At 38.4% G+C, this 288,358-nt stretch overlaps 2 protein-coding genes, 2 non-coding genes and 2 pseudogenes across 9 annotated transcripts; 2 read left to right on the forward strand and 4 right to left on the reverse strand.

The window, feature by feature from the left end:
- The window catches only part of LOC132434259 (histone-lysine N-methyltransferase SETD2 pseudogene), a 22,712-nt pseudogene extending 14,887 nt beyond the window's left edge, over window positions 1-7,825 (reverse strand).
- An 81,182-nt stretch (window positions 7,826-89,007) lies between these two features.
- On the reverse strand, window positions 89,008-105,743 carry LOC132434260 (homeobox protein NANOG pseudogene; annotated as a pseudogene).
- Window positions 105,744-118,104: 12,361 nt separating this feature from the next.
- IPO8 (importin 8) lies at window positions 118,105-188,729 on the reverse strand. The gene is made up of 25 exons (XM_060024532.1): window positions 188,485-188,729; window positions 182,862-182,943; window positions 177,662-177,818; window positions 174,501-174,659; window positions 173,369-173,525; window positions 168,311-168,400; window positions 166,724-166,818; window positions 166,197-166,281; window positions 163,755-163,889; window positions 161,795-161,894; window positions 159,428-159,504; window positions 159,020-159,136; window positions 157,767-157,856; window positions 156,293-156,458; window positions 155,082-155,242; window positions 154,135-154,260; window positions 152,127-152,193; window positions 148,792-148,917; window positions 148,091-148,188; window positions 143,157-143,252; window positions 132,919-133,139; window positions 130,399-130,604; window positions 123,756-123,959; window positions 121,188-121,304; window positions 118,105-120,102 (listed from the first exon to the last, which is right to left on the reverse strand). The coding sequence occupies exons 1-25, from the start codon at window positions 188,566-188,568 to the stop codon at window positions 120,005-120,007; spliced, it is 3,114 nt and encodes a 1,037-aa protein (XP_059880515.1). The 5' UTR covers window positions 188,569-188,729; the 3' UTR covers window positions 118,105-120,004.
- A 9,303-nt stretch (window positions 188,730-198,032) lies between these two features.
- CAPRIN2 (caprin family member 2) lies at window positions 198,033-239,959 on the reverse strand. 6 transcript variants are annotated; one of them, XM_060024539.1, is made up of 19 exons: window positions 239,787-239,942; window positions 238,407-238,672; window positions 236,360-236,422; window positions 229,026-229,112; window positions 223,945-224,183; window positions 222,634-222,716; window positions 220,429-220,596; window positions 219,369-219,412; window positions 217,789-218,466; window positions 215,176-215,298; window positions 213,671-213,752; window positions 212,573-212,628; window positions 209,472-209,576; window positions 208,030-208,176; window positions 204,428-204,596; window positions 202,883-203,065; window positions 202,075-202,175; window positions 200,195-200,258; window positions 198,033-198,951 (listed from the first exon to the last, which is right to left on the reverse strand). In XM_060024539.1, exons 2-19 carry the CDS (start codon window positions 238,656-238,658, stop codon window positions 198,383-198,385), a joined length of 3,213 nt encoding a protein of 1,070 aa, XP_059880522.1. In that variant the 5' UTR covers window positions 238,659-238,672; window positions 239,787-239,942; the 3' UTR covers window positions 198,033-198,382. The 6 variants fall into 6 exon arrangements, with proteins under 6 accessions (XP_059880522.1, XP_059880521.1, XP_059880523.1 ...); XM_060024538.1 differs by having other exon boundaries at window positions 202,883-203,062; window positions 239,787-239,883; XM_060024544.1 differs by having other exon boundaries at window positions 198,781-198,995; window positions 239,787-239,959.
- Window positions 211,256-211,362, forward strand: LOC132434672 (U6 spliceosomal RNA). Its single transcript, XR_009521388.1, has one exon. It is a non-coding gene; the product is annotated as a U6 spliceosomal RNA (small nuclear RNA).
- A 20,037-nt stretch (window positions 239,960-259,996) lies between the features above and the next one.
- Window positions 259,997-260,103, forward strand: LOC132434664 (U6 spliceosomal RNA). The gene has a single exon (XR_009521380.1). It is a non-coding gene; the product is annotated as a U6 spliceosomal RNA (small nuclear RNA).
- The last annotated feature ends 28,255 nt before the right edge of the window (window positions 260,104-288,358 follow it).

Below are 288,358 nucleotides of genomic sequence, written 5' to 3' on the forward strand. Positions count from 1 at the left end.
GATATTATATGAAATCTAATGTGGGATGGTTCTAAAATGAATTTATGAAGAGAGGGCTCATAGGAAAGTTTCTCGTCTACGAATTCAGATGGAAACTGTATAAATGATGAGCTGGGCTGTAAAATCAACTGTAAACAAAATAAAACTGGTAAGCCTAATGTCATCGTTCAGTCAAGCAATTTTAGAATATTCGAGGATATTAAATTGTGATCTGTAGTCTTATTGTTTCATAAGGAAGTGAAAAACTCTTTCATATCCTGATAGGCTTTTACGTGGTAGAATATAACAGTGTTAATTCATAGCCCAATACTTGTAGTAAAGTATAAACACTCTTTGGGGCCATTGCTCACCATGCTGTGTGAACAGGGGTTTCTGCTCCAGCAACAAGGACCCTCACCTGGCTTCTGTTTATATCTCAACACCATTTTTAAATGCCCCAACTCCAACAGACTGCCAGTCTATACTCTATTTCAATTATTTATTCCTGCTAAATTAGCTGTCTGTCCTCAATTCTGTCAGCCTGTTTCTTCTTGCTCCCCTTCTTCAGCCAGCGGTTAGACATGCACCCATCATTCCATCTGTTACCCCTTACCTCCCTCCCTTGATTTCCCTTGTGCTTAATTTACTAATCCTCCACCTTGAAAAGAATCCTCTCCCCCTTCCTTAGGTACAGGCTGTGCCTAGTGACATCCTTCTAAAGAGAACTGTACAAGGGAAAAAAAGAGTAACTTTGCAATGGAGAAACCTGACAACGACTACCTCAGCCAGGTGAGCAAGGTCAGCATTGGTATTCATAAACCGTCTGCTGATAGTGTGTACTCTCTATGACACTTTACCTTTGTGGTCTTCCTCCCAAAAACCCTTAACTCAAGTCCTATCAGGAGAAAAACATAATAATGGGGCATCCTACCAAAAAAAATCCTCTAATCTATGTTCCTTCTCCTGTTAAAAAACCACAAGTTTTGCTGGTAAATGTCTTTAAAATGGGCTGCTCCCCCACATGTGTTTTCTTTGTCCTCAGCTGTGCTGCAATGGAGATTTGCTCATCTCTAGTTGATGGCTCCAGATATGTCCTTATTTCCCAGCTCTTGTTGCAAAGTTGTTCCTCATTTCCCTTCACCGCACCTGTGGGTGACCTTCATTCCTCCCACAGTTTGGTTGTGAGCTTTAAATGAAATTAAAGTACGTGAGGTGTCTGAAGTCTGTGAGGAGAGTTCACAGGTGCACCTTCGCTCTGCTGAGAGGATGGGGTCCTGTGGAGTGACTGATCTCAGACGCTCTCTAGTTCACAAACTTTCTTTTCATCTTCCTCCTTCTTATTGTCTCAGAGGAAGAGTTGTGTCTATTATGAATGGTGTAAAATGTCAGTGGATGTTTCTGAAAAGGTAACTTTTATCATTCACACACATAAATGACAAAATTAATTCATAAGTGCAAATGCTGGAGAATAAAATTTTATCAGTAATTCCCATCACAGCATCTCATTAGCTCATCCTAATCATTCCAACCTCATCAGCGTCTCTCTCACCAGCTGCTTCTGAGAGAAGATTTTGATTCAACAGCTTTGTGTGTGTGAATTATGTTAGTTTTTTTTTCTTCTAGTTTTACTAAGAAATAATTGACATACAACACAGTAGAAGTTTAATGATAATTAAGCACAATGATTTGACTTACATACATCATAAAGTGATTATCACAATGTTTAGTGAACATCCATCATCTCATGTAAGTAAAAAAATTAAAGAAATATTTTTTAAAAGCCTTTTTCCTTGTGATGAGAACTCTTAGGACTTACCCTCTTCACACTGTCACATGTAACATACAGCAGTGTTAATGTTGCACATTACATCCCCAGTGCTTATTTATCTTATAACTCGAAGTTTGTACCTTTTGACTGCAAGATTCAACAAATTTTAGACCAAAAAAAACAAAAAAGAAGTTCCTACAGAATGACCCTTTCTATGTCAAACTGCTCCACCATGTCAGTGTTTACATAATCCCATGGGAACGTCTTTCAGTCTGCTCGACACTGGGTGTGCATTAGCGAAAGAACAAAAAGTGACTTTAGGTAACTTAAATAAGAAGACTATACAGTGAGGGTAGGGGGAGCTCACAGAATTGAAAGGAATGTGGAGGAAGCTGGCTTTTAGTAAACAAGAAATGGGAGATGTTATGGGCTGAATTTGAAATTCAAATGTTGAAGCCCTAATCCCCAGTACCTCAGAATGTGACTGTATTTTGGCCTTTAAAGAGGTGATTAAGTTAAATAAGGCCATTGGCTGGGGGTGGGGGGCAGGTTGTCTAATCCAATTTGACCAGTGTCCTTATAAGAAGAAGAGATTAGGACACAGAGACACCAGGGATGCATTCACAGAGGAAAGAGCACATGAGAACCCAAGGAGAAGGCAGCCGTCTGCAAGCCTGGGAGAGAGACCTCAGAGAAAACCAGACCTGCCAACACCTTGATCGTGGACTTCTAGCTTCCAGAACTGTGAGAAAATACATTTCTATTGTGTAAATCACCTAGTCTGTGGTATTTTTGTTATAGCAGCCTGAGCAAATTAATATGGGGTTTTGACAGTAAGATCTGAGAATCGTCACTGGAATAAATGATAAACTTCCACTGTTTTTGTCTCACTTAACATCAAAGTCCTCAGTAGAGAGAATCCTATTAGCGGAGTTTAGATTCAGGTCATGTACCTTCATCCCCCCTAGGTTAGTGAGATGACTGGCTTGTCCAAAGTCATCAGAGGACTGATGCAGAGAGCAGAAAACTTTGAATCTCAACAAAATTGTACATGGCAGGTAGAGAGGGACTTTCCAGTAGGAAATCCAGGTGTGGCTAAGGGTAGATACTGGGATGCCCAAAAAGTGACAAACATTCTGCTTCCATTTTTAAATAAATTCATCTGATTTTGAAATGACCATTTTACTTTTTTGATAGAAAATAAAAATTCAGTTTTGCATGCACGTTTTCTATTTTTTAAATGTGAAAATTTTAAATATGAAATGAAATCAACCTTTGCTTTTGAGTTTCATTCCATCTCCATCAAACCAGTCTGCCTTCAGCATCATGACTGTTGCTGGAAACTCAGCCTCTGTGCACTGGTGCTGAATCGAGTCTCAGAGACAGAGTTTTGGGTGAAGTAGGAAAGAATCACTTTATTGCTTTGCCAGGCAAAGGGAGACAGAGTGGGCTTGTGCCCTCAAAAACTGTGTGTCCCAACCTGGGCGGGGTGGGGTGGTTGTGAGGAGTTTTGTAGTCAAGGGGCATGATTGCTGATAAGGATCAGTGTGCGTGCAGGGCCTGTATTTCTTCAATCTAGAGATCTTCTGGAGTCAGGTGGTCTTGTGATCTGTGGTTCTTGAGGTTATTGAACTGTGACTTTCTCTCTGGAACATCTTCCATTTGGTGGGAGGTTTAGTTCTGTAGAAGAGCGTAAAGATATCGTTATGTGTATCCCTTGAGGCAGAACCAGGACCCTGCCCCAAGGCTGCACTATTGTTTCTTGACTGCTCCTCCCTTGTCTCTGCATCCCCTCCCTTCCCTGATTAACAATTGTTTGAACCTGCCCTCCAGAATGCAGGGAAGGAGGACATGGTCAGCTTCATTGTCACAGATTATGCTAGACCTGTTCTCTCTAACCACCCAGGGCCAAGTCTTTCTGTAAAAACAGACTTTAACATCCAGTAATGTAATGTCCTTTTTTAAGTCTTTTTTTTCTTCAAAATATTCTTTTCACATTTCAGTTGTCAGAACTTTTATAAAGAACTTCGAGTTCTGCCCTTTATTAAACCTTTGTCTGAACAGCAGCTGTGTCTTCATCTAAGTGGCCTTGGGTAGTGGATCTTTGGAAAGACAGCAGTTTATTTCAAGGATAACAAGCTGGGGTTCAAACCCTCACATGGAAACCAAGTGCCCCTGAAACTGAGTTCCTCTGCTGAGTGTATGATTAACCTCTCTATACAAAACTTTATTACTTTTCTTGTCCCACACCTGTTCCCCCGAATATTAAGGAGTATGAAAGAAAAGGGGGGATTAAAACCAAGCAGTACCCTATGGGGCCCTCCTGTTGCAGGAAGGGGGACCCCTTCCAGGTCCCAAAAGTGGGCTCCTGTCTAACACTCAGAAATGAATTTTCTGAGGAGACACACATGCTGACAAAGCAAGAGACTTTACTGGGAAGGGACACCTGGGTGGAGAGCAGGAAGGTAATGGAACCCAGGAGGACTGCTCTGCCACATGGCTCACAGTCTCAGGTTTTATAGTGATGCGATTAGTTTCCAGGTTGTCTCTGGACAATCATTCTGACTCAGGGTCCTTCCTGGTGGCACACACATCACTCAGCCAAGATGGATTCCAGTGAGGAGGATTCTGGGTTGTTGGTAGGACATATGGACTGGCATCTCCTTTTGATCTTTCCTGAATTCTTCTGGTTGGTATGGCTTGTTTTTCGTGTTCCTTACCAGGACCTCCTGTCACAAAATAACTCATGCAAATGGTTACCTTGGTGCCTGGCCATGGTGAGCAGTTTCAGTCAGTGTTTCCCCTAACACTCTCAGGTACCAAAGTCCTTCCATGTCCCCTGTTTCTTGTTTGTATAAAAAGGCTTTAGTCTCCTAGGCCTTCCCTGAGTTCCAAAGATCAGGCACAGGCAGTTACTAATTAGAGAAGTGAGGGAATGAAGAAACAAAGGAAAAACAATTAAATAAAAAAGTAATGACAAAATCTCTGGATAAAACAGAGTCCTAATTCCTTCTCGATGGATATATATAAAAATCTTATATATTTGAGTTATTCTTAAGGAACTAAGACACTCACTGCCACCCGCCCCCCAGGTGGAGGATAGTGACTACATGGTGACCACAAACACATAGACCACAGACTAGTTGGAACCAGAAGGTTGATGATTGAGATTCCCAAAGCACCACCCTGTTACCTCACCACCAACCAATCAGAAGAAAATCATGAATCCTGCAGCCCTCACTCCAAATATTGCCTTTAAAAATGCTCCCCTAAAAACCATCAAGGAGTTCAAGTCTTTTGAGCATGAGCTGCCCATACTCCTTGCTGGGCCCTGCAATAAATGATGTACTTTCCTTCACCACAATCCAGTGTCAGTAAGTTGGCTTTGCTTTGTGGTGGGTGAGCAGACCCTAGTTCGATACGATAACAACAGCAGATGGCAGTAATTCAAAGAAAGCTCCTTCACCTTGCATCTAGAAAGATGCTCTTCTTCTGAGAGAGTGTGTAGTAAGTCAAGATTCGATTATTGAAACACAACCATCACATCTGTGTGAAGGAAGACACTATGTAATCTGAGAGGCCAAGGGAGAGCATCTGAAAGAATTTTGTTCTATGCCAAGAAAAACTATCACTACTTTTAGAAACCATGAGATCATCTTTTTTATTCTTTATACTGAAATAACATTTAAGAATCTAAGACTTTAAGTTTATACTTATTTCCTCAAGTCCAGATGTGTTTATAAATTTGTCGATGCTGAATAATGTTTGGATGAGTTTAACAGTCACTGCTATGAGTCAGCACAGTGCTTTGGCTTATGTAGGATCTGCATAAAACCACACTTCTCCAGTCCTTCTCCTGCATTTACCATTTACTAAGCAGGTGACTTTGGACAAGTTACCTGTGATATTGTGATTTATGATAAGAAATATATATATTTGGTCTTCATCCCTGGTCCAGGCACAAAGCTCCTAAAACACTTGAAATTTCCTAAGTGTTGAGAGGGATAAAGCTGTCTTTTGTTGTCAATGAAGTGACTTTCAAAAAGCCCCTAGGTAACTTAAGAATGGGAGCTAGTTGCCAGGGGAACAAACCATGTGATAGAATAGTTGCAACTTTCACTTCTACCCACTCCCCACAACCTCCCAGGTAGGAAAAGGGGCTAGAGATTGAGTTCAGTCACCAATGGCCAATGATTTAATCAATCGTGCCTGTGTAATGAAGCCTACATTAAAAAAAAAAAAGTTGGTGTTCAGAGAGCCTCCAGGTTGGTGAACACATGGAGATTCAGGGAGAATGCACCACTGCAGAAGGCATGGAAACTCTACACCATTTCCCCATACCCTGCACTATGCAACTTTCCATCTGGCTATTCCTAAGTTATACCCTTTTATATTAAACTGGTAATCTCATAAATAAAATGTTTCCCAAGTTCTGTGAGCCATCCTAGCAAATAAATAAAACCCAAGGAGGGGGTAGTGGGAACCTCCGATTTATAGTAGGTCAGAAGCACAGATAATAACCTGGACTTGCAATTGGCATCTGAAATGGGTGAGGGAGCAATATGGTAGAACTGAGCCCTTAACCTGTGGGATCTGATAGGACATTCAGCTGGTGTCAGAGAATTGCTTGGTGGTATCAGACACATGTTGAAGTTGTGTCAGAATTATATACCTAACCATTCTGGCTTCCATTTCCTCATCTGTAAATTGGGTACGAGGATGAAATAAGACAAAACATGCAAGCTGTTAGTATCGTTATTATGACCTAAGGACTGAGGTACAGAGACAGCGAGACTGGTCCTGCCCTAGAGGGGCTGCAGAAGGTGGTACAGACCCCTGAACCCAGTGATGTCAGCATAGGGACTGTACAGTCAGAGGACAAAGCTAGGCCTCCAAAGATGCTTTTCTTTTGGACCCACATCATGCTTCAAAAAAATAAGTAAGTCCCTAATTGGCCATAATGGGCAAAATCCAGCCACATGATCACAAGGGTACACAACTGATACACCTACAACTGAACTGTACCCAGACAACCATTCTGCTTTTCACTTCCAGTACAGTATTCCATAAATTACATGAGAGATTCAACACTTTGTTATAAAATAGGCTTTGTGTCAGATGATTTTGCCAATTGTAACCTAATGCAAGTGTTCTGGGCACATGTAATTGTAGGCTACGATGTTCGGTGGGTTAGGTGTCTTAAATGCATTTTCAAAGTATGATATTTTCAACTAATAATGGCTCTATTGGGATGTAACCCCATGGTAAATCAAGGAAGAACTGCGCTAAGTCAGTGATTTCATTTACTTGCATGTCAAAGGCCTAACTGCCAATTTTATCATAATCTGCTTCAGCAAATTAGAAGAAATGTCAACAGTTTGGGTGACGATAATGTTTTGACAGAGACCCTGTCCTCAGTTTGAAACTATAAACCTACTCGACCATTCCTAGGACATCTGGCTTCACTGAGGCCTAATTATATGGGGTGGTTTTGCTTGGCGGTACAAAAGCAGCCTTACAGAATACCTTATATAGGCCTTTGTCTTGGAGAAAATTCAAATTCTGATCAAGTTCCAGTCTTTCTCAAAAGAGCTTCTTGCTCTAAAGAGATCCCAGTGTCCAGTGCATTTCAGGATGACAGGTTCCCCCACAGTTTCCATTGGCAAAAACCTTACACACAAGAAGTACAAATACCCAGCACCATGTTTCACAACGCAGCTGATGAGGGCTTCCATTTATTGGGATGCTGTGCTCAATGGTTTAACTCAGTCTTTATAATTCCGTTTTACACTGAGAAATTCGAGGCTCAGTGAGAGTGAGTAACCTGCACAAAATGACCCAGCTAGCAAGAAGGGAGCCAGGATTTGAGCACACATCTGATTTTAAAGCCAAAGAATACATAAACACTTGTTTTTGTGTTCCCAACACCTAAACTAGACCCAGTGTAAGCAAAGAGAAATATTCATAATCCTGCTACAGGGAATTTTCTTTAATTCCTATTAACAAGAAATCATCTGATGTCTAAACCTGGGGAGGGTAATGACTACACATCTTCACCTGGTTGTAGTTACAGCCCATGCTACCGTACTCTTGTTTGGATTAAAACGAGAGTTTTAATTACAGTAAGTCCCCTACATACGAACCTTCAAGTTGAGAACTTTCAAAGATGTGAACGTGCCTTAGCATGACCAATCAAGCGTTAGTTCACGTGTCTGGTATACATTGTCACATGCGTGCATCCTCTAAAGTGGTTGTGCTTTTGTGTACTTTACTGTGCAGTACTGTATAGAGTAAAGCAGTACAGTGTCTTTATTTCAAGCCCAGGATGTCCAGAAGCAAGCATAAAAGCAGTGATGATGTAGCTGTACTGCTAAAGAAGCACCAAGCGATAACGATGGAAACAAAAATGAAAATAATTAAGAGAGTGGAGTCAGGCGAAAAGATGGTAGACGTCACTCATTCTTATAACATGAGCCATTCAACCACCGGCACAATTCTAAAGAATGAGGACAAGATCATGGAACATGTGACGTCTGCTGTGCCGATAATGTCAACAATAATATTGAAGAAGCATGGAAAAGTGATGGAGGAAATGGAGAAACTTCTCAGTGTGTGGGTGCAGGATCAGCATCAGCATCGAGTCTCACTCAGCTTAATGCTGATTCAAGAGAGAGCTAAAAGGCTTTATGAACACTTGAAGAAGGAACATGGCTAAGAATCAGAGGGTGCATCTTTTAATGCCAGCCATGGCTGGTTTCATCGGTTCAAGGCTAGAGCCAGCCTCCACAATGTAAAAGTAAGTGGTGAGGGAGCGAGTACAGATGCGGTAGCTGCCTGGGAATTTCCTGAAACACTTAGAGAAATTATTGATGAAGGCACGTATTTACCTGAGCAGGTTTTTAATGTGCATGAGACAGGACTCTACTGGAAGAGGATGCCAGACCAAAGTTACATCAGTAAGGAGGCAAAGTTGGTGACAGGCTATAAAGCAGCAAAAGATAAGGTAACTCTGTTGTTTCATGGCAATGCTTCTGGTGATATGAAGCTGAAGCCTTTCTTAGTTTATCATTCAGAGAACCCAAGATGCCTCAAAAACCTAGCCAAGGGCTCTCTTCCTGTTTGAAAGAATCTTTGCCCACAGTTTGTTCAAAATTTTCATGGATTTGAGAAAGTAAATGAGGAGTCCAAAGAGGTCTTCAGCAACTTAGAGACCCTCAGTGAGAAGCTGGAGCTAGATCTGCAAGAGGACGACGTCATTGAACTCCTTGCTGTGCAACATGAGGAGCTTACTAATGAAGACCTGATGGAATTGGAGGCCCGGAGAAAGGATGAAGAGAGACAAGAGGAAGAAGAAGTAACTGAAGAACCGAAGAGATTCATGACACAGAAAATGGCAAGGGGATTTTCTTTATTTGAGGAGGCACTGTTAGTTTTTGAGGCGCAGGACCTGAACGTAGGATGGTACGCGAAGGCTACAGCAGCTGTTCAGAATGCAATCCAGTGCTACCGTGTCATCTATGATGAGAAAAAAAGAGCTACTACCCAGACATCACTGGATCATTTTTTTCAAGATGGTAAATGGAGTTGAATCCAGCAAGGAACCAGGCCCTGTGCCATTAACGTGAGTGAACTTGCAGCTTACCCTCCATCTCCTATTGCTGACGATCCTTCAGCTCTACCATCTCCCATCTCCCATCCCTCCTCCAGTCAGTAACTATTCTTGCCTGTTGACTCGCTACCTGCCCCTGTATGCCAGCTGTTGTACTGTACTACTGTACTTTTCAAGGTACTGTATTATAAGATTAAAAATGTTTTCTTTATATTTTTGGGGGGGGTTGTTTGTTTGTTGTTTTGTTTTTATTTTTTGGGGTTTTTTTTTTTTTTTTTTTTGCGGTACGCGGGCCTCTCACTGTTTTGACCTCTCCCGTTGCGGAGCACAGGCTCCAGACGCGCAGGCTCAGTGGCCATGGCTCACGGGCCCAGCCGCTCCATGGCATGTGGTATCTTCCCGGACCGGGGCACGAACCCGTGTCCCCTGCATCGGCAGGCGGGCTCTCAACCACTGTGCCAGCAGGGAAGCCCTTGTTTGTTTTTTATGTAGTAGTTGTGTAAAAAGAATTATAAACCTATTACAGTACAGTACTATATAGCCGATTGTGTAAGTTGGGTACCTAGGCTAACTTTGTTGGACTTACCAACAAATAAGACTTATGAACGCACTCTCAGAATGGAACTCGTTCATATGTAGGGGACTTACTATACTGAAATAACTCAAACTGATCAAATTTTCCTCCACAGTCTTCAAAATACTAAGAAAGACATAAAATAAAATATCTTTTCTCTTATATCCAGTTTGTGGACTCTCTGAAACTTGCTTATGAGTGTCCACGGACCACAGGTTAAGAACCCATCAGGAGGAGAGACTAGGACTGGGGCCATGTCTCTGCCACATTGGAGGCCTGGTTATTTTTCGTTAGGAGAAAGTTGATGGGCTTCTGAGGTAGTTGATCTCACTATAGCTTAAGGGCAACAAATAGCACTTCAAACCAGGAGTTGGCAAACTACCATCTTTGGGTCAAATCCAGTCTTCCACCTACTTTTGTAAGTGAAGTTTTATGGGAACACACCCATGCCCCTTTGTTGATATTTTCTCTATGGCGGCTTTCATGCTATAATGGCTGAGTTGAGTGACAGAGATCATATGACCTGCAGAGCCAAAAGCTTTTACTCTCTGGCCCTTTATATAAAGTTTTCCAATCCCTTGCTAAATTATCCTCTCCCTCTACAGGCAGCACACTCCTCTTTGCTGTTCTCTGAATTCCTGAGCCAGGGAGAGCAGCAGACCTACCACAGTGAATATAAGCCCTGCAAGAGCGAAGTCCTAATCAGCTGGTTTCCCCGGGGTGCTTCCTTCACATCACGCATTGGCTCAGAAACTCAAGACTGATTTTGCTCAAGTATAGGAGATAGTTAAATGTAATGTCTTAAAACCTTGAAGCTTTGTTCAAATTCCTACTCAACTAGCTACTTCCTAGCTTTGTGACCTTGGGAATAAAGCTTTACTTCTCTGTGCTTCAGATTCTTTATCTTTAAAATGAAGATGACAATGATAGCGCCCACTTGACAGGGTCATTGATAGAATTGAACAAGTGAATCCATGGAAAAGTTATGTTTAGCCCAGAGCTTGATTTATAATTAAGTACTGTCTAAGAACTAGCTCTTTTAAGTGTAGTCATTGTCAAAACTAGAAGTCAGGTCAAAGAGGGCCCAGATTTTAGAGAGAAACAAATTAATGCATTTCAGCCTCTAGCTGAACACTACTTTGTTTTAATTTAATTTTTTTAAATTTATGTTTACTTTCTCAGGGATGTCCTCCTGCTCCACTGTCCAGTAATGTTGAAAAAATAGCTTAATATTTTTAAAACTTGAAGATACAGTTGACAGAACTTGTCTTTCTGTCATCTTTACGGTTCTACAACAAAGTGTTGTAAGAAATATGGGAATGAAGATTCTAAGTTAAAAGGAAGGCTTTAACTGTAATCTTGACTTGCTGTAATTATAATAACAATTTTGGATCTACCAAAATAATTTATGATCTTTACATTTCCTTGTGGAAAAAATATGCCGATAACTGCATATTTCAATTAAAATACTTACAAGTACTAACTTAGGGCATCAAGAAAGCAAACACAGAAGCCTGACTCTGGAGAGAGAAGCAATCTTGGAAGCTGCAGGTATATGGAATGTTTTGCATTTATCTCATTTTTATATTCTTTTTGTTCATTGTAAAACTGAAGATGGGAAAAGAGTAGCAGAAAATGTTACAGAAGGAGCTTACAGTAGAATACGATGGAAAAGCAGTGTTCTTGGGGTTAACTCCACCCACCTTTACTTGGCTATTATAAATATCACTGCCTCTTGCCATCACAGACCAATGATCTGATCTTGTCACACTTCCACAGAATCATTTGTGTATTCCTCATTTGAAACATAAAGCAGAGTAACTATGCTAACTGAATGAGAAGTAAAGGATCAATTCCAATAAGAAGGTATCCATATCAGTGCAGTAATCGAAATGCTTAACACATTAAGAAGAAGATGGTCTTCTAGCCTATGCTGTCTTTTCAACCTACATCTTACCAAGCACTCTTTACATTTAGATAGATAGAATTTTTCTGGATAGAAAACAACAGAATTTTTTTCTTTCACAGTTCTGGAGGCCAGGAGTCTGAAATCAAGCAGGAGCAGGTTTGATTCCTTCTGGAGGCTCTGAGGGACCATTCATTTCATACATTTCTACTACCTTCTGGTGGCTGCTGACAGTCCTTGGGTTTTTTTTGTTTGCAGCTGTGTAACTGCAAATCGGCCTTCATCTCCACGTGGCCTTCTCCTCTGTGTCTCCTCTTCTTGTAAGGACACTTCTAATTGAATTAGGACTCACTTGGATAATCCTGGGTGATCTCATTTCAAGATGACTTAATTACATCTACAAAGACTCTTTTTTCCAAATAAGGTCATATTCACAGTTTCTGGGTAGACTTATCTTTTGGGAGGCCACCATTCAATCCACTACAAATATTAAGTGAAAACATGTTATCCTGGAGAAATTACAGCTGCCCAGAAACTAGACCATCATCAGTAATTTCTTCTTCTAGCCCTTTCCAGCTTCCTATTTGATCACTCATCTCCTATCTAATCAACAGGGGGTGCAGGCAATCTTATCCCAAACAGATCTCAGGCAATCTTTTTAAATATTTTCCCCATGGTCATTCCCATAGTTAAGTGGGGAAGCAGGGACTGAACCAAAGTACTTGGGTTGAAATCCCAGCTTTGCCACTTATCAGCTGTGTGACCTTGGGCAAGTTACTCAACCTCTCTGTTCATCAGTTTCCCGTGTGTAATTTGGGGGTAATAAGGTTATAAGGATTAAAAGAATTAATATATGTAAAGTGCTTAGAACAGCCTCTGACACATAGTAGCTATTCATGAGTGCTAGCTGCTATTCTTATTTTATTGTAAAGTCAAAAAATTTAATCTCTCTAAATGAAAAACCTAGTCCTAGTCATTTTTATTTTAAAGTCACTTTATATCAACTTTAAAGCCCAAACCTAAGTTTAATAAGAAAGGAAGGAAGGAAACAAGGAAGGAGGGAAGGAGGGAGGGAGGAAAGGGAGGGAGGGAAAGAGGGAGGAAGGGGAGGGAGGAAGGAAGGAAGGAAGAAAGAAAGAAAGAAAAAGGGGGAAGGGGTAGGAAAGAGCTGAGTGAACATACAGGGTTTTTCTCTAAGGAATCATCTATCAGCAAATCTTGTCACTTCTGATTCCTGAATATTTCCTGAATCCTTCCACTTCTCTCTCTAGCCGCTGCTGTAGTTCTGGCCCCTAGCCTTCTCTCTCTACTCCTCTACTGAAACAACTCCCAGAGAAATCACTCTAAAATATTAAACTGTTGGTCTCACTTCTCTGTTTAAAACATTCTGTTACCGAGCCAAACTTTGGTCCACCCATCTGCGTTCAGTAAAGGCAATCTATTGACACTGGGTTGTGGTGAAGGAAAGTGTAGCATTTACTGCAGGTGCCAAACAAGGAATTCGGCCCTTTTGAGCATTAGCCACCAGAATTCCTTGTTTGGCACCTGCAGTAAACACTACACTTGCCTTCACCACAACCTGGTGTCAGTAGATTGGTTTTACTGCACATGGGTGAGCAGACACAAATTCCATTCAGCAACAATTCCACTGACCCCCACTGCTTCAAATAAAGCCTAAATGGGACCCCCAAAGCCCCTCAGGGTCTATGCACTCCCAGACTCAGCCCTCTAAGATCCAGCCACCCTGAATTCTTGTAGTCTGTCAGAAGCCCCACATTCTCTTTTCTCTAGATCCTCTGCTTAGGACATTCTGCCCCTTCCCAGATCTCCCTTCTGCTCTGGAAACTAATTGTTATACACTCTTAAATTCTCCGCTTAGTTATCACTGCCTCTGGGAACTTTTCCCTTGTCCCCACATCTGAGATAAGCCTCCTCTTCTGTGCTCCCATGCACCTTGATCACCACTGTAACAAGCTGTTTTGTAATTACCCAGATTTCCTGACCTCCTGTAAGCTCATTGAGGATGGGAGCTCTGTTCCCAGCACCTAACACAGTTCTTGGCACATAGCAGGCCCCGCATATATAGTGAACTACTCAGATTTTCAAATGCTTGAAAATTAATTTGTCCAGGACCTTCTCACTTCTGAGATATCCCCCTGTTAATGATTCTGCTCTGGTCTGCACAGACCTCGACCTTTTCCTCTCCTTCCATTCACTCGGAACTGATTGCCTTGTTGGCCAGACCAGTCATATGATAATTCTCTCAAGCAAGTGGACTTTACTACCCACCATTGTGGAGTAATTCAGGAGCTTTCCAAGTCCCCATGCACACCCCTGGGTCTGGATGGTGTCTTTCTTCCAACAGGCACCTAGGAGAACTGTGCAGAGGAAGAAGGAAGCAGTGATTTTGCAGGCTGGAAGGGGATGGGAGAGAGTCTTAGACACAAGTCGGCTGCATGGTTTCCCACGTTGAAGGAAATGAGACTGGTGGGAAAGACTAAAAGGAAGAGGCAGAGAATAAAGGGGCACCACACAGTGTACTTCGTCTCACACTTTGTAGAGGAGGTTGTGGTTATGGGTTATTCTCCTTTTATGAAAATCACTAATCTCTTTCTTTGGTTCTTTATCATGCTCACAAAGATCAACTTAGGCTATTTCATCAAATCTCTGTGATCAAAAAGCCTTCCCCTTGTAGATGGATAGACATGAAAGGAAGAAAGGGTTTACTTAATGCTGGCTCCCCTAGCAGGATGAGTGCCTGTCATTGTCCTCTGCAGCATGTAGCTTTGCAGGAGCCCCAGTGTCACCTCACCTCACCTTCTGCCCACCGCACCCTAAATTAGGAAAGCCAGACTGGCCTGATAATTCAGAGCTGTATGATTCCCTGGTTGTGTGATGTGCCCTCAGGATGCATGATGGGCCCTGCTGTGCTCCCAGAGATGCCTCAGGTGAGATGACAGAGCTGTGCTCGGGCTCCAGGTGTGTCTCTGGCACATACAAACCCTTAAGTACGTGCTAAGGGCATTTTGTTCATATGCAGGTAACATGTTTGTTCAAATACACACACCTGGGGCTTCCCTGGTGGCACAGTGGTTGAGAGTCTGTCTGCTAATTCAGGGGAAAGGGGTTCAAGTCCTGGTCTGGGAGGATCCCACATGCCGCGGAGCAACTAGGCCCGTGAACCACAACTACTGAGCCTGCACGTCTGGAGTCTATGCTCCGCAACAAGAGAGGCCACGATAGTGAGAGACCCCTGCACCACAATGAAGAGTGGTCCCCGCTTGCCACAACTAGAGATAGCCCTCACACAGAAACAAAGACCCAACACAGCAAAAATAAATAAATAAATAAATAAAATACGCACACCTGCCTTCTTCATCATTTTCCATATGTTTAGTATCTCATATAATTCACAAATCCTAACCATTAGATAGAGAAAAACCATAAACTGATAGAAGTCTAAGTTCAAGTACATTCCAAAAGATCTACATTTTCTACTCCCTTCTTCCACATTTTGTGATTTTGATGTCATATTTTACATCTTCATGTTTATCCCTTAACTGTTTATTGTAGTTACAGTTGATTTTACAATTTTTGTTTTTTAATCTTCATACTAGCTTATTTAAGTGGTTGATCCACAGCATTTACTATATATTTGTCTTTACTAGTGGGATTTTTCATTTCCTATAAATTCTTACTTCTCATTGCAGCCTTTTCTTTTCCACTTAGAGAAGACCCTTTAAACACTGCTTATAGGGTCGGTTCAGTTTGATTAACTCTTGTAGTTTTTGCTTGTCTGAGAAGTTCTTTACCTCTCCTTCCATTCTGAATGATAACCTTGCTGAGTAGAGTATCCTAGGTTGTGGGGGTCTCCTTTTCAGCACTTTAAATATATCATTACACTCCCTTCTGGCCTGCAAAGTTTCTGCAGAAAAATCAGCTGATAGCCTTATTTTGTTTCCCTTGTATGTGACTCTGTTTTTCTCTTGCTGCTTTTAGAATTCTTTCTTTATCTTTAACTTTTGCCATTTTAATTATGATATGTCTTGGTGTGGGTCTCTTTGTGTTCATTTTCTTTGGGACTTTTTTTGTACTTCCTGTAGCTGGAAATTTGTTTCCTTCTACAGGAACAGTAAGTTTTCAGTCATAATTTCATGAATACATTTCTGACCCCTTTCTCTCTTTCTTTTCCTTCTGAGACCTCTATAATGCAAATGTTAGTACTTTTGATGTTGTCCCAGAGGTCCCTTAAACTGTCATTTTTTTATTTGTTTTTATTTTCACTGTTCTGATTGGGTGATTTCCATTATTCCACCTTCCAGATCACATATGCGTTTTTCTGTATCACCTGGTCTACGATTAATTTCTTCTAGTGTGTTTTTCACTTCAGTTATTGTATTCTTCAGCCCTCATTAGTACTTTTTGTTGTTGTTTTTTTTGTTTTTGTTTTAGTTTTGCGGTACGCAGGCCTCTCACTGTTGAGCCTCTCCCGTTGCGAAGCACAGGCTCCGTACGCGCAAGCTCAGCGTCCATGGCTCACGGGCCCAGCCACTCCGCGGCATGTGGAATCTTCCCAGACCGGGGCACGAACCCGTGTCCCCTGCATCGGCAGGTGGACTCTCAACCACTGTGCCACCAGGGAGGCCCAGTACTTTTTATATTTTCTAGTTCCTTGTTAAAATTCTCAGTGTATTCCTCTATTATTTTCCCAAGTTCAATTAGCATTCTTTTTTTTAAATAGATCTTTATTGGAGTATAATTGCTTCACATACTGTGTTAGTTTCTGTTGCACAACAAAGAATATCAGTCATATGCATACACATGTCCCCATATCCCCTCCCTCTTGAGCCTCCCTCCCATCCTCCCTACCCCACCCCTCTAGGTCATTGCAAAGCCCCAAGCCGATCTCCCTGTGCTATGCTGCTGCTTCCCACCAGCCAACTATTTTATATTCCATAGTGTATATATGTCAAGGCTACTCTCTCATTGCCCCAGCTTCACCCTTCCACCCCATGTCCTAAAGTCCATTTTCTATGTCTACCTCTTTATTCCTGCCCTGCAGCTAGGATCATCAGTACCATTTTTTTGTTTTAGATTCCATATATATGAGTTAGCATACAGTATTTGTTTTTCTCTTTCTGACTTACTTTATTCTGTATGACAGATTCTAGTCCATCCACCTCACTGCAAATAACTCAATTTTGTTTCTTTTTATGGCTGAGTAATATTCTATTGTATATATGCGCCACATCTTCTTTATCCATTCATCTGTCAATGGACATTTACATTCCTTCCATGTCCTGGCTATTGTAAATAGTGCTGCAATGAACACTGTGGTACATGACTCTTTTTGAATTATGGTTTTCTCAGGGTATATGCCCAGTAGTGGGATTACTGGGTCATATGGTAGTTCTATTTTTAGATTTTTAAGGAAACTTCATACTGATTTCCATAGTGGTTGTATCAATTTACATTCCCACCAACACTGCAAGAGGGTTCCCTTTTCACTACACCCTTTCCAGCATTTGTTTCTAGATTTTTTGATAATAGCCATTCTGACCGGCAAGAGGTGATACCTCATTGTAGTTTTGATTTACATTTCTCTAATAATTCGTAATGTGATGTTGAGCATCTTTTCATGTGCCTCTTGGCCATCTGTATGTACTCCTTGGTGAAATGTCTGTTTAGGTCTTCCATCCATTTTTTAACTGGATTGTTTGCTTTTTTGATATTGAACTCCATGAGCTATTTGTATATATATTTTGGAGATTAATCCTTTGTCTGTTGTTTCATTTGCAAATATATTCTCCCATTCTGAGGATTGTCTTTTTGTCTTGTTTATGGTTTCCTTTGCTGTGCAAAAGCTTTTAAGTTTCATTAAGTCCCATTTGTTTATTTTTGTTTTTATTTCTGTTACTATAGAATGTGGGTCAAAAAAGATCTTGTTGTGGTTTATGTCAAAGAGTGTTTTTCCTATGTTTTCCTCTAAGAGTTTTATAGTGTCTAGTCTTAAACTAAATTCTTTAATCCATTTGGAGTTTTTTCTATATGGTGTTAGGTAGTGTTCTAATTTCACTCTTTTACATGTAGCTCTCCAGTTTTCCCAGCACCACTTGTTGAAGAGGCTCTCTTTTCTCCATTGTATGTTCTTGCCTCCTTTGTCATAAATTAGGTCCCCATATGAGTGTGGGTTTATCTCTGGGTATTCTATCTTGTACCATTGACCTATATTTCTGTTTTTGTGCCAGTACCATAATGTATTGATTACTTTAGCTTTGTGATATAGTTTGGAAGTCAGGGAGCCTGATTCCTCCTACTCCGTTTTTCTTTCTCCAGATTGCTTTGGCTATTCGGAGTCTTTTGTGTTCCCATATGAATTATAAGATTTTTTGTTTTAATTCTGTGAAAAATGCCATTGGTAGTTTGATAGGGATTGTACTGAATCTGTAGATTGCTTTGGGTAGTTTAGTCATTTTCACAATATTGGTTCTTCCAGTCCAAGAAAATGGTATATTTCTCCATCTGTTTATGCCATCTTTCATCAGTGTTTTATAGTTTTCTGAGTACAGGTCTTTTGCCTCCTTAGGTAGGTTTATTCCTAGGTATTTTATTCTTTTTGTTGCAGTGGTAAGTGGGAGTATTTCCTTAATTTCCCTTTCTGATCTTTCATTGTTGGTGTATAGGAATGCAAGAGATTTCTGTGCATTAATTTTGTAACCTGCAACCTTACCAAATTCATTGATTAGTTTTAATAGTTTTCTGGTGGCATCTTTAGGATTTTCTATGTATAGTGTCATGTCTTTGGCAAACAGTGACAATTTTACTTCTTCTTTTCCAATTTGTATTCCTTTTATTTCTTTTTCTTCTCTGGTTGCTGTGGCTTGGACTTCCAGTACTATGTTGATTAAGAGTGGTGAGAGTGGACGTCCTTGTCTTGTTCTGATCCTAGTGGAAATGCTTTCAGTTTTTCACCACTGAGTCTGAGGCTTGCTGTGGATTTGTCATATATGGCCTTTATTATGTTGAGGTAGGTTCCCTCTACGCCCATTTTCTGGAGAGTTTTTATCATAAATTTGTGTTTAATTTTGTCAAAAGCTTTTTCTGCATCTATTGAGATGATCATATGGTTTTTATTACTTAATTTGTTAATGTGGTGTATCACATTGATTGTATTGTGTATATTGAAGAATCCTTGCATCCCTGGGATACTCCCACTTGATCATGGTTTATGATCCTTTTAATGTGCTACTGGATTCTGTTTGCTAGTATTTTGTTCAGGATTTTTGCATCTATGTTCATCAGTGATATTAGTCTTTAATTTTATTTTCTTGTGATATATTTTTCTGGTTTTAGTATCAGGGTGATAGTGGCTTCGTAGAATAAATTTGGGAGTGTTTCTCCCTCTGCAATTTTTTGGAAGAGTTTGAGAAGGATCAGTGTTAGCTCTTCTCTAAATGTTTGATAGAATTCACCTGTGAAGCCATCTGGTCCCGGACTTTTGTTTGCTGGAAGATTTTTAATTATGGTTTCAATTTCAATATTTGTTATAGGTCTGTTTATATTTTCTAATTCTTCCTGGTTCAGTCTTGAAAAGTTGTACCTTTCCAAGAATTTGTCCATTTCTTCCAGGTTGTCCATTTTATTGGCATATGATTGTTGGTAGTAGTCTCTTATAATCCTTTGTATTTCTGCAGTGTCAGTTGTGATTTCTCCTTTTTCATTTCTAATTTATTGATTTGCATCCTCAACCTTTTTTTCTTAATGAACCTGGCTAAGGGTTTATCAATTTAGTTTATCTTGTCAAATAATCACCTTTTAGATTTATTGATCTTCGCTATCATTTTCTTCATTTCTATTTTATTTATTTCTGCTCTGATCTTTATTATTTCTTTCCTTCTACTGATTTTGGGTTTCCTTTGTTCTTCTTTCTCTAGTTGTTTTAAGTGTAGGGTTAGATTGTTTATTTGAGATTTTTCTTGTTTTTTGAGATGAGATTGTATTGCTATAAACTTCCCTCTTAGAACTGCTTTTGCTGTGTCCCATAGGTTTTGGGTAGTTGTGTTTTCGTTGTGATTTGTTTCTATGTATTTTTTTATTTCTTCTTTGATTTCTTCAGTGATATCTTGGTTATTTAATAGCATACTGTTTAGCCTCCATTCATTTCTGTTTTTTACAGGGTTTTTTTTCCTGTAACTGATTTCCAATCTCATAGCATTGTGGTCAGAAAAGATGCTTGGTACGATTTCAATTTTCTTAAATTTACCAAGCCTTGATTTGTGACCCAAGATGTGATCTATCCTGGAGAATGTTCCGTGTGCACTTGAGAAGAAAGTGTATTCTGCCAATTTTGGGTGGAATGTTCTATAAATATACGTTAGATCTATCTGGTATCTTGTGTCATTTAAAGCTTGTGTTTCCTTATTTATTTTCTGTTTGGATGATCTGTCCATTGGTGTAAGTGGGGTGTTAAAGTCTCCTACTATTATTGTGTCACTGTCAATTTCTCCTTTTCTGGTTGTTAGCATTTACCTTATGTATTGAGGTGCTCCTATGTTGTGTGCATAAACATTTATAATTGTTATATCTTCTTCTTGGATTCATCCTTTGATCATTATGTAATTTCCCTCCTTATCTCTTGTAACAGTCTTTATTTTAAAGTCTATTTTATCTGATAGAAGTATTGCTACTCCAGCTTTCTTTTGATTTCCATTTGCATGGAATATCTTTTTCTATCCTTTCATTTTCAGTCTGTATGTGGCCCTAGGTCTGAAGTGGGTCTCTTGTAGACAGCATATATATATGTCTTGTTTTTATATCCATTCAGACAGTCTATGTCTTTTGGCTGGGACATTTAATCCATTTACATTCAAGATTATAATCAATATGTATGTTCCTATTATCATTTTCTTAATTGTTTTGTTTGGGTTTCTTTTGTGGGTCTTTTTCTTCTCTTGTGTTTCCCGCCTAGAGAAATTTCTTTAGCATTTCTTGTAAAGCTGGTTTGGTGGTGGTGAATTCTCTTAGTTTTTGCTTGTCTGAAAAGCTTTTGACTTCTCCATCAAATCTGAAGGAGATCCTTGCTGGGTAGGGTAATCTTGGTTGTAGGTTTTACTCTTTCATTACTTTATTCTGCCACTCCCTTCTGGCCTGCAGAATTTCTGCTGAAAAATCGGTTGATAACCTTATGGGGATTCCTTTTTATGTTACTTTTTGTTTTTCACTTGCTGCTTTTAATACTTTTTCTTTGAATTTAATTTTTGTGAGTTTGATTAATTTGTGTCTCAGTGTGTTTTTCCTAGGGTTTATCCTGTATGGGACTCTCTGTGCTTCCTTGACTTGTGTGAATATTTCCTTTCCCATGTTAAGGAAGTTTTCAATTATAATCTCCTCAAATATTTTCTCAGACTCTTTCTTTTTCTCTTCTTCTTCTGAGACCCTTATAATTTGAATGTTTGTGCATTTAGTGTTGTCCCAGAGGTCTCTGAGATTGTCTTCAATTCTTTTCATTCTTTTTTCTTTATTCCACTCCTTGGCAGTTATTTCCACCATTTTGTCTTCCAGATCACTTATTTGTTCTTCTGCCTCAGTTATTCTGTTATTGATTCCTTCTAGTGTATTTTTCATTTCAGTTATTGTGTTGTTCATCTCTGCTTGTTTGTTCTTTAGTTCTTCTAGATCTTAGTTAAACATTTCTTGTATTTTCTCAATCTGTGCTTCCATTCTATTTCCGAGATTCTGGATCATCTTTACTATCATTACTCTGAATTCTTTTTCAGGTAGATTGCCTATTTCCCCTTCATTTATTTGGTCTTGGAGGTTTTTTCCATGCTCCTTCATCTGTGAAAAAGGTTTTTGCTGTCTCTTTTTTTTTTTTTTTTTTAATGAGTGGGATTGTGTTCCTGTTTTACTAGTTGTTTGGCCTGAGTCTTCCAAAAGTGGAGTTTGTAGGCTATTGGGTAGAGCTGGGTCTTGGTACTGAGATGAGGAACTCTGTAAGACCTCACTCTGCTGAATATTCCCTGGGGTCTGAGGTTCTCTGTTAGTCCAGTGGTTCAGACTTGGAGCTCCCACCACAGGAGCTTCAGCCTGACCCTGGGCTTGTGAACCAAGATCCCACAAGCCACCTGAGGTGGCGAAAAATAAAATAATAAAGTAAAAATAAAATTAGACTAGGAAACTAACAGATATGTTAGGAAGAATATAAAAACAAAAATATAGATGAATCAACAACTGGAAGGTACATCAGTACCACAATAGCAAAAAGAGGAGGAGGGAAAAGAAAAGAAAAAAGGGGGGATAAGGCCTTGGCTGTGGAGAGAGGGTCCTAAGCAGGGGCAAAGTTTGGGCGGTGGACCAATGTCCAGGATCCACAGAGCTGGAAAAGGCTCTGGAGGCTGGGGAGGTGGGGCTTAGGCTCAAGGAACAGAAAGGGCCCAGGCGTGCCCCCCACCCCTGGTCTCAGAGGGCAGGGGACCTCACCTGGGGGCCCAGCAGGCTTCCTGGGCCCGAGTGGGCAGAGCAAACTCCCTCTTCTCCTCTTCTGCTCCTCCAGTCTGGGAGGGCCCCTACCACCCACCTCTCCTGATCTCCCTGGTTTCCCTCCTATGCCTCCAAAGACCTACGTGGCCTGGAGGGGTCTTTGGAGGGCAGAGGACCAGCCTTGAGCTCAGCAAGCTCCCCATGCCTGAGTGGGTAGGGTAATAGCCCTCTGCTCCTCTCCCGCTCCTCCTGGATGGCCCCTCCTGCCTGCCTCTCCTGATCTCCCCAGCCTCCCTCCTATGCCCTCATGGACCCACACAGCCTGGAGGGGGCCTTGGAGGGCAGGGAATCAGCCTGGGATCTCAGCAGTCTCCCCAGGCCCGAGTGGGTGGGTCAATCACCCTCCATTCCTCTCCCGCTCTTCCTGGATGGCTCCTCCTGCATGCTTCTCCTGATCTCCCCAGCGTATCTCTTATGCCCTCAAGGACCCATGCAGCCTGGAGGGGGCCTTGGAAGGCAGGGGACTGGCCTGGGAGCTCAGCAGGCTCCCCGGCCCATTGGGCCAGGCGATCGCCCTCTGCCCCTCTCCCGCTCTTCCCAGAGAGTCCCTCCCTCCTGCCTCTCCTGATCTCCCGGCCTCAGGGCTGCAGATCCTGTCTGGTGTCTGCTTCTCCTCCCTCCTCAATCCCCCTACATCCTACCAGTTCACTTTGAGGTTCCTCCTGTCTCCTTGGGTGTCAGAGTCCCCCACCAGCGGCTGGCAGGCACCCTAGTTGTGGGGAGACAATAACTCTGCATCTTCCCACACCACCATCTTAACTCTGCTCCAATTAGCATTCTTATTACTAATGCTTTGAATTCTTTATCTGGTAAATTATTTACATCTCTTTCATTAAGCATTCTTCCAGGGAGGGGGGTGTGGTTCTTGTTCTTTCATTTGAAACATATTCCTCTGTCTTCTCTGTTTATCTTTCTCTCTATATATGAAATTAGGTGAAACACTTACCTATCCCAGTCTTGAAGGGGTGTCCTGTGTGGGAGCATCCCTATGAAGTCTTCATGTCCCCAGTGGCTTTGTTGGGATAGCTGGATCTGAAATGACTATGGGTCACATCTTCCCCTGGGGTGTGCTGGCATCTATCACGTTGGTGGGAGAGGTGGAGCTGGAGAGTCAGGAGCTAGAGCCAGAGCCAAGTGTGAGCCAGAGCTTCTCCTATGGTCAGTGGCCATCACCGCCCTGTCAGGGGTGTGGGTTGGTCCCAAGGTTCTGGAGCAGAAGCCCTGAGGGTTGAGTCCAAGTTGGTTTTATTTCCCCTAAGTGTGTGCTCTCCCCGCACCCACCAGAGTGGGTGCTGGTGCAGTCCTGGCACACCAGTCAGAGCTCAAGATAGCTCCCAACCCACCACCTCCACGAGTGCCAGCAGTGGCTGCCCTCGCCTTGTTCAAATGCAGTGCCAGGTCCAAGCAAGTTCCATCCCCCATAGTAGTATTCTCCTCAGCAACAGCCTTCCCCTTAGTGGGGAGTTGGAGCAGGAGGGGCCAGAGCAGGCACCCAGTGAGGGCCAGGGTGTGCACAGGGACTGTCAGGGGTAACCACCAGAGCCCCAGGCAGTTTCAGTCTGCTTCCTCCATGCAATTCCCAGAAGTGTGTGCACACTTCACAAGTGGAGTCTTGGTTTCTTCAGCCCTCTTGTTACTCCCACTGATTTTCAAACACCTAAGGGGACTCGTCTTCCCAGTATCAGACCCCAGGGCTGGGGTGCCCAACATGTGGTTCGAATCCCTCACTCCACAGGAGGATCTCCAAGCCCATGTAATCACCCTCCTCTTCTGTGTCCCCTCCTAGGGGTGCAGGTCCCAACCTGATCACTTCTCGTCCCTTCTTATCAACTCCTTGTGGATCTTTCTTTACAGCCTTGGTTATGGAAGAGAGTCTTTCTGCCAGTCTGCAGCTTGTTTTCAGTGAGAACTGCTCTACATGTAGATGTAGTTTTGATGTGTCCATAGGGGGAGGGAGCTCAGCCTCCTCCTACTCCGCCATCTTCATCTCCTCCCCTGGGAAAACCATTTCAAATACAGTTCATGAAACTGTGAGTAAAACATGAAGGAAATTGACAACATTCCTGAACACTACTCTTTACTGCTTCTTAAAAAAATGTATCAGGGCTTCCCTGATGGTGCAGTGGTTGAGAGTCCGCCTGCCGATGCAGGGGACATGGGTTCGTGCCCTGGTCCGGGAAGATCCCACATGCCATGGAGCGGCTGGGCCCGTGAGCCATGGCCGCTGAGCCTGCGCATCCGGAGTCTGTGCTCCGCAACGGGAGAGGCCACAACAGTGAGAGGCCCGCGTACCACAAAACAAAACAAAACAAAAAGTATCAGTTTTAGGTCTGGAGTTCAAACTCTGCCCCACAATGACTTAGGTTCACTACAATTGTCTTTGGTTGGATTATGTTGACATTTATACCCTTAAAATGTTGTACTTTAACAATCAGAAAGTATTATTTAAACTTTATGGGTATATTTTTCCTTGAACAATGAATTAACATTTAACAATTTTACATAGCATACTTGTGGGGAGAAAATGAGTGCTAAGTTTACCTGAAAAAATATAGGATAAAAGGAAATGTTTTAGTAAATACTTTTTATAATTAAAATCTATTTTCTGTCAGGCTCAAAAAGAAAACCAAAGCAGACATTAAGTCACTTGGGATAAGGATATAAAATGAGTGTGATTCACTGGTGGTTGATTTTAAAGGATTATAGTAAGTAGTCAGTTGGACACTTTGAGTTTATCTCCAGTGAAACAATAAAAATAAATGCTGTTTTATTAACTTTTTTGTGAGAAACATTTCTCTTGAGAGATGAAAAACCAAATAATTAAAGCTACAAATATACCCCATAGTGATTGATGAAATATTTTATCATCTCAGACAAGGCTAACATATCTGGCTGGTTGGAAAGTACCCTCCTCACTGTCTAGAGGGCCCTGTTGTAAATATTCAAGCAGTGTTGGTGTCTTTTCAAATAAATCATCACTCTTTATCAGCATTAGAGAAAAAGGAAAAACTACCAGCTTATTCATTATTTTGGTGATTATTTACCATAGGCGATTGGAAAATTGCCTTTATTTCAATATTACTACTTCTACACAAAAGTTGCTAAGGGAGGGATTCCTCCCCCTTCCAAGTGCCTATCCCATCTCCCATTTCAGTGTATCTAATTTTGTCCCATATCTGCACACAACAAGAGAGAGAATGAAGGGAAACCCAGGGTTAAAGTATCTGAAGTCAGTTCTAACAATCTTGATTCCAGCTGTAACAACGGTGTAGATTCCAAAAGCAAGAGTGAAGTTAGTCATTTGAATTGTATTTATTACCAGCCAATCACTTTTTGGCTGGCTTATATTTCTCAAACTACCCTAATAAACTAGGAATGATATACAACATGACTATTCCACTTCTTTTAAATTTTTATTTTATTTTTACAATATTGCATAATTACCTCTGCTGCTTCCCTCTGGGCATGGCCCATTTAAATATATTTGTATAGTGTGGGAAAACTTGCCCTGGAAAAATATTGCCTTTAAAGTTACAGTTTCTATTTAAAACCTGAATCATCAGGGAAAAAAGTCAAAACTCTTCCCTTAAATCTTCAGCAAACACGAACATTAGATTTTCTTTGCTGAAGGGCAACTCTCATGTTTATTCTGCATTCTAAAAAGTTTGGGATTATGTGTAATGGAGAATCAGAAGACCCTTGAGTTGCCCTGGGGAAGGTTTCTACAATTCCAGCTCTTGTGTTGGGAGTAGAAAATCCAGACCATCCAATATCTCAGCTCTTCTTGCACAAGCACTCCAATGAAATGCATCATCTGTTAAATCCAAAAGGAGCACAGTGACACTGTCTGGATAAAATGCAGAGGATGCCCATTAGTGAACTTTTAATGGCCAATAGTTGATTGATTAATTTAAAAATTTAGTTTAAAGCCAAGAATCATAAAGAAAATAATATTTAACCTCAAACATTTTATTTTAACCTAAAACATACAAATATACAGTCACCCATATTTTAAAGACAGGTCTAGGTCTTTTAATGAGAGCCTATCGATTAGAAAACTAAATCATCACTAGCACATCCAAAATGCATCACCTATGATTAGCATCAATTTTCATATATTTAAAGTGGAACAAAAATCTAAAGGTACTTGCAAGTACATTGAGTAAAGAATCCACTATTTTCAGGGGTTTTCCCCTCTAGTCTTTTACAATTGTCTCATTCATGCTTAGTTGAACAGAAGTTTTCTATTTGTTAGCAATTTCACTTTTTTAGACTTCCAAAGCACACACTTGGTTTTCATAAAAATGACGACTCTTTCACACTCAAGTCAAATGATTTTATCCACTTACAGGATGTTTTACTAAATTATGCAATTACAATAGAAAGTGCAACTGAATAAACTTGGGAATAAACATTAAGTGACTCTTAGCAAACAAAAAACTCAACCAAGTGGGAGCAGAGGTGCACAGGTGTATTAAAGAGCAGAGCACTTCCTCAAGTGTCTGTCAGGTCATAACTCAGTGTATTTCACAAAGGGAACAGAGAATGTCTGCTAACCTGGTGATTTTTTAAAGTAGAGACTATTTAAAAGAGTTTCTATTCAATATTATAGGAGAAATATATCTACTATAGATAAAATAGTAAAAAAAAAAGCACATAGTTTCTACTATTGTTCAGACCCACTGGATGAAATTATCTGTCATTTTCAGCTGGTCATCAAGAACCTCACATCTGGGAATGCCAGTGAGTTACACTGGTCTCTCCAATGTCACCAGAATATTACCCCATGTTCCACGGAACATTTGTTCACCTAGATGTCCTTCCTACCACTCCATTCCTGTAATGCCCCTATGGTACCCAGTGCTCTAAGATTTGCTGCTGTGCCCCAGGTGTTTGGATATCAACGATGTGCAGGATTTAATCTTGATAAGAGGGTTGAGATCATCACTCACTCAGACATCCATTTTCTTCTTCACATGTATGACTTCAGCACAAAATAAAAAGTAAATTAACTAAGATTGATTTTCTCCTCTAATATTTTGGTCAAACAGGAGATATATTATCCTGCCCTATGGAGGACTCAAGTGTGTCTGGACAACCGTGGGACCCTTACAATGGCCATATATGCTCCTGATATGTCTTTTATCGATGTTTTAAGCAGAACCTCTGAAAGGAAAGAAAACTGCACAAATAGGATTGAAGTTCCTTGATCATGTTGTTTTCTATCTGAGTATAACTAAAAAGGAAGGACTATGCTTTTAATGATTCTGTACAAAAGAAACCCTATCTCACTTTGGTTAAAACATGGCAAAGGAAAGGTCTGACCTTATTTTTATTAAAATTCACTTAATGCATAGAGACTTGTTATGGTAATATTGTCATTAATATAATACCTAATCACCCTTCCTGTATGGGCAACTGGAACTCCTCAAGGTAATTTCATAAGACTTAGATGTATAGTTTTCAATAAGAAAAAAATTATTTTAAAAAAATGGTGACTAGTAAAGAAATGTTATTAGAGCTGTAAGGAAATATAACAAAAGCTAACTGAAGGTGCAAATTAGCCTACTTTTTTTGGTGCTATCCTAAGAGCATTCAATAAGATTATTATATTGTATTTCTTATGTAAAGTATGTTCAATGAAACATGCAGTTTGAACATAGTAAAAACTAAGACCCACTGAATAGGAAAAACACCACATTTTTACACAGCTTATTTTTAATGAACTTTTAAAATAGCTCTCATAATTATGGATGGCCTCATACACCAACTGGCAGGTGCTTCTGGAAGGAATTAAAATTCCAACAACACTTGTTATCCAAGTTTAACACATGGAGAAATGTCCTCTGCTGGAATGAGTTTACTACTATATTGGTGTTCACATTTAGAGTCCTGCATACTGTGTTAATTTTACTTAAAATAATAAACTAGAATTGTTTTAACATCACCTAGTAGTCACATGTGTAGATACATTTTAAAATCAAAGCACTATTATTTTCATTCAAAACGATTTTTTTTCCAAGAAAATATTGCTATCATTTATGTCAAAGAGAGTTCCACCTATGTTCTCTTCTGGGAGTTTTACTTTTTCGTATCTTCATTTAGGTCTTTAAAACACTTTGAATATACTTTTCTGTACGGTGTGAGGGAATGTTCTAATGTCATTGTTTTACATGTGGCTGTCTATTTTCCCAGCACAACTTGTTGAGGAGATTGTCTTTTCTCCATTTTACATTCTTGCCTCATTTATCATAGATTAATTTACCAAAAGTACATTGGTTTATTTCTGGGATATTTTGTTCCATTGATCTATGCGTCTGTTTTTGTGCCAATACCATCCTAGTTTGATTATTGTAGCTTTGTAGTGTAGTCTGAAGTCTGGAGGGGTTATGCTTCCAGCTTTGTTCTTTTTCTCAGGATTGCTTTGCCTATTCTGAGTCTTTTGTGATTCCTTATAAATTTTAGGATTATTTGTTCTAGTTCTGCAAAAAATGTTATGAGTATTTTGATAGGGATTGCATTAAATCTGTAGATTGCTTTGAGTAGCATGGCCATTTTAATAATATTAATGCTTCCAATCCCAGAGTACAGGATATCTTTCCATTTTTTTGAATCTTCTTCAATTTCCTTCATCAGTGTTTCATCATTTTCAAAATATGGGTCTTTCACTTCCTTGGTTAAGTTTATTCCTAGGTCCTTTTTTATGTGACTTTAAACAGGATATTTTAAAAATTTCTCTTTCTATAGTTCATTGTTAGTGTATAGAAATGCAACAGATTTCTGTATATTAATATTGTATCCTGCAAATTGCTGAATTCATGTATTAGTTCTAATAGTTTTGGGGTGGAGACTTTAGGGTTTTGTATATAGAGTATCATGTCATCTGCAAACAGTGACATTTTTACCTCTTCTTTTCTAATTTGGTTACTTTGATTTCTTTTTCTTGTCTGATTGCTGTGGCCAGGACTTCCAATACTACGTTAAACAGAAGTGGTGAGAGTGGGCATCCTTGTCTTTTTCATGAATTTAGCAAGAAGGCTTTCAGCTTTTCACCATTGAGAACAAACAACTATGTATAAAATAAATAAGCTACAATGATATATTGTACAGCATAGGGAATAAAGCCAATATTTTATAATGACTTTAAATGGAGTATAATTTCTAAAAATATTGAATCACTACATTGTACAACTGTAACTACTATAGTATTGTAAATCAACTATACCTTAGTTTTGGTTTTTTTTTAACCTCAGTTTTTTAAAAGGAATATAATGTAAGCAAAAAAAAGATTCTTTTCTGTGTAGCTCATGAAAATATTTGTCTCTGGGGCTTCCCTGGTGGTGCAGTGGCTGAGAGCCCGCCTGCCGATGCAGGGGACACGGGTTCATGCCCCGGTCCGGGAAGATCCCACATGCTGTGGAGCGGCTGGGCCCGTGAGCCATGGCCGCTGAGCCTGCGCATCCGGAGCCTGTGCTCCACAATGGGAGAGGCCACAACAGTGAGAGGCCCATGTACTGCAAAAAAAAAAAAAAAAAAAAAAAAAAAAAAAAAAAATTGTCTCTGTACTTATATTTGTGTTTTAAAATGAAACAATAAGGTTTATTACTTGAGCACACTACCTATGCTTTTATTTTAAAAATTTGTGATTCATCTTATAGGATGAAATAATTTTTTTTTAATGGTGAGACCAACTAAATGCAGTGGCTGTTCACCCCAGCACTAAAAAGTAGCAGTCTTTTCCAGTTCAGTGAAGTATTTGTTTTTTATACCAATGTGAGTCTGAATTTCTTTCAATAGGGTAAGGAATAACTATGAACAAAAACTTCTGTATAACTGTACCTGTAGAAGCAAGAGTCAAGTTTATTCTGGCAATTGATGTGGAAACACAGACATCTCTTGAACTCTACATCTTTTCAGTAGAAATAAATCCCACTTGATTTTTTCAAAGATATCATGCTCCAGTATAACTCAAACACACATTTAATTAAAGAGAAAAACATAAAGTAGGTTTTATCTTTGCAAGAGTCTTTGGTAAATAGGAGAAAAGTATGTGTTTTATAAAACTGAATTTGTAAAATATCAACAGTATTTTTACTTGGTTGTTGAAGAGTGTTTTTAATAAAATTCAGCTTTGTTTCATAAACAGTCGTGCTCATGTGTGGTTAGGTGAAGCCCACAGAAATTTTCACCAGATACCTAGAGAGAAAGAGAAGATATTCCTGCAAACCTTTGTCATTACAGAAATAAAAAATGTCATTATCCAGATGGAGGACTGAGCTTGGTATTAGCAATAGAATCATTAAATTACAGTAAATGCCAACAAGCGAATGTTAGTTTGGGGCTATTTGTTAAAAGAAAGTCTCTTCTCTGCTCAAAGAGCTCATATTTTTTTCCTTTCTCCTTGTTAATGTTTGTTTCTGGTTTTGAGAGCTCAGGGGTGAATTTATTTCCTGTTTCAGATCAAAAAGAAAAAAGTTCTGCAGTCAGTGAACATGACTCTTTAAAGAACAGTGGGACCGTGAGTGAGTATGAAGTCCTAGAAGGTGGGCTGAGAGCAGCAAGAGAGGGCAGCTGCGTGACCCAGGGGACGGACATCTTACAGACACCTCAGTGCATCAAGGAAGCTCTTCTTGAATTTGGTCTGACCCTCCCTCTAGTCAGTGCTTTCACCTCAGATGCTTATTTCTAGGGCCCCCAAACCCAGAGAAATAAGAAAAAGATCAAGTTTTAAGAAATTATCTTTTCTGTGATAAAAGGAGGGAAAATATGCCAGATATGCTTTCCATTACTGTTTGTCATCTAGGAAACAATGAGCTTAAGAACTGCCCTCACCGTGCTCACTGCACTCACCCAGAATCTATCAGAGATCACAGCGCTTTACCTAAATCAGTAAATCCTGGCTGAGATACGCTCTTTGTAATCGCTTCCAGGGAGTAACAAAGTAGTTCTCATGTCTAAACCAAGGACTTTTCATGGGCTTGGAACAGGAGTATTTTTTCAGCACAACAGTGTTTTTTGCCTCCTGCTACAATAGACTCTATCTCCTTTCAGAAATATTAGCAGAGGGCCGTGCTGGCCCTGTTACTGTTCCCAGTGTGCTTTGCGGCAGGGGAGGCCCTAGAACTGTCTGCCTATTAAAGGTACACCAAGCAGCATCAGGAAAGGCCCAGCTCCACGTGTTTTCTCTGTCCAGCTGCCTCTAATAACATGTCTCTCCAAACAGCTTCCCAAGCTATTGTGTGGACCTTTTAAGCTATTGCGAAGTGTCTTCCTTGGCGTTTGCATAAGAACTCCTTCTCCAAAATTAAACTGATCTTCTTAGATAGGACAGAACAGGGAGCAAGTGGGGCATTTTGTTGTCAAAGGATTTGACAAGTGCAGATCCTGTTTTTATTCCTTGGACATTTTCTAGGCTTTTCTACATTAAAGACAGCTTCACAGTTTTGTTGTTTAGATGACAGAGATGGAGAGTACATATTAAATTGTCAAATATATCCACTCTAAATGTAGCAGAAACATCTGAATTATGTACCTGTGATCATTTGGCTTCTTTATCATTTAGGAAGAAAACAGATGCCCTTGCTTCCTACATCAGCATAAATTTCCTTTATTAATGTACATCCAGACCTCCTTTGCATTTGCACTTGAACCTTAGGATTGCTAGCCTTTTTTTTTTTTTTACATAATTGTGCATTATTTAAAATTTTATTTTTATGTATCTTGCCAGGATTTTCTACATCAGACGAGGTAAGATCTCGTGACAAAGAAGGGGGAAATGAGACAACTGATGAATCCAAAAGAAGAACCATTTTAGGGATATAATTTATTTTTATGTGCATACATTTTATGTAACTTTCCTTCTTTGGAAGGCTAGGTTTACTGATTCTCTGATCTAAAGACATTTATGTAAATCCCTCATATACAAACCAAAGAATTCCCACCACCTTGTGTAAAAGGAGGGCACTATGGAGCAGGTTGCAGCAATCCCTCCAGACCAAAAACTCAGCCAGCATCTCATGAGAATTTTTTTTTTTGGCTGCGTTGGGTCCTCATTGCTGCACGCGGGCTTTCTCTAGTTGTGGCAAGTGGGGCTACTCTTCGTTGTGGTGCACAGCCTTCTCATTGCGGTGCCTTCTCTTGTTGCGGAGCAGGGGCTCTAGGTGCTCAGGCTTCAGTAGTTGCAGCATGTGAGCTCAGTAGTTTTGGCTCGCAGGCTGTAGAGTGCAGGCTCAGTAGTTGTGGCACACAGGCTTAGTTGCCCTGCAGCATGTGGGATCTTCCCAGACCAGGGCTCTAACCCATGTGCCCTGCATTGTCAGGTGGATTCTTAACCACTGCACCACCAGGGAAGCCCTCATGAGAATTTTTTACCAAAAGAACTTGCAAGTAACTTTATAAGCCATGAAAGATTGGAGTTTATTTAACCATGCTAGCTGTGTATGCTATTTCTAAATTGCATTACTTAGGGGTTATATTCACTACTATGTGTCAAATCTATGCTCTCCTGCCAAATTTGTATACCTCAAGAAAAAATTTATAAACGACTTTATATTACTTTTTTCCTTTTACAAACTAGAAATTTATCAGAAAGTTTGGCACAGTTGTACCATTTTTGATGAGAAAGTAATGGAAGATTTCAGTGTTTTATTTTGGTCATGGAATACCTGGATTAGAAAATAATAATAATTAAATTTTTTTAATTAAAAAAAAAAAACAAGCAAACTTTGCCAAACTTAGAGGAGTTTGACAATCGTGGCCTAGCATTTACACTATTTCAGGCTGTATCCACTTACGAAAGTGCCATGAACAGCCCTGAAACACTGACCAGAGACACGGAAGAGCCAAAGGTATACTATCAGAGGGCTCTTCAGCTACATCCACAGCACATTCGGGCTGTTTTAAATCTCAGGAATCTCCTTAAGCGTTGTCTACCATTGATCAAGCAGCCTTGTGATTCCCAGAAATCTTTTCCTCCTCATTTAGTTGTGGTTAGTGGCCTCTTCTGAGACCTTATCAGGGCTTTCAAGCTTTGAAAGGACGTAACATTCATCTGAATTGATTCTATCCCTTGTCAGTCAAGATAAGTATTTACCAGAGTGTCTTCCTGGAAATACAAGTTCTGAGGGATGTTCATAGCTACTCACACATTATGGGCAGGGGAGAGTCTAATGGTCAAATAGGAAATGCTGAGCTAAGATAAGTAGGTTCCTTTGTTATGAGAGTCACTCACTCACATTAACTCATCTTGTGAATCTTTAAAAAAGGAATATGGTATTCAGAATTTCCCAAGAAACTCTTTTTTTTGCTAAAATTTTCCCAAGACAGACATTACATGGTTGTACATTTGGGGAAAGACTAGTCTAGAAAGAGAAAAATGTACTTTAAAGTGTAACCAAAGTAGCATGACTACAACTTGTGACAATTTTTACTAGATACAGGAAACAAAATGAGATTTGCCTGCAGTTGGTAGTGATAAGCATTGCCCTTATGAAAAACTCCCAGACCTAATCAATGGTGTTTGCTTTTCACTTACTGTTCTCTTAAGGGTTGATAATACAGTCAGAGTCATTGAAGACTGGGTGAAAAGTTCTGCAGCTTGTATTTCTACTACTGGTGGCAATGGCCATGGTGGAAGTGATTTGGGGGGAAGTAGTGGTGAGAATAGGAGTTGAACTTTTGAACTTAAAAGTCATATTGAATATAATATAAAGGGCAGAACCAACATAAAATAGTTGGAATAAGGGAAAGTAGGGATAGGTTCATCTCTACTTGTTAGTATGTTAGCAGTTAACACACATACTGAAATGGTTTTCATTTTATAAACCTCTGAAGGGGAAGGTATATACTTGTCCATTTTATATATCTATAAGTATCTTCCATGGTTCCTTGTTTAAATAAATCAAAATAACTCAGCAGAAGTTTGATCATCCCACATTATACTATGGTAACATTTCATTTTATCTACAAAGATGAAAAACCTGAAACTAACATTAAACTTTTCTTTAAAAATAATTTAAAGGGTTTTCTTTTAAAACAAAATTTAAAAAGCTATTTTGAATATGGCAATAAAGAAGCTAGGTCGGCCTTTTCATGTATAAATGTTTATGTTCAATCTCAGTTAATAACTATTCTAGAGTTCCTAATTGCCTAAGGATACATAATTTTCTTAAGTGTGTACTTAAGCTTCTTTAGGAAGCTGTTTTTCTGGTTCAGTCCATTCCTGGGAAGGTCATGGTTGCCCAGATGAGCAGACATGTATACATTGGTTGACACGGTTGCCTCTGTTTCTGTCTTTCGAAGCCTGTCTTTCAAGGGCTCTACGTATGCCTATTACCTGCCCCTTTACCATCTCCTTTAAAATTGTTTGTGTATAGGACTTCCCTGGTGGTCCAGTGGTAAAGAATCTACCTTACAATACAGAGGATGTGGGTTTGATCCCTGGTCAGGGAACTAAGATCTCACATGCTGCAGGACAACTAAGCCGGCATGCCACAACAATTGAGCTTGCACGCCTCAGCTAGAGAGCCTGCATGCTGCAAACTACAGAGCCCATGCACTCTAGAACCCACGCACCAAAACTAGAGAGAGAACCCACATGCCACAACTAGGGAGAAGCCCACGTGCCACAGCAAATAGCCACGCGCCGCATTCAAAAATCCCACATGCCTCAAGGAAGATCTCGCGTGCCGCAACTAAGACCCGATGCAGCCAAAAATAAATAAAATAAATAAATAATAAAGTTTTTAAATAAAATAAAATTGTTTGTGTAGCTTATGCTCTTTTTTCTTCACCATAATAGAATGACTTAATTACTTCAGTACTTCAGTGGAATGTATCTTTTTCTCTTGCCTTTTTATTCACTTTTAGGGGCATATTCACATAGAGATTTTTCCCTTCTACTAATTTGTGTCCGTGTTTGTGTGTGCATGTTTATCTTCAGCCCCACACTAAGAGAAATATTGATTTATCATGGAATAATCTTAACATAGTACAAGGTGTTAGGTTTTATCACTTATGTTTAAGAATGGCTTCATCTATCTTGTGGTAACAAAAAACCAAAGGGATATCTAACACAAAATAGATGTCAACAAAATACTGTTTTTTAAGTGAAAGAAAAAATATAATTCAGTTCAAGCTAAGTAAGTTTGAAAATTAGATGATCTATTGCTATAATTTGGTAAAACTAAGCATGATAAAATTGAACAAAGAGGTTCATGGTCTGAAAGCTGTACTGTTTTGCACTAAGAAAGTTCCTAAGAATATAAAAGGGAATCAAAGAAAGGGAGAAAAAGTGTACTCGGGTGTTTTTTTTTTTTAACTTTATTGAAGCACAATTGATCAAAAAAAGTATAACTTGTTATTGTTATATCATTTAGGTTTAGGACCATGTGCTTATTATTTTACTCTGCTACTTTTAAGTTATTATGGCCACTTATTTACTTTTTAAAAATCACTGCCATATCTCAATATGTTCTGCTTAGGGACCAAATAACAGAAAAACTGGGAAAATTCCTTTCAAATGCTTTTTTGGGCCACTGGACCATACAGTACCATTAAAATCTTGTTTCAAGACTCATGTGGATGTGTGTGGTTTTGTGTGTGTGTTATGGGGGGACAGGGGTGGGCATTTGGGCAATTCTTTCTAAAGGAACCAGCTTTAATGACCTAGCTAAAAGTGCCATTTCGTTGTAATGGAAGATTTCCTTCCATTAATGGTTATAACTGTGTCAGATGTGGCTCCAAATGAAAACAATAGCAGAGATCTCTTAAATTTCATTTTGCAAGGTCCTGGGCAAGAGAATGATATTGTGATCTTTCCTTTTAAAGTCATGTTATCAGGACGTATGAATAAAATTTAGGGAAGAATTGATTTTTTTGAGCATGGAAATGGTTACTTTTTACAATAAAGATTATTTATAAGTAAGCAATAAAGGGAAAATGTTTAATTTCCTCAGCTCCTGATGTTTAGCCAAACTAGTGACAGTGGCTTACTGTTGTGTTGTATTTTGTAGTTCTCTGAGTGATGGTCATTATTTCATTAGAACCTCACAACTAGTTTGTGAAATAAAAAGAGACAGAGAAGCAATGTAGCCCTGAAATTTCAATGACTTGTTCAGGATCACACAGAAAATTAGTGTCAAGTCTGGCATTGCCAACCTGCTTTACCATCTGCCCCTCTACATACAGATTTACATAATCTGTAGATAACTCAGTCCAGGAGAGTAAAAGGTCCTACTGTAGAGCATAGGGAACTATATTCAATATCCTGTGATAAACCATAATGGAAAAGAATATGAAAAAGAATGTATATATATATGTGTGTGTGTGTGGGTGGGTGGGTGTGTGTGTGTGAGTGTGTATATATGTATAAATGAATCACTTTGCTGTACAGCAGAAATTAACACAGCATTGTAGATCAACTATGCTTCAATAAAATAATTTTTTTAAAAAAAGAAAATACAATTTCCTCAAAATAAAAAACAATAACCCAAATGATTCTTAATAATAAAATACTGAAATACTATAGCACTGTTTCCAAAAAAGTAAATAAATAAGGATTTGTCCAGCCCAGAAGCTCTCAATAAGACATTGTTCTTTCAGAACACTCCATTCCCATGGAACCACATTGTAGCATTGGGAATAAATTTTACTTGGATCCTTGGAACCGTATGGCCAGCCATGATGTGTCTTTTCACAGCACTGGACCACACTGAGTATTATCCATACTTTAGGCTCCTCCCACAACCATTTCCCTGAACCTTGAAATTAATCTATTAAGATCCAGTACAGCACAATTCCAATGTGAGGGGTTAATATGGAACAGCTTTCCATGCTGGCATCCTTAATTTATATTAATATTAATTACTGCTGGTTATTCTTGGAAACTAAAATGTAAAACAGTATATGTGCTGAATGTGGACAAGGTTAGCATAAATGTTTTACAGATGAGCAAAAGTCCCTCAAGGATCAGAACATTGTAATAGAATGTTTAAATCTGGGGCATTATAACAGTATTCTGTAAGTGCTTAGGTAAAACATTTGTTGATATTTACTACTGAAACTGAAGATAAAAAGAGTTTCTTATGTATATCATATCTACCCCATCCCTAATACTACCGTCATTCACATTATAAATGGTGGTTAAACTCTATGAGCAATATTTATTGGACTATACACAAGATTACTTTGATAATAGCATATATTTCATGGGTTGTTTTACTATGATTCTTTAGAAAATTGAATTTCAATAAAATAAAGAGGCAAAAAGACATGTAACCACTTTTTTTAGTAACAATTATTTTTGAACTACATTCAAGTAATGAGAATAAATATTTTTCTTATGGCCTTTAATCAGATACAGTGCCTTTCATTTCATTCCTGTAGTATTAAGACTGCAAGCAAACTTTTCCTACTGTCTACCTGAAGCTCCATAGAACCCATAATGGCAGGCCAAAGGGGAAAGAAAAAGCCTTTCAGAGAGCCCATCATATCATGTTGTCATGCCAGCATTCCAATTAGAACTCAGGGCTTGACAGGATCTACATTCTCATCTTCGAGTACAATTCAACGGCGCCTTCACAGACACACGTTGACACCCAGCATACCTCCAACCTTCCTGTTCTCTCATCTCACTGCCCCCAAGATATCCTCCTCACCCTCAACTTTGTCCAGTGTATACTGCCCCCTTTCCCAGTTCCTCTGCCTCCTTCACTCCAGAGCCCTTAATTTCTACTCTTCCTCAGCACTCCCCAGCATGGGTACCACTGACCTCTTCATAACTGAGAACTTTACTTCTAATACAAGCATCCTGAAATGTTCCCCTTTGACCTTAACCTCTTGCCTCTGCCATTTCTCCCATTCTCCCACCATTTCATTCTTGCTTGCCTTGAGGTTATGATTGACAGCTGAAGACTCTCAACTTTTCTCTATACTCACTTTCCTCTTCTCAGACCAAAACACTGCATTCCCTTCCTTTGACTTAAAGAGAGTATTTCTCCCCCCTTACTCCATCATTCCTACTGGCCCTGTTCTTTACCAGTGTTAGGGCTTCTGGTGTCTCTACTGCTTGCCACCTTCACAATCCCTAAGTCCATCTCTAACTCACTCTGCCATCTCAATAATAAGAATAATCAATTTAAAATATGTGTTACATAAAATATACAAATAAACATAAATAAATAATAAAATAAACAAGTAACAGTGCTATCCTAGACTTTTTCATATCCTGATTGTCCTTGTAACTGCCCAGCCAGGCCTCAACCCTGAGTAACTCCACTGCCTGCTTCCAGATTTCTCTAGGCCTTCACCTAGATCCCAAAGGCTGAAGGAGAAAATGACAAATTTGAGTTGAATGGGGACATTTACAAAACTCTAAAGAAAACATAGGGCAAAAAATAGAATTCATCTTGTGTGGATTTTCTCCTAAATACGTTCTTCTTTCCTAATCATGCCTCTTCCATTCTCTTCCTCTATGTCCATACGCACCCAACAGCAGACGTCACTCAAAGCTTTTATTAGGAATATTGAGTTCATCTAAAGTGGACCCCTAAGGTTCTTCCCTCAGGCCTCAGCCATCTTGATTTCTCCAAAATGAAGAGTTTGACACTGTTGTCCTAAACCTCTTACTATTCCCATTCCTCCCATTCTCTCATCTTCTCACTCCTGCTGACCCTGACCCCCACATTTCTGAAAGCCTCTCATTCTTTGATCATGCGGTCCTTCATTATTTTGTTTCTTCTGCAGCTGATACCATGCTTTTCTCACTCTTCCTCTAAATTTACGAGGTCAGAGATATTCATTGCTTACCCACTGCCTGCACAGATATTGTCCAAACTTGTTAACACTCATGACTCTCCATAATCGAGTTACTTTTCACCCCTATCTTCTATCACTGTGCAGCTATGTTGTGCAGCCCTCCAGATAAAATGATCAGTTGTCAATGAATGGGAAATACCACAGGAATTTCCATCGAAGTATGTTTTATGGTGCTGACAAATAGCTAATATTTTCATGTTCTGCACAGTCAGAGTTTCTTGATCAAAAAATTAATGGCAAACTGAGTTAAAGGATGACTGGCCAGTAACCATGCCTTGGAAGTTAGAAATAATGAATTAATTATTCCTGAGAGATATACAGTTTTCTCTCCCCATAGAGCCATTTACTTGTATTTCAAAGGGTAATAAAATCCTGAGCCATACATTTATATTCCAGAGAGCTGTAACATCTAGGGACCTTCTGCTTTTTGCTTCCAATATAGGGTTTGTTTACATTAAAAGATAAAGTTTCTCTCCTTCTCTCTGGAGAGGAGGGGGCACTTGTGCAGCAGTTCCTATATAAGCTCCGAGTTTCATAATTTCAGTGGTCCTCTCCTATATTATGGACTCCTTTGTACATGCAGATTACATCTGCTCTCTTCACTTCCCTAAAGGGGAGACTGGGGCATAAGAAACCAACACTGAGATGTCCTGTAAGTAATCACCCTACCTCTGATCCAGAAACCTCATATTTGCTGTCAGGAGAAAATAGATAAATCTAGATATTAAAAACTTATTAAATAGATACAAAGAAATTCATTTAAGGGTTTTTGGGAAAGTGAGAGCTCTTTCAGTTCATTTAGAATGTGCTTTCATTTGCATTTTTATTTACGTATACTTTACTTAAACTAAGTTACTTGTAAAATGATGATTAAAATGCTTATCTATTCTCTCAAGATTTGGGAGTTATTTATGTAAACATTTCTAATTGTTAAAATGGTTTTTGTGAGTGTTCCTATAACTCCTCACCTCACCAAAATCTGTCCATTCAAATTGTGATTTCTATCGAACTTAGCATGAAAAAGGTGTTAAGAAATTCACCACATGAAATCTCCTGACTTACAAGGGAATATCTTTTTCACCGTTCTTTGTTTTGCTGTGATGGTTGTAATAGACACTGTTGAGGCCAGAAGACAATTTTGCACTGGAAGCACGGTGGATGAGAGCGAAGCTGTGAGGAACCTCCTGCTTCTGTTTTCATTCTCTAAGAGAAACTGGAATGTCATTACTTTTTTCCCTTACCTAAATATTTCTGACAGAGACCAGACTACTTTGTTAGTGGTAAGAACTGTCAGTAGTCTCCCCTATCAGGGAAACTATTTTCCCAGCTCTTTAGGCTCAGAAACTTTCCTGAAAGCATTTGAAATCCAGTCCTTTTAAGCCTCTATCCTGAGTGATGACTTGAAAGAACTCATGAATCAGGATGTGCATTGAGGAAAGAATGATTCAACTAAAAGAATCAGAGAAGTGAGGCATATTCATTGGAAATCTCCTTTTTCACACATTATCTTACTTTAGGTTACCACGGTGAAACACCGTGTCTACCTCAACTTCCTTTATTTCCTCAACTTCCTGTCTTAAACCAGTTAGGGATCAATTTTACCCTACCCTACAGACTGAGTTTTTGTAGCTAAGACTTTTGATGTGATCAAAAGACTTTCCAATCTAAAAGTGTTCTGTGTAGGCCAGGAAGAGACATATGAGTAATTTTAGATTAAAAGCCACGAGGAAAAACCACCAGGAAGTACAACACTCTGATGAGTTCCCTCTGGATCACACCTGCCCTTGGGGGAGCTGCTTGCCTATAAGCCTCCCTCCTTTTGTGATGGCTTCCCCACTTTTTCAGCAGCCATGGTGGGCGGGTCCTACCGACCACCTGTTTTCATCACCCTCAAACAGGGCCCAGCCTCCCCAGCCTGGGGCCTCTGCACGGTGCCAGCTACCTGCTGGGCAGTATCACAGAGCCCTCTGTCCCGCACCCTTCCTGCTACTCTCCTCCTCCAAGTGAAAAGAGCAACAGAAATTGACATTTGAAAGTCAATTTACAAGGCACTTCCTCTTCTCTCATGAGCCAAACCACTCAGAGTGTTTGGTAGGACAGGGATCATCACTCGCCCTTCTCAGAAGGGAAACAGGCTGGAGAAAGTCGTCCATGTCCTCCCACTTCAACCTTGGATGATCAACAACCTGTTGGACACCCTGTTTTCACATTTGTAAAAAAAAGTTGTTAACTGGGAGCTCTTACGGACTGCTCTAGTTCTAAGAATCTGTGTTTGGAAATATGAGTCTAAGATTCTCAACTCTTAAACCCGAGTGTCAACTAAAAAAGCCCAGAGAAGAAACTACAGGTCCCTTTCCTCTTCAGAGGCAATATTTCTATTTTAAGAGTTTCTTCTGAAGACAATTCCCCCAACTTTGTAGGAATCTGTGATCTTTTAGATGAAATTTCAGGTAGGAAGCTGGCTGGTTAGTGGGGAAAGAGCAATGGTTTATTGTGTCTTCTCATGTGTAGACCTCCTGCCAAGCACAGTACCTTGTTAGCTTCTTAAACCTTCAGGATACTCGAAAGGTAGAGATTAACACTCATTTCACAGATTAGGGCCCTGCGGTTCCCAGAGGTAAGGCAGCTAATCCAAGCTACATAGCTGGTGAGTGGAAGACCCAGTTGGTCTCATCCTCTAATCAGTGACACAATGAAACTGTATGCTCAAAATTGACTTTTATCAGTAGGACTCAAGGCTTCCTAATTTGCTTCAGGCACAGCAGCATGGTTTTTATTTGTCTAACTATTAGGCTCTTGTGTATGGTTCCTTTGAAGAATGGGTTCCACAGCTGAAATATTTTTGAAATCACTGGCCCACACCATTCAAGCTCACCTCTGCCCTTCCAAGCCCCCCGGCAGGTTCAGGTGCAGGCTCTTCCCTGAGGCCCAATGAACCTTCCCCACCCTCAACCCCCTGCCCAGGACTTGTCCTCGTATAAATGCCAAGGGATGAGAAAATTTGAAAAGGACTTCTTGTCCTCAAAACCTAGATTAATTTCTATTGTCTTCCCAAAGGGTTTCCACAGATTAAATCTAGAAAAAAAATAATAAAATTCACCATATCCTAGCATGTGAATATTACTTTTAAAAATAGTTTTCCAGTGTGCTAAAAATCAAGGTGTGCCATGCTTTAAAAGGTCCTAATATACAAAATTCCAAACTGAGAAAGTGATCAATTAAGGATTGACTCTTCCTTTTTTAAAGGAAATCTCCCCTGATGCACTTGAAATAGTTTCAACTTTCCCATTTACATGCAGCTCTTCAGAAGTATATCTAATAGTTTATAAAATGATTATTTGTACAATTTTCCTTTCTCAGAAAAACTCCTGGGAGAAGGGGCTATAGATTTGTGTGTGTGTGCAAAATCATTCTGGCAAGTAGTTAGTGCCATTCTGATACACTGACCTCAGTTTACCCAAGAGCATGATTTAAAACAGGCTTCTTACCTGACTACACGGGGGGAAGAACAGGCTGGCCACACTCCTGAGGCCTGGCTCCCAAATGTGGACCTGAGGGCTAAGTGGCTGGAGGGAAGGTGGGGGCACGTCTTCTCTGTGGTGTTGTGATATGAACTGGGCATTTATAGCCATGTTTGTAAATTAGAAAGCACATCATGAATGAAAAGGAAAATAACATGTTAGATTTTTTTTAAATAGAAACAAGAAAAGAAAAAAGACAGACTGTACTTTGTCAAAATTAAACACCTCTGTTCTGTGAAAGACAATATCAAGACAATGAGAAGACAAGCCACTGTTTGGGAGACAATACTTGCAAAAGATACACCTGATAAAGGACTGTTATCCAAAATATACAAAGAACTCTTAAAACTCAACAATAAGAAATAACTCATCAAAAGACCTTAACAGGTACCTCACCAAAGAAAATATACAGATGGCAAATAAGCCTATGGAAGTATGCTCCACATCACATCATCAGAGAAATGCCAATTAAAACAACAAGGAGATACCACCACACACCTATTTGAATGGCCAAAATCTGGAACACGGATCACACCAAATGCTGGTGAGAATGTGGAGGAACAGGAATGCTCAGACACTGCTGGTGGGAATGCAAAAGGACACAGCCACTTTGGAAGATAGTCTGGCGGTTTCTTACAAAAACTAAACATGCTCTTACCGTATCATCTGGCAATTGCGCTCTTTGGTATTTATCCAAAGGAGCTGAAAACTTCTGTCCACACAAAACCTGCACACGGATGTTTATAGGAGTTTTATTCATAATTGCCAAACTTGGAAAAAACTAAATTTCTTTCAGCAGGTGAATGGGTAAATAAACGGTGGCACATGCATACAACAGAATATTACTCAGCACTAAAAAGAAATGAGCTATCAAGCCATGAAAAGACATGGAGGAATCTTAAAGGCATATTACTGAGTGAAAGAAGTCAGTCTGAAAAGACTACATACTCTCAGATTCCAACTATAGGACATTCTGGAAAAAACCATACCATGGATCCAGTAAAAAGATCTGTGATGCCTGGGGGAGGGGGGAAGGTGATGAATAGGCAGAGCACAGGGGATTTTTAGGACAGTGAAATATCTGTATGATGCTGTAATGACAGATGCATATCATTATACATTTGTCCAAACCCAGAGACTGTACAACACCAAGAGTGAACCCTAAGGTAAACTGTGGACTTTGGGTGATAATGATGTGTCAATGTAGGTCATCCTCTGTTTTAAAAAAGATGTACCATTCTGGTGAATGATATTGATAATGGGGGAGGCTATTCATGTGGGGGCAAATGGTACATGGAAAATCTTTGTACATCTCAATTTTGTTTTAAACCTATAGTTGCTCTAAAAATATAGTCTTTTTAAAAATACAAAGGAAATTCATAAAAGGGTGTTCTAATTAATCTAAAGGAGTTAGTAACACCACCCACAATTCTTGTGGCGACTACCATAGAGCAGGTATTTTGAACGCAGGGTAGAAGTTCTTTTACACAATTAGGTTCTGGGTTTGAACACAAGCCTCAACTTTTTACTGGAAAATGATTATTTTCAACATTTTAAGGCCATTTCTAATGCAAAAGAATGACTTTAAATGTGAATAGGAAAATGAGATGTAAAGTTCATCCGTGTCTGCAATTCTGCCTACAAAAGCCTGAACAATTTTCATTCAGCTCACCTTATATGTACTAAACTGAGAAATACCCAACAGACTGATGAATGCATGACTTAGTAAAAACCAAATTAAGGGAGGTTGCTCACATAGAGAAGAGTAACACAGACACTTTATGAAAAAATGAAGGATGGTTAAAATAATAATAAATATATAATTAATAACATACAGTATTATATATAATAAATAATGAATACATGTAAAATAATAAATACAACACAGGTGTCTCAATACACCTTTTTAAAACTTTGCATTCAGTAAAAAAAAAAATAATAACATTTTCTGTTGGTGTGCAGTTCTGAGTTTTAGCACATGTGTAGATTTGTGAAACTACCACAATAATCAGGGTACAGAACAATTCTATCACTGGACAAAAGATTCCTTCATGCTGCCCTTTTGTAGTTAAATTCTGCCTCTACTCCTGACCCCTAGCAACCACTAATCTATTCTCTGTCTCTCTAGTTCTGGAGGTTTTTTTTTCTGGGGGGGTGGGGGGGAATGGGATTCTGTTCCTATTTTATTTATTATAGTTTATTTTGATTTTATTTTTCCTCTCCACCCCAAGGGCACTCCTAATATGTTTAAGTGTATTCTTAGATATGTACATATCCTTGAAAGTTACATAGTATAATTGTGCATATGTGACTTTTTTAGTTTATTTTTTAAGGGTACAATTCAGTGGGTTTTAATATATTCACAAAATTGTGTGGCTATCATCAACATATAATTCTTGAATATTTTCATCATCCCCCCAAAAGAAACTGTACCCCTTAAAAGTCACTCCCCATTCTTCCTTCTACCCAGCCCCTGACATCCAATAATCTACTTTCATCTCTATGCACTGGTCTATTTTGAACATTTCCTTTAAATGGAATCATATAATATGTGTCTGGCTTCTTTCACTCAGCAGGATGTTTTCTAAATTCATCCATGTTGTAGCATGTACTCATTAATACTTCATTCTTTGTATGGACGAATAGGATTCCACTATATGAATATATCACATTTTTTTATCCATTCATCTGTTAATGGGCATTGGGATGTTTCTACTTTTTGGTTATTATGAATAATGCTGCTATGAACATTCATGTGCAAGTTTTTGTGTGAACATGTTTTCATTTCTCTTGGGCAAATACCTAGGAATGGAATTTCTGGGTCATAAGGTAACTTTATATTTAACTTTTTGAGAAGTTACCAAACTGTCTTCCAAAGTGACTGCACCATTTTACATTTTCCCCAATACTATGTGAGAGTTGCAATCTGTCCTTATCCTCTTCAACACTTGTTTATTGTCCATCATTTTTATTAAAGCCATCTTAGTGGGATGAAATGTTTGTGGTTTCAGTTGGCATTTCCCTAGTAAGCAATGATGTTAGCCAACTTTTCATGTGCTTATTGGCCATCCATATTTCTTCTCTGGTGAAGTATCTATTCATATCCTTCACTCCCTTTTAATTGGTTTACCTGCCTTTTTATTGATGCATTGTAGGAGTTCTTTATGTGTTCTGGGTACAACACATAATCTGACATATGATTTGCAAATATTTTCTCCCACAGCAAATATTCTGTAGGTTTTCTTTTCACTTTCTTGATGGTGTCCTTTGAAGCATGAAAGTTTTAAATTTTGATGAAATTAAATTTTTCAAATTTTTCTTTTATGGATTGCACTGTTGGTATCATATCTAAGAATTATTCACGTAACCCCTAATCAGAAAGTTTTTCCATGTGTTTTCTTCTAAACTTTTTCTAGTTTATAGTATATTTTTATATCTCTGATCCATTTTTAGTTCATTTTTATCTAAGGGGTGAGGTTTAGGTTGACATTTTTAGTCTTTTGCAAATTGATGTCCAATTGTTTCAACACCATTTGTTGAAAAGATTATCCTTACTCCACTGAATTACTTTTTCGCTTTTGTCAAAAATCAGTTGGTCATATTTGTGTGAGTCTATCTGGACTCTGTTATGTTCATTGATTTAAATATTTATCTTCATATCAATACCATACTGTTGATTACTGTAACTTATATTAAGTCTCAAAATCAAGCAGTTAAGTCTTTCAGGATTGTTTTGGTCTTTCTGTGTACTTTTCATTTCCATATATATTCTAGAGTCAATTTGTCAATTTCTACAAAAAGTCTCCTGAGATTTTGATTGGGACTTCATTGAATCTGTAGATCAATTTGGGGATAATGACATCTTAACAGTATGAGTTTTCCAACTCATGATATTGGTCTGTCTCTCTATTTATTTAGCACTTCTTTAATTTCTTTCAGTAATGTTTTGTAGTTTCAACATAGAGATGATATATACTGTTGCTAAAGTTTCTCCTAAATAGTTTTATGCTTTTGTGATGCTACTGTAAATGCCATCTTTTAAATATCATTTTCTATTTCTGTACTGCTAGTATATAAGAAGACAATCTCTGTAATATTGACCTTTTATCTGTCAAGCTTACTAAATAAACTTACTAGTTTTAGTAAGTTTTATTATTTTTGGTAGAGTACTTGGGATTTTCTACCTATAGAATCATGTCATCTGTGAATAAAGACCATTCACTTTTTCTTGTCCAATCTGTGTAACTTTACTTTCTTTTCTTGCCTTATTCTATTGACTAGGACCTCTAGTACAGTGTTGAGTTGGAGTAATAAGAATAGACGTCCTTTCGTCATTCCCAATTTTAGCCTTTGACCATTAAGTATAATTTTAGTGGTATGTTTCCTGTTGATGTGTTTTCTGCTGATGAACATTGTTTTTAATTCTTTCTTTCCAATCATAAAATAGTTTAGCATAAATATTTGCATACATTTGAAATAATTTAGACTTGGAACTAACGTCCCACCATGACCATGTCAGGTCACTCTTAACAGAGAACTGGTGCCCCACATGTACTATCAAGCCCGTAAGGTGGCAAGCAATTGCCTGCTGAGGTTCAGAAACAGTTGCCTCAAAGAGCTAGTGAATACCAGGTATTTCAAAGGAACAAATAAGGAGAGGCTTGGAACTAATGTTACTGAATCCCTACTCTCTGTCAGACCCTGTGTGAGGCCTCTTTTGTGAGTCAGCTCCAGTTCTGCTCTTCTTATCTACAGAGTCAGAACTTTTAAATACAGAAGGTCCCTGACTTAACAATGGTTCAACTTACAATTTTTCAACTTTACGATGGTGCAAAAGCAAAACACACTCAGTAGAAACTGTACTTTGAATTTTGATCTTTTCCCAGGCTAGTGATGTGTAGTATGATACTCTGTCATGGTGCTGGGCAGTGGCAGCCACAGCTCCCAGCCAGCCACTCAATCACAAGGGTAAATTACTGGTACAACCTCCCTGCACCCACACAACCATTCTGTTTTTCACTTTCATACAGTATTCAATAAGTTACATGAGATGTTCAACACTTTATTATAAAATAGACTTTGTGTTAGATGATTTTGTCCAACCATAGGCTAATGTAAGTGTTCTGATGATGTTTAAGGTAGACTAGGCTAAGCTACGATATTTGGTAGGTTAGGGGTATTAAATACATTTCGATTTAGGATTTTTTCAACTTACAATGTGTTTATCAAGACGTAAGCCCCATTATAAGTGGAGGAAGATCTGTCATTCTATTCCTCCATCTTCAGCAGGGGAGAGTGAAGTGCCCTAAGGCAACCAAAGCTTTTCTAGTCACACTGTGCAGGATGGAATACCAGGCTACCTCTCACTGTTGCTGCAATGACACAAATACAATACTGAAGACTGATCATCCAAGCAAGGAAGAAACAAATGATTTCTTCTCTTTCTGTGATTTTTGACCTGAAAAAAGTTTCATTTGTTATAACTTATGTATAGCTTCCTTATATACAGTTTACTTATGTATTACTTACGCATAAATATTTATATAGCACTTATATGCTTAAGTACGTATATACTTAAATATAGTTATTACCTGTATATAGTTCTTATATATGGCTTACACATAAAGTCTATTCAGAAGAATCTCCCAAAACTAAATACTAGATGTTATATTTCCATTGTATTTCCCAAGGATGCACTTGGAAAACTTAGCTACATACATTTCCTTTTTAAGACAGGAAAAAAAAAGCTCCCACGATCTTTCTGCCCAACCTAATCACTTTCAGATGAGGAACTGGGAGTCAGGGAGTTTAATTGGCCTGCCCAGGCTGCTGCACAGCTAGTTGGTGACAAACTCCAGACTGAATCTGAGTATTCTAAAGACTTACATGACTATTATTTTCACCAGGACTAGCATAAGTACTAAATCCATTTGTAATAATTAACCAGTCTACTGTGGTTTTTCATTGACCCAACTCAAGTTTCTTGGTTCCAAATATGTTGACACCTAATCTGGTTACTCTAATTATTATTAAATTATTTTTTAGGCACACCCTTCTTCCCTTAAATGGATACAAGATGAAGAAGTTTCTGTGACAAATTCTCTGGAGAAAATGGAAAGGTATTCATGTAGAACAATAGATGTTTTGGGCAAGTTGTTGTGGCTTTTGAACATATAGGATACACAGAATAGGATCCAATTATCCTTTCTCTGTACATAACCATTTATTTAGACTTGATGATGGAGCCATAGAAAAATCGGTACTCTAACAAGATTTTCTCATTCAGAATTTTTACAGTTTAACTCTCAATATTCAATACTTTTAGAAGAGGTCACAACGTCCAATCTTTATGTATAATTCAGTCTGTTAGGGGAAAAATAGAAGAAATCATACTTTTTTCATTTAAGAGAGACATTTGGGGGATCAAAAATCATAATAAAGAAAAAAGGACTCCCACAAAGAAATAGAAATTAAGAAGCCCACCCAGCAGTTCCTGTTCATACTGTTGTTAACAGGGAGTTTACTGCCACCAAGTGGTTTGCTAAGTCCACTTCTGTAACTGGTGTTTCTTAAATTCTCCCCAAATATCAATACTTTTTAAAGTATTTACTTTAAAATACTTTCATTTTAAAGTATTTGCTTTAAATGAAAATATCATGAAACCTCAGACAGAGAAAGCTGAAAAATTTTCCTAAATTGACAAATGAGCAAGTCCTTAATTGCCAAAAGAAACTGTGATGAATCTATTTGCTTTTGCTAAACTTCTGTCATTGAAACAGCCAGGAAACTGAGGTGATGCCACAGCTTTTATTCAACACAGGCGAGGGCCGTGTCACTGCTGATAACCACAGGGGAAATTCCCTGCAAGATGACAGATGCGTAATGAGAAAATCTGCATCCTTTGAATAAGATCTAATTTCTAGTAAATGTTGCTCTTACAAAACATATGATGAAGTCAGTACTGGTCCGATGCCTGTGCCCTGAACCCTCCAATTTTTGGAGATTCCTGGGGAATATTTACAGAGTGGGGCTCACAAAATAGTAGGAGATTTTGTTCATGTCGTATTGCCTATTTGGATACCACAGGCACTAGCTCAAAAGTACACATTCAGAACAGAGCTCCTATGAAAGAAAACTGCCTCTTTCCATCGCCACACCCAGTGTCAACAAATAGCTGACTTTAAGGCCCAGTACCGAAGTGGGTGTGCATTTTGTAGAGAAAATGCTAAAGGAGAATATTTCAGTAAGACATAACTCCAGCCTCCTCATGTCACCTTGGCAACCCGAGGTATCTCGCTTGCGCAAGTCAGCCAACCACTGTGATCTTTGGCCTTGGCTCACATTGTCCTAGGGAGGCTTCTTTAATCTCTTCTTTAGCTGTTAGCATCTTGTTCAAGTTAGCCTGATATCAAGCTAATTGATGGGGCAAATCTCACGTGCTTACCAAGGCAGTTTTTCTCAATATGACATAAGACCACCCACCTCAAAATCACCAGGGGTGCTTGCTTATTAAGAATGCTGATGCTAAGGCCCCACCCCAGGCCTAGTGAAACTCTTTGGGATTCTGCATTTTCGAAAGTAATCCAAGGTCATAGAGCAGTGGTTCCCAAAGTTTACTACACAATAGGATAATCTAGGGATTGCTTTAAAAATATTGATGCCTGGCCTCTACCCCCAGATACTCTGATTAACTGGCATGAGGGTGACCTGGTCATGAGGATTTTTTTAAAGCTCTCCAGGTGATTCTAATATGTAAGAAAATTTGGGGACCTGTCATAGAGGATGCTAGATCATCATCTGATGACTATTTAACAGATAAGGAAATAGAGAAGATGCCAAAAGGTAGTAATATTGCCTAATCCTGGAGCTATTTTTACCCTAAACTGCTTTTGTCATTCAACCACGAACCCATAATATTTTCATCAGTGTCAGACAGAAGTTTTGAGACTTCTAGTGTGTTGCCCTCAGTCTCACATGACTTCCAAAAAAGACCCAGGACATTCTTCTCTGTGACTCGCATGGGCTAAAGCGGACCTGGGCCTCATTGAACAGGGTGTGAACTGAGGTGATATTTACTTGTACAGCTTTTCACCCATTTTGATTAGCTAAATCAATTCAGGGTTTGCTCATTAAATAGAAAAACTACCTGTGGACTTGTTAACCTATATCACATGATTGTCGGCTCAGAGAAGAATGTTATTTTACTAATATTTCCTCTTTCGAATTAGCCTGTCAACTCAGCCAAAGTGTTTACCAGAATTACCCTATATATATGGGATTTAGATCCATAACTGGCTTCTGGTTTCCCCAAATTACTTATTACACAGTCAAAATAAATACACTGTGGTGTTTTAACAGTGCCTCATGCCATCCCAGGGGTGATCTGTATTGTCAGAGTAGGCAGGCTGTTTGTATTGTTAAGAAATTGCATAATACTTATCTGAAATCTCCTTCACACCTTCCCCCTTTTAACATTCAACTCTGGAAAAACTACTTTTCCAGGAAGCTTACCTAGTCTCCCTAAAGTGGAGGTTTCAAATGGATCCTGTTATTTCTTCTCTAAATATTCACCTTTAGTATTCACTCTACAAAATGCACACCCACTCCTGTCCTGGGCGCTAATGTCAGCTGAGTGGACCCTCACCTTGGCACCTGTCTTTGATTGAGGCCTCAGGGGTAATGACTCTGTTACTGGTGTCATTTTACAATTAGTATAGTGTAGCACTATTATTATGAATGTTTAATGGTGATTATTATATTAAAAATCTACTGTGGTATCAGACATGAGGAAAACTCATTCTGTTGTCTAACCTAAATTTTTTGTAGAACAGTTTGAACTAAGGAAGAATATTACCTTTTCGGGTTCTCAAAACACATTATACTCTCCTTAAATTTGGAAAATAATTAAATAAAAGAAGAGACAAGTAATTTTAAATGGCGATTTTTTTTAATTAAATGAGGTAATAATAGTCAAACAAAAATAGTGCTTTCTATATGCCCAGCACTTATCTAATCACTAAAAATCATTTAATTCTCACAATAGCTATTATATTATTATAGTAGGGTCAGACTAATAAAATCCATACTCTGCCCTCAAGGCACTGATCACAGTCAAGTGCATAAAAAGGTAAGAGTGGCTGGAGGGAGGGAGAGCTGAGGGGAGCTTGGTGGTGGGACTGACTAGAGTCACAGCTGCAATTTCAAACCCTGCAAACAGTCCTGTACTTGCTAAGTCAGCGCATGCAGTGGATAAGAGCACGGAATTGCAACCAGACACACCAGGATCCAACCCCTACCTGATGACTGAGGAGCTGGGTGACCATGGGCAGATTCTATGGCACCCCCAAGCCCTGGTTTTTTTCTTTGTTTTTGCTTTTTATTGTTAAAAAGCAAAGCTAAAGACATTGTATTCATTTCCTAGGGCTGCCATAACAAAATACCATAAACTGGGTGGCTTACATAACCGAAATTTACGTTTTCACAGTTCAGGAGGCTAGAAGTCCAAGATCGCGGTATTTTCTGAGTTGGTTTCTTCTGAGGCCTCTCTCCTTGCAGAGGCCACCTTTTCATTGTGTCCTCATGTGGTCTTTCCTCTGTGGATGTGCATCCCTGTATCTCCCTATGTGTCCAATTTCCTTTTATTATAAAGACACCAGTCAAGTTGGATTAAGGGTCACCCACTTGGGTAGCTCTCACTTTAACTTAATTACCTCTGTAAAGGTCCTAGCTCCAAATATAGTAACATTCTGAGGTATTGGGAGGAAGGGCTACAACATACTGATATGGGGGAACACAATTCAGCCCATAAAAGCTTGTTTTATAATATTTAATGAGAATTAAAAGAAATAATGCAAGTAAGTCACTTAGCAAGGTACCTGGCAATAAATAAGGAAATTTCTTTGGATGATGGAAATGTTCTATATCTTCATTTTAGTGGTGTTACACTGGTCAAAACACATTGAATTGCACAGACATAGAAAACAAACTTATGGGTACCAAAGAGGAAACGGGGTGGGGGAAGGATAAATTAGGAGTTTGGGATTAGCAGGTAAAAACTACTATATATAAAATAGATAAACAAAAAGGTCCTACTGTATAGCACAGGGAATGATATTCAATATCCTGTAATAAACCATAATGGGAAAGAATATGAAAAAGAATATCTATGGATATATGTATAACTGAATCATTTTGCTCTACACCAGAAACTAACACAAAATTGTAAGTCAACTATACTTCAATTTAAAAAAAGAAAAAGAAAAACACATTGAAATGTGCACTTAAAATGTACATTTGATTGTGTTTATATAATACCTCAATAAAGCTGATTTTAAAATATTAAATTGGGTTTCTCAGGTGGTGCAGTGGTTGAGAATCCACCTGCCAGTGCAGGGTTCGAGCCCTGGTTCGGGAAGATCCCACATACCATGGAGCAACTAAGCCCATGTGGCACAACTACTGAAGCCCACAAGTCTAGAGCCCATGCTCCGCAAAAAGAAAAGCCACTGCAATGAGAAGCCGGCACACAGCAAGGAAGAGTAGCCCCCGCTCGACACAATAGAGAAAACCCGCGCACAGCAACGAAGACCCAATGCAGCCAAAAATAAATAAATAAATTTATTAAAAAATAATAATAAATAAAATATTAAATTACTGCTTATCAACTTCACCTCAATGACTTCATTAAAATTTTAAACATTGTTCAAGGTATAATAAGCCTTAATCCTTGATAACTAATTATCCCCAAAAAATTCCCAAGCAGAAGTAGAATTATCCTAGAGTGTGGAAATAAGTCTTATGCCTGAAGGCTGAATCTTTTAGTACTCCCATATAAAAGTAAATTACCCAGAGAGGTGTTTTTCCTGGGAGTGTGTCATCCCCTCAAGGGATTTTCAGAACGGTTTTTAGAACTAGTTTCCCATAAAGGAGCAGAATTCCCAGCATGTAAATCTGATGTAGATGGAAGGCCCCAAGTATTTAAATTCTTACTCTACAAGAGTTGCTATAGTCTTAAGAAGTTCCATTTGAAATGAAAATGAAAAATATTGAAAAAAAATTTCCTCTGAAGATTTTGAATAGCATCCAAGTTAAATTATAGAGACAACAACATGTCCTGAGAGACTTAATTTTCAGCATTGGTTTCCTAAGTCTACATCCGCCTTTGGGACATTGGGAGAATTTCCAAGTTCATGTTGATGAAGAGTTATGAAACCTCAGAGGGGGAGTTCTGCTAACCATAAAAGAGTAGTAAAATTAGCATGATTTTTTAAACTCTTCCTTTAAAAAATATGTTCCCACTAAGAATTGCTTCAGGATATAACTTTTTATGGAAACACAACTACTCTGTATAAATATAATGGACTTCATCATATGTATAAATACAATGGACTTCATCAGTGAAAGGTGTTTGTTGTCTGAATAAATATGTTATTTGACTAAATGAATGACTCAACAAGAAAGCATCATTAAGAGAAGTACAGATGCAATTTTATTATAAACATGCAACTTTAAACGAGGAATTGGCTGAATTGCCGTAAGCTGGAAGTAGCGTGGACTGCCGTGTCCCATGGGAAATCACTAAGACCTGTACCTCCCTCAGTACCTGGCAAATAACAGACAATAGCAAATACTTGCAAAACAGAATCATTAAATATAAGATCTGTGTGGGAAATTTTTTTTTTTCATGTCTGTGATAGGAAACTGCCTTCCAGGTTAAATCGCCTTGTAATAAGCTGCTCTAGCACTAAAGAACTAAAATTTATGGAGTCAAAATTAGTTTTCCCTCTGCAGAACTTCATCCTGCAGACTGGAGCCAGAGGGGTTCTGTAGCAGGAGCTTGTCTCCGCTGGGTTGATGATTCCTGGGGCAGCTCTGCTGAGGTCTCAGTGCACAGATAGAGTTTCTTGTTAAAATGCAGGATCTGACTCAGTAGGTCTGGGTGGGGCCCGGGACTCAGCACATCTAACAAGCTCCCAGGTGATGCTGTTATCAAACACAAGTTCGTATGCCTGACGCACAGTGAAGCCAAACAACATGAAACATCGGAGTTTGGAGCAGAGAAAGGTTTGTTGCAGGGCTAAGCAAGGAGGACAAGTGGCTCGTGCCCCAAAAAATCCGAACTCCTTGAAGGGTTTCACCAAAGCATTTTTAAAGGCAAGGTGAGGGAAGGGCATCCCAGGGTATGTGATCCGCTCGTGCATGATCTTCTGATTGGTTGACGGTGAGGTAACAGGGCTGTGTCACAGAGGTTCACATTATCAATCCCTAGGCTCCAGTCTGGAGGTTCTGTGCTCATGGTCATCAAATAGTTAAGTTCTCTCATTTGGTGGTGGTTTTAAGCATCTATAAAACAACTCAGGAAATGTGCATGAGATACTATTATCTAAGTACTTCCGAGAGGAGCTAAAGCATGGGATATTAAGGGGGGGGGGGTCTGTCCCGGGAAGGCCCCATAGGGTCCTGCTTTGTTACAGTGCTGAGATGGGGTCCATGGGCCACACTGAGGTAGCAAAGTCATAGAAGAAAACGGGATTCCTGAATAGCTGGGCAGAGTGAACAGCTATGGGATGAAGGGAGGCACTGAACCTGGAGTCTGAAGGCTGGTTACATGACCCCAGAAGAATCACAGCTTCTCCGTATCCCAACTGTCTCATGGGAAGAGGACATCATAATAGTAATAGGATGATAATACCCACCTCATGGGATTCTTGTGAGAACTGATGGGTAGCTTACTATAAACATGGGGGAGCACTCCGTACACAGCCAGTGCACAGTAAATGCTTACTGACTGGATGGTAAACACAGGTTGTTTGCCATCTGTGGTTCTGAAGGCTCCACTTCTCACCCACCCTGTGTGCCCAGGACAGTTCCCAGCACCAAGCAGGTGCGCAGGCAGCGCTTGATCAGCTCAGGTAGTAGCAGAGCGACCAACCCCTGAAAGGACATTACTACCTGGACGATGGCTCCCTGTGGCACCCACAGGAGAGCTTCTTCACTGAGAAAGCAGTAACTTTGAGGTCTTGGCTAACTTCCAGGCCCCTCTGAGCCAACAGTGGGAGACAGAACCAGATTGTTCCAGTAAAAAATATGGTGCTAGAAGAGCTGATCTTCCACATTCTTCAACATAATTCGTGTATAAAATTGCCTGCCTTTGATACATTCCTTTTTTAGATTCCATATATATGTGATGTCAGACAGTATTTATCTTTCTCTGTCTGGTTTATTTCACTTCACATAATGCCCTCAAGGTCCACCCCTGTTGTCACAAATGGCAGGATGACCTTCCTTTTCATGGCTGAATAATATCCCATTGTGTGTGGGTGTGTATTATATATATATATGTGTATATATATATATATATATATATATATATATACACATAGTGTACCTATTGTGCCACGTCTTCTTTAACCATTCATCTATTGATGGACACTAAGGTTGTTTCCATAGTTTGCCTATTGTGAATAATGCTGCAATAAACATGGGAATACAGATATCTCTTCAAGATCCTGATTTCATTTCTGGATGTATACCCAGAAGCAGGATTGCTAGATCATATGGTAGCTCTTGCAAACAGACATTTTAATGAGTTTTTCCACGGCTGTGATGAGTGAATTTAATGCAAGTTTAAATAAACAGTTAAACTAAAATAATTTTGGCCATGCTGAAGTAGGAGATAGATGGGCCCCTGGGCCAGACAGCTAGTGTTTGTCAAATGGAGCAAAGCTGAAGTTTTGTCCTCAGCCAGACAAAAACGATGCCTGTTTCCCTTCCTCCACTGATATGGAAGGAATAAACTAGCAGTGGGGAATTTGTTGCAGCAAAAATAGAAATGAGACTTTTCTGATAAACAAGGAAAAGAAGGAAACAATGAACAGGCTGGGGAAACAACATAAACAGGCCTAAAAGAGTTAAGCAATCTTGGTTATACTTTAGCTGTTACTACTAACAAACACTTGTAACTAGACTTGTCCTTCACAAAGCTGATTAGTCTCTAACTCCTTATAAATTACCCTTTGCACCTGGCATTTCTTCTCCCCCTACACTCCCTTGTAGCACTCTTCATTTCAGAAAGAATGTCACGGCGATATATTCAGGGACACCAGACCGGGTTGCTGCGCTGCCTGATGCCAGCTCTGGCCATGAATTTGCAAAAGAAAAGAAATGCAAGACTTTAATTACTTTGAGCCTTATCACCTACCCCAGACCACGAGCCCTGGGCTATATAACCTTTCCCTATTCGCCAGGGAAGTGGGGCACAGTTCTTGAGGTGCTAGCCTACTGTGTTCCCCTCTTGCCTGGCAAAAGGAGTAAAGCTACTCTTTTCTATTTCTTCCAAACTCCGTCTCCGTATTTCTCTTCATCATCATCGGTGGACAGGGAGCCAAGATTTGGCAACAATGCCTTATGATATATACTGTCAGCCCTCAACCATCCATTGTGTATTGAAGCAGAAACAGGTTTTCTAAGGAAAACATGGTCCCTAGTCATGCATATTCCTTAGCCCACCTGGCCCCAGCTCCCTAATTGTCACAAGAGGATCCTCACCTGCCTCACCAGGCTGGTTGTCACGCAGGTGGAACTCCCAATACCTTGCAATCAAGCACAGACCCCTACACGTACTCACCAGCTCTATGATCTGGAATGCTCTGCTGCTTCATTCTCACACAAGGTCAGTCTTAAGTAATAAAGGATATGAAGAATATGTCATCCAGCATTGCTGCCCATGTTCTCAGCCTGACTCTTTTCTCATGATAGATCACTAGCGAGCTGCATATAGGCACCTCTCTGCTTTGGTCCTACACAGAACTGCTTTACTGGACTCTACCTTGTTTGGATTGTTACGCTTTCCGGCTTGTCTCCCAGCTAAGACTCTGTCTCTTTAAGAAAAGGGCCAGGTTTTCTTTGGCTACCCGGTCCTGCCCTGGCATAGCGCAGCACATTGTACAAACCAGGTGCTCAATACAGCATCTCAATAACTCACTTTGCGTTTCAGTTCCCTGTGGTGTGATATAAAAGAGCACTTGACTGTGAACTGGGCAGACCCTGGTTCTAAACCTTGCCCTCTAACAACCAGCAGTACAGGCTTGGGCTCTGTCCTCTCCTGGGTCTGTCTCCAAATCTAAAAAATGAACATTATGCTAAATGATTTACAACGTCTCTTTTAGCTTAATATTTTTGAGTATCTCCAACATCAACTAACCAATCAATACTTTAATCATTTAAATCTCTGTTGTAATTAGTATTATAATTTCTCTACAAATAACAATGTTAATTTTTGAAAAAAAGTTTTTCTTAATAATTCCATGAAGTTCTAATTGTATTTGTTTTATAGAGGACAGGGGTGAATGTTAGCCTTGAAAATGATCAGTGATTTAAAAATAATAAGCTGCAACTTCATGAAAAGTTACTATTTGAAAATGACTGAGATGTGGAAATTGATCATCTTGAAATTGATTTTAGTCTAGTTCTGCTGTGTTTCTACATTCATTCTTCCTCTTGACAATTTTTTATTGCTAGAGGAACTTCAAAATGGATGAAAAAATGCGTTTTTACCTCATTTATTTTTAAGAAATGGCAACTAGCAATCAATATTCAGATAAGTTTCATCTAAATAAAACACAAGGGGCGGAGGGGAAGATGGCGGAAGAGTAAGACGCGGAGATCACCTTCCTCCCCACAGATACACCAGAAATACAGCTACACGTGGAGCAACTCCTACAGAACACCTACTGAATGCTGGCAGAAGACCTCAGACCTCCCAAAAGGCAAGAAACTCCCCACATACCTGGGTAGGGCAAAAGAAAAAACAGAGACAAAAGAATAGGGACGGGACCTGCACCAGTGGGAGGGAGCTGTGAAGGAGAAAAGGTTTCCACACACTAGGAAGCCCCTTCGCGGGCGGAGACTGCGGGAGGCGGAGTGGGGAGCTTCGGAGCCACGGAGGCGAGCACAGCAACAGGGGTGCGGGGGGCAAAGCGGGGAGATTCCCGCATAGAGGATCAGGGCCGACCGGCACTCACCAGCCCGAGAAGCTTGTCTGCTCACCTGCTGGGGCAGGTGGGGCTGGGAGCTGAGGCTCAGCCTTCGGTCAGAGCGCAGGGAGAGGACTGGGTGTTGGCTGCGTGAACACAGCCTGCAGGGGGTTAGTGCGCCACGGCTAGCCGGGAGGGAGTCCAGGAAGAGGTTTGGAGCTGCCGAAGAGGCAAGAGACTGTTTCTTCCCTCTTTGTTTCCTGGTGCGCGAGGAGAGGGGTTTAAGAGTGCTGCTTAAAGGACTCCAGAGACGGGCGCGAGCCGCGGCTAAAAGCGCGGACCCCAGAGACGGGCATGACACGCTAAAGCTGCTGCTGCCGCCACCAAGGGTCCTGTGTGTGAGCACAGGTCACCATCCACACCTCTCTTCCAGGAGCCTGTGCAGCCCACCACCGCCAGGGTCCCGGGATCCAGGGACAACTTCCCCGGGAGAACGCACAGCGGGCCTCAGGCTGGTGCAACGTCACGCCGGCCTCTGCCGCCACAGGCCCGCCCCGCACTCCACGCCCCTCCCTCCCCCCGGCCTGAGTGAGCCAGAGCCCCCGAATCAGCGGCTCCTTTAACCTCGTCCTGTCTGAGCGGAAAAACAGACACCCTCCGGGGACCTACATGTAGAGGCGGGGCCAAATCCAAAGCTGAGTACCTGGGAGCTGTGAGAACAAAGAAGAGAAAGAGAAATCTCTCCCAGCAGCCTCAGAAGCAGCGGATTAAAGCTCGACAATCAACTTGATGTACCTGCATCTGTGGAATACATGAATAGACAACGAATCATCCCAAATTGAGAAGGTGGACTTTGAGAGCAAGATTTATGATTTTTTCCCCTTTTCCTCTTTTTGTGAGTGTGTATGTATATGCTTCTGTGTGAGATTTTGTCTGTATAGCTTTGCTTCCACCATTTGTCCTAGGGTTCTAGCCATCCATTTGGTTTTTTTTTCTTAATAATTAATTTTAATTTTAATAACCTTATTTTACTTTTCCTTCTTTCTTTCTTTCTTTCCTTCCTTCCTTCCTTCCCTCCTTTAGAAAACGAATCATCCCAAATTGAGGAGGTGGACTTTGAGAGCAAGAGTTATGATTTTTTCCCCTTTTCCTCTTTTTGTGAGGGTGTATGTGTATGCTTCTGTGTGAGATTTTCTCTGTATAGCCTTGCTTCCACCATTTGTCCTAAGATTCTATCCGTCCTTTCTTTTTTTCTATATAATTACTTTTTTAATTTAATAACTTTATTATATTTTACTTTAATTTATTTTACTGTATCTTCTTTCTTTCTTTCTTTTTTCCTTCCTTCCCTCCTTCCTTCCTTCCTTCCCTCCCTCCTTTCTTTCTTTCCTTCTTTCCTTCTTTTCTTCTTTCTTTCTTTCTTTCTTTCTTCCTTCCTTCCTTCCTTCCCTCCTTTCTTTCTTTCCTTCTTTCTTTCTCCTACTTCTACTAATTCTTTCTCTCTACTTTTTCTCCTTTTTATTCTTAGCTGTGTGGATGAAAGGCTCTTGGTGCTGCAGCCAGGAGTCAGTGCTGTGCCTCTGAGGTGGGAGAGCCAACTTCAGGACACTGGTCCACAAGAGACCTCCCAGCTCCACATAATATCAAATGGCTAAAATCTCGCAGAGATCTCCATCTCAACACCAGCACCCAGCTTCACTAAACGACCAGCAAACTACAGTGCTGGACACCCTATGCCAAACAACTAGCAAAACAGGAACACAACCCCACCCATTAGCAGAGAGGCTGCCTAAAATCATAATAAGTCCACAGACACCCCAAAACACACCACCAGACGTGGACGTGCCCACCAGAGAGACAATATCCAGCCTCATCCACCAGAACACAGGCACTAGTCCCCTCCACCAGGAAGCCTACACAACCCACTGAACCAACCTTAGCCACTGGGGACAAACATCAAAAACAATGGGAACTACAAACCTGCAGCCTGCAAAAAGGAGACCCCAAACACAGTAAGGAAAGCAAAAAGAGAAGACAGAAAAATACACAGCAGATGAAGGAGCAAGATAAAATGCACCAGACCTAACAAATGAAGAGGAAATGGGCAGTCTACCTGAAAAAGAATTCAGAATAATGATAGTAAAGATGATCCAAAATCTTGGAAATAGAATAGACAAAATGCAAGAAACATTTAACAAGGACCTAGAAGAACTAAAGATGAAACAAACAATGATAAACAACACAATAAATGAAATGAAAAATACTCTAGATGGGATCAATAGCAGAAAAACTGAGGCAGAAGAATGGATAAGTGACCTGAAAGATAAAATAGTGGAAATAACTACTGCAGAGCAGAATAAAGAAAAAAGAATGAAAAGAATTGGGACAGTCTCAGAGACCTCTGGGACAATATTAAATGCACCAACATTCAAATTATAGGGGTTCCAGAAGAAGAAGAGAAAAAGAAAGGGACTGAGAATATATTTGAAGAGATTATAGTAGAAAACTTCCCTAATATGGGAAAGGAAATAGTTAATCAAGTCCAGGAAGCACAGAGAGTCCCATACAGGATAAATCCAAGGAGAAATACGCCAAGACACATATTAATCAAACTGTCAAAAATTAAATACAAAGAAAGCATATTAAAAGCAGCAAGGGAAAAACAACAAATAACACACAAGGGAATCCCCATAAGGTTAACAGCTAATCTTTCAGCAGAAACTATGCAAGCCAGAAGGGATTGGCAGGACATACTGAAAGTGATGAAGGAGAAAAACCTGCAACGAAGGTTACTCTACCCAGCAAGGATCTCATTCAGATTTGATGGAGAAATTAAAACCTTTACAGACAAGCAAAAGCTGAGAGAGTTCAGCACCACCAAACCAGCTTTACAACAAATGCTAAAGGAACTTCTCTAGGCAAGAAATACAAGAGAAGGAAAAGACCTGTAATAACGAACCCAAAACAATTTAGAAAATGGGAATAGGAACATACATATCGATAATTACCTTAAATGTAAATGGACTAAATGCTCCCACCAAAAGAAACAGATTGGCTGAATGGATACAAAAACAAGACCCATATATATGCTGTCTACAAGAGACCCACTTCAGACCTAGAGACACATACAGACTGAAAGTAAGGGGATGGAGAAAGATATTCCATGCAAATGGAAACCAAAAGAAAGCTAGAGTAGCAATTCTCATATCAGACAAAATAGACTTTAAAATAAAAACTATTAGAAGAGACAAAGAAGGACACTACATAATGATCAAGGGATCGATCCAAGAAGAAGATATAACAATTGTAAATATTTATGCACCCAACATAGGAGCACCTCAATACATAAGGCAAATACTAACAGCCGTAAAAGGGGAAATTGACAGTAACACATTCATAGTAGGAGACTTTAACACCCCACTTTCACCAATGGACAGATCATCCAAAATGAAAATAAGGAAACACAAGCTTTAAATGATACATTAAACAAGATGGACTTAATTGATATTTATAGGACACTCCATCCAAAAACAGCAGAATACACACTTTTCTCAAGTGCGCATGGAATATTCTCCAAGATAGATCATATCTTGGGTCACAAATCAAGCCTTGGTAAATTTAAGAAAACTGAAACTGTATCAAATATCTTTTCCGACCACAATGCCATGAGACTAGATATCAATTACAGGAAAAGATCTGTAAAAAAACAAACACATGGAGGCTAAACAATACACTACTTAATTACGAAGTGATCACTGAAGAAATCAAAGAGGAAATAAAAAAATACCTAGAAACAATTGACAATAGAAACACAACGACCCAAAACCTATGGGATGCAGCAAAAGCAGTTCTAAGAGGGAAGTTTATAGCAATACAAGCCCACCTTAAGAAACAGGAAACATCTCAAATAAACAACCTAACCTTGCACCTAAAGCAACTAGAGAAATAAGAACAAAAAAAACCCAAAATTAGCAGAAGGAAAGAAATCATAAAAATCAGATCAGAAATAAATGAAAAAGAAATGAAGGAAACAATAGCAAAGATCAATAAAACTAAAAGCTGGTTCTTTGAGAAGATAAACAAAATTGATAAACCATTAGCCAGACTCATCAAGAAAAAACGGGAGAAGACTCAAATCGATAGAATTAGAAATGAAAAAGGAGAAGTAACAACTGACACTGCAGAAATAAAAAAGATCATGAGAGATTACTACAAGCAACTCTATGCCAATAAAATGGACAATCTGTAAGAAATGGACAAATTCTTAGAAAGGTATAACCTGCCAAGACTGAATCAGTAAGAAATAGAAAATATGAACAGACCAATCACAAGCACTGAAATTGAAACTGTGATTAAAAATCTTCCAACAAACAAAAGCCCAGGACCTGATGGCTTCACAGGCGAATTCTATCACACATTTAGAGAAGAGCTAACACCTATCCTTCTCAAACTCCTGCAAAATAGGGCAGAGGGATGAACACTACCAAACTCCTTCTACGAGGCCACCATCACCTTGATACCAAAACCAGACAAGGATGTCACAAAGAAAGAAAACTACAGGCCAATATCACTGATGAACATACATGCAAAAATACTCAACAAAATCCTAGCAAACAGAATCCAACAGCACATTTAAAGGATCATACACCATGATCAAGTGGAGTTTATTCCAGGAATGCAAGGATTCTTCAATATACGCAAATCTATCGATGTGATAAACCATATTAACAAATTGAGGGAGAAAAACCATCTGATCATCTCAATAGATGCAGAGAAAGCTTTTGACAAAATTCAACACCTATTTATGATAAAAACCCTGCAGAAAATAGGCATAGAGGGAACTTTCCTCAACATAATAAAGGGCATATATGACAAACCCCCAGCCAACATCGTCCTCAATGGTGAAAAACTGAAACCATTTCCACTAAGATCAGGAACAAGACAAGGTTGCCCACTCTCACCACTCTTATTCAACATAGTTTTGAAAGTTTTAGCCACAACAATCAGAGAAGAAAAGGAAATAAAAGGAATCCAAATCGGAAAAGAAGAAGTAAAGCTGTCACTGTTTGCAGGTGACATGATGCTATAAATAGAGAATCCTAAAGATGCCACCAGAAAACTACTAAAGCTAATCAATGAATTTGGTAAAGTTGCAGCATACAAAATTAATGCACAGAAATCTCTTGCATTCCTATACACTAATGATGAAAAATCTGAAAGTGAAATCAAGAAAACACTCCCATTTACCATTGCAAGAAAAAGAATAAAATATCTAGGAATAAAACTACCTAAGGAGACAAAAGACCTGTATGCAGAAAATTATAAGACACTGATGAAAGAAATTAAAGATGATACAAATAGATGGAGAGATATACCATGTTCTTGGATTGGAAGAATCAACATTGTGAAAATGACTCTACTACCCAAAGCAATCTATAGGTTCAATGCAATCCCTATCAAACTACCACTGACATTTTTCACAGAACCAGGACAAAAAATTTCACAATTTGTATGGAAACACAAAAGACCCCGAATAGCCAAAGCAATCTGGAGAACGAAAAACGGAGCTGGAGGAATCAGGCTCCCTGACTTCAGACTTTACTACAAAGCTACAGTAATCAAGACAGTATGGTACTGGCACAAAAACAGAAATATAGATCCATGGAACAGGATAGAAAGCCCAGAGATAAACCCACGCACATATGGTCACCTTATCTTTGATAAAGGAGGCAGGAATGTACAGTGGAGAAAGGACAGCCTCTTCAATAAATGGTGCTGGGAAAACTGGACAGGTATATATAATAGTATGAGATTAGGTCACTCCCTAACAGGATACACAAAAATAAGCACACAATGGATTAAAGACCTAAATGTAAGGCCAGAAACTATCAAACTCTTAGAGGAAAACATAGACAGAACACTCTATGGCATAAATCACAGCAAGGTCCTTTTTGACCCACCTCCTAGAGAAATGGAAATAAAAACAAAAATAAACAAATGGGACTTAATGAAACTTCAAAGCTTTTGCACAGCAAAGGAAACCATAAACAAGACCAAAAGACAACCCTCAGAATGGGAGAAAATATTTGCAAATGAAGCAACTGACAAAGGATTAATTTCCAAAATTTACAAGCAGCTCATGCAGCTCAATAACAAAATAACAAGCAACCCAATCCAAAAATGGGCAGAAGACCTAAATAGACATTTCTCCAAAGAACTACCATATGACCCAGCAGTCCCACTACTGGGCATATACCCTGAGAAAACCAAAATTCAAAAAGAGTCATGTACCAAAATGATTGTTGCAGCTCTATTTACAATAGCCCGGATATGGAAACAACCTAAGTGCCCATCATTGGGTGAATGGATAAAGAAGATGTGGCACATATATACAATGGAATATTACTCAGCCATAAAAAGAAACAAAATTGAGCTGTTTGTAATGAGATGGATAGACCTAGAGTCTGTCATACAGAGTGAAGTAAGTCAGAAAGAGAAAGACAAATACCGTATGCTAACACATATATATGGAATTTAAGGGGAAAAAAATGTCATGAAGGACCTAGGGGTAAGACAGGAATTAAGACACAGACCTACTGGAGAACGGACTTGAGGATATGGGGAGGGGGAAGGGTGAGCTGTGACAAAGCGAGAGAGAGGCATGGACATATATACACTACCAAACGTAAGGTAGATAGCTAGTGGGAAGCAGCCACATAGCACAGGGATATCAGCTCAGTGCTTTGTGACCGCCTGGAGGGGTGGGATAGGGAGGGTGGGAGGGAGGGAGACGCAAGCGGGAAGAGATATGGGAACATATGTATATGTATAACTGATTCACTTTGTTATAAAGCAGAAACTAACACACAATTGTAAAGCAGTTATACCCTAATAAAGATGTTAATCAATCAATAAATAAATAAAACACAAGGGTAAATTGATGAGAAGTTTTGCATTTCACACAGTTATATTGTGAGCAATTTTAAAGAAAAACAGTGTATTAATAAAACTAAACCTTTAATTAACTCGAAAGGTCACACATCTTTGCCAGTCTTTCATACCTTAAATGTGACTCTAAAATGCTCTGAGATTTCTGAATACAGCCGAACGAAAAGTTCTGACTGTACCTCCACAGACAATTTATTTTAACATCAACGACACAGAACAGTCCCCCCACCTCCAACTTTCATTTTCTCATCCTCACGTGTTGACTTCCACAGAATGCTGCAGATGCACACGCCAGGCACAGAGAAGCCATTAAAGAAAAATTGATTTGACTCATTGTCTGGCAGCAAAGAAATTCATTTCATGGTGACACCACTCTATTCAGCATCCCAGCTTCTCAGGCCCCTCAGTACATTAAAGCCTTGTTTTCAAACCTTGGTCCCTCTGTGGGGCCTTACTTTCTATTTCACCTGAGAGTCAGTTATGTATCTGAGTAGAGTTGCCATGGCACTTCTTGTATGATCTCTTGTAAGCTCAACACCCCATTTCTTTTTACCCCTTCCTCATTTGCCCTAATTTCCTTACATTTCTCTTTCTGCTCGCAGTGTTTCTATTACCTCTGAACTGTCAGCCTTCTCCCTTAAAATAGGGCACCCTAAATTAAACTATTTTTTCAGGTTCAGTAAATTCAGGGTAAAGTTAAAATATTTTCTTCCCTTGCTCTGGACCCTATATTGTTTTTCTACCCCAAAATGGCTTTTTTGTTTGTTCGTTTTGCCTCCATACAACTTTGGCTTACGTTGGGGATGAAATCAACTGAAACCTCTGGGGATTTGTATTCACGGGAAGTTTCGTTAAATCAGGTCGCACCATCTGGCAGTTGTGTAGCCAATTTCTTAAGCCTGAATTGAAGGATTCATACTTATCTGCACTTTATTTCATCTTCCTGACATTAGTCTGAAATTTTAGACTTTTGGGGACTTGTTTTTCCTTTTTTTTTTTTTTTTTCTGACATTCATTGTATAAACAATACTCTCTAGCTATTTTAATTGAGCAAATTTGCTGTGAATATTTTCTGATTATTCATTAAGTCATTGATAAAAATCCTGAAGAGATCAGAACCAGACAGCTTAGTACCCTTTTTCCAAGTTGATCTCTATCTTGATCAAGATTCTTGGTATAGTTTTTCAACTTGCTATGACTTTACCCAAGTAATTATCCTCCAGCTCACATTTCTTAGGCTTGCCCACAAGGTTGTCAAAGATACTTTGTCAAATACTGTGATGAAAGCATTCCTCTGATCGAGGCTAATGAATTCTATCAAAATGAGTCTAGAATGCCCTGTTCTTATTGCTTCTACTGACTGCCATTTCTTGTCCTCAGTGACAACAAAACCATGGGTGTCATACACCTTCCTAGTATTTTTCTGTGACTGATATTATAGTCGCCTGTCTATTATTTCTAGATCCAATTTTTCAAACATTTTTTAAATTAGAAAAAAAATTAGCCATTAACTATAATACTCTAAAGATTAGGCTATACTCTAACAACATATTACCTAATATTTGTGTACTACATTTCAAATATTTTAACACAATTGGATCTCAATAGGATACTTAGAAAGTCCATGTTTGTAAGGATTGAGAATACATGGAGTAACATACCCCCAAATGTGGAGAGGGTAGATAATATGGACTTGAGAGTGAATTTTGAAGGAAAAAGCAAAAACATTGATGGGTACAAAATATGAAAGTGGAATTCAGAGAGCCTACTGGCCATAGTAGAGAATTTCAGATGGGGGTATATAAAAACAAAGTAAGAAGTTGAACAGAGACTGTATAGAAAAGGGTAGTAAGATCAACATTGGAGTCCAATTTTGGTATTGGTAGATAATAGGGAGCAAAAGTAGGTTTGCAAGGAGAGGAACTACGTAGGGTATTGGGGGCTGTTAAATACATTCTGGCTATAGTGGCTGAGAGCTTGGATTTGGGCAGAGGGTGGTAATGGACAAAATCTGTTGTTGAAGAAGATTCCACTGCACTTGGGGATAGTTTGAGTATGAGAGGTAAAAGGAGAAGAGAATTACAAAATTAAGAACTCCAGAGCAGAGCACCCAGAGGACTTGAGAAGATACTCATAGCTGTGGGGAAGCTGGGGAGAAGCAAATTTTAGGAAGAAAAGAAATAAGATCAACATTGATTTTTTTTCAATTACAAGAGTGGTAAAAAATATAATTGCAAGCTTGGAAAAAGAGAAAACAAAATAAAAATTCACATCTGATCTGCCATCTGAACACACAATTATTATCGTTTTGGTATATCTCCTGAAGGAACTTTGTAGATGGTTCAGTTCACATGTTGTTATATTAAATTACATTATATATAATATTACACACATTTTCAAAGTGGCTATAAGGAAGTAAACCATTTTAATAGTTTCTTTTAGTATTTATCAAGTTAATGTATCATAAGTTACTTAATTCCCTTTCTATTGGTTATTCAGATTCCTTTCAATTTGGAGAAGGGAGAGCAATGAACATACTTTCCAAAAATATATCTTGATTTCTTTTTTTTTTTTTTTTTTTTTTTGCAGTACGCGGGCCTCTCACTGTTGTGGTCTCTCCCGTTGTAGAGCATAGGCTCCGGACGCGCAGGCTCAGCGGCCATGGCTCGCGGGCCCAGCTGCTCCGCGGCATGTGGGGTCTTCCCGGACCGGGGCACGAACCCGTGTCCCCTGCATCGGTAAGCGGACTCTCAACCACTGCGCCACCAGGGAAGCCCTTGATTTATTTCTTATTATGGATTCCTAGAATTAGAATTCCTGGGTTAGCATATATGAATATATTTCATGACTCTTAAGACATGTTATTAATTTGCTTCCAAAAGAGGAAGTTTCACTTCCACCAGCAGAGTTCAACACTGAAGTCTTGAATGCTAATGGGACATATATATTGTAATGGCATATGAACAACCGAGAGTGAGAGAAATTGAGTTTGTGAATATAGATTTAGGACTTTTTCATATACAAATAACAAATAAAATTAAACAGAAATTCTCCAAGGAAGTGAATAAAAGTGAAGAATAATTTTGGAAGATGAACTTTAAAGGAACATTTTGTAACTTCTCATTTTATAGATGAGGTGCACAGAATTAAATGGTTTGCTCAAGGTCATATAATAACAAGTAATGAGGCTGGTGGGGTGCGGGGAAGGGAAGAGAAAGGGAGGTCATAAAAGAGACTAATGAAAGAACATTGCCTTAGAAATTAGAGACTAAAACTTTCCCAAACAGAAAGCACCACTGTGTCAAAAAGCAGCAAAGAAATCTAAAAAACTGAGAAAGGAAGATAAACTCTTGGATTTAGAAAAGGGGTGGCCCCCCGCCGACGGATTCTTCTCTGATCCTCCTTCAGCAATGAGAACCGGCTATTACCCAGCTTCACAGATAGACTTTTAAATATTTACAAGCCCACAAACATTATAAGCTGCCTAGCTCTGCCCCAGGTGATAGTCATCAGCAGTAAAAGAAAAAAAAATCAAAAATTTTTATGACTCTGACCACGTATAAATTACTAGCCTCAGGCATGTGAACTATTAAAAAAATAATAATAACCTAGGTTAATTAACTTAATAGTATATGCAATCAAATATTTTCCTTTCATGAATTTTGGTCTATGACCCAGCACAAAAATAAAATGAAAGCTGGACCGATAAAATCTAAGTCCACAGTATAGACCTAGACCGAAGTATCCAGGGTCAATTTCTCTTCTTCTGCAAGTACAACCCCTTGGGTATTTTCAGAGGATCGTGCTGCTCTCTGAGTGGGCAAGTCAAAATAAAGTGTGTTTGGCTTTATGAATTCCAGGAACAGAAAGAGGGTCAGTGTTCCTGGAAGTATAGAAGATGAAAGCAAACCTGTCTGAGTATGGGTCTGGAAAAATAGGAAGCTGCAATTACCTGTCACATGGTTTGTTTTTCTTTTTATTCTGCCCTTTCAACGGCTCCATTTCCATGGTTTCCTGAAAGGGCTATACCTCTGTGTCTGTGGCTCATGGCTCATGTCACACTTTTTTTTTAACTTTTACAATTCTTGGCATTTCCTCTTTAAAGTGATATTTCTCTTCTGCTTAAATTGTCACTGTGTTGTGTTGACCACACTCTGCTGGGTGCTGAGAAACACTCAGATTAGGAAAAAAACATTTGTTGGGTAGGTGGGTGAGGAGAATGCCAGATTAAATTATTCATTTCAACTGTACATGAAAGATGAACTAGTGAGCAAATACCAAAAAGTATTTCTCGTAAAATGTCCATATTGGTGACAGATGAGTGGGAGAACTGTTTTGTAGAGAGCATAAAAGAAGAGGTATCTCTGCTTTATTGTTTCAATTGGTAGGACTTGAATGGCATGTTTCTTAGAAAAAATAATTAGCATAAACCTAAATTTCCTGGTCCTCAACTTCCTAGCATTGTGGTACTTTGAAAATCAGTTGGTTGTTCGGGGGCCTGACTCAGGACTCTGGGCTCACATCAGGAACCAGAGTGGAAGGATTTCCAGAAGATGATTCAGACACATGACCATGATGTGGGGACACGAGGAAAGTTTCCAGGGGTGGTGGCCCACAAGCCCATCTCCCCTTCATTAGCTTGGAATCCCACACCCTATTGCTTCTGTACTGTAGGCATACCTTATTATACACAATCCATTAAGTAAATGCCCATTTCTCCTCCAAGCTCTTGCTACTCGAATCACAAGGAAAGTTTTCCAACTGTATCAGTTATGCCAAGAAAGAAAATAATTTTCAAGAGTCCTTTACCTTCTTCAGAAGATCTACTTTTCACTTTTTCTTCCTCAAGATAAAACCATGGTAGAGTGGGTGATTACAACATAGGTCATGTGTCCTATGTTCTGTTCCCTCCCCATGGCTCACTTTCATCTTCACGCCACTGTGAAGGTTTCTGATCCCTGGAGAGGAGCCCACGGCAGAATGCTACTCCTGGACTTTCTACCCACAAGGCTAACTCGTGTGAAGCAGTGACAGGTCGGAGACCCTGGTGAACAGCAGACAGCATGCTGTCAGGACTGTTCTGGAGATCACATGCGTTTTTTTTCTTAAGTTTTTTTTTCATCTTTTTTTAATTGAAGTATAGTCGATTTACAATGTTGTGCCGGTTTCTGCTGTTCAGCAAAGTGACTCAGTTATGCATATATATATACATTTTTAATTCAAGATGTCCCAGATGTACTTTCTTTTCCTCCTGAACTCAAAATGTCGATAGAGAACACAAATGGGCAGGCTTGGTACACAACCTTCTAACTTTATGAATTAAACGGAAGATGAACTGCTTGAAATTGACTACTTAAATATTTCTAGACTATTCAAAAAGGCTTAAAAACTAGACACTTAGACTATTAAAAATAATGCATTGCCTTCCCAGAGAATACAAAAATAAACTATAAGATGCATATCAGGTATTTTCCTTCTACAGTGGCTCCCATTCATATAGTTTATAAGTAGAGCTTTAATCACTCCTTGAAATTTAGGATCATGAAAGAAAAAGAAAGCAGGCTATGGAAAACACTTTCCGTTGAACCAGAATTTTGAGACTAAAGAGATTATTTGCTCTTGTTATGAATGATCATTTGGGATCCCTTGTTACCTTTCAGGACTTCAAAATTGGAATCCAGCTCAGAAATCCAGAAAAGAAGCAAAACATTTTAGGTGAAAAATGTGAGCTTTTTGCCTATTTAATCAGCAAAAAAAAGTGGGGGAAAGGAAAATTAAAGCCTGAAATTGTCCTTGGAAACTGTTGTTTACTGTTATATTTACTGTTACAGTGTGAGGGAATTGATTTTAATGTAGCTTTTCAGGAAACAGAATTTGGCCTAATGATGCTTTTGAAATCTAAGGTTTCCATGGAATTTTTTTAAGCACATCTTACATTACATGTGTTGCTAGGGTTAGTGATAACAGGTGTAGTAAGATGGGATGACATTTGGATCATCACAGAGCTTGATGCCAATTTCTAACACATTTTTATTCACAAGCTAAAGGTGTTATGTCTGTGAAATTGTTAATTTAATTATCACTCTGCTTTCCCTTTTCATTTTTCTTGTTGAATATTCAGTAGTAGCAAGTTGGCCTCAAGTTATAGACAATGTCCATACTCAGAGCATCTTAAAGAAAATATTGCCTTGGGCTTTATGTTGGGTCACCAGCTTCTACCTGCCCTTCAGAGTTGTGCTATGAAGTCATGAAATTGTTTCATCATGGTTGAACCTCAGTAGTTTTAGTTAATTCAATTAATTAAATTCAATTAATTCAGCTCTCATGTAGAGGTGAAAAAATCTGATGACATGACCTTAGTTGTGAAAAATGAGTAGTTTGAAATCTAAAAGCTTATACAGTAAGGGTTCTTATAATATATTTAACCAGTGGATATGGGTGAGGCATGGTCCATGTGAGAAGCTGCACCTCATCCACACAGGGCATAGTTTTCTTTGAAGAAAAACTAATGTAGACCTCTTCAGGACACCTGGTTCCACCCTGACCTGGGTTGCAGGTATGTGGTATAAGTGTAAGAGGTGGTGGTCTTGAGTGGCCCCAGGACATTCATGGAGCTGTGGCTTACTGGCCCTGGTCTGTCGCCTGCACCTGACACTGTCCTGCCACAGTGAGGCTACAAGAGCAGAGCTGTGTGCATGAGATTGCCAAGCACTTGGTTAAATCAGGATTATTTAAAATGCCTCACTTTAATGGACTCAAAACTTCCCTACAAAAGTGAATGAATGAACAGAGAGAAACCCAGAGGATGTGGTTAAAAATGACTGTGAAAGTTAATAGGCTGCTGTTCATCCCAGCAGGACTGTGACTGAAACGAATTAGCAGCAGGGGACACATCCTCTGATGTGTGAGGGTCTACACAAATTAATTGAATGAGGAGGGAAAGAGATTTAGCATTGACAAATGTTTATTCAGGCTGTTCAAAAGCCCTACACCAAGGGGTAGGTACTGGAAGCGAACATGGAGCCTTGGGAAAGGAGAAGATGAGCTTGCTTTGTTGTTTGCCTAGTCCATTCAACAATGAGGTTGGGGTACCTTGTGCAAAGCTGCCTGAACAAGGACTAATGCAATCTAACACCCGCAGGCAGGTGCTTTAAGTTAAATGAAGGGCATATGCCTCATTGCTAAGTGTGTCTATTAAAGGGATGGGAATTTTGAGATGTCAGATCTTCCAGTTTTTCAAGAATAATCAAAAGGCTAGAATTTTGTGTAAATTTTCTCAATTTTTGTGACTAATTTTAAAATGTCCATTCATTCTGTGGCCCAAACCAAACATGCTATATTTATAGTTGTGTGCACTCCCTGGTCTAGGAGGTGTGGGGCATGATTCTCTCCTGGTAGAGACAACATCAATACCTGTTATTCTACTCCTGGTAGAGACAACATCAATACCTGTTATTCCGGCTATCCCCAACATTTTTTGGCACCAGGGACCAGTTTCATGGAAGACAGTTTTTCCACGGACGGGGGGCAGGGATGGTTTTGGGATGATTCAAGTGTATTACATTTATTGTGCACTTTATTTCTATTATTATTACATTGTAATATATAATGAAATAATTATACACCTCACCATGATGCAGAATCAGTGGGAGCCCTGAGCCTGTCTTCCTGCAACTAGATGGTCCCATCTGGGGGGGATGGGAGACAGTGACACCCAAGTGTGTTGCTTATGTTCAATCTACTCTGTAATCTCGTTTTGGTCGCCATCACTGCAGAAAACCCTGCTTCAGAAAGACAGGATGTTGGAAATAGAAGCAGGCTTTGCAGTGCTTCTGTGGCAATCTCAAGATATTCCACTTTGACTTCAATCCAGAACGTATGGAGATTTGAAGTCTCACACATACTTTTAAGGCCACCATCATTTGCGATCTCAAGCAGTTGATCCTCTTCTAGCACGGACAAAGCCGATTATTCACAAATGGGTCGTGGATCCATTCCTTCTCAGTTCGAGGGTCTTTTGTGGTTGGGAAGTAACGCTCAAACTCTTCTGAAAGCTGAGATAGGTGATCATGCCCCAGCTGGGAGAAAGAAGGCACTGGCTCAGTCTCTTTCAAAATCTCTGCTAATGTTTGAAACATGTCAAAAATCCCAATGTTCACTTGTCGCCCCCATAATTCCAGTTTGGCTTTGAATGCAGCCACTTTATCTGCCGACTTGAACACAGTTGTCATTCTCCCCTGAAGTGACAGATTGAGTTCGTTGAGCAGGTTGAATATGTCACACAAGTAAGCAAGTTTTGCGACCCATTCTGTGTCACTGAAATGTGCTTCCAGCAGTGACTGTTTTTCTAAAAGAAATCTCTGGAGCAGCTCTCATAACTCAAAAACTCTGGCCAGTGATCTACCTTCAGAAAGCAATCTCACTTCTGTGTATCAGAGAAGACATGTGTGCTCTGCACCCACCTCCTCACAGAGCTGCGCAAACACGAGAGCTAAGGGTGTGTAGTTTAATATGGTTGATAATTTTAATCACATCCTGCAAAATGTTGTTAACTTCAGGTGACATTTTTCGGCTAGCCAGCATTTCCCTATGGATGACACAGTGTGTAGACTTACATCCAGAAGTGACCTCTTTGACCTGAGTAAGCCAGAAACCAGAAAGCCGTCCAGTCATGGCAGCCGCTCTGTCCGTGCATATACCGACACAAAATGACCAATTCAGTTTTCCTGATATGAATCATTCAAAGACTTGAATAGTTCTGCTGCTGTGGTGTTGGCTGGCAACAAAAGTGCACATAACATATCCTCATGCACGTCCTCCTGAAAAACACATCGCGCAAAAGTGAGTATTGTTGCCTTGTTGTCAACATCGGTAGACTCGTCAGCCTGGATTGCATACCATGGTGACTCATTAATCCTCTCCAACAACTGCGCCTCAGTATCCTCTGCTATTTCATCAATTTGTCTAGTTATGGTGCTAGCCGAAAGAGGAACACGTGCCACCTTTTGAACTGTAGCCTCTCCTAAATGTTCATGACAAATGTCCTTAGCAGCAGGCAGGATCAACTCTTCACCAATAGTAAAGGGCTTCTCAGCTTTAGCAATGCGGTTAGCCACTAAGAATGATGCTCTCAGTGCAGACACATTTGATTGGGTGGTGGCCTTCAATAATTGCTTGTTTTCTTCGTGTTCATGTTTTTTTCTTTTGAAAAACTCCAACGGCTTGTCTTTTAATGCAGGGTGCTTGGTCTCCATGTGGTGAAGCAGTTTTGAAGGTTTCATGGCTTCATTGGATAGCCGGTCACCACATGTTATACAAAGCGGGCTTGGAGAATGTGAATCACCTGTTACAATGAACCCGTAATTTAAGTAGGACTCTTGGTATTTTCTTTTAAATGCAGTTTTCTTTTTGTTGGCAGTCTTGGAGGCTTCTGCTGTCACATCATTGTGTCTTTCCCCCTTTTCAAAGAAGCTCTCCAGCGACGTCTGTTTTTTACTCATTTTGGCTAGGATTCGCTTGTGGGCTTACCAAAACTGTGACTGAGACAAGTGCACAGTGCAGGAAAGAGGCGCGGACAGAAGTGGTAAATAAAATAATGAGCGGGCCAAGCAAGGACTAAAATAAGTGTCGGATTCTGACTGAAAGCCTGCCACCAGATGCAGCTGTACAATTGCAGTACTTGCCACTATAAAGCCTGCCACCAGATGCAGCTTAATTGTCACTTGCCTCTCACTGATAGGGTTCTGATATGAGTCTGCAAGCAGTTGATTTATTATGGTCTCTGTGCAGGCAAACCTCTCTGCTAATGATAATCTGTATTTGCAGCCGCTCCCAGCGCTAGCATCACCGCCTCAGCTCCACCTCAAGTCATCAGGCATTAGATTCTCATAAGGAGCGTGCAACCTAGATCCCTCGCATGCGCAGTTCACAGTACGGTTCGCTTTCCTGTGAGAATCTAATGACGCTGCTCATCTGACAGGAGGCGGAGCTCGGGCGGTAATGTGAGCCGTGGGGAGCGACTGTAAATACTGATGAAGCTTCATTCACTCGCCCACCACTCACCTCCTGCTGTGCGGCCCGGTTCCTAACAGGCCACTGACCAGTACCCATCCATGGCCCAGGGGTTGGGGCCCCCTGTGTTGCACGAACTAGAAAGTGATCAAGTGATCACACCCAGAGTGCATAGAGGTTCCAGAGACCTTCAGTGGGGGCCACAACGACCAGTCCACCGAGGAGGAGGCATTGATCCAGGCCCTGAAGGTGGGATTGAGCAGTGGGTCAGGAGGGACATGGGTCCTGCCCAGATCGGGAAAGCACAGGCTGGTTTTTGTGAGTGCAGTTAGTTCATGTGCCACCAGCTTCAGGCTCCGGAAATGTCCCAGTAAGGAATGTGCAGGAGCCCCCATACATACACAACACCTCCCAGACGAATTGTGCCATGTAAGTTAAAAGAGAATTTGAAAATTTTAAACTCTGAAAAAGCAGCTTTAGGTACTGGTGGTCCTTAAAACTCCTAGTGGAGCTGCCACTGTTGCAAAGGCAGGCACCCATCTGCATCCAGGAGCTACAGGGCTGCAAAGAAAAGCCTCGCACATCTTAGAGGGTAGCCCTTTCAGCCAAATACATTAAGCCCCTTCCTATCTTTTTTTTAAAAATTTCATTGATGTATAGTTGATGTAGAATGTTGTGTGTTAGTTTCAGGTATACAGCAAAGTGATTCAGATGTGTGTGTGTGTGTATATATATATTCTTTTTCAGATTCTTTTCCATTATAGGTTACTACAAGATATTGAATATGCTTCCCTGTGCTATATAGTAGGTCCTTGTTGTTTACCTATTTTGTATATATTAGTGTGTATCTATTAATCCTAAACTCCTAATTTATCCCTCCTTCCCCTTTCCCCTTTGGTTACCATAAGTTTGTTGCCCCTTCCTTTTTTTTTTTTTTTTTTTTTTTGCAGTACGCGGGCCTCTCGCTGTTGTGGCCTCTCCCGTTGCGGAGCACAGGCTCCGGACGCGCACGCTCAGCGGCCATGGCTCACGGGCCCAGCCGCTCCGCGGCACGTGGGATCTTCCCGGACCGGGGCACAAACCTGTGTCCTCTAAATCGGCAGGCGGACTCTCAACCACTGCGCCACCAGGGAAGCCAGCCCCTTCCTTTCTTAGAGAGGTGTGCTCATTGAGGTCCAAATCTTCCAGAGAGCCAGGTGTCCTTGTGCACTAAACCGAAGCTTGTCGGCCTCACTCTCTGAGCACGACATTACTCTGGCTGCTGCTCTACAGCACGTGCACTAGGTCCTCTCCAGGACTTCAACTTTTTTTTGCAAGGCCAGGTAAATCTTCATGACACAAAGCGTGTAATGGACTTGCATTGTACAGAGCTTAAGAGAAAATATGGCAGCCCTTGGGGAGGAGGGAGCTTCAATAAGCTCACAGTAGGGGAGCAAAACTTGCCACCCCCAAAATATCTCTGGAAAGTGGATTATTAGGAGCTGAAAACAATCAAGGCCCAAAGGACTCAGGAAAAAACTTTGACCTCCCCACTAACTGCTTAAAAGAATGTAGATAGAGGACCCCACTAATTGCTAAAAAGAACATACAGGGGCTTCCCTGGTGGCGCAGTGGTTGAGAATCTGACTGCTAATGCAGGGGACATGGGTTCGAGCCCTGGTCCGGGAAGATCCCACATGCCGCAGAGCAACTAGGCCCGTGAGCCACAACTACTGAGCCTGCGCGTCTGGAGCCTGTGCTCCGCAACAAGAGAGGCCGTGATAGTGAGAGGCCCGCGCACCGCGATGAAGAGTGGCCCCCGCTTGCCGCAACTAGAGAAAGCCCTCGCACAGCAACGAAGACCCAACACAGCCAAAAATAAATAAATTAATTAATAAACACCTACCCCCAACATCTTTAAAAAAAAAAGAACATACAGGACCTGTTCCAAAAAGGAAGCCATCACCATAGGTAACTAGAGTATGATCTAGGTGTGTGGGCAGGGAGGAACATAGCAAGGTCTGTTTCTTAACATTTCTCTCTGTGACCCACTGCCTCTAGCACAGCCAAGCAAACGTTTATCAAACATTTGCTTTTCCATCTGCATGTAAATTGCCTTCCTCCCCTTTGAAGTCCCAAACCACTACCCTCCACAACCTCTTTTGTGGTATTAAAGGAGAGGGTTTTGGCCAATTTGGTGAGTTACTCAGTTTTCCTAGGTCTCTCTCATGTATACATATTATTAAACTTTTGTTTGATTTTCTTCTGCTAATCTGTCTCATGTCAATTTTTTTTTTACATCTTTATTGGAGTATAATTGCTCTACAATGGTGTGTTAGCTTTCACTCTATAACAAAGTGAATCGCTTACATATATACACATCTTCCCATATCTCTTCCCTCTTGTGTCTCCTTCCCTCCCACTATCCCTATCCCACCCCTCCAGGCAGTCACAAAGCACCAAGCTGATCTCCCTGTGCTATGCAGCTGCTTCCCACTAGCTATCTACCTTACGTTTGGTAGTGTATATATGTCCATGCCTCTCTCTCGCTTTGTCACAGCTTACCCTTCCCCCTCCCCATATCCTCAAGTCCATTCTCTAGTAGGTCTGTGTCTTTATTCCTGTCTTACCCCTGACTGGTGTGAGATGATATCTCATTGTAGTTTTGATTTGCATTTCTCTAATGATTAGTGATGTTGAGCAGTCTTTCATGTGTTTGTTGGCAGTCTGTATATCTTCCTTGGAGAAATGTCTATTTAGGTCTTCTGCCCATTTTTGGATTGGGTTGTTTGTTTTTTTGTTATTGAGCTGCATGAGCTGCTTGTAAATTTTGGAGATTAATCCTTTGTCAGTTGTTTCATTTGCAAATATTTTCTCCCATTCTGCGGGTTGTCTTTTGGTCTTCTTTATGGTTTCCTTTGCTGTGCAAAAGCTTTGAAGTTTCATTAGGTCCCATTTGTTTATTTTTGTTTTTATTTCCATTTCTCTAGGAGGTGGGTCAAAAAGGATCTTGCTGTGATTTATGTCATAGAGTGTTCTGCCTATATTTTCCTCTAAGAGTTTGATAGTTTCTGGCCTTACATTTAGGTCTTTAATCCGCTTTGAGCTTATTTTTGTGTATGGTGTTAGGGAGTGATCTAATTTCATACTTTTACATGTCTCATGTCAATTTAATTCTTAGACCAGCCAGAGGAACCTGGAAGGGTAGAGGAAAATCCTTCCTCCCAGACATTGTTGAAGTGCAGATGACAGCAACTACTTTACTGGATGCCTTAGGTTTGGCCCAAGCCTTACTACAGTCTCTTTCCTTTTCCCTTCCTGATACTTTATAAGGTTGTCTTACAGGGATGGTCACAGCTTCTAGGGAGATGATTTTGTGCCCAGGTCTTTGAGGAATTAGCTCTGTGCTGCTCTTTTTCCTCTAGTTGTGCAGTGAAATAGATGTGTGTGTGAAAAAAAGATAACTGGTAAGCAGTTCATTTTGCATGTGCAGTACATTATCCATTCTCAAGACATTTGTTGGAAAATGACTCTAAACATTTTAATAACTGAATTTAAAGCTAGTAAACATGGATATGAACTATAGATGTTTTTATGGTTAATGTCGACATAAATGCAACCAAAGCATGTAAAGTGATTATCACAGAACCTGGTATAGAGTAGGTGCTCAGTAAAGGTTAATTCTTCTCCCATTTCACCCTTCCTCCCCCAGTAGAATTGATTTTATTCTTGATTTTTTTAACCCTTCCTGCATTTTCTTCGTTATTCTATTGTAAAGAGCAAGTTTAGAAAGCTGAGGCAATTTATCAGGCTGGAGTAAAGAACTGTCTAGAAAGCTCAGATTTACACAACAAACACAGGGTTTTGTTAGCCAAGCCTCGTAAGTGAGAATAAGGAGTACCTGTTGCTGATTAGGTCTTTCTATCAAGAAAAGGGCAGTGACCCAAGTAATGTCCCAGAAATAAACCTCACTGGCTGGGCAGTCACAATGAGCACTCTTGACCATCACATTGTACCTCTGGACTGTGACTGCTCTAAATCCTCAAGTTCAGCCCAGTAAAATGTGCCCAGCTGTTCTAATCATATCTTTAAGCAAAACTCTGCAGAATCTGGGAAGTGGTCTTGATGATTTAAAGAGTGGTCTGCTCTTAGCATCGTTTATACAAATTTTTAAATCCACAGTCTTGCAATGCACCTCAACAATGCTGCCCAACCTGCATTTAAATCTAGTCCCAGGACATGGTAGACACTAGTTTTCCAAAGATGATACAAACCTTCAGTACTTTTTCTCTTTCCTTATTAATATACTTTATACAAGCAATATGATAGTTGATAGCATGCTTTTGTATGGCAGGTGCTATATAAAATACACTAACTGCATCTTATTTAATGTAAAATATAATTGGGCAAGAATTCTATCTTTTATGATCTGTGCAGAGCTCCATATATTGTCGGCGTGTAATGAATACTTATAAATCATGAAAAGAAAGGTGCTGAATTTAATGCAAGAACACTATTTCATTCTCATTAACTAATAGACTGGCTGCCTGCAGTAAAATTCAGCATTAATTATTTTTCTTCAACAGGACAAGTTCAAAGAAGTTTTTATTTTCTGGTACATCTGAAACTTCTCTGTTTTCTAGAACATAATTATATTATGAATTAATTTAAAACTGACCTGCCCAAGAAATCTATTTTTATTCTTGTGTATAAAATTGCTAGATATTCTTACTACTCATCTATAAGCAACATAATACAAATTAGGAGTTACACACATTAAGAAATTAAAAACCAGAATAGACCTCAAGAGAATAGTCTTTCTATTTCAACAACAGACAATCAAACTTTCAAGTCAACTCACTATCCACTCTATTTATCTTACCAAAAATATACTGACTCTTTGCTTTGTGTTTTCATGTTTATGAAATTCCTGCCCTGCTACATATGCCACCTGCTGCATATAGATTTGTCTGTGGGGTGTCTCTTGTCTCTTTCCAGTCAAATTTGCATTCTAAGGCAGCCCATCTGAAAAAATTGCTATGCAAAGAATCACCATTCCAATAGGGAAAATGTATACCAAGTTCAGTTGTCCAAGTTCAGAAATCACTCTAGGAAGCTACTTTGGAGAAAGCTGCCTAGAATAGAGAGACCTGATTCTACTTCCCGCTCTGACCTCCTCTTGCCCTGGGATCTTTTTCAAGATTCTAAACCTCGTTATGTTTTAGCTTCTGTATCTGTAAAAAGTAATTTCATCTATCTGGGTTTATCTCTTATAACTCAAAGGGGTTTTAGGTAGCCAAATGATTTTTTTTTAATTTGCTAGAATCATATGAGATCATATACACAAATGTTTTAATCTATATGCTGCTCTAGACATATGAAAAGTAACATTGTTATAATTATATGGTTAAAAGTCTTAAGTAAATACTTTTAAAATAAAATTGTAGCCTTAAAAGAAACGTTCAGGCTTTAATTGGCACATACTTACTTAAAGCAGTATCTTCAACTGCTGTGTTCCAATGTAGAAATTAAGAAAGCCCCTTAGAAATTGCTTCAGGATGGTTTTCTTCATATTAATAGGATACAGATACTGTATTTGAATAAATGAGTTACTGATAATCTCAAAAATGTCATATTAGCTAAGATGTTGGCCATTAAAAATTTTTTACTAAAACACCTCGAAAAGCAAAAGAGATTAGTTTTAATTTTTCTTGATTATTATATTATTGTATATGCAATTTTATTCTACACAAAAATTATTGTCTTCATTGTTGTTGCTTTCTTGTTAATTTCTTTGAGGATAGAAGTAAATAGAAAAATGGTCTAAAGGTAGGCAGTGGCAAGGAGAAAAATTTTTAAAGGAAGCTAATTTACAAATAATTGATGGTATGACTTTAATAATGAGGAGAATGATGTGTCAAAAAAGACAGTAAAGAACTCAAAAGTTTTATAAATAAGGGCTGTTTTGCTCTTACTAACCCATAAGAGGTTAGAGGGGATCCAGAGAAGGCAGTGGCCCATTATCAACAGGCCATCAAACAGCCCATGTCATCCCCAGGTGACCATGGCAAACCTGGAGAGACTCTACAGATCACTGAGGAAGAACATAATGGCCAAAACATGGTACAAATGATAAATTCACTTTGCAAATTGTTCAGAGACCTCAGCATTGCCCATCAACTTTTTAATTAAAAATTAATTGGATGAGATGTGTTCTTAGGGTATTAGCTAATTTCATCTATTTGGATAGTATCGATTTTCTTTATCAAGAAGAATAATATACATGCATCCCCTTGTTCACTGCAGCATTGTTTACAATAGCCAAGATATGGAAACAACCTAAGTGTCCATCAATGGATGAACGGATAAAGATGTGGTATATATACACAATGGAAGACTACTCAGCCATAAGAAAGAAAGAAATCTTGCCATTTTTCAACCATGTGGATAGACCCTGAGGGCTTTATGCTAAGAGAAATAAGTCAGACAGAGAGAGACAAACACCATATTATCTCAGTTACATGTGAAATCTTAAAAAAACAAAAACAAACAAACAAACGAAAAAACGAGCTCATAGATATAGAGAACAGAATGGTAGTTGCCAGGGAGGGAGGGCCGGGCTGGTAAAATGGGTGAAGGAAGTCAAACTTCCAGCTATAAAATACATAAGTCATGGAGCAGTAATGTACAGCATGGTGACTATTGTTAATAATATATAATATACATTATATACAAGGTATAGTTAATAATACTATATAATACTGTATTACATATTTGAAATTGCTGAGAGTAAATCTTAAAAGTTCTCATCAGGTCTTCCCTGGTGGTGCAGTGGTTGAGAGTCCGCCTGCCGATGCAGGGGACATGGGTCCGTGCCCCGGTCGGGGAAGATCCCACATGCCATGGAGAAGCTAGGCCTGTGAGCCATGGCCGCTGAGCCTGCACGTCCGGAGCCTGTGCTCCGCAACGGGAGAGGCCACAACAGTGAGAGGCCCGCGTACCGCAAAAAAAAAAAAAAGAAAGAAAAAGTTCTCATCACACACAAAATAATTTGTAACTGTGTGTGGTGACGGATGTTAACTAGACTTATTGTGGTGATCGTTTCACAATATATACAAATATTGAATCATGAAAGTAATCTAATGTTATATGTCAATTATACCAAAATCTAAAAATAAATAACATACAAAATATTATAAATGATATCCTAACTACTGACTGGTTAGAACATGGGGTTAATAAACCCAAAGCTGGAATTAGTTCCATGATGGGTATTAGCAACTTTAACAATGGCGGTAGGTGAGAGACTGTGCAGAGGGCAGAATCCATTCATCCTCTTTGTTGGGAACATCCCTATTTGTAGCTCAATAGAGGGAGGCGTCCTTCCCTATACACAGAGGGAGACATCATGACATTTTCCTTTACCTTTTTCTTCACATAATCTCAAAGCCTGTGTTGGCACAAGACTCAATCCGTGGACAGTCCTCCCTAATTCTAAATTTAGACCTTTTGGAAATGTACCTTTTAAAAAATGAAATGTGATGCAGGTGGCACACAAAGAGGCGATATTACCCATCTCGGGTGCACTATGTCACCACAGTGGTGGGTGAAGAGACCCTGCAGATTCACAGGAAGCTGCAGCTCTTCTGCTCCTCACGGGGAACCCCATTTGCCACTGGCGAGTAAAAGACCACCAAAAAAATGGAACAAAAGGAAAAAGGGACTGGGACTGGGGAAATAGGTATGACTTGTGACATCGAGAGGTTTTGGTAACCTTCAAAAAGGAACCAGAATATCTGTAGTATATCTATTTTATAAATATTAATATGCCACTCATGATAGATCCATTTGCCAAGTCACAAAAAAATGTTTTATCTCATGAAAAATCTCTTTAAATAAGCCTTCCTTCTCATTAGAAATGTAATCAATGAAACTTTTCTTACAAACACACTGTTGTGTGAAAAGTATAAAAATTTATTTGGTACTGTGGCTCTGGGTCATGATTTGACATATTTAGTCAACTTTTCATTTAAAAGCTCAAGCTATTTCTGTGGGTTCCTTTTGGCCATCATTGCTAGTCACGCACACACACGCACACAAGCACACAACTGTAAACTGTGGTACATACAGCCCTACGTGTCACTAAATAGATTCTGAAAGTTTTTGTCAGGATAAAACATTATATATATGTATGGCATGTATATAACATATACATTGTAGTGTAATGTATTGTTCCTAAGGAATTTTTCCAATGCCGCTATTCAAGGATGCCTTATTTGATAAACTAATAACTGAGTGCCTTCTAAGCCAAGGTCAGGGTGGTTTTGCAGGCTCAGGTTTTGACAGTGATGAATCAGATGAAAGAAGCTGAAAAGACAACAATCACATTGTGTCAGAGGAGACTGGGTGCCTTGAATGCTATCGTCTGCTGTCCGCCATCCACAGCAAGTGGGAGAAAGCACTTCAAGAAAGCCACTCTTTGAAGTTGTGTTTGGAGTTAGAAGTAGAAAAAGAAGTGACATAAATAATTCATAAATTTGCACATTGGAAAGACTGAGTAGTCTTGATATTGTCAATTGGTATATTATTCTCTCTCGTGGAAGCTTTTCACAGATAAACTATCTATCTTAAATTTCCCTTTGAAATGGTATGATTATTTTTTAGCTCACCTCTAAGCTAAAGATTTTCTGTGGAATTATCTTATCCTTGGTGATCTCTATAATAACTAAAGACTAGCATTTGTGCACCATGTAGCTTGTCATCCCCATGTGGATACATTTAGTCTTGATAACAATCCTTCAAAGCAGGTGAATCACCTTCCGTAGAAGCTGTTATTATTTATCTCTATTTTTAAAGCCATACAACCATAAATTCATGAACAAACTCAATAAATATTTTTGAATGTCTGTTATGTACTAGACACTCTGTGGGCACCAAGAATTGAACAATGAGAAGAAAAAAGATACTGCCTTTATCCTCATGGAGCTTACAGTCCAGAGGAGGAGATAGGTATTAAACAAGTAATCACAAAACCAATGTAGGATTAGAGCCATGCTCTCTGATGTCATAAAAAGCACCCTGGTCCCTAACGAGCATATAATCAGTGGACCTGAGTGGCCTGGAAAGTCAGATTTTCCTGTGGAGTGATGTGGAAATGAGGACTGGGTGATGAATAGTAGCTCCAGAGAAAAGAGGGTAGCAAAATAACACATACTAAGGCCCTGTGTCGACAGTGAATGGCCTCTCTGAGGGATGGGTGTATCTGGATGTTGAATATCATGAATCCCTCGTTCTTCTTTTTTTTTTTAAAGTGTATTAATGAAACACCATGACTTTACTGATCACAACTAGAATCATATGGGTCAGGAAGCATTACGCAGCAACTACAAACTAATTCACGTGAACCCAAGTCCTAGTGGAAAGCCTATTGGCTGGTTTTTATCATAGTTTTCTCAAATGTCAAGAGTAGAGAATTACTTTAAATACTATTTTCCTATTTCTTATATCTATCTCTTTTTTTCTTCCTGATTTTTTACTGGTAAATAATCTTGCTTTTTCTCCCCTTTTTTTTTCAAGACAAAAACTACCTTTGATGGATCTTCCTGCCAAGAAGGGCTACAAATTATTTTGGATCTATCTAACAAAACTGAAGATTCACCATCTTTTGTCCATTTTTCTCCACTCCATACTCAACACTTGCCCACTCCTAACCCTTCCCCTTGTCCTTTTCCCCAACTGCCCCCTCCCCATTATATGGCAGGAGACTTTCATTAGGGCTTCCTCAACAGGGAGATCTGGGGGATCCACCGGTCCCTCCACCAGCATGCCCTTCCATGGAGAAAATAGAGCAAGGGAGAGTCGGCACTTTCCCTGGTTTAGCTTCTTGCTTATACTGTCACAGCAAATGTTTAAAGGTTTGACTGTTTCTTTCATGCGGGCTTGTCATCTCGGTCAGCTACTCCCACACCTGGAAGCTCAGCTCTCTCCAGCTCAGCTGAGCTCTTGAGAATTAAACAAAACAGACAGGGCTAGAGGATTCTGGGAAGAGGGTGGAGGAGGAAGCACCGGAAATGAGTCTCCCCACCTAGACAACATTTGCACTTGCAGAACCTGTCTTGTGAGACATCTCCGGTGCCTCTGGAAAAGAAAAAAGTGATGGAGGCCTTGCTTGCACACCAGCCAGGGCACAACCAGCGAAACTTTCCTCTCACTCTGAATTCACGGTGGCATATTTGGGGACATATGCTGGTAACTCTGCTGCTGAGACACTTGCATCTCTGCAGCAGAAAATATAAAGGGCAGCTAGGGAGGGGGCGTGGACAATTAATGTTTTATCCATTTATGCTTGGTTTCACTTAAACTTCTACTCATACCTTTTCCTACACTTGCAACCAGGGGATCTAATTCCATCCCTCAGCCTTTAATGTCCAAAAATACAAGAGCTTGGATACTACAAAGGCAGAGCACTTATTCTTAAAACATTCTGAGATGTTTCGAAGTGGGCAAGTCCTCTAGGGGTAAGCCAACTGGGGAATGCTACCAAGAGAAGGCTCATTTGAGTCTCAAGAGACATGCAATATTTAAGACATACATATACTGAAAAATGATCATTCTTTATCTGAAATTCAAATTTAATGAGGTACTCTGCTTTTCATTGTTTGTTGTAAATCTGGCAATGCTCCTTCAGCTGGGAACACTCACCCATATATTTGTCATTTTTGTCCCATGCCATGGAACAACCAGATGGAGAATATTCAAGTCAACATGTGTCACCTTCCTACTGGGAATCTGGCTCCAGTGATGATATGAAAGAAGTAAGTTGCATCACCCCACCCTTGAGGAGTTGGTACCCAGAAAACTTGCCCAGCACCTAGTGCAAAGCAGTCACTCCCCAAATCCTTGTAGATGGTTGAGGGAATGAATGATGCTGTGGGACTTTCATAAGATTACTGTGGGGGGGGGGGTGTGTGTGTAGGAAACAACAGCTACAGATCACAGTGATTTTAGATTGTTTTTAGAGAGCCAGATGATCCTGGTAATAAAGTTTTTCTGGGAAAAAAAAGAAAAGATATTCTGCAGAGAGATAGGAATTCCATTTTGAGGGAAATAAATCTGATTGAACTAAAAAAATCCATACTAGTTTGGTGTGTGTCCCACTGCAATTTAATGGATTACAAGCTGCAGTTGCTGGCCCATTGTTTATTTGTTTTTTTCCCCCTATTTGGATGAAATTTGCCACTTGTTCATAGGTGGTCCAAATGGAAGGGTTTGGAATTAAGGAGAAAAGTGCTGAGTATTTACCAGGCATGAGACCTGCACCAAATTTTGAGCTGAGAGCCATCAACTGAATTGGATTTCAGGCCCAGTAATGTTGGTACCATACGGCTGTTCACCAGTCTTTTTGAAAATATGTTCAACTCCAGTGAAGTCAGCTATAGCTCATGGAGAAACAAGCACTGTGGACGATGCGGGATGGACAGTGACTCATTAGAGTCTGCCCATGAAAAGCCTGGCGAGCAGGAGCCCATGCACTCCCGCTCCTGCAGGAGATCACTCCAGCAATCCCCGGCAGTCCCGGCAGTGGCACTGTAACCAAGCAGGACCCCATGAGGCCTTCCCAGAACAGGAACCCCTCCCCATGTCCTCCACCTGCCTGTAGAAGAACTTCATTCAGTCAAAGAATAAATTTAATCAGAGAAGTAAGAACATGGAGAAAGGGAAACAGTCAAGCAAGACAAAATAATGATAATTTAGCCATTAAACAAAGCCAAGGACCTCTATTTCCTCCTCAAGGGCTCTAGATAATATTCTGAGCCATGTATTTGAGCTGTTTGGCAGATACTGAAACCCCCGCCAGGTGGAAGAAGTTAACTGTATGCTGCCCACAAGCATGTTGACCCCAGACAGTTTGGAACCAGGATGATGATGTTGAATTCCTATTACCTCACCACCAACCAATCAGAAGCATGTCCACGAGCTGATCACACACCCCACGACCCCTCTCCCTCATCCTTTTTTTTTACATATTTATTGGATTGTAATTGCTTTACAATGTTGTGTTAGTTTCTGCTGTACAACAAATTAAATCAGCTATATGTACACATATATCCCCTCCCTCTTGAGCCTCCTTCCCACCCTCCCCTTTCCACCCCTCTAGGTCATCACAAAGCACCAAGCTGATCTCCCTGTGCTATACAGCAGCTTCCCACTAGCTATCTATTTTACACATGGTAGTGTATATATGTTAATGCTACTCTCTCGATTAGTCCCAGCTTCCCCTTCACCCCCTGTGTCCACAAGTCCATTCTCTACGTCTGGGTCTCCATTCCTGCCCTGCCACTAGGTTCATCAGCACCATTTTTCTAGATTCCATATATATGCATTAATATATGGTATTTGTTTTTCTCTTTCTGACTTACTTCACTCTGTATGACAGACTCTAGGTCCATCCACATCACTACAAATGACTCAATTTTGTTCCTTTTCATGGCTGAGAAATATTCCACCGTGCACTGCAATGAAGAGTAATATTCGACCCCACTCTCAGCTTCTAGAGAAAAGCCCGTGTGCAGCAATGAAGACACAACGCAGCCAAAAATAAAAAAAAAAATTTTAATAAAAATATTCCATTGTATAGATGTAGCACATCTTCTTTATCTATTCATCTGTTGATGGACATTTATGTTGCTTGCATGTCCTGGCTATTGTAAATAGTGCCGCAATGAACATTTGGGGTACATGTATCTTTTTGAATTATGGTTTTCTCAGGGTATATGCCCAATAGTGGGATTGCTGGGTCATATGGTAGTTCTTTTTTTTTTTTTTTTTTTAAATGGGTAGTTTTTTTATTTATTTGTACTTATAAATGAACCAGCCAACTGGTAGTATTATGATGTGGACAAATCAAAACATCTTTCTACAAATACTAGAGTGGTGGAAAAAATTAGGGGTTGTAAGGAAAATAAGCAAAAAGGGGTAGAGGAAATCAGTGAAGCACATTGTAGCTTAACCCTTCACCTTAACAACTGAGGTTCTTAACAAGTAAAGCCTCCCCATCCCAGAAAATACGAATAATCCTTCATCACACATCTTTGTACTTTTGCTCCCTATTCTTGAGGTTAGGTTCTAGATCCTAAAGATATCCGAAAAATAGTATTATAACCTAGTTATCTATAGCCGCCAGTCATCTTTTATCATGTTGTCCGTAGAAGCCAATGCTTCTGAAACCTCTTTGATTAGACACCAGTCATACACCCCCAAATTGACACAAAAGGCACAATGAAAAGCAGCTTATCAAGGCAGAGAGAGACGTAATTGTAAAAGAAAAATTCTAGGGAAGTAATACAGTCACGGCTCAAATTGAGATTGAATAATACAGCCATCGTTACAAATCTTCAGGCTGTATGTTCAGAGGGTAATTTGGGAATAAATCCATGATTTGCTGTTGGGAATTGAAATACTTAGCAGTTTGCTGTATTATGTTATAGCTTTCCCCAGCAGTTTCCAAGGTGGCCTCCAGATCACTGACAGGAGAACTTTGCTGGTACTGGATCTGGGGCTGCAGGAATTCCTCAACATAGATGTTGAATTGACTGTTCCAGGTGTGGTTATTCCAGGCTTGGGGGCACCAGGTCTGACTGTTCCAGCTCTGGTTGTTCCAGGACTGACTGTTCCAGCTCTTGTTGCTCCAAGTTGGGTTATTCCAGGTCTGGTTACCCCACATGGGCAGGTTTCCGGAAGAGTTCACCAGGCATCCTTGGTGGTAGGAATAGAAGCCCGGGTATTCTGTAGTTGCTGGGCCCCGAGTCACAATGTTGCTATTCCTGGGCCAGTTGTTTTTCTGCCACCTCTTACATTTCATTCTCTGGTTCTGGAACCAGGTCTTAACCTGTTTGTAGCTAAGGTTCAGGATGTTGGAAAGTTCTTGCATTTGCTGGAGGCTGAGGTATTTCTGCCTCTGAAATCTGTCATTGAGCACACACAGCTGCGTCTGAGAGAACACGGTTCTGGTCTTCTGCTTCTTGACCAGGACCTTCTCTTCCTTCTTCTCTGTGCTCTTGTCTGCAGCCGTGGCCCTATGGTAGTTCTATTTTTACTTTTTTAAGGAACTTCCACACTGTTCTCCACAGTGGCTGTTATCAATCTACATTCCCACCAACAGTGCAAGAGGGTTCCCTTTTCTCCATACCCTCTCCAGCATTTATTGTTTGTAGATTTTTTCATGATGGCCATTCTGACTGGTGTGAGGTGATACCTCAATGTAGTTTTGATTTGCATTTCTCTAATGATTAGTGATGTTGAGCATCCTTTCATATGTTTGTTGGCCATCCATATGTCTTCTTTGGAGAAATGTCTATTTAGGTCTTCTGCCCATTTTTGGATTGGGTTGTTCAGGGTTTTTTTGGATATTGAGCTCCATGAGCTGTTTGTATATTTTGGAGATTAATCCTTTGTCAGTTGCTTCATTTGCAAATATTTTCTCCCATTCTGAGGGTTGTCTTTTCTTCTTGTTTATGGTTTCTTTTGCTGTGCAAAAGCTTTTAAGCTTAATTAGGTCCCATTTATTTATTTTTGTTTTTATTTTCATTACTCTAGGAGGTGGGTCAAAAAGGATCTTGCTGTAATTTATGTCAAAGAGTGTTCTACCTATGTTTTCCTCTAAGAGTTTTATAGTGTCCAGCCTTATATTTGGCCTTTAATCCATTTTGAGTTTATTTCTGTGTATGGTGTTAGGAAATATTCTAATTTTATTCTTTTACATGTAGCTGTCTCACCCTGTCTTTAAAGCCCTTTCCCTGAAAGCCTTTGGGGAGCTCAGGTCTTTTGAGCACTAGCTGCCCTGGACTCCTTGCTTGGCGCCCTGAAATAAACGTTGCCCTTTCCTTCACCACAACACAGTGTCAGTAGATTGGCTTTATTGCACACGTGGGCATGTGGACCCAAATTTTGTTTGCTAAGAGCACCATCACTTCTCCTCCCGACTGCCCCCATCAACATACAAACATGCTGCTATTTCTTCCATCTTAAATTTAAAACAAAATAAAACTTTCTTTGAACTGTACTTCTCCTGCTGTTTCTTTTCACCAAAACTCCTAACAAGATTTTTCTAAACTCACTGTCTCTCATGCCTCATCTCCCATTCTCTCTTAAACCTGCTCTAATCAGACTTTCCATCCACCCATTCCCAGGTACCTGATACTGATCTTGTTAAGTTCATCGCTAACTCCATGTAGCTAAATTCAGTGTCCATTCCCAGCTCACAGTGTAACAGATTTAACAGCAGTATTTGAAACCATCCATTGCTACCCCTCCTTGAAGCATTTCCTTAACTTTCAAAACACATAGTATTCTCTTGGCTTTCTTTCTTATACCTCAGGTTTTGGCTGCAGTAACAATGCACAACAATCTCAAAATTTCAGTAGCTTGAAAAAAACACCATTTTATTTCTCACTTACAGATCTGACAGTGTGCTGTGGCTCAGCTGTTCTAGGTTGGGCTCAGTGGGGCCAGGCTGGACCCCAGGCTTCTGGTTTGGCTCTACAGGACTTTTTTTGACGCTTTTTTTTTACTGAGTGTAATGTTTTTGAAATGTATCCATGTTGTTGCATGTATGAGTAATTCTGAATTGATTATTTTAAAAAATATATACACTGTAGCTTTGTCTACTGCATGGGTCTAAAAACAAGGACACCCCTAATAACAATGACTACAAATAATGCCCAGATCTTGATTTCTAAATACTGTTCCTACTAAAAGGAACCAAAACTCTTGGGACAAATGGCTGGTTCCAAGATTGGTCCAGGGAAAATAGAAAGTGAATCTTGACTATTGTATACCAGAAAGCAAGGAAGTGCTTAAAGACTGATGGAGACAAGTGAAAAGAACACAATTGCATTTTAAAAGGGTTCTCATTTGCCCAATTAATTTATTGAATTGTTAAAAAAAAAAAAAGAATCCATGAATCTATAAAGAGAATGAGGTAGAGTGAAGAGACAACACTTCTTTACATAACAACTCCTGCTAATAAATGTAAAAGGAATGACAGAATTCAAAAATGACCGTTTTGCAATCTCCAGTGTAATCATGTTTTAGGCAAAGATCATCGATGGATGCTAAAACCATTTTGCAGAACGAGATATCCACATGGTCTTCAAGAATGATTTCACAGGTGAGTATGTATCCGTTTCTTAGTTCTACTAATTTCAAAGGGGAAAGAGTACCTTTACTATAAAGAGATCTGTCAGGCACCCCCCCCCCACTTAATCAGGTAATCAAACACAGAATCACCAGTAATGGGACAAACTGACAGTAAGTGCTTCTTGATGCAATAGCATAGGAAGAACACATCACCTACATCGTATTCTTGTCAAAAATATTTAACTTGGGGCTTCCCTGGTGGCGCAGTGGTTGAGAGTCCGCCTGCCGATGCAGGGGACACGGGTTTGTGCCCCGGTCCGGGAAGATCCCACATGCCGCGGAGCGGCTGGGCCCGTGAGCCATGGCCGCTGAGCCTGCGTGTCCGGAGCCTGTGCTCCGCAACGGGAGAGGCCACAACAGTGAGAGGTCCGCATACCGCAAAAAAAAAAAAAAAAAATTTAACCTGAATCTTAAACGTGAGGAAACAATCAGAAAATCCAAATTGTAGGACATTTTATAAAAGAATTGACTTGAATTTTCCAAAATGTCAATCTCACCAAGATTATTTTTAGGAAAAGATTGAGAGACTGTTCTAGAACAGCAATTCTCAAAGTGTGGTCTGTGGATTCCTGGGGTTCCATGAGACTGGGGAACAGCAGTCTGTTCCTGGGGAACAGACTGTTCTAGAATAGGAATTCTCAAAGTGTGGTCTGTGGATTCCTGGGGAGTCCACAAGATCAAAACTATTTTCATAATAATAATAATAAATAATTTGCCTTTCTCACTGTGTTGAGATTTGCATGGATAGTGCAAAAGTACTGGTGGCTAAAACTTCTGGCACCTTAGCATGAATCAAAGACACGATGCCAAACTACAAGTTGTCATATTCTTCTCCAAGAGGTCCCACAATTTTTTAAAATGTCAGTTTCACTTAACAATGCACTTGAACCCACCAAAATTGTTAATTTTATGAAATTTCAATCCATGAGTAAACATCTTTTTAATATTCTGTGTGGCAAAATAGGAACGACACTTCTAAAACACTTCTGTGAGCCAAAGAGCAATGGTTGTTTCAAGGAAAATCCCTTGTGCACCTGTTCGAACTGCATTTGAACTAGTCACTTTTTTTCATGTAACACAATTTTATATGACAGAACTACTGACAGATACATGGTTTTTCAGGCTTGGGTATTTGGCAGGCAGTTTCTCCAAAATATACGAAGTGAGCCCATCATTTCAAGGAAATCACTGATTGTATTTGTTGCCAATAATAAAATTCCAGCTTTTCAAGCAAAAAATCGAGTTTTGGAAAAATTGTATTAATCGTATTTATTTGTATTTATCATCAGTTTTTCCATGCTCAAAGACTTTTTTTGTAAGATTGGTGACATCAGTGTATGTGATTTCTTGATTAGTATCAAAGGAAACAAGGAACTAACATTTGAGTACTCACTACCTACTAGACACTGTGCAAGGTAGCTTACATACTGTGCTATAACAATTTAGATTTTCAACAAGTCTGTGGCAGGTTTCCACCTCAAAAACAACTGGAAAGAACAGTAATAATGGCATGGTGGGGGGAGCTTTGTTATGGTTTGGGAAATGCTTTAGATGCAAAACAGATAAAGGGAAAGCTAATAAGTATAATAAGATGTTAAATTAGAAGTTTCAACTGAGGCACCAAAATACAATGAATGCTAACAGAGTGTCAGACCATCCTAATGTGGTAATTTCAAAGAGTGGAGAGTGTGTTGATGCTGAAAGGACCCTCAACATATTTCTTTGGAGAAAACAATTGATGGCCTGTGACTCTTATTCTTATGGGAAGGGATGGGTACTCTTCCCTCAGCTCAAGCCTAGGGTTAAAAGCTTCAGCAGGACGCCTGGAGAACGTTTATGTGTCCCTGCAGTTATGGGGGCACAAAGGACTGTGCCTGATTCATGACAGGGACAGCAAAAGTGGGCCACAGAACAGAGGGCCACATCAGGAGCAAGCCCATGCCTCAGAATTTATCAGAGCAAGGGATGCATGAGTGTTTCCCATGGACCATGAGGGAGAGGGGTGAGTGGAGTCATTTTGACCACTGCTTAAGAGGGTAATGAAATCCAAACAGTGAAAACCTATGCAGAATAGACTATCAGAAAAACAGGGGCTGAGGGAGAGAATTGTAGAAGAGAAAGGGAATAGACCACCCATGTCAAGAAGGCTGTAATCCGAGTTTTTAACCAAGTAAACCAGGAAGGCACCCACAGGAGTCAGTTTTAGACTTCTTCCGAGGCCCAGGAGTACGAAGCCATCATCTGATGGTACTATTCAAGTAAGAGCTTTCAGCTCCCTTTTCCCTGCTTCTTCTCATGTTCTGGAATGAAATTACCGGGAAAGAGACAGGGACCGACTGCCTCACGCTCCCAGGAGCACAGGCTACAGGCTGTGAGGAGGGGAGGGGGGAGAAGTCATCTTTAAATCAAGATTAAAGTATTGCATAATATACTGAACTCCACATTTTAATTTATGAATCTTCAGGATTCACAAATCCATTCAGGATATGAGCTTCAGGAAGAAATGCTCAATGAAGTCTTCAACGTTTCCAAATGACACCAAACTTTGCCAAGTAGTGAAGAGCTGGACTAAAAGATAAGGACAGACCATGGCACAAGTCTGTAGAAAGGCAGTAAGTTATGCCCAAGGGGGAATAAATACTCACTGGTCTGTAATTCCCTCTGGGGTTTTCCCTGTGAACTAGTGTTTCCTGGAGTGCCTACATATGGCCTAATTTTGAGGAATGTTGTAATATCCACAGTCCACTGTTCAGAGGTGGTTTTATCATGTGACACTGATAATGTGGACACAACTCATCCAAAAATACTGGTTCTCGACCAAAGGCTCCATCTAAAGGCTGGCCGACCAGAGGCCTGCCTCGCATGCTCTGCCCAGCAAGTGCTTTCTAAACTAATTTTATCCTCCCTCTTGGGGTGCTTAAAAGGCAGAAATACAGAGAAGGTGGCCTGTGAACAGAGTGAAGATGAAGAAAAGCACAGAGTAAAGAGGTAAATAGAGGCCATGACAATTCCTCAAAAAATTAAACATAGTTTTACCAGATGATCCCGCAACTCTACTTCTAGGAATATACTCAAAAGGATTAAAGTCAGTATCTTGCAGAGATATCTGCACTCCCATATCCATATTCATTGCAGCATGATTCACAACAGCCAAGGTTCACAAATAACCTAACTTTCCAACTACAGATGAATGGATAAAGAAAGTGTGGTATATACATACAATGGACTATTATTCAGCCTTAAAATGGAATGAATTCTGACACATGCTACAACATGGAAGAACCTTGAAAACATCATGCTAAGCGAAATAAGCCAGATACAAAAGGACAAATATTGTATGATCTCCCTTTTATGAGGTGCCTAGAAGAGGCAAATTCATAGAGGCGGAGAGGAGACTATGGGTTACCAGGGCTTGGTGGGGAGGTAATGAGAGTGCAGAGTTGGTGTTTTGAGTGTCAGCTGGGGAAGGTGAAGAGGCTCTGGAGATGGGTGGTGGGGATGGCCGCACTACGTTGTGAATGGAGTTAATGCCATTGAACTGTATATTTAAAAAATCGCCAAAATGGTAAGTTTTATGCCATGTGTATTTTACCACAATAAAAACATTTTTAAAAATTGTTCCAAGTTTCTCTCTAACAATTTCTGCCTCACTAGAGTCTTTCATTTGACAAGTCAGGCAACGTGGGTAATTTCTCTTTTTTTGTAAGTAAAAGAAGAGATGCGATCTCCTTTTATTGATGCCTACTGTGGACAAGGTGGTGCTTTTACCTCCAGACCCTGCCTTCCTTGGTATTTTCAGATAGAAGTCAACAAATGAACACCAATAACAGCGAGGACTCTATAAAAGGGCCCCGAACTTGCAGATGAAACATCGCAGGCTTAGTGAAACAAAACAGGGGCTCCATCGAGTCCTCGCGGATTGGCGGCCCCGGAGCACAGCCGGTGGATCCCGGGCAGCAGCAGGGAGTAACCGGTGGATCGAGACAGCGCAGACGCACACGTGGGGGCACCACGGGGGCCCTAGGGGAGGAGGGGACGACAGGAGGTCAGCAGTTGGCTGGATCCAGATCCTGACGGGGTCTTATGGCCTCAGGGGTGGGCACGAGGCACCCCTGAAGACTCCAAGAAGGGACAGCACAGATGCCTGCAGGTGGGGAAGGGGAGTGGGCGGAGCGTCAGGCTCCAGGTTGGGGAAAAGCAGAAGGAGAAGGAAGGATGGAGATGCTGTCTATTGGGAGCTCTGGTCTGAAATGAGCTTCTGTTGGCATAAAGAATTTCAGACTAATTTCTAAGCATAAGGAAAGTCTCGTGTACACTCCAACTTCTGCCTGGGGAGGGATACCAAGCGGGAATTTTTATGTTAAGACTGTGATTATGGAAAAATTCCTTAAGACAGACAATCATGTCAACGTATTTTTCCAGTTTGTATTTTAAATTGTGCAAGTGTTCTCAGAGGCCTTGTGACAGACACAACTTTTATAAATATAAAAAGTCAGTCTGCCCCAACTGCCACTGTGCTAAAGATTCCCACCCCCTTCCAGGTTTAACCCATCAGATTTGTTAAAGACCATTGCGTTTTGAAATATTAAACACGCAGCTAATCAAAGGGAAATGAGAGTTTACTCCAATAACACTGCAAAGGAGGATTTCCCCCAACTCTTCTTTCTTCAGCATTAAAGCCCTCTCCTTGATATCAGTGTTGGCAGAGCTGCTCACATCACCAAGGCTGTGGAGGAAAACACAGCGCACAGGCAGGCGCAAGCAGGCACGGTGCACAGTAATGAAGGGAGTGCGGGGTCTCCAGAGAGGCCCAGATTCAAGGCCCAATCTTTTCCCTTCTAAGAGGCATGCCCTTGGCCAAGTTACTTAACCTGCGTCCCAAGCAGCAGCTGAGTGTGGCAGGTGGACTTTCCTAGGCTCAGATCCCCCTGTGTCACCTCCTTGCTGGGACTCCTGGCAGTGCGACAGTGATGGCACTGGTGATGGTTATAATGCCGTCACCTCGTGGCATTATTATGAGGTTATAAATGAGTTAGCTTATGTGAAATACTTGAGAGTATCTGTCATGTAGAGAACAGTATATAAATGCTTGCTATTTTATTATCAGTTTTTTTTTGAAAAAGCATATACTCTCTCACAGGGCACTTGTGACAATTAGCTGAGATGGGGAGTAGGGCGATATAAGTGGATTCAAATCCTAAAATCCTAGCTCTACCACTTATCAGCTGTATGTCCTAAGACAATTTCCTCTATCTTCCTGTACTTCAATTTTGAGATTGAAAGAGACAATTCACTTACAGAACTTAGCATAAGACCTTGCACATAGTGAGTGGACCGACAGTAGGTGTGGGCTGCTGTCATGTCATATCCACAACAAGTGTTACTTTCTCCTGTCTTGATCATTCTTATTACAAGATTTTTTCTCCTGAGAGGAAAAGATCCTCTGGTCTGTTAAAGTGAACAGGGTAGTCTACAGATGAGGGTTCTTATGGGCTGTACTGTGTCCCCCCAAATTCATGTGTTGAAGTCCTAACACCTACTACCTCAAATTGTAACCATATTTGGAGATAAATACTTTAAAGAGGTAATTCAGTTAAAATGAGGTCATTAGGGTGGGCCCTAATTCAATATGACTGGTGTCCTTATAGAAAGAATAGATTTGGACACAGAGAGACACCAGACACTTGCATATACAGTGGAAAGATCATGTGAGGACACAGCAAGAAGGCAGCCATCTGTAAGCCAAGGAGAGCGGCCTCAGAAGAAAACCTGCTAACACCTTGATCTTGGACTTCTAGCCTCCAAAACTGAGAAAATTAATTTTTGTTGTTTAAGCCACCCAGTCTGTGGTGTTTTGTTATGGCAGTCCTACTTGATTAATACGAGGGTTTAAATCTATTCTGCATATTTTTAAGAAAAAGATATTCCATTTTCCAAAGTTCAAAGTGGGTGTCAATTTATTCAGCAAACATTTGTTGACCACCTGGTATGGACAAGGCCCTGTTCTAGTGCTGGAGATGCCACAGTGAAGCGCTATGTGTCCTCACGGAGCTCACGGTCCAGAGCCACCCTGGACGTGTGGCCTCCAAAGCTGTCACAGCAGGAAAAGAGGAAAAAGGAGGCAAGTCACAGGCCTCACATCAATGCCACTCCCAGTAGATTATCTCATGGTCCCAATCCAATCTCAAGAAAGGCTGGAAAACATCAGATAGTATGTAGAAAAATTGGTGAGTAACTGCCTCAAGTAGATACCTTTATTATATCTCCATTCTGTTAGCAAGGTTAAAGGTATTGCCCAAGGCCACACCAGTAATAAGCAGAGGAGCCAGGGATCTTTTCCAACTGCCTGGTTCTAAAACCCACATCTTGGCCACTGCACTGATTCTGATTATGAAGAGCTTTTTATTGGCATCATCCTGTAGAAAATGGGGGCTACTGAAGAGTTTTAAGGAGAAGAATGGCATAATCAGATTTTCCTTTTAGGTAGATCATATACACTGTGGTTTGGATGTTGAATTTGAGAAAGCACGGCTGGAAGCAAGGAGACCACTTAGGAAGCTATTGCAATTGCTCAGACAAGAGCTGATGAGGGTCTTAAGGGGGGCAATGACAGAAGGAATAGAGTGGAGGGACACAGTGGAGAAGTTTGGGGACAAGGAGAAAATTAGACAGGCTTATTTAATGTGGGGGTGAGAAAGAGGAACTATTAAAGAAAAACACCTTTTTGTTTGAATGGTGGCCTGGAAGGATGGTATCACCAATGAAAGCAAATTACAGAAGGAAGGGCAGGTTTGCTGGAGAAAATGATGATTTCCATTTTGGAAATGCTGAGTTTGAGGAACTTGGAGAAAACAAGTAGCAACGCATGTTCAACTGTTTGTGGAACAATTATTCCAAAGCTTGGGGAAGAAGTTGGGATAGGGAGTCACGAATATGCAGGAGATAGTTGAATAAGAAAGGGAGAGTTGGAATCTTGTGGAAAACAATCGTCAGAAGACCAAGTTCACAAGTGATGATAAAATCAAATGCAGTAGAGTCCAGTATAAATAATATCTGTTGGGTTCTGTCATTAAAAGTCATTGATGACCATAGTGGTAAGAGCGTCCATGGAGTGGGAAAGGGTGGGGCAGAAGGCAGATCGCCACACTGCAGAGTGAAAAATGAATGTGAAATGCTACCATTTTTAACCCTCTCAATAAGACAGGCATTATCGTCCCCACTTTATAATGAAACTCCAAGAAGATACCTTGCAATACTGCATAGTGTCTAGAGACTCAGACTCTGGAATGCAGCTATCTCAGGTTGGGTTGCTTGAATTTGATTCTGAGATGGTTATTTGTATGCAGGCTTGTTAGGGAGCATTTTAGAAACCAACTCCTGTAAGGAAATGAGGGAAGCAGGATTGAGCAGAGATGATGAAGTAGCTTCAAAGGACTAGTCTGATCTGCAGAGAGCTCCTGAGTTGGAAGGGACTTCAAGTTGTCCCTAATGTAGACAAAGAAGTTTTGACCAGGCTTTTGGTCACATATTGACCAGACATTGGATGTGCTATCCCCAAGAAAGGATGTAACTTGAGTGAGGCAGCTCCCTTTGGTCAAGGACAACTCCCAGAGAGGGACTCAGCTGACAAATATCAGGTGCCAACTCTCTCAGCATCTGGGAAAACGAGTGCCTCCGTTGTGACCAGGCACCCGGGTGGCGCACGACAGCATCCATTACACTGCCTGTCAAGGTGCCAATCTCAGTCCAGCCACTTACTAGCTGTGAGACCTCAGGTGGCTTCTTAATCTCTCTGTGCCTCAGTTTCCTCATCTCTAAGGTAGGAATATCAATAAATGTACCTCATAAGGTTGTTATTAGGATTAAATGAGTTAATAAAACTGCTAGAAAAATGCCTGGCACCTGGTGAGCATTTCATAAGATAAGCTACTATCATTAAAGGTAGAAAAACCACTGCAACCCGGGTCTTCTGATTTCCAGTCCTGTGCCGGTTCTTCAGACCATTCAGCCTCAATTCTTACTATTTCCAGTCTATGCAGTACACTCACAGTGGGCTACATTGTGCTACCTATAACCATTTTGCACTTTACAAAAGTATGTATTAATGTAGTATTACGCAAACAAAGATACTTAACAAATAACCTGGAAACTTCAGCATGCTGCCACTTCACACATCTGTGGGCTGGCTTAGCTGGGCCTGACTCCCAGCTGTCAGCCGGGTCCAGGTCGGCTCCATATCTCTCATCCTCCTTAGATGAGCAGTGTCCACATCATGTTCCTCTCATGGTGAAAGTCAAGAGTTTGAGAGAGCAAACCAACCTGTGCAAGCACATTTCAAGCCTTTGCTCACATCTGTTGACATCCAATTGCCTAAATCAATTCAGGTGGCCGAGTCCAGAGTCAAGCACAGCAGGATGGGAAGGGTAGGCACAGCACCCACGGAGGTTGGGGGAAGAGAGGGATTGGAAGTTTGTGGAGCAGTAATCTTCCATACATTCCTGATGAACCAAGATTTTGTAATAGTAAAGAAGATACTTGTGACCAGAATAATACTTTAAAAAAAAAACCTTTAATTGAAAACCTTGTCTAGATATCGCTGGTATATCTGAATATGTCCTTCTAGCCTGTCTCTAATTCAGTCTCCTCATTTGTAAAACATGATTATAATATCCCTTTCTATTTAACTCACAGAAATGAGATATCATCATCCTCATCCACGTATCGTGTGTTTTCTTTGAATGCTGCAGCACTTCTTTTTATAATAAATTGGCATCTTCTGCCATCTAGCACTCTTCTAATTCTTTACTGAGGGTCCCAACATGGGCACTGATCCCCCAAGAGTACCTTAAAAAGCCAGGAGAATGCAGGAGTGGTGTCCTTAATAAACACAGTGGCTGGAATCCATTTCACTGAATATTTCTGAAGCACTGGGTCTTCAACTCATAGGTTTCTACTTATCCTGACAATGCTGAGTATACTGTGAGCCGTCCATAATTTCTAGTTGAATTTCTTCAATTCCCTATGTTTATAAGAAGATAGATTAAATAGAGGTTGGTAACCAAACACTGCTGAGACCTGAGACACAATTCAGCGAGTGGCCTCTGCGAAAAATCTAACACAAGCTCATTGCCTATCATAGCTACTAAATACCCGACTTAGCACTTTGCTCCTTAATTCCAAAACCTTGGATTTGGACACTGCCTATGAAGAAGCAATGAATTTCCTCAGAATGGAACAAAAGAATAATGGTTTGGCAAACTGCATCTTCTGGTCCAAAATATATATATTTCCAATTCATTAAATTATAGTGAAACAGTGCCCAACTTTTATGGCTTCTTAGTTCAGTGAAATTTGTTTTCACAAAGATGAAATCTTCTTCTCTGCTTGCCAAAACCAAGGCAGAGTTTCTTTATTCCTATAAAAACTTTATTGCTACAAGCATCATCCAGCTCCTTAAACTCGTTCTGAAATCATTTTGAACTCAGGAACTCTCTCATATCTCTGCCAGATTAATCTTACAAAAGTGCTACAGGACCTCTAGAAAAAAAGTAGGAGAAAATCTTAGTGACTATAGTAGTTTATTAGGACTGCTGTAACAAAGTACCACAAACTGAATAGCTGAAACAAGAGAAATTTATTATCTCACAACTCTAGAGGTTGACAGTCCAAGGTCAAGGTGTCAGCAAGACTAGTTACTTCTGAGGGATGCGAGGAAGAATCTGTTCAATGCCTTTCTCTTCTTCTAGTGCTTTGCTAGCATCTTTGGCATCCTTTGGTTTACGGATGCATCACCCCAATCTCTGGCTTATGGTCACAGGGCATTCTCCCTGTGTGTGTGTGTGTGTGTGTGTGTGTGTGTGTGTGTGTGTGTGTGTGTCTGTCTGTCTGTCTATCTCCAAATTTCCTCTTTTTCTTATAGGACACCAGTCATATTGGATAGGACCCACCTTAATAACCTCATTTTAACTTGATTCCCTCTACAGAGACCCTACCTCCATATAAGTTTACATTCCGAGGTAGTCGGGGTTAAGACTTGAACATATTAATTTGGGGCCGGGGGAGTGGGAGGGGGAGGACACAATTCAACCAATAACAGTGACCTTGTGTTAGTTAAGCAAAGATTTCTCACAAACTATAAAAGAAGAAAATTGATAAGCTGGATGCCATCAAAATTAAATACTTCTGCTCTTTAAAAACCACTATTAAGGGCTTCCCTGGTGGCGCAGTGGTTGAGAGTCCGCCTGCCGATGCAGGGGACGTGGGTTCGTGCCCCAGTCCGGGAAGATCCCACATGCCGCAGAGCGGCTGGGCCCGTGAGCCATGACCGCTAAGCCTGCGCGTCCGGAGCCTGTGCTCCACAGCGGGTGAGGTCAAAATGGTGAGAGGCCCGCGTACCGCAAAAAAAAAAAAAAAAAAAAAAAAATACACTATGAAGAAAGTGAAAAGACAAATGAGCCACAGTGTGGATGAAAATATTTGCAAAACATACATTCAATAAAGCACTTGTGTCTAGAATACGTACAGAAATTTTACTCAATAAGGAGAATAGGAAAAATACAACTCATAATAAGAAGACAACCCAATTAGAAATGGGCTAAAGATTTGGACAGATATATTATCAAAGAAGATACATAAATGGCCAATAAGCATGTGAAAAGATGCTCAAAGTCACTAATGATCAGTGAAATGAAAATTAAATCCACAAAATACCTCTGCATACCAATACAATGACCACAATCAAACCAATTGACAATATCAAGTGTCAGCAAGAATGTGGAGCAACTGAAACCCTCATGCAGTCACTTTGGAAACCAGCAGGGCAGTTTCTTGTAAAAGTAATCATACACCTACCATGTAACACATCAATCCAAATCCTAGGTATTTACACACGAGAAACAAAAATCTACGTTCACACAGAGGCCTCTATATGAATGTTCATAACAGCTTTATTCTTGGTAGCCAAAACCTGGAAACACACAAATGCCCATCAACTGGAGAATGGATAAACACATTTGATATATATGTACAATGGGATACTACTAAGCAATAAAAAGAAAGAATTATTAATACATGTATAAAAAGACTACATACTCTATCTATATTTCCATTTACATAGCATTCTAGAAGAGGCAGTATTGCAGGGATGATGGTTAGATGACTATAGATTTGCCAAAAATTCACTGAACTAGACACTTAAGAAAGTGGACTTATTTTATGTAAATTACGCTTGAATATTTTTTGAGTGCTGCAGTATTTTTCACTTTCTCAAGCATCCATAAAGTTTTCTGGAGAAACACCCCTCCCATTCTCCCCCACCCAGTCATCAATGACTAGGGAGTGTAGCTTTCTCCTTTTGGCTCATCCCTGGAGCCAGCTTCCTAGCAGGAACGTAATAGATACTTGCTGACTTTGTTATTCTCCATCTATGGAATGGGATAAAAACAGTGTTTCCAATCCTTCTTCCTGCCAAATAAATTAGGTTCTGTTTCCATCTGCTGCTTAGTTCCTTCCCCCCTCTTCCCCTGAGCAGGATTAAGCAAGATTTGGGTTCTTGGAGGCAGAATTAGGAAAAGGAGTTGAGAATGAAAGGTCTATTCTAGTGAAAACAGGAGTGACAGTAAAAAGGAGCCTCACTTCCCAGGGGAGTCTCACATGTGGAGGTGTGGAGGGCCCAGGGCAATGCTGGGAGGGGTGGGCTAGGGGTGAGTTAGAGAGACTACTGGGTGGGTCAGGGAGGGTGAGGGAGAGGGTCCTTCTGTGGGGGAACAGTGACGGGCCTGGGAGTTGCAAAGTGCTAAACAGGAGGGAAAGGGGATTTTAGTAAGAGCTGCCTTAGAGTTCTGCATTTGATTTGAATTCCTGTTTGTTCTGTTCCTTGAACATGGTTCCAGTCCTGAATGAACCACAAGGGTCAGCATTTTAGGATGGTCATACATGCAACAAGCATTTATTAAACACCTTCTGGGGATCCCACATCTTACTGTGGAGCCCAGGGGAGGTAAGGTATATAAAAGGCAATATCGAGGATATTTGATGAGCTAAGAGATGAAATATAATCAATAAGATTTTACAACCATTTACAACGTTCAAAAATCTTCAGGGCTTCCCTGGTGGCGCAGTCGTTGGGAATCCGCCTGCCAATGCAGGGGACGCGGGTTCGTGCCCTGGTCCGGGAAGATCCCACATGCCGCGGAGCGGCTGGGCCCGTGAGCCATGGCCGCTGAGCCTGCGCGTCTGGAGCCTGTCCTCCGCAACGGGAGAGGCCGCGACGGTGAGAGGCCCGTGCAAAAATAATAATAATAATCTTCATATGTTTGATATGTTATGACTTTATTGAAGTCATATTTGGATTATCTGAAATAAATGATCTGACGGTGACTGATATTCAGCTCAGTGGCAAGAATCTGAACCCAGGGACTCCAAAGCATGTCCTCTTTGTTCTTTCTGCAACCTCTTGCCCTCTCTGGTCTGGGGAGAAACATGGAACACAGACAGAGACCCTAAAGCAGAAACTTAGTTTCTGGCTTTTCAGGATTACAAGAGACATGCCTGGCCACCTTCAGTGACAAGGGTCTCTCACAAAGATTCAGGAGCATGTTAGGTCTCACAGGTTATCATCTTCCCCTTGGCTGTTCAGTCACTCTTGATCCCAAGACTTGGCTAAACAGCAGGCCCCACGGAGCACCAGCCCACATCTCAGGAAACACTGGGATACAGTTTCTGTTTCTGCATGTCTTGTGGAATCCATATTTATCATAAAGAAAGGATCAAATTGATCTGCTTGTCACCATCCCCTATGGAGTTCCTCTATAGAATATGGTTTTGCCCAAAACCCCACAGAGGCATCTGGGCTCCCTCATTTTCATCAGAAAAGGACTATGGGTGTGGTGGGGAAATGAGGGGGAGAGGCTGTGACTGCAAAGTCGATGATACAAGTAACCCTGCTATCGTGCTATATTTCCCGAAGTAATAAGTATACAGGCTTGTGTTTTGTGTTGGGGAGGGGCCGGGGGATGGGGTGGGAGGGGAGGGTGTGGCACAGTGTAAACCTACTCCTCCGGTGCTCTTACATTTTTGTTTTAAATCCTTTCAGGCATCACAGGACTTCCGAGCACTTATATTAATTACCCCTGTTTCTCACCCACTCACTATTTCTCCACTATGTTCTCTCAGCTTTGCCACTCAGAGTGTGTTGATCCAGAATTTAGCCAGTGAGGGAAGAGAAACACCCATACTAGTATTTTTTTAAATGACTCTGAGCCCATTTCAAGAGCAGCATGCATATGTAGGCATCACTTATCACTAAGGGATTATAAAAGTCCTTGAAATAATCATTTTTAATACTGATACAAATCATCCGTGGATTATATTATTTATTATATTTTAAAGTTTCATAAAAAGTCATGAAATAATCTGGTCTGTAACACAAAGTTTGAGTGTTTTCAAAATAAAAACTACATGATTTTTAAATACGAATATATTTTAATATAGTACAGACAAATGAAGAGTCATGCCTGTTGTATTCAGAGTAACTTAATATCATTCCACTCTATTACACTATCATAAAGAAGGGTTATCAGCTCAGCAGCTGCACTGTAAGTATATCAGTTGCTGTTGTTGGAATTCAGGGGTCTACAAACTAGTCCATCATACTTAACTGAACCAAAGCATATACACAGCAGTTGTTGAATCAATATAGGATTAAGAAAGGATTGTTGACACTACCTCACTTTAATCATAGATTTTAATCCCTATAATAAAGTCAACCATTGCAATGTTTGCAAAAAAAAAAGAATGAGATCGTAGGACTGAACTTTTTACCTGAGATGAAAGAATCCATCTGGAGAGATCACATTCCAGCAGCAGCCATTGCTGTCGCTCTCTTGTATCCCATCCCAGCATTTCACGGTAGGGCCTCCCCATCTTGTCTGGGTGCGTTTATCAGGAGTTATTAGGACTAGCCTCAGCAGCCGAGAGTTAGTAAACAGCCTGTGACTTGGAGGCTTATGCAAAGGATCCCCTTCTACAAACAGATCTCCTCTACCTTCTATTAGGATATCTGAAACCAAGCTCTTGAAGACTTCCTGATATTTTTGCTGCTAAATAGGTTTGTTTGTTCTTTTTCCAAAGCACAAGACTTGCAGAGCTGACCCTGTCATCTGGTGGATGGTGATGCATTCAGCACTAGAAATGCCATGAGTTTGGAATGGATAACTGACACACGATGAGGTTCCTAATCCAGTCACTTATGCCTTTTCTGTTAAAATGTGTATTAGCTAGATACACAGTATAACGTATATAACAAGACTTAGAATTACATGATACCGCTTTATCAATTGAAACTTGACTTGCTCTTGGTTTACAAACTTAAAATGAAAATTTTCTGAGACTATCACAGGCTCTCAAACTATGTTTTACATCAAAAACCCATCTGTCCACTTTTATGTGATTGCTTATCTAATCAGAGAAAGAAATCTTTTTTTTTCTATCCTACTCATTAGTCCAAAGCATCATCTCCACTTGCATCTTCTATTGTGTTTGCAAAATTCCATTGCCTTCTCTCTTTCTTTGCATCTCGTTTTTTTCCCAAGATTAATTGAAGAAAATCACCAAGAAACTATAATACTTTCATGTTTGATGTAGGTCCTATTAAGGGGTTTTCCCAAACTTGCTCAAAATTCAACTTAGACATGTGACCAACCTCCTGTAACATCACACTGATCCCCAACCCCTTGAATGTTGTGCACTGAAGTGAACAAAACAACAGACATAACATCTGACTGAAACTCTGGGCCAACTTTGTTTTTGTCTTGTCTTTCTTCTGAACACTAAATAGATTTTGAAAATACGCTAAAATTTTTTTAACATACTTGGAGGCTATTTGGTATAAATATGGTGGTCGCTTAATGAATCTTCCCATGACTTCTCTTGAAAACCACAGGAAAAAAACACAGTTTTTGGTTTTTTGGTTTTTTTGCGGTACGCAGGCCTCTCACTGCTGTGGCCTCTCCCGTTGCCGAGCACAGGCTCCGGACGCGCAGGCTCAGCGGCCATGGCTCACAGGCCCAGCCGCTCCGCGGCATGTGGGATCTTCCCGGACCAGGGCACGAACCCGCGTCCCCTGCATTGGCAGACGGACTCTCAACCACTGTGCCACCAGGGAAGCCAAAAAAAAAACACAGAGTTTTTAAAGCCACAAACTCAGTTTTCATGAAACTGGGAAACAGAAAACCCACTAAGTCTAAATTGAAATGGAAGTGTTTTAAAAAGCTGCTGAGCAGAAGGCAGAAATGAGAGAGCACAGGAGAGCACAGAGGGATGTAGCAGCAATAGACCTCAGAAATCACCAGTGAAAGGGGAGGACCTCACCTGAATGAGACCTGCTGTGGACAGGACTGACTTTGAATAGTTTTCAAGTGCTGGGGAAGAGAGAGAGGGAAAGAGGGAAGGTGCCCAGAGGTATCAAGAGTAGCAAATATCAAAAGCAGCAGCCAAAATGAAGGGATCACCTTCTCAGGTAGGTACAGCATTGGGTGAAGCAACCAGGGGAGCACAAAAACAGGCTGAAGACACCATACTGAACCAGGTGAAGTTCAGAGGGGCATACACAGAGGTGCCGTTTTTAAAGAGAAAAAGGCAGGGGGAGGGGGGCAGAAAAAAAGATTTGAAATAGAAATGACTGATAATTTCCCACATTTGATGAAAAACATTAATCTACACAGCCAAGAAGCTCAACAAACCCTAAGTAGGATAAATTCAAACAGATCCATACCTAAACACATCATAATCAAACTAAGGACATAAAGAAATTTTTCAACGTAGCAAGAGAAAAGCAATCCACCACAAAGGATCCTCAATAAGATTAACAGCTGAGTTCATCAGAAACAATGGAGGCCAGAAGAGAGTGGGATGATAAAGTGCTCAAAGAAAAGAAAAAGCCAACTAAAAAGTATATATCCAGCAAAACTATCCAAAAATGAAGGTGAAATAAAGACATACCGAGATTTTTAAAAGACTGAGAAAAATTGTTGCTAGCAGATCTGCCCCTACAATAAATTCTAAAAGAAATCCTTCTGGCTGGAAAAAAAAATGAAACTAGACCTTGAATTCACATGAATAAATTAAGAACACAGTAAAGATAATTACATAGTGGGTTAGTTTCACATAGTGGGTTAGTTTCCTATGGCTGCAGTAACAGATTACCAAAGACTTAGTGGCCTAAAACAAGGCATATATACTATCTCATGAAGTTTAGAAGTCCATAACATATCTCACTGAGCTGAAATCAAGGTGTCAGCAGGTCTGCATTCTTTTCTGGTAGTTCTAGGGGAAAATCCACTGAATTCCCTCTTTCAGCTTCTATGATTTCCCTGCATTCCTTGACTTGTGGTCCTCTTCCTACATCTTCAAAGTCAGAAATGGTGGGTTGAGTCCTTCCCCTATCACTCTGATCTTCTCTTCTGCTTCCCTCTTCCACTTTTAAAAACATTGTGATTACATTGTATCCACCTGGCTAATCCAAGATAGCCTCCCCTGTCTTAAAGCCAGCTGCTGAGCAGTCTTAATGCTATCTGGAAACTTAATTCTCCTTTGTCATGTAAACATAATCACAGGTTTTGAAGATTAGGACATGAACATCTTTGGGGAACCATTATTCTGTCTACCACACATAGGTAAATGTATAACACAACATAAATGTATTTTTTACTTATTTCTTCTCTTAACTGATTTAAAAGACAACTGTATAAAATAATAATGATACTGTTATATTGATGTACTTCTAATAAAGATGTAATCACTATGACGATAGTAAAATAATACACAATAACAATGCAAGGGAGGAGGGAGCAAAGGGAGCTATATTGAAGCAAAATGTATATATGTATGTATGTGTGTGTGTATATGTAGATATACATATATGTTTATATACCATTGGAATTAAGTTAGTATTATTCTAAATGGTACACCAGAATATCTATTTAACAAAAGAGAAGGTGATAAAGGAGGACTGAGAAAAGACATGAGACGTGGAGAAAAGAGTCTTTCACTATACCAACAAAGGAGATAACCCTTGCGCCTGCTTACCTACACTTCCCTGATCACCTGCCAGTAGCTAGTTCAGGAAAATATAAACTACAAAAATAACTGATATAGTGTCTATAAAAATTCTGTACAATAAGAAAATGTGGGAAAGCACAGCAAAACTTTCCTATAAATAAGAAAATCCACCAGAAAGACTTGTCACAGACCAGATAAGAACTGTTTTCAAATAAAATCACAACTATGAAGGAAGAGAGCAAAGCAGAAATAGAAGAACTAAGAGAAGAAAGGAAGAGACAACAGATGTTGATGGCATGATCAATAACAGGAAGAAGAGAAAGAGGAGCTGTCAGGACTCAGGAAAGAAAACCAAAATCAAATATAAAGAATAAATTATTAAAAAGCACAAAGGAAAATAGATATTATGGAAAGCACAGTAAGAGATAGGCAGGAAAGAAGTGGAGAAAGCAAGCAAAATTAAACCAAAATAGAGAAAGAAATCAAAGGGATTCGAGACAAAATTATAGATATAGAAGACAAGTAAATTATATCCCACACATGCACAGAGTTCAAAAGAAGAAAGACAAAACAGTGGAATAGAATACGTATTTGAAAATATAATTATAGAAAATAGTCCTGAAATACATGATCTAAGCCTACCTATTGAAAAGGCACACTGTATATCAGGGAAATTTGATCCAGCTCCAACAAAACAGACATGTATTAGTAAAGCCATTGTCTTTAAACAGGCAGAAAATCATTTGGAAATCCAAGCAAAATGATTATATCATTTGAAAAAGAAATCAGGATGATGGCAGACGTCAGATTACTCAAAAGCAACATTCAATGTCAGAAGATAGTTTCAACACTTATACTCAAGGACAGTATGAACCAGCCAAGTTTTACTTCTAATATAAAGTTTCAATCTAAGATGTATAAAATTAGTCAGAATTCTTGGTTTATGACATATCTGCATTCTTAGTCCATACATGTCCTCATTTATGTATCAATATTATATGTATTTTATTTATGGTAATTTTATGTTAATTATTGATTATTAAAATAAGCCATTATGTTAAATAATAACATAAATACCCATGAAACCAACATGAGAACTCAAACAATAACCTTCATCTACCTTTCCTATCCCATCCATTTAACTTACCCCACCAGAAGGAATCACCATCCTGACACTTTTTTATTATTCCCTTGAACACATATAGTATTGTCATATATGTGTTCATAAATAAAAACTGCTTAGTTTTCATTGTTTCAGCCTTACACAGAGGGCATCATATTTATGTAATCTTCTGACACTTCATTTTGTCACACATTATTAGCATATGTCATTGAATATAAGGTCCCATCAAATGTAAGATACAGCATTATTTTACGTAATAAAATAAGAAAAAATAATATCTTCTAATTAAATGATGACATGCCATCAATTGTAAGATATATCACAATTTTACAAATTTAAAATGACAAAGATGAGAATTAGTAAAATACAGCACATTGCTAAGATTTTGTCTATACTATTGAGTGTAACTATAGATTATTAATTTTGACTGGTGTATAAAGTTTAATTTGAGGAATATACCTTGATTTACTTATCTATCTGTTTTTTGGTGGTCATTCAGATTTTACTATTATAAACAGTGCTGTTATGAACAGCCCTCTATGTGACTCCTGGTATACCTGTGCATGAGTTGTCCCTGAATAGACATGAAATTTCTGAGTCCTAGAGTAGTGAATGTTTATGAGTTGTGGCAAACCTGCTTTCCAGTGGTTGTACCAATTTATACTCTTGCCAGAAATAGAGCTTTTAGTCACATTCCTTCCAACAGTTAATACTACCAAATTGCTTTGAACATTCCAGAATTCAGGGAATAATGTTTGTGTGAGCTCTTCTCAAGGAAACTACTAGAGGAAAAACTGTAACCAGTCAAGGGATGACTGAGGAAGCCTCAGTAAAAAGACTTCTCATGGGCAGCAAATATATCTACCCATAGATATAAGATCAAAAAAAGAGAAAAATAAGGGTGACAGAATAGAATACATGTGGTATGTGATCTGACAACTTAAAAAAGATAACCTAAAAAAATGGAAAGATAAGAAGGAAAGTTGAAAAAAGAATAAGCTCACTGACTGCTTCATCTATAATACTGAGAAACCAAGAGACATTTTAAGTTGAAAAATTAAGTTTTAGAAGTAAAACATACTTGACAGTACAAAAGTCAGCACTAAGAAAGATAACATTATTTACCAAAATTGTGGGATGGAGGGCAAGGGATGAAGGGAAAGAAGAGAATACAAGCAATTTTAATGCTGCTTATATCAGGAAAATTCTAGATATTATTCTAAAGAAAAAAGAGAATAAAGGTATTAAAGATATAATTATGTAGTCACTATCAGAAAGAAAGAGACTACATAGAACAGACTTTGAAAATGTTACACAGGGACTTCCCTGGTGGTCCAGTGGCTAAGACTCTGTGCTCCCAATGCCAGGGGCCCGGGTTCGATCCCTGGTCAGGTAACTAGATCCCACATGCCACAACAAAGACCCAGCTCAGCCAAATAAATAAATAAATATAAAAAATAAAAAAGGAGGAGCTGTGCATTTAGAAACAATAATAAAATGTTACACATATCATATATCTAAAATTAACCAATAAATGTAGGTTTAGTTTACCTAATAAAAGAAAAAGATTGATTTTCAGATTGACTCACAAATCTAGGTCACAAACCCAATTCCTAGGCTATATACGAGTAACACTGAAAACAAAATTATTCAGAAAAGTTAAAAATAAAAAGATGAACAAAGACATACCAGGAAAAAGCAAAACAAAAAGAAAGTGGCTGTTGTAATAAAATATTAGAGAAGGTAGAAATCAGGCCAAAAAGCAATAATAAAGGTACTTTTATAGTGTCAAAGCATACAAACCAAAATGAAGACGTAACAGCTCTGAATACCTCTGTACTAAACAATGGAGCAACAATATTGATAAAAGCAGAAATTATAGAGGCACAAGGAGAAACAGGTGCAAACAGTAGTGGAAGACTTTACTTCATTTCTCTCAGTCCAGGTCAGATCAAATGGACAAAAAAAAAGGTATATTTCTGCTTCTGGATATGATGGAATTCATGGCAGGAAAATGCTCCCACTGAGAGCTACAAAATCCAGATAAACTTTTTAAGTCATGTTTAGTAAGGTATCAGAGAGCTGCAAAAGCAAACTACTGGAGGGACTAAAATTCCAGAGGTTGAGAGACAGAACATTTGTAAAGTTGCTGAGAATTGGCAGTTGACTATTCCAAGAGGTATTTGCCAGTTCTGAGCATGGGCTGAAGACTGAGGATCTAGGCTAGGTCCAGACAGAAGGTCTCTGCTGGGGAGACAGAAACAGCTTTGGGTGGGCATTCAGGACTGGAATGCCAAAGTTGGAGACCTAACATATGGTCTCCCCCATCAAGGCACTCAGCTAATTCTAAAGATGTGCATGGTGGGAGATGAGAGAGCTAAGCTGAAAACCACTGAAAAGCAGGGCAGAAATTCCCATAGTTCTTGGCACTAAGGAGACCCAGACCTACTGAGCTCTTAACTGAAACTCTGAAGGGCCAAGCCCTAGGTACAGGGCAAACAAGCAGTAGACTGAATCTTACCCAAACTGCAATCTAACCTCAACCCAGACCAGTCTCTGATTGTATTACAATGAGTTCCCCCTTCTTCCACTCTGTTATCTTAAAGAAAATTTTGAACTTTCTCCATTGAAAGTCATCATCATATGGAGGCTCTTTTTTCTTTTTCTTTTTTTTTTTTTTGGCCTTGCAGGATCTTAGTTCCCTGACCAGGGATCAAACTGTGCCCCTTGCAGTGGAAGCATGGAGTCCTAACCACTGGACCGCCAGGGAATTCCCGGGCCTCTATTTTTTTTTTTTTTACACAATTTCCAGTATTAAATAAGAATTACTCAGCATGCAAAGATAAGAACCATATGACTAATTATCAAGAGAAACAAACAAATACACAGAGGGGCTAGGGAAGGAAAAGATCTATACAGAGTTTTCCCTAAGTGCATCTTAGAACTAGGAGCAGAGGAAACAGCCAAGCTCCCCCATCCTGACCTCCCAGCTGCCATCCTGCAACCATATGAATTTCCTGGAGTTCTCGCAACTTTTAGCTTCCCCCCCTCTGTCAGGGGCAAGGACCACTTGCCCTTCAAAATTCCTTTTTCTCTTCATAGCCTAGCAGAAGGGGGGGAAATTATATTCACAACAAGAGACAATAGAGGTTTAAGAACATAAAAACCTAATCAAAAATCACAGTTATGGCCACCTCCACCCCCAGAACCAGTCAGCAGTTTCTCAGTTAACTACTTTCAAAATTTCAACTTGTTTTTGCTCCTTAAAGAGGCATTTACTAAGTGTCTTGTCTTTTAGCTCCTCTATGATTGTAGTTTCCTAAAATTTTTATAGCATGATATGAGGCACAGCTGTACTATTTTTCAAGAACCATATTACCTTTGAAGAATATAGCATTTTTGCAAATAGAAAACAACATAACTTGGTTTTTAAAATGAAGTATAAAATAATTTCTACATAGTTCCCTCTTTTTCCTTTCTGTTTCTAATTCTGAATTACAAGGTAAAAAAAAATTTTTTTTAACTAAGAAGAGAGACAATTCTCCTTTTATAAAATATCAGACTCATGTTATGAGGACAAAATTTCCCAAGGCAGCCAGGCCTCCCTCTACCCTGTTCTACAGATAAAGAAACTCCTAACAGGCCAGTGTGAAAATCAGGAGCTAAATGCAGAGACTCAGATTTTCTAAACTTACGTTGTGTAAAAAATTACCCTTCTCCTGCCTGAGCAACTTTGGCTATCAATTAATTAGTAATATCTAACAATAATAATAATACTTACAACAATAAATATTCTGTAAAACAGAAATTCTTGTGTTAATGGCTAAGTCCATTAACAAATGGGGAATGTGAAACTGTTCTTTGATGAGATATTACTATGACACTTTGGCATAATTTCTAAAACCAAAAATATAGTCATTTACTGTTCCTCCTTTTACTTTGATTTTCAAAAAAATCAAAACAGAAATTGGCAGTTTTCTGAGAGTCCCAGGCCACAAAGTTCATCTGCAATTTTGGAAACAAAAATAAAGATAACCAAACGATTGGTATTTCCAAGTTGTTCTTGAACTGCTATCAAGCTTTCAGCTTCCAAAGGAAGAAACACTTCTAATACTTTTGTTCCCTAAAATATTAAAAATTTTAAAATCCAAGTCATCCTGCAGCAGTTCTTCTAGCAGGCTCATTTCATGAGTTCGGTAGAGCTGACCCACTGAGTCAGTGTAACTCAAGATAATGCCTGAATATGTCAAAAAATAATTCAGCCATGGTCTCAAATGTGCTTTATGACAATTAAAATATAGCCTATAAATTACACCATGCCTTTTCATTTATAGAAAGTTTTGCATGTTAAAAAATAAAGCTGACTAAAAATTAAGATAAATGGTAATACTTGAGAACAAATGCCTCACGTCTATAAACACGATGTAAACTGAATCTGAGCTACAGATTTTGTCATATCTGTTTTTAAATATAGCTTAGTTTGAAAGTAGAAAATCTAGACTATTTTAGGGAAATTTGGGTATCATAGGCAGTCTTCAGTTTCAACCTATTGTAGAATCTTGGGGTGGGGAGAAATCTTGGAGATTACCTAGTTCTGCCTCATATCAGATGTCAGCATTCTATTTCCTGCCAATCCAGGGTATATTATTTATTCATAGTACAAAGTATAGGAGAGTTTTTGTAAAGTGTGTTAGTTACCTACAGCACCATAACAAACTGTCACCAGACTTAGCAGCTAAAAACAACAACTGTTTATTGTCTCACGGTTTCTGAGAGTCAGGAATCCAGGAGTAGCTTACTTGGATGATTATGATTTAGGGTCCCTCATGAGGTTATAGTCAAGCTGCCAGCTACGCCTGTGGCATCGGAAAACTTGACAAATTTGAAGCATCTGCTTCCTAATTAACGCATGTGTCTCCTGGCAGGAGGCTTCAGTTCCTCACCATGTGGTCCTCACCGTTGGGCTGCTCATGACATGGTTCCCACCAGAGCACATGGAGAAAGGAGGAGAGAGAGAGAAAACACACCCAAGATGTAAGTCATAGATTTTCAAAACTTAATCTTGGAAGTGACGTACCGTAACTCCTACATGCCATTGTTCTCACAGTCCAACCATGGGACAGTGTGAGAAAGAACAACCCAAGGGATATCAAAGTTCATTGGGGGTCATCATGCAGGCTGGCTACCACAAGCAAAGAAGAATCCAACTGGAGTCACACAACTCTAGATCCAAAGTTTAGGCTGTACCATATTCTTCAAATCTTGGTTGAAAAGAGAGGTTGAAGGCCTGTCAGAAGCAGGCACAATGAGAAAGTAAATAATCTGCTTATTTAACTTGTCTCTACCTTCAGAGAATCTCTGGCGATAGTGCCCAACCACAACCCCATGAAGGGGCTGGCCAGAGGGAGTGGCCTGGAGCACCCGCTGTAAGGAGGGCTGAAACCTCACCGGGACACACGAGAAACATGGTTCCAGGCAATGAACCTTTCCAAATACAACTCCTGCTTTAACTAGGAAATGAACACTAGTCTTGTTCCCACCAAAGTAGACAACACCCTCATGAAAAAATAAATACTTCTTGCTGGCATCTACCAATGTCGAACATTCTAATTTATGTGAAAATGCCCCCAATCCTGGCACCACCTAGCTGAGGGTTGTCCGACGTCAGCAGCTGCAGGGAGCTAAAAATTAGGAAATTGAATTTGTAGTTTTGGTTACTGGGAATGACCAATATTAGGTTATCTGGCTTGGAAAACTGTAATAAATGCATAAAGTTTCTTATTTTGAAAATAGAAGTATATGATTTTTATTAATAAAAAATCAGTTTCTCCCCAACTCCACCAAATAAATAGAGCAAATACTTAAAGTATTTAAATAAAGTACTTAAATACTTAAAGGGGAGATCAAATTATTGGCCTCCTTTAAATATTTGTTCGGAGCTTCCCTGGTGGCGCAGTGGTTGAGAGTCTGCCTGCCGATGCAGGGGACACGGGTTCGTGCCCTGGTCCGGGAAGATCCCACATGCCGTGGAGCAGCTGGGCCCGTGAGCCATGGCCGCTGAGCCTGTGCATCCAGAGCCTGTGCTCCGCAACGGGAGAGGCCACAACAGTGAGAGGCCCGTGTACAGCAAAAAAACAATTAAAAAAAAATATTTGTTTGACTGTAGCCAGGAAAGTAAATAATTAGATTTTAGGTGGGATATATTGAGTCCTCCTGAATTCTCCAATGTAGTTATTACCAGAGTCTTCTTTGGGGGGCCCTGGTACCAATGATAAACCCACTGTAAGCAAAACACTCTGCTAGGTGCTGGGGTTTCAGGAGTGAGGAAGACACAGATTTGGCTCTAACAGCTTATATTGCACATTATTTGATTATAAGTGGGATACATGATTCAAAGTTGACTTAGGGGCCCTTGGACCAGAAAAGCTTCCATAAGGAAGTAATATTTATGTTCCATGAAGAGGAATTTATCAGGTAAAGGACAGAAGGGAAGAGGAGAAAAGAGCATCAGTGAGCCTGGAGGGAGAAGAACCCAGTGAATTGGAGGAAGAAGGCAGTGAGAAAAGGATGAGAGAGTTGAGGTAGAGCCAATCACTCAGGGGCTTTGGGGCCACGTTAATGATTTTATCTGCATCCTAAGAGCCGCTGAGAGGTCTTAATCTCTCAGGTTAGTGATACAACCAAGATTTGCATTTTGAAAAATCATTCTATCTTGTGACTAGGTAAGGGCAGGGAGGTGGGCATAAGAGCGGAGTTAAGGGGTGAGGGTCAAGCTGCAGCAGGAGAGAATGACTGCAAAGGGGGAGAAGTGAGGGGACTGTCCTCACTCACTAGGCAGTGAGAATGGTGTGTCACTCTTAACTAAGAGCTCTGTGGGGGACACAGGTGCCCAGGAGGCCTTGCTGGGTAGTTCTCATCCTCCCCAGGGTTTCCCTTCATGCCCAAGGAAGCCTTTTGGAAAAAAAGTCTCCATAAGGTCACTCCTGCCTGAGTTGCTCTCAGCTCCAGGCATATTCCGAACACTCTGGGAAGCCGCCAACTCCTAGCTCTTGAGAGGCCCCCGTGTACTTGTGAAATCTTTTTTTCAAATTAGGTGATCTCCAAGGTGAACTTCCCCTCAGGTACCCTGCAGGGAGCATGTGCATTCGCTCACCTCCCCACTTGAGGTCAGAGCCTTGTACACCTCTCCTCCCTCTGCCAGCACTGCTGTCTGCCCCAGACTCTCCTGCTGCCCAGCCACTCAAAGTTCTGTTGCATACACACCTCTACAGGATCAGCCACAGTTGCGCCGTTTATGCTTCTTCCTAAAAACATAGTCCAACCTTTTTTCATTGATTTTGTGGCCTTACTCACAAGTGGGCTGTCTGAGAAGTTTCCAACCCACTTGTACACTGATCTCAATGGAGAGAGTGAAACGGGGACAGGAAGGCTTACCATTTAAGGCTTATCTGAAATGATTTTTTTTTATAGATAAAACACATGCATACACACATGTATACATACATACAAATGCTGGTGGTCTCTGATCACATGGCCAAGTTTTCCTTGATTTCCTCCATAAATTTATTACAATTTTCAGTCTCCCCTGCTGAACAGAAAACTGGACTGTAATTCACTCTATTAAATAGATGACATAATTTCATGTTTTCTTTCTTTAGAATTTTCACTGATTAACAATTTACTGGTTCAGTGTGGTCTTAACATAAATTAGAGGTGGGAAGGAGGAGCTTATTATCATGCTGGGTAAACATTTGAGAATCAAAAGGCCAGCGCTTACCATTCCACTCCTAATTTGATGGCAGCCCATCAGAAAATGGCTCCACCTCAGGCATTTTTTCCTTTTCTTCAAGGTCCTGATGTGGTTGAATGACCTTGCTTTTTCAGAGCTTCTGCAGCTCTTATTTGGACACCTTGGTTGGGGGCTCTAGCCCCCAACCACTCCCCAGTCTTTAGCTGTTCCTGATGAGCCCTTGCTACCCTCCCAGACCTATGGTCACCTTGCTCCAGGTCCCCAGGAGTCAGGAAAACACACACTGATGGGTTTTTATCACCTGCTTTAGCACCTCCACATTTCAGAAAACATTTCACACAGAGGAGTTCAAGATCCTGGGAATCAGTCCGCATTTTATTTTACAGTACATTCATATGAGTTCCTGCCTTTCCAAGGTAATCATATCACATTCAGGTTAGCACTGCTGGTAACAAAACTGTACAACTACCCTGGCTTCAAAAACAAGATAGGATGATACACATTAACACTTCTTTCCCTTTAATACTGCAGAAGACAATACATCACAAAAATAAAATCACATGCCTTTTACAGTCCAGTGTGAAGGCATGTTACTTATGTTAAAATTAAACCATCTGGGACATGAGGAGAAAAAGAAGAGCTTCAAAGCTTACGATGTCTACAGTCTCCCCCATGCCATCTTTCTCTTCTAACCGCCAGCTGGCACATTCAGCATCAATGCCTTGGGAAGAGGGGGCAGAAGAAAGCAGGGGATCATTTAACTCTGAAACTCATGGCTTCTTGGGCTACTTCTGTAAAAAACTACTTAAATAACCTAAAATTCTAAAAAGAGTTCATATTAACAAGGGATGGTAATATAGAAAGCACCTGGAGAAAATTCCTCCAGTGACTGATGGAAAATATAAGCCGCAAACATTTCACAAAAACGGACAACTGCATCATATCCAGAAATATATTAAATTCTGAAAATTCACTTTTGCTTTACTGAATGAAAACACTGTGACCCATGTTCTGGTGTTGAATCAGTTCAGAAAAACAGCTGTAACCTCCATCTGCGATATTTATCATGGGCTATCTTGCATCATTACCATGTCAGAGTGCAGCTGACTGATATCCCCAACCCTTGAAAAATATAAGAAGCCAAACTGAGCTATAATAAAAACTAGGACAGATTAGATAGGAGAAAATTCAGATGTGTGAGAAAGCAAGAAGTAAGATTTACTTGGGTCTTTTTCCTAGATAAAAAATATTGTTACAAAATGTTTTGGACCCGGGTCCAACACAGCTGGAATGATAAGTTACTGAAAATGCAAGCCCCCATCCAGAAAGACAGTGTGCTTATGTAGCACCTTTCTCATAGAAGTCCAATGTGCTTTAGTATAACTGTCAATTAACTGCATAATTAAGTGAATGATTCAGAATATACTTGGACTGATTGTTAATTCCAGTGATGAAAAGAGTCCCTGCCACTCGCTGCCAAGAAATTTTTGAGTCCTGAACTTATTAGGTTATGAATGAAATCGATATTCATACAGGCTGACTCAAAAGAAATACCACCCCTTTCAGGGCTGAAAAATATGATGGAAGAGAGAATAAGACACTTTTTAGGAAAGCCACATCTTTAGGAAAAAACACCTTATGAAAAACCAGAGCCAGTGCATATTGTACAACCCCTGAAGAAAACCCCCAGCAGCAGTGGAGAGCAAGGGGAGCAGTGATGATTTTGAAACCAGAGTGACTTGTAGCTAACGTCCTAACAGTAAATTCACATAGTGAAATGCAGAATAAGTCAACATATAGCCAAGGTTTACATTTATCTAGAAATATGTTTTATGCCTTAAAAAAAATTGCAATGCACTCCAAAAAAATTTTTTCAGATAATTCATGTACAACAGAAGGCACTGTTATTCGCATAAATCCATTGATTCTGCATGGCAAAACCTGAGACGTGCAATTCCATCCAATCCTCTAAAACCACCTTGGTCATTCATCCTTTGGAGCATATGCTTTGTCCTTTGCAGTCCAATGATTTTGTTGTTCTTTAATTTCATACATTACAGTAGCTGCTTAAAATATATATTTCAGGGTGAGAAAGGTCAAAGGGGATGCAGGGGTGGAGAAAGGTGATGCCGGACGCCAGGCAGTAACTGGCACAGCAGGTGGCACAAAGAGTAGCCCCGGCTCCCCTTGACCCTCTCCTTCCGGCTGACGTACCACGTAGCGATGACATTTGGTCGGTTGATCTTCCTTCTTTCAGTTGTTGGTGGGCATAGTCCCAAAGTTAAATGCAGAGAGGACTCCTTTGTTTTCAAAGGTGAAGCCTCCCTGTTGTTCAATCTTCTTCTTTGCCTCTAGCATTTGCCAAGAGAAAGGGGAGAAAAGAGAGGAGTATTTAAGGTGACAAAGTTGGAAATAACCTCAAAGGGGCCAGATTCTTTAGAGTTAGTACTGTGAAGGAATGTGAATCGTGGTATTAATTATTCTGCCCAATTGAACATTACCTTTAATAAACCCGTGTCAGTAAGTACCATCGTCTTGGTGTCTGGGGATGCGGAACCAGCAGATATGGAACACACGGATACAGAGGGCCCACTGCACCACACCATTTTAACAGGGGACACAAGCATCCTCAGATTTTGGTATCCAAGGCAGGTCAGGGAAACAATCCCCCCCACACAGATACCGAAGGAAGACTGTAGTTATATTTTCTATCTTGGAAAGACTATTTGCTAAAACTGAACAAAATAAAAACAAGGCTCAAAGCTAGTGTCTATTGCTGAAAGGGCACACTGACTTCTCACATCAGGAGGGCCGATACAGAATCTGTACAGGACTTAAAGCCTAAATCCAAGCAGAAGAAGCTGGGTTCTAAACTCTAGATTCCTATTCCATGATGTTCCCCACTAAAATACTTTTGTAATTACAAAATCTTCCATTAATTTTCTAGGAGTGACCATAACAACGTCTGTGTAAAACAATTTCTCCAGCTCAAAAACTGAAAATCAACGAGAATCACCAACACATAAAGCCCAACAAATAGAAATGGAAAGTATTTCAATTTCTAGGAATACAAGCGCCCTGCAAGAATTCATAAAATGCTTTTGACCCATCTGTTGTTTAGGTGGGTGACCCAGCTGATTAACTCTCCCTTAGCAAGATTCATCCCAACCTTTACATCTTACCTTTGGCTCCAAAATAGGATAAGGGTGTGAATAAGAACACCACTAAAGACACATTAACACATGGTGTTTCACAGAGCTAATATATCATGGATGATTAAAAAGATCATACAATAATGATAATTCCTTATTATCTTGAAAGGTTGGCCTCTAACACTTTTTAGAACGGTATTTAGGTGCCACCAGGCTCGTAAAATAAAAGCTGAATACGGGCACTCTGACACATGCACTCCGATCTAGAAATCATGCTGGCTGACCTGCTACCGTCCTTCGGTGCTCGGCCAGTGTGTACACCTCCTGTAGCGCCCTCCTCTGATCCTCACTGAGCGGTGCCATCAGCAGTTGGTACCAGGCAGCATCCCGATTCTGCACAGCTGTTGTATTTTGGGGGTGTATTGAGGGAGAAGGAAAAATAAAGGAGTCCAATGACAATTATTATTTCAGAGGATAACTAATAACACAATCAGATTACAATGAAATGATCACAGACAATAGGTGATAAAACTTATTCCAACAAAGGACTACTCCTGAGTACTCACTTTAGTACTCGACCTACGTGGGGCTATAAAGGAAGGTTGGGACATCACAAATCTGTTTTGCCTAGTTCTCTGCTCCCTCCCCATCTCCTCTTCTTCCTGGGTTTTTACGAACTATGAATGCTGCCTAAAATCCAGATCTTGGGAAACACCTTACTCACTTGTTACCATTTTCCTCAGGAATTCTCATGCTACCTGCTCCTTCAGCATCACTTCTATGCCAAAAACTCAAATTTGTACCTTTAGGCAAAACTGTTCCCTAAGCCTCCTGGTCTTTTACTTTGGATAGCTCACCTCAAACTCAGTACAACTGTAACCAAATTTAACATTTTACCTCCCAAACCCTCCTTATCTCCCATTTCCATCACTAGTTCTATCAGTCTCCTAGTCAACCACTGTAAATGCCTAACATCTTTAATCATGCTCTCTCCACATCCAATTCTGTGCTGCTTTCTTGATGTCTTTCACTGATACGCTTTGTCCCATCAAATGCCATCCTCCCACTCCAGGGCCCTATTACTCCTAAATCAATAAAGTAATTTCCTAACGCTTGGTTCCCGAGTCTAGCCCCCTTCAGTTCTTTTTGGACATCATCATCAGAAAATATACCCCTGAAGGAAATTATCATATCCCCAAGGTCACCTCTTTACAGAAAAACATTCAAAAACACTCTAATGGGAAATGGGATAAAGAAAATCTCAGTCCAGAATTCAAGACTGGGGGACTTCCCTGGCGGTCCAATGGTTAAGACCCCTGCTTCCATTGCAGGGGGCACAGGTTCGATTCCTGGTCAGGGAAATAAGATCCCGCATGCTGCACGGCCAAAAAGAAAAGGAAAAAAAAACCCCACCAGATTTCAAGGCTGGTACAATTTTACTACTTCACAGAGACTTTAAGCAATGGTCCCTATATGCTGACTGGGCCAAAGCCGGCTGCCTATCTCTTGAGGAGCACTTTCAAACCACTCAAGACCTAAGAGCTTCTTTGTTGCCTATGATGCACACCCAGGTCTGGAAGTAACTGCCTTAGAGCGTACCCTCCACATTCCAGTCTCCACATTTACACTCTTATCTTCCTCATGCTTTGGAATATCATTCCCTGTACTCTCTACCTCTTGTTCCGGCTGAATTTCAATAAATCATAGAGGTGGTTCATTAATGGTATTTGTAACAACCAATACATTGGCATACTAAATAATGCCAATATATTACACTACCATTGCCTTGTTAGTAACAATATTTTATATACAAGGATGTTCAATTTAATATTGCTTGTAAAAAAGAAAAACCCTGGAAATATCTTATATGTCCATCAGTGGAAATAAGCTAAATTATGGTATTACCAGAGAAATATGATGTAACTATAAAACAACCTATTTAGTGGGATTTTTTATTATAATTTGTTTATAATAATTTTCTAAATGCTTTCATTGGCTTATTATTTATTTTTAATTCTATAAGTTTTCCATTTATATCTTTCATTCTTCTACTGGGTTATTGGTCTTATTCATTTATAGAAGGCCTTTGTAATCTGTGGGTCTTAAGCCTATGACATGTACATGACAAATATTTTCTCCCAATCTTTGAGTTTCTAGTGTTCTTTGCGGTACAAATTGGTAAATTGCTTATGTAGTAAAAATTTACTCTCTATTGGACTCTGTTCATTCACATGGGGATTCTGAATTGCTAATAAGTTTATGCCCACAATTTTTAATTTGTTTTTTTTTTTTTTTTTTTTTTGCAGTACACGGGCTTCTCACTGTTGTGGCCTCTCCCGTTGCGAAGCACAGGCTCCGGACGTGCAGGCCCAGCGGCCATGGCCCACGGGCCCAGCCGCTCTGCGGCATGTGGGATCCTCCCAGACGGGGGCACGAACCCGTGTCCCCTGCATCAGCAGGCGGACTCCCAACCACTGCGCCACCAGGGAAGCCCCAATATGGCCACAATTTTTAAGCAACATATGTGAGATACTTCATTCTGCAAAAATCCTTATCCATTAATATCTAGAGGATGAACAATATATGCAGATACTCTTGCCTGTAATTACTTCTGTGAGGATACCCTGCAGCCTCACTCTGCCACTTTACAATGATTAAGGTTGCTGGGATTGGGTGATGGATGTTTCATTATGCTATTTGCTCTCATTTTGTGTATGTTTGGGGATTTCCATAATTAAAAATAAATTAAAAATTTAAAGGGAATCTAAACCAATTTGGGGGAAGATCCCAAAACAACTTCTAATAGATGGAAATGAAAAACATATCTGAAGATTCAGGGAGTAACAACATACTCAGCAGGGCTTGTGTGAAAAATTGATATTCATCCACACTATTGTCAAGGTCCAGTGGAGTGCTGAATCCCTCAAGGGCAGTTTCTTCCAATACTTCTTCATCCCAGTCATCATCATCTTCCTCCTCATCTTCACCTCTTCCATTATTTGACTGCATTGCTTGAGCAGTTACATTCGTCTCCTCTTCATCACTTGAAATCTCTTCTGTGAATCCATTATTTATTTAAAAGGAATCAAACACATAAGGACAAAATATAAATTCCATAAAGAAAATAAAAATAATAAATGACATTCCAGAAATGGAAAAATGACGAAATAATTTTATGTAAAATTATAAAAATAAACCTTATCTTTACTGTAGTTGCTAAACTGAAAATGACTTTATCCTCCTCACTCAAAACAATTTCTATCTCTAAAGATGAACATTATTACTGTTTTACTATGGCTGCTTCACATCCATTAATATATACTATTTAGCCACAGATTCCCAAATTAACTTTTTTGTCAAAAAAGACATAAAATGATTATGTATTCAGTGCATGTGTTTTAAATAACAATGACCTACCACTGAGAATTTGAGTCTCTTAGCAATTAACTAAGTTGATTATGAACTGCTCGGAAATGCTCAAATGAAGAGGTCATTTCTGCTAATAGAAACAGAAAAATATAGAAATACAGAGGAAAAATAATTAGCTATATGTGGGTTAAAAAAATTGAAAGCTGAATTGTATATCCCCATAGATTCAGTTTCTATTTTCAGGGCTGGTCTGTTCCAAGCAGTTAGTCCAGTATTATAAATAACCGGAAGACAGTAAATGCAGAACAAAATCAACCTAAGAGGAGAAACCTGGAGTAAACCCAAAACAGGCAATATTAATCTAAACCTAATTCTATAAAACGCACCATACTGAAGCACCTGGATTCAACTGCAAGGTAGTTTTAGGGATAATGCAAGAAACCATAGTTTTGACCACATATATGGAAAAAAAAAAAATATATATATATATACACACACATATATATATATGTGTGTGTATATATATATATGTGTATATATATATATATATATATATATATATAATATGTAGAATAACAAAGACAGCAAGAGAAACCTTCACTGGTTAATCATCCTACACCTCAATAGGAAATTCAACAAGAAAGTCTGGGAAATTACTAGAAAATTTCCCTCAAGTCATAATAATTATAACCCATTAGAGAGCAAAGCGAGAAATTATAAAGAATGCAACATACTAAAAAAAATTCTGTGATTGTCTGCATATATTTAGCAAAATAAACAATTACAAGAGACTCACTTCAGAGCTAAAGACACACACAGACTGAAAGTGAGGGGATGGAAAAATATATTTCATGCAATGGAAACAAGAAAGAAGGGGTAGCAATATGCATATCAGATAAAGTAGACTTTAAAACAAAGGCTATAACAAAAGACAAAAAAGGGCATTATATAATGATAAAAGGATTGATACAAGAAGAGAATATAACATTTGTTAACATATATGCATCTAAATATATAAAACAAATATTAACAGACATAAAAGGAGAAATTGACAATAATACAATAATAGGAGGAAACTTTAACCCACTTACATCACTGGACAGAAAAATCACATGGACCATCCAGACAGAAAAATCAATAAGGAAAGAGTAGTCTTAAATGACACATCAGACCAGTTGGACTTAATAGGTATCTACAGGACATTACATCCCAAAATGGCAGAATACACATTCTTTCAAGTGAACATGGAACATTCTCCAGGAGACAACACATGCTAGGCCACAAAACAAGTCTCAATAAATTTAAGGGGAAAGAAATTATATTAAGCATTTTTTCCAACCACAGCAGTATGAAACTAGAAATCAATTACAGGTAGAAAAATGGGAAAAACATAAACATATGGAAACTAAACAACATGCTACTAAAACACCAATGGATGAATGAAGAGATTAAAGAGGAAATCAGAAAATACCTTGAGACAAATGAAAATAAAAACAGAACTTTCTGAAATCTACAGGACACAGCAAAAGCAGTTCTAATAGGGAAGTTTATAGCAATCCAGGCCTACCTCAAGAAACAAGAGAATCAAAAAACAAACAACCCAGTCTGAAAATGGACAGAAGACCTAAATAGACATTCCTCCAAAAAAGATATACAGATTGCCAACAAACACATGAAAGAATGTTCAACATAATTAATCATTACAGAAATGCAAATCAAAACTACAATGAGGTATCTCACACTGGTCAGAATGGCCATCATCAAAAAATCTACAAACAATAAATGCTAGAGAGGGTGTGGAGAAAAGGGATCGCTCTTGCACTGTTGGTGGGAATGTAAATTAATACAGCCACTGTGGAGAACAGTATGAAAGTTGCTTAAAAAACTACAAATAGAACTACCATATGACCCAGCAATCCCACTACTGGGCATATACCCTGAGAAAACCATAATTCAAAAAGAGTCATGTACCAAAATGTTCATTGCAGCTCTATTTACAATAGCCAGGCCATGGAAGCAACCTAAGTGTCCATCATCGGATGAATGGATAAAGAAGATGTGGCACATATATACAGTGGAATATTACTCAGCCATAAAAAGGACAAAACTGAGTTATCTGTAATGAGGTGGATGGACCTAGAGACTGTCATTCAGAGTGAAGTAAGTCAGAAAGAGAAAAACAAATACCGTATGCTAACACATATATACGGAATCTAAAAACAAAAAATGGTCATGAAGAACCTAGGGGCAAGACGGGAATAAAGATGCAGACCTACTAGAGAATGGACTTGAGGATACAGGGAGGGGGAAGGGTAAGCTGGGACAAAGTGAGAGAGTGGCATGGACATATGTACACTACCAAACGTAAAATAGCTAGTGGGAAGCAGTCGCATAGCACAGGGAGATCAGCTCGGTGCTTTGTGACCACATAGAGGGGTGAGATAGGGAGGGTGGGAGGGAGGGAGATGCAAGAGGGAAGAGATATGGGGACATATATATATGTATAACTAATTCACTTTGTTATAAAGCAGAAACTAACACACCATTGTTAAGCAATTATACTCCAATAAAGATGTTTTAAAAAAAATGCAAAAAAAGGGCTTCCCTGGTGGTGCAGTGGTTGAGAGTCCGCCTGCCGATGCAGGGGACACGGGTTCGTGCCCCGGTCTGGGAAGATCCCACATGCCATGGAGTGGCTGGGCCCATGGGCCATGGCCGCTGAGCCTGCGTGTCCAGAGCCTGTGCTCCGCGGCGGGAGAGGCCGCAGCAGTGAGAGGTCTGCGTACCGCCAAAAAAAAAAAAAAAAGAGAGAGAGAGGGCCCAAATAAATAAAACAAGAAATGAAAGAGGAGAAATTACAACTGATATCACAGAGATACCAAAAAATCATAAGTGAATACTACAAATATTTATATGCCAACAAATTAGACATCCTAGAAGGAATGGAAACATTTTTAGAAACATACAATCTTCCAAGACCCAATCAGGAAGATATAGACAATCTGAATAAAGAGATCACTAGCAGTGAAACTGAATTCATAATAAAAAGACTCCCAGCAAACAAAAGTCCAGGACTGGACGGTTTAACATGAGAACTCTATGAAACGTATAAAGAAAAGCTAATACCTATTCTTCTCAAACTATTCCAAAAAAAGAGAACACTCCCAAGTTCATCCTATGAGGCCACCAAAAGCAGACAAAGACACTACAAAAAAAGAAAGTTACAGGCCAATATCTCTGATGAATATAGATGCAAAAATCCTGAACAGAATATTAGCAAACCAAACTCAACAATTTATAGAAACGGATGGTACACCACGATCCAGTGAGATTTATTCCAGGGATGCAAAGATGATTCAATATTCACAAATCAATCAATGTGATACACCACATTAAAAAAAAAAAAGAAAGGATAAAAATCCCATGATCATCACAAGAGCTACAGAAAAAGCAGTTGACCAAATTCAACATCCATTCATGACAAAAACTCTCATCAAAGTGGGTAGAGAGGGAACATATCTCAACATAATAAGGGTCACTTATGACAAACCTACAGCTAACATCATACGCAACAGTGAAAGCTAAAAGATTTTCCTCTAAAGATAAGGATACGCACTCTCGCCACTTCTATTTAACATACTATTGGAAATTCCAGCCATCAGACAAGAAAAAGAAATCAAAGGCATCCAAGTTGGAAGGGAAGTAAAACTGTCACTATTTTCAGATGACAAAATACTATATACAGAAAACCCTAAAGTCTCCAATGGAAAGCTTTTAGAACTAATAAATGAATTCAGTAAAGTTGCAGAAAGAGAAGGCAAGAAAACAATCCTGTTTAAAATTGCATCAAAAAGAATTAAAAACCTAGGAATAAACTTAACCAAGGAGGTGAAAGACCTCTACTCTGAAAATTATAAAACAATGATGAAAGAAACGAAAGATGATACAAAGATATCCCATGTTCATGGATTGGAAGAATATCATTAAAAAAATCCATACTACCGAAAGCAATCCATAGATTTAATGCCTATCAAAATACCCATGATATCTTTCACAGAACTAGAACAAATCTTCCTAAAATTTATATGGAACCATAAAAGACCCTGAATTGCCAAAGCAATCTTGACAAAAGAGAACAGAGCTGGAGGTATCATGCTCCTTGATTTCAGACTATGCTACAAAGCTACAGTAATCAAAACAGTATAGTACTGGCACAAAAACAGACACACAGATCAATGGAACAGAATAGACAGCCCAGAAATAAACTCCTGCGTTTAGGGTTGATTCATCTATGACAAAGGAGGCAAGAATATACAATGGGGAATATCAGTTTCTTCAATAATAAGTGGTGCTGGGAAAACTGGACAGCTACATGTAAAAGAATGAGATTAGAAGATTTTCTCATGCCATGTACAAAAATAAACTCAAAATGGATTAAAGACCTAAATGTATAACCAGAAACCATAAAACTCCTAGAAGAAAAGCAGAACACTCTTTTTTTTTTTTTTTTTTTTTTTTGCAATATGTGGGCCTCTCACTGTTGTGGCCTCTCCCATTGCAGAGCACAGGCTCCGGACGCGCAAGCTCAGTGGCCATGGCTCACGGGCCCAGCCGCTCCGCGGCATGTGGGATCTTCCCAGACCAGGGCATGAACCCGTGTCCCCTGCATTGGCAGGCAGACTCTCAACCACTGCACCATCAGGGAAGCCCCAGAACACACTTTGACATAAATTGTAGCAGTATTTTGGGGGGGGTCTCCTAAGGCAAAGGACACTAAAGCAAAAATAAACAAATGGGACCTAATTAAATTTAAACGCTTTTGCACAGCAAAGGAAACCATCAACAAAATGAAAAGACAACCTATAAATGGGAGAAAATATTTGCAAATGATATGCTACAATAAGGGGTTAATATCCAAAATATATAAACAGCTCATACAACTCAATGTCAAAAAACTAAATAACCCAATTAAAAAATGGGCAGAAGACCTGAATAGTCATTTTTCCAAACAAGACATACAGATGGCCAACAGGCACATGAAAGACGTTCAACATTGCTGATCATTAGAGATATGCAAATCAAAACCACAATGAGATATCATCTCACCCCTCTTAGTAAGAATGGCCATCAACAAATAACAAATGTTGGCAAGAATATGGAGAAAAGGGAACCCTTGCACACTGTTGGTAGGGATGTAAATTGGTGCAGCCACTACGGAAAACGACATGAAGATTTCTCAAAAAACTGAAAGTATGATCCAGCAATTTCACTGCTAGATATATATTCAAAGAAAACAAAAACACTAATTCAAAATGATACACACACGCCAAAGTTCACAGCAGCACTATTTACAACAACCAAGATAAGGAAGCAACCCAAATATCCATCAACAAATGAATGGATAATGAAGATGTGGTGAGATATGTGATGGAATATTACTCAGCCATAAAAAAGAATGAAATCTTGCCATTTGCAACAACATGGATAGACCTGGAGGATATTATGCTTAATGAAGTATGTCAGAGAAAGACAAATACTGTATGTCACACTTATATGTGGAATATAAGAAATAAAAGAAACAAATGAATATAACAAAACAGAAACAGACTCACAGATACGGAGAAAAAACTAGTAGTTACCATTGGGGAGAGGGAAGTGGGAGGGGTAAAACAGTAGAATATTAAGAGGTACAAACTACTAAGTATAAAATAAATAAGCACAAGGATATATTGTACAGCACACAGAATACAGCCAACATTTTATAATAACTTTGAACAAAGTATAATCTATAAAAACAGTGAATCACTATGTATGTTGTACACCTGAAACTAACATAATATTGTAAATCAACTATACTTCAATAATAAATAGATAAATAAAGTTATGAATTGTTTATTCCTAGAATTTTCCATTTAGTATTTTTAGACAAATGAAACGATGAAACCAAAATTGTGGTAAGAAGGGACTACTATAATTAAGTCAAACAAACCCAAAATATTTGTTAAACGTGTTAACAGGCCAAGAAATGTACACCTGTTTAATGTTTCCAAATAGACTAAAACTCAAAGAAAACACATACTCAAATCACAATCAATCCTAGCATTCATTTCAATTAGAACACTTTACCATTTTCTTCCATATCAGCTTTCTCTGCTTTTGAGCGATCTTCCCGGTTTACCAGTTGTTTGGTAGCACAGACCTGCTTTAGGCCAAGGAAAAGGAAAAGAATTGAGGGCACAATCTGTCCCACCACAGCATCTACTCCAGGAGGTCGATTTTGCAGTTCCAAAAGAATACTCAGTCCTATTATACACATCTTCCGGTCATGATGCCTACAAATTATAAAGGCGAAAAAAAATGTGCACATGAGAAATGAGAACAAATTCCGAAGAAATTACAGAAAGAAATGTCCAAGGTATATTCTAAGGTTCATTCACTGGAGTTACACAGAGGTATCTCCATTTTGTACTATATGAAGTCCTATGTAAATCAAGTTTTGTAAACCAATTATCATCATCAAAGAGCTATGGGAGTCTGCAATTAATATGGGGAATCTTGTGTAATATCAATTTATGATAATACAAATGCTGTATCTGGGCCTTAGCGTAACAACTTTTATTTATTAAATAAAATAAATAAATTATTAACAACTTTTTATTTATTAAACAAGAATACCTGTATACGATAGCATAAAATTCCTATCCAATGGAAAAAATGAGGAGTCCCTTAGACTTTGTCTTCATTGGATTGGTCTACAAGGTATCTTGGCACTGTATACTAACCCAGGTGCCAAAAGTTCCTCCACAAACTCAGCATCTAGTAAGCTGAATGTAATAGCTATACGTAAATCATTAAATGTCCTGTTCTGTAAAACAGGATAAGGAAAATTTAATTCTGAAGGAAAAATGTTTGACCAATATACATTACACACATTTTTGTATGAATGTTTCTTCTAAATTGTTTAAAACTAAAAATACTAAGAATTAAAAGATTTTCTATATTAGTATAACACTTAAAATTGCAGGCATGAACAAAAAGTTCACTGGCAGGGATTCAAAATGAGAGTAATATCCAATGACAAATATATTACTAGCTTCTATTATTCTTCATTATTTCCATTGCTTGACTGATTCAAGTTACTAATGTCAAAGTATAGTATACTGTAACAGGGACTGTGCTTGACCTGGTGATTTTCTCATCCATGTAGCCTCTAACTAGCAGTGTACACCAGGTGTCAAATGGATCATAGTACAGATGACGATTATCGAGTGGGGCTCTGAAGAATCCAAGGGAGCACAATTCAAGCATGCCCAACCTATACAATAGCTGAGACGGATTTTCTATTTTTGGAAAATTGCTTATAGATGCTACTAACTATAACTGTGAATGACTAAATCTCTACTCTCTAAATCTTTGTCAGAGATAACTTTAAGCACAATTTCTTTTTAAAGTACGCTCTTCCTTTCAAAGCTTTAGTAAGAAATCTAAATCAGGGACAAATTCCAGTCTCCTACAAGTAGAAAAATTAGAATACACTTAGCAACTTATAAATATGCTCCCCCATTCCTTTTCTACCATCCTAATTCAAGCCCCTCCATCACCTCCCCACCACTTGGCAATGTCCTAACTACTCCTGTTGAAATTATTTTCCCCTCAGTAAATTTTTCTAAATGATATCTTACAAAACTTAAAAAGAACACTAGTTATTTCTAATGTTTTGAACAAATTAATCAGCAATTTAGCTCAAATTCTAGCACAACAGGGTCACTTATATGTGTTGGGTCACTTGAGGTGGGCCTATAACTACTACTTAGGATCTCACTTTTCCTATGCTGGGAAGCTAGGAGAGTGCTTCACATAAAGCCAAACTCTCCTACCAGGGTAGGACGAGGACTACAACTAACAATCTTCTGACCTCACATTTGAAAACGGGCTCCATTGAAGTCTTTATATCTTTACCAGACCAGTACTTTCCTTAGAAACATGACTCTATTTAGAATGTTGTTACCCATAGACACTTAACAGTCATGGAACCCAAGTGGACACTTAATTCTTGTTGCCTAGAGATATAGCAATACACATAAGTCAAAAACAAGCGGGGAATGGCTATACCTAATTTTCAGAGCCTGCGTTCTTTCCACTAGATTATACTGCTGAAACACATTCTTAATTCTCTAAGAATTTAATATTATGTCAACAATGCACTAAAAATAATTCTTAAAGGGCTTCCCTGGTGGCCCAGTGGTTGGGAATCCACCTGCGAGTGGAGTGGACGTGGGTTCGAGCCCTGGTCCAGGATGATCCCATGTGCCACGGAGCAGCTGGACCCGTGCACCACAACTACTGAGCCTGTGCTCTGGAGCCCGCGAGCCATGGCTGGTGAGGCCCACGAGCCTGGAGCCCATGTTCTGCAACGAGAGAGGCCACTGCAACGAGAAGCCTGTGCACTGCAACGAAGAGTAGCCCCCACTTGCGGCAACTAGAGAAAGCCTGTGTGCAGCAGCGAAGCAGCCAAAAATAAATAAAAAATAATAATAATTCTTAAGATATAAAAATTATTTCTTTATATGCTATTATATGTACATATTAAAAAGTCAACTTTCCAGAATAGAAATGTAGTGTAAAATCGAAAAGACACATACATACCCAAGAAAACAATCTGTATCATTCATCCACTGATTTATAAACTGTACAGTTACAGGTCCAGGGTTGTGAGGCAACTGAATTCGTTCTAAAGTATGTAGCAGCAAATCAGGGTTGTAGTACAAGGCAGCAATTGCAACCTGAAGACACATAGTACGAAGCTCGCTAGTTTTGACTCCTCGGGTTAATCTCTCCAAAACAAGTTGAACAAAGAGTGGAATGCACTAGAGGAAAAAAGAAAAAGAGAAATCAAGTAACTTTTATAGAAAGCTGAATGTTGGTAAAGTGTTATCAACAAATCAGATACTCTTAATGACAGTGAAACGTTTGCTTGTTTAAATCATTTTTAGAATTATTAAACCTAGAGAGCTTAAATAGCCAAAAAGAGGTCCTACAGTAGTGCCAAAACATCTCCTTCCATTTTATGTGAAGATTACATTTAGTTGAAGATTGTTCTACAAGAGTCCACACTCAAATGATGGCAATAATCCAAATGTAGACTTAGTCACTTCCATGTCTGAGTTAAAATGACTAGGGTGGAATTTTTCTTTGATAAATCATATTGGAAATACAGTTGACCCTTGAACAACGCAGGTTTGAACTATATGGATCCAGTTAAATGCAGGGTTTTTTCAATAGTGAATACTACAGTACTACACCATCCACAGTTGGTTGAATCTGCGGATAGGGAGCAAACGTGTATACACAGGGCCAACTGTAAGTTATATGTGGATTTCTGACTGTGCAGAGGGTCAATGCCTCTAACTCCTGCATTGTTCAAGGGTCAAGTGTAAAAGCAAAATGAGACTAAAAATAAGCATGATGTGATCAGAATTTCTCTTGAGAAAAAAAATTCCTAAAAAAGTCATAGGGATGTAATGAACGACATGGTGGCTAAACTTAAGAATACTGTATTGTACATTTGAAAGTTGCTAAGAACGAGTAGACATTAAAAGCTCTCATCACAAGAAAAAAAATTTTTTAACTATGTATGGTGATGGATGTTAACTATACTTATTGTCATGATCATTTCACTGTATATACAAATACTGAATCATGTTGTATACCTGAAATTAAGATAATTTTATGTCAAATATATCTCAATGAAATTTTTGAAAAAGAAAATTCCTGTTGGTATAAGTAAAAGACTGAAGAAAAATAGTGGATTTCATACATTAAAATCCTATGACTCCAATTCTAAAGTGCAATATTGTTTAATTTTATTAGAAATATTTCCTAACAGTTACTTTCAATTAAAAGGGATGGGCTAACTGTGGAAAACAGATGGAGATTTCTCAAAAAAACTAAAAATACTACTACCATATGACCCAGCAATTCCACACTTGGGTATATATCCAAAAAAACAAAAACAAAAACACTAATTCAAAAAGATACATGTACCCCAATGTTCATAGCAGCATTATTTACAATTGCCAAGATATGAAAGCAACCTAAGTGTCCATCAACAGATGAATGGATAAAGAAGATGTGGTTCTCACACCAGTCAGAATGGCCATCATCAAAAAATCTAGAAACAATAAATGCTGGAGAGGGTGTGGAAAAAAGGGAACACTCTTGCACTGCTGGTGGGAATGTGAATTGGTACAGCCACTATGGAGAACAGTAAGGAGGTTCCTTAAAAAACTACAAATAGAACTACCATATGACCCAGCAATCCCACTACTGGGCATATACCCTGAGAAAACCATAATTCAAAAAGAGTCATGTACCAAAATGTTCATTGCAGCTCTATCTACAATAGTCCGGAGATGGAAAGAACCTAAGTGTCCATCATCGGATGAATGGATAAAGATGTGGCACATATATACAATGGAATATTACTCAGCCATAAAAAGAAACGAAATTGAGCTATTTGTAATGAGGTGGCTAGACCTAGAGTCTGTCATACAGAGTGAAGTAAGTCAGAAAGAGAAAGACAAATACCATATGCTAACACATATATATGGAATTTAAGGAAAAAAAAATGTCATGAAGAACCTAGGGGTAAGACAGGAATAAAGACACAGACCTACTAGAGAATGGACTTGAGGATATGGGGAGGGGGAAGGGTAAGCTGTGACAAAGTGAGAGAGAGGCATGGACATATATACACAACCAAACGTAAGGTAGATAGCTAGTGGGAAGCAGCCACATAGCACAGGGAGATCAGCTCGGTGCTTTGTGACCGCCTGGAGGGGTGGGATCGGGAGGGTGTGAGGGAGGGAGACGCAAGAGGGAAGAGATATGGGAACATGTGTATATGTATAACTGATTCACTTTGTTATAAAGCAGAAACTAACACACCATTGTAAAGCAATTATACTCCAATAAAGATGTAAAAAAAGATGTGGTATATATACACAATGAAATACTACTCAACTATAATAAAGAATGAAATTTTGCCATTTGCAGCAACATGGATGGACTTGGAGGGCATTATGCTAAGTGAAATCAGTCAGACAGAGAAAGATAAAAACTGTATGATATCACTTACATGTGGAATCTAAAAAATACAACAAACTAGTGAATATCACAAAAAAGAAGTAGACTCATAGATATAGAGAACAAACTAGGGGTTACCAGCGGGGAGAGGGAAGGGGGAGGTGCAATATAGGGGTAGAGGAGTAAGAGGTACAAATTATTAGGTATAAAATAAGCTACAAGGATATATTGTACAAGATAGGAAATATAACCAATATTTTATAATAACTACAAATGGAGTATAACCTTTAAAAACTGTGAATCACTATATTGCACACCTGTGACTTATACAATATTGTACAGTAACTATAGTTCAATTTTTAAAAAGAGATGGGCTAAAATGATTTGTGTAAAATAAAATTCTGAGGTCTTAATATAAGTTCATTTTTAAATTAAACTTTAAAAATCAAAGTTTCAGGGGAGAATGGGATGAATAGGTGGAATACAGAGGGTTTTTAGGGCAGTGTAGTGAAACTAGTCTGCATGATACTATAATGGTAGATATATGTCATTATACATTTGTCCAAACATATAAAGAGTGTACACCAAGAGTACACCCTAGTGTAAACTGCGGTCTCTGGGTGATAATGATGTGTCAGTATGTTCATCAGTTATAACCAATGCACCACCCTGGCCGAGATGTTGATAATGGGGAAGGCTATGCATGTGTGGGGTAAGGGGTACAAGAGAAATCTCTATATCTTCTGCTCAATTTCTCTGAGAGTCTATAACTACTCTGAAAAATAAAATCTATTAAAAAATAATCAGAGTTTCATGTAAAAATTTAAGACAAATTCAATATGTTTCCTTTAGTAAGCCAAACTGTAAGTACATTAGTATCAGAAGAATACTAGACTTGTTTAGGATAATATATAATATCAAAACACATGACTACATGTGGAACTTTTAAGATTGAGATTTTTATAAAGAAATGACTAGTCTGATTAACTCTATTGATTTTGTCTCATATTCTGATATAGAGCATATATAGGACATAGGCTCTATTAAAAATTATTACTACAGTTACAAATAATTATTGTGAATCAATGAAGCCAAAAGAAAATGTAAACTAAGTTTGAAAAACTTTTTGATATGTTTTAATAACAAAGCTTCATTTTAACAAATATCTACTATTACATGCAAAGCCATTAAGAATACAAAGAAACTTTGAGGTTTCAAAATTAGTAAAACTAAAATTATCCGTTTATATTAAAATAAAGTCAATTATGGGGATTGATTATGCAGAATACCTCCATATACCACTATGGAGTGATCTGCAAGATATATTATTAAGTGAAGAAGGCAAGATGGAAAAAAAATATGTTTAGTATGCTACTGTTTAAGAAGGTGAGGAGAGAACGGATATAACTATTTGCTTTTTGTTTTTAAATGAAAGGATGAACTAAAAACTGGGGGGTGGGGGGAGGGTAGAAATGGGGAAAGAAAGTAATGGTAGAGGGGACAGGAATGGAAGCTAGATTCCCCTGAATATACCTTGTTTTGTAAATTAGACTTTAGACTTTGCATATGTTATATTCACAAAAAATTTAAGCAATCCCTAAAAGTTAAAATAAAATGAAATAAATAATCAAACAAACAGGGATTATGTTAAATTACTTTAAAATTTATGATTTGACTTGTTTGGCTATAAATATCCCTAGCATATGAATATATCCTTGAGATAGAAGGAGCTACTAAAAAATCTTAAACTGTTAATAGTGATCGTATGTTGGTGATAATATATACATATTAGTGGGGTAAAGTAAGTGAGTAATTATGATGAGAACCAGGATTTTGGGTGTGGGAGATACTGATTAGGATCAATTAGGTTAAGTAAAAATAATGTAGTCTGAAACTGGAAATATCTGTGTCTACTAATGATGCATTAATCTTAAGATAATATAACATGTATTTCCTGGTTCTCTTTTGTGGAAATAAAGACCTACTCAATAGCAAGGAATATCCCTTGTGCAGTCTTGGAATACCATTTCCCAGGGTAGGGCAGGAAATGTACAAGATGAAACTGGAACATCTAATCACACCAGATAGCAGAAAACTTCCAAAGGCTATGAGAGTCAGGTCAAAAGCACTCATATGGCAAACTCAAGAGGCTCCCACTGGCCTAAGTTGAAAGAACTTTGTACACCTTAAATATACTTAATATATTTGATGTGTATCAAATAAATTTGAATCTATAAGGTCAAATAATACTAAAAAGCCAAAAAATAAAAACCATAAAAAACACCTCACTGGTCATCTTTGGAGGATGCTCCAAAGATGGAGCATAAGGAAACAACATATTGTCTCAATCATGACAAATAAAGGCAAATACTCAAACTATTCCTCAGAGTAATCTAATAATTGATGAGAAAACATTTCTCTTCATAGAAGTAATTCCACTCATAAATGAAGAAGGAATGACAGAATTAGAATATCATCACCAACAGCACTAAGATCATAAGACGAGAGACAACCATTCTGTCCCTAGTAGAAATACACACCACCACCTATGAAGTATTCTTGCCAAAAAATCACAATTGAATCCAACCAAATCTCTAGATCTAACTACCAATTTACAGGAAATATTGAGGCATTTAATTCTAAGGCATTACAATCCTTCAGCACAATAATGGTAACTTCACTAACATTAGACAGTGAGTTAACTCACTTAACTTTCTGATATAGAAATGCTTGGGTACCACCTTTCCAATCCCTCTAACAACCCAGTTTTAGGAGTAGAAACCCACTGTACATACATTACATATGAAATTCTTACTTGCTAACTTTAAATGAGTGTATCCAGCTAAAAGCAATTCTTTTATTCAATTTTTCTTTACTACTTACTAGACTCCTCCAAACTGAAATTTCAACTTTTTTCATTTTCTACAACTCTTCCTATTTAACTGCAAAAATAAAGCCGTTGGACTTAAGCTTCCACATCCCTTATTTCTACCTCAAGACAGATCTCTATATCAGCATTATCTAAACGGCGCTGTCACAACAGTTAATAGATGTTCCTTGGGTTTGGAAAACAAAAAGATTCCAGTGTTAATTAATTTGGAAAACGCAGAATACTAACCACTCCCTTAGGCACATTTCCAGATAAAGGCACTAAGAATTCAAGCAATAATGAAATGAATTTTGTTTTATCCAGTTTTCCCCAGACCATTGAATACACTTTTTTATGAACACCTACTGACACCATTAGATGGTCACCATTTGAGTAATATCACTCTATTCCCATCTCCTGGTATCTACACTTTCTGTTTCTGTGAAAAAGATCATCTATTTTCCAAGGTAAACCTGTGCTCACAGGCTTCTCCCTGTCCTCATCTTATGTCTTATTTTTTCTGGTGTTTTCTATGCAATGTCTGCAATGACTCCCACTATGAATCTTGTTCTAATCTTCCACTCCCAATGCTACTTGCCTAGAACAGAACTAATACCTTCAGACCTCAACCTCACTGAAGATGAAATAAAGACATTCTCAGAAAAAAAAAAAAAAAGGCAGAACTCATTGCTAGCAGACCTACCCTACAAGAAATACTAAAGGAAGTTCTTCGGGCTGAAAGCAAGTGACCCAGAGGGTAATTCAAAGACAAAGAAACACACACACACACACACACACACACACACACACACACACACTCCAGTAAAGGTAATTATGTAATTATAAAAAATAGTAAAAATAGTATTTCTTTCACTTTCTTAACTGTTTTAAAAAGCAATCACATAAAATAACGTTATAATTGTATTGTTGAAACTATAAAATGTAATATATTCAACATTAACAATACAGAGGATGTAGAAGCAAGATTCTACTGGAATAAGGAAATGACACCAGATGGTAACTTCAACCCACAGCAAACAAATAAAGAGAACTGAGAAATGGTAAATAAGAAGGCTAATATAACAAGTATATACCTGTAGATATATACTTGGTTGCCTTTTTTCTTAGCTTCTTTGAAATAAAATTACAAATAGAAATAATTACAGTGTATTGTTGGATTTATAACATATATAGATGCAATATATATGACAGCAGTAGTACAAAAAGGGGAAAGAGGGAATAGAGCTATATAAGAGTAATGCATCTATATCTCACTAAAAATTAGGTTAATCTCAATCTGAAGTATATTCTGATAAGGTAAGGTATATATGGTAAGCCCTAGAGCAACCACTAAGAAAAATGTTTAAAATAGTGGAAAAAAAATTAAAAGAATTAAAATGTGACATTAGAAAATATGTACTTAATTCAAAAGAAAGCAGTAAAGAAAGAATAGGGGAACAACAACAAAACATGAGACATATAAATAAAAAATAAAATGACAGATTGAATCTATGTGTAAAAGTAACAACAGTAAATGTGAATGGGTCAATTCAAAGATACAAATAGGTTGAAAGTAAAAGAATGGAAAAAGATATATCATGCAAACAGCAACTATAAGAAAGCTGAAATGGATATACTAATGTTAGACAAAAACAACATCAAAACAAACAAAAAGTATTACTAGAGATAAAGAGAGACAATTTTAATGATAAAAGGGTCAATTCATCAGGAAGATAAAACCATTATAAACATACATACACATAACAGAGCCCTAAAATACATGAAACAACAACTGACAGAAATAAAGGGAGAACTAGATAATTCAGTAACAGTTGGAGAATTTAATACTTCACTTTTGATAACGAATAGAACAATTAGGTAGAAGATCAGCAAAAAATAAAAGACTTAATCAACATTATAAACCAACTAGATCTAACAAACATCTACAGAACACTCAGCCCAATAACAGCAAAGTACATATTATTCTCAAGTGCACATGGAACAATCTCCAGGACAGACTATATGCAGGGCCATAAAATAAGCCTCAATAAATTTAAAAGGAATGAAATCACACAAAGTATGTTCTCCAATTACAATGGAGTAAAATTAGAAATCATTAACAGAAAGAATTCTGGTAAATTCACAAACATATGGAAATTAAACAACACACTCCTAAATAACCAGTGGGTCCAGAATAAAGCACAAGGGAAATAAGGACATATTTTGAGATGAATGAATATGAACACATGCCAAAACTTAATGAATGTAGCTAAAGCAGTGGTTAGAGGGAAATTTATAGCTATCAATCTCTATATTAAAAAAGAAGAAATATCTCAATCTAATAACCTAAACTTCCACCTCAAGACTCTGGAAAAAGAAGAGCAAGCTAAACTCAAAGCAAGTAGAAGGGAATAAATTATGAGGATTAGAGCAAAAACTAATGAAATAGCAAACCAAAAAACAGACAACAAAATCATAAATTGGTTCCTTGAAAAGATGAACAAAATTGACAAACCTCTACCTCAACTAACAAAACGGGGAAATAAGAGAGCGAGAGAAAGACAAGATAATAATTACTAAAATCAGGAACAAAACGGGATCATTATTACCAACCTACAAAAACAAAAAGAAATATAATGAAATATTATGAATTGCATGCCAACTAATTAGTTAATTTACATGAAATGGACAACTTCCTAGAAAGATGCAAACTCCTACATTAACTCAAAAAGAAATAGAGGGCTTGGGCTTCCCTGGTGGTGCAGTGGTTGAGAGTCCGCCTGCCAATGCAGGGGATGCGGGCTCGTGCCCCGGTCCGGGAAGATCCCACATGCCGCACAGCGGCAAGGCCCATGAGCCATGGCTGCTGAGCCTGCGTGTCCGGAGCCTGTGCTCCACAACGGGAGAGGCCACAACAGTGAGAGGCCCATGTACCGCTAAAAAAAAAAAAGAAATAGAGGGCTTCCCTGGTGGCACAGTGGTTGAGAGTCTGCCTGCCGACGCAGGGGACATGGGTTCGTGCCCCGGTCCGGGAAGATCCCACATGCCGCAGAGCGGCTGGGCCCGTGAGCCACGGCCACTGAGCCTGCGCGTCCGGAGCCTGTGCTCCGCAATGGGAGAGGCCACAACAGTGAGAGGCCCACGTACCACAAAAAAAGAAAAAAAAAAAAAAGAAATACAAGTAGACCTACAACAAATAATGAGATTGAATTGGTAATTTTAAAACTACCCACAAAAAAAGCTCAGGCAAAGATGGCTTCACTGCTAAATTCTAACATTTAAAAAACACCAACCTTCAGAAACTCTTCCAAAAAATAGAAGAGGAGGGAGCACTTCCCAACTCATTCCACACGAGGCCAGCATAACTCTGTTTCCAAAGCCAGACAAAGATACCACAAGAAAAAAAAAATTACAGATGAATATCTCTTATAAATACAGGTACAAAAATAGTTTTAAAAAAATACCACCTAACTGAATCTAGAAATATATAAAAAGGATCATACTCCATGATCAAGAAGGATTTACACCAGGAATTCAAGGTTGATTTAACATCTGAAAATCAATTAAAGCAAAACACCGTATCAACAGAATAAAGGACAAAACCCACATGATCATCTCAATAGATGCAGAAAAAGCATTTGATAAAATTCAACACGACTTCATGATCAAAAGACTCAACAGACCACGAATAAACAGGAACACACTCAATCTGATAAAAGACATCTATGAAAAACCTACAGCTTACATCAGACTTAATGGTGAAAGGAATACTTCGCCCCCTAAGATCAGGAACAAGACAAAATGTCTCCTCTTGCCACATCCATTCAACATTGCACTGAAGGTTCTAGCCAAGGCAGTTAGGCAAGAAAAATAAAATAAAAAGCACCCAAGTTGGAAAGGTAAAACTCTATCTGCAGATGAGATGACCTTGTGTACAGAAAATCCTAAGAAATTCTCTGAAACTCTATTAAAACTAATAAAGCAATTCGGCAAGGTTGCAAGAAACAACATAAATACAGAAAAAGTGTATTTCTAAACACAGGCAATAAACAACTTGAAAATAAAATTAAGAAAACAATACCATTTATAATAGCATTAAAAAGGATGAAATATTTTATGAAGATTTTAATGAAAGAAACTTGTACTTGAAAACTACAAAACATTTTTGAAAAAAATTAAAGATGACCTAAATAAAAGGAAAGACATCTCATGTTCAGGGATTGAAAGACTAAATATTCTCAAAGTGACAATACTTCCCAAAGTGATCTACAGATTTAGCACAATGCCTATCACAATCCCAGTTGGCTTCTTTGCTCAAATTGACAAGCTTATCCTAAAATTCATATGGAAATTCAAGGGACCATAATAGCCAAAACAATCTTACATAGGAACAAAATTGGAGGACACAAACTTCCTAATTTCAAAACTTACTACAAAGCTACAGTAATAAAGATACTGCAGTCCTGGATTAAGGACAAAAAAATTAATTAAATCTGAAAGAGAATCCAGAAATATATCCTCACATTTACAGTCGATTGATTTCACAAAGTGTGCCAAGATAATTCAATGGGGAAAGAATAGGTTTTTTCCAACAAATGGTGGTGAGACAATTTGATATCCATGTGGAAAATAATGAATTTGTACCCCTTCCACAAACCATATTCAAAAATTAACTCAAAATGAATTAAAGACCTAAATGTTAGAGCTAAAACCATAAAACTCTTAGAGGAAAATCTCTGTGAACTTGAATTTAGCAATGATTTCTTAAATATGATGCCAAATTGCATTGGGTATTTTTGTCATAGGATTTCTACCAGTAAACACAAACTATAGGCTATCTTTATAATTTTCCATCACAATATAAACATCAATCAGACATGCACATTTTAAATGTAAACATCAAGTAGGATGTTTTCTATACATATATTACCTGATCAATTCCCCTTCCTTTGCACTGAAGAATGATGACTTCAAGAAGTTTGGCTGCATGACATTCTGCATCTTCTCCTGCATCTCCACATAGTACCTGCAGTAATTAAAATTTCACTCAGCAGTAAATAGCAATTGCAAAAAATTTAATCAAGTCTACATGAAGTAAATATCACATAAAAATTCAGCCATTAGAATCTCAGCGTTGCTTGAGTCATAAGTTTACCTTGCCAACCCAAAGAAGGAAGTTCAAAACGAAGTTCATCTATCTTCTTCATCTACTCTGATACCTTACAAGGTGTAATAATTCACTTATTTAACTTTGGATTAATAAAATAGGCTATATGAGTTAACTATCTAGACAAATGAAGCTTCCCTTTATGTAATGCATCAAAACAATAAAATACAATGAAATCAAAAGAAAACAAAATAACCTTCTTCTTAAACAATTAAATAAACCCTGTGTTTTTCTGTTCCTTTTGAATTCTTGTCTATATGCACCCATTTTTTCATAATGAAACCATAAATTTAATATTACACACCTTTTAATTTCCTCATTTGGACTTCATAATTTGAACTACTTTCCATAGACATTATAACCATTTAGGACTATACAGTATTACAGAAGATGAGTATAACAAAGCTTACCAGCCTGTTCCCCTAATGTCAATTCTGTATTTTCACTGATATGAACAATTATACAGTGCACATGTTCATACACCTAATACGGCAGCCTTATAATAAGGTTCCCAGAAGAGAGATTTATAGAGTAGAGGCATGCTTATATTAGAAATAAAGAAATATGGAAAAATTAATAAGGGTTCAAACACAAGACATAAGAAAAAGAACAGACTTAACCCAGAGAATAAAAGTAAGATAGAAATCAGGAATATAAACAAAAAGAGGTAAAACAAACAGAAATCAAAAATAGATTCATTAAAAAAAGACAAGTAGACTTTTGCCAAAATTATTTTTAAAAAGCAAAGCAAGCAAAATTTTAAAACATTATGAAAGACATAAATACAGATAAAGGAAAGATTAAAAATGAAAATACTATGAACAATATTATATTCCTTATATATTTGAAAACTTAGATGACCTGGATAATTTCCTAGACAAATACAATTTAAGAAAACTGAATTTAAAAGATATTCCAGATAAAGATGACAGATTGAACATCGCCATTCAATTTTATCCCTTCCCAAAGGCCATTAAAATAAAGGTAAAGATATTTTAGAAGCATATATCCACAAAGACAGAGATAAAGGAAAAAACAGACAGCTATAAAATTGTAGAAGCTGGAAAACAGATGGATCAGTGAGCTGAAACATAAGCAGGTAGCTAGCAAAACCAAGAACCAACCCTATTTACATAAACTTAAAATTCTACCTCAAGAGCAGTGTTTCTAGATCTAGATTCTAAACATGTGGGCTCTAGAACCAGAATGCTTTGGTCTAAATCCTAGTTCTACCATTTACGAGCTGTGTTTTTAGAAACGCTACTGGGTGGGCCAAAAAGTGTCTTCAGTTTTTTAAGTAAAAATAAAAGACACATTTTTCATCAAGAACTTTACTGAATAACGTATTCACCCTTTTGTTCCACTACCTTCTGCCATTTTTCAGGCAACTTCATAATTCCATCTTCCCAAAACTTTTTATCTTTTTGAGCCAAGAACTATTCCAGGTGCCTTTTACAGCCTTTACAGTCCAGGGAATTGAAATTTTTTCCATTAAGAGATTTTGTAAATACCAAAATAAATGGAAATCCAAAGGTGCAAAGTCTAGTGAATACAGCAGATGAATCAGAACTTCTCAGCCAAGCTGTAAGTTTTTGCCGGGTCATCAAAGAAACATGTGCTCTTGCGTTATCCTGATGAAAGATTATGTGTTTTCTGTTGACTAATTCTGGATGCTTTTCGTTGAGGGCTGCTTTCAGTTGGTCTAACTGGGAGCAGTACTTGTTGCAATTAATGGTTTGGTTTTCTGGAAGGAGCAGGGGTCCCCAACCCCCAGGCCACGGACCAGTAGCGGTCCACTGGTCCCATCGCTCCCCATCGCTCGCATTACCGCCTAAACTCCGCCTCCTGTCAGATCAGCGGTGGCATTAGATTCTCATAGGAGCGTGAACCCTACTGGGAACTGCGCATGCAAGGAATCTAGGTTGCACGCTCCTTATGAGAATCTAATGCCTGATGATCTGAGGTGGAGCTGAGGCAGTGATGCTAGCGCTGGGGAGCAGCTGCAAATACAGATCATCATTAGCAGACAGGTTTGTCCGCACAGAGACCATAATAAATCAATTGTACGCAGACTCATATCAAAACCTTATCAGTGAGTGGCACGTGAAAACAAGCTCAGGGCTCCCACTGATTCTGCATTATGGTAAGTTGTATAATTATTTCATTACCTATTACAATGTAATAATAATAGAAATAAAGTGCACAATAAATATAATGTGCTTGAATCATCCCAAAACCATTCCCCCACCCCGCCCCCGGTCCGTGGAAAAACAGTCTTCCACGAAACCAGTCCCCTGGTGCCAAAAATGTTCGGGACATTTGTAATAGAGGACTCCCTTCCAATCCCACCATATACACATCACCTCCTTTGGATGAAGACCAGCCTTTGGTGCCGTTGGTGGCGGTTCATTTTGCTTGCCCCACAATCTCTTCCGTTCCACATTGTCGTACAGTATACACTTTTTATTGCCCATCACAATTTGTTTTAAAAACAGAACGTTTCATTACGTTTCAGTAGAGAATCGCATGCAGAAATATGGTCAAGAAGGTTTTTTCACTTAACTTACGTGGAACCCAAACATCAAAGCAATTCACATAACCAAGCTAGTGCAAATGATTTTCAATGCTTGATTTGGATATTTTGAGTATGTCGGCTATTTCCCACATGGTATAACGTTGATTGTTCTCAATTATTGTTTTGATTTGATCGCTATCAACTTCAACTGGTCTACCTGACCGTGGTGCATCGGCCAGCAAGAAATCTCCTGCACGGAACTTCGCAAACCACTTTTGACACGTTTGATCAATCACAGCACCTTCTCCAAACACTGCACAAATCTTTTTGTGCATTTCAGTTGCGTTTTTACCTTTCCTGAAATAATAAAGTTTAATATGCCAAAAATGTTGCTTTTTTTCTTCCATCCTCAATATTAAAATGGCTACACAAAAATTCACCAATTTTGATAAGTCTTTTTTTAAACTCATGGTGATATGACAGCTGTCACATACAATCTAACAAAATTGTTTCAAATGAAGTTAAAGACAACTAAATGCTACTAGAGCCATCTTACGGAAAAAATCAAACGCACCTTTTGGCCCACCCAATATTTATTCTCTGTACCTTAGTCCCCAGCTGTAAAAAGAAATATAGTAATATACTTATGTCATAGGATTATATGATACAGAAAGAAAAAACTCAGCCCCTTTTCCCAAAATTGCATTGACTTGGTTTCTTTGTTTGCTGGTTTTGTTGGTTTGAGGTTTTGTCCCCCCACAAAAGGAAGAGAAACAAAATATAGTACAGTAGCTTAAAAAATGGGCTCTGGAGCCAGATTACCAGGATTCAAATCTAGCTCCAACACATAACAGCTATGTGACTAGGTCAGTTTTCTAAACCTCAGGCACAATGCAAAATGCCTGTCTCCTCTTTAACAAAAGGTGATATAATGTTGTAAAGATTAAATAAATTCATGTGTATAAAGTGCTTAGGAAATACCAGTGTACAGTAAGAGTTCAATAATAAGACCAGAAATAAATATATTTAACTACTTGACAAGTAGAAGGCCATCACTGTGAACGTCACTTTTACTATATCTGCTATAATACAGAGCAACTGTGAGTTATAAAGGACCATGTAGGATTGTTATGTTTTCTACCTTTGCTTTCTCTTCCCCTTTCCCTCACTAGCAGCTGTCTCTATAACTTAGGAAAAAACTGAAGACAGCCAGGTGATTATGACTTAACAAGCTGGGTTATTACAGAGCAATATGAGTCTTCAAAAATCGTGATTCTACTCCTGCTGTTTACATGTGATGAAACTTAGTGACTTCCCAAAATCTCCCAGGCTCTTTATAACTGAACTGAGACCTCCATCAGATAAACTGATTATCCGTTCAGCGCTTTTAACAGAGTCTGGTACACATCTCTTCTAGGGAGGAAAATAGGTTGTACACTAGCTATCTTACTCCCAACTCCAAGGCCAAACTTAGGTTTCTGGCTATTTGAGCTTTCTAAAATCTGCCATCTCTATGCAATACAGTTTTATATTTATGTATATATTGATACATATATTCACCTAAAAGAGGAGGAAAGCATTAGTCAACAATGATTCCCAGATATAACCAAGAGGGCCAAATCTAACTTGTGACAAAGATAACATAGTAGACAATCATGTTTGTGCATAAATACAACAGTAGCCATTATGTGGCTTACCAATTATCCTGTATTGAACTAAATGATGCTGTTTTTCCAACTATTCCAATTTTTTGTCTTATGTTATTTATGTTCAAATTACCTATATCTAGTGTCTTCTAATATATACATTCAATTAAAAGAAAAATCAATAATTGACAAACTGTGTGGTATTTTCCTAGCACTCTTTTTTAATCAAGGAGCAAGTCTGCATTTTTGAAAGAAAAAACACGAAGAAAATTATTTACCTAAGCATTATAAAGTACACAGCTATAAAAGTAGCAAACATTCTTAAGTATAACACACAATATGAAATTTTCAGATAATTCCAAACTCCATTTGAAAATACAAAATGACAAATATATGTTGATGAAAGCAATACAGAACTAAATGTATAAGAAACAAATTGAGACAGTACCTGAAGTAAAATACAACATTAGTAAGTAAATGTTAGTAAGTAAACCATTAGTAAGAATCACTATGACAAATGTTTAGGACATGCTTACCTTTCTACACATTGTAAAAAGTATTTCTAAATGCTTTGGATTTGATAGTAAAGTATTTGTATCTATTGTCACATAATTATGCAGAAGAGGCATCATGTCTGGAAAAAAATTCAAAATCCCAGTGAGACATGAGTAACAGAAGTAGAAATAAATTATTACCACTGAAAGCATATTTCTGTAGCACCCACACATTACTATCTTCCCTTGCAACCACAAAATGCTAGAAATGAAAGTGTTAAATCCACCTTTTCTATAAATGAGAAAAATGTGGATCAGAAAGACTAAAATGCTCATCATTTATTATAGTGATTGTTATTAATTTTCTTCTTTTTTTCCATAGCACTCATCACCATCTGACATACTGTATATTTACTTACTTGGCTGTGTGTTTCCTACCCTCTCCCTCCCCCCACTGGAATGGAAGTGTCAAAAGGGCAAGGGCTGTCTATTTTTTTCACTGATGTATTGCTGAGCTTAGAACAATACTTGGAATATAGTCAATATTCAGAAGATATTAATAAATATATGGATATATACTCTGACTGCAAAGTATTTTAAGATACAGTAGGCAATACGGTTTCCCTCCTACTACCTCTATTCCTAGGGCTGAAAAACACTCCTATGGTAGCACCACCCTTTACTCGAAAATAATATCTATTTAGACACAGAAAAGCAAAACTGTTACACGGTCAAAGTCATACCTGTAAAATATTCAAAACAATCCTGCTGAAAAATCTCATATAATATACCTAGAAGTTGCCACATTTGAGGAGAAATACCATGGCAGGTTAAACTATATGCCAGTGAAAGAATTTCTTCATAGAATTCTAGAAAGAAGAAAATCTCTAGTTAGAATCCCAGGAAATAGCAAAAATTAAACACAAAGACCACTCAGAAGAGGATTTAGGCTATACACTCACACATGTTTTACATCTAATGTACTTTTGAGCATCTGTTTCTCAGCATTCACATCTTCAGCTACATCTATTTGCCACCTTCCATTTCTTACCAAGATCTGTCCCCTACTCAATAAGACAAGCCAAAGATTTGTTTTTACTAAACTTACTTATAATACTGAAAAATTATATTTTTTATATTTTTTAATATAGATAGTTTATATATATATATATAACTATATTAGAAATGAATACAAGAAGGAATAGATTATTGTACGTGGCTCCTACACAGGATTTTAAATTTACAAATAATGTTCTTCAGAGAGCTTAATTAATCTAGGTGAAAATATCTGTCTGTCTCACATATTTTTACAAACTATATACTGGACAGTATTTCGTCAATTTACAAAGCTTGTAAAATTTGTACAGTATTTCTTAATTTACCTCAAGACAATTATACTCAAAGTAGAAGAGTTCAAAGGGAATGTGCTTGCATTTGTACACATATTTATTATTATTACCCTCACTCAAAAGCAAATTATATCTAAACATACAATCGGAAAACACAAACCTCAATACAAAAATTTCAAATAATTCCTACCATGTCACTGAACAAAAAAGTTTAATTTCAAAGTTAATTATTTTTTTCCCTTCTTATTAAGAGGAACTAATATTCACCCTGGAAGTTTGAATAAAGTTTTTTTCTGTAACATTATTTAAAACTTAATACATTCAAAAGCTAGTAATACAGATATATGCCTTACCAAAAGCAAAATAAGACGGAAATCATAGATACTGGGAAATAATTTGTTATGTAAGACAATCACTTGAAATACAACCAATTGTCTGAATATAAAATTTCTGAGAGTTCTGTTCAGGAAAGCAAATGCCTCTTCCCTAAAGTGAAGCCTAAAAGGTAGAAATATTTCCTTTCACATTCGTGACAGCTACGGCATGTGTACATTACCTGGCTACTCAGATGCTCAAGACCAGGACTCTGAATCTTGAGGGAGAAACTAGAAGGCACAAAGCTGTTCCAGTTTTGGGGGGCAGGGGTGGGGGGGACAGGGTCTGTGTTGGAGTCTGGACTATGGTAGGCAGCAGCCTAGGACCCAGTGTTGACAAAGGCAGCACTGGCCTTCTAAGCAGGCCACTATTACGGCAGAATCCTGGCTGGCTCTGGCCAACTCCAGCCTTCCCACTGCTTTGGTGTGCTACGACTATCCTTCCGCTAAATTCCATTTCTGCTTAAATTGACCAGAAGTTTTTTCATTTATTCTCAACCAAGAAGACTGACTATTAGGGTAGGATGGTTTTACTAACTTTGACTTACTGCATAAGATAGAACAGTTACATCAGTAACAGCTAAGCCTGGCTTCTAATAATAAATCAACTTCATGAGTAAATTAGCAATGAAAACAGGCAAAGGAGGGAGGGAGAAGTGGGACAATGGAAAGAGATTGGACCCACGGACATAACATGGTCAGACTACTGTGGCGGGGGTCCTAGATTAACAGATTCAGCCCATGACATCTTCCAGAACAAGTTTGGTGGTTGCTGTTTTTTAATCTGAGATCTTGCATAGCCAAATATTGGTTCAAAAAAGGGCCACTAACATTATGTGCATCACAGCTGAAAACATAAGAGAGATCAGCTATCACCCTGGGACTAGGGATGAGATTAGAGGAGACAGGCAGCTGAAACCATGGTTTTCTCCTCTGCCCACCACACCCAAGAAATAGGCCCCTTTCCTTCTTTTAACATCCTGATGTTGTAATTGCTCAAATTAAATATTTGGTGTAGGCAGATTACAGAAGGTTGGTATAAACTACTTCCCTTTGCTTTACTTTACAGTTTTTTCCTCAAGATTACTTTACTTTAAATTTAAATGGAGATTACATCCTTGTAACTTATTTATTTTATACCTAGTAATCTGTATCTCTTAATCCCCTTCACCTGAAATAAATAAGTTACAAGCATGTAATGCACAGCACAGGGAATACAGTCAATATTTTATAACTTTGTATGTAGCATATTCTATAAAAATATCAAATTACTACATTGTAATCCTGAAACTATTATAATACTGTAAATCAATTTAAAAATTCACGTTTGAAGTCCTTAAAAAAAATTTTTTTAATGGAGAATTTTCAGTTACAATCTCTTCCATGAATAAGGACATAAGTGAATATACTCTTTTTGAGTGTATCAGAATCTCTGGAATTATGGTCCAGGAATCTTCATTTTAACTAGATCCTCAGTGATTCTTATGCACACCGAAGTCTTAGAACTACTGCTTTACAGCAACTATTTCAAAACTAAGGAGTACCCTTGGCAGGGTGCAGGATAATCCACTGAGATGGGAGAAGAATGTTATTAGGACACGTAGTGAATATATACATATATATTTATATTTAATCTCATGTTTTTACATTTCTATTTTTATGTATGTAAATGTAGTATAGTAACATGTATATTGCCTATAAATAGGTATTCAAATTTTATTCACATACATTAGAAGTACAGGCTCAATTTTTTACTAATGGTGTGAATGATAAAAAGTTTGGAAACAACTGCTCTTAGGCAGTAGCATGCTTTTGTTCCATCTTTCTATCTATACACTATACAGGTTGCATTTCCCTCATGCCCACAAGATTTGGGGCTGGCATCTTCAAAATGCTTGGATACTATGAAAAAATTGTCTCCTCTACAAATTCCAACCAGTGTATAACATCCAGCATTAGCTACTGATTCTACTCAGCAGTCAGGCACCGTAACAGATAAGAGAACAACAATTAATTCACACTTCTGATAGGATATATGTCTATCATTTCACATTTTTCAATCCCAGATTAAAGTAACCTCACCTGAACCTCATCCCAGTTCCTCCTTTCTAAAAAACTTTAAATACTCTGTTCTTTAAAAACTCCAAGACCAAAAATTCTTAACTGGCTATGTTAAGCCTACCTCTAAATGAAAATCTGGATGCCTATAATCAGAAAGTGTATCTACAAATTGAACAGAATGCAAGTCTCTCTTTCTCAAAACTGTCCATCTTGTTGAATTTGAAGGGCTAAAATGCATTTTTCATCAAATTTAAAGAGTCCCGATTTACCTTTTTATTCTATGTTTGAACTTACCAATTACATGTTTCTGTAAAACAAGATCAATGATCCGTAGACAGATATTCTCTAACTGCTGAGTAACCTAAAGACAAATTTTAAACATTTAGTTTAAAATTCATCATAACTCTTAATTTAATCTATAACTTTAATATTATCCCAATAAAAATACCAACAGGACTTTTCTGAGAAGAGAAATTGAGAATTCTAAACTTCACGTGAAAAATTAAACATGCAAGAATAACCAGGAAATTCTGAAAAGTAGACTCATGATAGAAGTGGCAGTTAAATTCATAATAAAATTACAAATTAAATTACTTCCTTATCTCATATTTTATACCAAAATTAATTCCTAATATATCTAGGATTTCAATGTGAAGGCTTAAGCCATAAAAATACTAAGCATCTGTTCCAGATTTATAATTCTGCTCTTCATACATTAAGTATTTGTACACGTGTAAATATTCCTTTTAAGGAAATCTTGTTTTCAAAGTTTGCTTTTAGTAAGTCAAAGTTCAAAATCATAAGACTGGTAGTCAGGAGACCAAGATTCCAGTCCTTGTTTTGCCTCTAGTTACCTATGACCTTGGTAAAGCCATTTAGCTGAAGGCTTTAAGTTTTTTCATCTGCAGGTTAAGGAAGCTGGATTTGATTAGTGCATCTCAATTTCAACCCATGCCTCCCTTGATAATCACAATAAGGTCACATGCTCCTTTAACTTTATGTGAAATTCAAAATAAAATTAATATCAAGAATTTAAAAATTAAAACAAAAAGATAAAATGCTGTTTTGTCTTCAAACTAACCCTGCTGCTCATTCTACTACTGCCCATCCTCCACACACACATATTTGGGAAAACTTGACAAGGCAATGTCTAAGTTCTCTTCAAATTTAAAATATAAGTTCTACATATAAAGTGAAAGAATAATCCTTAAGTATACATGTAACTTAACTTGGAAATCTCACTTTTACTGATAGGCCCATACTGTTTCAACAAGGACACAACAAAATAATAATGAATAAGGAAAAAAAAATTCACACTAAGCCTTTTGGGCAAAGGAAGCCCTGCCCAGGAGAAGAAAACTGAACCATTTTTAAGAACCTGGTAAGTGTCCATTGGTATGTGATAAACACAGGATAAGTCAACAGCCACAGGGTTTAACAATGCTATTTAAAGAACCAGCACCTGCTTCCTAAGTCCCACTGTACAAAATGAGAGCTGCCATCATTGCCAAACGAGTCAACCGTGCTCACAGAAGTAATGAACACAAATCTAATCTCAGTCAAGTAGAGGCTATATAATATATAATACTTGGGGAAGAGAGCAGCAGGTTTTAGGTAGGGATTAACTGACATATTATCAGGATATATCAACTGACTGCAACCCCAAATCTACAACTTACTAGCTCTATGAACATGATTCAGACTCTTGATACTACCTGAACCTTGTTTTCCGCTTCTGCAAAAGGACACTACCATTACGCACTGTATGGCAGGGTGACACAGTAACATTCTATCAGCTAACGGATATGAGAGCACTTAACAAATGTTTACACAAATTCTTATCCCAATATTGTTCTGGAACTCAGTTTAGGAAAGATGATGTTTTAAGCTCTTCTTCCCTTCCATTCTCAGATATCTGTTACATCAGCATTTTGTTCCATTATTTAAAATTTGCCACCATGATTGAATGGTAGTCTCTCTCTGCCAAGAAGACCAGACTATGGATTCCAAAAAGCAGGGCTCATGTCTTATTCAATTTGATATCCCCCTAAACCTAGCCCGGCACATAGCAGATGTGATGAACTGAACTAAGGTTAGCACAAAGAGATATACTACATACTTTAAAACCACATGTAATATTTCCCTTCAATCATTTTAATACTTTTCTTTAAAATTTGAGGGTAATTTTTAAAATCCAGCAACATAAATAGCAATTTAAAGGTTAAGACTTTAAAATTCATCACCAGTGATCATATAAATTTCAGTTACTATAATGACATAATAAAACACAAAGAAATCCTACCTCTTTATGATCTTCTACAACTGTCAAGATAGTATCAATGGTATGTAAAATTCCCATAGCCATTACGGTTTTGTCTTCGACTTCTTCATATTCATCACTTTGAAGAACTTTGCCAAATATCTCAGCCTATGAAAATAGCAAACACATTCAACAATTAGTACTGCTATACCCGCCCTTCTCTATAAGTTAGCAAAAGGGCAGTGTCGGGCTTCCCTGGTGGTGTAGTGGTTAAGAATCCACCTGCCAATGCAGGGGACATGGGTTCGAGCCCTGGTCCAGGAAGACCCCACCTGCCGCAGAGCAACTAAGCCCGTGCGCCACAACTACTGAGCCTGCACTCTACAGCCCCCTAGCCACAACTACTGCGTCCCGTGTGCCACAACTACTGAAGCCCACGCACCTAGAGCCCATGCTCCGCAACAAGAGAAGCCACCGCAATGAGAAGCCTGCGCACCACAACAAAGAGTGGCCCCCACTCACTGCAGCTAGAGAAAGCCCATGTGCAGCAATGAAGACCCAACACAGCCAAAAATAAATAATAAATACATAAATTCTTTAAAAAAAAAAAAAAGGGGGGAGTGTCACACATCCAAATGTCAGCATTGCTCAAACTTTAAGATATGCACTTTGTGAATCAATGATAGAATCTGTCATGTTTTAAACATGGGCATTTTTCCCTTATCTAGTCACTAAAGTGGAATATATATTAGCTATTATAATCAGATAGCAAATAATTAACTTCTGGTTGTCATTAAATAAATAAATCCAAAATCTAGGAAAACTTAAAAGTATATATAGAAATTATTAACTGTCAGAATTATCAGAGCAAATATTTTTATATTAGCATTTCAATTACATGTAAACTGAACTCCAGATTTTGGAGTTTAATTTATTTAGATTATTCAAAGCCTTTATACCAACTAACATAAAACTTTGCCCAGTCTTACCAAGTGTTGAGTCATATCAACAGCAATTGAGGCTACCTCTTGACTGTATTCACATATCATCTTCTGGATAACATTAGTAACATCATCATTTTCTGTCTCTCTAACAATGTGCAACAGCTCCTGCATAATAGGCCTCACGTGTGGCTTCATATATTCCTTAGCTAATGCAATAAAAAACAAACTCAGTAAAAAAATTAGCCATTGACAAGTGGTGAAGGAAAGTAACTTGGTCACAAGGTAAATAACACAGAGTAATAGCTTCTAGATAACATATTTGCTTCACAGTGAGTAAGTTACAAAGCTGTACCAAAATAATATTCACCAATGTATCAATTTTCCCATGAGTAACATAGGGATAATCAGTTCAGCACAGTAAAGAACTGTCCTGCCCAAAATGCCAATAGCACCCACTGAGAAATTCTAATTACACATGTGCTCTGTCATCAGCATGACTTATCAAACACGAATATGTTATCATGACACAAGTATAAAAAATCATGTACATAAAGACTATGCCCAACACTGATGTGCCTGTTCCCTCCCCCACCCCATCTCTAATCACCCTTCTCCCCACATGTGCTTATGCAATACTGTCCTTCCACTGGAACACTGTTGAATAGAGGTAAAGATTCATGTTCTTCATAAAGCCGAATTTACTTTCAAAGGTTTATTTGAATTTTGAATAGAACATTCTTCTAAACAAACAAATGAGATATGTGTTATCACTCACTAGAAATGCTACTTGCTACTTTCAGAACTAGCGGAATCATAGAATCCTAGAGTTGAAAGGAATCTTAAAGCCATCTAGTCCAATCCCCCTAAATTTAAACATACAGCATCTAAGTCTTAACAGATCATGGGCCTTGCCCAGGTCTACATGGCAAGGTGGTAGCACAATCAAAACTAGACCCCCAGGTGTCTTGATTCTCCATCTACCAATCATCAACTTCTTTTCTAATCTAAAATTTTTCTGGAAACCACAGTCAACAGACACTCCTAAAAGTGGCAAGAATAAACTCCTATAAAATTCTGAGGGGGCAAAAGCTCAAAAATCCAAACCCTGAACCTTAAGACTTAGGGACTCATCTTTGTTAGGGTAGGAAGTGAACAAAACTACTTGAGAAGACCATGTCAAAAGGATAAATTAAATACACCCTCTAAAAGGTGTGTTTTTATTTTAAATTTTTTAAATTTAAAAATTTTGTCTTTACCTTGTGTCTGATTAGAAATTAATGACTGAAGAGCAAGGGCAGCTTCAACCTTGACAGGCATCTCCTTATCTTCAATCAGGCTCTTCTTTGCTAGATCAACTGCATTTCTTAGGTTGAGCTCATTATGAAATTTCAAAGAACTGAATGCATGAAGTACCCAACAGGACTATGTTACAAGAAAAAAGTTAGTAGGAAACTATTAGGATTATGGCATTATGTAATAATGTCACACATATAAGAACTTCTTACTAAGTAAAATATCATTAATTCTACCAAGTGCTATTTGTTTATTTATTTGTTTTTGGAGAGAAGCATATTAGCCTTAGCTGCTAACTTCTGGATTTCCCAAACTTCTTATAATAAAGGCAGTTTTATTACTTCTAAATTACCTTTATGCAATATCATTATTCACAGGAAAAAGAAAACAGAGCCAAATTTAAGTGTCTCTGAAAAAAGAAATCATGTCAATGCTTTTAATAAATATTATGATTCATAACTTATTTATTATTTATATGCAAAAGCACTATGAACCAACCAATGCTGATATTCACTTACTGGTCTTAACAACAAATGAATGAAATATTATTTTCCCTTACACTAACTGGCTTAACAAACTTGATTTTTTCACTCACACAAGACACGAAGAAATTTAACTTTGCATAAATTACCAAAGTTTAAACTATTAGACCACAGAATCATATTATTTTTTAAAATTCTCTATGTGCATAAAACACAACTGACAGTAATTAATTTGAATGACTAAAGACTGAACAAGAGAAATACAATTCACAGAGTCTGCAGAAATAACAGTCTACTTATAAAAATACTTGTGTGCCATCCACATCGCTAAGCTACATTCACACAAGTATTTCCCTAGTGACTATTATCTTCTGTTTATAAAATGCTTTAGAGTGTACAAGGCATTTTAACATATATTGGTTTTAGCAAGACATTTTGTTGGGTTGATACAGTTATAAAAATAAGTACTAGGCTCTTAAAGTTCTATTTTTATTTCTCCATAAAATATATTATTTCTATAAATAATATACACTTAGAACACAAATAAATTTACATGGATTATTATTTTCTCCATTTTATTAAGGCATATCTAACTATTATACTGGAAATCATAATCAAGTTTTTAGCCAAAATATAATTTCCATTAGTGTTTGGACACTAATCAGCTTATGAATTTACACTGTACCATTGCTGTAACATCATCCCTCTCACTGAATGTTTTGCATATGCAGCAAGTGAGGCTAGGGGAAACAAACAGCTGGAATTAAAATCTATAAATTCCTTTATTCACTAGTTTGCTCTTTATTCAGCTTATGTGACCATAAAAGACATTCTAATTGCCTTCATTTTGCCTCAGTATGTGGTAAAAGGTCAACTTATTCAAAAATATTTAGTTCAATAATTAACTTACAAATGAAGATTTCGAGATACTATAATGGAAATATGGAAAACTTACTCTGGCTCGAAGGTATCCCAGGTTAGATAATAATAATGGAAATACGTGATTCTGCAACAATAATTCCATTTGGTCCTTGAATAAACTCTTCTGTTAGGAAACAGAAATTAAGTTTAACTTACCAATGTCTTTTTCATATGTAAAAATCACTTCCTAATAAAATACGTTTGTTCTGACTTACACAATATACTTCTATTTACAATTTTGTAAAATTTTACCTACATATTGCATGTTTTAAAACAAGACAGAAATAGTACTTTAGATATAATTTGATATTGAGTGATCTTTCTAGAAATAAATAACACAAGTCATTTTGTATCATTTTTTTTTATACAGCAACATTTTCATATTTTAAAAGTGATGATTAAAAAGTCATTTTTTTTTAGAACTACCATATGACCCAGCAATCCCACTACTGGGCATATACCCTGAGAAAACCATAATTCAAAAAGAAACATGTACCACAATGTTCACTGCAGCACTATTTACAATAACCAGGATATGGAAGCAACCTAAGTGTCCATCGACAGATGAATGGATAAAGATGTGGCACATATACACAATGGAATATTACTCAGCCATAAAAAGAAATGAAATTGAGTTATTCGTAGTGAGGTAGATGGACCTAGATTCTGTCATACAGAGTGACGTAAGACAGAAAGAGAAAAACAAATACCACATGCTAACACATATATATGGAATCTAAAAAAAAAAAAATGGTTCTGAAGAATCTAGGGCCAGGACAGGAATAAAGATGCAGACATAGCGAATGGACTTGAGGACACAGGGAGGGGGAAGGGTAAGCTGAGACAAAGTGAGAGAGTAGCACTGACATATATACACTACCAAATATAAAATAGATAGCTAGTGGGAAGCAGCCGCATAGCACAGGGAGATCAGCTCAGTGGCTCTGTGACCTCCTAGAGGGGTGGGATAAGGAGGGTGGGAGGGAGATGCAAGAGGGAGGGGATATGGGGATATATGTATACATATAGCTGATTCACTTTGTTATACAGCAGAAACTAACACAGCATTGTAAAGCAATTATACATCAATAAAGATGTTAAAAATAAATAAATAAATAAAAATGGAACTATCAAAAAAAGTCATTTTTTTAATTAAGGAAAGAAAAATATTTAGTCAATTCAATTATGCAGAAAGTCACCAGTTTTAAATTATCCATAACTTTCATATTCTCTCATTTGCCTCTGCTACACAGTGTTATTAAGTAAATTAAATTTGAGTAGCTTAACCTTCAATAAAATATCAGCTAGGGAACCAATCACATGCAGGGCTCCATCTTTCTTCCTAGGGTCAAAGTTCGGATCTGTTAGGATTTGATAACAGAATGCCATCATTTTTGGCAACACCTAAAGAAACAGAAGAAACCATTTTAGTCTATATGAACTTTTACTGCCTTACTATTGTATTAAATATGATGTACAAATTTTCAAAAATAAAGCCATTTTATTGTGTGCTATCAAGCAATTATAAGTAAGAAAACAAAATATTCCTTTTCCCTTACAAGGATAGAAAAATATTTTTAAAGTAACAGATTATAACTACTAACATAATTTTTCAAATACTAGGGGCATTCATTAGAGTGTCAAATGAACACAGGCCACCCTTCAGTTTTGTATTTAAAAAGAATAACTATATACCTCTTTTCTTTTCTTTGCAGCAGTATATAAGAGAGTCTGGGCTGCTGTGGTGGGAGAAGCATAATCTTCGAAAATATCTAAGATTTTAAAAGTTTAAACCATGTTAGCAAAAATACAACTACTTATTATAGATTTTAAACCTTATTGACCACTATTCCAAAACCAAGAAATAAAACAGTCAACATATAACACTGGTTTATAGCACAAAAAAGCTAAAGATATATCATCACTGCTCTCATGCACAATATTTATTTTAAATGTTTTTAAAATATTTTAAATAGTTATTAAATATTTAAATTAAATGTTATTTATTAAATATTTAAATTTTATTTGATATTTATTAAAATAAACACATATTTAAATATGTTTATTCTAATAAATATCAAATGTTTATTAAAATACTTAGTTATTTAAAAGGTTGTCCTTTTAAATAATCACATTAAAACAAACAATACATATTAGGCATATCTGTTTCACTGAGGATAGGAAAAATGCTTTACCTCTATCAAAAAACAATAAAAATTTATTTAGTGATTACTATGTGCCAGGCACTGTTCTAAGCTCTGGGGATACAAATATCAAACAAAAATGGTTCTCATGGAGCTTACGTAGTAAGAGAAACAAACAAACTGATAATACACATAGAGACACCCATACACACACAAGATATTATAGCTGAAAACACTCCATCTCAGATAGGTTAAGTAATTTGCCCACAGTCACACAGTGAGTAAGCAACCAGGCCAGCATTCACATCCAGGCTGTCTTAACATCAAAGCCTGAGCTCCTTCAGTTTTTACCAAATCTAAAAACACCATTATTAATATCAGTCAATACATTTAGACAGGGGTATTTTGTTAATATAAGTAACTGCACATGACAAAAATATAAAAAGAAAACTAATAACGTAATTGTTCTCCCCAGTAGTTATCTAAAAGTAAAATACACATATTAAGTAATACCCACTGCATTCTACAGAAGGAAATGATTAAGGAAAAAAGGCACTTTAGCTAGTCTTGAATTATCCATATTCTCTCTTAATCAATAAAATGTAAATTCTATCAATCAACACACACAGCTCTTAACTATTAAATTTTCTAAAAACTGAGATACTTTATTTGATATGAAGAATAAGTAAAATAATGGTAGCCTTCTGAAAGTTAAACAAATACACTGCACATTATAAAACAGGTAACATAGAAAAGCTAGACACTAAAAAAATGCCTTAAAAAAGACAGAAGACAGACCAGTTAATCATTCTGCTCTGTCAAAGCAAACTAGGAAAACAAAAGCATTAGGAAGGGGAATTAATAAATCATGCATATGTACAATGATTTTCAAATAGAAATGATAGAATGGAAGGATAAAGCAGTGGTAAATATTGTTTCTCATTCACTTGCTTTTCCTGTACTTTGTCTCCAAAGGAAAGAGGCGCTTCCTCACTTACTGAATCAAAGAATCTAAACACAAAGCACTGTGAAAACAACATAGCCCAATAATCTAGCATCTATATTAGTAGGCTTAACTCAAGTAACTAGAGACATATGGCCCGACAAGGGGAAACCACTGTGGTCACAGTACCTTCAGCATGCCTTGGGCAGTGCGAGTCTTATCAATTATTTGTTTCAACATTCACTGAAGGCAGACTAGGGCCAAGAACTTGCAGAGGAATGTAGGGGTGTAGAAGGGATGGAGAATACAAAATAAAGCAAGTAAGATAAAGTCCCTGCCCTCAGATAGCTTCTTCACCATGGGAGGAACAGAGGTACACAAATAACATCTTCCTATGCTAAGTGCCTGAGTACTCCAGGAAGTGCTTAATTCAAACTGGTGACAAAAGGGAATGAACTGAGGCAACCTACACAATTCAACAGCTTCCTGGAAGATCCAAGGCTAAAAGGATCCACAGAGAACTGGGCCACACAGTGGGGTCATCAGAAGTAATCTCATTCCCCTGTGGAATACTCAGTCCCTAGGTTAAGGATGCAAACTAAATTGGGGTGCTCCTAAAATATGCAGAAATGCAAAGGATCTCCCAGACTGAGAACAACCCAATCTACAAATAGGTATCCCAAAAGGCACAGAAAGGAATGGTCCCTGCAGATCAGCATCACAACGGAAAGAGTTATACATAGATGGTTCCATGACTGCTTCAGCACCCATGAGAGGGATGGACAAATAAAGCAGCTTTTCATCTCAAGTCCATCGGTTCAACAGAACATCAAACTCTCACGAGTTTCAGAGTTTATCGTGAAAAGCAGAACTCTGGGAATTTAACAAAGTAGTAAAATCTGCTTAAAAGTATAAATTTAGTTCTATTACTTTACGTAGCCAGGAACTGATGAGGACTAAAATCATCTCCATTACCAAATTTCATCCTTATATACTCATATGGATCTTCCTGCCACAGCTCTTCATCTTCATCTTTATAACACATCACAGAAAAAATCACATCTTCAGAGATATTCTAACAAAAGAAAAAAACAAAACAACAAATGGGTATAGACTATTCACATTTGGGGAACACAAATAATGAAAGCCTTCCTGAAGTTAGTTTTCCAAACTGTTATATTAATCTTTCTGTCAAGTTTGCGTTGGCTAAAGTGAAAGAAGGAAAGCAAAAGCCTTGGGGGTAAGGGGTAGAGGTGGGGGCAGAAGAAGTTAAACATAAGATTGTTTTTTGTTTTTGTTTTTTGTGGTACGCGGGCCTCTCCCGCTGCGGAGCACAGGCTCCGGACGCGCAGGCTCAGCGGCCATGGCTCACGGGCCCAGCCGCTCCGTGGCATGTGGGATCTTCCCAGACCGGGGCACGAACCCGTGTCCCCTGCATCGGCAGGCGGACTCTCAACCACTGCGCCACCAGGGAAGCCCATAAGATTGTTTTTAAATCACAATTGATTAAAGGTACAGAGAAAGAGATGAATGCTATTCTTTGAAGCAAGAGCGGGGATAAAAGTTTTACTATCAATATTAAACATACCTAAACATACCTTGATTCTTCAAGAGAAATAAATATCAAACCAAGGTTATATTTACTATTATATTACTTATTGTGAACATTTTTACATTTCCATTTTGATCCTAAATGTCAATATTTCAACAACATTAACATTTTCTTCTTTTTCCATTTTCAACAACTTAATTTCCTACCCTACAAGCGCAGGCTTCAGTGGGGGGAAAAAAAAAAATCACATCTAACAGCCTCTATGTTCACTGCCGCTAATGCTCTACCAAGCCCTTCCGTGCTCTAACAATTACATATGTAAGAACAAAATTATCTCTTATCACTTCTTCCAAATTAAGTAATTCTAAGAGAAAAAAATTCAGCCTAATAATCAGAGTTTTCTTACTCCTACATTACAGCCATGTAAAAATAAGGCCAAAGGCATCAAGTAGAAAAAAATGCTATCACAGTTCACCCTTACTTTACAGGCACACAGTAAAATAAAATGAAATCTGTATCTTTATTAATTGCAAAGAACCAATCACTATTTGATCAAGGGAATTAGGCAAACATTATTAAAATGTCCACAGAAAACAATGCAAAAGATCTAATATCTGTAAGACCTATAATAAGATAACACTAAACAAATTCTATCCTAGACACCAAAGACAAAGTAAAAGAATTGCTTTACTTTTTAGATACCATCTTAGAGATTACAGAATTTAAGAATTCATAGTTTGAGAGGAAAAAATCCCGTTCCTAACATCTTTGAATTACCCAAAATTATCTGTATGTAAATATTAATTTATTTATTAATGGTCCATAATTTTTCATTCTGATTTATTCTTTAATAAAATGCTGATTCTACCTTTAAGTACACAATTGATATAAAAACTGAAAACTTTAACTCTTTTATAGTATTTAACAATCCAAAAAGAAATAAAAACCTTGTTTGCTTATACCCACAAAAGAAAATGGTCATGTATCAGGCTGCATTTCCTGCAAAATAACACTAACTTAGTAGAGCCCTGGGGACTGTTTTCAAAATGCTATCCTACAAAATACCTCATTTGATCCTAGCAACCTTTAGGTAAGAAGGGGAGAAAAATATTATCTGACCTAACAGAGGAGAAACAGAGGCTAAATAAGATTCCAAGCAAGATTAACTAAATCCAAGTCTTCCAATTCACACAGCTTGAAAACTTCACTCTTCTCAAATACTTAAATTTCCAGGTCCTTCATATCAGATATGACTGCATTCATTCGAAATTATTAATGGAAACAAAAACATATTAAATATAAAATATGGGATTAGTTAACACTTACCCTGTCCAGAAAATTTAACCAGAGAATGATTTCCGAGAGCTGCTCCCTGACACTAACCTGTATGTGCGGCTTCATCTGCTTCCAGGTTACAGAATGAACAACGCCTTGGTTGAGATAGTTGAATGCTTGCTGAAGAACACGGGGAGCTATATACTCTTTCTGCCTATACTGGTCTAAAATTTTTAGTAGTACCTACAGGAAAATAGGAAGAGAAAACATAGGAAAACATAAACAATTTTAAAGTTAACAGGATGCGCATTTTAGGCATGACATAAAACCAACGCACAAGTCAAGAGATAAAAATTAACAGATTTTTAGAGAAGTAAATATTTTGTGAGACAGCACACAAGCTGTTTTAATTCTTAGATAGGTCCTTGCGATATTGAACTGAAGGGTGTCTCACTGTGATTTTCAGCCATTTATCCTGCTTCTAACCTGTGGAACTACTCAAAATAAGTCTATACGCTCTTCCACATACTAGCTCTTCAAATAAATTAAGACTCCTGTCAAATAGTAACAGATTTGACTAAGTGAACACTGAAAACATCCACATAGCAAGAGACACCATAAACATATTTTAATATTTGATAAAGGTGCATTTCAACTGGAAGAGAAACGGTAAGTTATCCAAAAAACAGTATTGGGACAGCTGACTAGCCCTCTGAAAAAAATTAAGGTGGCTCCCTAACTAAACTTCACACCTAAATAAATTCCAGATAGGGAAATATTTCAACAGCAACAAAAAATGAAACCACATAGTAACTAAAAAAGAGTGTGGAAAATTTTTATTTTATAATCTCAGACCACGGAAAGTCTTTGTAGAAATACCACAAAACTGAGAAGTTATTTTTTTTAATATTGATTTTTTAAAAAAGATTGTTTCTAAGGAAAGAACCATGCCCAAAGCAGCTGTGAGGACCCAAGGACACGCAGTCAGAGGCTGCACTACAACACAGTCCAAGTCTTCCAATTCCTGATCTCCAGAGCCCTTCACTACAGCAAGCTTATCACTGAACTGCTGAATAAGTAAAAGGGGTTCTTTTAAAACATGTACAGAATTTATAAATTCAGAACATGAATTCAGTTCAAGTTATATAAAGTTCAGGTTTATAAAATTTGTCAGAAGTCCTACTATCACCTAGAAACTCCTTCTGCAATGCAGGCTAAAAATGGATGCTACTAAACACAGTTCTTCCTAATACAGTTGCTGTTCACACAAAGTGGAGGTGGTCGCAGATGAGACACAATAGTAAAGAAGAGAACAGTTTTTGATTAAAAAAAAAAAGTTTTAAAATATCAGGAATATATACTTTAAATGACCAAGGTTCAAACAGTTTATGACATGGATGCAACAGCATGAAATTTAAATGTGTGTGTACATACATGTTTATGTGACACTGGAAAACCTCTACTGAACACACCAGAAGAGGGCATCAACTTTAGGATGCTTACTGGGGTTTAACAGCAGTGGAAAGAGCAGAAGACAGAGCTAACCAGCTCCCTGATTATCCTAGTATCCAAAATGAATGGCTGAATATATAATTTTATTCATCACTCACCAATTTTCCCCACAAACTTTCTCATGGGCCAACAAAATAATCTGTGAGAAAATTATAGCCATAGCTTTCCTGAATTGTTGCAAGGTAATTTTTAGAAATGATAATCCAAAAAATGATACTAGTCAAAATGATAATCCATAAAAGGAAGTATTCCATCTAAGATGACAGGCTTGAACTTTCTATCACTGACAGTAAAGAAGACTAATCTGCATAGATTTATAAAAATCTAGAAACACCCTTTGTATCATGAAAGCCTTTTACTATGTCTGATTAATCTTTGCTTCCTTAATATAGCCCTGACACAGCCAATGCTCAATCACTACTGAATTTCACTTGTTGAAATAGAAACAAAAATTTCATGATTACAATGGCAATACAGATAGTCTTCACGCCCATCTATCCTTTGTAGTTTGTAAATATTAATATCAACTTGGATTATTTCTCAAGAACTCCTAATTTTCACTGTACAGAATGGTTCCCAAACTTCCACAAATATGTGTAACTTCTCAGCTGAAAGTCTTAACTTCTGAGCTCAACTCCTCTTGAAATAGATCAATTCCTATTACCTAAATCTTCTGATATAAAAGCTTAGAACAAAGAGGTGGGGCTCCAACAAATAGAGGGTAAGAAACTCATGTGAGATCAGGAAGTTAACTGAAGAACCTGATCTAATACTGGCAACTGCTACACAAGTATCAATCAACAGACTTGAAAGGTTTCAGTCCAGCATCTAGGAGTCTAGAAGGGACATTCTTGCAGTAGCTACCCTAGGACACTTGGTTCTAAAACTGACTGCACTGTATTAGATTCCCAGAGCTGCCATTTCATCCCCCTATAAATATGTATTAACATGTTTGTAAACTACTATTAAATGGATAGAAGTGACTTAACTACTTTCAGTAGTAACCACCCTTCTATTTAAAAAATGTAAGTTTATTACCTGCTGAATTCCCACTGCATAAGTTTTCAAAAAGAATTCGGAAAATTCAAAGTATTCTTTTGTGACATTTCCTGGGCTTCCATATCTTAAAATACAAAGAGAAATGTTTAAATACTGCAAATTTTAGAAACAAAGCATGCTCACCAGTTTAAATACTTGTTGAAAGATGTATTCTATTGGGACAGAAACTAACATTTTACCTTTTTTTCACAAGCCCCAAAATGAAATTATGACAAGCTGTACTTAGACTCCAGGCCATACTTAAAATTTCAGACAGAAATATCATTTCTCGATCCTTTTTACAGAGAATAGAAAGATCCAGAGAAGACTGTTCACCTTACTATGATCTCAAAGCCAGTGATCACAGTTAAGCCTGCTTTAAAACAAAGCAGAGGGTGACTTTTTGCCCTCTGCTGCTCTAAAGAAAAATAATCATATACTGTAGAGCATCAAGGGACCTATTCAATTTTATTATATCCAATACTGAAATACCAACCATAGATTGTAAATCTAATAACCAGAATTACCGTTCAAAGAGACGAGCTACAATGTGTAATGCCCACTTCTTACACTTCCACCAGACTAATTCTGGTCTATCATCCTCGTCAATCTGCAGAGTCTCCTAGGAGGACAAAAACACCCAGATAAAATTCCCACATAATGAAAAGGTTTGTGTGACTAACAAAGGCAGAATAAATATTGATACAAATTAAGTAAAATTAAATGTGAATTCAGACTGCCAAACAAATGCAAATTCTTACTTTATAGATTGCTAGGTAGGAATTAAACAAGCAAAGCAAATTTCAACCAACCAGTGCTGTTGTTTTATCTTCTATCATTAAAAGGCCCAAATAAGTAGAAAAGAAAACACAAAACACCATATCCCTCAAGGAAACTCTCTGAGATGCCAGAAAATTTCTATATCTTGATCTGGGTGATAGTAACACAAGCGTATGTTTGTCAGAATTCACTGAACTGTTCACTAAGTTCTGTGCATTTATGTGTATAAACTAAACCTCAACATCATTTGTCCCAAGATATGGGCAAAGGAAGGAATACTGCACATTTGGAGACAAGCTCAAAATTTTAAAAATTTGATATATTTTAATTTAGTTAATTTGATTATTTGAGTTAATCTGACAGATGAAATATAGTATCACTGTAACTACAGATAAAAATGAGACACCATCTTTCACCTATCAAACCGGCAAACTTAGAATTTAACAAAACAGACATTCTCAGTCACTGCTTATTAAAGTATAAGCCAGTGCACTGTTTCTGGAAAGCCATTTGCAAGGTCTGTCAAAGTCTTGCACAGGGAATTATAGCTATTACATTCTAATAACTTTTAATGGAGTATAACCTATAAAAATACTGAATCACTACGCTGTACATCTGAAACTAATATTGTATATCTATACTTCAATTAATTGATTAACTAATTAATTAAAGATCTGTCAAAGCCTTAAACACTGCTAAGAGGTTATCCAAACAAAATAATCATGTATGTGCATAAAAATTTAACTACATCCTTATAGTTAAAACACTAAAAAACTAAAACAACCTAAATATCTAGCAAATGAAGCATTCAACAAAAATGACACAATGTAAAAAACTTCATAATCATACAAAATATTTACAATAGATTTTAAGTGAAAAATGAACTTCAAAACTACCTATCTATACCATTTTTACAAATATAAAATATGATTGCTCCTCCTAACAAATTTCATTAATGCTCCTCTTTCTGTATACCCTTTTAAATTACTTTTTAATAAGATTTTGTCAGCATACCCTTTTTAATCACTTCTTCCTATAAAGATTCTGTAATATTTTTTGTAGAAAGAAAAAAAATATGGTTGTATATAAATGTAAAGAAAAGACAAGAGGAATAAATACCAAGTTTTAAAAATGGTTATTTTTAGTAGGATTAGTTATTATTTTATTAATTTTATCTGAACTTTCTAAAAATGAGTATGTATCATTAATTACTTTTATTACAGTAGTAATTTTTTTTTTTCTAAATAGCAGGCTGGTATAATAAATCAATCTACCACAAATAACCCAAACCCAAGTTTTCCCCATTCTTCTTAGGAACAGAAGCCCTTTCTTACAGGTGGAACAGTCCTGTCAATAATAGTTCGGAAGATCTCCATCCACGCTGTCATGGTTTGGTTATTCACCAGCTGAAGAGGCAATGCATACTGAAAACAAAGGACAACAACATCAGACAATAATTCCTCCCCTCTAAAAAATCAGCAATTTATCTATATTGAAAGGTTGAAATATATGAAACGGTTAACACCTGACCGTGAAATTAGTAATTTCAGGTGGTTCAACTTAAAATTTAACTTAAAACAGCTCTATAAACATATGTATGTAAATTAAATTTTTTAAATCTAGAAAATATACATGCCATGAATTATTTCTCTAGGCTTTTTTTTTTTTTGGCCGCACTGTGCAGCACAAGGGGTCTTAGTTCCTTGACCAGGGATCGAACCTGTGCCCCCTGTATTCAGAGTGTGGAGCCTTAACCACTGGACTGCCATGGAAGTCCCTAAGCTACTTTTTTAAGTAAAAAATTATAATAATACAATAAGGCATCATTTGTTCAACATGAGATTCTAGATAAGTGATTTTTTACCATTTACCCCTTTGTGTGTCAAACTTTTCATTTTTCCAGCTTTACTGAGATATAATTGATATATAATACTATGTATGTTTAAGGTATAGAACAAGACGATTTGATACACATATACATTATGAAATTACTATCACAATAAGGTTAGTCAATACTTCCATTACCTCATAAAATTATCTTTTTATTTCTGAAGTATACTTCATTTAAAATATTATATTAGTTTCGGGCATATGAGTGATTCAGCATTTTTATAGACTATACTCCATTCAAAGTTATTACAAAATAATGGCTATATTTCCCTGTGCTGTACAATACATACTTGTTACTTATTTATTTTATACATAGTAGTTAGTGTCTCCTAATCCCATACCCCTATCTCAACCCTCCCCACCTCCCTCTCCTCACTGTTAACCATTAGTTTGTTCTCTATAACTATAAATCTGTTTCTGTTTTGTTATATACATTCGTTTGTTTTATTTTTTTAGATTGCACATATAAGTGATAAGAGTATTTGTCTTTCTTTGTCTGACTTATTTCACTAAGTCCATCCACATTGTTGCAAATGGCAGAATTTCATTCTTTTTTATGGCTGAGTAATATTCCATTGTGTATATGTAGATACACACACCACCTCTTTATCTATTCATATATCAATGGACACTTAGGTTGCTCCCTTATTTTGTCTACTGTAAATAATACCACTATGAACACTGGGGTGCATGTATCTTTTCAAATTAGTGTTTTCATTTTTTTCCAGATATACACCCAGCAGGAGAATTGCTAGATCATGTGGTGGTTCTGTTTTTAGTTTTTTCAGGAACCTCCATACTGCTTTCCATAATGGCTGTACCAATTTACATTCCCACCAACATGTACAAGGATTCCCTTTTCTCCACATCCTTGCCAACATTTGTTATTTGTAGACTTTTTGATGATAGCTATTCTGACCAGTATGAGGTGGTATCCAGTGGTTTTGATTTGCATTTCTCTGATAATTAGTGATGTTCAGCATCTTTTCATGTGCCTGTTGGCCGCCTGTATGTCTTCTTTGGATAAATGTCTATTCAATTCTCCTGCCCATTTTTTAATTGGGTTGTTTTTTTGATATTGAGTTGTATGAGCTGTTTATATATTTTGGATATTAACCCCTTATTAGTCATATCCTTTGCAAATATTTTCTCCCATTTAGTAGGTTGTCTTTTTCGTTTTGTCAATGATTTCCTCTGCTGTGCAAAAGCTTTTAAGTTTAATTAGGTCCCACTTGTTTATTTCTGCTTTTATTTCCTTGCCTTAGGAGACAGATCAAAACACAATTGCTATGATTTATGTCAAAGAGTTTTCTCCCTATTTTCTCTTCTAGGAGTTTTATGGTTTCCAAGTCTTAATCCATTTTCAGTTTATTTTTGTATATGGTGTGAGGAAATGTTCTAATCTCATTCACTTACATGTAGCTGTCCAGTTTTCCCAGCACCACTTACTGAAGAGCCTGTCTTTTCTCCATTGTATATTCTTGCCTCCTTTGTCATGGATTAATTGACCATAGGTGTGTGGGTGTATTTCTGAGCTCTCTGTTCCGTTCCATTGATCTATATGCTTGTTTTTGTGCCAGTACCATGCTGTTTTGATTACTGTGTCTCTGTAGTACAGTCTGAAGTCAGGGAGCATGATACCTCCAGGTTTGTTCTTTTTTCTCAAGATTGCTTTGGGAAATCAGGGTCTTTTGTAAATTATTTGTTCTAGTTCTATGAAAAATGTCATCAGTATTTTGATAGAGATTGCATTAAATCTATAGATTGCTTTAGGTAGTATGAACATTTTTACAATATTAATTATTCCAATCCAAGAACACAGAATATCTTTCCATTTCTTTGTATTGTTTTTAAATTCCTTCATCAATGTTTTATAGTTTTCAGAGTATAGGTTTTTTACCTCCTTGGTTAAGTTTATTCCTAGGTATTTTACTCTTTTTGATGCAATTGTAAATAGGGGTGTTTCCTTAATTTCTCCTCCCATAATTATCTTTTTTTGTGGTGGAAACTCATTTTAATGACTTTAATGAAAATCTTTACATCATGAAACATCCAAGAAACATTTTTTCAATTACTTTCCTCTACACTGTGGCATGAAATCACAGTCCACTGTATTACAGTGTGCAACCCCACCCCTACTACACCTTGAGCTACAGGAGATGAGGCATAGCACCTCTGCATCCATGCAGTCCAAAACCTACTACACACTAAGGACATAATGTTAAGTAAAGCTCACAGTCTAGTTGGGGGGGGTGAGGGGGAACACATTTAAACAAGGAATTACAATATGGTATGATAAATAGTACAGATAAAAGCAGTATAATGTTGATAAGGGCACCCGTGAGGACCACCTAATGCAGCCTGCTACTATCAGAGACAACTTCCTGGAAGAAGTGATATGCAAGCCAAGACCTGGAGGAGCACAAATTGACCAGGGCATAAAGGGAAAGGAGAATGCTCCAGGCAGAAACACAGTGCCTTAAAGGCTCAGAAGTGACAGAGGACATGACCTGCTCCTGAAGCTGAAAGAATTTCCATATGGCTGGAGTGCAAAGAACAAAGCTAAAGCTAAGTATGGTATAAGATGAGGCAAGAGATGAAGGGTTTTATAGGCCATGGGAAAAAGTTAACACTTTGTTCTAAATGCAGTGGGGAGTCAGTTGGCTTTACGATGGGGAACATAGGAGGAGCAGGCTAAGGGCTGGGGGAAAGTAACAATGAGTTCACTTCTGGACAAACGAGTTCTGAAATATGTATGGAATATTCAACAGTCCTGTACACAATATTTAATAAATGCTTAGACAAAATCAATTTCATTGCGTCATACTTTCTAAAACATAAATTTTTCTGCCTCATCCCAAATTGTTAGACAATCACTTTTTACTTCCATAAACACTGTAACTGTGCCTCCTAAAGCCTTCTAAATTTTTGCTTCCAGGATTTCCCACTAAAGAATATTACTGTATTAGCACATAATAGATTACTAAAATGGTTTAAAATGATGAGGGTTTTTTTCTGGTTTTTTAGGTTTTTAGCACATACATGTTGAGAAAAAAATTTTAGATTTCTGTTCTCTTAGCAAACCAAGTAGAAGTAGAGGTTTTAAGAACACTATTTCGTCAGCCTCTGTCTCACTTACTGATTCCTGGCTATGCTTCTCCCAATGGGGAAAGGGAAGTCTGGCTCTGAATAAATGGGATATTACTATATCTAATGGCAAAACATCTCACTGAATAAAAAATATTTGCCAAAAAGTGATTCTCCTGAGGAAGATTTCTGAACAGAAAAACAAAAACAAAAGCACCATACATCTTCCTACCTTATTACTTTTAAAAAAAGAAAAAAGAGGATGAAGGAATGTTTTCCTAGTAGTCTAGTTTCTTCTCTTTTCTCAGATGTGCCTCCTTTCCCTTTCTGTCTCCCCCAAAAAAGGCTAAGCTAAAAAACAAGGAAAATCTGCCTTGGACTATCTCTATTAAAAGTTTAAAAGATGAGGCTAAAAATATAAATCTTTATTCAAGTGAAATATTCTAGAACAGTATGAAAATACTTAAGTCAGAGAGAAGCCAAGAACAAAACCAAACTATCTTGGCTCTCCAGCCTGATGAAACTACCCTCTTGCCGTGACTAATTTAACTAGAAAGCATGAAATAAAGCCTTAATTCATTCAACATCAAACAGTTTAAACTGACAACAATTATTCTTCTCCACCCAGATCGAAATAACTTACCCAAGTCTATTGAGGATTAAATTTTAAATATTTTTATATTTAAAACATTCCATATTAATGTTCTTTATAGCTTTCAGGTAAGAAAAAGGAAGTATTTTAAATGACGGTAAATGAGGCACTCAATCTTGTTTGTTAGCTTTAAATGGGTCAAATGCAAAGAAACTACCATCAATATGATTTCCCAATTAAAAAAAGGAACTCTCAGGGCTTCCCTGGTGGCGCAGTGGTTGAGAGTCCGCCTGCCGATGCAGGGGACACGGGTTCGTGCCCCGGTCCGGGAAGATCCCACATGCCGTGGAGCGGCTGTGCCCGTGAGCCATGGCTGCTGAGCCTGCACGTCAGGAGCCTGTGCTCCGCAACGGGAGTGGCCACAACAGTGAGAGGCCCACGTACCGCAAAAAAAAAAAAAAAAGGAACTTTCTTCTTTTCCTTCCTCTTCTCCTATAATCATAACTAATCTACAGGCAGAATGCTATGGACAGATTAGTCAAATTATCAGGTATCAGGGAAGTTAACTACCTTGTTTCTTCCATACCCAGACTTCAGACACTGGGGGTGAAAGGCATATGGACACTGAATCTCAGCTCTGCCACTCAGATAACCTTGGACAATTAAGTTGACCTCTCAAAGTCTGTTCTCTCATAAGGATTTTTTTAAAGAAATACATGTGAGAATATACAATATGTAATTTTTAACAATAACTGACACTTACTGAGCACTTTCTATGTATCAGGCAGAAATACAATATTTGTCTTCTGCTATAGAAACTTACCTGCACAAGTGCATAAAAGATTTTCAGGATCTGCTTCTGTATTAATACAGAATAATGTGAGGAATCAGAAAGGAGCTGCATGATTTGTTGCTGAATACGAGGCAGAAATATTTGCATTGCTGCTATAAGAGGTTCTCTTTCCTCTGCTTTCTTATATCTACATGAGCAAAGACAAAAAGAGAGAACAATAATTTCTCCCCCCCCAGAAAAGAGCTATAAACAATGAATGAAAAATAATATTTTTAAACTATATAAAGCTATAACATTCCAAACACTAGCTTACATTTTTCTGTTTGGATTGCTAGAATAAACTTGAAAGGAACTTTAAAAAAGCATATCCCTGTTTTAGGCAGAATACCTAAAATCTTTCTAGAAAGATTTAGACTAGTTCAAAAAAATCCAAGACAGTTCTGCAACTTTCCTACATGAATTTTTCTAGTACTTAAATTAGTTTTCACATACCACAATTCTTGCTATAAAATACAAGTTGATAAACAGTTCAAATAGACATTCCTATTATGTAACAAATGATGTGGTGGAAAAAACATTTGTCCATCTACCACCCTACTTTGAGAAGTTAAAACAGTTTACAAATTTAGGTGCTCTTAGGTCATTTTAACAGGTATAAATCTAAAATATACTCTAAAAATCATTTTAGAAGGAAGACTACAGGACTTTGCATGCAGAAGCAGCAATCCCCTTAGAAGCTAGAAAGCAATGCTATTAAATGTGACACTAGTCCCACACCTCCCAAGCAACTTTTATAGAAAAGAAAGTCACTAGCAAAGAAACTTGAACATTTTCTACCTTGCATCCAAAAAGGTAAATGTTTGGTTTACTTAATGATGTGCTTACTTAAATATAAATGTTAAAATTTCCAAGGAAAACTGTTAATAAATGGTCCTCTGAAACTAACAAATAAGTTTGAGAAGCACTAACTTAGAGATTAGTACATTAGCAGATTAAAGATTCTTTGAAAAACTGTAGTAAATAAACATGTTTAACTGTGTTTAATCCAACATTTCCCAATCTAACCTGATTCTGTAGAACACCCATAGCAGACCCCTCTATGCAATGTAACTCTTCTAAGTAACAGGAGGCTGGTATCTTCAGCCAATAGAAATCAACTTACTCATATGTCTTCACCAGTTGATACAGACATAATAAACTGCCAAGCCAGCTTCCACTGCTCTGTGATTGCAAGTAATAGTCTATCTTGTCGACTACCGCTGGCCAGTGACCAGGGAAATCGTATTTAATGATGGCACGGAGACACATTGTTAACTGGACTCTATAAAGTGGGGGGAAAAAAGTCCAAAATCTAAGTAGTTATAAATATCAGGCTTCAAAGACCTCTAATATTGTACATAAAAACAATCTGATTCCTATTTACTTACATTATATAGATATTTATCTGGGGTGGAGGGAAAAAGAGCAGTCCTATAAAGAAAAACCTACAAAGTCCTATAAAGAATTTAAAAATAAATTCCGGGACTTCCCTGGTGGTCCAGTGGTTAAGACTTCACCTTCCAGTGCAGGGGTTGTGGGTTTGATCCCTGGTCGGGGAGCTAAGATCCCACATGCCCTGTGGCCAAAACACCAAAACGTAAAACAGAGGCAATACTGTAGCAAATTCAGTAAAGACTTTAAAAATGGTCCACACCATAAAAAAAAAAAAAACTTAAAATAAATTCATAAAAAATTTTCCAAGAAAAAGACAATGAATGCAGCCCAGCTCTGTAAAATTTCCCAGCTTGTTATATTTTGTATTTTGGTTATTATATCCTAATGGGGAGACAAAACCAAAGAAGTATTTTATCATTTCAACTGGACAAACTTAGCCTAAAAATGGTCAAAGTAAGTAAAATGGAGGCCTACATTACAGTGGGAAACATCTCTGTGAGCCAAAGCCTGGAACCATTCATCATCTGTTCCCAGTCACACAGTATTTTGCACCTATCACAGCTTCCTGAGATCCTAATTTTTGTATGAAGTAACAAGCATTAGCTGGTAATTCCTGAAGAGGAATGCTAAGAACTATTTCCAAAGAAACAAAGAAAAAAGCAACAGGAAAGAAATTAAAAAAAGAAGAAGAAACCTCTTTAATGAAACTGCAAAGTGAAGCTATGAAAGATGTGATCTCATAACACTTAGGTCAGTAATCACTTCCTCAATTGGATACAACTATAATTGGTATTGAAAAGAAAGTGAGGCGAAAAAAATTTCTCTTCTACCAACTATTAGTATGTCCTTACATGGTCACTTGCAAATGGATGGAGAGTGAATCTAGCTAAATTAGGATTCCACAGTGCCAAGAAAAAGATATGTGTTCAGTTCAACAGCCAATAACTTGATCTCACTGAAATGAAACAAACAAATAATGCCTTTTCCTTGCAAAGGATCTTTTCCAAATATAATTGCAAAAGATCCTTTGCAATACTCTTAAATAAACTTTGAGAATATTTCTTTAAGAGTAGTTACAGGGTTTCCCTGGTGGCGCAGTGGTTAAGAGTCTGCCTGCCAATGCAGGGGACGCAGGTTCGTGCCCCAGTCCGGGAAGATCCCACATGCCGCGGAGCGGCTGGGCCCGTGAGCCATGGCCGCTGAGCCTGCGCGTCTGGAGCCTGTGCTCCGCAACGAGAGAGGCCACAACAGTGAGAGGCCCGCGCACCAAAAAGAAAAAAAGAGTAGTTACAGTTAAGCCTTCAGGACATAAAAGAAGCAAAGCCACAAAGAACTGTCTCATAATAAAGATAAAGATAACCTCTTGTGCCACCAGCAGCTGTTCTAAACAACAAATAGGTCATATTTGTATTCAATAAAACTGAAACTTTTCATTTTTTTAATTTCATCTTCAGGTTGACCCTCTTTTTTTTTTTTTTTTGCAGTACGCGGGCCTCTCAGTTGTGGCCTCTCCCATTGCGGAGCACAGGCTCTGGACGCGCAGGCTCAGCGGCCATGGCTCACGGGCCCAGCCGCTCCGCGGCATGTGGGATCTTCCCGGACCAGGGCACGAACCCGTGTCCCCTGCATCGGCAGGCGGACTCTCAACCACTGCGCCACCAGGGAAGCCCCTAGGTTGACCCTCTTAATTCTTTCTCAATTCCAAGCCAAGCAAAGGATGTTTATGAACAGCCATCCTTTCATATATTAAAGTGTAGAAGCATTGCTTGCAAGATTCAGAGAGATTTGAAAATGTAAAGATTTTGACAAGAAATGGACACATGATGGTACCACAGGGAAGCCAGTGCCAGATGGCATTTGGGCAACCAATGAGAATGATGATTTTCTTTCATCAATACCCCTATTTTCTCTTCTTACCCAAACAACTGCACAAAGAGGTGTTCAATGTTTGTCCACCTTCCTCACTGTTATCCTCACACTTTCTTCCCTTTCTTCTGCTTATGCCAATGTACATTATACACTCAGGGATAGGTTACATCTAATCTCTTGAAGTTAAGTGATTTCATTCCCCTACCTGAATTTCATCTATTTCCCTCCCACATTTTCAAAAGCAACCTAATCACTTGCTCATGGTGAAAAGAATTTGTTTCTCCTCTTTTAAGATTGCATAATTTTTTTGACCTACACCTCTGCTATCCACTAAGGGCAGGTACCAGCTACATGCACACACCATAATTTAATCAAAATTAAATTAAAAATTCGGTTCCTCAGTTACACTAGCCACATTTCAAGTACTCAGTTGGCTTCTATGCCACATGGCTAAATATCAGACAGTGTGGATATAAAACATTTCCATCACTGCAGAAAGTTCTATTGGACAGTGCTGCTTTATAGCATCTAATCTAAATTTGAAAAACCAGAGACAATTCTTCTAGTTTATATTTTCTCTATCCTGTCTTCTTCAAAGGAAAAGAAGCTCAGTTCATAAAAACAAACAAAAAGATAGGTAAAGTGTTACAAAAACTGGTAGGTTAAAACCCCCAGAAGTCAATTACCATGTATCAGGGAAAAGAAAAGCAGATAGTAAAAAGTCAAGAGCTCATAACTAAGAACATAGGTTATTCACAGGATCTATACAACAATTTTCGTTAGATTTTTGCCTCCACTCTTTTTGTGACAACTTATAGAAACTAAATATTTTTTCCAAAATATTTTGAGGCAAAGAATTACAAATGCAGAAACAAATAACTAAAACTGTATTCTTTGAGTGCCCATCTTCATTACTTTATCTCTTTTAAAAAACAAACTTGAGGCTGATGATTAAATCCAACCTCCCCCATTCATATATTTTGGGCTTCCTACTAAGCATATAGAAACAGTATAATGTACCTCACTAAATCTGGAGACCGAATTATTCCTTCCACAATATTATCACGTATTTGCTGGCGATCGTTTTCATGAATGTTAAATGGAAATATTGCTTCTCCTGGTGGAGGTTCTCGGTCCGGCCAGTACTGGGTCACCATGTTCTTCAAGTAAATGGCAGCTAAGTCAGAGAAAAAAAAATGCTGAAGTAGCAGTATCAAAAAGATGGCTTTCATTCAGCTTTACAGAGCATGAAAGGCTAAACCCTTCAATGCTAAACATGATACCCAGCAAAAATGGAAAATCTTACAGTTATAAATAGCCAAGTGGGGAAGGGAAAATGGATAAGAATTGAAAGTTTCTCTTTAGCTAGTAAAGCAAGTCTAAGCAGAAAACATCTCATTAAATCAAGCTTCCAGAGTTTACATGACAGAAAAATGATCCAGGAACTCAAGTATGCATCCTTAGACTAAACACAAGATGGTCTAAATGAAACTCTACTAAGTACTTTGAGACCATAAGAGTCATACTGTTCATAATGCCTCATACTGAACTGACAACACATGAAATTCTACAGTCCTTCATGGAGATTGCTTTTTTTGTTGTTTTTTTTCCACTGGCTATTATCCCACACTACTATTTTGAAATACCTATAGTATTGGTAATTTTTATCTAACCCTTTTGAAATATTTGCCACTTGTAAATATAACAATAAAGAAAAGGACATCAGCTTTCAAATATTTTTGAAAAATCTCAGGAAATTTCTTACCTGTTTATTTCTATCAAAACACATAATTAATGATTCTGTTCCTATTCTTTTTAATCATCAACATTTAACAAAAGACTTCTAAAAGAAGCTAACATACTGCTACAGAATTTTGATAGGGGGTGTTAAGTTTTCTAACCATCCCAGCTGAGCACTGAATGTAAATTAATACTTATTATAGTGTCATATTCTTACATATACATAATATATATGAATAAAGAAAGGTGATCTGCAAAGCATTATAACTTTCTTCCCTTAAGTTTCTCCTCTCCCTTCTCCCCTCCACCCAATCCTCCCTTCATCTCAATTTTAACATAAACTAAATTGGCTCGTAAAAGCATTATACCACAGAGAATAAACCAATATGTTCTACATTGGCTGTAATACAACAGAAACCCAATGAAATTATAAACCTGACATCCTACAAGGTCTTCTTTCATTAGTTTTGATTCAACACAGGTCTGAAAAAGACAATTTCACCTAGGATTTCCATTTTTTAGGATAAAAACAAAAATTATTTGAGAGAGTGAAAGGGAGGGAGGGAGGGAGGGAGAGAGGGAGGGAGGGAGAGAGAAAATGTATCTATATGTGAGAGAGTTTGGGTTTTTGTCTTTTTTTAATTCAGACCACACAGTCTCTGGACTAAGTACCATCGTTTATCCCAGTATATTTATTTTTTAATATTATAGTCATCAGCAATAAAAATACATAAACTGTTGAAAAAAATGAATAAATGATCTAAGAATATGGTCCAACCTGTCAGCAGTTCAGACTGATTTCATGAGATTAATCTTTGCAAAAAGAAAAATCAAAAAATCAATATATTATACACACCGTTTTAATCCCTATAGAACTAGTCTTGAAAATAAAAAACAACTTTCAGACAGCAAAGATACAGACATGGTAAAATCATGGACTTACTCATAATTCAGTCATTAAATGCTATTAATTTTATAACTAAAAAATATTTTTATTATGGGACACCACAAGAGATGGCCTATATAAAAGGCACACTGACAAATTTGTATATGTTGGAATAAATCTGCAATTAGTTAAAATAAAATTGAACTTAATGAATAATTTGAAAAGAGAATATTAATTACTCTCATGGATAATCATGGATTACTAAAGATAATGAAGGAAATATACCAAAAATAACTGAAACTGTACCAGTAATCTAAAAATCTCCCTTTAATCATTTAATTCAAGTATCTAACATCTGCCAGAGCTAAGAAAATACAAATATCTTAATTCATTCATGAAGAAATTAAGTATTAAAATTTGCTTTTCTGCAGAATCCACTCACAATTTCAAGCATCTTAAGTTTGAAATTAGTTTTAAAACATACAAACGCTTCTCCCCTTCTCAAACACAATAAATCATCACACACACTCTATCCTCTGGACCCAGAGCCACCACTACACAGATCAACTGGGTTCCATAACCTCAAAGGGGAAAGGATGCCATTAAACTCTGTGAAGCAGAATGCTGTGCTTTTCTAAGTTGATGTTTTTAAGCTTTTCCATTTTTCATAGTAATTTGGTAGCCCCTCTCTCCTTCTCTCCCTTGTTATTACTTTAATCTGTTAAAGGCTAGGAAATAAAGTAACAAAGTGTATATATTATATATCTGAAACAAGATTAAATAGATTCTGAGTATCCTACAAATAAGACACATTAGTTTTAACAGAAGAGCTTCTTGAAGTGCTTCTGGACTGATCAGAGGCAACTTTCTGCTTATTTCTAGGTTTTGTATTCTGGAACACTGAGGTTAACCTTAATAATGCTATTAAGCTTACCAATCAAAAGGAAAACAGTGGAGCAAACATCCAAATTTATTTTGTTTGGCTTGCCAATATCAACATATTACATTTATTTCCTATTTCTTCACAGTAAGGTAATAAAGGACATTCACTAATGAGCTTGCTTGATAATAGCAAGAATATTTTAGAATTTCCCACAAACAAAATAATCAAGCACTGAATATTTTGCAGAACTAAGTATTTCCACTTAATATTAGCATAATTTTTTATACAGGCTGATATTTTTTAATCAAAGATCATATCATTCTTCTTTAAATGTCATGCTAAAATGATAAATTATCTGTCTGGGTGTCACCATCAGATTCTTGGAGCTTTTGTATTTTAATAACAGATTAAATAGAACAGAAAATTTATTAATGGCACTTAAATTTAGATGATAATGTAGAAGTCTGCACAGTATATTTCAGACTGTCTAATAAAATGGATGCTCTGAAGTAGAAAGTTGTCCTAATAAATTAGGACATGATCAACCACCAAGACAAACCCTGTCATGTGGCTAACAGATTTGAAATCTACATAAACTATGAAGAAAAAGATTGCCTTTAAATGCTATTTACATTTTATATCAAAACTTAATTACCTAAGTTATCAAGATTTAAAGTTGTATACAGTTGGTGAGGACATGGGGAACCCAGCATTCTAATGCACTGTTGATAGAAAAAGCAAGTAAATGCAACTTGGTGATAAGATTCAAAATTCTAAATGTTAATATTGTTAATATCATTGACCTAGTACTTCCATTTGTTAAAATTTATTCTGTGAAACTATCCACACGAGCATCCAGAGATATGTGTCCAAGGATGTTCATTTCAGCATTGCCTCTATCAAAAACCACAAAAAAGGGGCTTCCCTGGTGGCGCAGTGGTTGAGAGTCCGCCTGCCGATGCAGAGGACACAGGTTTGTGCCCCGGTCCGGGAAGATCCCACATGCCGCAGAGCGGCTGGGCCCGTGAGCCATGGCCGCTGAGTCTGCGCGTCCGGAGCCTGTGCTCCACAACAGGAGAGACCACACAGTGAGAGGCCCGCGTACCAAAAAAAAAAAAACCCACAAAAAGGGACAATAAAGGAAATGTCCACTAATATCAGATTGCTTAAATAAACTATGGCAGTTCTAATTCAACGAAATATTGAATAACTGTTACAAAGAATGAAGTATATGTACTGACATGGAATGATGCCCCAGGGGTATTAGGTTAAATGAAAAAAAAGGAAACTATAAAATAGCATGTGTAATACAAACAGATTTTTGTTACTTTTTAAAACCAACCTATCTACAGAAAAAAAAGAATTAGAGAACCATGCACCAAAGTTGACGGTAGGTATCTTTGGGGGTGGGATTAAGAGGAATCTAATAATATAAACTGTATTTTTGTAATGTTTATATGTCATATAAAGAAGACATATTAATTTAATAAATTGCTTTAACATCTTTAAAAATGTTTCTACAAAGCTTTATGGGAAATTCACAATAGCCCTATAAACACTTAGGTTATTAAAATAGGTTTCACTTAGCAAAATGTGGTTTCAAAACAGCCCTATTTTATAAAACAAAGATTAAATTGAGAATTGTGGTTTCAAAAAACTTACATAGAAGTCTTATAAACCTTATTAAAATAAAAAATAATTCCACCGTGAATGTTTTTCCATAGGTTTTTCTTAACCACAAATGGATCATTTAGAAAATCATATTTTTCCAAAACTTAATGATCCCTACATTTTTATTCTGTTATGTTCAAGTAAAACTAAATACTTTTATCAGTATGTATAGTATAATCCCATTTCTATATTGTTCATCTATCCTTCTACCTGAACACATGCAAAGACTAACGTTCACCCAATGTTAATGATGGTCATTTCTGAGTGATCAATGTCAGGTAATTTTTTTCTACATTTTTGTTTCTATTTTTCTATATTGCCTAAATTATTTATTAGTACATATCACTTACATAATTCTTTAAGTCTCTTCAATTACATATTTTTAAATTAGGTATTATCATTTTACCCCTTTTATCATGAAATTATTCTCTTTCCAGGACTCATTACACTCTAAGACTTTCTCCATTTTTTAACCTTCTGGGTTCTAACTACCAGTTCATTAAAAAAGCAAAAAGAAGAATAATACACATCAGGGAACTACCCTAAGATCCCACAGACTCAAAAGTAAGTTTCATGTTTATAACAAAAGTCCTGCTCCCCAGTCATGTGGTTAAGAACACCTGTGCAAACCTTATCTCCATGATCTGATGCATGAATGGAACCACATTAATATATACAAATTCATGGTCTTAATCTATGGGCCCAAAGGTAAGGCCACCAGGAATCATTAAAAATTAGGGAGATAAAGCTATTAAAACTGGGAAAGCTAAGAGGGAAAAATGGCAAGGTTACAGAGAAAAGGAACTGTAGCTAGAAGCTAGAAGGGAGAAGAGGAAAGAAAAAGCTATGGTAGATTTAAGAGCTCAGTATGGACCTCTAAATTTCCAGGGAAAAAGAGAGTGAGATTTTAAGCCATTAGAAATACTTCATGTGTGTTTCCTATGTTTTCAAAGAAAGCAGATATTTAGAAATGAAATAAAACACTAGTCCTACTTTTACGCATAAATAAACTTATAAAGGATTAAAAAAAAACAACTCACCTGCCTGGCGTACTGGGAATTCCACATGGTCAGAGACTATAATCCGAAGTAAACTGGGGGCAAAATTGATAATCTTGTAAGACTGAAATTACAAAGAAATATTTTATAAAAAAATAGGGCAATATAAATGAATAACTGTTAGCACTCTGTTTCTGAATACATTACTGTCCAAATAAAAGAAAAACTTTTACAGTGAGAGAAACTCTCCAAAGCCAAATGAAGATTACTAAAATACTCCAAGTCAGAAAAATTTACTTAGAATAAATTGATGAATAAATGAGTAAGAACAATTTTATGTTTTTTGGACATATATTGTCAAAATGCTCTCCGGAAAGGGTGCAGGAATTTACACTCCCAAGAGTAGAATATGTGTGTTTATATATCTAATATATCATTCCTTCAAAACTTTTAAACCTTATTCATATTTTAAATTACATTTATTCTAGCTTGAATTTTTTTTCCTGTTTGTTGGCTATTTGTTTTCTTCTACAAATTCCTTTATCCCCTCACCCTTCTGTAAATGGAATATTTGTTTTATTCTTAATAAATTCTAGGAGCTATTTTATGAATTTAATCTCAAATTTTTATTTGACTTATACATTGCAAGTGTTTGTTTCCAGCTTATTTGTGCTTCAATTTTGTTTACGGTATTTTTGACAAACAGGAAAACATGGGCTACAGAAAACAAGAGATCCAACACAGAAAATGGACAATGGCTGTGCATGAGCTATAGAGAGGAACCAGTCCAGACTGGAACAGTGTGCTTCACAAGACAGTGTTGAGAGCTGTCGTCACCAGCTGCTCTCTGTTGCCAGAGCATCTTTTTTTTTTTTTTTAATCTGTTCAACAAATTTTATTGAGTACTGATTATGTTCTAGCCATCTTTTTTGTTTGTTTTTACATCTTTATTGGAGTATAATTGCTTTACAATGATGTGTTAGTTTCTGCTTTATAACAAAGTGAATCAGTTATACATATATATATGTTCCCATATCTCTTCCCTGCCAGAGCAGCTTTTAAATTTAACAATGCCCAAGTGAGCCTGTGCTGATGAACTGCCTGCTGCCTGGGCCATTTCTCCCCATAGACATGTTCTATTTTGACCTATTCCTGAGTTTGGCCATGGTAACTTTAGAAGCAAAAAAAAAAAAAAAAAAAGAGAGCAGCCTATTCCTTCTGATCATATACCCTCCAGATGTCTAGTACCTGGACCTAGTACCTGTCTAGTACAGGCCTGCCACATTCCCAGAGCTTACACTTGGCCTTGCCGACTGACATTCCCAGAAAAGACTCATACTCAGTGAGGCTAAAGCCAGACCATGACGCAGAGTCTTTTCTGCTTACCTCCTCCCAGGAGCCTGGATCTATGGTGCATCCCTTTCAGTACACCACTAGGTTTATGCATACCACTCCATTTTTTAAATTTATCACCTTTCCTATTATATGTAATAGCATTTATTAAGATAAATGTTCAGGGACTTCCCTGGTGGCACAGTGGTTAAGACTCCACGCTCCTAATGCAGGGGGCCGGGGTTCGATCCCTGGTCAGAGAATTAGATCCCACACGCATGTCGCAACTAAGAGTTCACATGCCACAACTAAGGAGCCTGTGTGCCGCAACTAAGGAGCCCGCCTGCCACACCTAAGACCCGGTGCAACCAAATAAATACATATGGAAAAAAAAAAAGATAAATGACCAAAAGTTTGGAGAAAACTGGCATCTTTAAAACATTGCTTCTTTCCATCCAGGAACATTATGCTTTCCAAGTCTTTCCATATCCTTCAGTAAAATTTTAAATTATCTTATAATTGCTCTTCCTTTCATCCTGTATAAACCTCAAAATCTTAAATCTGTTGTATATAAAGTAAATTGAAACCACCAGAAATTTAAAGTAGTTTTTAAGAAAACAGATTTCTTTTAATAGCAGTTTACAGGAGTCAAAATTAAAACAGATTTAGCTCAGTCTCACCTTCTACATTTATATTCTTGTAAAATAACTCACGTTTATAACTTTTGAGATACTGTAAGATCCTGTAGTGAATCAATGATTGAAACATATATATTGTTTAGTTCTAATCTACATAGTTTACTTATTATACATAAGTACAAAATAACCTTTACACTTAGATTAATACTACTTATTTGGAAGTAGTTATAGTGGAGACTTTATTTCAACACTGTTGCCACTGTACACATTTTGGAACTCCTCTTTTTACAACTGTTTGACATTTCACAGAACTTCTGCAACTTTTTGTCTTCTTTCAGCCTTGATTCAATCAACATTAATCTGACCAGCTAAAACATTCAGTGGTAAATTCAGATATATTCTCATACTACTTTCCTTACAAATATTTATCCAATTTTCTACCCTGGGCTTCAAGTTTCTAAAAGATAATAATAATACTATCTCTCAATGATTTCTTGAGGATTTTGGTTCATACCTGTGAAGTTTTCTGAAAATAAAGCTTTCTTGCTTAGCTAAATTCTGCATTTTATGAGAATTCATTTAAAGCAAAACCTGATGTTTTCCCACTCTGCCTCGTTGCTCCCTCAACATTAACTTTTCCAGTCCTCCAACACACCAAGTTGAAGGCCTTTACTGAATTTGCTCTTCCCTTTCTTCCTCTCCCAGTTCATCTGGTTCACTTCTTCACAATATCTAGGTCTCTGCTCAATGCCATTCTTCAGAGACTGATCACCCTACTTATACATTCCAACACTCTCTCTAGGGCTTTACTCTCTATAGCACTTATAACCTAAAATTGTATTATTTACTTTTCTGTATCCCCCACTAGAAGGTAAGGTCCATGAGAGCAGAGTCTTGTAGTAGTGCCTGCAAATAACCCGATAAATATGTTATTCACAGAAGCAAACTCTCTTAAAGGGCAATAAAAATGATACATACAGATGCATGGAAAAGGAGAGATTCCAAAGTGTGGCAATGAAAGTAAATATCTTGATTTCCCTTTTGAGGCCATGATTTATTAAAAGAAGACATCTTTCTGGATGAGTTACTGGAAAAAGATATCTACCCATTCCTACTTCCCTATGCTGCTGCTAAAGGGACTGCTGGGTTTAAAGACAATGATGAATGTGTACAGGATCCATTCTTAATATCCTTCAATAAAACTGAAAACACATTTTTCCAGAGAAACAATATTGGATATAGCAGTCAAGGAGCCAGTCACTGGTAACAGAAAGATGTTGGCTACAGAAAAATATAGTTCCAAATAAGAATTTATCCTTTGGGGCTTCCCTGGTGGCGCAGTGGTTGAGAGTCCGCCTGCTGATGCAGCGGACACGGGTTAGTGCCCCGGTCCGGGAAGATCCCACATGCCGCGGAGCACCTGGGCCCGTGAGCCATGGTCGCTGAGCCTGCGCGTCCGGAGCCTGTGCTCCCGCAACGGTAGAGGCCACAGCAGTGAGAGGCCCGCGTACCGGAAAAAAAAAAAAATCTAGGTGCAAAAGAATTTATCCTTTGGAACACAGGCCATTATGTTTTGAAACTGCTTACTCTTCTAAATGGCAACTGACAAATCAATCAGTACGCTATAGAAACTGCCCCTATTTCCTATGCAGAGAATATTTATCGTGGGGGGACCTAGACTAAAATATTAAATGAGCTGGACCGTAATCATTTATGGTAGATTACCCACCTGTTTATTCAACAAAAAAGGAGGTTACAGTGGTGGTAAAGGATAAACATACAAAATCCGACATTAAAACCATGTTTTATTAAAAGGTTATATGACATTATACTTTGGTCTTCTACTTACAATTCAAAAAAATACTTAGAGCATATTACAATCCAAAGCATTATACTAAATATAAATGCTAAATGAGTGACATAGCAATAAGCTACTTTTAGAAGTTGCAGAGGAAATTGTGGTCTGTGATTAGTTGGGTGGATATGGGGCAGGGCAGAGTGAGGTTGGAATGGATTTGGATTGAAATACCACGAAGAAAAGGGTAGAATTGGATCCTAAATGTCTCTTGCAGTTCTGTAGGCTTTCCTACCTACCTTTTCCACTTCTATAAATTCAACTGCACTTATATACCGATGACTCAGAAACAAAGCAAGGGTACGCTAACAGAGGCAGGGTAGTACAACATGATAGCAAAGACATAATCCCTGTCAACACTATCAGTATAACATCTGGCCTCATTGTGAAGAGAAAGAGGCTAACTAGCCTGTTCATACTGGTAGATTGCACGTTCAGCTCTTGCTTTGTTCCTCCTAACCAATGCCTGGATTACTACTCTTCTAGCCAAGCAACATATAGTACTTTTACCCTGCAAAGCCTGGGACAGGTACTGACTTTAATTTTCCCCTATTCTGAGTGAGAATCCTTTTCTCTTTGAAGCACCAATGCATTCCCTTTGGGCTTCAGTTCAACTCAACCTTCCCTCCAGAGTCAGTGTTTTCACTCTCCCTCTTATCTCTTGGAAATCCTGGATTCACACTTACTCCACCCAGATTTCCCATTAAAATAATCCCTGTCAGAGATTCACAATGGATATTTGCACTTTAAAGTCAACTCCAACCAGGGAAAACCTAAGTGAACTCCTACAGAAACATTTACTTAGGACAGTCGTTCTCACACTTTAGGAAGCACAGAATCACCTAGCTAGCTAATTAAAACATAACTGGGCCCCATCCCCAGAGTTTCTAATTCTTTAAGTCTAGAGTGAAGCCCCATAATTTGCATTTCTAACAAGTTCCCAAACGATGTTAATGTTGCTCATCCTGAGCAACACTTTGAGAACCACTAATTTAGGTATATTCTTTTACATTTTAAGGATTACTGCAACCTCAGACAGCTGTCAATCTATCCCGGAGGTGGACCTCGTACTTTTTAGTGAGAGGTCTCTGATTCATTCTTACAGGTGAGGAGTAAAATACAAGCTAGAGTTTGGGATCATTAAATTTGGAAATGTCGGTAGTATCGCTGGAACATGGTCAAGGCTAGTTAGTAAGAATAGAGAATGGAGAATGAAAGAAAGTCTCACACATTTTACCGTTTATAAGAAGTCCCTACACTTGCTACTCGGCGAGTCTTTCGCAAAGCAGTAACACCATAAAAATTGCCTGTTCTTCCCAGAGCACTCTCCCGACAGCATTTCTCCAACGCTCCAACAAAACTCTGCCAATCAGTGTCTAAACGGTCCTGCCAACCCCACAGAAGCAGGCGATGGGCAGGGTTTCCCACAGCAACACCTAAAAAGAGCTGGGTGTGCAGAAAAGCTGAACTCAGATTTGAATTTTAAGTGAATTTTCCCACCAAGTCAGCGTACTTAAGGAAAAGAAATCACATCCCGAAAACACTAGCAAAGCTTGCTAAAGCTTCTTTTTGCGGACCAGGCAGGCTGAACAAACTGCACTGGGGAAGGAAAACGACATGAAAAGATGCAAAGGTGGCCAACAGGTGCGTGAGCCGTTGAGAAAAGATCCGGAGAGTGCGGCGCCACTGGACCCCGGGGCGGGGGCTGGGGCGAGGGTGGAACCGGCCGAGAGACGCGTCGGGGTCTGGGGCCCGGGGCCCGGGTGGGGGTGGAGATCAGGGGCGCCGAGGAGGGAGAGTCCGGCGAGCCGGCGGGGGGCGCCGCAGGCCTGCTCCTTACCTGGTTGAGTTCATTCTCAGCTGCAATCCGCAGCTTCGGGTCGATGGTGCCTTTCAGCGCCTGGATGATCCGGTTGAGGTCCATCTCCCCGGGCGGGGGCTCGGGGGCCCCCGGGCCAGTAGGCCAGACTGCAGCTTTAGTTTTTCTTTTGACCCTCTCAGCCTCCTCCTCCGCGACCCTTGCACTACCTCACTCCCCACCCCCCGCCACCGTCGCCACCTGCAGCCACTTGCTGCGCCACTCTGACTCCGCGCCCCCTGTCCTCCCTTTCTACCCCCAACAACTCGCTCTCCATTCACCCTTTTACGACAGCCGGTGGGAGGCGGGAGAAGTAAGAAGAGGAAGCGGCGCCTCCTTTACGGCGGCCTCTTCCCCCCGGGCGTGATGCTATGGCCGCCCCCGCTGGCGGCCACCATGCTGCTGTACGGAAAGTAGTCTCGGCTTCTTTCCCGGAGGGAAACCGGTTTCACTGGCTCCGGTAGGCGACAGTCTTGCTACCATACGGAAAAGAGCCTACCGCCTCTTCGGAGATCCGGAAACGAGCTAGCTAGGTCTCTTTACAGCTACATCCAAATTAAGCATATATGGATGGCGTGGCACTTTTTGTTAGTCTGAGCACTCTTTGGGCATTACAACTGAGCCTGTTTCAGGGCAGACTTGTTGGGACCTTGAGATCATCTAGCCCACAGAAGAACAAGGCTCCCTCAGTCTGTGGGAGCCATCATTCATTCATTCACTCATTCATTCACTGAACGGGTCTTTTTTTTTGTTTTTTCTTATTTATTTTTGGCTGCGTTGGGTGGGCTCTAGGCACGCGGGCTCTAGAGCTCAGGCTCATTAGTTGTGGCGCTGGGGGCTTAGTTGCTCCATGGCCTGTGGGATCCTCCCGGACCAGGGCTCGAACCTGTGTCCCCTGCATTGGCAGGCGGATTCTTAACCACTGCACCGCCAGGGAAGTCCCTCACTGAACGTTTTTTAAACATGTATTTTTGGGCCAGAGTACTACTACGATACTTAGGCACCACATTATAACAAAATGAATTCAATGCAGGTTACTATGAAGGAACTTACAATGTGATAGAAGAGACAAATGTAAACAGAAAAAATATACTTAGAAAGTAACTGTTCCAGATCAGAGAAACTAACTCTATGCCTGAGGGTTTCTGAAATACTTCCAGATCTTCTCAGAAAAGTAGTGAAATGCAAGAAAAGGTATACTGTCTCCACCCACTGTGGCCGTATATGGCCCCAAAATTTCAATGGCATAAAAATATTAAGGAGCTCGTTGTTCCTGAAGTTAACCCAGAAAAAGAGAGTTTAATTACATTTGTAAAGAAGATGACTGTGGGCAAAATACATCTGAAGGCGTGTGATCTTTCCTGGAGCACGTAATTAAGACAGATTGGTTCAGCTAACTGGGTTCAATCAAGAGGGCAGAAACTTTGTGGTGGAAAACTTAGCTGCCTGAAAGCTCTCCCCTCTACAGGGGCTGTAAATGGGACCACGCCCTTCAGCTGGGTGCAAAAGTGCCTAGCAATATGTATCTGGTTGCTTCCAGTTTTTCCCATTCTCTACATTTCCATCAGAGTAGTGTTTCTTAAAGGTTAATACTGTCATGTCCCTTCCTTGATGATTTCCCATCATCAACTTCAAGATAAAATACAAACTCCTTAGCACTCCAAATTTTTATGAATCATAGTGCCTTTCATCTTCACACTATTTCCTTATCCCACTCTTTTGGACCACATGAATCTAAAATGCCTTGACCTCTAAAATCTTCACTCCAATATCCTCTTTTCAATTTAGGACCTTCTCTTCCATCTCTGTCTCCCTCAATAACTCTATAACGGTTTTCCAACTCAGTCACTTTTCAGCCCTTCCTTAGTCTATCCATTCATGACTACACATCCTTCTCTGCTAATAAACTCCCAATTTAACTTCTCAAGTCTACCCTTGACCCACTGTGCAAACCGACACCGCTACAAATGTGTTCTTTCCTTAGGCTCAACAATCCTATTCCTTTCCTTTGCTCAGCACCACCTTCAGCATCTCAGCAACTGTTCCCACCCTCAATACTCTTCTCAAACTCCCTACCTCTTTCCACAGAGCTCTGCAAAGATGAACAAAACCACTAGGCTCAAATCACTCAAACACAAATTAATCTGTTTACCCCCCTTTACTTCCTTGCCTCCAATCTGAACCCAATCTTCTCCCATTTCCTCTGGGACCTTGCTCCATAAATCTCTATTCTATATATTATTCATTAAAATAAATTTTGAGTCTTATTACACACTTATGGTTGACAATTTGTAAAACTCTTTCCTATATTTTCAACCTTTCTCTCCACTGATTCAACCTCAGTCTAAAAATATTTCCCTCAGTTAAAAAACAATCTTTTTCAGTAATGCTCTCTAACTAACGTTCATTCTTTTCCAAGGAAGGGTCTTCATTTCTTGTCTCTACTTCCTTACTTCCTATTTGTGCTTCAGTCAGCTATTCCTAGGCTTCTGCCTTCATTTCCCCCACTGAAACTGCCAACAAAAAATGAACACGAATCCCTTAGTTGGTATCTAAGGTATATACATTTGATCTATGCAAGAGACAGTTTTAGTTATCTTAAAACCTCTCTCTGGTATCTGACACTGTAATATAGATATAGATATAGATATATAGATATATATAGTTTTGCAAGATGTTACCATTGAAGGAAATTGGATACGGGTACACAAGACCCATCTGTATTATTTCTTACAACTACATGAGAATCTACAATTATCTCAAAAAATAAACTTTAACTTACAAAATATATAATTTAAGAAAGAGATGATGTTCCCATGAAAACTTTGTATGCTTTGAAAAGACTGAGTGAAGACAAGTTACTCAAAAATAATGCTGTCAAATTAGTGATGTCTGAGACAACAGGAAAACAAACAAAAAAAACCAAGCATCTGATTCTGCTCTCAGATTTCTTTGCAAGTGTTTTAAAGTTGCTTTCCCTAAACTATATCTTTAACTTAGAAACGGCTCGTTGTTTATGAGTCCCTTTTTTTTACTACTATGCACAATGTGAGAGGATGTCTATATTTATTAACACATTCACCTTGTTTAAGGTAGAATTTGAGCGAGCTGTATTGTCTTGTTGTAGTATCATGGTTTGCATACGGCTTACCTCTCTGTGCCTGTTTCCTCATCTGCTTCCAAAAGACACTGTGAAGACTAAATGATATAAGTACATTGCCCATGGTACATGCTCAATATTAACTATTATGATTGTATTCTATTAAGGAGAGAGGAGAGACCTTATTCAACCTTTGATAAATGAGACATAGTGAGACAGTCTCACACTATGCCTGACACATAATAAGCAATTCATAAGTAGTGAATAAATGAATGAATGTGAGAGAGATAAGGGGTCTGAAACAGGATATGCACAGTAGGAATAAAGAAGGTAGGACAGATATGAGACATTTCGCAGGCTGAAGCATCAGAAATTTGTGACTGATACACAAAGTAGCAAAGGGAAGTCAAAAATGATTCTAGAGTATCAGGCTTTGATGACCTATGGGAAAACGGAAGGAGTATTATATTTTGGAGGGAAGATGAGTTTGTCTTTTGACATGTTGAACTCGAAGTGCTTATGGGTTATACAAGTGGAGATTTCCAGTGACAATCAGAAACTGACTTCTGGCTCTCACAGAAGAGCTAGGTGAGAAGGAGGAAGCTATGGCAGGGGGTTAGAGGAAGGAGAAAGGGATGGAGTTAGAGAACTGTGAGTCATCTGTGTATATAGGTTAGTTGACACCATAGAAATGGATGACATTATCCTAGAAATATAGCACAGAGGATAACTGGCATGATTACAGCTCAAATTACAGAAAGCAATTTTCACTCCAAGCACTGCCACTGTGGCCTTTTTTGAGATTTAACATTTCAGTCATCTAAATGGAATATCACACAGTTGTCCTCCCCATCTGTTGGCAGCAGCTCAACTGCTGGTCTGTGTTAGCAGGCTTGAATCTAGTCCATACGGTAAAGACAAAATGGGAGTTAAAACCCAATGCACAAAAGTCTCTACCTGTAAGTTTAATAATGTATCTCTTAAACCATTTAAATGATCTGTAAGTGAATACAGTACGTTAATTTTGATTAAATGCCTCTACTTCAAAAGGGTCTATATTGGCAGAGCTCTACATCATAGCACCTGAAAAACAGGCAAGAGTACGTACATACATCTAATAATGTAAGGTCTTCAGTATTTTGTTAGTATAATAAAGTCAATGGTATGGTAATCTCCTTTAAACTGTCACATGTAACCAAAAGCCCTGAGTAGAATTTTCTAGAAGAATGACAGACGTCTCAGTTAAAGAAGAATTTTTTAAAAACAAAATATCAGTATATATAAGCTAAAGTAATAGGGGGTTAGGAAGTTTCTGATCAGAAGCCAGAAACTTCCATCTCCAAGAAACTAAAATGGTAGTAGTGGGCGGGAGGCATAGAAGCTAAAGAGAGTGGTATTAACTAAGACTGAAAATGAAATATGTACTTTCAAATCAGTTTTTTCCTCAAAATGTTCTGTTCCTTCATTTCCTCAGGCTTCTCACATTTCACATTGGAAAAGGAGTCATCCTGTTCAAATTCAGGACATACAAGAAATGATAACTTATGACAGCCTTAACTGGGTCCAGTTTATCCAGTTCACAGTGTTCATTCTGCTCTAGTAAAGCTGAGTAGTACATCTAAAACATCAGTGTGCAAAACAGCAATGGAAAATACGGTGAAAGCAACCACACCTGAGAACTAAGGAAGAGCAACGAGTACGGTAAGAAAGGCCGCGCTTGTATTTGGACTCAAAGCCTGGCTCAGGCACTACTGCTAGTGGTCTTAGAAAGTCAATCTCCAAGAGTCCCAATTTTCTTATCCCCTAGAAAAGCATCTACCTCACCAGGACCACTGTGAAGATCAAATAAGATTACACAAATGAGAGTACTCTGTATGAAGTGAAATGCCAATATTAGTGAAAGGTGAAAGGTTTTTACGGTAACTCTTCCATGCGTTATCCCAGGCTTAATAATAATTAAAGCAGACCCTCAAGCTCTAGCCAAGGAAAGACAAAGCAGGGTAAGTACCATAGCAATCTACCATTTTATCTTTAAAATTTTTAACAAAAAGTGATATGTACATTTAAAGTTCTATAGTAATATGCAGAATGAAAAATACCTACTACAACCCCTTTTCCTTAAAGCCAACACTATCAAGTTTTGTACATTCTACCAGAAAAAAAAAATAATTCAAGTAATCACATATATGTGCTTTTAGGAGTTTTTACATAAATGACATTTTGCACACACTGATCTATATTCTTCTCTTCTGACTTAACCAATTTCCTACTGACAGGCATCTAGGTTGTTTCTCCAGTTCTTGCTGTTATAATTAATGCTATACACAGTATCTCTATGCATGTACCTTGGCATAATTCCAAAACTACTTGTAAATTCCTAGCAGTGGAATTTCTGGGTTAGAAAGCATATACTTTCTCTCTCCAAAAAGTACCAATTTTATTACCATCTACACTATGAGTGCCCCTTTTCCCACATGCTTGCCAAAATATGCACTTTACATATGCTTACTGTTTTTTTTTGTTTTTTTTTTTTTGTAAGCGCATATGAACTGTCTCTTCACTTCTGTGGCTCCTTTTTTGGGCCATCTTTTTCGATTTTCTCCCACTGCAGGCAGTATTGGTCTTTTGACATTGTTTCCCCTAACAAGTTTTAGGGGAATAAATTCTATGTGTCAAATTTATCCATCTTTTACGGCTTCTGGGTTTTGTGCCCCACTTAGAAAGCTCCTCCCTACTTCCACATTGGTGTTCTCCTCCACAAAAATCATGCTACTACAAACCCCAAGACCAACAAGCCCCACCTCTGCACTCAAAGCTTCCAATCACATTCTTAAATATCAACAGTCAACAAATAATCACAAGATTCTGAGCAAATGTAACAATACAGATATAAGACTAGGACAAACGAAGTGCAGAAATAGACTACGGAGGGAAGAAAACTTTAAGAAAACCAACTATCCTTAGACAATAGTGCAATCACAAAACAAGAATGGAATACACATGTAAGGAACAAGATAACAGATGTGTACTTATAAATTTTAAACGCAGCAGAAATTTAAAACTCTGTAAAAAGGTCAGAAGACAAAATCAAGGAAATCTTCCAGAAAGTGAAACTTAGAAACAATAGAAAAGATGAGATTAAATAACTTGTCCAAGGAGGTTTAGCTTCTGAATAGTAAGATTTCCAGATATAGAACAGAAAAAAAAAAACAGAAGTGTGATAGAAATCAGAGAAATAATTCAAGAGATTTGCTCTCAGCAGATGAAATGGATAAAATGGATAAAACTGATATACTTGATGTGTCTGAACATTGATCTTTGTAGCCCCTGAGCCAGGTACAAATCAGATAACTCACCTATTTGGGTTTTATGGTAAATTAAAACCCACCTAAATTAATAATTTATTTCAACATATAAGGCCCTTGAAATAAAATGAATAAAAGAATAATGCTTAAGAAACTTACAATTAGTGAGCCTAAGGCCTCTTGATATTGATAATGGGTAACAATATTTTATCATCTGGCATTCAGAGTCTTGCACCGGTAGCAAGTGAGCTGTACCTATCAGTTTGTCAACACTTGCCCAAAAGCTGAAAAATGAGGACAAAGATATCAGCCTAATCATTAAAGTGGCAATTAAGAATACCCCTGAGGGCTTCCCTGGTGGCGCAGTGGTTGGGAGTCCGCCTGCCGGTGCAGGGGACACAGGTTTGAGTCCTGGTCTGGGAGGATCCCACATGCCGCAGAGCAGCTGGGCCCGTGGGCCACAGCTCCTGAGCCTGTGCTCTAGAGCAAAAAGAGAGGCCGCGGCAGTGAGAAGCCTACGCACGGCAACGTAGACCCAATGCAACTGTCTCCGCAACTAGAGAAGGCCCGTGCACAGCGGCGGGGACCCAATGCAGCCAAAAATAAATAAATAAATAAATAAATAAATAAAAAGAATACCCCTGAGATAACATTAGCATTATCTGGAGGACTTGGAGAGACAACTCAAAATTTTTTCATCAAAATAAAAGTGTTTGGCGTGGGAGCAGAGTGGAATTCATATGGAAAAACTTTAACGTCTATATGCCAAAAATTATCTGGCATATAAAATACTTTATGCCTTGTAAAATACATAAAATATCATCCTAGTTATCACAAGGATCACAACAGAACATCAGTCAATAAAGGAATAAAACTTTGTAAACAGGGAAGACTGAAGTATAAAAACACAGTATGTGATGTCAAAGCACTGTAAAATTGTAGCTATTATGGAGTTTAGAAAGTTTCAATTTAAAAATGGAATGGTTGACAAGATACTTGGTATGGGAGGCAAGTGAGCAAACCTCTCAAAAATATTTCCTGCTTTAAATACCTGCATTTACTCATAAATAACTTTAGAGGAGGTAAGAGTCAGTAGCTCACAATTCTTAAGGGAGAATTCATTTAACAAAAGACTAAAAGATTTAAAGTGAAAGGAAACTCAGAGGTGAATTTATAGAAAATCTATCTATAGAAAATAGAAAAACTTACTTTATCTCCCCTATCTCCACCTCCCGTAAGACAACTAAGAATCTATATATTCAGAGATACATAGTAATTTTATGGAATGCCTTTCCACTTCAGTCATACCTACAACAAGATCCTCTCAGTAAAATATAAGTTCCTTATACAAGGTCCCTAAATGTGCTTTACTTATCTATGGATCCCCATTACATCTCCTGCAAAGGTATCTAAAATCTGCATGTGTACATCTTTCTGTAAAGACATCTGGACTTTTACTAAAAGCTTCCAGAAGAACTGTGTCTTCAAAAGTTACACTGCTTCAGAATGAAAGATCTTGTCCATTCATTCCTTAAGTCTAAGAATAATTTTCTAGTTTATTGTCTTTACACTTAGAGAAATAGTATTTCATTTAAAATACTCTCCTAAAACATGAGTATTATCATGAAGGGATACCCTAGTTAATCAATCTCTTCCTGTTGGACACTTACCTTAAAAAATACAAAGAGTCATTCACAATATTTTTTCAATAAATGTCGATCATGTGCAGGACAAAAGACTAAGCTGAAGACCCTAATGCAGCAGAAAACAGTGGCTAAAAAAGACTGAGAAAGGCCTCATTGAACTTGATCAACAACTGTTCTTAAACATCAAGTTTTCCCCTCAAGCATCCAATCATATTTCTGCTTTCCTGCATACTTTTCGTTTTGTGTTCTGGACATAAAAGCCATGAACTAATTTATTTAACTGGAACACTAATATCCCTAACTCACGAAGTACTTACCATGAATTGAAAAAGTTCTGTTAAATAGTGAATCACATTACATCCTCTATCTTGAGAGCACTGTACTAACACTTAACACCACAGAATTAAACATGGCTTAAGGATTTAATTGCTGAACCCACACCTAGCTCAAAAATATTAACCATAATAATTTAATGCTCTTACATCTTCCTGAGATTATTTAACAACACAGAGTGAGCGGGGGATCAAAACAAGAACTTTCTGCCTCAGCAAGTGACCTGCTTGGTTGCAGGCTAAGAATGCCCTTTCTCCAACCCTTAATAAACTCTGGAATATTCGATCAAAATGTTTATTTTGAATTACTATTCTTTAAAGTAATTGAGAAACATATTATTAAGTTCTTAGTAGTAAGAAACATATACAAACTTAAATTGAGACGTGAGGATGTATGTCTAGAATGGATACTACTCTGGCATTGCCTGCTACACTGCATACCAGACAGTATATACACACAGCACCCTAAAGTTTTCCGAATGAGAAAAACACAATTACAGCATCTAACATTTATTAAATGCTTATGTGCCAGGCACTGTGTAAAGTCTTTTGGATAAATTCTTAGTTGAACTTCACAACTGCCCTGAGGCTGATCTATCATGCCCATTTTGCATTTCGGGAAATGGTCTTTAAAAAAATCTTTGAGGTATAATAACTTGCCCAAGATCAGTTACTAAGTGGCAAAATCCGCACTCAAATACAGCATTGCCCGACCACAGACCTTTGCTTTTTGATGACTAAATATTTTACCTACTCAAATTAAGAATCCACTAGAAAGCATAAGCCTTACTGATGGCGGACCAGCAGTATTACCCACGTATCGCGTACTGTACCTTGTATTGTTATTCATATAGTAGGTACTTGAAGATAGCTAACTAAAGGATAAAACACCCTACTGCAAAACAGCTTCAAGGAGAGTATGTGATTTGGCCAGTGGAAAACATGAAATCTTTTGATGAATGATATGTATAATAACAGAGAAAAGTAACTCTAAAAGGAGCTGTTATATATAAAAGGCTTATTTTAAAATAATAGTATGAACCCATGAATAGATTCCCATTCAAGAGTTACCAGTGTGAACACTAAAAATTAAACATTTTACTTCTTAACTAAATGTTTAATCAAGTAAGAACACTGAAGGTGCATGTAACTTTTTTATTGAGGCACAACAAGGCATTATAACTTGCCTGAACTTGAGGCAGTTAGTTTAGTAAGCTGAACGTTAATACAGTTAAGGATTAAGTGCAAACAATATACATTCACAGCTTGACTAGCGAGGCTACATCACAATTTATAAAGTGCCAGATTAGTGCTAATTGTCATTCAGCTTGAAATTTTTCACCATGGGGAGGAAAACAAAAAAGTAACGACCTCCTCCTTCCTCTAGGAATGAAAACATTTTCCTAAACCAATCTGTCAGAAGGGCAAGGACTACTTTTCCTTTATTCCCACTAATCAGAACACCATATCCTTTTATTGTCAATTCTGTACTGACTTTCAATCTTGGTAAAGAAGATAGCCTGAAAACGTAGAATATTTCCAACTACTTCCATAAATTGCTCCTCTGTGCAAACGTAACCATATCTGGTCTCCCTGGAACAGCTGAAGAATTGCATGATTGCTAGCAGTTTCATGGTCTGGAGCACCATCATTGGCATAGGCAGATACCAAGACCTCTTCATTCTTCATGAGGTTGACATACAGTGGCACATTCACTGCCAGCTTTAGCATGTGAAAAATGAAAACATAAGTGCCATTCACTGGGCAATTAAATCTACCAAGCTGAAGATCAAAAGTTTCTCCCAAGTTGTTCAGAAGAAGATCAAACACAATAGGTTGGTCTAAAGTTCCAGGGGCAAGATTGGAGGTTCTGGCTGCTGAGAAGGCAACTCGCATCTGCTGAGGCAGGGGATACACGTGTACTGGCAGTATGGTGGCTGCTGGGTTTGTCACTGGCACATCCACAGGGGTCATGCTACGGGAGTCTCCTTGTCCAGAGTCACCACTGTTAAAGGTTTCGTTGTCTCTTTCTGGGCTGCTCACCTGAGAAGAATCACTCCACCCTGCTGTTTTATTAGCAACAGTGAGTTTCTCATAATGAAGCAGTTAGCTTTGAACACAATATTTAACATTAGTCGGCTACTGAAATACAGATAAAAATACATTTTATAGTAAATTTTTTTTAAAAAGCAATAAAGTATAGCTACAGTATACTCTTCTAGATTTCTCTGACAAGAGGCTTTTCTACTACTATTCTAAAGCCAGAAAGGACCTGGATGATGATTTTGTCCAGTAGCCTCATTTTTTTTAATATTAAAAAAATGAGGCCCCCAAAGGTTGGATAACTTAACAGTAGTTATGGTTAGCAGAGTCTAAAACCCAGGTGTGAACACTCTTTAATTCTCTACCTTTCTCCCATAATTCTGAGTTCTTAATTCCTCAGTGATAAATCTACTCTAAGTATCTAATGGAGAAGGACTCAAGAAAACTGAGATTACATAAAAGTAGCAACTTCTGGAACTACTAGCCTACTAGACATTCAAACATATTTTGTTATGGTACTAAGCCCCATAATAAATGCTTGTTCTTTATTTCTAAGTTAATGTGGTATCATAAAATTTTAATGTTTTCAGTATTGTACAAAAACACTGCTCAGATAGAGGGCAAAGATAATGTGAATAGCGGCTACTTTCTTAAAAGGAAAAGCTTCTCTTTTCTTGTGACAAAGTTAATCTTCAGTAATTCTTGATCTTCTCAGTTACACTGAACCTTTTAATAGTACCTTCACATTTTAAGAAGTATTAAAAGTATCCTGCTTTTGTTCAAGTCATTGTGTCTTAATTGTTGTTTATTCCTATCTATCAATGTACTAAGGGGCACTAGAGTATCTAGAAGTGCCCATTATTCCAAAACCACCATCCTGATATATCACCTGAAACTATATCAAGTTAGCATAGTGAATATGTATATCAAGTTAGCATAGTGAATATGTATATTCAAGTTAGCATAGTGAATATGTATCTAAGGTTAAATTATGAAACTATATCAAGTTAGCATAGTGAATATGTATCTAAGGTTAAATTATGGTGTCAAGCAAATTTAAAATACATACACACGTAAATTGACAAATGATTTCCACAGCCTTTCTAGTAGTCTAATATCTCCCTCAGATCTTCAGTAAAACATTTAAGCATACTGAAAAGCTCAAAAGATAAATGCTAATATACTTTGGGGAGAACTTGACAAAGGATGAAGAAAGATCTAGAGGTATGTTTTGGGTAAATAAACTCCTCAATTAATTATCCTTACCTCTAGAATTTGCCCGAGGACCACCAGATGTTCCTCCTCGCTTGTAACACTGCTGGAAATTATCCTAAAATGAACACATAATACTTATCTTAGCACCAAAAACGCAAAACAGTAATTAGTTATTATTGGCAGATAAATTTGTAAGACTAAGTCCTCCTAGCCCTTGGTCTAGCCTTCTCCAGCAACCAAAAGGGCTCAGATGACACCAAGAAAAACAACTAAAGCAAGAGTCACAGTAGCAATATTTGCTTCATCTGTTAATTAACCTGACAAATTAGATATGTTAATACTTGCAAAAACAAGAAAGCATTTAGAGAACACTACGTAAAAGACACAATGCTAGGTAATGAGGGAAATTCAGAAATATGTCCTGGTCCTCTGTGCCTCATCTCAATATAAAAGGAGATGATAAAGCAAAAATACAGACAATTTCAGTCTTGCTCTATTTATAAACCAAAGTGTGAAGACAATTACAAACTATGTTAGGGTTTGATTTTGTTTTGACAGGGAAATTGATAAGAATTTAACGTATGAACATATTATTGCCTGGAATCTTTAAGAAAAAATGTTCAAGAGGCAACATTTCAAACTGACTCCCAAGTATGGTGAAAGTCAGCCCCCATGCAAGTCATGAAAAGAATAATTAATGATGCAATCAGATTAATATCAATACATGTAATAAAAAATTTGAACAGGACAAGAATGTATACAGTAAAAATAATAATTAATTTTCCTACCCCAAACTCCTAACTCTCTTCCCAACAGCACTACTATCATTGATATCTTATGTTTCCTCAGGAGGAAATTTAAAGCAGCACACAAAAATACTAGAATACTGGTATTAAGAACAGATAGCTCCATTACTGAAAGACCGCATTAATCAAAGTTTTCCCTGCACACACAGTACGTGACAATCAAGTAATAACATTTAATATTTGCATCCTTGATATATGCAAAGCACTTATGTATATGACTTCATTTAATCCTCAGAATCCCTCACAGAGTAATCCTCAACACTCCAGAGTAAGATAAGTAACTCAAACAGATGAGTCTTCACCTAACAGATAAGGAACTAAAGCTCAGAAAGTTTACGTAACAGGCCCAAGGTCAGACAAAGAGGTAACTGGTGAGATCGGGGTCAAACCCAAGTCATTTAGGTGACCTGGTGTGTTTTCCAAGGTGTGTTCTTCAATACTGCCTCTGTATAGACATCTATCTTACCTCATGTAACCATAAGCTCCTTTGTATATTAACAACAGAACTCAGTAAAATACCCCATACATACTTAAAGGCTTGTAAAACTTCAAAACTGAAAATGCTAATGTAGTATAAATTCATATCCATATATGACCAATGACAGGGAGTTCCCAAGGGCTGTTCAAGTGGAATGTCCACCATCCTCCTATCAGTCTTTTATCATATATAGTAAAGAAAATCTGCTGAACTAGTCAATCAAAAATAAACCAAAAAAATCAAACTACAAAAAAGGACTTTCCTATACTTGATATCTAAAAAAGTTAAACTGAAGGCAATATAGTAAAGACCATGGGCTCTGCAGTTGAGAAACTTGCATCTAATCTTAGTTCTATCATTTACTTGCTGAGTGACCTTAGATAAGTTACTTGTTTCTGAACTCCAGTTTCTCTTATAGGATGGTGGAGTAAATGAGTTAATGCAAACTTAATAAAGTCCTTAAGGCCTCCTAAGTTCCATGTAACAGGCAGTTCTCATGTACCCTACTTGGGTTATTAGAAAAGCTTCCAGATCCACTCTCCATAGTTATAAGAGTGTCTTTACAAAACAAATTACGACTCTGCTATAGTTTAGTCACCAGCTTCACATCACTTGTACTATTGTTCAGTTATAACAATTATTCTTACCCTTTGGGAATAAGGTGTTCCAGGATACTCTCTAGCTTGGAACTGTAGCTGGCTATAATTTCCATTGGAAATTGAAGGAGGTCCTCTATAGGTATCAAAACCTAATAAACAAACAACTTACATAAAATTATGGGCAAAATTACACTAAACTCTTAAATAGTCTGTTCTATATCACTTGGAAAGTTAAATTGATCCTATAAAGCCATCATTACATTTATGCCTTCTTTAAGCAAACTCCATAATACTGTTTGCACAATAAAACACACATTTATAAAAATATCACAGACTTCAAACAAGCCAACTGTAGAAATTTACTATTGCTGGAATGCAGGTGGGGTTGGGAAAGGATGGTGGTTAAGGCCTTGGTCTAGAGTACTTCTGCTAATACCAGCAGTGACTAGAATACTTGGAACCATATCTAACTTAAAAGCGTATCACTATTATTGTCTCAAAGTTTTCATCTGTGGTATACTCTGATAACTAGGAAATGGGCACTGTCTTAAATATGACATGTTTTGAGCCAGCCAAGTCAATTAACAGAAGAAAGAAATTATTCAAATATGAAAACCAAAATTCATCCCTGGAAAAAAACCAAGATGCTCAACCTTTCACTTCAGTAAGTCACAGGATCGATCTGTTTTTCATTCAAAGAGTTCCTCTGTTATAGACAATAGACATATTAGAAATACCATATTTTGTAGGAATAGGGAATTCTCTACTACATTATAAATGGAAACCACAAAAAGGAACAAGGTAAAGTAAAAACAGTTTGAGTCAAGTAAACATACAAATTGTATTCAGAGCATACCTTTATAACCACCAGGGGACCGATACGAATTGGTTAGTAATCTCCCACCACGAGTACATCCTCTAACAGATCCCCGGCTATTGACAAATGGTTGAGAGGGTCTGGGAAATACATTCGTCTGTGCTGGGTAAAAGGCAAGGCTACCATTGCTTACTTGAATAGTTCCATCAGGATAACTTGCTGCTTAAGGAAACAGTTTTAGAGTCCAAGAGTTAAATGGTAATAAAAGTTTAATATTCTTTATACTTAGAAGTCAGTGTATATCAAAACCTTTAATACAACTTCCTCCCTTTTTTAAAAAAACAGATGCTATAGATATGTATGTATATATATAGAGAGAGACACAGATACCTCTCTCTATATATATATATCTAAGTAATAAAATATTATTCAGTCTTAGAAAGGAAGAAAATTCTGACACATTCTACAATACAACATGGATGAACCTTGAAGACATTATGGTGTTACAAAAGGACAAATACTCTATGATTCCACTTATATAAGTTACGTATTTAGAGCAGTCAAATTCACAGAGTAGAATGCTGGTTGCCAGGGATTACAGGGAAAGGAAATGGGGAGTTAGTGTTAAATGGGGAAGATGAAAAATTCCTAGAGATGAATGGTGGTGGTGGCTGCACAACAACCTGGATGTACTTAATGCCATAAAACCTGTACACTTAAAAATGTTTAAAATGATGAATTTTATGTTACGTATATTTTACCACAATTAAAGGAAAAAAACAGGCTAAATATGCCAGATAGAGGAGTAAAAGAAAATGAACTCTTATTAATACTGTAATTGAAAAGGATTATGACAAAAAAGTATCCTTTATGTAAATCACCTGCCCTATGTTTTCACAGTACAGGTGAGAAGAGAATGAGGTCATCTGTGGCTAGGTCCAGGGATTTACATTTACTACCTCTTGTGATTAACCAAGCAGTTCGTTTGCTCCAGCTTAAGTTTTAGAAAACCCAATAGGGGCCTGAAATACCAACAGTAAAAATCTACAAGTGCTTCTTAAATTGGGAAATAACTACAAAGTTGCTATTCTTTCATGTACGTATTAGAATAGCATGAACAATCAAAAGTGTTCTCCCATCTCTAATCAGAGAGTAGAATAAGCATACTAAATTATACCTTCACATTAATCAATGCTTTATTACAAGAGGGAAGAAAAAAGGCCAGATAGCCATCTGTGCTAACACGGAGTTAACAGAATGGTTTCAAAACCTTCATAGAAGCAGCTGGATAGTGCCTTATGCAGCTCTACCACTGTTGATGGTAATCAAAGCAATCAGATTTAAAAATAAAAGCCTACTTCAAGGTTAAATCAACCATCTAAGTTCTACCTCTACAAAAGTTAAAAGTAATAAGTGAACTTAACTAAAGAGACGAAAAAGCATTAAGTGTTTCTCAATACTTGAACATGTGAAAAGATAAGGCTTACTAGTCAAGAAAGAACATCTCAAGTGTCACTACAGACTTGCTTTCCGTTTAATTAGCTCTCATCTAAGTCTTCAAAATATGATACACAAAGATCTTACCAGTCTCTTGAGAAAGGACAGTTTGTTCTACGTGTATAGCTGGCAGTTGGCACTGGGGTGGTGTCTGTGTACTTGCTGTAGTAAAACTCTGATTGTAGCCAGGTGAATAAGGGGATTCTTTTATTTCTTGTTCTTTACGTGGAGGCAGAGGTGCATTAACATTAAATACCTTAAAAGACAGGGTACACTGAGTCATTTGTGAAGTTTTATAGAAAACAATTAAAGGTGACATTCAGCAAAACTCTGCAACATTCAAAAACTTCTATTTGATGGGCAAAGGACTTGAATAGACATTTCTTCAAAGAAGATAAATGGCCAATAAGCACATGCAAAGATGCACAACATCATTAGTCATTAGACAAATATAAATCAAAACCACAATGAGATTCCACTTCATACCCATTAGGATGGCTATTACTTAAAAAAAAAAAAAAACAGAAAATCTAAGTATTGCTGAGGGTGTGGTACAGTTGCCACCCTCAGTGGCAGTGCAGTGCTGGTGGGAACGTAAAATGGTGCAGCCACTGCAGAAAACAGTACAGCGGTTCTTCAAAAAGCTAAATGCGGAATTCCCATTTACCAAGTAGAATTACCAAGTGGAATAGGATCCAGCAATTCCACTTCTAGGCATATACCCAAAAGAACTGAAAGCAGAGACTCAAATATTTGTACACCAATGTTCATGGCATTATTCATAATAGCCAAAAGATGGAAACAACCCAAGTGTCCATCAGCAGATGAATGGATAAACAGAATGTGGTACATACATACAATGGAATGTTATATCACCATAAAAAAGAATGAAATTCTGATCCATGCTACAACATGGATGAACCTTGAAAATTCTACGCTAACTGAAATAAGCCAGATACAAAAGGACAAATACCGTGATTCCACTTATATGAGGTACCTAAGAATAGGTAAATTCATAGAGACAAAGTAGAATAGAAGTTACCAGGGGCTAGGACAGGGGAGGGGACGATGAAAAAGTTCTGGAAGTAGATAGTGGTGACGGCTGTACAACACTGTGGATGTACTTAATGCCGTTGAATTATACATTTAAATACGGTTAAAACAGTAAACTTTATGTTTATGCATATTTTACCATAGTAAAAACACCAAATTTCTATTTGATTTCTGACAGAAGTTAAACCAAGCACAAAAATTAACTCTCCTGCTATTACGTTGTAATAATGCTTACTGAGAATGAAAGCTATATAGGGGAAAAGGGTACTTTTTCAGAAACTGAAAACAAATGAAAAAATCTGCCATTTACTGAATTTCTACCATGTAGCAGGCAATGATCTGTCCAGACTCTGGTCATCATCTATAATATAGCACTTCTGTTACTCTCTAGCCCTCTTATCCTGCTCCATTTTTCCTCACAACACATAGCATCTGATATAATATATATATGAATATTTTTCTCTCTAGCCCTCCCACCTCCATAATAAAGTATAAGCTTCTTAAGCACAAAGACCTGTCTATTCTCCATTGTTACAACCCCTAAGAACAGTGCCTGGCTTCATAACTACCTGTTTATTGAATAAATGAGTAAGCAAACAAATAAGAACCAATTTATACTGGATAGAATCCAAACAGGTAGAGAAGACAGAGTGGCATGAGCAAAAAGGTATTGTGATGCAATGTGGCACCCTGCAAGGGATCCTGGAAAAGAAAAAGAACACTGGTGGAAAAACTAGGGAAATCCAGATAAAGTCTGAAGTTTCACTTAAAAAGCATAAAAATAAAGTAGGGTAAGTGCTATTAAAAATTTCCAAAATACAATGAGAAGACACACCAGGAGCAACTAATCAGGACACAAAGATTTCAAAGCAGAATAAAAATCTGGATGTAATTTTTTCACTGAAAAACCCAAGGTACCTACCTCTAGAAACAGGCAATTATTCTAAAGGTTAACGGACTTGTTTTATTGTTGCTGTTGTTATTATTATTATCATTTATCATTTTTGTCTCTCCCTTGCTACACACACACACACACACACACACACACACACACACACACAGAATGTAAGCTTCATGATAAAGGGGACAAATCTGTATTATTCACTTCCTTACCCCCAGTATCTAGAACAATGCCTGGCATACAGTAAAACAATGCCTGCCTCGAAAAATATATACGGTGAGGGAATGAATGAGCCATAGAATTGGAAATACCATAATTTAGTCAATCATTTCCCAGTTAACAGACGTTCAGATGGTCTCCAATTCAGACTGGTTTTGTTGCGATTGCTTTCTAGTGCCGTTATATACAACATATCTTCAGCTACTGAAGCATATCCTTAGCTACTAATCCCCTTGTTCCTGTAGTATGGATTCCTCAAGATGAAACTTCTGTCACGGCTTTATGCACCCTTTTTAAAAAATTTTAACAGGAAGTGCCTTTCCTAAAAGGTTGTGATGATTTACTGTCACATCAGCAGTGTATAAAACTTTCTTATTTCTTTGCCCACTCTAGATAATGTCAACTGTTTTAATATTTTCCAATTTGTTGAATGAATAATTGTATTTCATTCCAAATTAAAATTAAAAATCTTAAAACACACACCACACAAAAAAAGGTATTGTGACAAGAGTGTACAAGGCAAGCCCAGGGGACTAGTCTGGCAAGTTATACCAGACTTCAAAAGTTACTGAGTGTCAGGCAAAGGACTTTCAATTTCATTCTATAATGGACCAATATTTGCTTTTCATTAGGAGTAAGAAAAAGTTAGTAAAACTAATGTGGCAATACTGTGTAGGATGGATTGACAGGGATAGAGGGAAAGCAAGGACACAAAGCTGTGCTACGTGGCCAAGCAGGAATTAATAAGATTAGTGAATTCAGGGGTGTGAATTCACCAGACCATCTCCCTGCATTGTGCCTGCTTTCCACTACCACTCCACTGGCCCCCTCCCACCACCTGGAGTAGGACGAAAGTACCTGGAGTGGGACATTAAGCACCATCAGGAAAGGTACTTATTGGCTATCACTTTTTGCTTTTTTCTAAAGAAAAGTTTTATACTTATTCTATGTTTACAGAATAAACATACAAACCTAGTTGAAATATCACCTTAAAAAGTTTTAAACTACAATTTGTAGCGGAATATGTAATTCAAAATACCACAGAAATCTGAACAATTCTCCAAAACCCAGATGAGATGAAGATGAAATCAAATGAAAGTTTCAACAGTGATAGAACACACAAGTATGTGTCCTGTATTTCAGGTTATTGATGCCATGAAACATTACTACTGTGATATTAGTAATGGTTAGTATTATTAAGCTATTTACAGAAAATTATGTTTCTCACTCACATTTCATTTATTTAATATGGGTCCTCAGCCTTGCCTGCCACTAATTTTCAGAGGGGAAAATGCCCTGATAAAATTTCCATTCAAAATTATTGAGGCTTTGGATTTAATACTCTTCCCACACAAACAATATTTCCATTGGACAAATGCAAATTCTACCAGCCCAAAAAAGAGTAATAGAAAAGGCAAATTTTTTCACATAGTACCTAATGTAAGAGATGTAAGAGAAACAATAGCTTTTTAACAGGAATAATGAACTGCAATCATCATTCACGTTTCATACTCACTGTCTGCATGGCTTGAAAGGGTGCTGTGTTAATGGTTACTGAACTACTACTTGCTGGAGGTGACTGGAAGCCCTGTTCAGAGCCCTTTGACATGGGAGGATTTGGAGAAGCTAGTGAAGACGGTTTCTTGCTTGGGGGAACTGCTGCCTAGGGAGGAGAAATGCAATATCAGCCAATCACCTGCCATACAATAAACAGTTAACTTACACTAAACCCCAGACTGGCATAAGTCAGCAAGTCCTATAGGACGACATTTGGACACAGGCATGCAGAAGAATAGCTTTTGCTTACAATTTCAAATCTCAACTGCTGAGGATGCACACTAGCATTTGCTTTGCACGGCTTGCTGACTAAGTGAGAATCTTACTATTAATCAGTCTAACAGACGAGGGGCTGAACTTTTTATGAGTACCTAGTCCTTTTCAAACCCTGTAATGGTATTTTCCAGTTCGGAATCTAGTGTTATTCCAAATTTATACAGAAGAATTAGGCTTAAGAAAAACCTTGGGTTAGTTACTTAGTCAGTGTTAATTTTTCTCTATTTTAAAGTCTTATTAGTGGATTCCTCGGTCAGCTGCCTAAAAAAAGAAAACCAAACCTGAGCTAATCTTAACTAAGGGAATAAGCAAGTCCTTAATATAATAGATTATAAAGCCAAATGCTTTAAAAGATATGAAAAAACCAATACCAATGAGATTTTGAAGCAGACAGCTGTGACTCACTAGGTGGCAAACACTTCCTCTTCTTAAAATAAGGAACCAAGTAATTTTAATTTAGACCAAGTCAACACCATAAAAACTAATGCTTACCTTTACTTTCTTATACAATGAACACAAATTCTCATATAATAGTTAACCAAAAAATAATAATAAAACCTAAGAATTGCTAAATTAATCCAAAAAATCATCCTATCTTGCTATATCTATCTCAAGGATTTGCTCAAACACAGCGAAAACTTTCACTTGAAAATTGAGAGGAAAAACGTAATACTGTCAAAATGCTTTGACAAAATTGGGCAAAAAGAGAATGTAACTCACTCCAATTGAGTCAGTGCTAATATTAAAACTATAAAGTTATTGAGTCTTCTGTTACATGGATAAAACGACTTTTCTCCTAAGGAGTCCTTCAATATGAATATAGTGAGAAATTTGAACTAACCCTACCCTTACCTAGAAATTTTCATTTTTTTTGACACTAGCAATTTGGACATATTTATTGTATCTGAAAAGGCAATACACTATTAAGTCCATTTATAGGGTAAGGTCACAATAAAGTTAGAGTTACCTGTATAAGTTCCAGGACTACAACATCTACAGAAAGCAAACATTAGTAAGGTATAAATGTTAAATCATTAAACTGATTATGCCTGTAATTCATACAATAAACTGGTTATGCTATTCTTTAAGACAGAAAAGAAATTAAGACAATGGGTCTCTTATTACCTCAGGAGTCTCTGAGGTCATAAACTCTGTTTCAGATCCTGAAGAGGCCTGATCGGTAGTAACCAAGCAAGCATTTGAGCTACAAGTAACTGGAGAAGAAGCAGCCTAAATATAGGAAGATATAAAACATTGTAAAAGGCACATTTTGTTCACTTTATATTTCTTGGGCTCTGGGCTTCCTAACACATTACTCTCGTTGAGCAATCACTAGTGCCAAATGGTATGCTAAACACTTTTAACACATATTAATATATTTAATCCTAACAATAACCCCGTGCAATAGGTACAACTATTCCCATTTTATTCATAATCAGGCAGAAGAAAAGAAAGTTAACTAATTTACCCAAGGTCACACTAAAATTAAGCAGAAGAGCTAAGATTCAAACCCAAGCAGTCAGCTACATTGCCTTTCCAAGCCTAGTCACCAGAGCTACACATCTAATCCCATCCTCATTTACCAAGACTCTTGGCCCTGGAAATCTGGGGTCAGATTTTCTATCAGGCTCTCAATAGCAGTTCCATGGGATGACCCCAGGGTACATTAATGCTCTAGGCACGGGCCTGCCAGGGATCATGACAACTATGCTTTTACTCTAAGTGCTCTCAGTGTCTTAAAGAAGTCGGCAGAAGTATAAATAGAAAGGATAAGCTCTATATAAATCACAATAGCACCAATATTCTAAGAAAAATTAAAACTAATATGTATAAAATACAAATTGGGAGAAAGCACAGTAGGAACTAATGCTGTAACAACTGTAACCAATTAAAAACTAAGAGTAGCTAGGAAGGAATGCTACGGCACAACAGGTACTACAACATAACAGAGATCCATAAAATTCTAGCAATGGCAAGGTCTGAAGTGTCGGTGAATCCACTCCTTTTATCTAAATGTTTCAGTGTGGTTCTCAGAAGCCCAAGTAATAAAATGGGTTAAATAGAAACTAATTAATGGTAACCAAATATCAGAACAGTTATGTTTCAGTGACCTTCTAGAAGGGTTCATCATGATATGCCACTTCTTGATAAGGAGATGGGGACCAAGTTCTAAAAAGCCTCATGGAAGACCTTTAAAAGGTCTTATGGAGAAAATTTTGAAATCCTTTACAGCATTTAGTGTACCTAAATAAATAGATATAATTTAGATCTGACCAAACTATTAGAATTATTATAAAATGGTAGTGTTTCTAAAAGTAGGCCTTTCTTCTGGTCATCTCATTAAAACAATGAGACAACCACCCAAAATAAGTGAGACTGGCTATTGTGGGGACGTAACTAACTCTATTGCCAAAGAAAAATTAAATGATACTAAGTTAAGGCAACTTGGCCCACTTGATAGTTAAGCTTTAAAAGACTTTGAATTTTAGTTAAAACGTTAACAAAAAAGATGAAGAAACATTCTTTACATTAGTATTTATTTAGAAGTTACGGCAGTTCTTCCTTCCAAATTGTTGCTCTTTAAGAAGACTGGCTGGAGTTCGTTTTAAGTACTGCTGAGTAAGCATGATGTTTGAGGCCAGTGGTTCCAAAAAAATGTGCAGATTCACCCAGGGAGCAGATTAAAAATACAGATGACTAGACGACACCCCTGGAAATTCTGACCCTATAGGTTTACAGTGGTATCTAACAACACAGTCATCCCTCAGTATCCACAGGGAATTGGTTCCAAGACCCACTATGGATACCAAAATTCGCAGATGCTCAGGTCCCATAGTTGACCCTTCATACCCGTGGTTCCGCAACTTCGGATTAAACCAACCTCAGATCCGTAGTACTCTATGTATTTAGTGCTCACTTCGGCAGCACATATACTAAAATTGGAACGATACAGAGAAGATTAGCATGGCCCCTGCGCAAGGATGACACGCAAATTCGTGAAGCGTAGTACTCTACGAATTTGGTGGAAAAAACCCATGTATAAGTGGACCCGAGCAGTTCAAACTCATACTGTTCAAGGGTCAACTGTATGTACTTTTATTAAAGTGACGAAGTGATTCTGATGTAGCCATCCCACAGGCATGCCCTGAGAGCTACCAGACTATTGGTTTATCAAAAAAAATCTTAGGGCTTCCCTGGTGGCGCAGTGGTTGAGAGTCCACCTGCCGATGCAGGGGACACAGATTCGTGCCCCGGTCCGGAAAGATCCCACATGCCGCGGAGCGGCTGGGCCCATGAGCCACGGCCGCTGAGCCTGCGCGTCTGGAGCCTGTGCTCCACAACGGGAGAGGCCACAACAGTGAGTGGCCCGTGTACCGCCAAAAAAAAAAAAATCTTAACTTGTCACTTGAAAGCCTCATAAAGAACCTAATAGCTAGACCAAATAACATGGAATTCTTTAGTTAAAGCAGTGACTGGGGTGAGGGACCCTGCTTAACAAACACATTTTGAAAACCGAGCTACATCTTAAACTAGATATAAACCACTGTAAACAAATGGTATTTACTCATAAGTTTTTGGAAGGGAAGGCAACAACTGCTGAAGCACCTGATCAAAATATTTAACCTACTGTCAAAGCAGTTGCTGTCTAGAAAATTGCTGTAAGGTTTTCAGAGGGATCCTGAGAAAAAAATTTTTTTTAAAGTAATGACCAGAAAACTAGCAAATCTTGAACTTACTATTGATGGAAATGCAATGTGGCATTTACAGATCTCAATGATCTGGTCCCTTTATAACTCTAAGTGTGTTCTGTGAAAATCAGTTCATCAGAATGTTAGATATATGTAGGCGGGTGGGACTGGCTAACCATGAGTTAAGCAAAATTAGTTTCTTTCTTTACACCCTTTACTCTGCCAATATACTAAGTGACTTAGGTAGCTCAACAGCAAAGTAAGATTCCCAAAGTACCTCCGAATTCTTCAGGCTTACTCTTTCCTTACTAACATCAGCTAACCTCCTCTATTATAACAGATGACTTCCCCATGTTTATTAGGGAATCTTTTGAGAACCAGCTGTACTTAATCTAAAAAACTACATACCCTTAGAACATTTTCAATAATTTCATTAGGTATATTAGAATCAGCGAGTCTGATCATTCTTGCCAAAGCAAGAGTTTCCTCCCTGAATAGCAAAGAAGAGTAAATGAAAGATCAGTCTGGAAAAGTTACCTGTAATGGCTCTTGAAGAAAATCACTTTGATTGGATAGATTTTGTTCTGTAGATGCTGCAGAGAGGGAAATCAACAGTAAACTACTGAGGGAGGAGAAAAGTTTATGCATACCAACTGGGTGGAAACTAAAGTTTATACTTCATAAAACAAAGCAGTATCTGGCAGAACTAGCTCTCAAGTCCTTTCTATTGTAGTAGAGCTCTAAAAAGAGTCAGAGAGGATTACAGAAGAAAAGGATACTGGTTCCATCAATGGACAAAAGCAGCATTTCAAGGCTTCCAAAAGAAAAGAACTATGACTTTTAGAAAACTGGTCATTGTAATCTGGATGATAAAACCTGAGCTATCATGAGCAGTAATTAGCTGATACACTTTAAGTTACAAGTGCAGGGGTCATCTGGCTCTTCAGTTTTTTTTTTCTCTTTGATCATGTAAAATTAAATATACTTTTCAATTACATAGTTTCAGTTTGGTTTCTTCTTATTAATCTCTATCACTTTTGTTAAGTACTTTCTCTTCCTTCTCCTTACCCTACCCAGGAATTACTGGACCAGTCTTCTGGTTGGTGTCTACTGCTCACTGCAGCTGAACTATGGCTTTGATTATGTCATTCCACCTGAGATAAACTAGTGTAGAACAAAAAGTCTAAAGTCTGAAGCATCAGACCAGATTCAGATCTGGGCTGCATCATTAGTTACTGTGTTAACCTGTGCACTAAATACCACTGATGTAATTTCATTCATAGTTAGGATCCAAAAGCCTCCACACTAGACATACAGAGTTGAAAGAAGTCAAGCAGTTCTAGTCAGAATTCACTCCAAGAAGAATATAAAAAGTAGCAAAGACAACTAATATTGTGTACTTCCATTCACCTATCTGGAGACCTTCTCTAAAATGCAAACTGGTCAGTTAAGTACACTAACATCCTCATGGTAATTTACCTGTATGTAACTCTGATAACATATGTACACATTTAGAAAAAAAATAAACACACAGACATAGTTTAACCTTAAGATAATCTAGAGTAAAATTATATGTAAAATAAGTAATTGGAAAAACAGCTATAGGTCTAACAAGTCTTAAGAATGAGGACATACCTACTGGGCTACCTGGAGTAGCTGAAGGCGGCTGTGATGATGGAATTGCACTTGGAGGTTTGTCAAAATCCAGAATAGATTCCTAAAGACAAGAGTTTAAATAATAAGTGAAAACAAAGATTATCATTTGTTGGTAAAGCTATTACCATTAAATTATTTATGATGTCAGCTACTTATTAGCTATAGGAATCTAGCTAATAACCATCTCAAGATGTTAATAACTTAGTCTTTATAGGAGAAGAAACAGAATTAAAAGCGAAATCTAAAGTAACTGTCAAACCTTAAAACTGTGTCAGGGGCTTCCCTGGTCGTGCAGTCATTAGGAATCTGCCAGCCAACACAGGGGACACGGGTTCAAGCCCTGGTCCAGGAAGATCCCACATGCCATGGGGCAACTAAGCCCGTGCACCACAACTACTGAGCCTGTGCTCTAGAGCCCGCGAGCCACAACTACTGAGCCCACATGCTGCAACTACTGAAGCCCACGTGCCTAGAGTCCATGCTCCACAACAAGAGAAGCCACTGAAATGAGAAGCCTGCGCACCACAACAAAGAGTAGCCCCTGCTCGCCACAACTAGAAAGCCCATGTGCAGCAACGAAGACTCAATGCAGCCAAAAATTAATTAATTAATTAAAAAAAAAAAGACTGTGTCAAGTGTTAAAACTCCAATAGTAATTCTAAGGCCAAATGAGGAAAAGAAAACTCCTGACTTGAAGTCTTAAATGTTAATCCTAGTGTAGACTGAGCCCTCATTTTTATTATAACCAATGAGAGGGTCTAATTATTTTATCTCAACCACTAAACTAACTCATGCTCTTAGAGACTTTCATGACAAGAAGGCATTCTCTTCTCCCATCTGCCTATCCTGGTTATCCTAAAAATATTTCCAATGTTTTGAGTACTTAACTTATATACTTACAGTGATCGTTTTAGGTCTTTTATTTATCAAATAATCTGAAGAGGCATGCAATTCCCTCACTTTACAAATAAGCAGAAGGTTGGAGGTTAAATAACTTGCCACAGATTACACAACTGGTAACTGGTAGAAGTGGACTTAAATGCAGGTCTAATTCCAAAGCTCAAAATCTTTTTACTATACAAAAATCTCTTATTTGCCTACTTCATCCCTCAGTAATACCATACTATTCTGAAATTCTGTAAGAGTCTGTATGACACAATTGAGCATGTGTCATAATGAATGTCTTATGATTATCTACACACAACAGCAGCAATATCATTTGAGCACTTTATGCTTCTTACATGTTTAATTCATTTTATTACTCACAACAAACAGGAGTAGGAACTATTATCATTTTTTCAAAAAAGAAACTGAGGCAGAGAGTTAAGTAACTTGCCTAAATTCTCAGAGCTATGGCAGAACCGAGATTTGTACTCATTCTGGACACCAGAATCTATGCTCTTAACAACTTCATTTAATGCTTCACATCAGAAGCTAGCAGCCCCATGACTATCATTTAAGATTCACTTAATAATGACTCATACTTGCATAAAGTTACAAGTTCCTTGAATCTGGGTCATCAGATCCTGCAGTTTTTCTTTCCTCAATACTGGATCCTTTGGAAGGGTAGAGGAAGAACCTACAGGCTGATGCATAGGCTTAGGCACCTATAAGATAAACCCATAATGTATAAGAGTGAAATTCAAATTCAAAAGCCTAATTCAGGAAACTAAGCTTATCACTACATCTTAATGTAATCAAAACACATAGCAGTGTTCATTTATAGATTTATCTCAGGTAAAGAATTTCCACATAAATGCATTTTCTAAGTAATTTAAGCAAACTTTTCATGTTTCCTCCTTCAGAACAACTTTAATGGGAAATGTTTCTAAACATCATCTTTTTAAAGGGAAGGCCCAGAGCAACAGAACTTCCTTTGTAGAAGTTCTCTCATTATGGACATCAGTTACCCTGTGTGCTCTATGATAAGATGCCACTGACTATAATATAAAACACATCAATGATTTTTTTCCCCAGGGAAAAAAATTACTACCTCCACATTAAATATACATCCCATTTTTAACACATATCTGATTTCAGAAACAGTAAGATGTAAAAAGCACATACATATATATCCTAGAGTTGAGGAAATATACTATTATATTCTGTTATACAGTGGGTATACTTTGTGGGGGAGGGGGCTACTGATGTTTAGAAGGTGGTTCGCCCTCCTGCTAAATTTCTTATGATTGCTGAATACCCTGAAATACACCTCATGTTTATGGTTATTTCTTACAGGTATCAGCAAGCCTGTCCCTACCAGCTCCTCTTCTCCACCTTCTAATTCACTGGGGAGTCACATAGCTAAACTTGTCAACAGTGTCATAAAATAACTGTTAATAGACCCTAAGGGAATATATGAAAGGCTCTTTTAAGAGAAAAGTATGAACTTTAGTGATTTATTTCATGTTACCTAGTCTTTTGGCTTTGAACTCTATTTTGCCCTTGACAGTACTTGGTCATGTTCCAAACAGCTGAGATTTCAATACAGATAGAGGAAAATACTCTACTATACAGAGAAGCGTCCTCTCAGTCACTGAGAGACCCTGTAACTTCAATATAATGATGTCTGTGCCATAAAGCACATTAAATGAGTTTTGACCTTTCCAATTAAACACCCTTAATTTTAAATACTATTCAGCAAACAGCATGGTATCAATATTCTGGTACGGTAAAGGTTCAGCACTGCTATACCTAGTGGAATTTTTAACTGCGGTTTTTTAAACAGCTTTATTGAGGTATTAAATTGGGTTTTTAGATATAAATCTCTCAAAATAGTTGCTATATTACAATTACTGTCATATGATATCTAGTTTATGAAAAAGGCTATTAATCTTCTGCAGGGTCAGGAAGAAGCTAAAATTATATTACCACTTAAAGAGGAAGAAAGGAAAATAAAAGGAGACAAATAATTCTAAAATTCTCTTCCCATAAGGTAGAATTGAGGCGGGGGTAACTTATAAAATGCAATGCTTTGAATTCCCTAAGCAAAATGTTTTTCTCCCCCCACCTTTTTTAATTAAAGTATAGTTGATTTACAATATCGTGTTAATTTCAGGTGTACATCACGGTGATTCAGTTTTATGTGTGTGTGTGTATTCTTTTTCAGAGTCTTTTCCCTTATAGGTTATTACAAAATATTTAGTATAGTTCCCTGTGCAATAAAGTAGGTCCTTAGCAAAATGTTTTTCAAACTGTTAGAGGACCAAAGATTTCCGGGCATGCCTTTGGCTAAAATGGTGTGGAAGTACAGCAACACTACTAGATGTATATGGAGAACACTGGGAGGGTAGCAAGTTCACATTTCTTAGCAAACAAGGTGGTAACAAGTCTTCAACAAGTCTGCAATGAAACAGTGGTAAATAACTTATGCTTTAATAAAAGACAACACTAACTAGCATCGTATCCAAGATTATTCATTATAAGGCTTCTTATCTTACTGACATGCGTTATTTATCATTAGCAGAATGAGGCCTTATATTTGAACTAAATCTCATACTCCAAAACCTAATTACAGAATATTTAATGGCTATACTTTTCATCTGCAGAAAATTCTTCTGAAACAGAAATAGATAACTAATTCAGATCCTTCCCCAACTACTGCTTCTTCTGAAACAGGACATGAAAGATTCCTGTTTCTTCTCCTGACCATCTGTACCTTCTTCAAAGAGGACAGCCTAATTTGAGTGACTATAAATGAAAGAGAAGGAAGAGAATACAGAAAAATGTAACTTGTCAGAGAAAGGTCTCCTGCCTTTTGACATGCATTTACGTTTCTCACTTCTTCAACATTATGGTTTTTTCTGAACTATCCACTATTTTGATGTTATATCATGTCATTAAAATTTGAGCACTAAAACAATATTTTCTAGTTGTGGAAATTTCACTTCAGGTTAGGCGCAAATGACAGATTAAATCTGCTTCCAATTTTCTAGGGAAAACAAATTATGCTTTAAAGAGCTAAGTGAAATACTTAATACATTAATTAAACATGGGTTTTACTGATCTTTTCCTAAAGAGAACTTTTAAATTATCACTACCACAAATCTCTATTTATGCCTACATTGATAGGAACAAACTGATACAAATCAACTCACATCTTTGGGTTCTGTATTAAACTTCCTGGGCAGCAGCTGGTCATTTGGTATGAGGCTTGCTGTAGCTACCCCCCAGGACTTTGGAGAAATCTGTGATTGTGTTGTTAAAGGGTGTTTTTGACTCTCAACATTGTTTTCCCAGGATTTTGGAGTCTCTGGCGGTCTTGAATCCTGTTCTTCACACGTGGGAGTGGTCCATGACTTGGTGATGTCCTGTTCACTCTGCACAGAAGGTGTCCAAGACTTTGGAGTTTGCTTCTTTGGATCCTGTTCTTTCTGCAGCTGAACTGGCCAAGGCTTTGGTGTCTCCTGCTTCTTCTGTTCCTCTTGAATGTATCCCACTTTGGATTTAAGAGCTTCTTGCTTCCACTGGCTAGGAGTTGCCTTGGTTTTCGAGACATCCTGCTTCTTCTGCTCTTCCTGCAGAGTGGACCTGAGTTTTGGAATCTCTTGTTTCCTCTGTTCTAAGGAAACTGCAGGCTTTGATACCTCCTGGTGCTTCACGGAAGACTCCCAGGACTTGAAGGATTCCTGTTTCTTCTCCTGACCATCTGGTTCGGTAAGCACATCCCAACATTTGGGGAGATTTGGTTTTCTAGCATAATCTGCTTCCCAAGATTGCTCTTCATCTTGTTTACTTGAATAATCTACTTCCGTCATGTAGCGTCTGTTAAGAAACTAAACCACAGGGAAAATGTGCTCAAGTCACAGTCTGTAGAAGACCTTGAAGGGAATACTGAACTCCTATGTCCACTGGTCTGAGCCATTGTGCTAACAGGAAACTTCTAACCTTATCCTACTTGAAAAGAGTATTCTACTTTTATGTCCATTCCTTTCCCCTCAATTAACAGAAAGACAAACTTCAAAAGTATACTTCAAAAGTAGCAACCTATATTTGATTCACCTGAGACTGGTAAGCAGTGCACACCGTGGTGCCACATTTGCTTGACTCAGGCTCTTTTACCAAGGTTACTCTGCCTCTGCCAGGCTTAGGACCACCTGACCCCCTTCAAGTTAAGGCAGAGGGTAGTTCAACTACACAAAGTCCTACTCTTTACACTGAAGCCTTATGTTTCCTGAATTACCAGCCTTTTCTTTATTCCCATTATATATCAATCATACTGTGATTTTGCTTCTTCCATTCTTTTCGGCTTCCATGAATTCCGATGTCACTTCAGAAAGAGAACAAATGCCCTCTTCTATTACCAATATGAGTAAATTCTGGAAAGAGCAAAATCCCACCCATCTTCAAATTCCAATACAGGGACCAAAACCACCATCACCACCAGCTAACACTTGAGCCGTTCTGCGTGCCAGGCCAAATTGTAAGTAATTCAGATTTAACCTTCAAACCTCACAATAACCATATGAGGCAGGCATTGTTATTATCCCCATTTTATGTAGGAGGATAACAGACACAGCTGGGCTATATATCTTGCCCAAAGTCATTAAGCTAATAAGCTGCAGAGCCAGGATTCAAGCTTAAGCAGTCTAGCTCCAAAGCCTCAGCTCCTAACCACAACAATATACAAAAGTCTCAAAAAACAAAATTGACTGAAAATTACCTTTCGGTACCTTACCTCTTGTGGTTGTATCTCTGGCTGTGCAAGTTCCATAAGAGACTCTGAGAAGATAAAAGGAATATTAAATAAGTACTAGGTAAACTACAAGTTTTTAGACTGATTACACTTTAATTCATTCCGGGCATATTTCAGAACAGTAACAGAAAAAGGATATTCAGAATAGTAACAAATTTCAGAATAGTAACAGAAAAAGGATAGTGCAATTAAGTACAAATTAAGGCAAATTTCAGAATAGTAACAGAAAAAGGATAGTGCAATTAAGTACATTCAGGGCAGGAGTAATTCTCACTATTGGGTGCTGGTCAAAAGCATGTCGTCTGAGGCTAGTTGAAGCTAGTAGCTCTGCTTATATAAGACACTTTTCTGAAGTCACGTTGTAGTTAAAAACTGATTTCTGACTGAAAATAGGACTATCTCCTCTTACCCACAAACACAGCTTCTTTCAAGTTGGATTTATAGCTCTGGTGCCATGGGGTAAACGAGAAATACTCGAATCTTGCTAGTGGCTACCAAAAGGCTGCTTGGACTACCTCCTTAGAAGTAATATTTCTTAAATAACTCCAGCCTCAACAATAAATAGCCAAGGTGCCATTTATTCAAAGTATTTCTTCCCCAAGAAAAGTGGAATTTTGAAAAACATTATTTCTTTTACTGATTTTGGCAATTTTTTTCCTAAATCAATATGTTAACCTTAGATTATTTACATTCTTGTTCTATACAGTATTGGAATGTACTATAACTCACATTTTAAACAATGGTTTTAAATGGAATGATCCTAATAGTTTAACAAAGAATTCAAATTCCATAAATGCCTCATTTTAACAGTGTACTCTCTTGTAACAAAGTATAACCTAATGTTTCTATTAAGGTTGACTCTGCAAATCATGGTAGTAAAGCCTAGAGATGTGTCCTAAACCTAGGCTTATCCTGGGGCAAGTAAAGATTTCTATGCATGTAGAAAATAAAATTAAAATAATCATTTTACAATGATTTGACTCATTTTGGTTAAGTGTTAAAAATGCAACCACTATAAACAATTTCAGAGATCACAACAAACCTGACTCTTTGACAGATTCAGTCTTCGATAATTGTTTTTTCTTCTCTGATTTTATTAGCATTTCTTCCTCCAATGATACCTCTTTTTCCTTAGCATTTTTTGGAACTGGGATACTTTCAAAATAGCCTGAGTTCAACAATTTAGATAGCAGATCTTTCATGTGTTTGTCTAAGAAAGAGTGATTAAGACTTCGTTATCACATAGCCTAATAGTTCATGGAAAATTATTTGGAATAGAAATCGTAATATAATTTTATCCTAGTTGTAGTATGTCATTATAACAGTCTACACTGAGGGTATTCAAAGAACTGGTCGTACCATGAAAAGGAAATATGCAGTCCATCGTTACGTCATGCTGAATCAATATAAATTTTAAAAATCAGAATCCCAAAGTTTAGCAAGTCACTTAAGTTTCCCTGGGCCTCCATTTACACCATTTGAAAAATGGCTAAAAATCAGAGACTCCAATCAAGGACTTTATCTAGTATGTTATAAAAGCACACATCTATTCCCTGAGCTGGGAGAAAAGTGATTCCTCCCATCTGCCCCCAAGACATCACAAAAAGCAATTACTCTACCTTCCCCAAGTAATTAGGCTTTAAGAGAAATAAACAACACAGTTCCTCAAACATAAACTTTAGAAAAACCTATTTTGGACAACCTCTAAAGAATTTTTAAAGTATAAAATTCCATGATTAAGATTTTACTCTTGAGTTATGCTATATTTCACTCCTAGCACATCACCATTTGATGATCAAGAAAAATCTTAAAATGATGTTATTAAAGTCACTGTACCATAAATAGGTCTAAAGTCTATTTTATTTTTAATATCCACTAAAAACATAATTCCCAAATTAAGCAGAGTTCTCATACTTGATTTGGGTCTACTATTCCTTTCACAGAAATACTGTGACACACAGATGACCTTTTTTTTTTTAAATCAAATTCGAGGTATAATTTACAAAATTCACATTTTAAGTGTACATTTTTAACAGATGTTAACAGTCATGTTACTTCCACCATAACCACGATACAGAACATTTTAAACAACTCAAAAAGTTCCCTTATGCCCCTTTTATAATCAATCTCCTCCCTCTACTCCCTGGCAACCACTGACCTGCTATCGTTCCAGTTATGTCTTTTCTAGAATTTCATATAAATGGAATCATACAATATGTTCTCATTTTTTGTCTGGCTTCTTTCACTCAGCATAATTATTTTGAGATTCATACATGCTGTTTCAGTATCAATAATTCATTCCTTTTTTCATTGCTGAGTAGATTCCATTGCATGAATATATCACATTTTGTTTATTAATTATCAGTTGGTGTACATCCGGGATGTGTTCAATTTGGGACTATTAGGATAAGCTGGTATGAACATTCATGTACAAGTACTCATGTGAATGTATGTTTTCAATTCTCTCCGGTACCAGAAGTGTAACTGCTTGGTTATATAGTAAGTGCATGCTTAATTTTATAAGAAACTAACAAACTAGTTTCCAAAGTTTTTGTATCATTTTGCATTCCAGCCAAGCAATAAATTTCTGTGGTTTAAACTTTAAAGGACTTAGAAATTGAGATAGTTATTCATACTTAAATATTTTTAAAAAGGAAGCAATCACTAGTAACAAAAATGTTTACCAGCTTCCAATGAGTTTTCATTATCCTAAACTAGTACACAAAACTGTGTACTTCATGTCCAAACATTTGTACTTGGTCATTTGGCCAAAGCCTATCTAGGAAGCCAAAAGGACTCTTTCTCCCCAGATCATTTCCAGACCAATAGACAACAATATTTGAATAGACTATGTAGCCAAATCATTCTTATTTTCTTAAGCAGGTCTGATAGATAAGCCTTGATATTAACAATATGTGGATTTAAGATTTGTAAATAGAACAGGTACTACCACGCACAATAGAGAACTGAACCCCAAAATGCTCAAGCACTAGTCCCTAGCTCTTGTTCCCAAATGACAGTGACTCGTCACCTCAAAACTCTCCCTAGGCTCCATTTTAGCGAGTACAATTATACAATAGCTGCTTTTAACAGAACTAAACAAAGATATCATTCTGCCGATGAATCTAGTATTGTCAGACATGTAAGTTCTGATGGACTGACACAGTTTTGGCCCTCAATATCATACTAAACTCCTAGATGTAAAGTTTAGTATTTACTGCATAAGTCCAGAGTAGAGAAAACTCACATGTCGTTCCTACCACTGCTTTCTCACTACCTTCCAAAAGGTCCCAAAAGTACAAGGATGACTGCTCCATCTGGTCTTCAACACTGACAAGGAAAAGCAGCAGCAGAACAAAGTGGCTTTAGAGGCACATATATTTATATATGGAGCAGTACAATTTATACAATATAACCCATCAACAATTAAGACATTCAATGTTAATTTTGTGTTTTTTTACTCTTTGGAAATGAAAAATTGAAATTTTATAAAAGATGACTAAATACCCATTTATGGATTTCAAACGTTCAGCATTTTTCCTTAAAACAACTAAAATAAAGATTTTACCAAATACAGCTATTAAGGAATAGAACAAAAAGAGTTTAAAGCAATCAGTGTGGTATCCTTCATTATCAAGTATATGCCCTAGATAAAAAAAAAAAAAAACAGTGGAATGGAAATATTAAGAGCTGCATTTGTCTTTAAAGGGAGCAGCTCATTTTTCAAATTGTTTCACTTACATTTCACATATTAAAGTAAGCCACATTCCTTGGATCTACCAAACTGAAGCAAGAGAAGGAAGCATCCAAATAGGTAATGATGATGGAACAGACTATTGGGATGGGAATAAATATATATATATGGCTATATATAAGTAATTAAGAGTTTTATCAGGTTTCTTCCTGCACTGATAGGGCTAATTTCTAAAGCAGTTGAAATCTAACTGCTTTTGCATGGCTAACAGACACAGCATTGAAACAACCTGTATCTAACAAACCAAAAGCATACAGCTTCTGCTCATTAGCTGATTTACTCCATCTAAGCAAAAACAGTAAATAGATACTGTAGGAGAAAAAAATTGGGTTGCCTCAATTTGCTGGTTTTATATTTTAAATTATCAGATTTGTTTCTCAGTATTTACTCACAGCCTAAGAAGAACACTCAATACTAATCAAGTTAAATTTTATTCACCTCCACTTAAGTACAGCAGTAGTAAGGAGGCAAAGACTCTCAGGTAACACAACAGCCTGATATAATTACAAAAAATTTTTAAGAATATACATAATTAGTATTATGGTTAATACCTATACAAGGTTAAAACTTGATCAGACATTTTAAAAATCAGTGTTACAATAAGGAAGCAGGTTAATGAGATCATTCAAATTCACTTTCTTAGTAGACAGGCTATCAACCTCGTGAGAGTCTGGGCAGGCCAACGTTTCCAAAGCTGAATATATATATATACACATACACACATACATATACATATATACATGCTGAAAAGCTAGACTAAAGTGTTATGTGTCCTGTTTCAGGAAAATATTTTCATTAACTTACCTCAGACTTTCATTTCTTTCAGGACAGGTCAATTTTGAAAATTTAATGAGGTAGTCAAGTTCTTTTAAAGGCAAATACACTGCACCATTCAAGCCCCCTTTGAAGTCTTTCTGTACATGTTCCTGCATCAAGTTCTGTAATACATACTGAACTTGAAGTATAGTGCGAAGCTTTTTCTTCTCAGCCTCAAGTTTTAGCATGTGCTCCCTTCTCTGGGCTTTCTTCTGCGCTTTAAGCAGCTGTTAAAACAAACGCTAATTAAGTCTGACAACTCTCCACAACCCATACTAGCAATCCATTCGTCTACAAAAGTCCAATCCCAAAGAGTTGAGATTAGATGATAAATCTCAAATATATAACACTGACTGTGAAACTGACAAGGTCATTTAACCGCCTGCTTGCTTTTTGAGCTAAAGAAGTCACCGAGTACTTAGCTGGTTTGTCTCAGCTAACCAAAGCTAAAGAAGTCTAATATGTGACTCCCAACCCCAGGCTGAACATAGTACCTCTACTATCACCATGATGAGAAGCAAAGTACCTATCGTTAATGTCTATATTAATCATAAGGTTTTACTTTTCCATATTATGTATACCAAGCCTTTTTAGGCTAAGTATTTTAAGAAAATGCTTCAGTTTAGTTTGGGGTTTTTTTTAAATCTTATGTTCCAGGGGAAGAGTATTTAAAATGGTTGATTTTCAACCAACCAAAGAAGACTGCTTAAAGCGTAAGGAACTGAAAACCAAACAGAAATAAAATGTCTTACAAATGTAATGCCAAAAAAACAGCCACAGCAAACAGGGGTTTTTTTAAGCAAAACTGAGAGAGTTTTCATAATAGTTTGTCATGGAAACACACATGGAAAATTAGTGGAATGTAAGTTTTCCCTCAAATGCGTGTGTGTGTGTGTGTGTGTGTGTGTGTGTGTGTGTGTGTGTGTGTGTGTGTGTGTGTGTGTGTGTGTGTGTGTAGACTGAGCAGCTCACCAATAACAAAAAGTACCATCTATTTCCACTGAGAAACCCAAAAGGTCTTTTCTCCCCATAGGTGTTTTTCTGTTTGTAATGTTTCCAACGTACTGGATATTTTCCAAGGTATGAAAATTAAGATAACAAAAAAAAAAACTTTTATATTTTTCCTATAGATGAGTTAAAGTACTTTGATTCAGCATCAACATTTAAAACTCTACAAAAGAGACATTCATAAATCCTAATCAAGATGGGGCCTTAAAAAAAAAAAACCTCAGGAAAAAGATTCATTATGGCATTATTAATTCCTTTCTACAGGGTATGAAAGCAACTTAATAAATATGACTTGTGCTACTACCAGGGACAAGAGACAATGGCTGAAGATAAAATTTTAAGAGTGAGAAATGGACTGGTTGGGGGTTACGTGGGCAAGGGTATTTTCTTCAGGACGGCAAAGGCTCAGAAAAGCTTTTTCCAAGACCTTAATATGGACTTACACCAATAACACTTACCAAACTCAGCTTCTGCTTGAGAGGAGGAAAGACGATAGAGGTGGCAATTCTAGCTCTCCAAGACAGTGGGATTCCCTTGGACACAGATTCATGATGGTATAAGAAAAGGCAGTTGGTGCTGAGGACATCTTCAGGACTATATCACATGATTACCTCAGATCTCTCTTTGGCCACCTCCCAGGGTTGGATTAGGTGTTCTTATGGGCTCAGGTCATCCTGAACTTCCCCTATCAAAGTATCTATTATATGAAATGCTTATCTTTTTCTTTAGCTGCATCCCCCTTACGCTTCAGCTCCATGATGGCAGGGACTATACCTCTGTTGTTCACCAGTATATCACTAGTACCCAGCACAGAGTCTGACACATGACAGAACCTCAAATATTTATCGATTCTATCAGGTATCAAGTAAGAAACATGCTGTCTCCTACGTCATAATCAGATGTCATGAAAACCACTGACAGCAGCCTATTCTTATTTATGTGGAAACTAAGAAATCAGGTGACTTCTCTTCTTTCAGTTGAAAACTGATTTAGAAAGAAGATATGAAGTAAACTGCTGTCAACCAATAGCACCGAACCATAAAATTTATTTTCTGAACCATGACTTAGAATGATAAATCCCCAAAGGACAAAGCTCATATCATGAAGATAAAGAGAAATGTGGTGGGCTGAAGGCTTCCAACTTTAGTTTGAAGGGAAAGAAGAAAATGCTACACAAACTGCAAAACAGGCTACCATAGAAGAGGTCTGACGAAAGAGTTAAAAAAGAAAGCCCCCAAATTCCTAGGCTGGAAGGTACTTCGCTATAAAAATAGTGAACCTTGGACTTCCCTGGTGATGCAGTGGTTAAGAATCCGCCTGCCAATGCAGGGGACATGGGTACCAACCCTGGTCCAGGAAGATCTCATATGCCACAGAGCAACTAAGCCCGTGCGCCACAACTACTGAACCTCTGCTCTATAGCCCACACGCCACAACTACTGAAGCCCAGGCACCTACAGCCCGTGCTCTGCCACAAGAGAAGGCACAATGAGTAGCCCCCCCCCCACTCACCGCAACTAGAGAAAGCCCACGCACAGCAATGAAGACCCAACGCAGCCAAAAATAAATAATTTTAAAAAAAAAGTGAACCTCCATAGGTGCCTGGCACATGGATGGTGTTTAAAAAAAGATTTAAATCTAAATATTTGCAAATGAAGCAACTGACAAAGGATTAATCTCCAAAATTTACAAGCAGCTTATGCAGCTCAATAACAAAAAAACAAACAACCCAATCCAAAAATGGGCAGAAGACCTACATAGACATTTCTCCAAAGAAGATATACAGACTGCCAACAAACACATGAAAGAATGTTCAACTTCATTAATCATTAGAGAAATGCAAATCAAAACTACAATGAGATATCATCTCACACCAGTCAGAATGGCCATCATCAAAAAATCTAGAAACAATAAATGCTGGAGAGGGTGTGGAGAAAAGGGAACCCTCTTGCACTGTTGGTGGGAATGTAAATTGATACAGCCACTGGGGAGAACAGTATGGAGGTCCCTTAAAAAACTACAAATAGAACTACCATATGACCCAGCAATCCCACTACTGGGCATATACCCTGAGAAAACCATAATTCAAAAAGAGTCATGTACCAAAATGTTCATTGCAGCTCTATTTACAATAGCCCAGAGATGGAAACAACCTAAGTGTCCATCATCGGATGAATGGATAAGGAAGATGTGGCACATATATAAGATGGAATATTACTCAGCCATAAAAAGAAACGAAATTGAGCTATTTGTAATGAGGTGGCTAGACCTAGAGTCTGTCATACAGAGTGAAGTAAGTCAGAAAGAGAAAGACAAATACCGTACGCTAACACATATATATGGAATTTAAGAAAAAAAAATGTCATGAAGAACCTAGAGTAAGACAGGAATAAAGACACAGACCTACTAGAGAATGGACTTGAGGATATGGGGAGGGAGAAGGGTAAGCTGTGACAAAGCGAGAGAGAGGCATGGACATATATACACTACCAAACGTAAGGTAGATAGCTAGTGGGAAGCAGTTGCATAGCACAGGGAGATCAGCTCGGTGCTTTGTGACCGCCTGGAGGGGTGGGATAGGGAGGGTGGGAGGGAAGGAGACGCAAGAGGGAAGAGATATGGGAACATATGTATATGTATAGCTGATTCACTTTGTTATAAAGCAGAAACTAACACACCATTGTAAAGCAATTATACTCCAATTAAAGATGTAAAAAATAAATAAATAAATAAATAAAAAGAACATGATACATTGAAAAAAAACACCTGAGTGGAAAATGAAAATTTGACAGGGTAACTCAGAAAAGAGAGTTAACAGAAATTTTTAAGTATTATAAAAATATACTTCAAACCTCCAACCAGAAGGCAGATATAAAAGATCATTTTTTTAGCACAATGGACCAAAACTAAATAAACTTAACATATGGGGGGTGGGGGGACGGGGAATCAATCACACAAGAAAAAAAATGACTTAGAAGTATTGTATCTAAAACAGCCTAGAAGTATTTAACAACTGTGAAACTAACAGAAAGTATTATAATTAAGTGATGAATAAGTAAACACGAGTTAAAGTGTGCTATGGATAACAAAGCTAATATCATCTTAGACTTGCATTAACAGAATTATCCAGAAAACAGAAGGAAGTGTCTCTATACTACACTATTTTAGGTTTCACAATACCTTTCAAAAGTTAATTAAGTCAGACATCCAGAAGAGAGCAACTCAGAACTATATTTTACAAGGATTAAGATGGTAGCTGTCTTCAGCTTCAGAATGATGTTTTGGGGTTTTTATTTTTTTATTGGTTCTTTTTTGATGCCACAGGAATGGAGAAGAGAATTTTAATTCGCCAAACAAGAAAATATCCCAAAAGTAGAAAAGACTATCTTATGAGGCATGCTCCCCATCTCAGAAATGAATTTACCAAATTATTTCCTCAATTGGTAGAACATGATCTTTCAAGGGCCACCTAACACTAAGATTCTAAAACAATGAAGAATACTTCATTAATGAATGCTTAAGACTTCACTATTAATTACTGATTAAATCTGTGGAAGAGAAAAGTTTGAGTTGCCAACACAGAGCAATTGAAACAAGCAGTGGGACCAGACTTAACGCTATTTAAATGTAAGATGAACCATAAATTTTCCTGGTAATAACTACCACGCTCTCAAGAAGAGTCTACCAGTAACGCTAAACTTACAAGCCTATGTAATATAAATTTTCAAGCCTATATTCTAAAACGTCTTTAATAAATGTTATCTGTCAAAATAGTTTTCATGCCCCTTCTCAATGATTTCCGTAATTCCACAGTGAAATAATACACATTAGATAACTAACACTTTATTCACAATGCCTCATATTCAGATAACATTTGTGCTGAGACTCTAGAAATCTGAAAACACTAGTTCTTCAGAAACTATACTCCTCCCCACCTCCCCCGATAAAATATCAGCAGGAATGAGATGAACAATAACCAAACACCATTATCAGACACTTGATATTTTCTTCAAGATCAGTGGTTAAGTTCGTTTTAGGAAAAGCAAAGAAAACATACTCACATCTTGGCTCAGTCCAGAAAAGGTTTTCTGAAGCTCCTTGGCAAATTCTAAGTTATGTAGCACTTCTTCATATTTCTCAACTGCTTCCTACCGAACAGGATAAAAAAAATCAATTCTGTGAACTTCTAAGTACAAATATCTCAAAATAAGTTCCTTAATAACAGCAAAGGAGATTTAAGACTTTAGGAACTAGCCATTTACTATACATACTCAAAAAAAGTATGGAGAAAGTATTTAATAGAAGTTACATAAAGTTAAATTTAAAAATTCAATTGTTTATGCTAGAAATCTGAACCATAATAATAATAAAGCTGACTATCTATAAAGTCTAAGGTCAGAGAGGCCTGTGGGTTTTAAGAGCACTGAGCCAATAGGATTCCTCTGTCAATATTCATTCACTACACAAATATATTACACAAATAGCACAGTGAGAATCACACAGATGAAAGCAACCTCAAGAAACTTATACTATGGTAGGAAAGACTTGTAAATAATTACCTATAACAGACAAATTAAGTATTGTGACAGAAATATTGTATATATATATATATATATATTTTTTTTTTTTTTGGCCACACCGTGCAGCTTGTGGGATCATAGTTCCCCAACCAGGGATTGAACCCGGGCCCTCAGCAGTGAAAGTGCAGAGTCCTAACCACTGGACTTCCAGGGAATTCCCTGTAAATTTAAAGAGGAAAATTTTCTTTGAGATTTCACAGATGAACGAAGTTGATAATTAGAGAAGGGGTAGGTTGTTTTGTTTTGTTTTGTTTTTTAATTGGGGTATAGTTGTTTTCCAATGTTGTGTTAGTTTCTACTGTACAGTGAAGTAGAATTCCCTGTGCTATACAGCACGTTCTCATTAGTTATCTATTTTTTTGGTGGGACTTTACCTCAAAGGGCCATTATGAAACAGAACAAGATGGGGAACTTGTCCAATCAGACAAAGGCATATTACAAAGCCTCCATGGTTAAAATAATATAATATTCCACTTCTGGGTATCTATCCAAAAGAAATTAAAACATATGCCCACTTAAAGACCTGTAAGTAAATTTATATAGTACATTATTCATTATAGCCCAAAATAAAAACAATCCGAATATTCAGCAACTGGTAAATGGATAAGCAAAATGTGTTATAACCATACAAAGGAATTCTAGTTAGCAATGAAAATAAATGAATTACTGATACATGCTATAACATGGATGAACCTCAAAAACATAATGGTAAGTCAAAAAAGCCGGATGCAAGACTTTATTTTATATGAAATATCCAGAAAAGCCAAATTTATAGAGATAGAAAGCAAATAAGGGCACAAAAGAGAACTTGAAGGGGTTATAGAAATGTTCTAAAACTCGATTGTTGTGATAGCTGCATAACTCTACAAATTTACTATAAATTATTGAATTGTACGTTTACAATGGGTTAATGTTATAATATATTTATGATACCTCAATAAAGCTGTTTTTAAAATAATCTGATAGTACTACGTCTTTATAAAGGTACAGAACAATAGGAACTCCTGTGTACTCCTTGTCTTAGCATAAATTGGTACAATAATTTTGGAAAATAGTTTAACATTCTTACTATGAAGTTAACTATGGGTATACCCTACAACCCAATGATAGGTATACACCCTGAAGAAATCTTACACCTGTACCTCAGTAACACATATAAGACCAATCAAAGTAGAATGCCAAAAAATAAACAACTCAAACATCCATCTATTTACAGACTACTAAGTAGAGAAAAACAGATGAAATATAGCTACTTGCATCAATATAAAAATCCTAAACATAATGAATAAAAATGATAAACTGAAGAATATACAGTATAACATTTATCATAAGTTTCAAAAAAGCAACCCTAACAGATTTAAGGACAACAAATTAGTCCTGTTAAAACAAAAGGAAGGGAATGAGGGGGAAAAAGTTCAAGGTCAGGTTACAGGAAAGAGAGTTCTGCAAAGGAGCTTCAGTGTTGTTGGTAATATACTATTTGGGTTGACCAGTGGGTTCTGACACTTGCTTTATTATGCATTGTAACTTACGTGCAATACTTTGTTTGGACTACATATGTCTTAATAAAACAGGTAGAGAGGCCTTCCAAATATAGAACCAAGAATGCACAGATAACATAACCATATCATACAGTCCTCAAAGGGATGTAAAACTAAAAAGGAATACCGCTTCATATCTACTCCCAAATGGTATTAACTTTGACTCAAGAAAAGCAAAATCAAATGGGAACTACCTCGACTTCCCATCATCAAATGTGGATCCATCCTTTCTTTCTCTCTTTCTTTATATACTGGAGGAGATGTCCTTCCACCTGTGCCCTGGATCCTATTCAATTCTGCCTTCATGGGAGATCTTACTCTGATTCTCTCTTTAATGTCTTGAGCCTCTCCCTCTCTGTTGATGCTGAAACCAGCATTTAACAAGTTCAAGTCTCCCCCAACCTAAATAAGAAAAATAAAAAGTGCCTTTCTGGCAACCACATCCTTCCAGTCTCAGACATATATCAAAAATGCCTACACAGTTTCCATTTCCTCCTCAGCCCTTATCAACCTGAATTGTTTCCACCATTCCACCAGAACTGTCCTGGCTAAAGTCAGCGATGTCAGTCCCATCCTTTAAACCTATGCATCTTGTATAGCTCTCATTTTGGTTAACTTCTCAGAAGACTTCAACATAAAGGCATCCTCCTGCTCTACTAAGATCCCTTGTTTTTTTGTAACACTAACTTCCCATTTCTCCAGCTTTTTATTTACCGGCAATTTTTCCGTTAACTATTCTCACCTCAGTTTTTAAGCACTTATAAAGATAATAGGACCTACATCACAGAGATGTGCAATTTAAATGATTTCACGTTTATAAATCACTGAGAATGATGCCTGGCCCGAAAGTAAGTTCACTATCAATATTTTTAGCCACTATCAATATTATTATCCAAACATGAAATGTCAGATTTCTTTAGCATTCTGTCTTACGCTTCTTTTCTGCTTTCTATACTCTCACCCGTGATAGTCTCATCTTTTCTCATGGCTTCAATTAGCAGCCATACAGGTGATAGATCTGTAGACTAAACTTCTCTATGCTCCAGACCTTCTCATAAATACTTACTAGATATCTCACCCTTTAATGTTTCACAGGCACATTAAAATCAATGGTCCAAAATTGAGCTCTTTATCCCATCCTCCCAAAACATTCTTCTCTCCCGGTGTTTCCAAGCCCAATAAATGGTTTTGCCATCCACCCAACTGGTCAAGCCAGAAACCTGGAAACCACTCTTGGTTCTTCTCTCTATTCCTACACAGTACCAAGCTATGTTGATTTTACCTCTCAAATCCAACTACTTTATTCAAACCCCTCTGCCACTATCTTGGTACCAGCTCCCAAAAGCTCTGACCTAGACTACAGGTATAGCAGCTGAAAGCATCAAGTACCCTTGCCTTTTGCTCAAGCACTCACTTGAGTCTCGGTTTTCCGTTTCAAATCCAGACCTGAATCAAAATAGACATTAAAGTTACAAATGGGACTCTAAAAAACTTCATTAAGACACTTTTCTTACTATTTTAAAGGAGAAATCTAAGTTTATGTTAGCAATAGTGAAATCTCAGAAGTCTATAGCTTAGTCTCAACAGGCTACTTAAGAGTTACTACCAAAAGAGGTTATATTAGCTAGGCACATATAATCACGCAGATCATAGAAAGCTTTATTTACAGTATTACAAATAACTGTTGGGTTGAAGAAGAAATACAAACTGAATTACAAAATTTCTAGCCAACAATACTGAAAACAGTATCAAATCAAATCTATAGTATCAGCCAAAGCAGTGCTTGAAGTAATAGTCACAGCTTTAAATACATATAGGTTGGTGGGGGGGGGGGGGGAGGACAAATTAAGCACTCAGCTTAAAGATAGAAAATGAAGCAAATAAACCAAAGGAAAGCAAAAAGATAAAAGGTGTAGGAGAGAAAAAATAAAAGCTGGCTTTAAAAAAGAATTTTTTTAAGCTACTCACTAACTTAATTGAGTAAACGAGGAAATACAACCACCCAAAGTTAGAAATAAAGTAATACAGAAATAGGCTTTTATAAATAATTACTTTGTCCCAATCTTTGCAAATAATTTTTTAAAACTGGATGAAATATTAGTGATTTTCAAGGAAAAGTTTTAAAAAGTTGACTCCAAAAACAATAAAAATCTAAACAGATCAATTTTCAAAGAAAAAATGGAGAATATTTTCAAAGCACTCCCACCCAAAAAAGAACCAGGCTGACAGTTTGAGAGCATTTCAACCAAACTTTAAAGTATTATGGAAACACTGACACCACATTAATAAAGAATGAACAGGCAGAGCACAGATGTTTAGAGCAGTGAAACTATTCTGTATGTTACTATAACAGTGGATACATGCCATTACGTATTTGTCAAAACCCACAGAATGAGTTGAACCCTAATGTAAGCTATGGACTTTGATGATGATGTGTCAATGTAGGTTCAATTGTAACAAATGTACTACTCTGGTATGGAATGGTGACAGCTGAGAAGGCTGTGCGTGTGTGGTGGGGTCAAGGGGTATACAGGAATTCTCTCTACTGTCGGCTCAATTTCTAAAGCTGCCCAAAAAATAAAGTACACTAAGAAAAAAAGAAGCAAAAATAAAGGCCCCAGAAGTATCTATATTAAGCTAAACTGTATACAGGCTTCAAGAAACTATGGACAAATACAAAGTAACCTATTAGAATCGTTATTTTGTAAGATGAGAAATGAACAGAGGAAGGACAGGGTGAAAGAAAAACTATCTTTTTTAATATTTCCTGATTTCTAAACTATGTCAATTACTTGCAACTTTAAAAACTAAACTTAGAGCTTTTAAATTAAGTACTATACTACTGACAACAGTTCTCTGAGGGGTCAGATTATAGATTTTTTTTCTTCTGACTCATCTGCATTTTCTAAATTTCTACCTTAAGTATATATTCCTTGTATGAGATGTTATTTCTCAAAAGTACCACTAACTATATAATTAATCACACCTAAAAACCTAACATTCAATCACTTTATATTTAGTAAATCTATATGTAATACATATTTAAATGCCTACCATATACTATAAACCATTCTAAGTACTAGGAAAACAACAGTGACAGACAAAATCTCTACTTTAATGGAACTTACAGTGTAAGAGAAGGAGAGATAAAACTTTACAGTTTGTCACAGAAGCACTTTTATTAAGAAAATTAAAGCAAGGAAAGGAGCAAAAGAGTGTGAATGGGGGAATGGAGGTATGGTATTGTCAGGACATGCGTTACTAAGATGACCTTCAAATAAAAAGCTGAAGGAGATTGGGAATGGAGCCATTTAGACATCTGGGAAAAAAGCATCCCAGGCAGTAAGAACAGCACATGCAAAAGCCCTGAAGTAGAAATGTGGCTGGGATGTTTGAGGACCAGCAAGAAGGCCAGTGTTGCTGGGATGAAGCCAGCAAGAGAGAGCAGTGCAGGAAATGCAATAAAGATGTAAAAGGAAGTGGGGAGCACATTCCGTAGGGCCTTATAGGACATTTTGCCACCATGATGGGAACCAATAGGGAGGGACTTTTGAGCAGAGGAATGACCATCTGACTTGTATTTGAAAAGAATTACTGAGGCTACTATGTTAAGAATAGACTTGGAGAGAGAGCAGAAATAGAAAAACCTGTGAGGAAGCTGTTACAGTAATGCAGATGAAAGGTGATGTGGTGTGGAACAGGAAGGAAGAAGCAGAATTTATGAGAAATGGTCTGTTTCTGGATTTATTTTTAAGGCAGAATTGACCAGACTTGCTGATGGGCTAGATATGAGGTATGAAGAGAAAAACGAGAAATTCTCCAAGGTTTTGGGCAACTCCATCCTTCTAATTCATCAAGCCATTAACTGACATAGTGAAGGTTAAAGGAGGAACAGGTTCTGGGAAGCAAAATGAAGTCAAAGATGTCAAAGACAACTGGACATAAGAATCTAGAGTTGAGAGGACTCATCTATTGGCAATATAAATTTGGCATTTGTCAGGATATTACTCAAGAAATCTAAATTAATACTATAGAAGCAACATGTAGTTGTGAAGGCAGTAATGAAATGCTGAGATTAAAGTTTACCTGGCTGGAGCTCTGAAATATAGCATATCCTCGACATTTCTTACAGAGCTATCATGAGAACCACCAACCTCCCCACTCCCATCCCCTATGTTTCCCCAAAGTCAAAAACACTACTGTAACAGAACATTTCCTCCAAGGGTATTTACACAAAGGGAAGTTTCATCACTTTAAAAGTTATCGAATATACCATGACTACTTAAAAACAAAGCCATGTTGAAACGCTGAAATGTCCAGCTAAGTCCTTTCACCAGCTATCTAAGCCCATCATTCTCGGAGCTCAGACAATTCAAATCTGTGCCTCAGCAAAACTGTAATTTACTACATCACAAAAATTCGAGGTCAGTGAAGAACAGCCAATATGGCAAGGGAAAAGCCCTTGAATACCAGGACCTATGATTCACAACCAAAAATTTTAGTTAAAAAAGATAAAAGACAATAGATCTACAAGCTAGATCTAATAAGTTTTAGATTAATTTTGTCCCCATCTTAGCCAGGAGATGTGATCAGGTCAAAATGGCAAACATCAATAAAGCATCTTTTAAATTTTCCATATAGCAAAAACTCTCCTTCACCATATTAGATAAAATTTGCAATTACCAGGTATATCAGGGGAAGGTAAACAATATTTTTAAATGTGGTAAATAGTAAATAGTTATAGTAAGATTTTAAAAAAAAAAAAAAGGCCCAACATCTATCTATCAGATAAACATGCCTCCTGCGAAGGAACATGGCAATTCAGGATAGAAAAGCAGGGAGAAACCATCAAAGGAATTAGAGGGAAGCAACTAGAGAAAACCAAGGTAAGCTGTAGTAAATATTCTTTTATATTTCAGAGCAGAGAGATGTTAGGTTTAGAAAAATAGAAAGCTAGATGATTCCCTGCTCTTCTCCTTTAGTCCACTCTAGTGAAAGGTTAATTTAAATCCATACGTTAACTCTTAGCGATAGTCTACATTTTCCCTCTTATTTGACAACACACACACCCATCCGTACACCATCTACTAGTGCAAAAGAAGTAAAGTCAAAACTATGAGATCTAATAGGTGAAGACAAAGTCTTTGAAAAATCCAGTGGATTCTCACTCTTCTTTTTTAGCCTATCAAATCTTTGGTCTCCCCCAAATTCATCTAGAGTTTTACTAAGAAAAGAAAATCAGTAGGTCTGGCCAAAGGATCATAAACCACTTACCAACTGGTCTGGATTAAGTTGCTCTCCATTTTTCAGGCGATCCTTGTAATCTTCCAGTTTGAGCTACAAAAGAGAAACTTGTATCTACTACAACGTGATATAAAATTCTGAAACAAACTAAATACCAGACTGTTCCTTATGAAAACAAAGTTCTTGAAGTTAGCTATCAATCTGTAAGAATAACATTTTACTACGAGGCAAGCAGAAATTGTAGGTGAGTTCCAGTCAGGGAAAAAAATATTACACACAATCAACATTAGTCTGGAATTACAAAAGTTAAGCAGTAATAAAACCTTTTTCTCTTAATGGCCTCTATAATTAGACTACGTGACACACAGGGATTTAATCAATCATATGCTCCTAACCCAGTGGTGCTCAATCAGGGGCAATTTTGTCCCCCAAGGTTATACGACAATGTCTGGAGACATTTTTGGTTATCACAACTTGGGGGATGGGAGGGAGGAAGAAGGTGCTACTGGCGTCTTGTGGGTAGAGGCCAGGGATGCTGCTGAACATCCTACAGTGCAAAGGACAGCCCCCCCACAACCAAGAATTATCCAGCCCAAAATGTCAATAGTGTTGAGACTGAGAAGTCCTACTCTAACCTCATACTGAAACTGTTACCTGTTGAATTATGTAGGCATTTGTTCCATAGGAAACTTCCTAATGGAAGTACAGAAATGTAAAATACTTCTTTTCTAGAATTATAGTAGCCTCAACTTGCAGCTATTTTTCATATAAAATTTGATATTTAAGTAAATAGATGACAAATTAATTGCATTTATTGTCCACATAATAATGACATGACCCTTTATGGTATTCTAAAAGCAATGTTTAGGCTCCTTCCATATTGGCTGGATAGCTTTAAAATGCTCTTCCAGAAGCTTGAAACAAATGTGTAAGTACTGACCAGATTGGTATTCACAATTAAAGAGGCACTATAGTTAAACTGAAGAGCATAATTATACATATATATGTAGTTCCTCCACCTGGGGTAAGACATTAATGAGTCTCTATCAATAGATCCTGCTTTGACTAATTTCCCACAGTGGCAGGGGATTTGTGCTGACCCAGGCACACTCACCTTATCACACTTGTGATCAACTGCATGCATTCAAAAGACAACTGGTGAGAGCTAGGGCTACAGAGAAGCTACTAGTAACTGGCTCTTCTTCACTACCTTCCTAGTGTGTGTGTTGGTGGGGGGGGGGGCGCCAAGGGAGGGGAGAAGGGGGAGGAAAAAAGAGTCAACCAGACTCTTAAAAATCTCTTCACCCTCCTCCATTAAAAGCAACTTTCCTAGGGTTTAACTAGGTCTTGGCATAAAAATATTTAAGAGTTCCTAGGTCCAGATAGTTATTAACTCACCTTACTATCCCAAGCAAAAGAGAATCATGACACAACAAAGCTACGTGCAGTACTGTTTCACAGGCTACATGACTCAGGAAATGAAGAATGATTTGGATCTTTACATCAGCATTTACTGTAACGTTAGGCTGATTATAACCCTGAGTAACTTCACAAGGCTCTCTACAATGCTTTCACCTACCAATCTTAAACGATAACCTAGCAACACAAAAATTAGTGCTAAAACATTTTCTGGCTCTACCATCATTAAAGCTTCCAAAGACTGCAGCAGCTATACTGCAATATCAACTGCTGCAGAAAGTCACAAGGAAAACAAGCTAAAAAATTCAGACTATTACTCATTTATGAAAAGAAACATTAATACTACACTCAAGGAATTAATCTGACGTAAAGTAGCCAGCTCTTCAAGTATTTCAACAGTAGCATGCATAATAATTTTACCATGAAGAATATTTTTATTCAATTATTCTGACAAATCAAACAGAAAGTGTTTAATATAGCCAATATTTAGCCCACTTGTACATTTTAGCCAGCTAAATCTCAAGGTTACTTAAATCTTTAGGAAAAAAATCTTTAGGAAGAATACCTATGAGCCCTGATAGAAAGCAAAAATGCCAGTTCCTTAACCCTTATTTAAGATGGTGCATATACAGGGCTGGGAGGAAAAAAAAAAAGTTACCTTCTTTTTCTCGATGTTTCTGATTTTGTGTTTAAGGCATATGAGTCCATTATCAATATATGTCTCATATGCTTGGGAAGGAGAGGCAGCAGAACCGAGAGCAGGCTGCAAGGGGCTCATGGCCCGCTGGCTTTCCCCATGCTGACTGTGGTTCACTTGGGGCTTGGCTGACTTCATATTCCCCTCCTTTCCCTCCTCCGAATGGCCTGAAGGTGACTGGTAACCAAATGGAGATGAAGAGAGTTGCACCATTGAAACAGATGAGTCTGAAAGAGGGAAGAAAAAAACAAAGTATAAAAGTCAATTACGACTAGAGGCTTTAAATTCCCTTAAAAGTCTAGACCCACGCCCTCAAAATTCTCTTCCACAGAAGTGAGCTCAAAACCTAATGATGCTTTAAATACCACACTTCCATTTCACTACCTTGAAGGCAATTAGTGCCACGCACTGGCGCCTTTACGTAGGCAAAAATCTACAATATGGGGGACGTTTCCAGAAATTCAATTTCCCACACAGGGATGAAGAGCCGCTAAACAAGCAGTGGCTTCAGAGCTGAGGGCAATCCACATATTGAATAATTTCTATGGTCAAGTGATGACACACAAAAAATAAGCCTTCCCCATCGGGACAAGGCAGCCATTCGAAACTCTCTACATTATCCCTCACCAGCATCCCCGACCCCAATCACTAACAACGACTTTTAAAAGAAAATCCCGAGCACACACAATTCTTTTAAAGCTCTCATTCACTAAGTGAAGAGAAACTTCTTGAACAAGAATGCTAACTTCCCTTTGATTGCTCTGGGGCCTATAAGGCAAGTCCGTCACTACTGGACATTTAGAGCGAGGTACTCTGTGAAGCTGAGACCGCCCCGAGTTGGTTTTCAATTTTGTTTAGACTAACCACTCACATCCAACCGGTTTAAGGGCTCATCCTGGCGAGTCTTACACCGTCCCGACCGTGACCCTAGCTCCCCCTCCACCCCCGCGCATCAGCGCTATTCCCCCCACTCCCCCTGAGGAGCATCCCCAAAGCAAGGGCACAACAGGCCCCAGGCAGCCGGCGCGGATCCCAAGCCCCTGCAGGGCCCGGGCGAGAGGCGCTTCTACGCGACGGGCCCTCGGCACCCCGAAGGCAGCGACCCCCGCCCTCCCCACAGTCCTCCGGACGCCGAAGCACACGGCCGGGGCCACTTCTGCAGGTGCCTCTAGGAGACCGACCTGCAGTAAGACGCACGGGCCACCTGCCCTCCAGGGCCCCGCCCCGAGGATGCCAAGCCTCCCCTGCACTCACGGCGGCGGCCGCCCAACCCTACCCACCCACGCGGGCCGGCCACCTGACCCCGCGCCGCCGACCCAGGCCGCGGCAGCCAGGCTTCACCTCCGCAGGCCGCCGAGGCCGCTGCCGCCGCCACTGCCGCAGCACGGGCCCGCCTTCGAAAGCCGGCGGGAGCCAGGAGAGCTGCGGAGGTGGACCAGCGCCACCCCGCACTCGCGTCTCCTCCTCCAGTCTCCTCCCTCTCCCGTCCCAGGCCTCGCTGGCCGGGTCTGCGGCGCCGGACGCTCCGCCGACTTAGCCGCTCTCACCTAGGCCCGCCCTCAACCCCGCACGGGGCTTATATGGGCGCGCCCCGCCCCCAACCGCTCTCCCAGCCTCGGGCCGCCGCCGCCTCCTCCTTCCGGTTCCCAGGTCCTGCAGCCGCCGGCCTCCGCCCGGGGGGCGTTTGCGCCAGGCCCAGCTGCGGCGCGAAGTCGGTCGCGAGAGGGCGCGTTCTCCCAGCGATTGCGCAGATTGCGGGGCACCAGGTGGGCCTGCTGAGTCGCCGCCGGGAGCTGGCGGGCCGCAGACCCGGCAGCCCTACCCGACCTTGATGATTGCATCCAGTAACAATTGGATGTGCGACCTTGAACAGGTGATTTCGATCACTCGAAAAGCGCAGCGAGCCCGTTGTGGAATTGCCAGTTAAACCGAGCTTGAGCCTCTGGTGGTTGAGGTGGGCACTGTTGAAATGCAGGGATGCCTTTGACCCCCAGATTCCATCCTTCACAGTAGGACGGGGAAAAAATCAGTTTCCTCAGAAAGGATAGCATGTATGAGCAAAATGCTCCAAACCAGCGTTGCCATAAAAAGGGAGTGGGTGACTCCGCAACCTTCAGTAACAAGATTTTATTTAGGCTGTGTCATTTGTTGCTTTGAAACAGATTAATTCGTTGTCACTCAGAGAAAAAGCTGATAAAAATCTTGGTAAGGTTGCATCAAATTAAGAGAAAAGGCTGGAAATACATCAGTGTTTCTGAAGGAAGTTATGGTGTTTCTCATACCAAAAGAATAAGAGGGGGAAAAAAGAAAAGAAAAACAGGAATACCTACCATGTGTCCAGCTATTACACCAAATAGAATTGTTTTAGGTCCTGTCCTTGGGGCTCTGATAAAAGTTATTTAGACTAGCAAGAGAAGAACAGAGAAAAATCAGAAGTATAATCAAGGAAACCAAAGTCCAGTTTAAAAAGTGTTGGGGAAACCTACACAAAAATTATCATGTTTTTTAACATTTCTTGATACAGTATTTTGCCAGTTTTTATCTGTGTTCTTTTCCGTCTCTGGAAACCTATTGTACCTTAATGTTTCATTTTAGCTTTGAATCTCTGAATCCCATATGTGACCTTGAGGGTCAGACAAATACTACACTGTCCATTTGTTTCGTTGTTTACAACCAGAGATAGAGCAGAAGCTGCTAAACGTGAGGGGAGGAAGCAAAAAAGTGGACAAAGTTAAAAAAAAATGTGAAGGACACACTTGGATCAACGATCAGGCTCAAAGTTACAGCACAGATTATGCCTGTTGTAGCCTGAACTAATAGTGAACCTCAGAATGGTATTTCAGACATATTAATCATTAAATGTTTGCCTTCTAATTGACCAATAATAAACTATCCCTTGGGTCATATAGATCTAGCCATAGATCCTAAATATTCCACTAAATGAAATAATTCTGAATAAATCTATACAGTTTTATTTCCCAACATATTTCAGAAAATGAATCAAGGATGCAAAAGCAAACATAATTAAATTTCAAGTCTGGTAAGGTACCATCTGTATAAGCACAGCATAACATTTGTAGGAGATTGTACCTTATAGATAATGTTGCAGTAATGTTTTCTGAAAAAAATGAAAAAGATGATTCAGAAAAAAGCTTTCCTGCTAGAAAAGATCTTTAAAGCCAATGAATTCAGTTTATTTTGAAAGCACGTGCCCCCTCAATTTTTACTTGTTAGGGCTTGTCTATATTTTCCCCTCCCCCACTCCCTATTTTCTACGCCTTGATTTGCCTTGCCAACAGTGAGGCAGTATTTGTGGATAGCCACCTCTAAGCTTAGCAACAAATTACTATATTTAAATGTGATTTTAAAAGTTGTTTCAAATCAATGGGGAAAGAATACATTCATTCAACAAATATGTTTTGTTATGTTAGTTATATCTCAGTAAAGCTGGGGAGAAAACCAAACATTTATTGGGCACCAGATATGTGTTGGGTACAATGTTGAGTGAGACAAATATAGCCCCTGCCCTCATGGAGCTGAGTGGGAATTCAATAAAAGCTGCAGGAATAAATAGCAAAAACAACAAACTCAAAATAGAAAAACAAAAATACTGAAGACTTATAATGGATCATCTCATTTCTGTAAAAACAGCCGAACTTTGCATACCTTGAAAATGTGAAGGTTTTAAATATGCATTGTCTAGCAAATGCATGGTTCCTATAGGAATGGTTATGCTGTAGTCACTTAAAATTAATGTAGCTACGTATTGTTGAAGCTGGAAAGATTAATTCACCAAAGGATGTTGAAGCTGGTAGCATATGAGTGGAGATATGAGAAATTATCTTGTATATTTTGTTACCAGTGATAGAAATCTGCTTCTCTTTGGTTCTACAAGGCTTTCTGGAGCGTTGCCACAAAAAGGTGGGGAGAGGAGAAAGAAAGAGAGAGAGAGAGGGAGGGAAGGAGGAAGGAAGAGAAGGAAGGAAGGAAGAAAAGGCTAAGAAAGATTCTCAGGGAACAGATAACATAGTAAAATTATTTAAAATATTGCACTTTCACATATTTTCAGATTCATTGAGTGTCTCTTCAAATACTTGAGGAGAGAAAGTTATGTAAGTAACTTTCTGACCAATACAGCCTTCAGTCAGAAAAAAAATTTTTGCCATAATTCTTTGAAGCATTATAACAGAATTCTTATAGTTTCTAAGGTTAATATTTTTGTGGGCTTATTATTTCATGAAATTATAGCACCACATTCCCAGAGGTTTTGTTTAAACTATTTTTATGGTATTGGAATTAATACATTAACAGTGTTTCACTGGTAAGTCCCTTTGAAATAAAAGTTCTTTGGAGAGAAACGATCAGTTTAGAACTTGTGGATGTGTGTGTGGTTAATAATATCAAGAGCGGGCCTCCCTGGTGGCGCAGTGGTTGAGAGTCCACCTGCCGATGCAGAGCACACGGGTTCATGCCCCGGTCCGGGAAGATCCCACGTGCCGCGGAGCGGCTGGGCCCGTGGGCCATGGCCGCTGAGCCTGAGCGTCCGGAGCCTGTGCTCCGCAACGGGAGAGGCCACAACAGTGAGAGGCCCGCGTACCGCAAAAATAATAATAATAATAATAATAATAATAATATCAAGAGCATAAAAATACTATTTGTGTCCAACTTTGAAATCATTGTAAAGGGTCAACAGCACAGACTTTGGAACCACACACACCTGGATTTGATTCTTACTAGTTCACAGTGATCTTAGGCAAGTTACCTAAATTCTCTGGGCTTCAGTTCCTTCAGCTCTAAGAGAAAGACAATAATAGCTGCTTAATGGTGTCATTAAGGACTTCATTTCATTTATGAAAAGTCATATCCTCTGCTGAGGTATTTCATGTGCTTCTTTTCCAACAGTGTGAAGCCCAGCATTTCTCCTGATATCCTGAGGAGAACTAGAGAATCTTACGGCTGTGAAACCTCTCCCCTTATTTTAAAGATAAGGTAAATAAAGCTTCTGGACATTTGGGAGTTTTCTGAGGACCTAAAGAATCAAGGTCTCCTGCCCACTAGTGCAAAGTGCATTCCAAGCAGCTTCAACCCTTTTCCTTGCTGCTTCCATAGTGAATAAAGGGTAGAAACAGAATTACACTGACAAAACTAGAAGGACAAAGAATAAGCAATTAGTGTTACTGTATTGTCAAAGGAATTTTTTTTTATGTTCTGGCCGCACAGAGTGGCATGCAGGATTTATTTCCCCAACCAGGGATTGAACCAGTGCCCCCTTCAGTGGAAGCGCTGGGTCTTAGCCACTGGACTGCCAGGGAAGTCCCCTTCAAAGGAATTTATTGAATAAGACATTGTAAAATAGTCATATCTTTTGATCCAATAGCCCTTATATTAGGAATCTCCCCTATGGAAATAATGAGAGATGCAGACAATAATTTATTTATAAAAATGCTAATCACAGCCTTTGTTAAGTGACAAAAAATTGTAAACAAAAACCTAGGCAAAGTAGGGAAATAGCTAAATAAGGAGACTCTAATCCATGAATTATAATTCAAGCAGTACAAATCTTTTAAAATAATATTCAATGGCATGATATTATACAAAGTAAACAAAGGCAGGATAATAACATAAGACATTGAATACAGTTGTGATTTTGTAAAATATTTCATTTTAAATATGCATGGAAAGGCTAGAAGATATTTTCCTCTTTATTTTTATAGTATATGTTTATTTTATTTATTTTTTAAATATTTTATTTTATTTTATTTTATTTTTGGCTGCACCACGTGGCTTGTGGGATCTTAGTTCCCCAATCAGGGATCAAACCTGGGCCCTCAAGCCATGAAAGTGTGGAGTCCTAACCACTGGACGACCGGGGAATTCCCACATATGTTTATTTTAGATAGCAAAGTAGACCCAAGAAATTTCCCCAAAACATGGAAAATACTACTCTTAATTTTTTGTTTACATCCTTCCAGACTTTATTTCCAAGCAAATATCTATATAATCTTTTTACAAAAATAGGAATGTACTAAACACATTTGGCAATTCAGTCATTTTCACTTAAAATGTGGTACACATCTTTTTATTAAAACAAATTTTAACTTTGAGTTAGGTTTGAGTGCTAGAATTTTGTATGATGTTACTTATCTTCTTTTTACTTTCCTGTGAACAAGTTAGAAATTAGAAAAACAATAAATAACACTTTACTTGAAGTATAACTTAGATACCTCATTATTTAACAGAAATGTTAATTGTCCAAATGGAACCACAAAAATAATATATAATAATAAATATTTGAATAAATGGTAATCTCTATAATTCTTCCCCCCATAAAAGGACAAGAATCCTAAATGAAACATGAAAAAGTTACCCTAAAAGAAAGCCTAAAATAGTACAAGTTATTTTGTCACTTGAAAAACTACTTTTTATCCACCATCATATTGTTACCTCAGAATTTCTCACATAAATTAATTACTCATCTTTAATAAGCAATACATCTTAAAAGAGTTCTATTTTTTTACATGTGACACTGAGCACAGCAAAAAAAGAAAAACATAAATAAATTAGACTTCATCAAAACTGAAAAGTTTTTGTGTTTTAAAGGACACCATCAAAAAAATGAAAAGACAGTTCACAGAACTGGAGAAAATATTTTCAAATCACATACCTGATAAGGTACTTATATCACCAATATATATTATATATATACAATGTTATAGTTTTTTTCTGGTTATCTCTTTTTTTTTTCCTTCATCTTTATTGGAGTTTAATTGCTTTACAATGTTGTGTTAGTTTCTGCTGTACAACAAAGTGAATCACCTGCATGTATACATATATCCCCATATCCCCTCCCTCTTGAGCCTCCCTCCCACCCTCCCTATCCCATCCCTATAGGTCGTCACAAAGCGTCGATCTGATCTCCCTGTGCTATGTAGCTGCTTCCCACTAGCCATCCATTATACATTTGGTAGTGTATATATATCAATGCTACTCTCTCACTTTGTCCCAGCTTCCCCTTCCCCTCCATGTCCTCAAGTCCATTCTCTACGTCTGCATCTTTATTCCTTATATAAGAATATACAAAGAACTCTACAACTAAATAATTTTTTAAAAACCAATTTAAAAATGGGTAAAGAATCTGATTTGGCATTTCTGCAAAAAAGATATACAAATAGCCAATAAGTACCTGAAAAGCTGCTCAACATCACTAGTCATCAAGGAAATGCAAATCAAAACACAGTGAGATACCACTTCACACCTACTAGAATCAAAAAGACAGATAATAACAAATGTTGTTGAGGATGTGGAGAAATTGGTTGGAATTCTCGTGCACTGCTGGCGGAAATGTAAAATAGTGTACCCTCTTTGGAAAACAGTTTGGCAGTTCCTCAAACAGTTAAACATACAGCTTCCATATGACCCAGCAATTCCAAGTATATAGTCATATATATATATATATATATATATATATATATATATACACTCAGGACAAATGAAAACATATCCCCACTCAAAAATTTGAACACAAATTTTCACAGCAGCATTATTCAAATAACTACAAATTAGAAACAACCCAAATGTCCATCAACTGATGAGTGGATAAATAAAATGTGGTATACCCATACAAAGGAATATTATTCAAGCATAAAAAGGGATGAAGTGCTGATACATGCAAAAGCATGGATGAACCTTGAAAACATGCTACAAGAAAAGAGCCAGACATAAAAGGCCACATACTGTATTATTCCACTTATATGAAATGTCCAGGGTAGGCAGATCTATAAAGACAGAAAGTAGATTAGTTGGTCGTCTAGGGCTTGGGGGAATTTCTAGGGGGAAATGGGGAGTGACTGCTAATACATAGTTTCTTTGTGGGGATTAAAGTGCTGTAAAGTTGATAATAATGATGGTTGCACAATTCTGTGAATATACTAAAAATCATTGAATTGTACACTTTAAATGGGTGAGTGGTTTGATGCTATGGGTTGATTTATGTCCATCAAAAAGTTATGCTGGGGCTTCCCTGGTGGCGCAGTGGTTGAGAGTCGGCCTGCCGATGCAGGGGACATGGGTTCGTGCCCCGGTCCGGGAAGATCCCACATGCCGCGGAGCGGCTGGGTCCATGAGCCATGGCCGCTGAGCCTGCACGTCCAGAGCCGCCTGTGCTCCGCAACGGAAGAGGCCATAGCAGTGAGAGGCCCACTTACCGCAAAAAAAAAAAAAAAAAGATATGCTGAAGTCCTAACCCTCAAAACCCATGAATGTAACCTTAGTTGGAAATAGGGTTTTTGCAGATATAATCAAGTTAAGATGAGGTCATACTGGATGAGGGTGAGCCCTAAATCCAATGACTGGGGTCTTTATAAGAGGAGAGAGATTTGAAGACACAGAGGAGAAATAAGAAAGAAGGCCAGACCATGGAAGAAGAGAGAATTGGCTACCGGAGATCATGGAATCTCCTGAGCCTGCTGCAGTCAAAAAGCTGATTAAAGCCGAAGGCTTTCAGAGCCATCAGGCCATTAGGGTGATATAAGCTTTGGAGCATCTGGTCCATTACTTTTAATAAGCCACTAGAGGGAGGAAGACCAAGACGGCTGACAGGAGGACATGGAGCTCACCTCCCCCCACAAACACATCAAAAATACATCTACAGGGCTTCCCTGGTGGCGCAGTGGTTGGGAGTCCGCCTGCCGATGAAGGGGACGCGGGTTCGTGCCCCAGTCCGGGAAGATCCCACATGCCGCGGAGCGGCTGGGCCCGTGAGCCACGGCCGCTGAGCCTGCGCGTCCGGACCCTGTGCTCTGCAACGGGAGAGGCCGCAACAGTGAGAGGCCTGCGTACCACAAAAAAAACATATACATGTGGACCACTTCTCACAGAAAACCAACTGAAAGTTGGCAGAAGTGCTCCTATACAATCAAAGCTACAAGAAAGATCTCCACATAAAGAGGTAGAACGAGGGGAAAAGAGGCATCAGGACGGACTGGTGCCCCTGGGAGGATCTGTAAGAAAGAGAAGTTCCACATGGGCAGGCTCATACCCTGGGGAGCTGCCTTGCCTGCTGGGAAATCTACTTGGACAGATAGAGGGGCTGGAGAAGACTAGATTCTGCTCACAAGGAGTGCTTGCATGCAGACAATCAGGGCTGAGAGAGACTTGTGCTGGTGGCTACTGCCTTGCTGCTCTTCCCAGTCTGAAGGGCTGAATGCCCAGCCCCACTCGCTCAACACCATAGCCTAGCATGAGATCATGGCAGAGATTCAGTCTAGCTGTGCAGAGACAGGCAGGGACGCCTGGGGTGTGATCCAGGCCAAACCACAGAGACCACTGTCAGCACATGCACTGGGCAGTGCCACAAGAATGTGCAGTGGCCTGGCACTGAATCTCAGAAGAGGACTGGATGCAGCTGGGGTGTGGTCCAGGGAGAAGAGCAGAGGGAGCCCATTGTTAATGCATGCACAGCAGCAGTGGGTCCAGAATGTGCAGAGGCTGGGCACTGAGTCTTGGGCAGACAGGGCCTGGCAGGAGTACACATTGGTTTGTTTCTGTGAACTACGAGCACTCCAGCTCCTCCACTCCACACCTCAGCTTGGAGCTGAATCTGGGGTGAACAGATCCTGGGAGAAGTTTGCCACAGTGGCAGCCCAGGACCTCAGTGGCAGCACAGCCACCTCGACCTGCAGCCACAACACGCTGGTCCCCACCCCAGCATACTCCACACCACAGCCTTGCACTAGGTCTGGGAAAAACATAACAGACAAAGGGATGCCACCTTGGGCTACTTTTGGGCAGAACTGCAGACACCTGCATGGGTAACACATAGGTTTGCTGTGACCACACAGGCCTCACATGCTTCAATGGCACCTCCTTTGGGGCAGGGCATGCACTCAAAGGCAAAAGAGCCTGATCGAACCCAATCCTCAGGGCTTCTACTCCAACAACTGGGGAGAAGATCCCACCCCAGACAGGGCAGTGACAGCTGCAAAGAGGAAGCCCTGCCGCACATCCAGCACAGGCTCTGGATACCACAACACAAATCACATCCCCTATCAAGGGGATAACAACTGGCACACTATAAAGAAAGATATGGCTGGCATCCATACCAAAGCCAGCTCTTGCACCAAAAGAGTTGGAGTCACAGAAGTCTAGACAGGGACACTCCCACATAAAAACACCGGTTCAAGACCACAGTAGCTAACTGTTTCTTCTAAGTTCATAGAAACAGAGAAAGTTAAGTAAAATGAAAAAGCAGAGGAACTACTCCCAATTAAAAGAACAAGAGGAATCCCCTGAAGGAACAAATAATGAAACAGACCTCACTAGTCTACTAGACCCAGAGTTCAAAAAAGGGACAATAAAAATGCTAAAGGAATTAAGAAAGATTATCAAAAGAAATGCAGATCACAGTAACAAGGAAATAGAAACAATGAAGATGAACCAATCAAAATTAGACAATTAAATTGCTGAGATAAAAACCAACCTGGAAGCAATGAGTAGCAGACCAAATGACATAGAAGAAGGAATAAGTGATCTAGAAGACGGAATAATGGAAATCACCCAATCAGAACCGCAGTCAGAGAGATGAATGGAAAAAAAAAATGAAAGCAGCATACAAGATGTATGGGATAATGTAAAGCATGCCAACCTACACATAATAGGGGATCTAGAAGAAGAAGAAAGAGAAAAGGGGATCAAAAGTGTATTTGAAGGGCTTCCCTGGTGGCACAGTGGTTGAGAGTCCGCCTGCCGATGCAGGGGACACGTGTTCGTGCCCCAGTCTAGGAAGATCCCACATGCCACGGAGCAGCTGGGCCCGTAAGCCATGGCCGCTGAGCTTGCTCATCCGGAGCCTGTGCTCCGCAACAGGAGAGGCCACAACAATGAGAGGCCCGTGTACCACAAAAAAAAAAAAAAAAAATGTATTTGAAGAAATTATGGCTGAACACATGTAAATCAATGAAGTTAGAACATACCCTCACATCATACACAAAGATAAACTCAAAATGGCTTAAAGACTTATATAAGACATGACACCACAAAACTCCTAGAAGAGAACATAGGCAAAACATTCTCTGACATAAATTGTACCAATGTTTTCTTAAGAATGATAGTACTAGATACTGTCAGTATCCCAAGACAATAGAAATAAAAGCAAAAATAAACAAATGAGACCTAATCAAACTTACAAGCTTTGTACAGCAAAGGAAACCATAAATGAAAGAAAAAAACAACTTATGGACCGGGAGAAAATATTTGCAAAAGAGGTAACCAGCAAGGGCTTAATTTCCAAAATATACAAAACAACTCATACAACTCAGTAACAAAAAAGCAAACAACCCAATTGAAAAATGAGCAGAAGACCTAAATTGACACTTCTCCAAAAAGACATACAGATGGCCAATGGGCACATGAAAAGATGCTCAACATCTCCAATAAGTAAAGAAATGCAGATCAAAACTACAGTGAGGTACCAACTCACACTGATCAGAATGGCCATTATTAAAAAGTCTAAAAATAACAAATGCTGCAGAGGGTGTGGAGAAAAGGGAACCCTCCTACACAGTTGATGGGAATGTAAATTGGTGCAGCCACTGTGGAAAACCACATGGAGGTTCCTGAAAAAACTAAAAATAGAGTTGCCATATGATCCAGCAATCCCACTCCTGGGCAAATATTCAGACAAAACTCTAACTCAAAAAGATACATGCACTCCAATGTTCATAGCAGCACTATTCACAATTGCCAAGACATGGAAGCAACCTAAATGTCCATCAACAGATGAATGGATAAAGAAGATGTGGTACATATATACAGTGGAATGCTACTCAGCCATAAAAAAGACTGAAATAATGCCATTTGCAGCAACATGGATGGACCTAGAGATTATCATACTAAGTGAAGAAGGTCAGAAATAGAAAGACAAATACCATATTATATAACTTATGCATGCAATCTAAAATATAACACAAATGAATTTATCTACAAGACAGACTTACAGACATAGAGAACAGACTGTGGTTGCCAAGTGGGGGGGTGTGGGGGAGGGTGGGATTGGGAGTTTGTTATTAGCAGATGCAAACTATTATATACAGAATGAATAAACAACAAGGACCTACAGTATAGCACAGGGAACTATATTCAATATCCTGTGATAAATCATAATGGAAAAGAATATGAAAAAGAATGTGTATATATATATATAATACATATATATATGTGTATATATATGTATAACCAATCACTTTGCTATACAGCAGAAATTAAAACAACATTGTATATCAACTATACTTGAATAAAATAAATTTTTAAAAAAATTATGGGGACTTCCCTGGTGGCGCGGTGGTTGAGAATCTGCATGCCGATGCAGGGGACATGGGTTCGAGCCCTGGTCTGGGAAGATCCCACATGCCGCGGAGCAACTAGGCCCGTGAGCCACAACTACTGAGCCTGCGCATCTGGAACCTGTGCTCCACAACAAGAAAGGCTGCGATAGTGAGAGGCCCGTGCACCACGATGAAGAGTGGCCCCCCCTCACCACAACTGGAGAAAGCCCTTGCACGGAAACGAAGGCCCAACACAGCCAAAAATAAATAAATAAATAATTAAAAATGAATATCTGCTTATAAAAAAAATTATGGCTGAAAACATCCTAAAATTAAAAAAGAAAACAGATATCCAAGTATGGGAAGCATAGAGTGGCCCAGACAAGATGAACACAAACAGACCTATACCAAGACATCTCATAATTAAAATGGCAAAAGTTAAAGAGAGGATTCTAAAGGCAGCAAGACAAAAAAAAATGAGTCAGTTACAAAGGAACCCCTATAAGGCTTTCAGCTGACTTCTCTGCAGAAATTTTGCAGGCCAGAAGTGGAGTGGCAACGAGATATTTGAAGTCCTGAAAGGAAAAATGTGCAGCCTAGCATACTCTACCCAGCAAAATTATCATTTAGAATAGAATGAGAGATAAAGTATTTCTCAGACAAACAAAAATTAAAGAATTCAGCAATCCTAAACCTACCCTAAAAGAAGTATTGAAAGGAGGGAAGAGATATGGGGGTATATTTATAAGTATAGCTGATTTACTTTGTTATAAAACAGAAACTAACACACCATTGTAAAGCAATTATACTCCAAAAAAGATGTTTAAAAATATATGTACTGAAAGGTCTTCTCTAAATAGCAAAGAAGCAAGAATTTATAGGAAAGGAAAAGTCACAATAGGAAAGGCAGATATATAAAAGGATTGAAGATCACTTAAATAAGCCAGTACCTAGATTAAAAAACAATCAAAACATTTTGTAAAAGCGATTATAACTACAAGCAATTACAACAGCAAAAGGATAAGCATGAAGATGTAAAATAGGACATCAAAATTACAAAATGTGCAGAAGGGGAATATAAAAATGTAGATCTTCTAGAATGTGTTTGAACTTGTATGGCTATTGATTTAAAGCAAGTAGATAGGGACTTCCCTCGTGGAGCAGTAGTTAGGAATCCACCTGCCAATGCAGGGGACATGGGTTCGAGCCCTGGTCCAGGAAGATCCCATATTCCGAGGAGCAACTAGGCCTGTGCATCACAACTACTGAGCCTGTGCTCTAGAGCCAGCGAGCCACAACTACTGAGCCCACATGCCTAGAGCCCGTGCTCCACAACAAGAGAAGCCACCACAATGAGAAGCCTGTGCACCACAATGAAAAGTAGCCCCTGCTCGCTGCAACTAAGGAAAGCCCATGCACAACAATGAAGACCCAATGCAGCCAAAAATAAATAAATAAATTTTAAAAGGACTATTAAAAAAATAAAGCAAGTGGATATAGTTATGGATCAACATACTTGAAATCCAGAATAACCATAAATCAAAAACATACAATAGATTCAAAAAAACCAAAGAGAAAGGAAGTCAAGAATACTATAAAAGAAAATCATCAAACCACAAAAGGAAGAACAAAAAGAAGAAGAAAGAAACTAAGAATAACTACAAAAACAACTGGAAAACAAGGCTTAAAATGGGAAAAAGTACATACCTATCAATAATTACTTAATGTTCTGATTAAAAGACATAGAGTGGCAGATTGGATTTAAAAAAAAACAACAATATGCTGCTTATAGGAGACTCACTTTAGGGCAAAAGACACACATAGATTGAAGGTGAAGGGATGGAAAAAGATATTTCATGCAAATAGAAATGACAAGAAAGCAAAGGTAGCAATATTCATATCAAAAAAATAGACTCTAAAATAAAGTCCATAAAGAAAGAAAAGAAGGGCATTATATAAAGGGACAAATACAAGAAGGGGATATTATACTCATTAACATATATGCACCCAATGTAGAAGGACCTAAATAGAAAAAACTGATACTAACAGACATAAAGGGAGAAATTGACAGGAATACAATAATAGTAGGAGACTTTAATACCCCACTGACATCAATAGACAGATAATCCAGATAATCAATAAGGCAACAGAGGTCCTAAATGACACAGTAGACCAGTTGGACTAAATTAATATCTACAGGATACTATATTCAAAAATAAAAATAAAAACCAGAACACACATTCTTTTCAAGCACGCAGAGAACATTCTCTAGGATAGACCACATACTAGGTCACAAGACAAGCCTTAACAAATTTAAGAGGATAGAAATTATTTCACGCATATTTCTGACTTCAATGGTATGAAACTAGAAATCAACACAGAAAGAAAATGGGAAAAGAATGAACACAGGGAGACTAAACAACATGCTACTAAAAAACAATGGGTCAACAATGAAATCAAAGAAGAAATCAGAAAATACCTTGAGACAAATGAAAATGAAAGCACAGTCTCACAAAATCTATAGGATGCAGAAAAAGCAGTTCTACAAAGGAAGTTCATAATGATACAGGCCTCCCTCAAGAAACAAGAAAATCTCAAACAAACAACCTAACCTACCCTCCATAAGAAACAGAAAAAGAAGACAAAACAAAGCCCAAAGTCAGCAGAAGGAAGGAAATAATAAAAATCAGAGAGGAAATAAATAAAATAGAGATTTAAAAAAAACCAACAATAGAAAACATCAGAAAAACCAAGAGCTGGTTTTTCGAAAGGATAAACAAGATAGATAAACAACTAGACAGACTCACCAAGAAAAGAGAGAGGACCCAAATAAACAGAATAAGAAATGAAGGAGGAGAAATAACAACTGATACTGCAGAAATACAAAAACAACAACAACAAAAACTCATAAAAGAATACTATGAACAGTTAGTTATATGTCAATGAATTGGACAACTTAGAAGAAATGGACAAGTTTCTAGAAACATACAGCCTGACAAAACTAAGTCAAGAAGAAACAGATAATTTGAAAAGACTTATCACTACAAGTGAAATAGAATCTGTAATAAAACTCCCTGCAAACAAAAGTCCAGGACCAGATGGTTTCACAGGGGAATTCTACCAAACATACAAAGAAAAACTTATACCCATACTTCTCAAACCATTCCAAAATATTGAAGAGGAGGGAACAGTCCCAAATTCATTCTATGAAGCCACCATCTACCCTAAACCAAAACCAAAGAAACTGCAAATAAAAGAAAATTACGGTCCAATATCTTTGATAAATATAGATGCAAAAATCCACAACAAAATATCAGCAAACTGAATCCAACAATATATTAAAAGGATTGTACACCATGATCAAGTTGGATTCATTCCAGTTTCACAAGGATGGTTCAAAATAAGCAAATCAATCAATGTGCTACACCACATTGACAAAAGGAAAGATAAGAAAAACATGATCATCTCAATAGATGCAGAAAAAGTCATTTGACAAAATTCGGCATCCATTAATGATTAAACAAAAAAAAAACCTCTCAGCAAAGTGGATATAGAGGAAACATATTAAAAGCCATTTATGCTCTTTCACCTCCTTGCTTCCAAGATGACCAAGAAAAGAAGGAACAATGGTCATGCCAAAAAGGGACGCGGCCACGTGCAGCCTATTCGCTGTACCAACAGTGCCCGTTGTGTGCCCAAGGATAAGGCCATTAAGAAGTTCATCATTCGGAACATCGTAGAGGCTGCAGCTGTCAGGGACATTTCCGAAGTGAGTGTTTTCGACACCTATGTGCTTCCTAAGCTGTATATGAAACTGCATTACTGCATGAGTTGTGCCATTCACAGCAAGGTAGTCAGGAATCGTTCTCGGGAAGCCCGGAAGGACTGAAAAACTCCACCCTGATTTAGACCTGCTGGTGCTGCCCCACGACCTCCACCAAAGCCCATGTAAGGAGCTAAGTCCTTAAAGACTAAAGAAATACTGTTCCCTGGAAAGACAATAAATTGGAAATTATACTTTAAAAAAAAAAGAAAAGCCATTTACAACAAACCCACAGCCACATAATACTCAATGGTGAAAAGCTGAAAGCCTTCCTGCTAAATTCAGGAACATGGCAAGGATCCCACTTACACCACTTCTATTTCACATAGTATTGGAAGTCCTAGCCACAGCAATCAAACAAGAAAACGAAATAAATGGTATCCAAATTGGAAGGGAAAGGTAAAGCTGCCCCTATTTGCAGATAACATAATACTTTATGTAGAGAACCCTAAAGTCTTCATACAAAAACTATTAGAATAAATGAATCTAGCAAGATACAAGATTAATATACAGAAATCTGTTGCATTTCTTTACACTAACAATGAAATATCAGAAAGAGAAAGTAAAAAAAAATACTGTTTAAAATCATATAAAAAAAAATACTTAGGAATAAACTTAACCAAGGAGATGAAATACATATATACTGAAAACTGTAAAACACTGATAAAAGAAATTGAAGATGATTTAAAGAAATGGAGAGATATACCATGCTCTTCAATTGGAAGAATAAATATTATTAAAATGACCACACTACCCAAAGCATAATGCAATCCCTATCAAAATACCCATGACATTTGTCACAGAACTAGAACAAATAATACTAAAATTTTTATGACATAGAAGACACAGGATTGAGCCCTGAATCAAGATGATGGAGTAGAAGGATGTGCTCTCACTCCCTCTTGTGAGAACACCAGAATCACAACTAACTGCTGAACAATCATCAACAGGAAGACACTGGAACTCACCAAAAAATGTACTCCACATCCAAAGACAAAGGAGAAGCCACAATGAGACGGGAGGAGGGGCACAATCACAATAAAATCAAATCCCATAACTGCTGGGTGGGTGACTCACAAACTGGAGAACACTCATACCACAGAAGTCCACCCACTGGAATGAAGAGTCTGAGCCCCACGTCAGGCTTCCAACCTGGGGGTCCGGCAACAGCAGGAGGAACTCCTAGAGAATCAGACTTTGAAGGCTAGCGGGATTTGATTGCAAGACACTGACAGAACTGGGGGAAACAGAGACTCCACTCTTGGAGGGCACACACAAAGTAGTGTGCGCATCGGGACCCAGGGGAAGGAACTAAACCAGATCAAACTGCTAGTGTCAGAGGGTCTCCTGCAGAGGCGGGGGGGGGGGGGTGGCTGTGGCTTACCGTGAGGACAAGGACACTGGCAGCAGAGGTTCTGGGAAGTACTTCTTGGAGTGAGCCCTCCCAGAGTCTGCCATTAGCCTCACCAAAGAGCCCAGGTAGGCTCCAGTGTGGGGTCACCTCAGGCCAAACAACCAACAGGGAGGGAACCCAGCCCCACCCATCAGCCATCAAGTGGATTAAAGTTTTACTGAGCTCTGCCCAGCAGAGCAACAGCCAGCTCTACCCACCACCAGTCCCTCCCATCAGGAAGCTTGCACAAGCCTCTTAGATAGCCTCATCCACCAGAGGGCAGGCAGCAGAAGCAAGAATAATGACAATCCTGCAACCTGTGGAAGAAAAACCACTTTCACAGAAAGATAGACAAGATAAAAAGGCAGAGGGCTATGTATCAGATGAAGGAACAAGATAAAAGGCCAGAAAAACAACTAAATGAAGTGGAGATGGCAACCTTCCAGAAAAAGAATTCAGAATAATGATAGTGAAGATGATCCAGACCTCGGAAAAAGAATGAAGGCAAAGATCGAGAAGATGCAATAAATGTTTAACAAAGACCTAGAAGAATTAAAGAACAAACAAACAGAGATGAACAATACAATAACTGAAATGAAAACTCCACTACAAGGAACCAATAGCAGAATAACTGAGGCAGAAGAATGAATAAGTGACTGGAAGACAGAATGGTGGAATTCACTGCTGCGTAACAGAATAAAGAAAAAAGAATGAAAAGAAATGAAGACAGCCTAAAAGACCTCTGGGACAACATTAAATGCAACAACATTCGCATTATAGGGGTCGCAGAAGGAGAAGAGAGAGAGAAAGGACCCAAGAAAATATTTGAAGAGATTATAGTCAAAAACTTCCCTAACATGGGAAAGGAAATAGCCACACAAGTGCAGGAAGCACAGAGAGTCCCATACAGGATAAACGCAAGGAGAAACATGCCGAGACACATAGTAATAAATTGGCAAAAATTAAAGACAAAGAAAAATGATTGAAAGCAGCAAGGGAAAAATGACAAATAACATACAAGGGAACTCCCATAAGGTTAACAGCTGATTTCTCAGCAGAAACTCTACAAGCCAGAAGAGAGTGGCATGATATCCTTAAAGTGATGAAAGGGAAGAACCTACAACCAAGATTACTCTACCCGGCAAGGATCTCATTCAGATTCGATGGAGAAGGAGGCAAGGATATACAATGGAGAAAAGACAGTCTATTCAATAAGTGGTGCTGGGAAAACTGGACAGCTACATGTAAACGAATGAAATTAGAACACTCCCTAACACCATACACAAAAATAAACTCAAAATGGATTAGGGACCTTAATGTAAGACTGGACGCTATAAAACTCTCAGTGGAAAACATAGGAAGAACACTCTTTGACATAAATCACAGCAAGATCTTTTTTGATCCACCTCCTAGAGTAATGGAAATAAAAACAAAAATAAACAAATAGGACCTAATAAAACTTAAAAGCTTTTGCACAGCAAAGGAAACAATAAACAAGACAAAATGACAACCCTCAGAATGGGAGAAAATATTTGCAAATGAATCAACAGACAAAAGATTAATCTCCAAAATATATAAACAGCTCATGCAGCTCAATATTAAGAAAACAAACAACCCAATCCAAAAATGGGCAGAAGACCTAAATAGACATTTCTCCAAAGAGGACATACAAATGGCCAAGAAGCACATGAAAAGCTGCTCAACATCACTAATTATTAGAGAAATGCAAATCAAAACTACAATGAGATATCACCTCACATCAGTCAGAATAGGCATTATCAGAAAATCTACAAAGAACAAATGCTGGAGAGGGTATGGAGAAAAGGGAACCCTCTTGCACTGTTGGTGGGAATGTAAATTGATAGAGTCACTATGGAGAACAGTATGGAGGTTCCTTAGAAAACTAAAAGTAAAATTACCATATGATACAGCAATCCCACTACTGGGCATATACCCAGAGAAAACCATGATTCAAAAAGACACATGCACCCCAATGTTAATTGCAGCACTATTTACAATATCCAGGTCATGGAAGCAACCTAAATGCCCATCGCCAGACAAATGGAAGAAGAAGAAGTGGTACATATATACAGTGGAATATTACTCAGCCATAAAAAGGACCAAAATTGGGTCATTTGTTGAGACGTAGATGGATCTAGAGTCTGTCATACAGAGTGATTAAGTCAGAAAGCAAAAAACAAACATCATATACTAACGCATATATGTGGAACCTAGAAAATGGTACAGAAGAACGGGTTTGCAAGGCAGAAATTGAGAAACAGAAGTAGAGAAAAAAACGTATGGACACCAAGCAAGGAAAGTGGCGGGGGGGTGGGGGTGGGGGGTGATGAATTGGGCGATTGGGATTGACATGTATACACTGATGTGTATAAAATTGATGACTAATAAGAACCTGCTGTATTAAAAAAAAGAAAATAGGGCTTCCCGGGTGGCGCAGTGGTTGAGAATCTGCCTGCTAATGCAGGGGACACGGGTTCGAGCCCTGGTCTGGGAGGATCCCACATGCCGCGGCGCAACTAGGCCCGTGAGCCACAACTACTGAGCCTGCGCGTCTGGAGTCTGTGCTCCGCAACAAGAGAGGCCATGATAGTGAGAGGCCCGCGCACCGCGATGAAGAGTGGCTCCCGCTTGCTACAACTAGAGAAAGCCCTCGCACAGAAACGAAGACCCAATACAGAAAAAATAAATAAATAAACTCCTACCCCCAACATCTTCAAAAAAAAAAAAATAGAAAGTTTCGGAAAAAAAGAAAAAGAAAATAAACTGACATCTATATTGATAAAAGAAAACAAATGTCAAAAAAAAAAAAAAAGGAGGGCAACCTGACTTTTCCTTAAACCTATCACAAACTGTACCATGTGAGATGTACAAAACAAATTGCTCCTGATACCATGTTTCTTCTCCTTTTGGCTTCTTAGTGTTGTGACAATACCAGGGAGATAGACACTAGTGTGACTTTCAGAATCCTATGCAATTTTATTGGCCTCATGTTATCTATATAGATGTTGCTATCACAGAAATAGGTGATATTTAATTAAACCTTAAAGCAAAGTGGAAAAATAAATTAGTAGTATACTCATTTATTTAGATATATGGATCTAATCTGGATGTATATCTAAAAGAGTTGAGGCTATTGCCTCTAAAGAGTGGGTCAGAAATTGCTTTTTTCATTACAAGCCTTCTAGTATATGTATATATATTTTAAACTATGTATGCACATTATTTTAGTTCAATAAACAACGTTAAAACATTAGCATATAATTTTGGGGTGTCCGCAGTGTCTCAAAGCTTATCCATGGCAGGTAAATAAAGAAATCCATTTTGAAGGGCTCTCTGGGCCACGATGAAAAAAAAAAAAAAAGAAGAAGAAGACACAGGATTGCCAAAGCCATCCTGAGGAAAAAGAACAAAGCAGGAGTCATAACCCTCCCAAGCTTCAGACTATACTACAAAGCTACAGTAATCGAAACAGTGTAGTTTTGGCACAAAAACAGACATTTAGATCAATGAAAGAGAACAGAGAGCCCTGAAATAACCTTACACACCTACAGTCAGTTAATCTACAACAAAGGAGGCAAGAATATAATGGAAAAGAGACAGTCTCTTTAGCAAATCGTGTTGGGAAAGCTGGCCAGATACATGTAAATCAATGAAATTAGAACAGTCTCTCACACCATATACAAAAACAAACTCAAAATGGTTTAAAGACCTAAACATAAGACATGACACCATAAAACTCCTAGAAGAGAACATAGCCAAAACATTCTCGGACATAAATTGTAGCAACATGTTCTCAGATCAGTCTCCCAAGCAAAAGAAATAAAAGCAAAAATAAACAAATGGGTCCTAATCAAACTTAAAACCTTTTTCTACAAATAACAAATGCTGAAGGGGGTGTGGAGAAAAGGGAACCCTCCTTCACTCTTGGTGAGAATGTAAACTGGTGCAGCCACTATGGAAAAAAGCATGGAGCTTCCTCAAAAAACTAAGAATAGTGCACGCTTCCACAGCACATATACTAAAATTGCAACAATACAGAGAAGATTAGCATGGCCCCTGCACAAGGATGACATGCAAATTCGTGAAGCATTCCACATTTTTAAATGTAAAATAGATAGCTGGTGGGAAGCAGCCACATAGCACAGGGAGATCAGCTCGGTGCTTTGTGACCACCTAGAGGGGTGGGATAGGGAGGGTGGGAGGGAGACAGAAGAGGGAGGAGATATGGGGATATATGTATATGTATAGCTGATTCACTTTGTTATAAAGCAGAAATTAACACACCATTGTAAAGCAATTATACTCCAATAAAGATGTTAAAAGAAAAACAAACCTAAGAATAGAATTGCCATATGATCCAGCAATACCGTTCCTGAGCGTATACCCGGACAAAACTCTAATTGAAAAGGTACATTCACCCATATGTTCATAGCAGTACTATTTACTACAGCCAAGACAGGGAAACAACCAAAATACCCGTGGACAGATTAAAAGAATAAAAATGTGGTACATATAAATGTGGGGGTATATATACACACACACACACACACACACACACATACATACACACACATGCACACATATATATATTACCATGGAATATTACTCAGACATAAAGAAAGAATTAAATAATGCCATTTTCAGCAACATGGACTGACCAAGAGATCATCATACTAAGTGAAGTAAGTCAGAAAGAGAAAGACAAATACCATATGGTATCACTTATATGTGGAATCTAAAATGTGACACAAATGAACACATCTACTAAACAGAAACAGACTCACAGATATAGAGAACAGAATTGTGATTGATAAGGGAGAGGGGAGGTAGGGAAGGGATGGATAGGAAGTTTGAGATTAGCAGATGCAAACTATTATAAATAGGATGGAAAACAACAAGGTCCTACTGTATAGCACAGGGAACTATATTCAATATCCTGTGATAAACCATAATGGAAAAGAATATGAAAAAGAATATATATATATATATATATATATATATATCACCTCACACTGGTCAGAATGGCTGTCATCAAAAAATCTACAATCGGGCTTCCCTGGTGGCACAGTGGTTGAGAGTCCGCCTGCCAATGCAGGGGACACCAGTTCGTGCCCCGGTCCGGGAAGATCCCACATGCCGTGGAGCAGCTGAGCCTGTGAGCCATGGCCACTGAGCCTGCGCATCCAGAGCCTGTGATCCACAACGGAAGAGGCCACAACAGTGAGAGGCCCACGTATCACAAAAAAAAAAAAAAAAATCTACAAACAATAAATGCTGGAGGTTCCTTTAAAAACTAAAAATAGAGCTACCATATGATCCAGCAATTCCACTCCTGGACATATATGCAGAAAAGTTGATAACTGTAATTCAAAGAGATACATGCACCCCAACGTTCATAGCATAACTATTTACAATAGCCAAGACATGGAATCAACCCAAGTGCTTAAGAAGATGTGGTATAGGAGCTTCCCTGGTAGTGCAGTGGTTGAGAGTCTGCCTGCTGATACAGGGGACATGGGTTCGTGCCCTGGTCTGGGAAGATCCCACATGCCGCGGAGCGGCTGGACCCATGAGCCATGGCCACTGAGCCTGCACGTCCGGAGCCTGTGCTCCACAAAGGGAGAGGCCACAACAGTGAGAGGCCCGCATAACGCAAAAAAAAAAAAAAAAAAAGAAGATGTGGTGTATATATATATATATATATATATATATATATACACGCATACATATATACACATACACACATAATGTGGTATGTATATAGATATATATAATGGAATATTACTCAGCCACAAAAAAGAATCAAATATTGCCATTTGTAGCAATGTGGATGGATGTAGAGAATATTATACTTAGTGAAGTCAGACAGAGAAAGACAAATATCATATGCTATCATATGCTGTCACATATGCTACTCCACTATATGTAGAATCTTAAAAAATGATACAAGCGAACTTATTTACAAAACAGAAACAGACTCACAGAGATAGAAAACAAATTTGTGGTTGCCAAAGGGGAAGGGAGTGGGGAAGGGATAAATTAAGAAGTATAGGATTAAGAGATACAAACTACTGTACATAAAATAGATAAGCAACAAGGATTTACTGTAAAGCGCAGGGGACTATATTCAATATCTTGTAATAACCTATAATGGAGAATAATCTGAAAACGTATATAGATGTATATAACTGAAAAAAAGAAAGAAAGAAAGAATGTCATATGAGGACAGAGACATTGATTGAAACCATGGAGGTACAAATTAAAGAACAGCAAGGATTGCTGACAGCCACCAGAAACTAGGGAGAGACAAAGGAATCTTCCCCAGAGCCTTTGGAGCAACCATGGCCTTGCTGACACCTTGATTTTGATTTCACACTTCTGGTCTCCAGAACTGTGAGAGAATAAATTTCTTTTGTCCTAAGCCAACTAGTTTGTGGTACTGTAATTTGTTACAGCAGCCCTAGGAAACTAATACATATGGTATGTGAATTATATCCTAATAAAGGTGTTCTGTTCTGATTTGTTTTGTCTTTTAAGGGCTCTGGGTTTAGTTTGCCATAAGTGGAAATTTATATACTCTTGTGGCAGAGAGCATTGGACGTCTAGAATACAAAAGATGGCCCTAACCATGTAGATTTCTCCCAGGGGGACATGAACTTTTGTTTTATTGCATATGGAACTGTCTTGGCTGCCGGGCAGTATAATTCAGTCATTCCTAGGTCTTTTATTCTTCCTTATCTGAGAAACCTTCTCCCACCTCCATTTAATTCTGTAACTGGGTCACAAACAAAGAAATCTTGTTCTCTCCATTTCGTTACTTCATTTATTTTCTCAGTTTATCATAGATTCTCAGATTTCCTAAGAACAGACTGGACTAGAAGACAGTCTAAGATACTCTGCATTCTCCTACACATGAAAATTTCCCCCAAGTAATGTTTATTATCCAAAATTGGACACTGTCTTATTTGTACCCTTCGGATTTTAATTTACAGAGATGACTGAGTGATAACATGGAGAGGTCAGTGCATTGAAAGAAGATTTGTGTTACCTGCATTTTCTGAGAGGAGGGGGGTCACCACATGGTAAGCACCAGGTTTGATAAGAAGGTAGAAGCAGGAGCAAGGGGAAGGCACAGGCCAGAGCCTTAAGTGGGGTTTCTGCAGGAAAGGCAAGGTAGAGCAGAGTAAACAGTTTAGGATTGGCTACTTTGATTAATTTCACTGGGCTTTTGGTTACACGGGTGGTCTCTAGTTGCTGTGGGAAAATTTAGGGCAGGGGAAATGTTGGCTTGGTACATGAGAGTTAGATAAGAATGTGTGTAAGTTCCAGACAAGCTGAAATTTGGGAGAAAGGTAAACACTTTGGCTGTGATTAATGGATATAGGATAAACATATAGAATCTAAGAAAACACAGTAAGAACAGATATCCAATTACTTTTTACCTTGGACTGAGTCCCTTGTCTACTCAAGTACATTGCCTGAGAGGTTAATGACTAAATAATATTCCCTGATTGTTTGGAGCCTTAGCCCTGGGAACTAAACTTTTGTTCCTACTTTACCCAGTCATTAAATGTCCTAAATCCTGCATCCCTCCTAACTGCCAGTATGTCCTAACGTATCTGTTCATGTCACTCTATCATCAATGAAAGATCAAAACAAAATTTTAGTAGCTTCCTACTGCCCTCAAGATAAAATGTACTGAACTTACAGTATATGAAAAAGAATAGATACATGTATATATATATATATATATATATATATATATAACTGAATCACTTTGTTGTACAACTGAAACTAACACAACATTGTGAATCAACTATACTCCAATATAAAATAAAAAGTTTGAAAATATAAAAATAAAAACGGTATGTAGTTTAATAAAGTTTCCCAAGTACTCTTGAGTTTCATAAAAAAGATAAAATGTTCTTTATAAATTATTTAAAATTTATTTTTCAATAGCTAATGCAATACAGCCACTCTACAGGAGGAAAAATCTCCCTTTACTCTTATCCTCTGTTCCTTTCCCCCAAGGCAACCAGTGTTAACTATTTCTTATGTATCTTTCCAAAGAATTTTACACACATACAACAAATACACATATATATTCTCCCAAAACCACCATTTTTTAGCCAAATATTTGCATACAAACACTGCTGCACCTTGCATTTTTCTCTATATTAATAGTCTTATTCATATATCATCTTGCACATTTGTGAGTGTATCTGGAGGGGAAGTCTCTTGAAGTAGAATTACTGAATTGTGCTTTTGATAGGTGTCTCCAAATTACCATCCATAGAAGTAGTAGCATTTGCATCCCCATCAGCAATGAACTCATCCTCATCAATATGTGCAGCATTTGCCACCTGAGCCCAGCTCACATTCCACAGACCTGTCAGTGAGTTCTGTGACTTCCAACTGTCAATATCTACATCCTTATGCCTGAGGGTTCACCCTCCCCCAACCACAACTGCAGATGGTTCCCTGTAGGATTGCAGAGTTGGGGAGATGAAGAAGGGTCAAAAGCATAGAAAATTACTCTCCCTCTCCCACCTCCTCGACTGAAAAAGGTGCACAGCCTAAAAGTTGAGTTATGTTTTATTTGGCGGACAAAACTGAGGACTTCAAGCCTAGGACACAACATCTCCGATCACTCTGAGAGACTGCTCTGAAGAAGTGAGGGAGAAGCCAGGATGTATAAGAGTTTTTGCAACAAAGACCAGGTAGACAAAACATCAAAAGATTACAGTTAATTAAAGTAAACCAGATATCTCAAGTTAAGGAATTTAGTGCTTTTCTATGTATGGGAAGATGCAAGAGTCTGGGCTCACTGAAATCATTCCTTTGATATGCACCTGAGCTATCTGGGACAAGTATCCTGTGTTTTCTCATCCTGAGTCTCCTCGGGGTGCAATGTCAAGGGTGGCTGCAGCACCTGAGTGCTAGACAGTGGACATCCTATTTCTCTGAGGGAACTCAGGGGCAGCTGTAATGTGATGACTTGCTTTATTTACTGATATGGCAGGCAATATTTTTCATTCACACACCCCTCCACACACACACACAAGGGTCAGCCTTCACCCATGACTTTTCAGCTCGTTCTTCCCTTGGGTGGGACAATTCTGAGGTTGGTATGTTGCACTATCTCTCAGAGATTTTCCACAAGATAGCTAGCTTAATAATGTACTTTTCGGGATTTCCCTGGTGGGTCAGTTGTTTAGAATCTGCCTGCCAACGCAGGGGACACGGGTTCAAGCCCTGGTCCAGGAAGATCTCACATGCTTCAGAGCAACTAAGCCCATGTGCCATGACTGCTGAGCCTGCGTGCGGCAACTACTGAAGCCTGTGCACCTAGAGCCCATGCTCTGCAACAAGAGAAGCCACTGCAATGAGAAGACCACACACAGCAACGAAGAGTAACCCCTGCTCGGTGCAACTAGAGAAAGCCCACATGCAGCAATAAAGACCCAATGCAGCCCAAATTAAATAAATAAATAATTTTTTAAAAATGTACCTTTCATTAGCTGCCTCACTTTTTCTATGTCACTTCCCTACTTCCCTTTCCAGTGTCCCCTCCCAGCTGCCCAACTGGAAGTGCTTTCCTTGTATTCTTTTTGTTTGGAATTAAAATCAGGCAAAAGTGGGGTGAGCAAGCTCTACTTCCACAAAGATAATTGAGCTACTTCTTGTTATGTGGTCCGAATGTCCCTACATCTGTTGCACACTCATCACAATGTTGATATTTTTCAGTCTCTTGGAAACTAACCTCTTTGAAACCATGCAGCTTTAATTAAAGCTTTATTTAAAACAGATGTCTGTGCCAGAATAAATTCACTAAATTACCTGTTTCAAAAATAAGAATATTTACCTTAATCTCAGGAGGAATCCTGAGAGAATGTATGTTCTCTTCCTGTAGGTTGGCAGTGAAATTATTCTTAGGCCATGGAAAAGAAAGGGAAATAAACAACATGTTGATTTTAATAGGAAAGAGAAAAAAAGATGTAGACTTTTAAAACCTTCCTAATAGTTTTTTCAAAACGCCTAACAGCTAACAAGTTAAACAACATGGTGGGGGGAGTGGGGAGCAGAGAATAAATAAACTTCACTTAAATGCTTCTTCCCTGATGTAATTTTCTTCTAAGAAAGAGATTTACGTTCAGACACAGGTAGATAAGAACAGTAGCTAAGTGTAAGTTATATTCTTAGAACTTTAGATTTACTACCTCTAAAAGGGAATAATAAGAAGATTAGCTCAAGATGGCAGAGTAGAAAGATGTGAGCTCACCCCTTCTTACAAAAACACCAAAATCACAACTAACTGCTGAACAACCATTGACAAAAAAATACTGGAACCTACCAAAAAAAGATAACCTACATCCAAAGACAAAGAAGAAGCCACAATGAGATGGTAGGAGGGGCACAACTGCAATAAAATCAAATCCCTTACCAGCCAGGTGGGCAACCCACAAACTGGAAAACAATTATACCACAGAAGTTATTCCACAGGAGTGAAAGCTCTGAGCACCACATCAGGCTTCCCAACCTGGGGGAGGAAAAGTCTCCAGAGAATCTGGCTTTGAAGGCCAGTGGGGTTTGATCACAGGACATCCACAGGACTGGGAGAAACAGAAACTCCACTCTTGGACGATGCACACAAAGTTTCATGTACACGAGGATCCACAGGACAAAAGAAGTGAACCCATAAGAAACTGGGCCAGAACTACCTGCTAGTATTGGAGGGTCTACTGCAGAGGCAGGGGGTGGCCATGACACAGTGTGGGGACAAAGACACTGGCAGCAGCAGTTCTGGGAAGTACTCATTGGTGTGAGTCCTCCCAGAGGCCACCATCAACCCCACCCTACAGCCTGTAGGCTCCAGTGCTGGGTCACCTCAGGCCAAAAAACAGACAGGGTGAGAATACAGTCCCACGCATCAGCAGACAAGTGGATTAAAGTTTTACTGAGCATGGTCCTGACCACCAGAGGGACAAGACCCAGCTCCACCCACCACCAGTCCCTCCCCTCAGGAAACTTGCACAAGCCTCTTAGAGAGCCTCATAGACCAGAGGCAGAGAGCAGAAACAAGAAGGACAATCCTGCAGCCTTCAGAAAGAAAACCACAATCACAGAAAGTTAGACAAAATGAAATGGCAGAGGAATATGTCCCAGATGAAGGAACAAGGTAAAACCCCAGAAAAACAACTAAGTGAAGTGGAAATAGGCAACCTTCAAGAAAAAGAATTCAGAATAATCATAGTGAAGATGATCCAGGATCTTGGGAAAAGAATGGAGGCAAGGATTGAGAAGATGCAAGAAATGTTTAACAAAGACGTAGAAGAACTAAAGAACAAACAGAGATGAACAATACAATAACTGAAATGAAAAATACACTAAAAGGAATCAAGAGCAGAATAACTGGGCTTCTCTGGTGGTGCAGTGGTTAAGAATCCACCTGCCAAGGCAGGGGACACGGGTTCGAGCCCTGGTCTGGGAAGATCTCACATGCCGCGGAGCAACTAAGCCTGTGCACCACAACTACTGAGCCTGCGCTCTAGAGCTTATGGGTCACAACTACTGAGCCCGTGTGCCACAACTACTGAGCCTGCGTGCCTAGAGCCCATGCTCTGCAACAAGAGAAGCCACCACCATGAGAAGCCCGCGCACTGCAACGAAGAACAGCCCCTGCTCCCTGCAACTAGAGAAACCCACACACAGCAATGAAGACCCAATGCAGCCAAAAATAAAACAAAAAATAAATAAATTTTTTAAAAAACAAAAAAACAGCAAACGATTAAAAAAAAAAAGAGCAGAATAACTGAGACAGAAGAACAGATAACTGACCTGGAAGACAGAATGGTGGAAATCACTGCCATGGAACAGAATAAAGAAAAAAGAAAGAAAAAAAGTGAAGACAGTCTAAGAGACCTGTGGGACAACATTAAACACACCAACATTCATATTATAGGGGTTCCAGAAGGATAAGAGAGAAAAAGGACCTCAGAAAATATTTGAAGAGATAACAGCTGAAAACTTCCCTAACATGAGAAAGGCAACAGTCACCCAAGTCCAGGAAGCACAGACAGTCCCAGGCAGGATAAACCCAAGGAGGAATATGGCTGAGACACATAGTAATCAAGCTGACAAAAATTAAAGACAAAGAAAAAATATTAAAAGCAATAAGTGAAAAACAACAAATAGCATAAAATAGAACTCCCACAAGGCTATCAGCTGATTTCTCAGCAGAAACTATTCAGGCCAAAAGGATATGGAACAATATATTTAAAGTGATGAAAGGGATTTCCCTGGTGCGTCAGTGGTTAAGAATCCGCCTGCCAGTGCAGGGAACATGGGTTTGAGCCCTGGTTTGGGAAGAAGTCACATGCTGCAGAGCAACTAAGCCCGTGCGCCACAACTACTGAGCCTGCGCTCCAGAGCCTGTAAGCCACAACTACTGGGCCCATGTGCTGCAACTACTGAAGCCCATGCTCTGCAACAAGAGAAGCCACTGAAATGAGAACACCACACACTGCAACAAAGAGTAACCCCTGCTCACCACAACTAGAGAAAGCACAGGTGCAGCAACAAAGACCCAATGCAGCCAATAAATAAATAGATAAATAAATAAAGTGATGAAAGGGAAGAAGCTACAACAAAGAATACTCCACCCAGCAAGGCTCTCATTCAGATTTGATGGAGAAATCAAGAGCTTTACAGACAGACAAGTAAAAGCTAAGAGAATTCAGCATCACCAAATTCAGCTCTGCAACAAATACTAAAGGAACTTCTCTAGGCAGGAAATAGACCAGCAATGTAGAATGACCTTTTACATATATAGACTGCTATATCGAAACCTCATGGGAACAGCAAACCCAAAAACTACAATTGATACACACACACAAAATAAAAAGCAACCCAAACACAACACTAAAGATGACCATCAAACTGCAAGAGAAGAGAACAAAAGAGAAAGGGAATAAAAAAGACCTACAGAAACAAACCCAAAACAATTAAGAAAATGGCAATAGGAGCATACATATTGATAATTACTAAATGTAAATGGATTAAATGCTCCAGCCAAAAGACATAGACTGGCTGAATGGATACAAAAACAAGACTCATATATATGCTGTCTACAAGAGACTCACTTCAGACCTAGGGACACATACAGACTGAAAGTGAAGGAATGGAAAAAAGATATTCCATGCAAATGGAAATCAAAAGAAAGCTGAAGTAGCAATTGTCATATCAGACAAAATAAACTTTAAAATAAAGACTACTAAAAGAGAAAAAGAAGGACACTACAAAATGATCAAGGGATCAATCCAAGAAGAAGACATAACAATTGTAAATATTTATGCACCCAACATAGGAGCACCTCAGTAAATAAGGCAAATACTAACAGCCATAAAAGGGGAAATTGACAGTAACACATTCATAGTAGGGACTTTAACACCCCACTTTCACCAATGGACAGGTCATCCAAACTGGAAATAAATAAAGAAACACAAGCTTTAAATGATACATTAAACACGATGGACTTAATTGATACTTATAGGACATTCCATCCAAAAACAACAGAATACACTTTCTTCTCAAGTGCTCATGGAACATTCTTCAGGATAGATCATATCTTGGGTAACAAATCAAGCCTTGGTAAATTTAAGAAAATTGAAATTTTCTCAAGTATCTTTTCCAACCACAACGCTATGAGACTAGATATCAATTACAGGAAAAAAAAATCTGTAAAAAATACAAACACATGGAGGCTAAACAATACACTACTTAATAACCAAGAGATCGCAGAAGAAATCAAAGAGGAAATCAAAACATACCGAGAAACAAATGACAATGTAAACACAAAGACCCAAAATCTATGGGATGCAGCAAAAGCATTTCTAAGGAGAGATTTATAGCAATACAATCCTACCTCAAGAAACTAGAAACATCTCAAATAAACAACGTAACCTTACACATAAAGCAATTAGAGAAAAAAGAACCAAAAAACCCGAAAGTTAGCAGAAGGAAAGAAGTCATAAAGATCAGAGCAGAAATAAACGAAAAAGAAATGAAGGAAACAATAACAAAGATCAATAAAACTAAAAGCTGGTTCTTTGACAAGATAAACAAAATTGATAAACCATTAGCCAGATTCATCAAGAAAAAAAGGGAGAAGACTCAAATCAATAGAATTAGAAATGAAAAAGGAGAAGTAACAACTGACACTGCAGAAATACAAAGGATCATGAGAGATTACTTCAAGCAACAATATGCCAATAAAATGAACAACCTGGAAGAAATGGACAAATTCTTAGAAAGGGACAAGCTTCCGTGACTGAACCAGGAAGAAGCAGGAAATATAAACAGACCAATCACAAACACTGAAATTGAGACTGTGATTAAAAATCTTCCAACAAACAAAAACCCAGGACCAGATGTTTTCACAGTGAATTCTATCAAACATTTAGAGAAGAGCTAACATCTATCCTTTACAAACTCTTCGAAAATTTGGCAGAGGGAGGAGCAATCCCAAAATCATTCTATGAGGTCACCATCACCCTGACACCAAAACCAGACAAAGATGTCACAAAGAAAGAAAACTACAGGCCAATATCACTGATGAACATAGATGCAAAAATCTTCAACAAAATACTAGCAAGCAGAATCCAACAACACATTAAAAGGATCATACACCATGATCAAGTAGAGTTTATCCCAGGATGGAAGGATTCTTCAATATATGCAAATCAATCAATGTGATAAACCATATTAACAAATTGAAGGAGAAAAACCATATGATCATCTCCATAGATGCAGAAAAATTTTTCAGCAAAATTCAGCACCCATTTATGATAAAAACGCTCAACAAAGTAGGCATAGAGGGAACTTACCTCAACATAATAAAGGCCATATATGACAAACCCACAGCCAACATCTTTCTCAATGGTGAAAAACTGAAACCATTTCCACTAAGATCAGGAACAAGACAGGGTTGTCCACTCTCACAACTATTATTCAACATAGTTTTGGAAGTTTTAGCCACATCAATCAGAGAAGAAAAAGAAATAAAAGCAATGCAAATTGGAAAAGAAGAAGTAAAGCTGTCACTGTTTGCAGATGACATGATACTATACATAGAGAATCCTAAAGACGCTCCCAGAAAACTACTAGAGCTAATCAATGAATTTGGTAAAGTAACAGAATACAAAATTAATGCACAGATATCTCTTGCATTCCTATACAAGAAAAATCTGAAAGAGAAATTAAGGAAACACTCCCAATTACCATTGCAACAAAAAGAATAAAATTCCTAGGAATAAACCTACCTAGGGAGACAAAAGACCTGTATGCAGAAAACTATAAGACACTGATGAAAGAAATTAAAGATGATACAAGTATGTGGAGAGATATACCATGTTCTTGGATTGGAAGAATCAACATTGTGAAAATGACTCTACTACCCAAAGCAATCTATAGATTCAATGCAATCCCTATCAAACTACCACTGACATTTTTCACAGAACCAGGACAAAAAATTTCACAATTTGTATGGAAACACAAAAGACCCCGAATAGCCAAAGCAATCTTGAGAATGAAAAACAGAGCTGGAGGAATCAGGCTCCCTGACTTCAGACTTTACTACAAAGCTACAGTAATCAAGACAGTATGGTACTGGCACAAAAACAGAAATATAGATCCATGGAACAGGATAGAAAGCCCAGAGATAAACCCACGCACATATGGTCACCTTATTTTTTATAAAGGATGCAAGAATATACAATGGAGGAAAGACAGCCTCTTCAATAAGTGGTGCTGGGAAAACTAGACAACTACATGTAAAAGAATGAAATTAGAACACTCCCTAACACCATACACAAAAATAAACTCAAAATGGATTAAAGACCTAAATGTAAGGCCAGACACTATAAAACTCTTAGAGGAAAATATAGGCAGAACACTCTATGACATAAATCACAGCAAGATCCTTTTGGACCCACCTCCTAGAGAAATGGAAATAAAAAGAAAAATAAACAAATGGGACCTAATGAAACTTATAAGCTTTTGCACAGCAAAGGAAACCATAAACAAGACCAAAAGACAACCCTCAGAATGGGAGAAAATATTTGCAAATGAAGCAACGGACAGAGAATTAACCTCCAAAATTTACAAGCAGCTCATGCAACTCAATATCAAAAAAACAAACAACCCAATCCAAAAATGGGCAGAAGACCTAAACAGACATTTCTTCTAAGAAGATATACAGATTGCCAACAAACACATGAAAGAATCCTCAACATCACTAGTCATTAGAGAAATGCAAATCAAAACTACAATGAGGTATCACTTCACACCAGTCAGAACTGCCATCATCAAAAAATCTACAAACAATAAATGCTGGAGAGGGAGAATGGCCATTATCAAAAAATCTACAAAGAATAAATGCTGGAGAAAAGGGAACCCTCTTGCACTGTTGTTGGGAATGTAAATTGATACCGCCACTATGGAGAACAGTATGGAGGTTCCTTAAAAAACTAAAAACAGAACTACCATACGACCCAGCAATCCCACTACTGTGCATATACCCTGAGAAAACCATAATTCAAAAAGAGTCAAGTACCACAATGTTCATTGCAGCTCTATTTAGAGTAGCCAGGTCATGGAAACAACCTAAGTGTCCATTGACAGATGAATGGATAGAGAAGATGTGGCACATATATGCAATGGAATATTACTCAACCATAAAAAGAAACGAAATTGGGCTTCCCTGGTGGTGCAGTGGTTGAGAGTCCGCCTGCCGATGCAGGGGACATGGGTTCGTGCCCCGATCCGGGAGGATCCCACGTGCCGCGGAGCGGCTGGGCCCGTGAGCCATGGCCGCTGAGCCTGTGCGTCTGGAGCCTGTGCTCCGCAACGGGAGAGGCCACAACAGCGAGAGGCCCGCATACCGGCCAAAAAAAAAAAAAAAGAAACGAAATTGAGTTATTTGTAGGGAGGTGGATGGACTTAGAGTCTGTCATACAGAGTGAAGTAAGTCAGAAAGAGAAAAACAAATACTGTATGCTAACACATATATATGGAATCTAAGAAAAAAAAATGTCATGAAGAACCTAGGGGTAAGACGGGAATAAAGACACAGACCTACTAGAGAATGCACTTGAGGATATGGGGAGGGGGAAGGGTAAGCTGTGACAAAGTGAGAGAGAGGCATGGACATATATACACTACCAAACGTAAAATAGATAGCTAGTGGGAAGCAGCCGCATAGCACAGGGAGATCAGCTCAGTGCTTTTTGGCCACCTAGAGGGGTGGGATAGGGAGGGTGTGAGGGAGGGAGACGCAAGAGGGAAGAGATATGGGAACATATGTATATGTATAACTGATTCACTATGTTATAAATTAGAAACTAACACACCATTGTAAAAAGAAATTATACTCCAATAAAGGTGTTTTTTTTAAAAAAAGTGAAAGTGAGGGAGGAGACTGAAAAAAAAAAGATGTGGCACATATATGCAATGGAATATTACTCAGCCATAGAAAGAAACGAAATTGAGTTATTTGTAGTGAGGTGGATGGACCTAGAGTCTGTCATACAGAGTGAAGTAAGTCAGAAAGAGAAAGACAAATACCATATGCTAACACATATATATGGAATCTAAAGAAAAAAACAGAAGGTTCTAAAGAACGTAGGGGCAGAACAGGAATAAAGACACAGACATAGATAATGGACTTGAGGACATGAGGAGGGGGAAGAGTAAGCTGGGAAGAAGTGAGAGAGTGGCATGGACATATGTGCACTACCAAATGCAAAATAGATAGCTAGTGGGAAGCAGCTGCATAGCATAGGGAGATCAGCTTGGTGCTTTTTGACCACCTAGAGGGGTGGGATGGGGAGTGTGGGAGGGAGACACAAGAGGGAGGAGATATGAGGATATATGTATATGCATAGCTGATTCACTTTGTTATAAAGCAGAAACTAACAGAGCATTGTAAAGCAATTATACTCCAATAAAGATGTTAAAAATAAATAAATAAAATAAAGACTGTTATATGAGACAAAGAAGAACACTACGTAATGATGGACGGATGAATCCAAGAAGAAGATATAACAATTTTTAATATATATGCACCCAACATAGGAGCACCTCAATATATAAGGCAAATACTAACAGCCATAAACAGAGAAATCAACAGTAACACAATAATGGTGGGGGACTTTAACACCTCACTTTCATCAATGCACAGATCATCCAGACAGGAAATCAATGAGGAACACAGGCCTTAAATGACACATTAGACCAAATATTTATAGAGCATTCCATCCAAAAGCAGCAAAATACACATTCTTCTCATGTGCACATGGAACATTTTCCAGGATTGACCACGTGCTGGGCCAGTAAGCGAGCCTCAGTAAATTTAAGAAAATTGAAATCATATCAAGTATCTTTTCTGACCCCAATGCAATGAAATTAGAAATCAACCATGAGGAAAAAAACTGTAAAAAACATAAACACATGGAGGCTACATAAATCAAAAAGGAAATAAAAAAATACTTAGAGACAAAAGAAAACAAATGCACAATAATCCAAAACCTATATGATGCAGCAAAAGCAGTTCTGGGGATTCCCTGGTTATGCAGTGGTTGAGAATCCGCCTGCCAATGCAGGGGACATGGGTTCGAGCCCTGGTCTGGGAAGATCCCACATGCCGTGGAGCAACTGGGCCCGTGAGCCACAATTACTGAGCCTGTGCGTCTGGAGCCTGTGCTCCGCAACAACAGAGGCCGCGATAGTGAGAGGCCCATGCACCGCGATGAAGAGTGGCCCCTGCTTGCCACAACTAGAGAAAGCCCTCGCACAGAAACGAAGACCCAACACAGCCATAAATAAATAAATAAATAAATAAATAAATAAATAAATAAATAAATAAATAAAAAGCAGTTCTAAGAGGGAAGTTTATAGCAATACACTCTTACCTCAGGAAACAAGAAAAATCTCAAATAAACAACCTAACCTTACAACTAAAGCAACTAGAGAAAGAAAAACAAACAAAACCTAAAGTTAGTAGAAGGAAAGAAATCATAAAGATCAGAGCAGAAATAAATGAAATAGAGACAAAGAAAACAATAGCAGAGGTCAATGAAACTAAAATCTGGTTTTTTGAAAAGATAAACAAAATTGATAAACCTTTAGCCAGACTCATCAAGAAAAAAGGGAAAGGACTCAAATCAATACAATTAGAAATGAAAAAGAAGTTACAATTGACACCACAGAAATACAAAGGATCATAAGAGACTACTACAAGCAACTGTATGCCAATAAAATGGACAACGTAAAAGAAATGGACAAATTCTTAGAAAGGTACAATCTCCCAAGACTAAGCCAGGAAGAAATAGAAAATATGAACGGACAAATCACAAGTACTGAAATTGACACTGTGATTTTAAAACTCTCAACAAAGTCCAGAGGGCTTCACAGGTGAATTTAATCAAACATTTTGAGAAGAGCTAACACCTATCCTTCTGAAACTCTTCCAAAAAATTGCAGAGGAAGGAAAACAAACTCATTTTACAAGGCCACCATCACCCTGATACCAAAACCAGACAAAGATGTCACAAAGAAAGAAAATTACAGGCCAATATCACTGATGAATATAGATGCAAAAATCCTCAACAAAATACTAGCAATCTGAATCCAACAATATATTAAAAGGATTAAGTGGGATTTAATCCAGGGATGCAAGGATTTTTCAATATCCAGAAATCAATCAGTGTGATACACCACATCAAAAAATTGAAGAATAAAAACCCTATGATCATCTCAATAGATGCAGAAAAAGCTTTTAACAAAATTCAACACCCATTTATGGTTTAAAAAAAAAAACTCTTCAGAAAGTGGGCATAGAGGAAACATACCTCAACATAATAAAGGCCATATATGACAAACCTACAGCTAACATCATACTCAAGAGCGAAAAGCTGAAAGCATTTCCTCTAAGGCCAAGAACAAGACAAGGATGTCCACTCTCGCCACTTTTATTCGACATAGTTTTGGAAGTCCTAGCTATGGCAATCAAAGAAAAAGAAATAAAAGGAATCCAAATTGGAAAATAAAAAGTTAAACAGTCACTGTTTTCAGATGACATGATACTATACATAGAAAATCCTAAAGACACTACCAGAAAGCTACTAGAGCTCATCCATGAATTTGGTGAAGTTGCAGGTTACAAAATAAATACACAGATTTTTGTTGCATTTCTATACACGAACAATGAAAGATCACAAAGAGAAATTAAAGAAACAATCCCATTTACCACTGCATTAAAAAGAATAAAATACCTAGGAATAAACCTACCTAAGGAGACAAAAGACCTGTACCCCAAAAACTATAAGATGCTGATGAAATAAATTGAAGATGACACAAACAGATGGAAAAATATACCATGTTCTTGGATTGGAAGAATAAATATTGTCAAAATGACTATATTACCCAAGGCAATCTACAGATTCAATGCAATCCCTATCAAATTACCAATGACATTTTTCACAGAACTAGAACAAAAAATCTTAAAATTTGTATGGAGATACAAAAGACCCCGAATAGCCAAAGCAATCTTGAGAAAGACAAAAGGAGCTGGAGGAATCAGGCTGCCTGACTTCACTCTACTACAAAGCTATAGTCATCCAAACAGTATGGTCCTGGCACAAAAACAGAAATATACATCAATGGAACAGTATAAAAAGCCCAGAAATAAACCCACACACCTATGGTCAATTTGTCTAAGACAAAGGAGGCAAGAGTATACAGTGGAGGAAAGACAGTCTCTTCAATAAATAATGCTGGGAATACTGGACATCTACATGTGAAAAAAAATGATATTAGAAAATTCTTTAACACCACACACAAAAATAAACTCAAAATGTATTAAAGACCTAAATGTGAGACTGGACACTACAAAACTCTTAGAGGAAAACATAGGCAGAACACTCTGACATAAATTGCAGCAATATCTTTTTTGATCCATCTCCCAGAGTAATGGAAATAAAAATAAACAAATGGGACCTAATTTAACTCAGAAGCTTTTGCACAGCAAAGGAGACTATAAACAAAACAAAAGACAACTCACACAATGGGAGAAAATATTTGCAAATTATGTGACCAACAAAGGATTAGTCTCCAAAATTTACAAACAGCTCATGTGGCTTAATATCATCAAAACAAACACCCAATCACAAAATGGGCAGAAGACCTAAATAGACATTTCTCCAAAGAAGAGGCACGTGAAAAGATGTTCAACATCGCTAATTATTAGAGAAATGCAAATCAAAACCACAATGACGTATCACCTCACACCAGTCAGAATGGCTATCATCAAAAAATCCACAAACAATAAATGCTGGAGAGCGTGTGGAGAGAAGGGAACCCTCCTACACTGTTGGTGGGAATGTAAATTGATACAGACACTATGGAAAACAGTATGGAGGTTCCTTGAAAAACTAAAAATAGAGCTACCATATGATCCTTCAATCCCACTCCTGGGCATATATCCAGAGAAAAACACCGTCCGAAGGGATACATGCACCCCAATATTCATTGCAGCACTATTTACAATAGCCAAGATATAGAAGCAACCTAAATGTCCATCGACAGAGGAGTGGATAAAGAAGATGTGGTACATATATACAATATAATATTATTCAGCCATTAAAAAGAATGAAATAACGCCATTTACAGCAACATGGATGGACCTAGAGATTGTAAGTCTCTAGGTGAAGTAAGACATACTGAGTGAAGTAAGTCAGAGAAAGAGAAATATCGTATGATGTTGCTTATATGTGGAATCTAAAAAAAAAAAATGATACAAATGGGCTTGTTTGCAGGACAGAAGCAGACTCACAGACTTGGAGAATGAACTTGTGGTTGCCGGGGGGAAAGGTTGGGGGGGGATAGTTAGGGAGTTTGGGATTGACATGTACACACTGCTAAATTAAAAATGGATGACCAGGGCTTCCCTGGTGGTGCAGTGGTTAAGAATCCGCCTGCCAATGCAGGGGAGCCCTGATCCGGGGAGGTACCACATGCTGCAGAGCAACCTAAGCCCGTGCGCCACAACTACTGAGCCTGTGAGACACAAATACTGAAGCCCGGGCACCTGGAGCCCGTTCATTCTCCACAACAAGAGAAGACACCGCAATGAGATGCCTGCGCACCATAACGAAGAGTAGCCACCGCTCACCGCAACTAGAGAAAGCCCGCGCACAGCAACAAAGACCCAACACAGCCAAAAAAAATTTTTTTTAAGTTTTTTTTAATGGATGACCAGCGGGGGACCTGCTGTGTAGCACAGGGAACTCTGCTCAATATTATGTAACAACCTAAATGGGAAAAGAATTTGAAAAAGAATAGATACATGTAGATGTGAAACTGAATCACTTTGCTGTACACCTGAAACTAACACAACGTTGTTAATCAACAATACGCCGTTATAGGGCTTCCCTGGTGGCGCGGTGGTTGAGAGTCTGCCTGCCGATGCAGGGGACACGGGTTCGTGCCCCGGTCCGGGAAGATCCCACATGCCGCAGAGCGGCTAGGCCTGTGAGCTATGGCCGCTGAGCCTGTGCGTCCGGAGCCTGTGCTCCGCAACGGGAGAGGCCACAAACAGTGAGAGGCCCGCGTACAGCAAAAAAAAAAAAAAAAAAAAAAAATACGCCGTTATAAAATAAAAAGTTAAAAAAAAAAGACATAACAACAAGCATTGGTGAGGATGTGAAGAAATTAGAAGCCTCATACATTGCTACTGGGAATGTAAAATGGTGCAGCTGCCTTGAAATAATTTCACAGTTCCTCTAAATTTAAACATAGAGTTATCATATGACCCAGAATTTCCATTCCTGAGTATATACCCAAGAGAGATGAAAACGTATGTCACACACACAAAAAAAGTATACACAAATGTTTATAGCAGCCTTATTTACAATAGAAAAAGTAAAATATTGTATACCTATGCAATGGAATACTATTTAGCAATAAAAAGAAATGAAGTATTGATATATGCTACAACATGGATGAGCCTTGAAAACATCATGTTAAGTGAAATAAACCAGTCACAAAAGACCACAATTCTATGTAATCATTTTTATGAAATGTCGAGAATAGGCAAATCTATAGACAAAAAGTAGATTTGTGGTTGCCAGTGGCTGAGGGAATTGGGGGTAATAGGGAGTGGCTACTTATAGGTACAGTGTTTCTTTTAGGGATGATGACAAAGTTCTAAAACTGATTGTTGTGATAGCTGTCCAACTGAGTGAATATACTAAAAGCCATTGAATTGTTTAGTTTAAATGGGTTAATTGTATGCTATGTGAATTATAATCAAAATAAAGCTGTCATTTTAAAAAAGAAGAGTATATTCTATATCAGTGTAGAAAGTGGAGGGAACAAGCTTGACGTAAGAGAGGCCATGAGAATAATAGTATGTTTTTTTCTGATGAGAAAATAAATAAAAATAAATAAAATGGAATAATAATTCACATGCTTGTTTTGATGATTAAATGAACGAATAGATGTAAAGTATTAGCACCTTCCCTGGCACATAATAAAGGCTCCATAATTGGTAGTTATTCCTATGAAAACAGTTTTTGCTCGTATGGCATTGTGTGCTCTAGAAGACTAGAAGAACACATCCCATGAGAGTTCTTGACCCGGAGAACAGCCTAGGGAAGGGCACTACATACAGTGTTCATTAGACAGAAACCCCACATCTCAGCAGAGTGCAAATCAAGAAGACAGCATAGTCTCCTTTCCCATACTTTGCATTGCTCAGGCAGTCCAGACTTCTATAAATGTATAGAAGGAGGCATCACAGGAGTTGCTACATATAAGAATAAACAGAACCTCTTGCAATACTGGAATAGGCATATTCTCCCCTCTGAGACCATTGTTTTTGCTACTCCTACCTACCACTTGCAATATTAATGTTACCAATTCCAAAAACAACTTTTAGAGATGCAGCAACACCGCCTCCTCTTCAAAGCAAACTGTGCTTTCTTTGCTTGTCTGTTTGTTTGTCAAAGCAAAATTTGGAGGTGAGAGGTAGAGGGTAGGAAATGGGAGTTAGTAGAGAGAGTATGTACTATATATATCATGACATCTCTAATGATATAGCAGAAAGAGCTGGACTAAGAACCATGGAGGCACAGATCTAATTCTGGCTCTTTCAATGAGAGAGTTTGTGAACCTGGGCAGACTTACTTAGTTTGTCTGTGAACAGCCATATAATAAATTACATGCAAGTGCTGTCAACTCTACCTCCAAGGTATGTCTCAATTCTATCCACTTCTTTCCAAATATTCTATCACGTAAGCCAGGCCACTATCATCTCCTATCTAAGATATAGCAACAGCCTCCTCTGGATTTCTTGTTTCCCTGCTGACCCCACTACAGTTTATCCAAGACCCTGAAGCAGAAGAATATTTGAGAATTTTTAATCTTAGGGAAAAAATCCATACTTATAATAGCCCTCATGATATTAATCACCCCCTGCCAAAACCTCTCTTACCTTATTGTGCTGGCAGACTCTAAGGTGGCCCCCATGGTGTCTGCCTGGTATTCATGCCTTGTGTAATCTACTCCCCTTGAGTAGATGGGACCTGGACATGTTTTTACTCAACAGGATACAGCAAAGATGATGGAGTGTCACTTCACTGATAACATTTCATAAAATTGTAACCCATCTTGCTAGGAGACTCTCTCCTTTTTTGGATTTGAGGAAGCAAGCAACCATGTAGGGAAGGTCTTCAAGGCAAGGAACTGAGGGCAGCCTTCAGCTGACAGCTAGCAAGAAATGGAGGCCCTCAGTCCAACAGCCTAAAAGGAACTGAGTTATATCAACAACTTCATTAGCTTGGAAGTAAATCCTCAGATGAGCCTTGGATGAGAACCCAGCCCTTGCCAATACCATGACTGCAGCTTTGCAGAAGATCCAGTAAAGCTGTGCCTGGATTCCTGATTCACAGAAATGGTGTCATTTTAAGCTGATAAACTTGTAATATTGTTAATGCAGCAATACCTAATTCTTTTTTTTTTTTTTTTTTTGCGTTACGCGGGCCTCTCACTGTTGTGGCCTCTCCCGTTGCAGAGCACAGGCTCGGGATGCACAGGCCCAGCGGCCATGGCTCACGGGCCCAGCTGCTCCGCAGCATGTGGGATCTTCCTGGACCGGGGCACGAACCCATATCCCCTGCATCGGCCAACAGACTCTCAACCACTGCACCACCAGGGAAGCCCATCAATACCTAATTCTTATCTTCCACCACACTCTTCATCATCCTCTATAATCTACGTACACTGGGCCTTCTTGCTGCTGCCCCTGTATGTCAAGGTTATTCCCTCCTAAGGGCCCTTACACTTGCCACGCTCTCTGCCTAGAAGGCTCCTAACCCAACTCTTCACTTAGTTGACTTTATCTTGTCATTCAGGTCTTAGCTCTAGTGTTCATTCTTATCTACCTAAGTAGCCACCCTGATATGAGCACATCATACAATTTTAGTTTTCTGCATAATGCTTTTTACTACCAGTAAAAATTTGCTTATTCAGTTTCTTTACCCTAGAATGTAAGCTATTTGAGATCAAGGACCTTGTCTATCTTGTATGCCTAGAACCTAAAACAGTGCCTGGCAACATTCCTTCAAAACTTGTTATCATTAAATGATCATTGGGCAATATTTAAATTCCATCCAGCGCCAAAATGATCTCAGGTCCATAAAAGGGCATATGCAAAGATGTTCATTGTGACAGTATTTGTGGCACAGTGAGTGGGAGATAATCTGGGTGTCCATCACTGGGAGAGTTGATAAGTAAACTGTGCTAGATGCATACGTGGAGAGCTATGTAGCAATTAGAAGCAACAGATCAGATGTGCACCTTGAAACACGGCTGGACTGAAAGCATAGCCCTCAAGACTAAGATGTATAAGATGCACGTTTTTTATAAACAAAAACACAGGTGCGCACAAAAATACGCATTTGTAAGAACAATACAAATAGAACCACATTAAATGGATTATAATGCTTTCCTATAGGAGGGGAAGTAGATGCAAGTGGGAAATGAGGTTAAGAGGGAATAAATAAAACAAGAGAAGGACCTTACACAGACTAACGATGAGAATGTGCTGGAATTGGGCTGTATGATAATTTAGTCTTCTGCACCTGAGAACCCAAATTAAGGTCAAACAAAATTGTGTGGTTCAGAGATCATAGGAGACATCATAGGGTGTCACCAGCCTAAAGATAGGAAGTTTTGGGTTAAATACTATAAGGTGACCAACACTAGAAGGCTCACTCATGAACCCCACTATTCCCTCCTTCTCCTTATGGAATCAGGCATCTGGGTGCTTCCAAATTTTCTCTCACATTTCTCTCAAATAGTCTCCACCTCTCTTGGGTCTCCATCATGATTAGACTTAGGTTCAATTGTCACAACACTGCTGCTTCACAGGTGATGCCATGCTCTTTCAACAGAAATTATATAACATCTGATTATCTCTTTTTGTATGATACAGAGCTGTTAATGATCAATGTGCAGTCTTTATGTCAAGGTCTCTTTAGTCTTTGATTATCTGAGGCTAATTTTCTAGTATATTCCTCAGGAAGAGTTCATGGGAACAATATTCACTGAGTTTTTAAATGTTTGTAATGGTTTGTCTATAACTTTCTGGAGTTGAAAGTCAGCTCAGAAGAATATAAATCCTTAGCTCACATTTTCTTAACACACAATGAATTTTCAAACCTCTGTTTTATAGCTTATAACTTTTCTCCACCTGGAATGTCCTTCCCACTTGTCACCTGTCAAACTCTATTCAGCCACCTGGGCCCAGTGGTGGCTTTCTACTACTAGGAAAGTGTTCCTATCTCCTCCAGACAGAATTAAGTTCTATTTTCAATAATGCAACTTTATGGGGACTTTGTGGTCCAGTGGTTAAGAATCTGCCTTCCAATGCAGGGGACACAGGTTCAATCCCTGGTCCGGGAACTAAGATCCCACATGCCATGGGGCAACTAAGCCCACGCACCACAACTAGAGAGCCCGCGTGCACAACTACTGAGCCCACATGCTCTGGAGCCCACGTGCCACAACTAGAGAGAAGCCCATGTGCTACAACTAGAGAGAAGCCCATGCGCTGCAACTAGAGAAACCCATGCACTGCAGCGAAGTGCCCGAGCACCGCAACAAAAGATCCTGCATGCCGCAACTAAGACCCAACGCAGCCAAATAAGTAAATAAATAAAATTTTTTGAAAATAGTGCAACTTTGGGCTTCCCTGGTGGCGCATTTGTTGCGAGTCCGCCTGCCGATGCAGGGGACACAGGTTCGTGCCCCGATCCGGGAAGATCCCACATGCCGCGGAGCTGCTAGGCCCGTGAGCCATGGCCACTGAGCCTGCGCGTCTGGAGCCTGTGCTCCACAAAAAATAATAATAATAAATTTAAAAATAAATAAATAAATAAAAATAGTGCAACTTTATACATTTCTCTAGTACATCACTTAACACATTATATACAGCTACAACTTATTAAGCACTGTGTGCTGGGCACAGTTGAGCCATATAGTGGATTAATTACATGTAGTGCACCATATGTGCACTTGTACACGTGTGTGCTTGCTTTGGAATTTTAAATTGCCTAATGTTTTTGTTTGCCTAGTTTTCTAGGCAAACAAAAGAAACGTGTGTTTTACTTTTTCTTTGGTGACGTCATTTAATTTTCAATCACTATATCATCCCTAAACTTTCACCCAGCTGTCTCTATCTCAGTACATGTCAACACTTTGGGTACCTTAGGATTCATTTTCCTGGAGACACCTCCCTCAAAGCTTTCTAAGCTGCTCCCATCTGGGCTGCAGGCTCTCAGGTGCTGCTATCGAAGGTTTACCTTCACCGTCACCTGGGAATTCTCTTTGCCTCTTTTTTGGGGGTGGATTTCCTATTTCCTGGATCTTATATTATTCCTTTTCTTCAGTTACTTTCCTGTAACTCAGCTATTGGAGATTAAAACTTACTCTGTCCTCACATGTGATTGATAGAGTGCCAACTTTATAATTCCAAGCTGATAGTTTTTTCTCTCAGAATATTAAAGACATTGTTCTACTGTCTTCCAGTTTTCAGTGTTGCTGTTGAATAGCCAATGCCATTATGATTTTGAATCCTTTATGGGTGACTTTTTTCAACCTGGAAGCTTTTCCCAACCTCTTTTTATCCCAAGGTTCTGAAATTTCAAGGTGAGGTGGCCTGGTGCACTCAGTGGGCCCCATCAATCAGAAACTCAACTTTGAGAAATTTTTAAAAATTATTTCTCCAATAACTTCCTCCTCTCTACTTGTTTGTTTCTCTCTCCATGGAACTCCTATCACTCAGATATTGTGTCTCTTGGGCTGATTTTCTAATTTTCATATATTTGCTTTCCTATTTTCCATCTCTTTGTCTTTTTGTTCTATTTTCTGAGACATTTCCTCACCTTTAATTTACAATCCTACTTTAAAAAAAACTTTTCAGTCATTTTTACATTTCTTAAAGTGCAATTATGAAAAAATACTAGCACCTAGTACAGTGCCTGACACATGATAATAGGTGCTGAGTACATAGTTTTCGAAAAATGAACGGATTTCAACTCCCAAACTGCCACTTGGAGTTAAGGGATCAAAACAGCTGACAATAGCTTTTTTCCATCTTCTTGCTTCCTCCCACTCTGGGGTTGGTTGGCCTGAGCACTCTCCTTTGTGCCCCAGAAAACTGAGGAAATCAAGGGCTTTGTGCTCACAGACAGGTGAAAGGATGCCAGATCTGTCAAGATTAAGAAAAATAAGGATAATCTGAAGTTTAAAATTTGATACAGCAAATACTTTTATACCTTGGTCACCACAGACAAAGGCAGAGAAACTGGAAATCTGTCCCTGCCCCAGGTTTGACAATGAAGGAGCTGAAATGAACAAGGCGTGCTGTTTTGAACTGTATTTAAATCTTTTGAATTAAAAAAAAAAAAAAAGCAGCTGACAATAGGCTTCATGAATTTCCCATTGCCCTCTTTTTCTTAGAAATAATTACTACCAGTTTAGTTTTAAAAGTACTTTTGAGTTAATAACATGCTTTTCCATGTTGTTTATATAGGCTAATTTTTTCTAAGAAGCCAATAAATTTAAAAGAAGCAATTATTCAAATAAGTTTATTTGCATGGTAAAACTAATAAACAAACTGATAACTGCTCTGCTAAAATATGGTAAAAAGCAAGTGAAAAAATAATGTAGCAGTAACTGTGTGCTCATTTCATGTACTAAATCATTTAATACTCATGACAACTCTATGAGTTAGTTACTGTTGTTATGCCCATTTTACAGAAAGGGAAAATAAGACACAGAGAAGTTGAATAACCTCTGCAAAGTCATACAACTATTTTGTGACATCTACTGATTCTTTAAATGTCTATCTATTGATTTTTTAATTTCTATCTGATTTTTATTTTCGAGATCTTTTCATTCACTAAATATAGCTTTTTCAAAACATCTCATTCTTTCTTCGTGAATGCTATAGCTTCTTTTATTAGAGTGGGACCATGATTTGTAAGACTTAATTTTTTTGATTCCTCTATTGTCTCAGTTTCCTCCAAATTCTTTTCTCTTTGCTTTTATCTCTACTTTTTCATGCTGAAGACTTTCCTCAAATGTCTGGCAATTCTTATTCATTTATGGGTAAGTGTGAGGCACTAAAACCCAATAAGAAGACCTGTGAGGGGAAATAGGAAGTATTGACTTGTCGACTCCATTGTAGAATGATGGGCAGGGGCCAAGCCATGTGCTAGGGGACACCTCCTCCCAAATGTGGCAGCATCTCTAGGTCTTTTTTCCTGGAGTGGTCATTTTCCCCAGGGAGAAATTCTCCCTCTAGTTCCTTATCTTGGTGAGTGTCAACCTGGCTGCTAGCATTCTGGGAGCCAAGTTAGCGAAAGAGGCTTTAGAATCTTACTTTGCAAGATATTGATTTCCACTTAATCCCCCTGCTTTCCTCAGAGCTCCCTGCCTTTCTGCTATACCTGAACCTGGTGTCCCTAATTCAATGCCCTTGCATTTTCTGTTGGGGCATTGGCAGGCGGATTCTTAACCACTGCGCCACCAGGGAAGTCCCATGTATCTTTTTTAATACCTAAGTATCATCTGGTTGGAGATTCAGGAAGGAGGAGAGGTAAATGTAAGTATCCAATCTTCTGGGTTGAGCAAGAAGCCTGTCCTTTGAACCTCTCTGTTATGCTGCCTCTGTATATAGCCTGCATATCTATCCTCCACATAGATTACGATTTTTCTTGAAGGCAGAGACCTGAAAATAAAAAAATTCTGGGCTTCCCTGGTGGCGCAGTAGTTGGGAATCCGCCTGCCAATGCAGGGGACACAGGTTTAAGCCCTGGTCTGGGAGGATCCCACATGCCGCGGAGCAACTAAGCCCGTGAGCCACAACTACAGAGCCTACACTCTAGAGCCTGCACGCCACAACTATTGAAGCCCATGCGCCACAACTACTGAAGCCCACATGCCTAGAGCTCGTGCTCCGCAACAAGAGAAGCCACTGTAATAAGAAGCCCGTGCACCACAACGAAGAGTAGCCCCCGCTCGCCACAACTAGAGAAAGCCCACGTGCAGCAATGAAGACCCAACACAGCCAAAAATAAAATAAATAAATTTTAAAAAATATATATATATTTTAAAAAATTTCCTACAATCTTAGGAAAAGATTAAATATTCTGTAGCTATGGCAATAAGGAACCACCAGAACCAGTTCTAAACTGGTTTAATGAATCAATGGCAACTTGCCTAAGTGAACAAACTTCTGAAAGTTAGCCAGAAACAGCCCTGTGCTATTGAAAGCCAGCCAGTCCACACCATTCTCATCTAAACAAGCAGGTTTTCACAGCTAGCATCAGCCCACTCCTGCCCCTTGGAAGTCCACTAATCCCTCAACACCACACTTCCCAAACCCTGTATAAAATCAACTCCTTGCTTTGCTGGAAAAGACTGTGCTTCAGTAAGTATTACATTTGGCTTTTTGTTTAGATATTAAACGGTAGTCTTTTCCTTTGGCAGATCTCGACAACTACCACCATGCCTGGCTCATGAGAGTACTCTGTGGGCAGATAAGGGAACGTGCCAAGGCCAGCTATGTCCAGAATAAAAAGGTCTGAGCTGTTTGCCCTAGTGACCCCTGTGGCAAGGCTAGAGCAGGTACAAAATTCATTCAACATTCATGCGTCAGTGCCAATTTAAGGGTACCTGAGATGTAAGGGATATAAGTATCTGCATTCAGAAGCAAGTGTGTTTCCTGCCACCTTTGATACTGTGAAGTTCACTGTGTACAGCCTGAACAATGGGTAGGACCAGCTAATGAAAGGGGTTTGTTTGTTTCATTTTGTTTTACTCTACATTTTCAACTGTTTTCTTCATCCTAGGGAGAATCTTCCCTCAACAGAGATCACATTTACAGTAGCAAAACTGCTTCTAAGAGATATACAAGAAAATATCCTATATGGAAGTTAATTTATTGTAGGGTTGAAGGTTTTCCAAATAACACTTACCACTGGAGAACATGTGCCCTTTGGAACTGAACTCTTCTAGGAATCAGAATTCACTGGCCACTAGGATCCCTGACAAGATGGAGCAGAAGTTTCTTCCAGGAATGAAAATCAGGGCTGCAAGCTTACAGTAGCAGAAAGGAGACATCAGTTACCAGCTCAAGAACCTGGGCTCCCCAGGGCCCCAGCACCAGGCTCCATTGCTGGGGAGGAGTGGGGAGGGTCAGAAGTCGCTCCTGCCATCGCTTCTGCCACTGTAGCCCTTTGGACGCCTTTTCCCAGACGTCCCTTCCTGCTCTGCCTTTGTTGGAGCCACAGGTCCTCTCTCTCTGGGGTGGTGGCTCTTCCCCGGGGAGGCAACCAGAGCCCTGGGTCCCCTGGACCCCATGCCTCCCGACCCTGACAGCCCCGTGCCTTCGCTCCAGGCTCCCAGCCTCTCCCGCCACGGCTCTGGCACAGGGATGGCACTTCTCCAGGGATGTAGCTTTGCACCTGGCTGTCTGATCTACCAATTAACAGGTTTCGGAAGACTTGGTAGTTCTAGAAACTGCTGATCTGACCTCCAGTGGAGGAAGTCTGCATGGTTGTTGGGAGGCGCTCTGCCCCCTCTTGAGGTCCCTAAAGCCCCAGGCCTTGGGTGTTGGTTTGCCTGAGAAGGTGAACGCGCTTCTCAGAAGGCGCTCCTGCCACCTTAGGTATCAGTGAAGGAAGTTCAGTGGAGGAAGTACAGGTTCCTTTGAGGAAAATGGGATCCCCTC

Source organism: Delphinus delphis, chromosome 11 (assembly GCF_949987515.2).
Source record: "Delphinus delphis chromosome 11, mDelDel1.2, whole genome shotgun sequence".
Lineage (NCBI taxonomy): Eukaryota > Metazoa > Chordata > Mammalia > Artiodactyla > Delphinidae > Delphinus > Delphinus delphis.

Excerpts from the sequence above, each read along its gene's own strand:
- IPO8 (XM_060024532.1), bottom strand. The coding sequence starts at position 188,568 with ATGGACCTCAACCGGATCATCCAGGCGCTGAAAGGCACCATCGACCCG. Across the intron at positions 121,305-123,755 it reads TTTCACACAAGCCCTGCTGA|CTGTGCAGAATCGGGATGCT; the intron begins GTATGTTGTTAC and ends AAAATACAACAG. Across the intron at positions 120,103-121,187 it reads GCACCGAAGGACGGTAGCAG|AGGCAAAGAAGAAGATTGAA; the intron begins GTCAGCCAGCAT and ends GGCAAATGCTAG.
- CAPRIN2 (XM_060024539.1), bottom strand. The coding sequence starts at position 238,658 with ATGGTGCAACTCTCTTCATCTCCATTTGGTTACCAGTCACCTTCAGGC. Across the intron at positions 220,597-222,633 it reads AGCAGTGGTAGGAACGACAT|ACAAACACATGAAAGATCTG; the intron begins GTGAGTTTTCTC and ends ACTCTTTCTTAG. Across the intron at positions 202,176-202,882 it reads GTCCCCTGGTGGTTATAAAG|GTTTTGATACCTATAGAGGA; the intron begins GTATGCTCTGAA and ends TTTGTTTATTAG.